Source organism: Motacilla alba, chromosome Z (assembly GCF_015832195.1).
Source record: "Motacilla alba alba isolate MOTALB_02 chromosome Z, Motacilla_alba_V1.0_pri, whole genome shotgun sequence".
Classification (NCBI taxonomy): Eukaryota; Metazoa; Chordata; class Aves; order Passeriformes; family Motacillidae; genus Motacilla; species Motacilla alba.
The window spans coordinates 61,826,743-62,115,100 of NC_052046.1; the positions used below are offsets into that span (position 1 = coordinate 61,826,743).

Consider the following 288,358-nt stretch of genomic DNA (forward strand, 5'->3'; position numbering starts at 1 on the left):
AGTACCTCTCCTACCCAAACCAGAAATATACATAATTCTTCTCAAAGCAGGAATACACACTTAAAACAAACCCCAAAGTGTGTGGTGTAACAATTCTGAGCCTCTTGTATGCCTCTGGCCTCTTCCCTGAAACTGAAGTGTACAACGACCAATCTATTCCACCTCTTTATCACAGCTATGCCTTATCACCTGCCAACTCCTACCATTTGCTTTTCACCTCCTCCCACCACAGCAAGACAAAACAACCAGTCATTGCAGCTTTCCTGCAGTGGGTCTGAAAACTAGGGCTGTATGGACATCATGAAAAATTCCTTGCTATATGCAGCTGCTGGACTGTTGAGTTCAGCCAGCATTATCAGTGAGGAGCTGGCATAATGGCAGCAATGTCTATGGGTACAGGGCATGCTTCTCAAGGGCTACTTGACTGGAAGAATTCAATTGCACTTAGAAGGAATCAGTATTATTTTTTTCTCCCCTCAGGAATAACTCCAGAGTGGTCTTTAAGCAAAATGGCATTTACCTAGTTTCCACTTCTGAAGGGCTGAACCAGTTATAAGTGGGACAGCAGATTTTAACAAGAACAAAACTTCTCAGAAAGAAACACTCTAGGATCAATGTTATGCAAAGGGGACAAAACATTTCAGGGAAAGTTGGGAGACCTGAGAACTAAGGTTATTTCCTATAGGCTTTCCTGAGCCTCATGGTGAATTCACAGGATTTTGCATCCCCAGTGCTGCTGCTGTTCACAACACCAAACTTACCCCATGAAATAACACAGAAAACTTTAACTGGAGCTGGCATAGTCTGGCAAAGGCATAAGCAATCAGAACAATCATACTGGAGATCAAAAAAAGGTTAGCTAAGAAGATCACTAAAGTATAAAATAAACTGCTGACTTTCACTCCAGCATAATTTCTTTGTCTCCTGCCTGAGCTCTTCCAACTTAAAGTACAGGTGTGTGGGTCTAGACCATTGCTACATCCCCACCATTGGCCACAAAAAGAAATACAGGGAACAGTATGAACGGGGAAACAGATTTACTTCCCTTGTCCCCTCTCCTAACCTTACACTGGTTTTGGTTCAGTAATACCCTCCCTTCTGAGATTCATTTTGAGCCCACTTTCTGGTATGTACCATGCTCCCAGGGCAGGAGTCCCACCACCATTAGTTCCATGACATTAATTCCCAACCAGCTTCCCCAACCACATACCTGCCTAGAAGGACTGTGCCAGTTCATCCTCTTTCTTTCACCAGGAACCACTGAAATTCAGCACAGTATCCTGCAGGATCACCAGCTGTGCAGCAACAGTGTTTCTTTGGGATGGACTTAATTTTTCACTTCTAGTTCGGGTTAAAACAGCTTCTGCTTTCATGTGACCATCATCTCACCAAGCCTCCCCGCAGTGCACTTTTGTCTTCTGCAGTGCTTGCCAGTACATGCACCTTTCCATGTACATACCAGCACATCCTGTGATGATGCCAGATTTCCTTGCAAGATACCAATGGGATGATTACAGCAAAGAGCATGTCCCTGTGAGACGCCTCCAGAAACACTATTGTGTTAAAATTCCCCACTGAGACCTACAAACGAATAGGATATTTTCCTTAAAACCATATACAGTAACACATACAATACCAATTTTCTGTCAGTTCATGTTCTTAATCAAGATGCCAGGGGATACAAAAATCAAACGCCTTGTAGGATTTGTGAGTGCATCAGTATGGCACTTCACCAAACAATTTTGTAACTATGTAAGATTACCAACTTGACAGAATTTTTATCCATAAACTTCTGTTAATTCATGCTCTGTGAACATCATTTGACAGCTGCATTTCTCCCCTTCTTGCATATTTCATTTTGCTCTGGATTGTTCCACTATTTTCAAAGAAGTGATGTCAGGCTGATGGATTTGCAGCCACATACCCTAACACACCCACTTTTCTTGAAACACTGGCATGACATTTTTCTTTCAAGATTTAGAAACTTCCTCAGTGTTAAAAGACTTACTGGAAGTCACAGAGTGGGTCAGGTTGAAAGGGATGGTAGGGGAACATCTGGCCCACCCACCCTGCTCAAGCAGGGTCATCCTACATGACATTGTACAGCACTGTGTCCAGGCAGCTCTGGAGTATTTCTAGGAAGGGAGACTTCCCATATCCTCAGCCAAGTTGTTGGTTTTTTTTCTTTTTTCTTCCTAATATTGCATATGAGTTGTTCAGTCCTGCTGATTTCAGTTCCTGTTGGAATGGAATGTCACCATCTCCATATACAGCTATAATACTACATATCTTCTTGTAAAGCAAGGACCAGAAAAAAATTACTGAGCATTTATTCCCATCTTCCATTGTAGAGTTATTATTCCATAATGGGTGAAATTACTGCTACCTCTGTATGTGTGTTTCTAACACAATTAAAAAACCCTTTAAATTTCAAGATTCTTGGTTAATTTTAATCTTCACACGAATCTGTATTTTTAAAAGAAAATGGGATTTGTGTAAAGGAAAAAAAAACCAACAAGGAGAGAGCAATTTCATCCAAAAGACTGCAGCCTGGCATAGTAAATTTCTCAGTCCCACACAGAGCCCCAGTCCAGATCCAGCTAACAGAAGCTGAAATATGCCTGATTTCAGTGGAACTGGAGAAAGAACATTTTGTTCACATTTAGTGTACACTTAATAAAAATGATCTGCTGCAAACATTTAGCATGCAACTTAACAATCCTCCTAATACAGCAGTAGAAATAAAACCTACAGAAAATAATATTTTATTTCCACAATTTATTTAAGCTCCAGGCCTTCAATAAGATATCTATGGCAGCAAATTCAACTTTCAATGTCTCTGTCACTGACTATAGCGGAGTAGTTGATCTTTTCACGTGAGCTGGGGGGTAATGCTTGTTCCTTCTTTTCTTGCACTTTTGGTCATTATAACACAGCTACAGTGACCATATTCAAATCTTAAGTGTAAAAATATATGAATTGGCTTTGGTAAAGAAAATACATTCAAAATCTTTGAATATGGCTTCGACTACGTGAAGGTGGAAGGCACTATTTTAATGCTCCAGCATATGTTTGTCCATACTGAACTGAAACAACAGCATTATTTACAGCATTATTATATCTGGAGTTGTTAGCATGTGTGACAGCTAACAGGATCAGGACCAATAAAATCAGTGCTTCAGAAAATTAAGAGCATGAGAAACAAGAATCCCTTTCAATCCTCAGTATAAAAGCTGGGAGTATGACTACTGTGTGTGCATATCTAGGTATACATGTTATAATTCACCTTGAGATATCCGATTTGAGAAAGAAATTTACAAATAGTTAACTCTTTGTGTTCATGCCACCAAGTCCAACATGCTACTAAAGTGAGTAATGGAGACAAAAGTAAAAACACAATTTTTAGAAAGCAGAGAAAGAAATAAAAAAATTGTAGGAAATTAGGAAAGAAAAACAGATTTCGGGACAATGATGGAAAACAGCCCAGACACCTGCAGGGGCAAAGAAGCAAATTCAGAGGAGGAGAAAGAAACTTGGTGTGGATTAAATCTAAAGGGATTTAAGTCATTAATGAGAGATCAAAGAAAACATTAGAAGGGAGGGAAAGCTTCACAAGTGTCTGAGATAGGAGACCTTGGAGGAAATATGATTAGGTTAAAATCACTATGCCTCACACTAAAAATAATAAAGGGAGTAGGATGATGGTTGGAATTAGTTGAAGCCCATGCTTGGTTATAAGCTATTATCATGACAGAAACCCCAAAGTTTCTACAACAGACCAACTGGAAATAACAGGAGGGCTTTTTAACTCTACCTAATATGTGATGCAAAAACTAAAAGCAGGAGTAGTGAAAAAACACTGCAGACATCCAGCAGACCTGACCGAGAGAACAAGAATCACACAGATTTGCGTAACTTTTGTGCATGATTGCCAGTGTTGCATGGGTGCAACAACATTTGCACTCATAAAACTGACTTCAATGCAAACGCAAACTGACCCCTAATGAGTGGTGCATGACTGACAGAAATGCACAGTGACTGGAACTACAGCGGCTTAGCATCTGCTGAGGTTCAGTTGTATCCATTACTATAGACATCCAAATAACCAAATTGTGGCTTACCCCGTACGCAGTAAAACAGTATGAATAAAGACTGGAGACAGGAAATAAAAAACAAAAAATCAGACATCCAATCACACTGCAAAGGAAGTCAAACTCAGTATTTAACAAACTCTCTGCAAGGTCTTCAAGAAAACACAGGACAGATGTGCATGAACAGTGTTATTTAAGTAAAGGAGCTGTTTACAATCCTGATTAAGACTAGCAGGTACTCAAACTCACAAGAAAGTTTAGTAAAGTTCAATGAAACTTGAGGAATGAGAAGAAGCATATGAAAAGGCATTCCTACAAAAGAAGCCTTCAAAACTGCATTTTAGTTCTCATGTAATTAAGTGACAAATCTACTGTAAATGGAAAATGGTTGAACTGGCTGAAATAGGAAGTTATTTGATAAATTAAGCAAATGAAAGCAGTCTTCAAGGTACAAGAAAGCATATGAAACAAAAGAAGAAGCAAGAAATCACATCAATGCTCAGTTAGGGAAGCGTGCAATACTCCTTCACTCCTCACTTATATCTTTTCTTTAAAACAAAGAGCCCCACACATTCGGATAAGTTATAATAACTGTTTCAAGGACACAGAAAGGAACAAGAGGTTAGCTGCAGATAGTGAATAATGTGCCCATGGATAGTAAATTCTTAGAAATTCCTGGTACATTTTCTGCTTCTGCTCCATTTGTTATCTCAGTGTTCATAGTAACAAATGGAAAGCACAATCTGGCACAGATAACTCTCTAAATCTGAATGCACATATGCAAATGCCAGTGTTACAGAGGAAGAGTTTCCAAGGCAAAAAGAACAATCGGATGTGCTGACCAGCCCTGGTATCTTAGGTGGGAAGAAAATCTGGTGCTAGGACACTATACACGGCAAAGTCTGTCCAGCACACAGCAAACACCACTCAGCAGCTATCTTGCTCTAACCATAGATATCTATCTGGAAACCTCACGTGGTGCGAAAAAACTTGGGGCAGCAAGATGCTGAAAACACAGAAAGCCCTACGGTGAAGTATTTTTTAAAATGGAAAAAAACCTCTAAAAAAAAAAAGTTCTACTGAATATCCTTTTGGGGGAAAAAATCTCTTCCGAAATGTGAAAGAAGGATAGAAGTAACTGCTGAGCCTCCTGTGCTTTGCCTCCATCTCAGAGCTGAGCAGCCTTTCTCTCTCAAAGTAAGGGAGCAGGGGTAGGTCATGACTGGTCTCTGGCACCCTAGCTTCCCTGGCACGCTGAAGAAACCTCTCCCCAGCCCCCGCCTCTGGTGAACACAGCCCTAGACAACGTTTAGAATACCACTTGCACAGAAAAAGAAAAGCAATCTTCTCTGAGGATTTTCCAAATATGTTTATAATTCTATTTGTTTTTACACTTCCAGTGAAGCATCACACAGAAATGAAAGCATGACAGGAAAAATAAAAACTTCTTAATTCAGACACTTTGAGAACTGCTGTTAGTTCTTCCTTGTTTCACCAATACAACCGAAATACCAGGCTTTTGACAAGAGTCAGTGCCTCACTGAATGGATATGTACAGCACTTCAAACATTAGCTCAGTTAAAACAGAGGCACCTACACACATGCGCACATGCAAAGCTGCAGTAACGAATACTGCTTGAAAAGAGGAACAGGAGAAAGAGGAGCAAGCTTTGCAGGAGAACTGGAGAATTGACTGGAAACATCTAATCAGGGATGCAGAACCCTGTAACATTATGATTTATTTAACGGAGTCAAGGAATGGCTAGAGGCAATGAATCATATAAGAGATGACAAAGCTGTAGGAGATTTCCGTCATCTGCTTTAACCTGCACATTGATCAGAGTTTACCCCCATATGAATCACTAGAGATTGTAATCTAACACACTCTTAAACACCTCTCCTGATTACGCTTCACTTACCCCCTTGTCCTTATGCAGGTCACTCCATTGCTAATTGCACTACTCGTTAGGAAAAAAAGTGTCTAGTGTCTAATTTAATTTTGCCTTTTTTAGTTTCAAGCCGTTGCTCCTTGTTATGCTGTCTCAAGCACTGTAAATAATCCCTCCCCCTCCTCCATATTATTACCTCTCAAATATTTATAGACTGTTTATATCCACCCTTAGTCTCCTTTTCTACAAGCAATACATCATTTTTGTCACCCTTCCCTCTATCCTTTCAGATTTATCTATGTCCTTTTATAATGAGATGCTCAGAACTCCTCTACCATTTTCCCCAAGTACAGTGAACACAAAGCAGCAGAGAAGCTGAAATGCCCACCCCTTCTTGTTTCACAACCAACTCCTTCTTACATAACTCTGAGCGAAACACGTTATTTTGATAGGAATTGAAAATTACAAAGCTATGGCCACCACACTGTGGAGTGCCTTGTTAACTGCATACTTTTATAAGTCCAGGATTAAAAAACCCTATTCAGGATAAATTTTATCCTAAATCAAGAGAAGATGGTTCAAAGCTCCTGTAATATTTACTTAGTCCAGCTTGAAAAAGATTTAGTAACTAAGAAAACTACTATACATGCAGACCACTTCCAGCAACTACTTCCCAAGACAATATCTAACTTGTGCTGTAGAAATCATGTCAATCCAAGAGGGGTAAGAAGTTCACAAACTCTTACAAGAGACACATGCAAATGTAATTCTTTTTCTCTCATCTTAACTCCAATGAACTGGAGAAAACCAGATGATGATGATGATGGATTAGTTATTCACAGGTGAAGGACACAAAAATTTCTCTCTTTGCTTGCTGTGACAATCCAGTAAAGACAAGTCATGTTTAACTGTACTCCTCACTTTTTAAGACAGATTTTTTGACTCGGGGAGAAGCCAGGGGAAAGCACCAGGAAGCAATGGAAGGGGGTTGGCAGAACCAGGAGGCAGCCAGCTACTAAAACTGGTAAAGAAGCAGCCATGGGTGCAGCAGGAGAAAATCATCCTTAGAAAGTAGTGAGGAGACCAAGAGAAAAGTGAAGAGCAGGAGGATGGACTGATAACCACTGCAGACCCACCAAGATCTCTGAGGGCATACAGCCTTTATGTCAGTCCTGGCACAGGCAGGCAAAGCAGCTAATGCTGCCTTCTTACTGCTAGCCTTGTTGAGGCTGCTGGCACCTGAACTATCAATCCCCTCCACTACCTGTCAATCCCCACAATGCTAACTCTTTGTTTAAAAAAAATATCTACCATCAAGTATTACTAGGTCAAAAGAGTTGAGATTTCTTTCACAGGCTTGCAAATACTTATCAGTATTGAGGCTGACTGAACTTCAAATTTAAGTATGTTGACTTAATGTCAATGCAAGCAAGTAAAAATTTCAGAGATTCACAGAACAGTCTAGTTTGGAAAGGCTCTTTGGAGACCAGCTGGCTCAAACTTTACTCAATAGAGAGCCAGCTTTCCAGCTGGATGATGTTGCTTGCACACCATCCAGCCAAGTTCTGAGCATCTCCAAAGGAGACTCAGAAGCTCTCTGGATAACCTGTTTTAACCCCCAAGCACTCTCACAGTGTAATTGGCCACAGCAGCTTCCACATGATCAGTTGACTAAAATGAGGCTTCTTTGATGAAACTGAAACTTTGACGGCACATGACACTATACTATAAATACAGTTAAAGAGCTTTCTTTCAAAGAGAAAATTTCTCACTTTTTTTTTAACGAGGCTATGATATTTTTCCATTGTAACAACTAGGTTTTTTTAAAAAATCATCACCTATGCAGCACAACAGCTGCAAGATCTGGCATCAATTTTTGAAATCACAATACAGTGATCAAGAAAGTAAAGGAAGAGGCATGGTAGGGTTTTTGCAGACAGCTAGGGCACTGCAAGTTCAAAGGGATCTCACTGCCATCACACATTAGGCATTCTATTACTGCTGACCCCACTATGGTCTGTATTTATGAGTAGATAAAACCCCTTCTATTTGTCAAAGAGTTTCAAAGTGAAGACAGCAGCTACTTAGAGAAAAAAAGAATACTATTTTGTTTCTGTCAAACATAATAAATGTAACAAAGGGAAATAACAAATACAAGCTTACTATTCACAATTGTTGAAAATGATGTTTGTCAACCAGTGATACCAGGAAGGCACCTGAACACTGCTGTCATCGCAAATACAACAGGGAAACAACCACAACAGAGCACAGGACCAGGAGCTGGCATTTTGCATCACACAGTAGCCCCATCTATACTGGATGCTTCTAAACTGGGCCAACAAGAGTGCAGAGCAGCAGAAAGAAGGGGTGCTTTCCAGCACCTTCCAGTCATCTGGTGATGTGTCCTGCAGCCACTCCACTGGCCGAATGCCAAACATGACCCTTAGTCTGTGACAAGGATCAAATATAATGAAGCAAAGGTGAAATGCATTCTCCTTCATTCAGTATGAGCAGCTTTCTTTTTTTCAGTAAATTATAAGTTTAGTGACCTCATCTGCCTCTCCTCTCTGACCCCATGACTGCTAAATATCAAAATGGCAGAGGCTCTAAATTGACACCAACCAGTGAAGAACACAGATATTATAAAAATGAGAATGTTTGAAAAGCACATTCTACATGCTTCACCATAATCTTTCCTATATTTTGCATATCTGTTAATGTAACAAGATATACCTATCCTACAGAAGGGAGGATAATTACATCAAATGCCCTGGAATAACAACTTTTGCTGCTCTGTACAATTAAATGGCCTTTTCTTTCAGCAATCTACAACTTTTTAAGGGGAAATGCACAGGAATGACAAAGTCAGTCTGTAAGTCACTCTACTAATGTCCTGAGACCATGGTCTGTTCCCTTCCAACTACCTCGCAAATTCCCAGTTTGCTTTTGAGTGGGAACATACACTTCATCCAAAGTAAACATGCCTGACATGGTTAATGTTCAAACACCTATGCTATGACCATGACAATTCATTTTTTCCCTTTTCAAAAACAGTGTGTCACAATGGGATCTGAAAAACTGCCTCTGGTATCCAGGTGTCATACTATTTCTGATCTGCTAATAAAATGGATACAGCAAGCAATGACTCTCTCTCTGGCACTATGTCTGATTTGTGTGACTCCTTCACACATCACATCACTCCTCTGCTGGAAAACAATGCTCCATGTGATGGGAGTCCGAAAGAAGAACTGCCCTCATGAGCCAAAAACCTTAGAGGAGGAATAGAATTACTGCTGTCAAAATCACCTCTTGCCCAATGTAATGTGAATCATACAGGACACACTGTATTCCCAGAAGCCACTGCTTCCCCTGGGGCTTGCAAGGAGCTGCTGACTCCCCTTGGCATGAAGGGTTTCACTTCCCCTGCTTCCTTTAAAAATTACTGTAAGTTCTTGAAAAATCAGCACCTCAGCCTACCAACCTGAGACAATGACACTTGTTCCCATGGGGTCTCTCATTTTGCTTGCCATTTAGGGTAGTAATAAAAATCATAAAACAGCAATACAAGAATCCATCAAGTACCTGGTCCTGAAACAAACCAACATCTAAAGCCAGAACTTACGCCACATGGCAATTTTTCATCTGAAAAATAGATCATTATATGCTAAAAAGAAAAGCATGGGGATGTTTAGGCTATGTTCCTCACCAAAGCACTCAGACACCTGACAAAGCTACTCTATAGATCTGGATAAATGCACAGCACCTTCTCCACCTTCAGAGCAAGCACACAGTCACTGGTATAAAGTCAAATCCATGAGTACTTACACTGCTTTCAGCAGATGAACCTACCAAAACTATTAGGGACGCAACTTCATTTATACAGTGTAGTCACCTCTGAGCTAAGCACAATGTCTGTTGCTACTTAGGTGACCAAAAGCAAAACTATGGACCTGATTTCCTATTCATTCGCAGATGATTTCACTTCTGGTGAACAAGGCTGATGCATTCTTGATTCTTGGATCACATCTTTCTGGAGATGAAGCCGCGTATTTCAAATGTTGTCACTCACAAACAGTTATTTATTTGGACACAAATAATAACAGTTAGTTATTTAGTAAAATGCTTGAGAAACAATGTATATTGCTCAAATTCTGCTGTAAGAAAGATGACTGCTCAGACCAAAAACAGTCAAACAATTCAAAATACTCTATAATTAGGCATTTTTATGTTTTCAAGTACTTTTTCAAGCATGTGAATTGCCTTAAGCCTGTTTGGTCAATGCTTTACATTAAAAGACCATAATTTAATTGAATTAACTAGTAATTACTAAAATGGGATTAATAAACGAAATACTGTAATTTTTAAAACATTAAGATCAAAGCTTATGCCAGTTTTGCCAACAGTAAAATGCTTTCATTCACTGGCTTTTCTGTACAAGCAAGGATCTTCTTGATCTCCTGAGTTACACACAATCTCTATATATTACTGAATATACTACTTTAATCTTTAGCCAGCTTTTTCCATGTCTATAGACAAAGAGTGCAGTAATGCAAATATGAAAGGAGTAACTGCATCAATTCAAAGGTGACACTAACATAATGAAAACAAAAAAGCTAATAAAAAGCTATTTATTGTTTTATTAAGCAGTTCTTTTAAAAGCTTCCCAACAAAATTCCTCTACAATGGTCTGAAACTGCCTGTCTGCACTAGATCCAACAAATCCATCTGACATACTTTTAATGGCCTGCAAAACAGAATAGCGTCACTTGACAGACACACGCATGCATTGTCCTTTTATTAATTAATGCAAGGCATTGCCCACTTTAGAATCACCTTTCTATTTGGCAAGTATATCCACCTGTATTACTGGCATGTGCATAGATTATTAAAAATGAATGAAACTTCAATTTCCTTTTATCTGTATTTGTTTGCTTTTTTTCTGTCTATACACAAGAAATCAATTATACCAGCTCCTTTCTTCTTTCTTCTATATGTTCAATCACTGTATCTGTCAGACATAGTTAGAAAATGGAAAAAGCAATTTGCATATGAAAAAAAAATTTTGCCTAGAGTCTTCACTTGCTTAGCATATTCAGATCCCATCTTTGCCTAGCCATGCTTTCACTGAATCACTGAATATACAGACAAAGACTGTTTCTTGTTGGTTTTTTTTTGGGGTTGTTTCACAAGTGTCAAATGCAATACAGTAATTGTAGTAAAAGAGAAGGACTACATCGCTCTTTCATAGTTCATCACACCATGCCACACAGAACCAATGTGCCACCACACTGAGTTTTCTAAGGCGGGCAGATCTTTGCTGCTGGAGTCAATACTGGCTTCTCTACAGTTCTGGAAACTCTTGAATTTTGAAGAAGCTACACAGGCAGCCAAAACCCACTTACTATGACTGCAGCAGGAGCATATGTTTTGGGGAAAAGGACAAAAGCTTCTGATAATTCTCTACTTGAAATCACACACCCTATTGAATGTTATTACAGCACCAGTCTGTGTAAAAGAAATTTTGATTTTCAAGTAAAAATAATAAAATAAAATACTGAAGACTGGTACTGGATCCTTCCCTTCTGCTAACTGTACCAAAAGTACAATGTTGTTGGGGAGAGGACTCTCCATAACCCTGTCACTGCAAAGAGGGAAGATGTGTCAACAGCGGGAGTCAGCAGTCTTGGCCATGGCCCTCAGCCTTGAGCACTGCTCCCCCAGCACTTTACCTGGTGGTGTACCAGCTGCTGTCATGGCTGTACTTGTGGAGTGCATTGGGCTGCTGCTTTCCAGTGAGAGGCAAGAGTTGCCACCGCTGTTCTTCTTAACAAACGTCTCAGGGACGCTGGGCAGGGGCACTGGGTGGCTGATTCCCAGTTCCTCTTCCTGAGCTTGCTGTCTTCTTAGGGCAACCTAGGAACGAAAGATAAGACAAAGGGTATGCTCTGTGATTTGGAGCACAATTTATACTGGCAGCAATGAACTACTCAGATTCAAAGCTGGTTTTTCACTATTCGTACTATAGAGTAATGCTGATCGTAGAATCACTAAGGCTGGAAAAGACCTCCAAGACCCATTTGAGTCCAGTTTTCAGCCAAACACCATGTCAACTAAACTACATCACTAAATGCCAGGTGCAGTTGTTTCTTCAACACCTCCAGGGATGGTTCCTGGTTTCAGTACTTTACAATTCTTTCTATTTTTCCTGAAGTCAACCCAAACCTCTCCTGGCCCACCTTGAGCCCATTTCCTCTCATCCTGTCCCTACTGGCTACCTGGAAGAAGAGGCCAACCCACAACCTCCTTTCAGGCAGTTGCAGAAGGTGCCTCCTTAGTCCCCTTTTCTCCAGGCTACACAAAGCCAGCTCTCTCAGTGACGCCTCACCTGGCTTACTCTCTAGGCCCTTCACACAATCCAGCCAATGGGAAGAGAAGTATGTCAGCAAAAACTAACTCCATTTTATGTACAAGCACAAATGAACAAACCTATGAAATGCTGGTGACATACACATCTTCCTCCACTGAGGCGAGGTTAACATGTGTTGCAGCTGACTAAACTCCCCCAACACAGCTGCTCTTGGGACAAGCACACTGTGGGAAGCGTAGTCACTACCCTCCTCTCTGTTGATACACAGCTGCTGGGGTTAAGAAGTCAGTCTGCTTGCAGGGTTCTGCTGTGCCTCTTATCAATATAAAGCAGCTTTTCATGAGGGCTTGTACCTGTAATCTGCTGCTCTATCCAGGCCTGCTAGGTTCCCTGCTGGCTCTTTGCTGGAAGTGTGGTCCTTCAAGGAAATTTCAGCATACAGTACAGTGTACAGAGAGAACCATTATGGAAGAAGCACAGCATGATAGGGTACCATCCTGCAAGCATCTCAGACAGCGTCACACACATTGAAGAGTGCTGGGTAAGTCTGGAGAAGCTGGAGCTTCCCATTTCTTTCCAAATACTCACAATGTTCCTAAGCCTAACTGGCACTGGCCAAGCCTATAGGCACTACACAGTCTGGACATGGGTGCAAACAAGCCATATTCATTGCTTGAAGACAGTCCTTTCTTCCTCATCCACACTAGCAGATCAATTTAACACCCATGCCATATGTGTCTGGTGAGTATATATGACACTGCTACAGCTACAAACCCTGCTACTTGTGAGGTGACTGATTTGCATCTTTACTTGAACCTCGGAAATTTGTTCCAGTTTACAGACTGGGATCACGGGCATTTCTTGCTGGAAATTCTCCTGGGTATCTGGGACAGGACTTCCCTACATTTTCATGTTCAACAGCCACACTTTTTCCTAATACAGATTTATCATTCTATTAGTTAGTATTAGCCCTTGCAATAAGAAACATCCCGTACAGAAGATGCAGACTTGCAAACACCACTGTAATTTCAACTTCACAAGCCAGTAACCTTGACCTGTAAAATTCCACCAGCATCAAGGGGCTTACTGCAGAAATATATCAAAAGGGGGAAAGACAGACTTTCAATGTGTAACTCCTACACAGATAAGGTTTAGCTAGGGAGGCTTTCAAAGCTACTTTCAAACGCTAGGCAGGGAAGAGAATACCCCCAGGAGGACCATCACCGGGGCTTGCTAGCAGGAGGCACCCACTGCCTGACAGAAGCAGCTGAGCTGCAAGATTCTGTGCCAACGGGGACACTTTTCACTTCACTTTGTGCTCCCTTCCCCGAGGCAGACAGCAAAGCGATTCACGTTTATTTTTCCAAGGTTCACACCACGCAGACAAAGGGCACGTAACTTGGGCATAACAACAATTTCCATACTACCAACACGGAGGAATTGTTTAAGTGAACGAAAACTTACTCCCATTGTGTTCTGAGGACGTTTTATACACCTGCACTGCATAACAAACTTTTTTCTAAAAAGCAGGGATTTAATCTAGAGCTACTCAGGTTTTTAAAATCTGTCAGCCAGACACACATTCTATCCGGGATCACGAAGCTCTGAGCAGACAGCAATTGCAAACTGATGGGTGGGTCTGGTATCACCATGATGTACCTTTTCACTCGCACCAGGAGCCTCAAAGCCCTGTCAATTATTTGCTGGCAGGTGATCGTTTGCACTAACGAGGACGTAAAATGCCCCTCGCTGAGCGCCAGTACTCCAGCAACCGCTCCAGCACACGCCCAGGACCCCCCTTAGTAAAGTTTGCAAGATAAAGATCACAAGGGTTTGCAGAGCCCTGTATTTACACCGCCAGAGTTGTGACTCCAGCGAGACGACCCAACGAAAACGTTATTCCGACCCTGAACTGGATACCGTTTGTTTTCTGAGCACTCAGAATACTGACCCCTCGTTGAGATTTAAGATGACCCACCTACACAGCTATGTGAGGAACTGCTACACACAAAATTTCAAACAACGCCGTTAAAAAAATTCCCCCAAAAAGTTAGAAATGAGCTCAACTGAAGCTACCAGCATCAGGAAACGCAGTTTACACCGAGTCTGAAACCACCACCGCAAAATATTCTCGATAAGCCATTTGTTGGCTAGATTATTCGTTTTCTAGTTAAAAGCAAGCGGGAAAACGGCCACTGACGGTAACTTAGGTCCTGCTCCATGCAGGTTCTACAGCCCCTCGGGAGCTGTCCACAGGGCCGGACGGCATCCGGCCCGGGGGAGCGGCGCTCGGCCGTGCCCGGCAGGTGCAGCTGACCGCTCACCGCTGCCGCTCGCCCCGGCTGCAGTCCTCCGCGCCTTTGGGGCATCTCCCATTTTTTATGGAAAAAATTAAATAACTTGAGAGAAATGCAGCGACAAGTCCCACTAACACAGGAAGACAGGGGCGTATCTCCTGGCTCCCGTCCGGGGCGAGGCTACCCGTGGCTACTGTCTCGCAGCGCACCGCATGCCGGCGCGGCCGCTCGGCCCCGGGCGCGGAGCACACCCCGCTCGGACACAGCTCACCTGCGCTGCCATGACGCGCTGCCGCTCGGCGATTAGGCTGCACTTGTTGCACTGGCAGTCCCGCCACATGCAGAAGCGCTTGTGCCCCTTCAGCGGCGAGGAGTAGCCGTGGTTGCGGCAGCGGGCACACTTGGGCAGTCGCGGCCGCTTCTTCCCCGCCGCAGCGGCGCCCCTGTCCGCCGGGGCGGTCGCCATGGGGGCCGCCGCCTTCCCGAAGCTGTTCGCCTTGTCCCCCGCGCCCGCGACGTCCGGGGGCTTGCTGAAGGCCGGGGTGTCACTGGGCATCGCGGCAGGCGAGGGGCAGCTAGGAGAGCAGTCTGCGCGCTTCTGCCCCGTCCCGTCCCGCCACCCCGCGCGTTTTGGCGGGCAGCACCAGGCGGGCGTCGCCCCTCCTGCCGCGCCTCCCCCACTCCTGCTCCGGGGGGTCCGTGGCCGCGAAATCCTTGCTATCCCGAGGGAGCGGCCACCCTTCCCTTCGCGCTCCTCCCTCCCCCACCAGGCCGGCCTGCGGCGGGAAAGGCGGGCCCCGTCCAGGCCGGTCCTCGTCGGATGCACGTCGCGGGCCCGGGGCGGCCTGACGGCCGGAGGTGCTACGGGGCTCGGCTCAGTCGCGCTGCCCGCAGGTCCCGCACGACAGGATGCCTAGGCCCCCGGTCGGGGGCTGCTCCGCGGCCGTCCTGCGGCCTCCGCCCACCCTCCGTGGTCCGCAGCGGCCAGCGCAGGCCGTGTCCATGCTGGTGATGCTGGACGAGGTCTGCGACAGCACGGCGGAATAGATCCGGAGAGGCCTTATTTAAGCCCAGGGATCCCCTGGGTTGGGTAGGTCAGGTTTGGGCAGGCGATCAACATGGCCTGGCCCAGGGAGAGGAGTGACGCCAGAATAAAACAGCCCAGTTGCCGCAGCTCAGCTGCTCTGTCGTGGGGCTGCTGGCGTCTTGCTGGACTCCATCCTCCCTTAACGCGTTACCTCGCACTCGTTTCACGCAATGTGTATAAAGACACCTTGATCAGTATCTCTGTGGGCAGGTGATAACCAGCAGGTACAAGGGCAAGTGAGAGCACAGTCATAATTCGGTAGCCTCTGGAGCTGGTGTGGGTGACAGAGTGGCTGAACTCTGCAGGGGAAGACAAGCAAAGATGCTTTTTTTCTTCTTTACATAGGCCGCCCTTCCAACTTGGCACAATGTGATTTATAAACGCATGCAGCTCTACAGATATTATTTACAGTATTAATATTTCCTCTGTTACACCTTTAAATCTTTCTGGGCTCAGCTTTAGATGATGCTATCTTCATGCTGAAATGAAACTATTAAATTACATCTCAATCTAAGATGAATGACAACTGTCAAATGAGTGACTCAACAGAGATGAAGCAGAAAGCATCTGAGATTATGTGAGGCTGATTTATAAAGATTGCATAAAGATTTCTATAACCTCAGCTTCATGACTCAGCATATCATATGGCAGTAAGTTACAGTAGGTAGAAATTTATTTCTGCTAGAAGAAGCCAAGAAAGGCATCTCTCTCTTTGTGATCAGCTAACTCCAAGCTAATTCTGCTCAGACTGAGCCTCCATGCTGGAAACAGTGAGTGCCTATCTTAACCTGAAGAAAGCCCCAGATCCTTGCTGCCTGATGGCTTTGCATTAGCTTTTAATAAATTACATTTAAAGAACTTGTTTCTTCATGGTACACCATTGGAGACATTATGGCACTTTTCATTCTCCAGAGAGATACTTTCAAACACTCCAGTTAAGCTCCAATCGCAGCCAGTCAGATGGTCCTCAAGTGAAGGCTGAGCAGAAGCTGTGTGGGCTTGGTATGACCATAATTCAGCTCACAGAAACTGAAATTTTTCCCTTGCATCACTTTTCTGGGATTGCCATTTCTGATGTCAGTATCTGCACATTTTCCCACAAGACAGGACAAGATGAACTTAATCTTTAGAGGAACAAAATTCGGATTTGCCTTTACGTGAAGTGGTGCATATCACTAATATTTAAGGAGGTGAACAATGTAAGCATACTTAGCTTTGGATATCAAAATATAAAATGAATGAAACCAGTTGAGATCTTCTTGAGTCATATGGGCATTGATCAGTTTCTAAAATTTTGTCTAGGAGCAAGCCTTGAATATCCAGTTTGTGAAGTTCATTGCATGGTGGAGCACGCACAGAGAAATATTTTCAGGTGCTCCCCTACAAATTATCTTAGGCTAATTGAAAATGCAGATTAAAAAGTAGATGAAAGGAGGTTAAATCAAAAGACCAAGAAAGGCAAAATAAAATAAACCCAACAGAGGTAGGAGAAGGAAATCAGAAATGACAGCAGAGCTGGAAAACAAGAAAAGATAAGAGAAGGACAGTGCATAAAGCAGGCAAAAACAGACAAAGGAAAAATAGTAACAGTCATCATGTGCTTATATATCTGACTTTTCAGTAGAAACTAAGTGGGACGGCCAACCTCAGAGATGAAGTACAGGATGCAAAAAAATGCAACAGTTCCAAGAAAAACCTTAATTCATCACTCTTTCACATAATTAGTATTTCCTACTACTGCCTTTCAGGCTAACTGCACAGATCATCTGTGTCATCCATAGCGTTACTGAACCTACCATATGGAACTAAATATTAATGTTGTTAGTACCTATCTGGTATTTTGTGTTCTGGATGAATATCACCAAAATATCTAGATGCCTGATGAATACACTTGTATTCATGATCAATAATTTAAAAATGAATTGCTTTAGTTTTGCTAGGTCAAGTCACACTTGGAGTATGGTTTAGAGTGCAATGTTTTTCTCCAATTTTTTTAATGGATGTATGGTGAGGTTAACAACACACTGCTGGATTTGTCCTCTGTGGAGTAATGAAGCAATAGGAGATAGTCATAAGCTGCCATTAGTCCTAAGACAAATCATAATAACTTCATTGCAAGTCTTCAGGAAATTTTGTCATTAATTTAATTAATGTCTGGGCGTCTCTGGTTCAAGTCTGTCTAGTGACAATATTAGTGACTTAAGATTACTGCAGTTTGCCCTCACCTTTGCAAATAACAGTAATTAATATTTCTGATTACAAAAATAACAATCAAAAGACATTTTTTCTTTTTTTTCTTTTGTCTTAACAGATATATGATAGTTGTCCTTTAAAGGACCTTTTTCTTTAAAGTCCCTAATGCCATCTGTTAGTGATGATCCATCCTTTGCATGCCTTTGGCTGATCCCTTGAACCTGGCAAAATACTTTGTTTGCTAACAAGATTATCATTTTGATGGACAGAGGTGAGCAAGACCTGATCCTACACCACCACATTTGGCATGACTCAGCAAGCCAGTGGAGAGATGACAAATTAAAAACAGTTTAATTCTAACACTGTTGCTTGGAAAGTGAAGACCTTCAGTTTCCCAGAAGTCAGTGCAGTTGAGTGCATTTCATTTTAGACATCTGTTAGACCTGATTCTGTTTAATTTTTGTTTTGTGGTTTGTTTGGGTTTTTTGTTTTGTTTTTGTTTGTTTGTTGGTTTTTGGGGTTTTTTTTCTGTCAGTGGGTCAAATCAGAGAGTTTTTGAGATATTTTTCACTCTGACAGATCATTTTATTGACTGAATCCCCAGGGCTGGTTGTGGATTCCTCAAAGAGCCTCAGCTGCAGGAGTGATGAGGGATAGAAGATAAAGCGTGCACACTGCCAGTCTGCATTGTCTGAAAACACCGACATGTCCATAAACACACTCTGGACATTCTGAACAAAATATCAAAGACAGCCAGAGGGAGTCAAGCAAAGGAGGGAAACCATGCCAGCACATTCCCTGACACTGATAGGAGCTGGGAAGCTTCTCAGTGTTGAACTTTAGTGCTTGCCTGCAGCTTTGGGTGTCTTGGCTGCCTTAGAGCCATCAGTTTAGCAGAATAAACAAGTGTAGAGCTATCCTCCTCTCTGCTCTTCCAGCTATGTCAGTCTGCACATGTGCTTACTCACATTTGTCGTCAGCTGGATTTCAGCTGGTTAACTTGTGTCAGTAGTCTCCCATGCAAGCGTATTTGCTGTAGTGACAGACATCATCACCACTAAAACACTTGAAAAGATACTTCAAGAAAAATCCAGTAGGTGGCATAAATAAGCTGTGCTTTTTTTTTTTTTTCCCTTTCATTTGTAGATGTGTGCCGTTGTCTTTCATTCATTCTTTATTTTAATCCTCCTTTAACTTAGAGAGAAGCTGAAGTTTTGTCACTTGGCTCTTAAAACACAATCCCCCAGACAAAGTTTTGTATTCAAAGCAGAGGATTTTCTTGATGCTTTCTGGCAACGTATAGGTTTTTGGGTTGTTTTTTTCCCCCCACATCTATATTTATGTTTCTAACCATTTCTGTTTTCAGATTATACTACCTGCAGGTCTTGAACTGCCAGCACCACAACAAAAGGAAAAGTTTTCTTATTGAACATATATCTGAACCCAAACCTTGCCTTGAAATGCTCAGTATTTACAAGATTTCAAAGTTAGTCTTACAGCTGCTCTCTCAGACACTTCTCTGATGATATATAGAGTATTGGCACCAGGAACATTACTCCAGATCAGTGAAATCTGATGGCTGTTGCTAAAAGTAATTTCAGTCTTGTTGAATCATTCATTCAGACTTAAGATTTTAAGTACTTCAGTCTTCCTTCATCCAAAATATTTCTATGGCATGGGCATTAGGGATCTGGAGTTTCAGTGTGCTGCTTGGATCTCTTTTCCTCAAACTCCTTTTTCCTTTGGGGTTGTTTGGATTTTTTGTTGGTTTGTTTGTTTTTGTTATTGTTGTGGAGTTTGTTTTGGTTTTTTGTTTGGGGTTTTGGTTTTTTTGGTTGTTTGGGGTTTTTTTTGTTGGGTTTTTTTGGCTTTTTTTTTTTTCCCTCTGGTACCCAGGGCTCTACTCACTGAGTGAACAACTAAAGCAATTTATAGTGCTGCCACCATTTGGCTATTTGCTGCCTTTCCTCAGTGAGAATAAGGAGAGTACTTGGGGTGGTGGTCCACAGCTTGCCAACAGTGAAAAAGCTGCTGTGTCAGTCTCTGCTTACAAAGACCACTGGTTGTTAGCAAGGTGGGACAAATTGTTTACACTCTTCAGCATCCTCAGTTCCCATTCTTTCCTCTTGGTACAAATCCATACCCACTGGGAAGATAAGGTGTAGAAAGGGACCTTCTACAAAGAGTCTTCTGCAAGAAGGAATGTTGGCAGGAGGCAGGGAACAGCATCACGTGTATCCCAAAGTGGAGAACAGGCCTGCCATAGCAGGTGACATGCCTTAGTGGCCTCTGAAGCTGCGTGTTCATTCACACTCTGCTTATTGGTATTCTCCCAATAAGCATAGGGAAAGAGAAACTTCTCATCAATAACTTTAGATGAGCCACAATTGAGAAGAGCCACCAGCAATGGGTGCCTAAGCAGAAATGTTTGTTTGCAAGATACACACTAATCAGAATCTAGAGTTTAATGGTCCAGATGTCAGGGCTATGGTAAAAATTACTTATGTAAAAATAAAGAAAACCCTGCCTATTACAACAAATAGCTCTTCCCCTTCATGGCTGGGAATCCAGCCTATGAGATTGGGCCACACTGCTCAATAAAAACAGGATTTGCTGGAAACAAAATTCATGTTCTTTTATTATACCAAATATAATACAAAACTAAAGCAGTTTTCAACTTCAGTGAAGCAAATACAATGGAGATATTTTAAAAATGTATATGTTTATCATGTTTCCACTCTGACTAATTTTACTAATAATATGCGTAAAGAAGGGGGGAAAATTGCCATTTTTTACACTAACACCTACATTCTTCCTTTCCTCATTTTTTCATGCAAATTGGAATAATTTCATTGCAGACGTAAAGGCTGAAGAAAAAACACTGTCAGCTCCTTGGAAATTTCAATCATTGTTAATAATTGACTTGGATAGCTATTTGAAAGCATTATTAGGTCCAAGGAATAAAATAGAAGTTAAAAAGTGACTGTGGAGAAAACCACTGAACTGCTTCTTCTCAGTATTCATTGTTCATTTTAGGCACACTTGAAAATTAATTGGATCCAGTGACTTAGAACATTGAAGACTGTTGCATGACTCATTAAGCTGACATTTCTAACATTCCTAATTCACACAGTAAGAATGATAGAGTCTCATAAGCCATCTATACATTTGAGCTCCTTCATCAGGGTAGGATTACTGAAGAGAATGCCCTTACTTCTGAATAACATCATCAATTCAGCTCTAAGACATCTGTAATGGAGCTGAGTTTGATAGACTGCCAGAATATGAAAAACTAAGCTCCAATGTCTTAAATATAGGCAACACAATTAATTGCTATTTTTTAATTTATGATCTTTAATGTTTTAATGGATACAGTTAAATTTCCACTTCACTGAGCAAACTAATTGGTATGTAAAGGAAGAGATAGATCATTGCAAATTATAAAGCACTTGCTTTATTATCTATGCCTTCTCTAAATGGTGCAAGTTTATATTATTTTGCATTCTTGATCTTCAGAAACTTACAACTGTTGAAACTCTGTAATTCTGAAGGATGGTTACAGCTGAGGTAAGGGAAGGGGTAGGTTTTGCTATGTCAATTTACTATCCATCCGGTTTTTTATTTGTTATTATTTGTTGCTCCTAATTGTGATGCTCAGTAGAAGCAAAGTTATTGTTACAGTATCTCCTTCTGATTTATTTTCATCTTTTTTCCTTAAGCCTAAATAATTATATTTTTCACATGATATGCTGCTCTCAGGGGAGCATTCTATAAGACTTCCCATTAAAATCAGTGAGTGTAGCACACGTGCTTGAGAGCAAAATATTGTGCTGCTCTTCCCCCATTTCTTGTTGTTTCCTGTAGGAAGCCTTTCAGATCCAGTGAGTGAGACAGGGGTGTCAGAATTCCCTCCAGAAACAGATGAGCTCTTCCAAATATTTTAATCAAAGTCAAATGTCTGTCTGCTGCTTAATCAGCCATGCTGTGAAATGATTTGATGTGAGCTGCTGACCTTTTGTGTCTCCTAGCATGGGAAAGAGGCTTTCTTTTTTGCTGTCAGCCAGCATCTCTTCCCCTAGAGCCTCTCCCATTCCAGCTTCCATGCCCCAGAGCCCCCAGAGCAATTGGGCAGTTCAGAGGTGGTCCCCAAATGCTAAGGCAGTGCATTGGGTCTTTCCCCCTTTAGAGGTTTGTGTGTCCATCCCACCTCCATGCTAGGAATCCAGTTCAGAGAGAGGACCTGGGAGATCTGGGTCTCAGGAAATGTATGCCTATCAAGTAAAGCTTTACTAAGTGCTATCAAGGTACAGATAATCAGAGCACTTAGTTGGCTTCCTTAGGCAACAGTTTTCTTCTATCACTTGTGTGTCAGCAGTGTTGGGGTTGATGATCTCTGTACATCATACATGCACATTTGATAACTAAAAGTAACTGAGTTCCTCTTCTACTATTGGTGAGAAGCTGGTAAGGAAGATGACACACTGTTACAAATTACTTGAACTGTCAAGCTGTTAATTTTTAATTAGGCTGGCTTTGTCCTGATACTGAGATACCTTGAAAGGTGAAGGAAACACTGCACAAAAACTAATTAGACACCTTAATTTTCTGTCATTCATATGCAAACACAGCCATTTGCAGATGCCAGAATAAAGGTGTTCTGAGCCCACCTCAGTCATCCCAGCCAAGTGCATGAAAATATTCACATTGTCTGAGTAAAATATTCTTAAATATCCTCAGAGTTTGAAATTGTAACAGATAGCATATGATGAGACATGAGCATATGATGAGAACAAAGAGTATCTTCTCTGCATGGTTGTTTAAGTCATTATTTTCTCTTACCTGTTTTCAAGAAACCAAGGCATGGAGATTGCCTTTTCACTGGAAGGCAGCTTCTTTGAATTCACAATAATGACATCTAAGAAGATTGTTCATTAGGCACCTAACGTAAGTAAGGGTACAACTCTACTATTGCCTGAGTCTCCATTATAAACATTAATAGGCCATAATACTTCTCTGCAGGACTCACTGTGTTCTACTGTCTGAATGATACATACCTTAAATACCTGCCTGGATACTTTGCTTTATGGCCTATAAGCCTGCTGATGTTTTTTCCTCTGGGTGAAGAACACATGCCAACTTTGAGTAGCTGTTTATTCTTATGTGCTGCAGTGAGACCCTCCTGTCTTTTTTCAAAGCAAATTTGAGGAATAAACTGAAAATTACACATACAGACACATACACTTTTTTTTTTCTTTTTTTTTTCAAAAAGAATATTCACTTGATTACAATAATGATATTGTTAAAGTAGGAGCTGTTATCAAAGGTGGCAATATTATTAACAAAGAGTATCTGGTACTTATCTTTTATTCCCATTCAAAAATATAACTAAAATAATTGTTATTATCAATATTAACTTCTAGGGGGCATCGATAAACTTACTAAGATGGTCAAAATAATTGATGTCCCAAATGAAGTCATGTGAGATTGCACCGTTAATCATACTTTAGAAGTGGACCAGTGATGGTGGTAAAGGGCAACAGCAGAACATTGAAATTCAGGAGTGGCCTCAAAATATTGGTTAATACAACCCTTTTCTTAGCAGGGGACAGAAGGAACGACTTCTGTACATGTAGTTATTTTTGGATGCTATTGAAGTAGTAGGAAACACAACCTCATTATGATGTGAGACTCATTAGTTTCCTTATTTCAGGTACTTTCGGGCAGTCTGTATTATAGTTCAGGATGACTTGTTTGGAATAGCTAGTTCCTCAGCTCAAGTATTTATGTGTTGGAGAAGCATACCCAGCTCAGCTTGTTTTCATGTTTCTCAGTAAGAGTGCATGCCAGCAGCAGACCATTGGAAGCCCTGTTCAGGTAGATGATAGCCTGTTTTTCAGGTTTGTTCATGCCTTTGAAGAACCTATTTTCTTGCAGGCTTGAATAATACACAAACCTTTCTGCAGCTGGAAAACAGTTTCAGCCATCATCTTTGCTACTGTAAGTTAGGGCAAGTGACCCTTTTGATTTACACTCTGGTGAGGGTGGGGGGTGTAGGGGATGACCTGTTTTTATGAATTATGTCTCCTGCACCAGATTCCATGGCAGGTGATTTTGTTAGCATCCTCAAGAGAATCATCCGGTCATTTGAAGAGAACTTTAATTTCTAGAGCAGAGATAGATCTCAGAGCCTGCGTAGCCATCCTATACCTCTTGGATAGACTAGTTCCATACAAGAGAAACCAGAGATTTCTCAGAAGGTAAAGTCAGGCTTCTTCCTGAACTTCTTCCATGTTGACTTGGGAGAAGAGCTGTAGAAGTCTTGTGGTTTAGCATGGGGTTTTATGGCAAGGTTTCTTTCTCTGTCTATAGAGCTTACATTTCTGTTATCAGTTGTTTTGCAATGCTCATCCCTCCTTTCAAAGGCAGTTCTGGGCTACAGGGCACAGCATTTTTCCATCTCCTGACACCAGATCTTAGGAGAATACTGCTTGGTCTCTTTGAACAAAATTTGGGTAGAAAGCAGTGTGTGCGAATCGCCGCTATCAGGGCGATCCCAAGATTGTGTTAGAAAGTCCTTTTTCCAACCCGGCTGTCCAAGAAGGAGTCAGAGGTCTTCGGCTGTTGTTCTCAAGGTTGTTTATTAATTGTTATCTAGAACATTTTCTGTCTGGCCTGCCGCGATCTGTTCAGCAGGTCGGCCAAAGGCACACTGCCCACCCAAGAGGCTGCTGTTGTCTTTTATACTATAAGATATGTATTTGATATTTACTATTATGTTCCAATACCTATCACCTATGTTAGAAAATGACTTTCTACTCTAGACCAATCTGGAAGTGCCAATATCACCCAAATCATGGAGGCTAGGAAGAAGAAGAAAGAAGGGCAGGGCACGCCCTGATTCCTTCATCTTGGAGCCTCAGACGCCCATGTACAAAATCTTAAAATTTTTCCCTTCATCCTGTGATCACAACTACTGTGTTATCTAAACCTTTGTGACATTTAATTCTTCATATAAAGTTGGTAACTGGTTCCATGGGTCAAACTCAGAGCCACAGGGGTCTTTGGCTGCACGCCAGGGTCTCCGACCCCCCTGGCCAGGGCTCAGATCATCCAGGGACGTCAGAGACACATCCTGGGTTCTGACAGCAGTGGGCTACTAATTTAGTGTTCAATTAGAAAATAGTTGAGACCAAGATTTGCATATGTCAAGTCATACTTGCAGCCGTGATACGTCAGCAGTTGAAAGGTGATTTTTAAAAGAGAAAGAATGAATGAAATAATACCAGAATACTAAAACAAACAAACAAAACCCCAACTCAACCAATGAGAAAACCCCAACCCAACTCTGAAAAGAAACACACAAACAAAACCCCAAACCCCAACAAACCTCTGTAACTAACTGCTCTGTCAGAGAACCTAGTTGTCTCCGTCTGCACGCCTGCAGCAATGTTGAATTAATCTTGTCTGCAGAGGTCTCCCCACTCCACAGAAAAGTCACGGGGGAGGCTGTGGCAGATGAGGGAGGAGGAACAGCCAGCATCTGATAGGTTGCAGCTGGGCTGTCCATCAGATCTACAGAGCACAGTGGGAAGGCACTGGATTTTGTTCTCCCAGCTTAAAGGAGGCATTCACAGTCATATCTATAGCACGTTTTTAGAAACTCACACGCATACCCATTTTCATATGAATATGTCTCTTCTTTGTTTTCAATTCTTGACCATATTCTGACTAAATATGAGTTGTGTGAAGGCCAGAAAAGGCAGTTACTATATGAGACAAAAATGGAAACAAACTCAATATTCATTTAAAAACTCACTCAAATTTACCAAGAACTAAAACATGTTTTTGCAGAACTAATCTAGAGAACTTTCTGTATTTCTTGCCTGTCTCTTCACAAATCATCCACATGGCTTATTATTTCAGCACTAATATAATGTGAGATCTTCTAAATTCCTTATTCACAGGATTTATCTCTTACCAAAACAAAACAACCATTTTAAACTTCTTCCTTTTTTTTTTTTTTTTTTCAGCTTCCAACTTTTTAGCAGCTGTTGTTTGTTCTGTTGAGGGTGGCAGACTTTGGACCTGTTTGCTGGAACACTGTGACTGTAAATGGTGTCAAGTTGCATTACATCTTCCAGTGTCAGGTGCCTCTGCTCCGTCTGAAATGGACAAAAAATTCACTGACCATTTTTTTATTCTCATCACACTGCCAGTTCTTGTTTAAGCATCTCTTTGGCAAATTCTCTTTCAGCATTACAGATTTCCAACTTTCTGTCATGCCCACAAATTCATAATCTTTTTCCTCAGTTGCTCCAATCTGGTCTTGCTAAAATGAGCCTAATTTTGTCGTACTGTGTTTCTAATCTCTCCCAATCTCTTTGTACAGCCGTTCTGCTCACAAATCTCCCAAATCAGCTTCCACTGCAGAAGGCATTAACATGCTTCTTGCTCCTCCTGCTAGGCTGGTGATGCAGATTAAGCCACCACAATAAAGGGCCTCTGAACAGATGTATCTGGTTGGACTGGAAAATTCTCATGATAAATTTGCAAGAATGAGTGTATGGTGGTGGAGTGAGGGCAGGCCATTTCCAGGACCAGCCCCTGCCTGCTCAGTACCAAGGTATTGTAACTGTCTGACTCCAAGTCTCACTCACGCTTGGGACTGGAGAAAAGTTGCCTTTCCAGCCCCAGAAAATGCCCAAGAGCAATGCAGGGGTGCTGCAGGATCGCTGCCAGACACAGCAGGTGGCTTTTCATGCCTCAGAGAAAGGTGTGATATCATAGCCAGGAAGTAGAGGAGTATCTTTCCTAGTCTGACTGTTCCACCATGACAAGTGAAATCTCATGCAAATGAAATCTCATGTCTTCCTCTTGGTGAAGATAATGTGGCTCAGTGATGAAGGACAGCATTACTGGGGGGGCATGAGCTACCCTTCCAGCTCTGCAGCTAGACAAAGCTCTAGAGAACACAGCAAGGGCTGTTTCTGCAGCAGTGCTAAAACCATTAAGTGAAAGGCTGAAAAAAAATTACCAGTACTCTTAGTAAAAAAATTACCAGTATCTCTTAGAAATACCTCTTTGCTATTCCCATTCAGATCAGCTTTTAGAGATTTCTAAGCACATACACAGCTTTGAAAAAAATGTTACCCCTCCTGTTACCTAAATAATATTACTGCAAATAAGTATAATGTTGTTTGGAGTACATGGACATTGAGGTTTGTCATTCATAGCTGAATGTATTTAATCATACTCTGCTTAGATATAATGAAGCCCTTATTTACAGGTCTCTGCATAGAAGTCTTTGAAGGGCAGTTTTGTATTGCAAGAAATATTTTAAAAGGCAGTTTATTTTTTCTGGTGTTGGCTAACCAAATATGCACAGACATGGTTCTCAAGAGGAATGGATACCACTCGCCCAGTGGCACAGGGTGAAGCAGCAAAGCATGGCAGATGAAGTGATAAAGAAAGGTGAATCAAGCTTGCCTGCAGTGCCCCCATTTGTTTTAAGGCCCTAGGTGAAGTGCTCACAGCAGGTGCCTAAAGACTCCTGTTTTCCCTAATGACCCTCATTCCTGAGATCTCTTCAGGGATGATGCATAGGGTGGGGGTTTTGGTGTGTGGAAACATGCTTTTTTTTTTTTTTCAACAGGAAGAATTTAAAATAGTTAAGGAAATAGAACACCTACAACAGAAGTTTTGAGAATTAATTAATCACCTATAGTAAGAAACCATCTGCTATATTGACAAAGGTTTGTTGTACTGGGTTTATATAGCCAGGTTTTGGTAGCAGGCTGCTAGCAGGGTGCTTCTGTGAGAAGATGCCAGACTCTTCCCCCGCATCCAACTGAGCCAGTGCCAGCTGGCTCTAAGATGGACCCACTGCTGGCCAAGGCCAAGCCTGTCAGTAACAGTGATAGCTGTTTCAGCATAATATGTATAAGAAAGGGTAAAAGCTGCTCAGCAGCAGCAGCTGGAAGAGATGAGCGAGAACATTTTAGAGAAACAGCTCTGCAAACGCCAGAGTTAGTGGAGAAGGAAGCTGAGATTCCCCTGCAGCCCCTGGTGCAGACCATGGTGAGGCAGCTGTGCCCCTGCAGCCCATGGATGTCCAGGATGGAGCCAAGATCCACGTCTCCTGTCCCATGGGGAGAGCAGGTGGATACATGGTGGAAGCTGTGGACCCTGTTGGAAGCCCACTATGGAGCAGTCTCTTGGCAGGACCTGTGTATCATGGAGAGAAGAGCCCATGCTGGAGCAGGTTTGTTGGCAGAAACCCACACTGGAGTGAAAAACTGCAGCCTGTTGGAAGGATTAATGGTGGAGAATTTGTGGAGGACTGTCTCCCATAGGACAGATCCCATGCTGGAGCAAGGTAAGCAGAAGGAGAAGCACCAGAAGCAACTTAATGGAATAACTACAACCCTCATTCCAGACCCCATACCACTGGTGGGGAGGAGGCAGAGAATTCAGTAGTAAACTTTGGCCTGGGAAGAAGGGAAGGGAGAGGAAAGGTGTTTAAAAGATTTGGGGGTTATTTTCTTGCTATTCTACTCTGATTTGATTGGCAGTAAATGAAACTAATCTCTCTGAGTCTATTTTGTCTGTGACATTAACTGTGAGTGATCTCTCCCTGTCCTTATCTCAACCCACCAGACTTTTCTCTCTCTCCCTGACCATCAGAGGAGGGGAGTGACTGAGTTGTTTTGGTGGACATCTGGTGTTCAGCCAGGGCCAACCCACCACAGATGTGTACAGCTGTAAGACAATACCACTTTGAGCATAACAAACTTAGGTTCCTTGTTTTTGTTGCCGAACAACCTGGCAGGAAAACAGATGTACTCTCTTACAAACAACTTGAGAAGTTGATAGAATCATCTTTGAAAAACAAAAAACCACCAACAAAATCTTCTTAGCGTTTCTTGATTAGTTTCTTAGAGAGAGGTTCCCAAATATTTGTGCAGGTAGCATGCAATTCTTCAGCTCCTTCAACAGCACTTTACTGTCCTGTGGTACTCAAGGTACTGATACACTGGATGATGTTACAGCAACTAAAACCAACCAGGTGGCTCAGCTTTAACGAGGCACTTCTGTTCAGTGTATGTGTCCACAAAGATACTACAGCCAAAGTGAAGTAAGGCAGGAATTTTTAAATTGACTTCCCCAGGCATTGCATTAAGCTGTGAGTAGTAATGGCTAATAGCTCCACAATTCCAAACTGAAATACAAAACAAACCTGAAACTGGGTAGCCCTTTCTTCTAACCCCACTGTAGCCATTTCTAAAAACATTTAATGTAAAATCCTCCTTACAGGTCTTCCAACACTGCTCCTTGGCCCCTTACTTCTGTCCCTTGTCCCACATCAGACCTTCGGAGACAGGCCCAAGTATCACCACATGAACTGAACAATGGAAAGTATCTCTTTTTAGTGAGGAAATGTTTGTAGTTAACACACCTGGGTGCCCACAGAAGAGCAGGAAGGGATGAAGTTTACAGGCCTGTATGCAGGCACTGAGTCCACTGAGGAGACTTGTCTGCAGCTGCAGTAAAAGCATGGATGCTGTTTTGGCCAGCTTTATTGGTGCCTTTCAAAGGCAGGAAGATGCCTGTAATATTTGGGTTGCTTCCATTCCAGGAAACAGCTAGTCCTGTGTGTCAGGGATTGATGCCAAGGCTTGTATTAATTCACACCATGGTTGAACTGGACTTCCAACAGACAGATGTCTCAGCCAAAAGTATGAGACACCAGGAGAAATGGACTAAAAAGCTATTTCTAGAATAATTTGAGTTCTTCCAGCCATATCAAGAAGATAAAACTTCTGAAAGTATGTCTTGCAAAAAATGTTTTCCTCAGTTGTTGATTTTAAATGAATATTTTGTTGAATAATTTCCATAATGTAAAACTCCATACTGGTAACTATTACCTTTCAAGTGACAGACTCAGTTAATGCATGACAATGTAACTGGAAAAAGACAGTGACATATTTTACAATCTTGAAAAACTGCCAATCTCTTATATATTCACTGACAGTCAGAGTTCAAAGGTGATGACAACATCATGCTTGGAGAGTCAATCACCATCTAACTTGAAAAACAAATCCAGTGAGTGTGTAGGGGGAGCTCAGGTCAGAACTGGTATGCATGGTAAACCCCTTAATCCCAGCACTGGTGATAAATGCCATCCAGCATTAGTGGGTGGAATTAAACTTGGCTTGCAGAGGGCATCAGTGGATACAAACACTTTTGGGAACCTCTTAACTATTTCCTGGGGAAGGGTCCAACCTCCACAGTATGAACTGCTTCAGGTGTCGCCTCTTGGAGCGTGCAGAACCATTTAAGAGAACAAAATTTGAAAGGAAGTAATTATTCTTATTTTGTACTTTTTTTAAAGTGCTTAATTCATTAAGTCTACCCTAATAGGATTTTAAGCCAGAAATTACATTCACCAACTTTAGTAAAATAGTCAAGTTAATTTGGTACTTTTCATCTATATTCACACGTCCAAAATTTTGGCAATCTTCCTGATATCAGGCATACCTTTTGGCAATCTTCCTGATATCCTGGCATACCACAATAGCCTATTTCACCATACAACAAAAACTGTGGTCACGTTTCTTTAACAAGGCATTTTAGCCCAGGAAAATTAGGTTTTTGGATCAAACTGAACATTGCACAGAAGTGCAGAGCCCACAGCTTCACCTAACATTTTCTGAAGCTCTGGACAGTCAGTTTCTTTTGCTTACCAGGAAAACGGCACCTAAATAAATCCAAGCACTCCAAGTCTGACACTTGTATGTTGTGGTCAGATTCCTCCACAGATTTCTGTCATTTAGAAAAGATTTTAATTTCTGATATACCAATTGTATTCAGGATTGGGGGAAGAAAACAAAAGAAAAAAACTAAGGAATGTTTATTCCACATTACTCTCCTTATGTTTTTGTTGCAGGTATATTTGAGTACATTTAGTGATTCTCCTTGTGTCATTAGTCACCTAAACTACTGGACTAATTGTTTTAAACCCTTGTATGATAGCTGCACATCCAGGATTCCCATCATGCCCAGGACTCCCATTGATTTGTGGACGGAGAGACAGAAATGTGTTCTGACATGGAAAATAACAGTCATGGCCCTTTCCTGTGGAAAGCCATTATTCATGGGCATTTCGCATTCTTTTTTTAGCTCCATTATGTACAAAGAGGGGGTTAGGCTACAGTATGTACAAATATCATGTGCAAATTAAGCTCAGTAGCACAGCAACAGAGATCATTGTTTGAAAACTATTTTTGGGGCAAAGATCTATTAGACATGTTACTAATTAACCTATTTCCTACAGCAATACAGAGACACTACTGAAGAGGACTTTATTGGGTGGCTCAGCATACTCTTTATCAAAGTCAGACTTTGGAGCATAATCTACATGCTTCAACACTGCCATCACAGTGTCACAGAATCCCAGCATATCTCAAGTTAGAACAGACACATGAAGTCCAACTCCCTGCTCTTCTAAAAATTACCTAAAACTACTGTCATGAGATAAAAGCCAGAGCTAAATGTATGATCACTAACTCCCTTTAAAAAGCACAAGTAGACTAGTTTTGGTCAACCCAGTGCTAAATAAAAATTCTTGGTAAATTAGAAACCTCTTTGTTCTCCGAATTCTGTCCTGGCAGCAAGCATATCTCTCTGCTAGACAAGAATTTAATCCATGAGATACAGGCAAGCATGTATTAAGTGAGTGAACTGGATTTTCTGTAAAATTAAATTAAGTTCTGGAGAAAGATTAAAGCATTCATCCATTTTCTTCACTTCTTCAGCTTGATTTGTTTATCTCTAGCCCCATGTGTATTTTAAACTCATGAAGATAAGAACACATTTTCTTGACTTTGCTTTCCAGACAGTTTTTCAGACTGAGGCAGGAGATGTCATTTCAACAGATCTGAAAAAGACTCAAAAGCAATTCCTGTGATGTCCAAGGCAGAAGATCCAACCAATTCTGTTTAATGATAAAATCATCCACATCCTAAGTGAATGAGGAATTCATTAGGAAGCTTGCACTGCTGTTGTGTGGTATGTGTGACACAACCTCAGGTTATTGGGTAGATCTCTGTGTGCAGCACCTTGCTGTGCAGGACACCCACTGACTCTTGACAGATGGCAAAGTGAGGGGCATTTTTCTGGTGGTGTGGGGTTTTTTTGTTGTTTTGTTTTGTGGGTTTGTTTGGTTTGTTTGTTTGTTTGCCATTTTTGGCAGCCACTGCTGCTCTTTGCTGTCAGTCTTGTGTCAGAGACATGACCTTATTTTCACAGAAATTTGGCTTGCTGGATGATGTGCCTCTATACCTAGCACGTAGGATCCAGGTGAGAGAGCATCCGCACATTAACAGATGCTAAGTGAAGAGTGAGAAGAAAAGTTGGCCAGAGAGGTGGAAGAGTAAAAACTGACTGACATATAAGGGTGGGGGGGCTTATTTGGGACAACTATGTTGTGTCTCCCACTGTCAGAGATACTTCAGCTGCCTGTTGCTCACAAGACACCCCAAGCACTGGGGTACTAGTCTGGCATAGGTTATCACACCATACCTGCAATGCTGGGCCAAACCACATCCAGCCCACAGAGACTTCTTGGCATGCCAAGTCACCAAGTCAATGCAGGCCAAGTGAGAATGGCTTCAGTGGGTCCCTATTTCAAAGGGACTATATAGGAAAAGCTGTTTGATAAGGACTTAGGGAGAGAAGGACAAAGGACGAAGAGTAACGGAACTGTTCAGATCCCTTGAAGGAATGCACTGAGGTGTATTTCTGTCTAATCAGGTAGGTCAGAACTGACAAGGATACACAGGCACTAGCTTAGGACTTGGTTCCATGCCATCTAAAAAGCATCCCCTTCACCAAGTTGCCAGGGTTGCTTGTAAGATAAAGCTTAAAGGCTTTTATTTCAGTTAACTACTTTTCAGTTCACATGAACTGCTGGAACACAATCCTTCAACATCTCCCCAAGATGCTTCACATGGCTGAGAGAGGTCACTTTTTAATCAAACAGCAAAAAGTGCAGGCTGTGCAAGACAAGCAAAGGCAGACCATCTTGGCCAAAGGAAAAACCTCATGTGGGGACTGTCCAGTCTTCCCTGCCTTGGTTTACCAATTTAGCTTGTTTTCCTGCTGCAGTTGTAATGTGCAGCCCTTCTGGATGACAGCAAATCACAAGAGAAACAGGAGAGGAGTAAAACAGCATAATGAAATTTTATTCTGAAAATATGGCAAGAGTCTAAGGCACTTCAAACATTTCAATACACATGACTAACATGAATGTGACAAGGTAATAGCATTCCATAAATACGCACCAAGATGTACACTCAATTACACTCAAGGGGAATATACAGCTGGTACCTCTAATTTTATTCTCCAATAAACATGTGTGGAGCTTATAGACTGAAACAGTTAATAAAAATATGGTAACAGGACATATAATTCTTCATGTAGGTTTTAATTATTACGGAATATAAAATGTTGAAAATACTGTGTGAGTTAATTTTATAGATACTAGTATCTTTTACATAAAAAGTTATACATTATCCCCAATTAGCAACAACTTATTTAGTGAACTTCAGACCTGACAAGAGGCTCTATCCCCAATACCTACCCACTCACCCACCAGCTCAAGATCCACGGAACTGACTACATAAGCGACTGCAACTTCTGAATTTCAAAGTAATTAAAAACATGAAAATCATGTTGGAATGAAATTTATGAGAAGTTTACTGTGATGAGGTTTAGGCACAGTAAATATATTTTAGAATGACTAAAAATAGGCCACTGGGACACCCCTGCATGGATAGCTTCAGAAGTCTTAATCTGCACATAACATAAGGAAGGACAATCTACAACAATGAAAAACAGGATTTATGCCAGAGTACAGAAAGATGAGTATGTGAGCAAAAGAACAGTTCTGGCTAAGGTTCTCAACTTAAGAGCACTACTTAACTATATGCTTGCTTCAAGTTTACAGTTTTTTACCTTTAGCACTAGATCTCTGCTTTCACTTTGCTGGTGAGTTCAGGCACAAGACAATTACATTCAGTATCTGTCTCAGTAAAACAGTAACATTTAGCAGCTTAAAGATGGCATAGAGATTTTTTACAGATATTTATACACTACTACTCAAATGTGGCTCTGTGCGTGGGACCAGGAGATGTCCTTCTGCTAAGCCTGGGAGTGCCCTAAAAGAGAATAATGAACAGTTAATCAAAGAGAAATTATTCCAGCTAGTGGATGGAAAACACAACACTCAGAATTACTCTGTTCGATTACTTACCTTTAATTGTATAGATTTTTATTTTTTTTTAATTTTAGGAAGAAAAGTGCCACCTATCATACAGCCTACTAACTGCAAGTGCATATTGTTTATTTAGACAGTGAGGTGTTTAGCAGCAGTTTATCAGGAGAGTAAGTCATGGCTAGAGGAGAGGTGGATGGCTGCCAAAACACCCAGAAGAGCTATGTTTCAATTTCCAGGTCAGTAATTACCATTAAAATAATACAACAGCACCTCTGTACACTAGCCAGAATCAGTGAACCTTTCTAGTGAGCTATCTGTACCCCATGGTAATTAGGAGGAGAAGCAGGAACTATCCCTCAGCCAGGCTTCAACCTTCTGCAGTCAATGTGTATTTTAAAAAGTACATTCCACTTAACAGCACAGAAATTGTCTTGTGAATAGAAGTTAAAATTGCATGTGCTGTACTGCTATACAGCTGTCAGGGAGTAAATTTCTTGTTTACATTTCACTATTATGTTCAACAGCAGGAAGTTAAATCATAACCTACAGGAGGTTGTGTACTAACCGGTGACTGGGTTTTGGAAAAGTTGACGTGGGCATAGAGGAGAACTGCTATGTCCTTATGTCCAGCTTCCAGGGCTATTGAAAGTGCTGTGCTGCCATCCTGAGAGAAGAAAGGAAGAAACAAGAGAATTAGTGCTTATCTGCTTTAACAGATCTCTTAAAAGCCCCATCAGCCCACAGAGAAGTGAAGTTATTAAGTGGAGGCCCTACTGCTCATACAGACAGGTTAATTTAGAATCTTGTTAAATTTCTTTTGTTTTAAGCCTTGCACTGCTGTTTTATGAGGCAGTCCAATTGTCAAAGCCTCATAATTTCTGTAAACGAGGAGTCTCAATTATTGCTGTGGAAGAATGAGCACACTATTATCACAGTAATGTTACATGTAGTGCTGTGCAAGACCAGAAGATTGGGCTGTCTCAGAGAAACTACAATGTCAGTAACAAGTAGAAGAGATGATAAGGGAGGGAAAAATGCTGGTCAGATATAATGATAATTGCTGTATTAAAATGATAATTGTTGTGGTATAGCTCCCAACAACACTAAGAGAAATTGCACTCATAATTCCAAATGGTCCTTGATGGAAGTCTAAATACAAACAAATGAACCTTCCTAGTCAAATACTGCCACCTTAGTTCCTCTGAAGATACCATTGCTTTCATTAACCACAGCTGTTGAGGGTAGAAACAAAAAGTGCTACAGCTCAAAGAGTATTCTACTAATCTGCTTTTACTTACTAATAAGAGTATTTTATTAATTTTCCTTTGGACCATGTTTGCTCCAGAAAGACATGGATGTCAGGCAACCTGTGATATGAACTTGGTGCTTGGTTCACTGCCTGGCTTTTGGCTCTTGCACACAGAAGTCTCTACAATAATGCTAGTATTTGAAATGTCTCACAGGGACGGAGCACACATTCCAGCCACTGCTGTAGCACAGGTATTGGAATGGTTGACACCAGTTTTGAAATGTCCAGCATGGGACACAATGGACAACATCCACATGGAAAGTCTTCTTATGAGACTAAAGGCAGCAATTATACATAAATCTAATTGTCCTGAACAGACAGGGAGCTAGAAGAGCTGTCTACTACAGTGCAATATAATGCATGCCAAATGCACAGTGAACACTCTCCAATCAACAGAAGTTCTTAAAGAAAGGTGCTGAATCACTGTGGCACACATTAGTAGGATGATGCTCAGCTTACTACTGATCACACCGACTGGAAAAGCATCATTGTGACATTCAGAATAGCATGGGGAATGCTAAAAATCTCAATCCCACAGCACAGACAAATCTGTGAATAAGCAGCAAACTGTGCTTGGGAAACTATCAGACTGGCCACAGGAACAGTTAGGTTATCATGTCCCCATAAAGACTGTAATTGTTGATTTTGTATCTGATAGTGCTAACAGCATCCAAGCAGCAATAATCTAGACTGCTCCTAAAAACGTTTGTTAGACTGAAGTCTTCTTACATTTTCCTCTCTGGCCAGAAGTTCCTCATAACAGCGCTACAAGGACTTGAACTGCCTCCCACAGCAGTTGGGTGAATGAAGAGAAATTATGTCCTTGCCTCTCTGCAACAGCTTCAAGAAATAACTGCCCACTGCCCTCCCAAATCCCAAACCCAGGCTCCATTTCAGTGTTCAGTGGGTAAAGCAACAGGAAGAAAGGAAAAGCATGCAAGAAATATTGTCAACAAGAACATAGCAAGAAAAGAGCTAAGTCAACGTCTTCAAGCTTGAGAAATCTATAGATCAAATAGTCTGCTCACAGTGTAGGCTGCAATAGTCCCTGCAGACAAGAAATATGCAGGTATCTCACTTGGCACTGAAGTCACAGTCTGTATCCATTTATTGTCAGGAGAGTGTAGCTTCATGACCAAGACTGAACCTATAGTCTCAAAAGTCATGGTGTAGGAGAAGTGTGAACATAGTTTCAAGAGAATTGTAGGGCTGAGGTTTGCCACGGGCACAGAAAAGCAACACAATGAGCCCTAAGTCACCAGATAAGGTCCTAACTGAAAACTAGAAAGCTACTTTGAAAGGGGGTAGGAATATGAGAGGGAAAGGTGTTGAGCTAACTATGAGCTAACAAATGTTTTTTTCTGTTCTGGCCACTAAACACCTACAGCTAACCACAGAAATTGCTACCGGGTGTGTCTGTTAGAAAAGTAAAAATACTAGCCAAATAATCATGGCACTTGCTACCAATTAAACAGAAGATTCATTGCGGTTGGTACTCTGGCACTCTGAGTCAGACATTCACCCAAGCAGATTTCAGAAGCATTGAAAGGCAACTCACATTGTCCTCCAGGGTGCTGTTACACCCAGGCTGAGCCAGCAGCAGCTTAACAATCTCCACATGTCCATGCTCACTAGCGCACATCAGAGCTGTAGAGCCCTCATCATCCTGGATATTGACATCAGCACCACAGGCCAGTAAAGCTTTAACCATGTCTATCCGGCCATGACTCACAGCTAGCATCAGTGCAGTCTGACCAGCCTGCATGGAGAGAAGAGAAAAACCCAAAGAACTACAGACACAATCAGTGACAAAGCACAAACACTTTTATTTTTTTGAGATACTGTGTTTCTCCTGGGGGGGGGGGGGGGAAGGAATTGTTATTTTAAATGGTACTCTCAAGGCTTTGATTGCCATTTTAAAAATACCTTTTATGTATCATATATCCCACATTGACATAAGTATTTATTGAATTAATGGAAGATATCCAATCCATTTTCAGACACCTGTAGTTTATTCAAAGGAGCTAAATGCTGCAGAATTTGTAAATGCCACCCAAAATTCAGTAATAGTTCCTTCACACAATGATCAACCTTCATTTTTAGAAGAGGTCCAGACCAGAGGCTCAACTGTTGTTCCACAGCTCCATTTTGTATACAGCAATCAAAAACATACATAAAAAACCCACAAATGATGAAAGCAAATGAGAGCAACATTTAAACTGGTAAGAGCAGGGGTGGGAGCATGGAAGGAACAATAAAAAAGGCACAGGAGTACAGCAGTAAGAACTGTGCCTTGTGAACTGTTTGACTGACCTGGCTGGCTTTAGCATTCACGTCCCCACAGCTGAACAGTTCCTCCACTATCCTCATGTCCTTCTCTGCTTCCACAGCTGCAAGTGCAGCAAGCATGATGGGGGTATAACCAGCCTTGTTCTGATGATTTACATTACAGACATCTGCAGAGGGATGACATAATTTCTTCAGAAAGCAAGAACCCAAAAGCAGTAATTGTGCTAATCAACTGAATAAACTGTCAGTAGAGCAGCCTATAAAAAGAAAAAGTAGCAACTGCTTTCATAATGGATGCAATTCAAGGGAGTGTGGAGAAGAAAAAAATTAACAGAGGAGCTCTTGAGCCAGACAAAGAAAAGAATTCTTTTGTACTATGTGTACAACAAAAGAAAGAGCACAAAGACATTTTATATGTTATCATTAAGGGCTTTATTTGTGCATTATTTTTTCCTTTTGTAAAAGCAAGTGGTCTGAAATCTCGCATGATATTCAGAAACACTGTCAGGATAGTCCTTAAGCTCTTCTCCCAAGGGCACGCATACTGCAGAATAAAAGTGGTCCAGCAACATGGTCAATGGAAAAGATATTTCTCTTCAGCACAAAGTCTGTATCTTCAGCAGAGTTTTCCTGCAAGTGGTGTTACTTTAAAAATCTGCAAGTGTACTTCAACATGTTTTGGAGCTGCCAAAAACCCACCCCTTTAAATTAAAGACTGCTGCCAGGTTCTACAGTGTATTTGACTACAAACAAAACTGCTCTGGGAACAAATACAGGCAAGTCCTCTCACCATTGCCAGCAACCAACAAGAGTTCTTCTTTTTGTTCAAACCTTGCCTCCAGTCTGTCTCTGTTCCTAAAATTCTGCAGAAATTCAGCAGTGCTTATTGGTTTACTGGGCAGCATGGTTTTCAGTGTGCTCATCATTTGGAAAGCAGGCACTCAGATTTACATAAACATTATCTGCAGACTAGAGGTTAAATTACACCACAGATATCTTAACAAGCAAAATTGGTTCAGGAAATTCTTCAGATTTATGGGCAAAGGATTTTCTTTTTTAGTCAAAAGAACATTTCAGAAGCAATTTGAGTGCAGATGTAAGATATTGCAAATTTTTTTCATGTTAAGTAGACATTGGTGATGATACCTTATAACCAGTAGACCAATACTTCTTTCAGCCATCACTTCTGTGAAGCCACTGAAGCCAGAGAACACAACACGCTGCTAAATGCATTACATCCTGAGTAATGAGTAACTTAGAAGTGGTGTACTCCTACTCTGACTAGACTACTTCAGCAGCGTGTGTTTTCTGAGGTCACATTTAGCTCCTTTTTCATATGGCTGAGGGAAATTGTTCTTCTATTTGTCCTCTTGGTGACTCTGCTTCATGCTATTGGAGGATTCTCTCATCTCATCTTGTCCACTCTTCTCACCAACACAGACACAGAGTTCTTGGTCTAAGAATCTACCTGTGATCTCACCACACTGCAAAGCTGATCACAGTGACCATTCAGACACAGTCCAGAGGAAGATTGTTGAAACCTGAAGGAATCTATATTTGCAAATATTTGCCTATTTGCAAATATTTTCCAAGTGCTGGCAGGAGCAATTCTCTCTTTCAGAGAGAACTACTACGTGGGACTAGTAATGATTATTACATTTTACAGGTAACACCCCTGGTGTTCATGGGCATACACCAGCTGCCATAACCTACAGGAGTCCTGATTTCCAGCAAGAGATGAGCATGTTCCTGCTCATCTGAGACACCTAGGGAAGCAGAGGGGCAGCTTTCTCCTACCACACTGTGCTGCAGAGCCAGCTTGCCCCGTTTCACCACGCTCCTGTCATTCCCTGCATTCCCCTGCTGTGACTCACTCTTCCCAAACACAGACTGCCTTCAAAAGGACCAGAGATTTCAAAGTGCTCCCTTTCCTCTTGAGGAAGTCTCTGTATGTGTGACACATGTGCTAGGTTATCAAAGCTGAGATTTGTATCATTCATATCCTTGTTTATCTGATGCTACCCTTCTGGATTTTTGAATATTGCTTGGCTTACACTCCAGACGTGTCATTGGCCTAGTTAAGCTTTCACAATCAACTGTGACAGGTTTTTTAACTAGTTTAGAGAAACAAACTTCACTCAGAGAGCAAAACTAGGATTAAACAGATTAAACTTCCAGCCTGGGACCAATTCCAATTTGTGATACCTTTTGCTGGATGCCATCTGGCACACTAAATGTGGGGAGCAGAGTCTCCCCTTTGGCACTACCCTTTCTGCATGTGTGTTGCAAGACGATCAAGAAAATGAAGCAACAAAAGCAACCACATGAAGCACTATCAGATTGCTTACAGACCAGGAAAATGGTCTTTGTGACAGAATACCATATTGCCCCAGTTTCTCAGGAAAGTAGCATAGATGAGTCAATGTGGTGGCTAGAAAAAGCTTCTGTGCTGTTCTAGACAAAGCTAGACTAGCCTGCATGTTTAGGATGGTATTTGTACCTCAATGCATCTTCCTCCATCAGAACCCTGCAGAGTGCTGAGCAGCAGCTGTGCTTCCTCCAGAGAAAACTGCTGGAAGCTGCTGCTGAACTTGGGACTACAGTGCAAGAGTCAAGAACCTAACTATCTATCTCAACTCTGTATATAATTTACTTAAGTGTTTTTTTAACTTCTTCAAGAACTTCCAAAGCTAGTACTAGAAACAAAGATTCTAGACTACCTAAATGACCCACCATATAACTGTTGACAACTAAAACACCTGCTAGAAGAAGACCAAACTTGGCCTCTAGTCCATCAAGAATTTCACCCATGAGAATTGCAAAACCAAGAATGATTAAAAAAAAAAAACCATAAAGCAAACTTACTTGCATCCAGAAGAAGCTTTACAATTTCAAAGTTAGAATGTGAGACACTGTAATGCAGAGCTGTGTTTCCATTTCCATCTGCCATGTTGATGATATGTCTGAGGACAGCAGGAGAAATCTCTTCAAAAGCAGTTATGTAGTCTCCAACCATTTCGGGGAGAGCTGACTTCTGACTTGAGACACGAAACCACTCATGCTGGATGGTATTTAAACAAAACCTCTGCCAAAACCAAGACAGAAAAATTTACATATGGACAATCTATTTAAAAGATTTTCCATCCCATAAGTCAGCAATGCAGGTAAAATCTTTTCTAGTCCAATGTGGGAAGAAAGTATTCAGCTCACAAATAAGATGTAGAGACTGAAGCATCCCCTCTGACTAAAGTCTGCTTTAAAACACCATTTACTTCCTCTCACTTCACCTGACTTTCACCTCTGACAGCACAGAATTTCACGATGAGAATACTCCTGAAATTAACAGTTATCAAATACTGGCGAATGAAAAAAAAAAAAAAGACTTGCCTAACGATTTCCATCAAATACTTAATTAACATTTATAAATCACTGATAAACTCAAGACTTTCTCAATGGACTTAAACCAACAGCATGCTAAGTCAGATAGGCCCAGTTCTGAGGCACAAATTACCAAATGCACAAAGTACATGAGAACTGGCTGCACAGCAGTTCTGAAGAGCTAACCATGACAGATGATTACAAACTGAACCCAACATCATATCATAATGTAAAAGGTAAATACTGTTTTGGGGTGAATGGACAGATTTACAGCTTGCATGGCATGTGATGAAGTTCCTTCTTTCTGCCTAGTACTGTGAAGATAACACCTGGAGACTACTCTGTCTGGTCTGATCAGTGAATGACACAAAATATTTGGTTGAAACAGTTTCAAAGATAAGCACCAAGAATGAACAGAAGTCAAGGAAATCTGACTTACTGGACAGACAGGAAGGACTGGAGATTCTCTGCTCAAAAGAACCGCTGGGGAAAGAAACTGTGTAACTTTTCTTGCAGAAAAGAGGAAAAAAAGGAAGAACCTGTTCTTCACCTGAAGGCTTTAGTAATAAGAGATTTTAGCTGCAGTGAGAAGATGCAGGCTACAGATTCAGGATTAACTTTCCCATGGGTATGGACTGCGAGTTGGGGAGTAGGAGCCTCTTAGGCCAGGTGACTTGTCTGTTGTGACAAAGTAGGTAGAGCAGATCTCACTGTGAGCCAAGAAGACTTCCACATTCACCACCTGCTCTGTCTTTGAGACACTTTCTGTAACCTGGAAGGAACACCCTATCTTTCTCATAAACCCTCACCTGCAAGGTGGCCAGTAAATTCAAGGGCAATTTTGCAGAGAAGATACTGAGAAAGTTTATCTAGCCTCTAGTGAAAACACACCAGTAGCTCTAGAGGTGGTCTGTGTCTAGTAAAGAGAAAATATTCTACACCGAGCAGTGCTACCTATGTATCTGCACTATATAAACACATTAACAGAATATTTTACATCAGTGCTACTATAATGCAATGTATGTATTCTGTGAACACAGAGAATTGAAGTGCAAAGGTGGCCGTAAACTGACATAATAGATTTTTAAAAATTTATTTCAGGCACTACTGAGTGCAAAATACCACTGAAAAACTATTTTTAGTCACAGTATCACACACATTATTAAATAAACAATACACTTTTAAAATTCAATTAATCCATCACATTCAAAAAGATGCAGTCCACAGCTTTTTTCTGGTGTAAACAGCAGCTACAAGAGCTGAGTATGCTGGAAGAGATTGGGACAACTCATACAGATCCTTAGCTATACTGACATTTAAGCTGTTTGGACAAGACTTCTTTATCAGCAGACAGAGAACAAGAGCTGATTAGTCTGCAGCTTCCATCTACAAAGCACTGCTTGTGCTGGAAAACACTTTAGGCACAAGAAAGAAAAATGTAAATTCAAATTACACTTTCAAGGCAGAGATCATAACCTGGTTTTGCCATTTTTGACACTTTCAACATCAAAAGGACCTAAAGCATTTGTTGTTTGAATGCCTAAACTACTCCTGAAGGACAAACACAGAATTAAAAACTATGTGCCACAACTGTATGAAACAACCTTTCAAAACATTCCCTGGACCACAGTTGTCAGCACTGGACACAGACAGTATTACGGTGTCATACAGACAACATTATTGTCTTTAAGAAGCTGCAGATGCTCTATAGTAGAAGAGAATGAGACTAAGTTGTTGGCTTTTATATCACTGCACAAGTGTAACAAATGCAAAATTCAATTTCATATCATTAAGCAGTGTTCCTTTGCTTCCAGATTGCCCTCATAGAGTAGCGCAGGCAATCCCTATCTGAAGCATTTCCAATAAGGCAAATACAATTTTATGTCCTGAGACTTGAGTATTTGTTAAGTATTAACAATAAATCCTCCTTACTCTCTGCAGCACTGATAAAAACTGCCAATGCAGTAAACAAGACAAACAGCATCCCTGTGCTTAGAAGAAGCCACATCACCTAGCGGTCAGAACAGATTCTGAGGTTTTTTCCTAGGATGCAACAGAGTCTTCACCCACTGCAGTCTCCTAATGTGAGGCCTGAGAGCTACTCACACCAGTGCTAAACCAAAAAAACCACAGGCATAACAAAGGAATGCACAGGTGTGTTGGAACTGTACTTTCATGTTACTGTTTTTATGTGTGTGCCTTGGGACAACAACACTGAAGCACACAAAGCACAAGTATATATTCTCTGGATAAAAGTGTCCTGGTAGAAAAAGCTTTGTGACTCTTGCAGGAAAGATGAAATCCTCTTCTGCCTAGCCACTGCGGTGCTGGTCCTGTAAAACCAGAAGTTACCTCTCCCTAAAGTTTTTCTATTGTATCTCAAGACAAAATTTTCACCCGTATTGCTTACCACATCTTTGTTGGTTAAGGCCTTGGGGTCATCAACGTTGTTTCTCAGCAGGTTACAGGCAGAAAGCATCTTTTCACTTAGCTCGTACCTGAGGAAGACAGCAAAATACATGGCACGTTTCAATTTTTATATTAGCATTTCAGTAGAGAAACATTTGCTTTTCTGAAAGTTCTCTGGGAATGAAAGTTTCCAGGCAAGCCATCTGCTCCTATCATGCAGAAGCCACTCTGGCAGCTCTTCTCACAGACACTCCCCCCACACTGAATGGAGATGAGTGTGGGAAGAGCAACAGGAATGGAGAGTGGGAAACACATCATTTTTGTGCTGTAAGACTTGGCAACCCTTTTAGTGGAAATTCTCACGTACTGCTGTATGACTGCAGAGCATACTTCATATGCTGTGTGCTTTGATTACTTGATTGGCAAAGAGAAATGCCAATGGTTGTGATGAAAACAGAATTAAGCAGTGGGAAACAGCTCAAGAGGCGCCTCCCTGCCAGCTCCCATTCACTGGAAGTAGCCTTTCTCATCCCACCCACTCTGGAAATTTACTCTCTTTCTCCAGCCCTCTTTAATTTTTACTCCCATGTCATCACAAATTTCAAAACTCATGCTAGACCAAAGAAAAGGTCAAGCAGGCCTGTAGCTGTGGCCAATCATCTTTGCCTAAAATCTGCACAGAGGATAATGGCAATTTTTTCAGATAATTCTCCCAAAAAGCAGAGAAGCTAATACACTCATGTGTGTAAGATGGGCATTTTAGCCCTCATGGATTATAAGCCAGCTGCTTGTGCTAAGAGAGCAATGAAATTCTCCACCATTGCATAGACCATGGCCACATGCCCTGCCTCTTACCCTGAGAGGGCATCGCCAGAGCACTCATCTTGCAAGGAACATGCTCCTTAAGTACGATGGCTATCTAAGCTGTTCTGCTGCTCTTCTTCCCAATCACCCCTCGCTACTGTAAATAAAAATTAGAGAGGTCTTTTGAGAGACTGCCCATCTTTTTATGCCACCTGTAGAACAACAGGCTATCCTACAGTACTGTATAAAGTAAGCTCAGGGCTCTTCAAAAAACACACAGCTCCGGGGCCTCGAAGCTCCTAATTATTAATTTCTGCATCTCTTTTATTTAACAGCTGACGATTACAGATAACTTGATGCTAAGCTACATCTCCAGTGACACATGACATTAATTTTGTTTTAGCTCTTTTATTGTTATTGTTATTCTACTTACCTAATTTTCCAAATTAGCACACTGGCAACCCCATTATCTGTAAGATATCCTTTGACTGTCTCAGTTCATACTTCCTTTTGCTGCTTGCTAACAAAGAATCAGTAAAAACTCACCACTTTATTCTTTCCATATGCCTAAAAAGCACAGCCTTGTCTGTCAAATTCTACCTTACATAGCAATTTGAAAAGTACCCTAAGACATGACATGTTGAATAAGTGTGTGATGGCAGCCTTGAAAGTGTATTACAGTATATAATCTCATATCATATGAAGACATGATCTCAATATCCTCAGTGCTGTACCCCATCATCTTACTGTGCCATGCCCGAGATGCTGTGGAAGGTGCAAACACAAGATGCACTCCCAGCAGCCAACTGACCTGGTGTGCATGGCTCAAGATTAATTTGTTTGCTTACATACCAGGATGTTAACAAGGCATTGCCTGCACCCAAGTGAGTGCCAGTTGTGATCTGGGAGAGCCTCTGCTAGGGCAGGCACCAGGGTCTTGCTGTTAATGAATCATTTAAAGTCAATGGTGTCAGCTGCTGGAAAGGATACCCTCTGACACTTTCTTCCTGCTGACACACAGTCATTTTGCCATGAAACTGCCTCTGGCTACCCACTTGAGAAGGAGAGAAGTGGGCAGCAGTCAGCCAGTGCTGGGGCTGATGCCTTCTCCACAAGCACACACAAGCCCACACAGCTTGCCCCATGACACGAGGCAGAGGTGACCTCCCATGTGGCACACTCTGGAGAGGGTGGGCAGCCTACCTCTCTCTGATTTCCACCTCCTCAGCCTCACACTCTGGGAGAGGACTGTCCTTCTCTGCCCCCACGGTGCAGACCTCTGCAGCATGGGGGGTGGGCTGCTTCTCTTCTGTGTGCTGGTCGCAGGAATACTCGTGGCTCTCGCACTCGTCCTCCGAATCTGAGGAGGAGCTCTCCTCGGAGCTGGAGTCATCGCTGGATGTGGTCTCATACCTATGGGGAGAACAGGCAGGGGCAGAGGTGCTTGCTCAGTGCCATTCAGCAGCAGTCAGTACCTGCCTGCACTGGCACAAGTGAAAAAACATCCTGCAAAAGCTCTGCCCTCCTGTTTTTTCCTCGGAGACCTCTTCTACTCACTGAACTCAGTGTTACTGGCAAATGACACTGTCAGTATTATGTACACAGAGTGTAATGAAAGAAGAACATTATCTTTTAAATATGTCTTGACATTTTATCAGACCTTGCCTTATCCCCAAAATGAAATTACTTTGTTCAGAGTAAATTGTACTGCCTCACTAGGCAGATATAAGCAGGGAAGCTAACAAACCTATGATAACTTTCCCTCACTATATGTAATGATATTTTTAGCTAATATGTAAGAAATTAGGTAAGTGAGATATTTAAGCTGCAGAAAACATTTGTACTAAAGAAAAACTAATCTGAGGGCTAGAAAAGCTATATAAAAACAATTGGATGAAACCATTTTAAAGGTCTTAGCAACATTCTGCGAGGGCAAGTAATATATTAAAATAAGACAATTTTCCATCCTGTCTTCTGTATTTGTAGTGGAAGGTCTTTGTATATATTTAACACAAAGTCAGAAAAATTAATTCTAGGGCAATGGCATCTCTTGCTGTATTGTTTAATAGTATAATGCTGTGCTTGTCAGCTACCAAAGATATATATAAAGTTTTCCTTACTACAGCATTGCCTGAGAAATGTCCTCATGGCTGTCTGAGATTGTTTCACTTTCCTGTGGTAAATCTAGCAGCAATCTAATGTACAGATATTTGAAACTGATGCCATATATGACTTGCAAGCACAAGAGGATTAAGAGGAGCTCAGCTGTTCAATTCTTCCTTCTGATCATTACACTCAGCAGTTGCACCTCAGCCTGAAGGACAGGCCAAACCTATCCATGTGTTCCTGGGTCTTTCTCTTCTTCCCAAAGTGAAAAGTGCTACAGTAACAGATGTTTTGGATACAAGTCTCTTACCCGCCATTAATGCCAACAAACTGCAGGTTCTTCTTGGTGTTGCTCAAATCCTTCTTCCCATCTCTTTTCTTCATGATAGATTTAAGTGTGTTCTCATTATTAGTACATACTGTTAGAAAGGGAGATAAAGCATACATATCAGTATAAATATGTAGCCACCTTTGAATGCATTAGCATTATAGTTGATTTTTTCAAAACAACTCTATATTTTTCAACAGCTCTCTCTGTAATTTACCATCTGAAGCTGGGTTTTCTAATATACATACAGTCATGGTTTGACATGCACATTGGAAATAGAGAAGAACAGCTTCAAAATCAGCTCTGGAAACTAGTTAAGCCTAACTTTTCCATCTTACAACATGCTGCTAATCTTCATGATACTTTATAAAACCACTACCTGCAGACACACGGTGTCACACTGTGAATTTCCCCTCAACTGCATCTTTTCCTGCTTTTTGCATTTTTGAGAATATTGAAAACCTTCTTTAATTGTATTTCATATTCAGACTCCACCAGTATGAAGAAAGGTGAATGTGAGCGCCAGTAATTACCATAGAGACCTGAGGCAAGCTGATCATCCGTCAGATTAATTGGAGTGAGAGCTTTATCCTGAGAAGAAAAAGATTTTCTTCCCCGAGCAGCTTCCACCAGGGGATTCTTCCTCTCCTCCTGAGTGGGCACAGAGTCCTGCTCCAATTTCAGTGTTCGCAAATTTGAAGTTAAGTGTGTGTTTGCAAGTTGGCCATGAGAGATGTACTCCAAAGTAGCACCTGCCAAAGAAGACAGTAGGCGTCACGGACGAGTCAAATGATAGTATTTCCATCACATCCAGAGGAAAAAAAAAACCCAGAACCAAACTAGAAAAAAAAAAAGCTTGTCCTTTAAAACTCTTTTCTGAGGACCTAATTGGAGAAAGACTGTGATCATTTTCAGAAAACACAAAAAAATGGCCGTGAGCTTTTCTTTTGATAAAGATACACAATACGAGGACAAGCTATAAAGATATTGGCTTTAAAATGCATGAAAGGAATGTCCTTCTTTTTCCTTCTCTTTCAGTATGAGCAGTGACCTCAGCTCCTGGCACCATGGTCAGGGTGGGCTCACTGAGCTGCTCCTTGATAACATGCCTGAGGAGCACAGCATGTTCACAGGCTCTGAAGGTTCTTTCTGCAAGAACAGTAACCTTTTCATTGTACTTGTTTTTCAAGAAAAGTAATTTTCCATGAAAGCAGAAATTTTTCAGGAAATTTTCCTTTTTTTCCAGTATTAAAACTAATTCTGGAAGCTATGTGTTTTGCCCAGTTACTGAGACAAATGCAATGGACTCCTACACACTACATTTCTTTCTTTTTTTTTTTTTTTTTTGGTCAGGATTGTACTGAGCTAGAAGTTGTATTTAAACCAAATTCCAAATCTTTGGGTTATACTTTTTTCCCCTCACTGATTTGCTGGCGTTCACTCACTTTTTCCCATTGTGTATTCAAAAGGCAGTGCTAATTATGCACAGACTTTTACAGATTCCCCTGGAATTACTCCAGCTGTGCTATTACAACTTCTCTACAAATCTGCACAAATTTGTTTGTGAAACACACTGAGAGGTTTTTAATACACATATGCCTCCCTAGTGATCTTGTTAGTATTCAAGGAAAAAAAGCTGATGTTTAACTTGCTTTAAACACAACTGCTTTTTTCCCCCCACTTTTCTTGCTTTTAATAACATGTGCTTCTGTATTATTTTTTGCCTTTGTATTTATTGAGAACTAAGGCACAGACTTCTCATTCAAATATTAGTGGCACTGCACAGGGTGCTAACACACTGTAGTAAGGTAAATTCCAAACATTAATTTTTAGACACACAGCTACATCTCTGTCTGGCAAGCTGTTCTTGTTAGACTGCCTTTCCCCATTGTTACTTCACCTCAGTGAATTTTCCCTACAACAGGACATAACAAAGCTGATTTTTCCAAACAGTGTCGCTTCCCAGCAGCTTCCTCCTTTTTGCTCCCACTCCCACCCAAGTCTCTGAGCTTCCAACCAAGTCTGACCCTGCATGCATTTCCCAAAGCACCCTTCTCCAGCAGTGAGGCCTATTGCCCAGGTCCACCACGGCTTATAGCTCCTCCAACATACAGGGGAAGCTGTCTGCAGGAAAAGGCACACAGCAGGGTATTGACAGTCATGTCACTACAAGCACAGCAAAAAAAGATTTTCTTAAGAGTGAAAAGTGTGTGTGTGTGTGTGTGTGTGTGTAAGAAGGTGGCAGCTTCCCAGGGCTCCCTGGGTAGAAGTAACCCTTCTAGAGACATGCCTGGACACCCATGAAAAGCAAGAGGGAAGTCTTGCCCCTGCTCCCCCTACACTCCCCCCTTTGCAGCACCGACTGACTTTGGTCAGGTCTCTTCCCAACAGCAAGCATCATCCCTTATCCAACAGCTGAGGAGAAGAGGCCTGCCAAGGTGATAGAACACCAAGCCAAAACCAGTGATTTTTTTTAACTCCCTAAGCTCAAAAACAAGGGAACTGTCTCTTTGCTTGCTTGGAGCTATGGCAGGTACAATTAAAGAGTACCAAGCACAGTAACCACTTCCAGCTGCAGCTGGTGGTGGCTGCCTAGGCTGGTTTTACCAGGTCACCCCTTCTGCTCCAGACTGGCCTCTGAGGACATGGGAAAGAGTGAGGGAAACCTGCTCTGAAGCATCCAGGGAGATGCAAAGTTCCAAAGATGCCCAGGTTTGCTTTCAGCAGAACTGTCTGCACAGTCTGCCAGACAACATGGTTCTCCTACAGAAGTGACAACCATGGTGTGTCTGGAAGCACAGGTAGGCTTGTGCATGCCAGAGCTGAGGGCAGGACACTGGCAGGGCAAAGCGGGGCTCCAGCCTGAGGTGAACCAACAGCAGCACCTGGTGGACCCCTGTCATGCCTCCAAAGCCTGAGCCTAAATTTCCTGAGGTGTCTCCCTCCTGCCCTGGGACAGGCAGGGGAGGGAGGTGCAGGGTAAGACAGATAGAAATAAAGACAGTAGTAGACTTCTCTCCCCTGACTCACAGCCTCTCCTGAACCTGCCACCAATGCAACATGATTTCAATAGGTTCCCTCTTCTGGTACATGCATCATTGGCTGAGAAGCACCACACTGAATTCAGGATCTAGGGCATGATGTCCATGCCTTCCAATGAAGAAGAAAAGGGTTCTGCTCAGCTGGCCCCTGGCACCTGACAAAAGAGGGTGACATCAAGACTTGAGGGCAAGGAGACAATTAATGTGCATTAGGTGAACCAGTCAGTGCTCTCATTCTCCCTGCAAAGCTCTTAGATGTCTACACTTACTGCATGCACATTACCCTACGACAAGGGAAAGAGAGCTTTGGGTCCAACTCAGTATTAAAGCTGTGAGATGTTAATTATCATTTAATATCTGCAGCCAGGCCTTTCCCTTTTCAAGACAGCAAACATAAAGACACTTGGATAGCACTGAGTCCAATCACTGAGAAAAACAGACAAAGGAAGGAGCTGTACCACCCAACATTATGGTCCATGATATAACAGATTAATTTACTGCTGTGCAAACAAAAAAGCCAAATGAACCAAATTCCTTCTTCTTCCAACAGAACTGCAGGGCCACCTTACAGCTGGAGGTAGTGCACACCTCTCTAGCGTGGAAATGAAACCCTGGCTGAAGATCACCACCAGTCTACACAGACCTTAAAACAGACTGTTCCTCTCACTTCACAGAGATCTCAAGTATGCTTGAGCAGAATCCTTCTCCAGGTTGTGGTGCACAGCACTGACAGCAAATCTGCCAACAGGTCAATATTTAGTCAGGCACTGCCTCCAGACAGAAACCCTCGGGACCCTCAGAGACCTTCCAGGTCTCAGAGAGTTGCCTAAGATTCCTTAGTTTTCTGTTCCAGGCAAATACTGCAAACTTGACGTATGTTTCTTAGTATTGATATAGAATAGCAAACTACAGAAGGGACCTGTCAAAAACTTCTAATGTATTTTACAACATAGTAGAGGATTTTGGAAAAGTTCGGGAGTAATTTAGAGGCAAAAGTATGACACACCAAACAAAAAAACTTGCTAACTTCATCTGTACATAAACACTTATGCAGAAAGCTGCTGTCATCAGTTTCATAGGGAAACAAGTGATCGGACCATCTTCAGGGGTTTAGCTCCAGTGGTCTGAAGGAATGAGAACACCTATTTTTAATTTTTTAGAAGGAACCTCCTCTCACAAATCACTTGTGCTTCTTTTGAAAATCTCACTGATTTAAACCAGGGTGACAGCAAAGCACTACAGAGAAGCAACAGATTACCCATGCCATTGCTGGCACCTATAATATAATGTTATTAGGATGCCATTTTCCTTCCTAATTGCAGACTTTCCCTCACATTTATGACAGCACAAGTAGTCATGCTGTTAGCTGGTTCAGGGAACTCAACAGATTCTTTTGAATTTGTGATGAACTCATGGGAACAGAAGTCTGGCCTTCACCCGCTTTTGAAAATTTCCATTTAGTTTGATGGAAGCAAACCTAAGTATTATCATAAAAACAATTTAGCCTGACAATACTTTTATCCCACTGGAAATCAAGAGAAGTGCAAACAAGGCCGGGGGATTAAATACCATCAGGATGAAAACCCAGCTCTCTGGCTGGAACATCATAGACTTCTAGCTTAAAAAGGTGTACAAGCTTTTCTTTTATGTGGTAGCTGCACAAAGATTTTATTTTTAACCTTTTGGTCAGTGCAAGCATTTATTTGCACAATATGTTTATAATGATCGGTGATCCAAGCTATACATTCCCCACTAAAGACAGTGCACAAATACTGTCTGGAGCATATATAGCAAGCAAATACTTCTCTTTCACACTGCATGATTTCTTTACAGTAACAATAAGCTCATTACAAAATCATTTTAACTGAAGTACTGTCCTCCAGTTTTTTTAAATCATCATGCCTAAGAAGTGTATTTTTAAAATATAAATTATTTTAATCCACTTTCAATTTGGTCTACTTATCAGAACTGTTAAAGAATAAAACCCATTCTACTAAGTACATAAAAAGGCAGTAATGAGCAAACATGTTATGTTTAAACATTTATAATGATTGATAGTAACCCATCCAACTGATGAATGCAGTACCTTCACCAGATCAGAATGAAGGTTAATTATAAAAGGTACTTTTGAGCCATTCCGATTAAAAGGCAGTGAATTTAAAGTTTCAAAACAAAAAATTGCCACATGAGCTTTTTATTCAATAAACTGACAGAAGGCGGATTCCCTCGGGGCCCGAGCATAGGCAGATGTTGAACTATCATTCAACTGCAGGGAAAACACTTCTTCTAATAGGATGAAGGCTCTAGTAAGAGAACTGCAAGAACAATCTCATTTTCACTCTCCCTTTAACCATGTTCTCTGTACTGAGGAGTTGTTCTCCATCCCCAAATTAGATTGTGAATCCAGCTTGTTGAAACTGGAAGTTAAAACCAATTCTTTTCATTAAACATGACTGACCACAAAAGATCACACATCTTTGAAGCAGCTAATCATCTTGTTTATGAAACGCTCTCTTTTCCAGGACAATTGTGTGTTAAGCTTGGTGAAAGCCATCCTTCATCTCCCTGAGGAATGGTGGATCAAAGCATCTCATGATGCTGGGCACAATAGGAAGGTCAGCTTGGAGTACTTCTTTCTTTCTCATCCATGTGGATTTGATTTTATCAGCTGATGCTTTATTGTTGCTGAAATATAACAACACTTTCTTGGAAAAATGGAAATCTCTTGCTATTAAATATTCATAGCTGTGCCTGTTACCATGGGAGTGGAACTCCAAACAGAGCTCAGTGCCTGAACATTACATCCCTGTGCCACACCACAGGGAGAGAACTGTGGCTCTGTCTAACAGACAGCTTAGCAGGCTGCAGATTGCCACTCTATAAGCAGCAACAAATTTGAAGGGAAAAATAATCTATACTGTAGCAAATTATGCTCTCTGCTAACTGAAGCAGAAGCCAGGAGATAGAGCAGCTTTTAGATTCAAACACTACAAGTAGTGCTACCATTAAGTCAAACCAGCAAATATTACAACGCTAATAATGACAACAGTAATAACTTGTGCTAACGTATGACCAGGGAAGGCACATCAAACCTCTTAGAGGAGGTTTATGGAAGCTGGTACCATTTTTGAATGGCATTCCCATTTGAGCTTCCTGTATTGTCACAACTAGCAAAAACCACCTGCTACAGTAAACATGCAGAGGAGGCACTGTATTCTCTGAGACACCAGCCAGACACATGTAAATGAACAATACTCATGTAGCACTTAGGTGGGACCATCTGCATGGCTGTTTTGCATCATGCACGACCTTCCAGGGAATGTGGAAAATGCTCCACATCTTCCCAGCAGACTGATGGATGTATCCTCTTTGTTACACAAGCAAGAACATCTGTAAAGAAACTTAACCTGGTGATTAAGGCGTGCATCTGCGGCAGCTTGAGCTGAGGACTTCCTTCACCTGCCTAGACATAGGCACAACCACTGTGATTTGTAGCAACTCACAGCTTTACAGGATCACCAGCATACCCGTGCCACATCAGCACAGGCTTCTGAGCCTCAAGCAAGCCCTAAGTCTTCAGCTGCAATAGCATGGTCTGTGCTGCCAGGAGAGAAGTTACTAACCTGTCAAATGACACATTCTTCAAGGGAAAGGCGTCTCCAACACAAGAGCTGCAAAGAAAAGCAGCTTTCTCCAACTGCTTGCATTACAACTGACAGCACAGAAGAAGACGACCATGTTCACACTGCCTCATTAGTCCTACACACCAATTTTGGGGAACCAGGGCCTTCTCACATCACCATCATTATCCCTCAGCCTGCTTCCCCAGCTCTGGTTAAAACTTAAAAGCTGAAAACCTTGGAAGATTTTCCACCAGATGGCACTTCAAGATTTCCAAACCCTCTAGACATTCTGACACCACATGCTTCCTATTTTCTTTCACTCCCTGAAGTTTTAACTCAAGAAGCTGCCTCCTTCCTCATGATGACTAAGTAGTGTAATGCTTCTACTAGGACACTCAGTCAGGATTGTTCTAAAATGTGACAATAAAACTGATATCTGAAGATCACTGAGGCAAAATAGCAATGCATTTTCAGGTCAAGTATGCTCAGGTAATTTTTCAGGGCAATGGCAGATCAGTTGTTCTTAAACATCATTCTTGAAAACTCCCTGCCAGTGAAAGACAGCCACCTAGACATGTGAAAAGACTTGTGAAAAGTCCATGTAATGAGAACCTGTACAAGTGACATTAGGCTTCTGGCTGGTATCTTGCAAAACACATCATATGAGCATTCAAATATAACATCCTGAAAATTCTTTAAAAATCCAGTGCAACAGACAGAGGAGATTAATCTACTCGCCTCCCTTTAGGCTTCATATATGCTGTCTAGTCTAAGAATATGGATCAGTTAGCATCTAGGTTTGTGACCCACATCCATATGGATAAGCTGGACACACAGGCTGCCAAGGCCAGCTAACATGACTGCAGAGTGGGAATGTGCTCATCTGGCCAGCGGGTTTGAATTCCCTAAGGTCACTAGGGCTTCTGAAAGACAGTACATATGTAAATGTAAATAGGAGTTGCCAAGTTACAGAAGGGAAGGTGATTATTTTGCAACAAGCAATTGCTAATAGACTTGGCTCAGAGATCACCTCAGGGGTCTAAGGTGTCTAGAGATGAAAACTGACAGCCTATGTCCTGCTCAGCAGGCTCCTGCTTTCCTGCCTGTGTCTCCATCACCTGCCACAAACTGTGTCTGGGAAGGGGAGATGGCAGAGGCCCCTGCAGCACAGCCTTTCTTCCCAGCAAAGACAGGGAGGTAAATCTGTAAAGCTGAGAACTCGACTGATGTGCTACCTCAGAAGCAGCACAGACCACTGATCTATTCATATGGCAAACTTGTACCCAAATCATACGGCCAAACCAACAGGGACAAAAGTGAAAGACAAGAGGAGCTCTTTCTTCTTGGGACCAAAGTCCCACAGCATTAATGGAAAACAACTCCAGGAGAGGAAAGAGAGTCCATGGGAGTCCAGGAGGGGAAAAGAGGGAGCCTGGGAGAGATAATGCATCCAGGAGAAGAAAGAGCGCCTCTGCGTTTTGGTTTTGTCTTTGTCGGTTTCACCAGGTCCAGAGGTAGCCTAACTGACTCCCACGAAGCCATAGACCGACAGCTGTCATATGCCCCAAAGCTAGCTAAGGTATTTTTGCCCTAAAAGAAACTGGTATCTAAGAGATACTTCCTAAGGATGCTCTTTGAATAAAGCATTAAATATGACGCTACTGATGCTGATTGGAAACTGACACTTCAGCCTGCTCTTCTAGAAAAAAACAAGGTGTGTACAGTCACACTTCTCTCAATAGCTTGAACTCAGTTGCTTATTTGAACTGAAGTTGAATAGAGACTCAGTGCTCTGAAGGCTTTTTGTGTTTATACAAGCTTTACAGAAATCAGTCTGAGATGGCAGGCCTGGAGAAAAGGGCACTGGCTGAGTTCACACACACACACACACACACCTGAAAAGCTACATCCAAGAGATCTAAATGTGAGGAAAAAGACTTATTAAGATCTCACAAGCTATCAGGAAATACTGATGCATGGAAAAAGAAAGACTCTATTTGATCCAATGATTACAGAATTATTCAAGTTAGTGCTTCATTCAGCAAAAAATCCCTCTACATGTAACACATGATCTGTAATACCATACGAAAGGACAGCAGGATCAGCATATAAATGTATTAAAGGCAGTATTTTCAGAATTAATAGAAAGAGACAGGGTAACATTTCAGGCTTAAGGCCTCTTTTCCATTCAAATTGTCCATGGGTCTAAACTATTATAGACCACAGCTTGATTTATGTATGCTGTCCAGGCATCCCTCACCCGGGACTAAAAATAAAGAAATTTTACACTCCTTATCCACAGCTAAAGATAATGGCATCACAAGTTAAAATAAAATTATTCCAAAATAATTTTCTCAGTAATGTGAAATCTGAATCCACATATTAACATTTTTAGTAAATATGATCTGTTGCTCCACCTGTGTCTAAATGCTTTCAAACCACTTGACTACACATTTGATACTGTGCAGTAAAAGCTGGGAAAGGAATTAAGAATTTACAGATAGTGATAACTCTGATTCACTGTTTTACAGACATTTCTGATGTCTGAAGGATACCCTTATTATTACTATTCTATCACTACTTGTAAGAAGACTGGAATATGAAGTGCATAAAGATAATAATATTGCTTATACAGTATCATATTGCATGTATGCATATGTTTTCCTTACTGCTACTTAAATGTTGCTTATTCTTCACTATGAGAACCTAAACCTTTTAGGTTTTTTAACTCAGCTTATTAAGTGGATGGTTCTATTTAGCACATCAACAGATGTACTAAAAACCAGATTTACCAAGCTGCATTTTAATGAAAATAGGTAAATTTTAAGACAGTAAGCAAGCTGCAAAAGCTTTATATAACTATTTGGATTAGCCAATAATATTATGCTGACACTAAACAGTACATACTCAGGGTTTTTTTCACTATTCAGCATCTACAGGACATGCATTTGCACCAGTCTTTGCCACCTCCTTAACCTCTTGTTCCAGTCACTGTATGGCAGAAGCAAGAAGAAGGTATCTAACAGTCACCACCAGGCTGGTTTCCAGGAAGCCACCATTTATAAACTTAATAGTAATGTGGTTGGATTCAATGATATTAAAAAAAAAAAAAAGTGGCTAAGTTTTAAACTAGATTATCAGACACATTAAAAAAATTAAAAGTACTCAACTCTACCCCAGGGAATAAAAAAATCCCTCAAAATAACTGTCTATATTTATTAAATTAATAAATAAAATGCAAGGAGTGTTTAAATTAAAATTCCTGCCTTTCCTGAGTGGCACCAAAACCTCCAGCAGTAGTATGCCTTTCAAACACAAGGTTGTAACTACGGATTACAACAGTTACTGGAACAGAGAAAGCCCAAGATGTAGTTTCTGTGAAGTGCTCTGGAGTTGCCTATTATAAAGCAATCAGCCCTGCTGGAATAGAAAAAGCACCCCACAGCTCTCTGTCCGAGAAGCACAAGGAACAAAGGCAATGTGCCTTTGGAAGAAACACTACAAAATCTAGGCAAATGTCTGTGGAAACAAGTCAGTTTGATACCAAAAGTGTAAGTGACTTTTGGCTCTGTCAAACCTGTCACTGTTGTTTTTTATAACATACATACCAAGTTTAAAATTCCAAACCCATGGGCATTAACCTCAAAACTCCTAAAGTTATAACATTAAATCAACACGCTGCAGAGTGGTTAAACCTTTCAAAATTTTCGACACCTCTATTTCATGGTCAGAGCCATGCTGCCATCATCAACAGGACCCTCTGAGAGATAAAACTCTGCTTTTTCAGCTACCAGCAATGGGTGGGATGGAATGCCCAGTGGGCATTCAACAACAATGCTATGCTCTGTGCTTCTTTGGGGAGGGCTTCACAGTGGCTTCCAGACTAATAGAGAGCCTAGCAGGCAACTGATCTGCAGCCCTGGGAAAGAGCCGAGAGACGCACCAGATGTGTGACCCAGTGCTGGGCTTACCTGATGGGGTGCTTCTCTCCATGCACTGCTTCTGAAGGTCCAGGCTACGCAGCTCCTCTGTACTGGCGTATTTCATTACAGAGTTGATGGAGGTGAGGGTGCTGATGAGTTGTGAATTGAGAGATCCAATCTGGGAGTGGGGCTCCCCAAAGGCTTCTGCTAATTCACTGTAATTTTCAGCAAGCAGCATCTGCTGTTCCTGCAGCAGCTTCTGCACACGTTCAATGTAGTGATCCAAGCCTGTCCTCAGCTCAGATGGAGACAGAGGGCTCTCCGACTGACCACTGATTGGGTCGCACACAGACTCTCCCCCAACACCTATGCTCCTGGTGCCAGTTGGGACAACCGGCAATGGAGGGGGTCCACAGGCAATGCTCCTCATTTTCAGACCAACCAGATAGTTCTCATAAACACTTATCTGTCCAATGCCACAGTCTTTGGTTTTTATTGCAGAAGACTTTTCAAAGCCAGGGTGGCTAGAGAGCACGGTGCCCACTCCAACCGAACGCATCTTAGCAGATGCGTGTACGTCCTTCACCCGGCCATCCCCTACTGCCACACTCCGCAATTCCACACCGTCCGTGCTGGTCTGCTTATCACAGCTGCTCAGAGTGGTGTTAGTCCCACAGTCTGCCAGGCAGGCCATCTCTGTGCTAGTGCACTGGCTCACCATCTCCAAAGCAGTGCTGGTTTGCTGGCTAGCTGTGGAAGGCACAGCCATCACCATTGCCTCTGCCCTGGGTACAGCCTCTGTGGCTGTTTCACGGGACACGTGTTCCTTGGGCACACAAACCACCACGTTCACCGAGCAGTCCCCGCAGCCCACAGACCTCACTGCTCCAACCGCCTGTGCCATCTGGCAAGGGCTCAGCACCTCTGATGGCTCCTCTGTGTTGACGCCTGTCTCACAGATGCTCGTCTCTGTGCCCACTGACTTGTCATGCAGCTCCATGGACCTCCCTGTACCCTGATCTTGCACCTCTGCCCTCTCCCTCACCAGCCATCGGCTCATCAGGAGCTCGGGGCCCGCAGCCATGCTCCGCACGGCAGGTCTGCAGGAGATGCCAATGCTGCTTGTCTGCAGATGGTTTCCCACTGACGAATCAGCAACATCCACGTGGTCTCCCACTATTTGGTCTCTCGTTTGTACGACAGCCTCCACCATCCTACTGACAACATGGGGCTGAGCCATCATGGCTTTATCCACCTTCTTTCTAGACCCAGCTGCCTGCAACTCCTGTTTTAATTTGGTCATTTCCCTGTCATGGGTGGTTTCCTTTAACTGAACCTCTAGTCTATAAATCTTCTCCTTAAGGGCTTCGATGGTCTGTTGCTGAAGCTCTATCTCCTTCTCAACCTCTGTAGACAATCCAAGCATAGCCTCTGTCACCCCAACTCCACACTCCCTCACTTCTTTCTCTGTTCCTACAGCTATTTCTTTGTGTTGCCTTGCAGATCTGTTGTATGTAACGACATCATTCATGTTCTCATCAGCACCCACAGCAACAGATCGGGCTTCTTTTGTCAGGCTTTCTTTGTTCACTCGAAGATTTGCTGGACTTTCGTAGTTGCTATCTTGGATTTTTTTCTCCAGGGCTTGCATCTCAGCAGTCAGCTGCCTGAACTCCTCTATCCTCTGAGAGCTCTGCTCCACACTCTCCATCTCTTCCTCACAATCTATATACAGTTCTCCACCTCTTCTCACCTGAGACATGTGTTCCCACTGCTCTGCATTTCCAGCACTGTAGGATCGCTTCCTGAAACCGTATGTGTCATTTTGAGTGGCTTTCCTGTGGTTTTTCAGTTCAGCCATCATGTGCCTCTTCTCCTCCTGCAACACTGAAATTTTGACCTGCAGCACAGGAATAGTCTTGACTTGCTCCTCGAGCTCCTTGAGACGCTTGAGGGCAATTGCCATTTGCTCCCTGATGTGCTGCAAATGCACCGGGCTCACGTTGGTGACCGGTGTGGATATTCCCGAGCTCATGGGGCTGTGACGAATGGAACTGCCCAATGAGGAGCTGAAACAGGCACCATAGTCGCCATTCCCCTGATACCCATTCTGCAGGTGCTGAGACACATGACTGTACCCACTGGATCCCACAAAAGAGGGGAGGGAGCTTGTGGAGCCCATGCCTCCAAAGCTGGAAAGTCGAGGCCTGCGGACATCTCCAGGTGTGACCTGCATCATCCTTTCCTGCTCCAGTCGCCTCCGTGTTTCCATGAGGGTTTTTGTTACAAGGAGGTTGTGCCGAGGAGGCTGGGGGGAGGGAGGAGGAAGCTGTTTATTCTCTGGGACAGTTAAGTAGGTAGGAGATACTTCAAAGGAAACCGAGGGTTTGGCAGGGACAGGCAAGGTTACTTGACACCTCGCTGCCAAAGACTGCTTGTTCTCATCACTGTTCGATGAAGAGAGAGACTCTGTGGAGGTCCAGCCACTGCACTGGCCACCAGAGTTCTTGGGACCCACCGAGGCTGGTACAGCTTTCCTCCTCTTTCTTATATTTAGTTTCTTAATGGTATTCCCCTTTTGTATATCATCCACGTACTTCAGAAAATCCAAGTCTAGCTGGTAGCCATAAGGTGTTTCCACGAAATAGGGGTCTTTCCGTTCTTTTTCATCTTCTCCATTTACATTAACTTCCTCTTTTTCTAGAAAAGAAGAAACAGAATCAGCATTCAGTAAACTATATACTCACACACAAGCGTAGGAAGATGGGTGTTCACTGCACGCTGGAGGCAGAAACTGCTGCTGCAGCTCAGCAAACAGACCAACTTTCCGCTGACTGACCCTTAACACTAAATCCTGATTAACTTTTTAAAAGTTAATCAGTGGGTTTTCAAATGCTGAGAAGTGCATACTCACATAAATGTGAACACATGCATACACAGAGATAGCATCTGTTAATGGAGGGGCACAGCCAGTATCTCAATCCTTCCAGTTCTTGCTCAAATCCTTCCAGTCTTTCTATGCCACACCAAGCTTTCCCACATGCTATGTTATCATGTAAAGACCACAGGATTACAATGTACCACACGAAATCATCTGCAGACCAACTTCTCCAGAGGGTGGATTCAAGCAGGCGGTGGGAACTCTGACCCTGCTCCTTATGCAACTGATGCCACTGGACTTTACACAGCCCTGCAGCGCTGTTTCATGGCTCTAGGAAGTGCTGCTGCAACAGCAGCACCACCAGTTTGCTCTCACCTCAGCTCGTATTACTTCCACCAGCACCTCTGCCTCTTTCATTTTAAACTCCGTGAAGCTCCCACCACCACAACAGGCAGAAAGATCCCCTTCCAGCAGGGTACCGAACCCCACTGCTCAGGGACAAGCGTCATACAAGAGGCGAGCCCACCTGCCCTCCAGCCGCAGGACTCACCTGTTCCTGTAGCAATCTAAATAAAAAGTTCAATGCATCGGCTGGGTTTTCTCAGGCTGCGTATTTATATACAGCACTGCCTTACAACCTGCTCCTCCTGGCCTCATACTTGGCAGAAGGAAAAATACAAATAAAAGGGAAGGGAAAAAAAAACCCAAAAACCGAAACGGAAAAACAACTATTGCAAGTTATGCGCTGGAGGAATAATAAAAGCCAGCTTTCCGGTTACCTGACTTAGCCACATGTCTCTGCCCCCACACTGCAAATTTTCCAGCCACGTATGGCTGTCCCAGCTTCATGTGTCACACGCCGGAGCCCTGCCTCCCTCCGGCTAGCTCCGGCTTCACCCCATAAGGAAGAGCCGTCCTCCGTCCCGCGCTCCGCCCGCCGCGCTGCCCCTCGGCCGCCTGCCGCCGCGCCGGGGCGCGCACTCCGCGCGGCTTGCGCTTCGGGAGCCGCGTCTTCCTAAAGGAATACAGCTTCAGGGAAGGAGGAGGCAGGGGGCAGAGAGGGGAAAAAAAGAAGCTCTAGACTTACTGCAACTACAGGAAGTGACTTAATGTTGTACTGAAAAGGTTTTCGCCTGGGGGGGGGGGGGGAGGGGCGGGGGAGGCGGGCGGGGAAAGCTCCTGTTTTTCCAGTCTCCTTGGCATACTTGCGAAAAGCTTTGCCTGCAAACAGTGTAACTGCTTTCATGGCGACCCATCATGCTTTTGGCTACCGCAGGACATCCCGAGCTATAGCTGGGAGGAGGACGCTGCTCAGAAGAGCCTACCATCCACGGTTCGGGAAGGGAATAGCATGGAAGCACAGACACAGGCACGTACATGTCAGAGCCACAGCACGGGGCCGACCAGGTCACCTTAGTACCTCGGTTCTGCAGTGTAGACAGACGGTTCGACAGACACAAACAACCCCCCCAGACCACATGTTTCTGCTGAAAGACCGGAGTGTCAGTGTGGCGTGGTATTTACTTACAGATACACCCAAAATAGCCATCTAAATACCACTGGAAGCAAAAATACATGCGTACAAAAACACTTCAGACACATGAGGACACACAGCTCAGTGCTGTCCAGTAGGACTGCCTCAATGTCAGGCAGGGGAACAATCGCCTGGACTCCCAGTGCCACGGAGACAATGAGAGCACATTCTCTAAATTACTCCTCTTCCTCCCTGAAATCAGTACTCTCTTCCCAGATTCTCAGGCTGGCTCCATTCCCTGCAGACAAACTCTCCTTTCCGCACCCCAACAGCTCCACACCCTAGGTTGGTCCTGCCTGCACCCTAGGTTTGTGCCCACTCTCTCCTTGACCATCATTCCCTGTACCCTTCTAGATTCTTTTTGCCTTCTCCTCATACTTTGTATTTTTCAACCATTTTCTCCCTGTATTTCTTACATCCATTTGTTTGCACCACCAATTATAGAACAAAATCTGGTTATACTCTCACCCCTCATCTCAGGTTTGGTTCTAGTCACTTTACCCAGCCCATGTAAATTCAAGCTCCATCGGTTTTACCTGTTGTCCCATTTTCCCCAGTTCCTTTCCTTTGCCTGTCTTGGTCTTTGTCCTACTACCCAGCAACATCTCTGATTTTCCCATCACTACACCAGTGAAGTCAAACAGTTTCTCTAAACTGTCCTTGGGCACAATGTGTAAGTGTTGGATGGGGGAAGGAAGAACAGACTCTTCCTCTGTGAAGGGCCTAAGATTTGGGAATTAATGCATCTTTGGAAAAATATTCATAAAACCTCTAAAAAGACATGCAAATCTCATGTCCAGTCATGGGAGTCAAACTGGGATCTCTTATCTATTTTTTTCTTCATAGAATTAAGATTGTTCAACAGAAAGCTATAAAAAAATAATAGTAAGAAAGAAACAACCACACTGACACTGAATCCCTCACTAAACTTCTCTACAACACGTGCAGACAGCTCAGTGTCTTCACAGTGGAATCTCTCTGGTCCTCAGCTTAAGCTGACAGCACTGCCAGGACACAGTTTGTGGTACAAGCACAAGATGTGCTTGGAGCTGCTTCTCCTTAAAAGAGCACAGTGAGCATTCCACCCATGCGTTCCCAGTATTGTCAGCTGATCCCTGGAGAGCTTCTTGTATGTTAAGACAAAAGGGGATCAGGCATGCAATCCACTACCACCAACAAGACAACACTGATGCAGCTTGCAGGAGCTGTGCCAAGCCTTTGTGCATTTTGTTGTCTCAGAGAAAAGTCAAAGTGGGTGTGCCGGCTAAACATGAAACAAAACAAAATGGATGGCTGTTTTGAAGCAATAAAAATGGTTTTGTTGGTTCCAAAGGGGGGAAAAAATCTAATAAAAATGAAGTTAATAAACACCTGGTAAGGGTGCAGCCTTTTCAGCCCTTAGGTCGTGGATGAACCATGGATACACTCACTTCCTAGCTGTGGTGGGTGAGTACCAAATACTACACCAGCAGGTACCCCAGATTAATCTCAGAGGAAGCAGTGTAAATGCTTCTTCATACCCAAAGACCTCAAGTGAGCCAAAGATTCCTATGCCTACTTACAAGTATTGCAGCAAACACCACACAGTGTGTTTGTTAACAAACACTCTTGTTAGGCTCTTTGTCTCATCCTTGGCCAGTTGATCATGGACACTGGTGAAGTTAGAATTATTCCCTAGCCTCTGTAGTATATCAGGCAATTATTAATCACAGGTGCAGATGCACAAACACATACACTTTTGTCTGTACAAATGCTGCAGACACTCTTCATAGAAAAGGAAGGTTGGAAAAGACTTTTAAGATCATCATATCCAAATGCAATGAGACACTAACACATCATGTTTTAAAGCCAGTACCAGTGAAGCAGAACACTCTGTGAAGCATAGAGACCTCATTGTGGTACTGTCATTATTAATGCATTTTTCCAGAAGTACACAAAGACTTCATTTCCCTCTCCCTGCTACAGGATAACCAAGTGCAGGACACAAGTAGCATTTAAAAAACATACTCCTCACTTTCTGTATCACTGGGACTGACTCTGTCCAAACATTCCAGTCTTGCCAACTTCTATTAAATTATATCCTGTCCAATGCACTGCACAAGAACATCAGTATATTAAAATATTGAGTCAGCTGTACCTGAGTCCACACTAATCATGGCAGCTTTCAGACCAGGAGAACTGGAAAAAGAATAGAATATTTAGTTTCTCTTCTACAAGACTTCTCAGGAAGACAAAAGAAAGGGAAATGTGGGCACACTTTGAGTTTTGGTTCTGCATGCTAGAAAACTTTTATTGTAGAGCTGCCTTGGAGGGTCCAAGAAGAGCAAAGAGAAGCAACTGAAGATGTATTTCCAACACTGAAAGTCTGAGGTGCCTTGAAAAATACAGATATCATATGTTGAGCCTGCTCTCCCCATCTGGTTATGATATCTGTTCTAATGCATTTTTATCATGGATTTGACTACTACTAAGGTAGTATTTTTTATTGAAATATTATTATGAATAACAGTCTCCATCCAGAGTTATGGCATAAGACAATTCATAAAGAATGTTGCAAAGGAAAAAATGCAGAAGCAATACTTGGCATAAATGGAGTCAATCAGTATGTTTATATGCTCAACTTCAATTTGAAAGCTTATCTGGGCCAGGAAAAGGCATTTAAAAAGAAAAGTTCTGACTTTTTGATTCCTTACTACAACAGAGAATAAATTGGTGGATTTTTCCCTCCTCCCCCCACCTCCAAAATACCACTTTCGTTCTTTTCTTTTTCATCTCTTTACTATATATAAACATCAGTCTCACCTTCTGAAAAGATCCAAAACTCATGAGGCCAAGCACTTTTTTTTTGTTTTTGTTTTTTTTTTAAAGAGCAAAACTGAATATTTGGCCATATTTCTTTCATTCTCCTTTTCAAGTGTTGGGATTTGAATATAAGTTAAACAAAACAACCACAATAAAACCTCTTGTAAAACAGACCTTAAGCTTTCATACTCATTTTATCAGTTTTCTCTTGGCTAGCAATATACAGGAGATGACATGAAACTACTTGCTCCCCAACAGTTCAATCTAGGTCTCCATTGTTTTTTAAAGTGCTGGTGGGGAAAAGTCCAAAAACTGAACAGTTGACCTAAAAGATTTTTTTTTTTTTATTCCAAGAACCTAGAGACAAAAACTTACAGAAACAGCAAATAATTTCTGTACCTTTCCAGACACAGCAGGAGCATCAAGTGTTTTATTTTCTCTCTGCAGTTAAAGCACAAAGTGGCAATGTGAAGCACACCACAGGTGTGGAGTACACACTGCCCCAGCAGGCCGCTCATCTTCTGCAAGGAGGAAAGGCACGAAGGCACAGCAGTCAAGCCAGCAAGCTGCTCATGATCACACCCTGGTGCTGGGTGCTGGCCTCAGCCACCCTTCCTGCAGCACAAGGCTGTGGTGCTGGGATGGCCCAGTTCTGCTTGTACAAGAACACTGCACAACTGCCCAACTGCCCAGAATGCTACACTGTACTGTGGATGTGGCTGATACCACCTTCATCTCTTTTTCGGCCACAGAAAGCCAACCAATAAATACTGCCTTGTAAGGAAGGTAGCCTGTTTTGCTCATACTCTGCTACAGTCATCCTCTAAGCAAATGTGATTTAACTCCTGATGTACCTGATACTGTTGGGTATGGGATACTACAGTCCAAACCAGAACTCCTCAACCAGAACAGACCCTGCTATCAAACCCATGCTTACAGGGATGGAGGAGTCTCCTGTTACAGAGGAACATTTACTGCACATTTTAACAAACAAATGAATCTCCAGTGTAAAATGTTTGCTGCAAATTTAATTTGGAAAAAAAAAAAAAAAAAGAGAGGCAGAAACTGGGAAAACACTTATATATGGTTTTTAGATTACTTTTCAAAATTCATGTGTCAATACCCCAGCTGGAGAGCTGACTTTTAAATCTGACATCTAAATACTCAGTGCTTAGGGTGGGGGTTGTAATCAGAAAATGAGGGATAGCAACTTCCCTGATAATAACAGAGAAGGGATGAAGCTACACCACTGTATAGTAAACAGGGTTTTAGTTCACAATGTAGATGCCTCAGCTCAAGTATTTGCAGTGGCTAATCTGCAGAGATGTGAATTAAGTCAATTCAGAGTACAGTCAATTCTTAAGGTACAGAGATGTATCTTAAGTCAATGAACATAAGCAGCATCAGTTGAAGAGAGATGGTTCAGATGGCTGCTGCATTTTGCTTGCTCTGGGAACAAACACCAGGGCACTGGGCTAAGATGGCCTATTTACCATGCAACACTGGTAAAAGAAGGAATTGAAAGAATTTATCTGCTCTTTTAATACCATGATGTTTCTAGAAATAGGATGATTACAGCAACAGGAGAATAAACAATCACAACCACAATGCAAATAACATTAAAAGCATCACTACATGCTCTCATAGAAAGTGTCTCTCCAGCTTTCTTGCAGCCCCCCCGTATGTGCTAAGAATGTTGCTGGAAGGTCTCCCTGGAGGCTTCACTTCTCCAGGCTGAACGACTCACACTCTCTCAGCCTGTCTTCACAGGAGAGATGCTCCAGCCGTCTGATCATCTTAATGACCCTCCTCTGAACTCACTCCAGGAGGTCCACATCCCTCTTATGCTGGGGGATCTAGACCTGGACACAGTATTCCAGGTGGGGTCTCACAAGAGTGGAGAAAAGGTGGAGAATGACCTCCCTTGACCTGTTGGTCACACTTCTGTGGATGCAGCCCAAGATGCAGCTGGCTTTCTGGGCTACAAATACACATTGCTGGGCTATTTAAAGCTTCTTGTCAAACAACATCCCCTAAGTCCTTCTCTCCCAACCTGCTCTCAGTCCATCCTCTGCTCAGCCTGTATTTGTGCTCAGGATTGCCCCGATCCAGAACTACACTTGGCCTTGCTGTACTTGAGGACACAGGCCCACCTCTCAAGCCTGTCAGTCCTTCTGGATGGCATCCCTGCTCCCTGGAGTGTTGACCACACCACATAGCTTGGTATCCCTGGCAAATGTGCTGAGGGTGCTACCACTGATCATGCCACCAATAAAGACATTATACAGTGCCAGTCCCAATACTGACCCTGGGGAGTGGCACTGATCTTCATTTGGACACTGAGTTGTTGAGTCCAACTCTTTGAGTGCAGACATCCAGTCTGTTCTTTATGCATCCATCAAATCTATGCGTCTCTGGTTTAGAGACAAGGATGTGTTGTGTAAGACAGGTAGATAATATTAAATCTTTGATCTTCCCTCATGCCACCATCCATTGTAACCTCACCGTGGAAGGCCCCCACATTTGTTGGGCATGGTGTGCCCTTAGTGAAGCCATGCTGGTTGTCAGCAAACGCCTCCTTATTTTTCATGTACATAATTTTCAGGAGGATCTCCTCCATGATCTCACCTGGCTGGCCAGCTCTCACTTTGGTACTGGTGATCAGATAGGTGCACCAGTCTGGATGTCCCACTGTCACCTCCTCAGGGGTCAATTCCTCAACCACAGAACTATTTCTTAACCTTGTAGAGGTTAAGAAGTGACTCTAGCTTTTATTCTTCTCTTTGGTACATGTTTGCCAGCTATGACAGAGCATTTTGGTGTCACATGGAAAATGCTCAGAATGCTTACCAGGCAGCTAATTGAAGGAGCATATATGTAGTGAGTAGCCCTCTTGGTGTTAGAACAGGGTCTTTCAAGGTCATATTACCCATTTTTACACTGTTAAGTGTTTTCTTTCACATGGTACAAAAAGACTTTTATTTGAGGGGTAGGTCATGTTTAACCAACCTGGTCACCTTTTATGACCAGGTAACCTGCCTAGTGGATGCAGGGAAGGCTGTAGATGTTGTTTATTTGGATTTCAGCAAGGCCTTTGACACTGTCTCCCACAGCATACTCCTAGATAAGCTGGCAGCCCGTGGTTTGGACAGGAGCACTCTGTGCTGGGTTAGGAACTGGCTACATGGCCGAGCCCAGAGAGTGGTGGTGAGTGGTGCTGCATCCAGCTGGTGGCCAGTCACCAGTGGTGTCCCTCAGGGGTCTGTGCTGGGGCCAGTTCTGTTTAATATTTTTATTGATGACATGAATGAGGGTTTAGAGTCTTTCATTCATAAATTTGCAGATGACACTAAGCTGGGAGCATGTGTCAATCTGTTAGAGGGACGGAGGGCTTTCCAAAGGGACCTGGAATGGTTGGATGGATGGGCAGAATCTAAAGGGATGAAGTTCAGTAAGTCCAAGTGCCGAGTCCTGCACTTTGGCCACAATAACCCCCTGCAACGTTACAGGCTGGGGACGGTGTGGCTGGACAGTGCTCAGATGGAAAGGGACCTGGGGGTGCTGGTTGACAGCAGGCTGAACATGAGCCAGCAGTGTGCCCAGGTGGCCAAGAAGGCCAATGGCATCCTGGCCAGTATCAGGAGTAGTGTGGCCAGCAGGAGCAGGGAGGTCATTCTTCCCCTGGACTGGGCACTGGTGAGGCCACACCTTGAGTGCTGTGTCCAGCTCTGGGCCCCTCAGTTTAGGAGGGACGTTGAGATGCTTGAGCGTGTCCAAAGGAGAGCAACGAGGCTGGTGAGGGGCTTGGAACACAAGTCGTATGAAGAACGACTGAGGGAGCTGGGGTTATTTAGCCTGGAGAAAAGGAGACTCAGAGGTGACCTTATCACTCTCTTCAGCTTCCTGAAGGGTGGCTGTGGTGAGCTGGGGGTCGGTCTCTTTCTCCGGGCAAGAACAGACAGAACAAGAGGACACAGTCTCAAGCTGCGCCAAGGGAGATACAGGCTAGAATTAAGGAGGAAGTTTTTCACAGAAAGAGTGGTCAAATACTGGAATCATCTGCCCAGGGAGGTGGTGGAGTCACCATCCCTGGGTGTGTTTAAAAAAAGACTGGATGTGGCACTTGGTGCCATGATCTAATTGAGGTGTTAGAACATGGGTTGGACTCGATGATCTTAAAGGTCTCTTCCAACCTAAAAATTCTCTGATTCTGTGATTCTGTGACTTACCTACAGAATTTATATCTGAACATCATATACCCACAGCTAAAAGCAAAAACCACCTTCCAAAACCACACCTCTTAACCCTCTCTAGACCTTTTAATGTCTAAAACTTTTACTTTTAGAATCTGTGAACTGAAAACTTGCAGCTCAAACAGACGTTAATTTTAACTAGAAAATGCATACTGTAAGAAAGATGTGCAAATTAATTAATCCTGAATAAAGAGATAATATTTTTTTTAAGAAAATAAGTTCCTGGGAAAGTAAAAAGCACAATCATCTTAAGAGTGACTGCAAAATGCCCCCATCAAAATTCACAAAATCTGCGTTATATTATTGACACCTCCCTTATTTGAGCCTGATAATGAATCTACTTTTTAACATACTTGGAATAACTCAATATCTGGCAGTTTTGTGTTGGGACATCTTGTGTGTGCACCACCTCAAGGCCATTAACCACAAAAACTAAGAGGCTAGGCTGTTTTGCCTCCATCCCAGTTTCTGACTCAGAGGTCCCAAGGGCAGTGAGTGGCAGGAAGCAGGGCATGGGTGGGAAGGGACACAGTCATTAGCTTAGTCTGCTAAGTGCCCCACCAGCAGCGAGGAAGAGCAGAGCAGAAGCCATGGTGGTGACTACTCCTGTTACCAACAGCACTGCCACCTCTGAACAGAAACAACTCAAAAAAGTGGCTACTTTGGCAAACTGCTGTCACAAGTCCACCAAGGGGTCCAAGGGGTGAGCTGTGGCTTTGAGCATGACAAGCAGGTCCACTGTCAAGCAAGTAAGAAACAGCCTTAGTTGCATTTCACGGATGGGATGTGCTTCCCACATCATCCTCCACCAATGCCCCATTAATGCCCATGTCAAGCAGTGTAACTGAGAAAGAAACACCTTGTCTTATACTGAAAGCAAATTATGAACACGAGGTTGACTCCCAGTGTTGGTGAAGCACCTTGCTGTCCCTGTGACACAGGAGAAACCCCACAGCTTCCCCACCTCCCTTGCCAACCCTTGAAAATGTGGCACACCTGCCCTACTCTTCCAACAGTACATCATCCCCTGCTGCCTGATTATCACAATAAAAGTGACAAAGGAAAAAAGTAGTTACAAAGTCCAGGACTTGAATCCACATAGTAGGATGGGCTTCACAATACTGAGGTAAAAGACTGGTAAAGCAAAAGAGAAGCAAACGCCCAAATTCTTCTCTTTCTTTCTTACTTATCCAAATCATCTCCCCAAAAAAAGTCATGGATGTAAGCAGGGTGTTTGCCTGAAAATGTCTTTTAACACAAAGGTGCATCAGAGTTACCTGCTGAAGCATAAGCAAAGAAGGCTATATTTGCTTTCTATCCAAGAACAACTGAATCACCAAACTGAAAACCAAAATATTTAGATTTATAATGTCATTACCCTTCTGTGTTTATAAATCTCTGAAGAGGTGAGAAGTGGAGAACAGATACATGGGGCTATTGTAACAGGAATAACCATTAGGAAAGAACCTGGAGTCCTGGGACATAAACCTGCTGTGGAGTATTAAAACTGATTTACAGTTTCAGTTTTGTCTTACAGCTGTGCACAGAGTGGAAAAAATGGAAGAATTGTCTTCTGCAAGAATGGTTCAACAAATATTTGTTTTTATGCATCCTGGAAGGACATTATTTTGTCACATGCTTGCCTCCATAAGAAATATGGTTTATGCTGCATAATCAGTATGATATTTCAAATACTGGAAATTGTTCCCTCCTCCCCTTCTTTATATTAATCTAGTACTGATTCTGAAGTGTATTGCTTTCCCAACTTCAAATGCCTAAGCGATTTGCATTTGCCAAAAAAATTTGAAAGCTTTTCCTCTGCATTTAAACTAGTTCAGAACAAACTGATTTTCTGAAAAAAGTTTAAAAAAATAACTAAAACCAAGGGCTTATAATTGAAAGTCTATGAAAAATACTGAATATTACCAACTTTGAGGGCAACAGCTACCTTTCTGCTTTTGAAGTGATGCTTTGCAGCAAATAGGTGCACAGTCCCCCTCTCTTCTTTAAAGCTTTCACAACACTGATCGTCCATGAGAAAACCTGAGCTTGTTGAAGGAAACAAACTACTGTGTATATATAAGGACAGAAAACACAGAGGCTACCAGAGGTGCCTGAAACCCCAGGTGCAAACTCCCTTCAGATGGCAGCACTTGTGAGACAACCCGAGTAACCCAGCACCATTAAAAACATGAAAAAACCCCTCTACCCATCTAAACTTAATATCCTCTCAGAACACCAAGGGTTGGTTTTAGCAGAGCCAGCCCCTCACCCCGGCCCATTCAAGGGTCTCACTCACCGATCCACGAGAAGCAAACCCCTGGATGTTACCCTGTTCAGTTTTTTCAGCAAATTAAGGCTGAAGCACACTTTCCTTTGCCTTAAAGGGACTGCATAGTCCTGACACATCAGCAGGCAGGGAGCCCAGTGGTTGCTACAGAGCATTTATTTATACTCATTTGGAATTTCCTGAGACAGTCCCAGCCCGGCAGCCAGCCCAGCCCAGCACCAGCGGTTTCCTTCACAGCACTTCACATGCTGTGCAATGCCTCTGGTTCCCCAAGGGTTAAAATACATGAAATCGGTAGCAGGACAAAAGGAACTGTACCAAGTGACACACTAAAATGATGTTGGATTTCTGGGCGCTTTTTTTTTCTTTTTTTTTTGTTTTGTTTTGGTTTGGTTTTTTGGGGTTTGTTTTTGGTGGATTTTTTTTGTTTTGTTTTGGTTTTGTTTTTTGTTTTGTTTGTGGGTCGGTTTTGTTTTTTTTTTTTTTTTAATCCTGAAGACGACAGATGTAATTCCCAATTTTCATTTCAGGTCACTTCTCTTCCACCCTGTGCTTTCCCTTCCTCCCCAAGCCTTTCACCCCCACCCACCTCTCATTTCTCACTCCCACATGTGGACTGAGAGCACAGAAAGGTTCATTGATATAATTTCGGCAGAACAATTACCCCTGTTGTAACCGCCACTGCTTGCAATTTTGTCTGTTACATTCAGTCTTGTTTTATTTATGCTTCTCATTTGCAGGTTATAATTTGAGGGATAAAAATAAAACTTTTAGTATATGTTTTCTTTTTTTTTTTTTCTGAAACACATCCAAAATATACAAGATATCCTTCATGTTAGTAAAAGCACTTTGAAAACAATGCACAGTTTTTCCATATTCAATGTTCTTGTTTCCAAGTAAAACCAAGTATTAACTCACTTAAGTAAGGGTAACTGGAATTCTAGATGCAAGAAGACCCACTTCTCAGCGTCATAAAAAGAGCCTCAAAGCCCTCAGCTCCATCTCTCTTCACGTCTACTTAGAACAGTTGCTCTTAAAAGGTGACAGACTCATTTAACAAGGGCAAAGGTTCTAAGACTTCACAGGACTAAAGGAAAATAATTTTATTTTCATGTTTTCCATGCAGATTCTCAAGAACAGTTAAAAATAAAAAGGGGGGGAACATGAATTCTCAAAACAGTTTCCAAGTTCATTGCAGACTGGAAGAGCTGTGCTTCACACAGAAGCAGGATCTTGTGCTGAATTGGCAGGAGCAAGGTCCAAGTCCTCTGCAATACCTTCAGCTAAAATTGCAGACTTCCAATAAAAGTATTTCCTGAATGTCTTGATAGTTTCAGTCACATTTAATATGAAGCAAAGTAATATACAATACTTCCAGGCATCAGCTTTTTGACTCTAAAATAGGTTCTGCCCTCTAGGTAATTTTACATTATTTCCTTGAATTACAAGTCACTGATGTATCCAGTATAAGCCATGAGCTCACAAAATAAGTCTGAAGAGCCCAACTTGTTTCATCTATGAACAACAAAGGTACTGAATTTTAAATGAACTGGGTTTGGTCTGTGCTCTAACAACCCCATGCATGAAGAAAAGCAGCTCCCCACAAAATATTATTTGGGAACGGTTCCTAACCATGGTATAAAGCTTCTGCTAGAAGACAGAAAAACTCTAGGGCTGCTGACACTCAACCCATGTTTTTAATTCAGGAAAAAAACCAAAAATTCAGCCCTTGAAACAGTGACTGGCCTGCAGCCACCAATTTGTGCTTGCTGCTTTTTAAGCCCTATCTTTCAACCAGCCAGGTGAGAATAAAGCAGGACTGTGTGTTAGTGGTAGGCATCTCTAGCTCCTTCAGCAGGGGAGATCATTAAAATAGCCATGCAGTTTTCTGTTGTGAAAACAAATGTGACACTTGGAATAGGGAAGCGGAGAGAATGGCCAGAACATTTTTCTCAAGAGTTAGGATTCTGCTTAGAGAGGAAAAAAAAAAAATCTTAACATTATATGGTTTCGTTTTTCTAAAAAAAGACAGCATGATATCCTGTTTAGAGAAGAACAGATTTTAGCAGCTGTCTACACATGCTCCATCTGTTTATCATTACTCTGCGGTTTTGAGGGCTCAACATTTGAACAGGCACTTCATCAAGTCATGCACCTTGAGTGGACTGTCCTCAAAACTATTAATTCAGCAGGCTGAAAAAGACCTCATGAATCCATATAATAACCCAAAGTGTGTACCAGCACATCAGCCCTTGTCCAGCAATTCAAATATGGAGGCACATGTCTGGGTTAGCACCAGTAAAACCTAAAGGCAAAGAGCATATATGTATTTATTTTCTTGGCCTTTGATTCCATTAAATTGTCAAATAAACTCATTCAGCTACTGTTTGCAGTAGAAACAAAACTGAGGTCAGAGCACAGCTCCCCAGTAGCTAAAAAACCTGTCTTGGTCTGAAGCAGAGGGAATGTGAGGTTTGGTGCATGGGCAGCCATCCAGCTGATAAATTCTTATCTAAAAAGCAGCTTATTTCACACCCCTTTTGAAAACAAAAGGCAGAGAGAGCACAATGGATCTTTGAAAGGCGATGGACGAAACACAGCTCTTTAAAACACATGCATCCAACAGACCATTTCCTCAGCAATGGTGTGGCTCTGCTTGGAAAGAATGAAATAATCTGCCTGATTACAGACATCCAGTTCAGGGGAGCACAGAGCTGGGCCATACCCAGTCAGGTTTCTGTTCCTATCCCCAAAAATAGCTGCTGCATTTTGATGCAGATTGGATATGGGGTTCTTCTACATTTTAATTTGTGAGAGTGGGCACATTCTATTCTGTTTTTTTTTTCTTTACAGCCTTCCAGAACTTGGCAGCTAGTTTCCACAGAATAATTTAAAACCTGCTAGCCATTGAGGTCAGACATGAAACTGATCTGCCCAGACATCTCCTCTCTAGCAGATGCCTCCGGAAGGGCATAAGAAGCAAGAAAACATACTTCTTCCCTTGGTGTACAGAAAGCTGCAACTCAGAGACTTCCCAAGCTGGGGTGGTCCAGGATGGGTTTTAAGTCACAGTGTCGAATATATGTTTTCAGGTGCAACTGATAAATGCCCCCCATATTATTGTTAAGTGTCCATCTAGTTTGGAATCACACAGAATGAATTTCAACTACTTGGTATTTTGCGTATCCTCAGGTATGTAACTCCAATGTGATTGCTTGGGAAAGCTTATGGTAAGAAGTTTTGTTGTGGAAGCGATTAGACAATTCAAGCCTTTATATCTGGTGAAATATATTTTTTCTTAGAATCATAGAATCACAGAAATTTTTTGGTTGGAAAAGACCTTTAAGATCATCAGCTATTAACTCAATACTTCCATGTTCACCACTAGAACATGTCTGTTCCCAAGCACTGCATGTACACATCTTTTAAACACCTTCAGGGATGGTATTTCTACCACTTCCCTGAGAAGCCTGTTCCAAGCTTGGCAACCATTTTGGTGAAGAAATTTTTCCTATCCAACCTTCCCTGGCACAACTTGAGGCCTTTGCTTTTCATCCTGTCATTTGTTCCCTGGGAGAAGAGGCTGACCCTCACCTGTCTACACACTCCTTTCTGGCAATTGTAGAGAGTGATAAGGTCTCCCTGAACCTCCTTTTCTTCAGGCCAAACAACCCCAGCTTCCTCATCTGCTCCTTAAATGACTTGTGTTCCAGACCCTTCCCCTGCTCCATTGTACTTCTCTGATCTCCCTCCAGCACCACCGTATCCTTCTTGGAGTGGCCCAGAACTGACCACAGGATTTGAGGTGTGGCCTCACCAGTGCTGACTATGGGGAGACAATCCCTGCCCTGCTCCTGCTGGCCACACTATTGCTGGCACAGGCCAGGATGCCATTGGCCTTCTTGGCCACCTGGGCACTGCTGGTTCACATTCAGTCACTTTCAGCAGCACCCCCAGGTCCTTTTCCTGTGGACAGTTTTTGCAGCCACTCTGCCCCAGCCTGTGGCACTGCCTGGGCTTGTTGTGACACAAGTGCAGGACCTGGACTTTGTCTTGTTGAACCTCACACCACTGGCCTTGGGCCATTGATCCAGCTTGTCTAGATCCCACTGTAGAGCCTTCCTGCCCTCCAACAAATCAACACTCCTGCTGGACTTGGTATTGTCTCTAAACTGCGTGAGAGAGCCCTCGATATGACCTCATCCATATCATCCATAAAGACCTTAAACAGAACTGGCCCCAGTACTGAGCCCTGGGGAACACCACTGGTGACTGGCCACCAGCTGGATACAAGTCCATCCACCAGCACCCTCCAACTTGAGGCCTGGCCATCCAGTGAGTTGTAGGTAAAGCCACTGAGCCATGAGCAGCCTATTTATCCAGGAGAATGCTGCAGGAAACAGTATCAAAAGCCTTAGTCCAGGTAGAAACATCCACAACCTTTCCCTCATCCACTAAGCAAGTCACCTTGTCAGAGAAGGAGATCAGGTCAGTTTACCGGGACATCATATAGTAGCAGGATTGACGATGGACAGTAAAGCTGGACTAGATGAGGAGATGCTACACACAGTTTCACAGAGAGATGTCTCTTCTGCTGCTGTGGTGGTGACTTGTTCTGTGGGCTGAAATGGTGTGGCTGAGCCACATTTATGTTTGCAGAGTTGTAGTCTTACAACTTTTCTCTGTAAAGGGACAGATAAGTAATTTTCTCAAAATTGTCAACATTGCATTTTCCAGAGCACTGAAAATGGGTTGTGAGGAAGCACAGGCAGAGGAAGGTTGGGTATCAGTCTACACTCTTCAGGGTACAGACTTGGAGAAGTCCCTTTGCATCCCTGGGGAGAGCTGGGCAGAAACCAAGCACTGGAAAAAGGCACTGAGTGTTAGGGAGCAAAAAGGGAAGGACAAGCGTCCTGGATGGCAGACACAGTGTCTGAGAGAGAGGAAGGGAATAGGACTGTAACTAATGATAACGAGGGAGAATGGTGAAAGTCTAAAGGGTGATGCAGTGGATGCACAGCCATGTAGGCACACTCAGGTCCTGACAATCTTGAAAGCTATATAACAGCCATCTGTCTCCACATACAAAAAACAGACAACAGGAGCAGAAGAGAAGATAATGATTCTAGACAGGAATACTTTTTTTTAACTTTATAACTTCAGATGTGGAAAAAATTATCTAAAATGAAAGAATCACAGTTCTGCTGGAGGGAGGGGAGAAGAGGGAAGGGGAAGAAAGGACTTAGCCATGGACTTACTCAAGTAAAAAAACCCTGGTGATATTTGTAAGTCCTTGAAACCTGACTGCCCTGATCTTGCCTTTATGCTTGTATCATATGCAAATATTAGTCCACTTTTTTCAACCATGGCCATGCGCTTCACTTTATTTTCTTGCACTGTACTTTGTTTTTTGAAAGCTGCACATTTTAGATTTACAAAGCAGTGTACGTGAAGTCTTAAAAATTGACCTATTTGCTAGTATTAGACCTGAAATTCCAGTACCAGCAGCAGAGTTGCACAAGTGTTTCCTTTCTAGTACTTGATCTGCAAACCATATGACAGTGCTCCGGGCAGAGAGGTTGGTTTTGTGAAGCAAGGGTAGGGAAGGGGCTAGGAGTACACCAACATGCCCCTCAGCAGTAAGAGACTGCTCCAGACAGGGGATGTCTGGTTTACATAGGGAGTACAGTCTGCCAGTCTGCTCCCAATTATCAGGTAAGTTGATCCTCATCCTAATCTTAACAAACCTTCAAACCCAGATATTAAAAAGTCTGTGTCCCCTGTCTTCCCCCCCGACACCAACCCCCCCCCCCCCCCCTCCAGCATTTGAACAAATACAGAAGGGCAAAAATATCACAGGCAGACCCTTATATGTTGAAGGAAATAAACATACTGTTATAAAAAGACACAGGAATATATTAATTTTAAAAAGAGGAAACAGTTCATAAAACATTAATTACAGTGCAAGATAACTAGGGAGGAGACATTGGGCAAAATAAAGGGATGGACTGTGAGAAGGGGTAAGGGTCACATTATCTACTTCAACAGGTAAGAAGGTTTTGCAAAAGGTAGGGAAGGACAGACAGAAAACATGAAAGAGTATTGACTAGATTGCACACTCACCTACCTCTCTCAGCTTTGGAGCATTTAATTTTGTCATAGTCTGTGTGAGGAATCAGAAAAAGAAAATTCTCAAGAGACTGAGAATATGCTCTAAAAAGTTTTGGAGAGATAGGGAACAGGACAGCTCTTTTTGGACCTGGCTGATCTGCTAATTCCCCCCAGACACCCCAATCCACATCCCACAGCAGAGGTCAACCACTGCTTTCTGCCAATGTGGTAAGTGTAATTTCTGGATGAGATCAGAGGAGGGAATGGCAGAAATAAAAAGAGGAGGATGGACACAAGCATGCTGCTGTCCCAAAGCTCAGAGCTGGTTACACTGGGACATCCTGGCAGGAATAGTATTCTGCTACAAGGAGAGTCGTGTTACCAGAGGAAGGAAATGGAGATACAGCAGCAATGCCAACGTGGGAAGTCCAAGTGCTCCCTCAGCCCCTAAAAGTGCTGTGAAAACATGATACAGGAAGGGCTACCCTTCTGTCATCTCTAATACCAAGCCTTACAAATGGCTCAAAAGAGGGGGAGGAGAGAGGTGGACACTACAAGAAGCTTCTCAAGGACTTCTGCTCCAGTAGTAGTAACCCTTTTGTAAGGAATATGTCTAAATGCAGGCACTCGTGTTTACACACAGAAGGACAAGCAACTGTCATCAGGCTATTTTCATCCTAGTAATTTTCCTGAGAGACCGTATACTTTTAAAGGGAACAAAATATCTTCTCTCCCCACAGGGAGGAGATTCATATGCGTTATTCATTAACTGCTTTCTGCGGAAGAATCTGGGAAGTGAGGAATACTGTAGAATAATTTGGGGGAAAATTTACTGAGTTGTGTGTCTTGTAAGTGGAGAAAGACAGACAATGAAGAGAGAATAATTTTTCAAGTCTGGAAAAAGTTTATTCTTGGTGTTTTTCCTGTGACATGTGCCTGTCCTATTTCTGGTGCTTGCTCCTTACTCTCACCCCAGCTGCCACCAGACAGTGCAAAGCAGTGACATGAGAACCTGAGGGTTTTATCACTGTTACTCTCCAGTTCAGTAAGGCTGCATGGTACCACAAACAGCAATACATGCCTGATGAGGCCCTAGAAAACTTTAAAATACAAGATGAATGCCCTTAGCTGCCTCCCAGGGTGTAAAGGGCATGTATTTCCACAGGGAGCAGCAGCAGGCCACATGAGAACATCAGGTGCTGCCCACACAAGTGCATCACAATATCCCAGAGAAGGAAAGCCTGCATTGCTCCATGAGCAAGCTTTCATCAGAGAGAATGAACACAGTCCTCTGCCTAGGTGAGATGTAAGAATCTGGGCAGCTGCAGAAGGTAATCCAGAACAAGACACAGATGCAGTAATCTCTGACAAAAAGACAGATCAATTAAACCTGTTCTTTTTCTCAAGGCCACTTTGTCCTCCTGCAGAGCATCAGCATCTGCATATCATTGTTTTGTATCTTGGGCCATCTCTTTCCCACCACATGCAATCTCCATTTCTAAGGACTGGGCTATGTCTGGACTCCTATGTCCCCAAACTTCCAATGACGCTGTATTTAACGTATCCTTTCTAATTTCTTCCTGATCCCTACCTTTCCACCAGAATCCAAAATCAGACCTGTAGCACATTCTTTGGGCAACAAGTCCTGAGTAAAAGAAGATGTGTGGTTCCTGGTGCTCTGCAGTCTCAAAAAGGCCTTTAAATTGGGCAAATGCAAGTCAGTGAATTTTTAAGCTTTCTGCTGCAGAGGCAAATGCACCCGTGGATTACAGTCATCAACTAGCAGTTGCAGAAGCAATTATTAATTCAAGTAAAAAGATGCCATTCACTGTGAGATCACGTGCTTCAGCTCCAGCCATCTGTCCTTAAGGCAAATCTGGCATCAGTGAATATACTACAGCATACTGATGAAAATTTTGATATGACTTGTGATAGAGGTTATGTGAAATCACTGGAGGCTCACTCACCCTTCTCCCCACAGATTTCAGGGTCCCACCCTAGCTTGTTTTTAAATACTGGGCACCACCAGAGTGACTCACAGGATCACTTGTGGGTGAGGCAGGAGCTGGATCCCAGTGACAGCTATCTGCCCATCCCAAAAGCTCAAGACTGCAGGCCAATGGAGCAGGCTCTCCTGAAGGCAAGAGCCTTTCACCAGCTACTGAAACACGCACTTGGGCATACACCCATCTCCATTAATTCTGAAAATTATTGAAAACAGGCTTGGAGCAGGGAGCATGGTAGGGGAGGAAGAGGTTTAAATAGTCTGTCATTACCCAGTCCTGACTCAAAGAAATTGTCTTTGCCTGACTGATTAGGTAAAAGACAAACTCTTCTGAATCCTGGTCACTTGCATCTGCTAAAGGAAGTAAACTCAGAGGCTGCTGAGCACAGAGCTTGGTGTGCCAGTAGCACTGCAGCCATGCCACAGTGACAGCCACTGCGCAGGAAGCAGTGAGAGTGGCTGGCAGCTGGGCTCCCAGGGCAGGCACCTGCACTACTCAGGAGGACAGGCTCCAACAGATGGACTACTACCTGGCAATCAAACACTTTCAACTGCTAACTCATTTAGGTCTGCAAGTTCCCAGATAAATGGTCTGTAATGAAGACTGGTGGATATTCTGCTTAAGTTAGTAACAGTGGTAATATTCTGGTGCACACCTTCTGCTTAGACTATATTTACATCATGAGGCTAGAAATAATGCAAAATTCTGTGCATGTTACCTAAAATGAATGAGGAAAATGGAATCAAAGGAGAGACTGTAAGTCAAATAATACAGTAACTGAAAGAAAAGTGTGTCTACAAATCTTTGGTAAGAGTTGTTACAAATCAATGCAGAAGATGTGTGTGATAAAAACTTTGGCTCTAAGTAAATGTTCTATTTACTGGCCTCAATTAAAAGGGTTAATAAGTTAACTGGGGTTTTCACAATACTTTTCAACAGTTGCTTAAGCATTTATATACCAGCAGATGGAAAACACATTTATTAAACATTTGGTCTTTGAGTCATGCTGACGTTAGTATCTCAAACAACATTAATTCAGGCAGCAGCTTTTTGTAGTGGCCTCATTCTCTGACTAACTGGTGTTTAGTTATAAGTTTAAGTAGGAGTTAAGAAAACTGCTCAGATACAAAGAAAATCTGACCAGAAGCCCACAGGGTGCTCCAGTGTAACTGTGCACATATAAAATAACTAGAGGATGCCAGGCTGCTGCAGAGGAAACAGGGTCCAGATATGATTTGTATCTCTCATCAAAGCACCTGTGGTCCCACAGCCCTGGCTTGCTGCAAGGAATGGAGGTGGATGCCCACATCAGCTGTGAGTGAAAAGAGTAGGAGCAAAGACTGGGAGCTAAGACACTTGACAACTGCAGACTGGCTATCACAGCAGCAGTTCCTTGCTTTACAGGTGCAAGGAGACTAACAGTGAAAATGATGTTCAGGTGCTACAATGCCACTGCTTCAAGAATTGTGCAGGAATCTAAAGCACGGAGCAGAGGTAAACATGCAGGTAAACAGTTCAAATGAATGTGTGCAAGATTCTGTGTTTCTGTATGTAGAGAAGCATGTTAAAAACAGAGTGGGAAGGCATGGAAACATAAATCCATAGACTAGACTGAGGAGAAGGAAGAGACAAAAGGGAGGAAACAAAAAAGAGCAAGGAAATACATACAGAAAATAATATGCATTTGCTTTACAGCAAAAGTAAAGAAAGGATTTGTGCAACAGCCTTGCTATACTGACCCCTGCAGCCCATCCTAGTCAAGAAAACTGGAAATGCTTTTTTATGTCTGTTAAGAAATGACTAACAATTCTCCAGTCTCTGGATATAGAGAATGAGGTGCTTAGGGAAGTAAAAAACCCATGTTTTTTATTATGGTTAGTGACAAAACCAGTTTTTATTCCTTTATCTTTTCTAAATCTAAATCCTATGGTTGTTTTGCTGCTTCCTTGTTTTCCACATCAGAATAAATAGAATTTGACGGGAAGTTTATTCCATGCAATGCCTTTCAGAACATATGTTTTGAAAAGAAAGTTTTCACAAAGAGGTTGTTAGTGAAAGGAATGAAAATCCATTCAGAACTATTTCCAAACTGCCCTGTAAGTTTTCTGCTCATGCACTGCGCTTTTTGTAGCTGTCTGGAAGACATTTCTACAGATATCACTACAGAAATGTTAGCAGAGCCTCATTAAATAGATGAATTATGCATCAGTCCTAGCAAGCACAGAAGCTAACAATTACTGGAAGTTTCACCCAGCAGTTAATGGAGACACTAATACTATTTAGAGAAACAATCACCTCATTTATTTTTTTCTTGTACTATGCAAAGAGAAATTAATTTGTATCGTGTACCAAACAAACTGCAGACTCCCAATAGGGTATTTCCCAGTTCCTGAGGCAGCTTCTTGGATGACTGCACAGCTTGCTCTGGACTTGCACTACACTCCTTAACCCTGGTGAGTTTACTGGACTGAGCAGTGAGCTTACATGCCACCAGGAAAGACTCTAAACAGTTACCCAGAACCTATGACTAAACACTATCCAGCATATAGCAAAATTGTTCTGCAAGCACCAATTTATTCAGGTCTTTTCTGAGCAGACAGCACAGCTTTGACAGCCTAGTCCAAAATCAGTAAGAAGTCACACAAACTTCCAAATTGAATAAAACAGAACAAATAAGCTTTCAGCCTGAAGAAAAACAGTTCACTACAAGACCTCTGTGCAATGAAACTGTGAACAGAGGATAAAATTTTGAAGTCAGCAGCAAACAAAACTATTGACAAACAGTACTGAAGCATAAATCACAGTCTCTGTTATTTATTCACCACATTTAAGGTTAATGTCTTTATGAGATAGGCAAGAGACGGAGAAACTTATGATAGGTGCTTTCATGATAAAGTCATCACTTGCTTTGTAGTTTATCTCCTATACACACTCACTAAAATATTTACAGCAAATCTACTTCCCATAAATATCCCTTAAAATAAAATCTCTGTACAAATGCAACATAGCTAGATCCTTTCCTGGAAACAAGTTCCAAATTCAAGCATTCCTCTACAGATTTCATCTGCAGCAGCAGTAGCCCAAATAGGCTTGTACACTGAAAAAAAATTAACGAACTAGCACACAGGCATAATTATTTGATAGTGCAAGTACTCACATTCTCGAGTTAACCAAAGCAAACCACTGCTTGCTTCTTAGTCACTTCATACTTGAATGAAGCTGAACATGTGGTCAGACTTGCCAAAATATTCAAGTAACATAAATGCGGCTTAGTAGTCCCTAACAAGTCTTTCTAGTTCTTTTTCCTGCTGCTGATTGATTCAGAGGGTGCAGAAAACACCACCCCTGAAGTTTGTCTTTCCACTCGCAGAGCTCCATGCAATTAAGAAACTTGCTTCAATACCTCCAACGCCCAGATCAGCTCCTGCTCATCCAAAGGCATTCTCTCCCAGGCAGCACAGCAGCACAACAAATCACAGGTATTTGCCACCCAATATTTTGTCTATTATGAACTGCTGAGGATTTGGAGACACAGGCGTACATAGCTGCATGTTAGAACACCGGCCTCAAGGGTTTGCAAAGCCAACAAGTCCTGACAGTATCTGCAAAATGTTGTCCAATTTAGTTCTGAATTAAATACTTGTAATTTATTACAGTGTCTTTCTACGAATAAGGGAACAAACAGCTTTATCCTGCAAGAAGCCTTGTTTGCATAACAATCCTGAAACTAAAACTTCATCTTGCAATAACAGTACAAGCATTTAGCTTCTTTTAGACTTACACATCAGCCCACCAACTTTTTCAATAGACAATTCTACTGCAGGGAGAAGAAAGATTAGTAAAGCAATCAGTAACACTCCATGCACAATTTTTCTTTCCTTGTAAGCAGAGGAAATTTTTCCGCATGACTTATGTTAAAGGCATATTACAAATAAAAGTCAAGTTACATGGGGGGGTTAGGCAGCAAACAGCTACAGTTAAGTCACACACCAGAGGTTTTGCAGTCCACCTTCTCAAAAGGATTACTGAAGGTTACAAAAGGATATGGTTTCTATCTTAAAGAATATACTTCTAATTATATAAAAAGGGGGTGGGGGAAGGGAATAGAAACATCTTATTTCAGCCGTCTCAAGATTTAACAACATTGGTAAACTTAACCTTAAATCATCAACAGATAATAGTAATTCCAAAGACTTAATTCAATTTTCACTAGCCTTTAAAAAACACTTCTTGTTTTGCATAAACTGCACATAGTGGCACTCCATATTTCTAATATCCTGCACACAAAATTAATCCCATGTTCTAATTAGAATAATTTTACAGTGAGCACAGTGAGCAACTCACAAGCTCCTGCCATGCACTTGACATTTTCTGTGTAATCCTACTGTAACAGCCTCAGCTTTAGTGGGCTAAAACCATGTTTGTGCAGTGATCAGAAGAGGAAAATATTGACATAACCGCAGGAGGAACACTGCTGCTGTGCTGTTATCAGTTGTTCTGCAATTTCTGCCCCCTCCTGACCTGCCAGCCCTCCTCAGCAACCTTTGAACATGCCAAGCAATCCATATCACAGAGTATCACACAACCAAAACAGACAGTTCAGGAAGTTCTTTAAAATAACAAAAAAGTGGACGCCTCTTCAGGATATTGCTTGAGAAATGTTTTCATACTTTGTGGAGAAGCAAGCAACAAAAATTAGACTGATCAGTAAGGGTGACCAGGAAGGGCTGGGGATTTGATGCATTAAGAGCTGGTCAATCTCACAAATTATTACAGACTCAGAGTAACAGCCACATGATTCTGCAGCAAAACCCTAGGCCTCCCAGAGTCTAGAGTAAGCCCCGTAGGTCCTTGAGAGCAGAGGACACTGCGTGCTGAGTGACTGAGTGCCAGCCCTTAAGTCTTCCCAAACTACTTTGCACACTATAAATATTTAAAAGATTATTGAGGTGGGGGATGGGGGTGGGGAGAACAGATGGGCTCTGATCTACCAGGAAACTGTTTTCCAGTATTTAAACTGCCATTACTTCCTTTTCCTGCTCGCACAATGTAAGAATTCTTTTAATTAATAATCCAAAGGGGGAAAGCGTTCCCGATCAGTTACCTGTAGCACTGCCGTTAGTATTTGCTGGGTAGGCCATGTTTGCTCAGTGACACATCCACAGCTAGGCTGTTTGGTGTCATGCAAATGCCATGCATCAAGTCCAACCAGACATGCAACCTGGAACAAACAAGTAAAAAGCAGTTAAAAATACAAAGTTTTAAGAAGTTAGGTACATTAAGCAGTAGGCATTTCTGACTGTTTAAAGTCTCGGCTTCAATGCAAACTTCAGCCCAGCAATAGCATGCTCCTCTTAAATCAACATCCTAGCTATCACAAACCCCAAGCGTGTCCAAGTGACTAAAGCTGAACTGTGGCTCTCTGACAACCTTCGGATCTGTCGTCAGTGAGGATGTAACTATCTGAATCTGAAATTGGCCTTGCTTTTTCTGGCCTGCCCTCAACTTTTTTGCAGCTGGTCTCTAAACTCCCCTGTACCACTGCAGATTCCTCATTTGCAGGCATGTGTATAAAATTTTAGATTACCCAACATCTTATGAAGGCAGGGTTAAAGGATTTTTTTTAGGCGAAGAGCACCTACAGAAGCACTGTACCAGCAACCAATTTCTGAGCTCAGATGTCCCCCCGGGGGAGGTTAGGAACCCTCAGATGCAGCCAGAGCAGGCATCTCTGCCTGACAAACCTAGACACCAAGAGCTACTGTATGGAAGCCAGCAGGGTGGGGGGACCAGAGGTGGCAGAGACACTGTCAGGAATGGTGCTCATCTGACTACAAGGCCTCTTCACTGCAAGTTCCAGCAGCAACGGGTTCTCTGGATGTTATGTTTTCTTCCAACCCACACATGGGAGACTGAACCAATAAGCAGCATTTGCCTGAAGCTCAGGCTCCAGGTATAGAAAAAGGGCACTGTCCTCTTGGGTGGGTGGCTGCTGAGATGAAGCCAAATGAGAGGCAGAGGCCAAACCAGCAGCAGTTCTGTGGTTTGCTGGCTGGCTCAGCAAAGCCAGAATTCTTGGCTCTGCAGTGGGGCTCTTGTTCCTTCTTCCCTGCCTACCTTCAGTGCAGGGGGCAGCCTGATCACAACTCTCATCTTCAGGGCAGAAGAGGTGACTCATCTGGGGCTGCAGAGATGCCTCTTCCTGAGTCTGCTTTGAGTTTTCTACAGTCCAAACAGCATTTTATTTTGTTGACTCAGATAGGTGGAGCTTAGGCATATGAAGAACATGCTGCTTTGCTTACCCCCATCTGACTTGGGCTGACAACTCCTCAAGAAACTAGTCACATTTTTCCAATTATATTAGATTTAGCTCTGATAGTATGTGCAAGAAAGTATTTAAAAGCTAAGCAGATTAGCAAAGTAAAAGAAAATCAAGAAATTAATGAGCGCAGGCACCATGTGAATTTGAGTCAGAGATACATTGACTGATAGAGAAGCTGGCTGTCTTTAAAATCTGACAGAGTTCCATCATACAAGCTAATACAGCTTTGCTTTTTCTTTCAAGAACACAAATACCTTCATTTTTAGTACAATCCTGATGTCAATTTTCCAAGAATGCAGAAAGAGCAATTCCTCCTCCCCTAGCTCTGCCTGATACACTGACATTTATCATCTCTTGTTCAGTGGAGGGCAGAGCATGAAGCTGCTAGAAAGATTGTAGAAATGAAAGGCTATGAACAGCAGCAATATAAGGCAGGAATCCAACACAGTCCATGATGCATAGAGGCCCATCACACGATTCCAGGCCTAATGACAATTATAAAATTTCTGAAACAATGAAGCATGGCAAAAAAAAAAAAAAAAAAAAAAAAAAAAAAAAAAAAAAGAAAAACATGTTGCTGGCACAGTTTGCAGCTGAGACAGAAGTTTTACATCTGTGAGCTTTTAGGAAAATATTAACTACTTCCTTTCAAACAAAGAGATTTTAAAGCATCACTCCCATCTCTGCTTGCTATAAGGATATTAAGTTACACTTTAAGCTGAAGACAGGCAATTTTTACTGAGTCCCAGTGAATGCTTACTGAAAAATTATTGTCAGCCTCCATGTGAAGTTCAGGATGTGTCCTGAAGCTAAGGACAGCCACTGCCTCAGGGCAGGCTGTACTTAGCAGGGTATCAATCTCTATCATTGCAACCAAGGGTAAAGAAAACGGAATTTATTTGTCCACTTCTAATTTGTTCAGCATAGCTCTGTGCTGTCTCAGTAGCACTGTAACAGCAGGTACGCTTCTCTGCTTTTATTATATACACTGTACAAGGGGAGACCTGAGAGCATAGCATGTACCCAGGGATGGGTGTGGACAGATGGGTGGGAGGGGATCCTGGGTGGGGGAGACATCTCTTTTAGGCGCAGTGCAGTCCCAAATATGAGCGGGTCGGTGTTGTGATGCACTAGATTGTTATTTGGATACTGCACTGGGTGTTGTGTTATACAAATGTTTCCCCCCTTTCCTCAGATGGTGTATCCCTCGGATAAGGTGGTCTTGTCCCTTGAAGCCCCTCCCTTCGCCCCTCCCCACTGGTATCCCCTCGGCTGTGGCCTTCCGTCCTCGCCTCCCATTCCGTGGGTATAAATGTCCCTTGAGTTTGGAGTTCTCTCCCTCTTCTTCACCTGGAAACCCTACGATGCAGATGTCCCCTTCCAGCTAATAAACAGGACATCAGAACCACGTGGAGAAAGAGCGCTTCTCGTCCTTTACTTCGTCCATGTAGGATCCGTGCGGGCTTAAATCCCAAGCTAGCCGGGGGGATTTACAGCCCGAAACCCACGGGTTCCTTCAGGTCAACCACAAAAATGAGGCCCGACTGTGGCCTGCCTCATCATAAGTTTAAAAGTAAAATCTGTTACAGTCACCATTTGTAGGCAAAATGAGGAGAGCTTCCCAATAGCAAGAAACAAATGTAATTGAGGTGAGAATTGACACAAAGTTAATAAAAATAGTGCTGAAAATCTAAACAAGGCCTGAGATCTCCATTTTGTTGTGACTTGAAGAGATGAAATTGACCTGGTACAAACTGCCTTGTGAGTATGCTTCTGCCAATTTCAAAGCTATGAAGTTCAAGTACCTCAAGCAAACTCACTTGCTGCTTCTGAGCTTAAGTGAGGATTAATAAAATAATTCAGGAAGCAAAATCAGTCCAACAGATAGAAGAAAATGAAAAAAAAAAGAAAGGAAAACATAGGATCTAATAATTTGTTAGCGAAGTGAAATAATTCATTCCTGTATTTTTTGGTATGGTAGGGTGGTTTAGGGTTTTTTGTTTGTTTATATTGAATGTCACAGGAATTGAAAATCTGCCTATTAAACAGCTCTTCAACTACAGAAAAAAAACTGATCTAGCTCAGCAAACTCACAGAAGAAGGGAATTTTGCTAAAACGTGCTTTGAGCCATACATAGGAACTGAATTCCTGAAATTGCACCAACACATACATGGATCATTTTTAGAATGGTGCCACATGTGATTCCCCAGCTGCACACACCCCAGAAGCTGCATTTGGACACAAGTCTCTCATGTGGGCAAGGCGCAGCAAAATACCAGAGACCAGCTAGAACACAGAGAGGAGGAAAACTTAGTCTCCTCTACAGCAAAGCATATTCTCCGGCAGAGACATCTTACACAAGAAAATTAGTAGAGGAGCTTGTATATTCCATTCCCAAGTCTTCTACTCTTTGCCTATGTGTTTTTACATGCTCAACCCATGCTGGCCTGTGAATACTGTGATTTACAGATCCTAGGGCAAATGCAAAACAAGCAGAGACTAGCTGTATGAAGAGTTATTGCTCAATGAAGCAGTTGTTAAAAGTGTTTTGCATTAGATATTCAAACTCTCTTCTGCCCTGAGGTTCAATAGCAGAAACCTTAAACACACATGATCCTCAGTTTCTACAAACATTCATGACACCCCAGCTTTTACAGGTTTTTCCAGAATGGCAATTTTTTAGGCAGAACATAAAGCCTATGTCCTAATCCTGTCCTAGCCACAAGGGAAAAGAATCTTGCTCATCTTTTGTGTTGCGTCTTGCTAGGTCACTGACACCTATTCTGGTGTTTCAGCACCAGAAGTATCTGAGTATGTATAGATCAGTCCTGGCATCCACACAGCAGAACTACAGAAATGCAAAAGCCTCTAGAGGCACAGACCTTGCAGAAAATGCAGACTTGCACTTCAGTCTGATGTTTGCAGGAGACATTTAAGATAGAGAATGGTTGAGGTTTGGTCTAAGAGCAGCTGTAGAACAGCATGTCGGCAACACGGTAATTAGAAGAGAAATGTAACTCAGCTCTTAACTCAGAAAAGCAGACCTGAAAGTCCTCCTGTCCAGGGCTGAGACTGCATGGTTGCATGCCCAGCCATGTGATGGGCACACACTGGTTTGTGGGATTCAAGGAAAGAGATTCTGGCTTCCCAAGCAAGGAGGCTTTAGGCTGAATAGATGCATATGTAACTTTTTTCTCGTGGCACACACAGACTCTTAAGAGCAAACAGTCATATCAACCACTCCAAACAAGGTCCAGATCACCATATTTTGAACCACTCACAGGGTGAATGTGGTTCAGACAATACAATTCTGTTGTTTAAGACCTGGATTAAAAGTGGGAGCACTGTAGGTCAGAACTGTGAAGGATCTAAAGGTATGGGCTCCCAGTTGTTCAGATGGATGTAGTCAGGGAATGGTTTCAGGAGAAAAACCAGTTCTGCAATCCTATCCAGCAAGTGCAAAGTGGTGATTAAATAGGTCTAGGGTAGAATGGTTTGACAAAGCAAGTCGACCCATGAGATGCAATCCTCAAGAAGAACTGGTACTGCTCCATTCCTGCTCTACAGCAGCAGAACAAGACTTCTACCTGAGACTTCCCTCTCACATGTGGGTTGTCCTAGCAGTAGAACTTGCCCAGTTTCATTCTGCAAGACACTGATATAATTTGCAAACAAGAGACAAGATATATGCAAAACCCATCTGAAAACATAGATGGTAATTTCTCTAGCTGCAAGAAGAAATTGGCACTGGGAATCCCTCCTGCTCAGCTAGAGTGGCAAGCACTTTTCAAACTTGTGCATCTCTACAGCGAACAGGAATGTCTGCTACCTACGTGTACTAAGTATGCCAGGTGCAATTTAAATGAAGCAAGGTCTGAAGCCAACAACAGCAAAAGAGAAAGTATGTGGGGAGTTGCTCTGTGGTTGGTATCTATCCTGGGATAATGACTGCATCTCACTGATACTTTCTTTCCAATCTTACCCCTACCCTGGTTGTGTTTTTCTTATCTTTATGTTTATCAAAATGAGTGTCGAGTAAACTGAAAGGCAACATTTGTAAGGGAGAAATATATTTTTATATATATACATTACTTTAGAATTAAAAGCAAAAACCAAGTAAGAATGCAGGCTAAAAGGATTTTTTTTCAAGTGAGACATGGAGTGATCAACGTTGAGATACGGGATGAACTGTGAATGATTTTAAATTTCACCTAATTATTTAATCATTCACTCATTCATAAACTTTCTAGAGCCAATGTCTTTCTAATGTTGCATTCAAATCACAGGCAAAATTATGCAAGTTGCTGTTTAAGTCTCACTAACTGAACAAAATAAATCAGTAGCTAGGCCACCTTAAAATGCAGAACTAAAAATCCCTGGGACCAGTGTTTCCTGCAGCATCTCTCAGGCAGCAGTCAGTTGTGGTTCAGTCTCTCCATCACAAGACAGAAACTATTCTTACTGTATGCAGTATGACAGGTAATTCATTTTGGACAATATTTAAGGAGTCAATCAAAAGAAGTCACCTCTCACTATGTAGGGTTTGTTTTGTTTTGTTTTGTTTTGTTTTGTTTTGTTTTGTTTTCTTTTCTTTTCTTTTCTTTTCTTTTCTTTTCTTTTCTTTTCTTTTCTTTTCTTTTCTGCAGAATCTGCAGTATGATGAGAGCAAAAGAAGCCTTGTAAATCCTTTCAACAAGCAAGTTAATTAAAAAGATATAGCTACGGTCAGCATGAATTTACCTGCCTGCCTTCCTCACTCCCTCCACTTATGGCAGTGGTCTGTAAAAAGGTCTTTCTTTACAGCAGAGCTCCAGGCAAAAGCTGAGCTAAGCTCTGTTAAGAGAGTGATGGCTCAGAAATTCTGGGTCCTGAGTCAGCAAGCTGAAGAAAAGAGCAGTCACAGTGCTCCTACCCAGGGCAAATGCTTCCCTTCTGACAAAAACAACAACAAAATATCAGACCCGACTCTTAAGCTTTGTTGCTTTTGAGCCCCAAAGTCTGAGCTAATGCCATGCCAGGCTCCAGTTCTCAAGCTGTGTTGGAAAAAACGTAAGTCAGTTTTATGGGGATTCCCTCAATTGTCTTCTCCCCCAGCCCCTGCCTTAAGCAGACTTGCATTAAGCTTGTCTGCCCACCTTGCTATTGCTGCAGACAGAGAATAAACATACAACCTTCAGTAATGTAGGGGTCTGAGGGGTTTTCTTCTACATACTTGAAAATGGTCTTCTCATCTCCTGAGCTGATTTTCTACAAAGCTTCTGCTTCACTCTCCCAAGCGACCTACCCACTGGACAGGAATGGGGCTTTACTGGGCAGCTTTCAGTATAGAAAATGCCTCAGAAAATGGATATATGTGAAAACATTTCAAAGGTACTGGGTCCTTCTGGCTATTCGAAATATCCCACAAATTTTCTGAATTTCTGCAAGTATTGCTTTGTCACGTTTGCTAGCAGTAGCAGAAATGGTCTACCATCAGCTGCTGGGTTTTAGTTTCCCTTCCACATGGAGTTATCCCTCTTGTGTCTGGAAGATCCAGAAGAGAAATCAGCCATTCTACACAAGCCTCTCAGTGACTTGCTGGGAAAGGAAAAAGAAACAGCAAAAGTGTAGGAAATGGATTTGTACAGAAATTTCAAAACTTCATAGAAAATTGATATAGTTTTGTAAATCTGTATGTAAACACTGAGATAAGGTGCGTTAATTTAAGAAGGTTATAGAAGAGAGGTACCCCATCTCTATAAAAACTAAAAAAAACAACACAAAACCATTTTAAAATAGTACCCAGCAGAAACAAACATAACCAGCATTCTGTAGGGTCAGACAAATGATCCATCCAGACTGTCTTGTTTTCAAATATAGGAACAACAGATGTTATTTAAGGAGAGTTCTAGTGCCTTATGATGAATCCATGCTTCTGTATTCTCCCAGCATCAACAATTATTGGATTGGGAATATTTAAAGGTATGTCCTTACTATGTATTTTAATATTAACATAAATTGCCTGTGGATTTTACTAGCCTCTTTCTGACCCTGCTGATGCCACCTGCTTCTGCTGCCTTGTGGGGCAGGAAGTCCCAGGCTGTCAATACCCACCACAATTTTTTTTCTTATTTTATACTGATGTTTCACATATTTTACTGTCACCAAATTCTTGCATTGCAAGTCTTGGTCAAAATCAGTGCAGATACAGCTTTTTCAGATTCAAACCACACCCTTTGAGATTTTATGAACTATAATCTTCTCTCCCAGCACATAGGCAATACAGTCTCCAGCTCATTTTACTCTGCCCTTTTTTAACCCTTTCATGTATAGTCACCATGTGGAAGATCCTGGTCATGAACAGCATCTTACTAAAAAGTTGTTTGCAAGAACAATCTTACAAAATGGGGTAAGGTGCACTCAAGTTTGTTTTTTTTTTTTTTTAGTGTAACCAACACTCTAACATCATTGGCTCTAACATTTAGCCAATTTGTGGGAAGGTAAATCTCAGCTCTATTAATTCTTGTCAAGCAGTTAAGACAAAACAGAACTTACCTGCAAGCACAAGCAGCTTTCTCTAGCATAGGCCAGAGGTTGGACACAGCCCTCCAAAGCACCCCAAAAGACATCAGGTCAGCCTAGTGGACTTTTGGTATGATCCCTGTTGTCAGAGGTCCAGCAGACTCACTGCCAGCCAGAAGTGGCAGCTCTTAGGGCAGTGGCAGCCCTATGTTCTTACTATCAGGATCACCACTCATTGGTAAAAGGAAATCTTTGTATGGATTCTGTGAACCACAGATGGGATGCTTTTGTCACTTGTAATAAGGAGGACATCCCGTTCATAGAGAACTGGGCTACAGTCTGATGACTTGGTGGTCCTTATCTAATGGGCAAGAGCATGAGCTTCACTCATGATGTGAGCCTAAACACAGACAGGTACGTTTGGATGACACACATCACACAGTGCTGCAAGGCCCCCCACACCCTGCAAGCATTCTCAGACCACCCATCTCTTTTGGAAATCATTCCTGACAACATTGTTGTCATCATGTTACATTAAAGAAGAAAAAAAAAAAAACACCTTCAGAAGACTGCATGGCGCTGCAACTCAGAAACCCATTTCTGTTTATATTAGAGAGAAAAAAAAAATCAACTAGAAAAGGAAAGGCAATCCACAGTAGAAAAAAACAACTTTTTTTTTATACCTGAAATTCCTAATGGGTGATGTAGAGGACACTCCCTTTTATTTATGCCAGTGAATAATGAGTCACATAAAAGTACATGAATTCAAACCAGTATGGTATTTCTATGGGTTGTAATGCTTGCTATATCAGGGAGCCCAAAGGATGCAACTGGTCTATCTATATTTTTCTTTTGGAAAAGCAGGAGGGATAAAACTTCCATGGCTTGAAATAGTTCCATCTCCAGGAGGGAAATGAAATGTGTGCTGAGCAGCATTTTCATCTGCTCTGACAAAGACTGAAATCCAGCATGAATAACAAATGAAAAGACTTCCAAAAAGTTGGCAGAGGAAAGAATGCATCTTGGGGATGACATATGCATCCCAGCACCAGTACACCTGTGTATACCTCCCAGAGCTGACAACGCTGGAACTGTTCTGCCTAGGATGAGAAGCAGTTCTACCTTCCTCTCCACAGCATGTGTATGAACTGTCCATCACATCTGTTCACTCAATGGGACAGGACAAAACACAGCATCCTTTCAGTCAATATTTAAAGATTGAAAGTTGAACAACAGTTGGAAAAACACATATGCAGATCCCAATATTTTAAAATTAATTCACTAATTCAAAGAGAATTTACAGGTAGATAAACTTGAAGGCTGAGATGAACAAAGCAATCAAGGATGTTTACAAACATTTTATAAATTGGACTAGGATCTTGTTTAGACTTTGCATCTAAGACAAACTGCAAGGATTTTAAGGCATAAACTCTGATAAATAGACAAGTCTAACTCTTCCATAAAGTACCCAAGTATTTAGTCTTCAGTGACAGTGCATATATAATGGCACAAGCATGAAATATATTTAGAGGCAGACAGTCAAATATCAGTCTGTCTCTTCCTCTGATTTTAGGTCTGAGATGCTATACATAACCAGACCAACCATAAATCTGATATGACAAAAGGGCAACGATATGGGACAGTTGGCAAGTTCAAGGACAAATACTTTTGCCTAGCAACATTTGCTCATGTAACTGTGACCTCAGCTGAAGATGCATCTTTACCTGAGAAAGCTCCAGCAGATCAGCTTTGTCCCCATATAGCCCTAAATGCTGCTCTCCCCCCACAATAATGCCCAAATCCTGATAGCTCTTCCTTTTTTTAACTACTAATATGGGTACTATAGACTGTGGTATCAACCTTACATGAGCAGAGAAATTATAGACTTTTTCCACAATGAAAGTGGAAAATTGTAGGGGCAGGGAGACAATATTGCAAGGACCAGGCTCTTGCTTTTCATCTACCACAGTTTACAAGAGAGGACTTAAAGTGTCACTCTCCATTAGACTCTGTCTACAGCCCACACCACCAACATCTATCCCCAAGAGCTAGACTGTAGCTACAACCTCAGTACTAACATGGGCCCATTTCTCTTCAAGCTGCTTGAAGTGGCCCTTCAACTATACAAGGGGACCCCTACTTACCACAACTTTTCTATGGAGATCACAACCCCACAGCTTCAGCATGGCCTGGGAACACACTCCAGACATGCTCCAGGCTTCTGTCCCTTCCCACTCCATCAGACAGCATCCCTCAGAAACAGCCAGCATGTGTGCACAATTGCTTTCACCTCGTCACTAAGCCACAAGCCATCTCTTGTGAGGCTTTCAAGATTCATTCCAGGGGTGAGGAGGTTTCTTTGGTTCTGCCTCCAAAGCCACCAAATGTCCTGACCACAGCCTATGGACTTCAAGCCTGCACACTCTGGCAGGCAAGGGGAGGCAAGGGGAGGCAAGATATCTCAGCAGCAAAAACCTGCCAGTCACCCCACCACATGCATATGGGCTCCATTAGTGAGGATGCAGAGTCACCAACCCATGCTATCACTGTGATTTGGAGCTGGCATGAACCAGCTGGAGACCATCTGGCAGCAGCTGCAGCAGAGCAAGATGGAGACAGTCCAGCTGAGCATCTCCATACTCTTCCTGCTCAACAGCTCATAGAGAAAGACTCATCAGCTTGTCAAGCAAGTGTCACTCAGTCCCTGCATTGCATGCAGCCAAAAACATTTTGCTACATGTGGACACCTGCAGGGAACTTACCCACCCAAAGGAGGGGACCACAAGTTGGGGCAATGCACTTGTCCCTCACAGGGGATGTTCCTCTCTGCAGCCCAGTCAAATGAACATTAAAACAACCTGTTCCTAATGCTCTGGGACTTTGTAATTTAATACAAATGATTGAAATAAGCATAGAGTTCACATAACCTGTCTTCCTTCTTCTCAGTCAGAGAGTGATGTAACACTTGCATTAATTATTCACAGCATCTTCTCATGCTCATGCTCTCCATCGTTTTCAAACAGATGTACAGTGGCAAGAGAGTCCAGTGCAGACAGAAGTGTGGTGATCAACTTACTGCACAAGAACTTTTCACCTTAGGAAGCCAGGACTCAGTGAATTATGCCTCTCCCCTGAAAATTCTAATAGATAGCCATGCATCTGGCAACTGGTATGAGGCACACCACTGCTGTGCCACAGGGTGCCAGGGAACAGAGGTGCTGACAAGCTGCTGGGATGTGTGTGGTACGACTGCCATGTGCAGCATTGAGGCTGGCAGTGCTGGCTCTCATTTCTGCCTGTCACATCCAAATAAACTCAGCCTTCATTCACATTGTCTGTCAGCCAAAACTGTATCTCAGCACTGACATGAGCTGAAACAAAAACAAACAAGGGGCCATCTATATCTTACACCACGTGTCAAGTTAGAATCAAATCTGTAATTCCCCAAATGGTGTATGAATCTGAAACACTCACCCTCTTATAACCCAAAGACAGTGAACAGTGGAGTCCACTATAATCTGCAAAAACTGTATCTTTCTATGGGGATCCATAAATATGTTACCTTTAGTCTTTTTAGTTGATCTTTTATTAGATAGCAGAACGTTAATAAAGAAATAGCAAAATAAGGTATGTTTTTATCAGTCACCATATGAGCAAACAGACAAATAGATGACAGTGCATCTTACACAACAAACCAAATTCTGATAAAAAAGCAATGCAAGAACTTAAGCTTCTAAGAGCAACACAGCAGGACTGTCATTGAAACAATGCGTCTTCAATGTGATTCATGTGTTTCTCCACAGAAAGCAAGTCCTAAGCAGGAAACTGTGGTGTAAATAAAACTAAAACTAATTCTTTTGTTCTTAGTAACAAAAGAATGGCTTTCAAATTCACTTGTATTATTATCTTGAGAGCAGAATAAGCTGCTGCACAATTATCAATGCCCTCCTGAAACCATACCGCAAAAGTCCTAGCAGAGGGGCAGGACTTTCTTTGTTCAGGTTATTCCCACCCACATGATGCTTCCCCAGAAAGGTAGGCCATACTTTGAGCTCTCCTCAGCCCCAGTACCCACAAATTTCTGATAAACACACAGCCACATGGAACAAATCAATACAGAGCTTAAAAGCACATCCATCCATCTTCTTGCAAGAACTACAGAACAGAAAATACACAATTTATTTATACCTGTCCCCCTTCTCCCTCATTCCATGCATAATCCAGCAGCTGAATTTGAACAAGGGCAATCCCAGTCAGACAAAAAGGATTTTTTTTTAAGATTTAGGTTCTGTTTTTTTAGTTTGAGCAGAACTTAAGGGTCCCTTCTGTAGCCACTCTAATTTCCTTACAAAGTCTCAAAATAATCCTTTTCAGCAATACAGCTTATCTTTTACTGATTTAAATATTGAGAAAAGTTCTTATAGAGAGGACTCTTAAAACAGATGTTCTTTCCCTAGTTTTTTTCTTAAGATATGCTGAATTTCCTTTTTCCCACCTTATTTATTTGGAGGAGCTGCTTATTTTTGTTTTGTCACCAAGGATCTATGTACCTCATTTGGGGCTAATCTTATCTGCTCCCATTCCTAGGAGCAATAGGTCCACTACCTAAGCAATAGGAATTGTTGCACTTCTGGATATTTTTATTGCAAAGGACGACAAGAGACAACCAAAATCATTGCAAAGCAGCACCACACGACAGGATTAAAGACCTTTGCAAGTCCTCCTCTTCCTTTTAATTTCTTAAGTTGCTAAAGCTATTTAAGCACCATATGAGGAAATAATAGCATTTACTTTTTACTCTTCTCTGCTGTACTGAATAACCTCTTCTTCCCCTCTCCTCAAAACAATAGCAAAAGCATGCAGAGAGGTTACAACTGAACGACTATGGACATATGTTTTGCTAATTATTAATCCATGTTTTGCCCTTTGTTTCTAGTAATGTACATCCAGAATCAAAATGTTGCCAAGAAAATGAACAGAATGAAGGCTGTGTGCTGATGTTAGCCTGCAGTGAAGTTTCAAAAGCTGAAAACATGTAAGCAGGCAAAATTTTCCGTAGGTAAACAGTTAATTTTCCATTCCCTGCATCTAAATGCCATCACATATCTTGTATATACATGCTTACACAAAGGGCATTTTCCTTTGCTATTAAGCAATAGGGTAAATAATAGATTTAATATATTAGATTGCACAGTATTTAGAAATACTCTGTATTTCCCTATTCATAAAAGCATTTCCTCTTTCAGGGAGGAAAGCTGCCATCAAGGTGGGAAGCTCTCTGCAATCATTTAAGCTGGTGAAACACCTTGTTGAGAAGGTGATCTGATTTTACACAAGTACAGGCACAAAAACTGCTTCAGTTTACCTCCACCAGAACAGAACTAGCAGTACAAAATACTTGCTTGTAAACCAGACAACAATATTTCCAACCCAGTATATCAGCTTCACCAGAAGAACCTGGGGAGAGCTTGTGAAAAGAGAAGAAACAGGGAAAGGATGCTAAGCTTGCAGAAGACAAATATTAAGATGTGAAATAAACACTATGTGAATTATTATTTTAAAAATATTATTTAAGAAGCAGACTATATTTATGTATGCAATTGAGTATTACAATTCAAATGCTTTATTTTTGCTATGTATTAGTTATTTTATAGCACATTCATAATTGGGGGAAGAAATACAAACCCAAATGAAAATGATTTTGAGTTATCTGAGGACACTGGCATGCTTCTTACCTGCTGCCATCACACTGAAATATAATTGCTATGAAAATAGGACCTCTCAAAGAAAGAAAATACTAGCTAGGTCACACATCAAAATGAAGTTCTTAAAGGGTGAAAACCAACATTAGTTTCCTTATAAATGTAGCTAAATTAATCATATGATAGGTCAGGCACATAAGCCTTTGAGGGCACATAGACAAGCACTATTTTCATCAGCAGCTGTCAAATAAGGCATGTTCTTTAAGGGCCAGTTTTAAGAAAGCTAAATGGCATTTAAACAACAAAACTCCTATGGAAACTTACTCAATTTACATTGTCTCCACTCCCACCAAAATTAGGAAAGCAAATGTTAAACATGGACATGTCTAAAATTTGGTCAAGCCTTACTGGGCAACATGCACCTCACAAACTGATGTGCCAGGTCACACCAACTTCTAGACTGTGAACCATGCTTGCAGCTCAGAGTCAATAAAGAAGTGGTTGATAATTTTATCCTTAACTGAAATCTTGTAGCTGCAGCATAAGACTTAAAAGCTTTGCATGTATCTCTCTGTTTACTTAACTAGAACCAACTCTCAGCAGATTTTAAGAGAATTGTGGTGTTTGTTTTTTGGTGCATAAATCACACATCAACAGTTGCTCTAGAATAATAGCTAGGTAGCCATGATTGCTGCCATAATTTGTGGTGGATGGCTTTTTTTGGTTGTTGTTGTTGTTGTAAATAAATACATGGAAACTTAACATACTGTGAAGTAACATAACAAAATCAAGATTATTTTATTATATTGTAACTCAGATACCAGAACACATTCTTGAAAGATAGAAATAGGAATGGTTAATGTAGTGGTGGACACTGCAACAAGGTAATGTAGACTGCAGATTTTCAGCAGTATTCATCTTTCATTTTCCTTAGGAGCTCATTACAGGACTTGCAGAAGCAGAAAAGGACTTTCAAAGCTTCCTTGGAGAACTGCTGATAATCAGATTACAGCATGGACTACCAGAGCTGGATGATATGTGAACATTCCTCTCTGTGATCTAGTCTGTTCCCAGTTGCAGGGAAAGGAGTAGCATAAAAAACCAGTTGAAACAAATTTCTTAGCATCGCTGTTTAACAGCAAGATTTCTTGGTCCATAACTAATGAGATTTTTGTTTCAAGTAGGAGCTGGCCTCTCACACAAGAGCTATAGAGATGAATCAAGGTTTCCAAGGTGCCTCCCACCATCATCAGCTCAGTGACACCCACAAATGCACTGCTCTTCATGGTGTTTACCTCTCCTGAGAGCTTGAGGCAGCTGGCCTTGTTGCAGGGCAGGCACATAAACCCTGACTCCATCCGCAAGGTGACCTACAGCTGCTCTGGTGGTACTCCCTTTATGGCTGTGCATTTTTGAGTGGGCAGTTTTTAGCTCATACAGAAATAAACACAGCTCTGTGTGTGAACAGCGCTCCATCTCCTCCCCTCCTGAAAGATTTTACAGGCAGCTGCTATGCTCAAAAAAGCTGCAGAAACAAACAAAAGTGCCAATTAGCAAGGCAATGTGGAAGGCAAAACCTGAGCAGGTATAATATTTGGCATCAGCAGCTCTTTGCTCAGAAACAAAAAAGTGCTAAGGGTTAAAAAAAAAAGAAGAAAAAAAGGACAGCTTTAAATAATTCCACTTTTGTTTTATTGACTTGGCAGCAGTGAACAGTGGCAGAAGGAATGTAACTGTGGAGAGAACATTTTGTTCACTCTCGGCAGCACACAGGTTTTTAAGGCAAGGTGGGACAGAACAGCAGAAATCATTCCCAACAGTCTTTAGACCTGTGAAGACACCAGCCAGTCCCTCCCATAAGATTAGTGTGTATTTATGTTGCTGCAGTAACAAAATAGCATTCAAAGCAACAGTGATGATAACACACTTTAAAAAACCTTTAGGAATCACTGCTACTCTATGCATATGAATATTATCTGTAAATATAAATGTCATCTTATTAAAAAGTGTTGATAAATACTGCAAGATAGAGTTGACTCATGAGGGAGACAGCTGCTGTCTAAAGAAGTAATTAATTTCTACCTGTGAACATCTTTAAAGGCATTAGTTCCAGAAAAATAACTATTGCAGACTGAGCTTTTTAGTTAGAAATTCGGCATTACTCCATTTGCCTGTTCCTGAAGGGAGGACAGAATAAAATCAGAGACAACAAGCAGCTCGAAGATACTTGGACAGTCCTTCAGAAACATTATTACTTTCATTCATTCATCATGCAGAGCAAAGTACTGCAGGAAAGCATGTTCAACGAGCCACTGTGCTCATACGCATTATCACTCATGATGAGCATGACAGATTCTTGAGCTCTTTTCTCTCTGCAGCACTGACAAGCACTGGTCTTGCCAACTCCAACTGCTGATACTGAATAGAGCTCATCTTAACAAAATCCAGTTGGGATACTGAATGCCATCCTCTCTCCAAAAATGGGTCACACTCTCCACAATGCAACTGCAATCCTGCGTGGTATCACCAAGTGGCAGCTGCACAGCCTTCATTCTGTGTATAAAAGAACTTGGAAAAACCTGACCCCAAAGAAAAATAGCACCTCAGAGTCAGATTTCAGAATACCAAAACAGATTATTTCAGAACAAAAGATGGTTTCCACAAGAACAGAAGTTATTCCAATGTACCCTAATGGTGATCACATTTTCAAGAAAAATTAGCTTTTTTGTTTTTAAACAGAAGTTTAAATTAGTAAATTAAAGTCTTAAAATTTAAATTAAAGTATTAAAAAAGTTCCAGAAAATGACTTCATTAAAAAGCTAACCATGTCTCCCTCTTCAGCATCCAAACAGTGAATAATGACAGTAAAAATTCACTTCTAACATTCAAACCACAACACTTAAAACCTATTTGTGGGACACTATAATGCAATTACTTTTTTTTTATTTTCAGCTTTGGTATTGAGGCATGTGGTTTCTGCTCCCAATCACCTGGAATGTACACAGTTAATTCCCAAATTTGCCAAAATCATCAGTGGGCATAGCAGTGCATACCTCTACAGAGCACCCAGTAAAGGGAGCAGTGGGGGGAAATAAACATCATGCTTCTTACAATCCCTCAGGGCCAGCTGTGTTTTGTACCAGCTCATAGTTACAGCATGGGCGGAAATTTGCATTAGAGAGAAGTAGGAGGAATAAGTAACAGGAATAAAAGATAAACAAATCTCACGGTGAATGTATTTTAATTATTTCCTGCCAACTCTCTCACACCAACCTCTAATCCCAGATGAGATTATTATTAATTTTATTTATTTATTGTCTATTCTTTATGTCCTCATCAGTCCTGCTCTTGATCTTGCCAGATCTGTTGATTAAATGACTGTTACTTATGTATATTACAAAATCAAAATGCATCACAATGACCTGTGGCATCCTAGCACTAGTTTTAGCAAACTTTTGTCAGAAAATTTCTGAGTCTCTATGTAGGTGTAAACAGGGGGGAAAACTGCTGCTCTTGGCAGAACTGTAGCTCCTGCCCCCATAGTGTATGTGCTGACGCAATTCAAAGGAAAACAGGATCGGGAAATATGGTGCAAGCCAAGAGGTATGCTGTTTTTACCAGGAACATCTTCTATGTGAATATGGAGACTAGTCAGCTAACAGCAAGATTTAATGGAATAGCGAGGACCCCATTTGATTTTCAAAAGGCAGGAATCCACTAAAGCAGCTAGGCTAGTAACATGCTAGGTGAGCCTGCTACACTTTAACACTCCTAAAGGATTCTGAATTTCGACCCAAATACGAAGATCTGTAAGTCTCCCAAGATGTAGGGAAGAAGTTTCACAGGTGATGGTGGCTGCTCCCACACAGCTTGTGGTCTGCACCGCTAGTGGTTTCCAGTGCCTGCCTTTGCTCCTGCAAGATGGTTAAGATCTCACCACAGGGCCATTCAGAGAGTGAAAACAGCAGCAAAATCACCCACAAGGAGACACTGCCAATTTAGTAATTGAGCAATTTATTTCCCAGACCAGCCTGCAGCGCTTGGACCTGCTAAAAGCAGCATGCATATGCCCCAAACCAAAGCCTGGGCTGCCCCATCCTGCCCTCCAGCCCAGCCATTTCCTTTAGCTTTATTTCAGGGGATATGGAGAGCTGATAAACTGAAAACTAACTGCAGGCACAAGGTATTATTATTCCCCCCTATTTTGCAGAACGTCAGAGGGATATTAACAATAGGCAGGCACAGGATGCACAAACACCCAACTTTCCCAGGCATCAGCGGTAAAAATGTGAAAGCAGTGACTCATGCCAACTGATAAGCAGCTGTTTCAGTAAATTCACAGCAGAGTTGAACCCAGGTTCAGAGCAGTTGCTGTGAGCTCCCACAAGAGCACCGTGGCTGACCTTGTACATATGGGTCTGCTTCTTAGGGTGTAACCCACTCTGAAAATGGTTTAATTTCCAAAAAATTGACTGAATGACTGAACTTCATTAAGTGAAACCAGAATTTTCCGACAAAATTTCTCCCAGACAGAGATGTAAACTCTATATTTTGCTACTCTCTTCCTAAGCCTGAACATCTCTGGCCAAAGCATTCAAAGTAACAACCCACCCTTTCAGCTGCAAATACCTCTAGCATTTTGCAAGGCGTGACCATTTTCCATAAAGGACTCCAAGACTCAATACATAAAACAAGAAGGTATACCTATTTTTTTGCTCTACCTGGAAAACACAAGTTTTTCAGCACAACTTAAACTATGGAGCGCAGAACTGGCTAAGGCCAGTGTACAACTTGGCAGTAATATCAATCTTATTTACTGGCAAATGTTGAAAAATCAACAGATAAAAGGACTACAAATCTCATTTCTCGGCATTATGTTTACTTCTTCAGGAAACCATATGTTCCTCTCAGTTCAAACTAATTCAAACAGTATGTAATCAAGACAATTTTCTAAAAAACTGTGCTGGGCAGACTTTTCTTTGCAATAACCCAATCTTTCCCTACAGAGGCTTCACTTCTGTAGGAGACGTCCTATCAGTGTGACGCAGCTGCACAAATCAAGGTTTCTTTTGCTCCTAGTGAAGGCGCAGACGTTTAACAATTGCTCCTGTCAACAAATTCCTCTTCTCTTACTCACAGACATATACTTGACTTCAAGCATATACAGCCCAGTGGTTACAGTATAATATAAACCAGTTATTACTCAATTTTCTGTAACTTCTATATTATAGCATGTCTGCATTTCCATTTCTCTTTGGTAGACCACAGTCTTTTCATTGGCACTGCTAGCTCACTTTTAAGGTAATTTGTAACTCCCAGCTGGAACACGGGTGGAGTTTTCTATTTATTTGTTTGTTTAGTACCACAGTGTGAAATAAAAAGCAATAATTCTTAATAAGCACGCTTGGGGAACTGGTTGTCCAGAAATATTCCCCTATACTGCATACAGTGCCAATAATGTCCTGGTAGAGGAGATCATGAAAGAGAAACAAAACAGAAAGTATGTATATATTTATTTATTTATTTTTGCTTAAAAAAAAGAGAGGAGAGAAAGTAATACACACTAGTTTTGTTGTCCTTTTTAAATACAAGACAGACAGAGAAAACAGATGGTTTCCATGAGGTGAAAATTGAAGCATCTTTTCTCCATATTTATTTTTTTTAAACTTGGACATGTTGCACAGTTCATGTACCAGCTGCATTCTCTTATCCAGAATATCTTTCCTAACTTTTGCTCTGAAACTTGTCACTGCTTATTCATTTCAAAAGGATAGCTGGACACTTAAATACATGTACACTAATCTGACCACATAATATCTTGTGGCACTAACCTCTTTATCTGTCTCAAAACAAGATAAGGCTAAAGATTGGTTTACTCTGTATTTAAGCAAAATCCTAGACATTTAAAATAAATAATGCAGTATCTTCTCATGATGCCAGCTGAATGAACTGTGCCTTTGTTTAAACCACAACGTTTATTAGTTTAGCAGTTAAGCAAAAAGTGATATTATTTAAATGGCTGGAAGTCCAATTTTATTAGAAGAATGAAGGATGGCAACTTTCAACATGTCTGTGAATTGTGGCAGAGCCACGTTTAAGAGAGGAGCTAAGGCAGGGGTGAGAAACCAAGCAGGTACCAGCAGAACCACGGACTAATACCAAGTCTCTGCCCAGAAGCTTGCAGAACCATCAGAAAGGTTAGCTGAGGCTGCAGTCACGAGCTCTGCTTAGATGAGACGTGCTTCTCCAGCAAGAGCCTAATCTTTGTCCATGCCTTCAGTTATCTTGTACTTAGAAGAGAGCCCTTTTTCAAGCACAAAGATTCCCTGGAGCAGCAAGGTAAGAGTTTCATGTTCAAGCAGTTATTGTTTTGCACAGTCCTCTACCTGCTACTCAGGTAAAGCAGAACAATTGCAGAAGAAATTCCTTTATAACATCTGGGCTCGTTCTTTGCCTGCCACATCTCCCCACAGATACATTTTAAATCACTGTCTAGGAGGACACAGCTGTGAGAGAGCACCAGCATTCTGCTAATTTTCATTCAAGGCACTGAAATGCAGACCAATCCTCAGCAGCACCCCTTACAATCATTTAGAGAGGGCAAGTAAATGTCGCTCAATTTGCTCTCTCTGCTTGAAAGAAATGTAATCTGCATCTGGGTATCCAATTGCCTAGACCACAGAGCAATTTCTGCCTAAGCAACTTTGTATTAAGAAGCTTAATATACAATAGGCAAAGAGCAAGGGACAATAGAGAATAATTACTCATTCCAATAGCACACATTTGTGGACAAACGCTGAGTTGTATTCATATTAAGGAATAATGCAGTGTGTTAACTAGCAGACATGTGAACAAGACAAAGAAAGAATATGTATCCTGCAAATACAAAAATTAAGTTTGTTAAGTTCAGCATTCTGACCATTTTATTTCTAGGTAACTGACATTTGGGGCTAAACCGTTTTTTTATTAAATATATTTAAAATATTTAAACATATTTAACATATTTAAATGAATAAATTGTATTTTATATTTAATACATTAAGAACATCAATTAAATAATTTTATTCTTCCCAATCATGCTTGCTCTCTTCTCAGTATTTTTACAAAAACAAGGTGTATTTTTATTTGAAAGGTTTTGTTATATAGACACATATAACATTGCGTGTGTGCAAGCCAATATTCATTCCTACTGTTGGTTGTCAGGGTTTTTTTTAATTATTATTTTCTATCTTTTATACTTTTATCTCATACAGATTGCATAAGCCATGGAAAGATGCTGTCACTTTAGTGTGGTATTGGATACCTATTTACAATTAAAAGTTTCATAGTTCTCTCCCCATACAACACAATTAGCTTTACCTTAAAGACTTTCTGATAATTGGTCTCAAACCACCAATCTTTATTTCTTATTTGCATTATGTATGAGAGCTAAAGGATATGCCACAAAACACTTGGTCAAAATACACTTTTACACATCTAAGACAAATTTTTGCTGAGGTGCCTGCATGGTACTTTTTCTAATTATACCTAAAGGCTAAGCTGAGTAGAACCAGAGAGCAATATTTTTGCCCAACTCAAAATAAATGCAAGTGGATTTGCCACTGATTATCTACACTTTCTTTCCAGGTGATACCCTTTCTTCTCTTCTGGTCTTGCTAAAGGGGAAATGTGAGACCCCAACCCCCACCATCGCAAAGCATAAATGGCATAATGGCATAAATGGCTCAGAATAGGGACCGTTATTTTTTCCAGCATCCAACAGGTTCATGACCATCTAGTCAAAGAAGAATTTCAGATACCATGTCTCAGTTCAGGTCTGCTCTTCAACTTCTTTCAGTGAAAAGCAGCACTGCTGAATTTCAATAAAAGATTGCTGGTATTCACTAGGATTTTACTCCCACATTGGCACTCAGGTATGGGACACACATTCTGATTTAACTAAGTTTATCTACTGTGTTTAGTGTTTCACATGTATTGAAGGATGCTGTATTTTTCTTAATTATGGCTTGATTTTGATAATTTGATAAAGTTTCTTCAAGATATGTGCAACTTGGTGCACCTATTCATCCACTGCTAACCCTTGACCAACAATGTGTAATTACACCCAATCATTTTAGCATACTTCTCAATATTTAGTAATTGTCACCCTTCATTCAGCAGAATCCCCCTCCAGGCTTGTGTCCGAGGGACAGCAGCAACATATCTTTAGAAGTGTGTACATGAGCTCAGCCTAGTAGGACTTCAGCTCTTCTGCGATGTAAGAGGAGAAATGAAAAGGAGAATAATGCAATAATTTGCAACTCTGAAAACGGGCACCTCCTACACAAGCTTTTCAGACCTGGAATACACATTTTTTCCCCAGCACAAATGTGTGATGGACAAGCAATGAAAAGTGATTTTGCCATCACTAGAAAGTGATTTTTTTAATATTGAATACTTTCTATCATCAATCATACAATTTTTCTAAATAAAACAAGTTTCCCATTGAACCATCCACACTGCCATCTAGTGCAAGAAGCTGGGTTCTTCGGGTTTTTTTTTTTTTAAGGTGAAACTGCTAGTTTTAAGGGAGCATATTTTCAGCATGTTTCTGCTGTACAAAGCAGCAAAAAGAAAAAAAATATTGCAAAACACTTCTGTATTTTCAATGGCCAACAAAAATTATCTTCTACTTTCATAACTGCAGACCATGATAGCCAAAGGTGTGAGATCAGCATTGCAAAAAAAGACTTGTTCAGAGACTGAAATGAAAGTTTATTATTAAATCAGGTATTTGGAACAGAAGAGGTTTTTCTGTTCCCTTTTTAATAAGTACATCAATTATACAGACACACCAGGGTGTGTCTGGGAACCTAACAAAATTCATCTAGCAACTGTCAGCCCACGGGTAAAACACACAGCCTCACCCTGAGAGGATGGCAGATGTTACAACAAAATTATTATTTGCGTGTTACACTAATCATTACACTACATCTGAAGCCAGAGCTCTGCTGGCTGTCACAGCTGTCAAAAGCAAACTGCACAGGACAAGGGTTACACACCTCTCTGCTTCCTGCAAAGGCTTGTGAGCCACTGTTGCCAAGGGTACAGAGGGACAGGGATGAGCAGGGTAAGGCAGCAAGTGGCACCTTGGGTCAACTTCTGCCCTTCTACCTGCTGGGGGGCAAGGCAGGGACACCCTGCCAGAGCTGGTCATCATGGGATGCTGAGGGGTCCACGGCTACCTAGCCACCTTTCTGGTCAGCAAGATGAGTAAGGAAATCATATTGCCAACTAGGCATAGAGTTTGGCTGTTTCAGGCATCACTGTCTAGCATCCAAAAAAGATACATACTGTTAAGTATGGGTTGATTCCTAACCAAGGAGTTTTCGTGTCTCTAACATTTAGGTCCCCCTTTAATATTAAGTGTGAGAGTCTTCTTCTGCCAGGAGGGGAAGAGATAGACCTTCTCCCAAGTACTGAGGTCAAAACTTAGAGAATGCTCCAAGTTATCCACTGCAGGAGCCTGCTGGCTTCCTCCATATACTCAGAAAGCTGGTGAGGGAAATGATGAAACCTGCCTCCTGGATGATATGCCCAAGTTACATGACATTTATAATCCATGACGCTTGCATTTCACTTGGGTGAAGTGATGCCTTTGCAGGACCCTGAATGCATCTAGCTGTTAGTATTCTGAGTTTTTCTATATGAAAAGCAGGAATGTTTGTGCACAAATTAATGCCCTCCTCTGTAGGGCATCAGAAAAAAAATACCTGTAATAGTGAAAAAAGTTTTCAGATCAACAGCCTGCTCACTTGTGATTTTACTATGCGCTGAATTAGTCACAAAAAATTTATGCCAGAAGATCTGGTGTCTAAATAAGCCTCCCTACGCATGGCTTTTAAGCAGAACAATAACAATGTTACATTGCTTAGTAACCCTGTGAGAACAGAGCGCTTTTCTTACTGTGAAAGAGTGGCTCTCCTTAGAGTGAGCCTCCTGCATGAGATTCCTTCCCACCCTGGGACTGGAGACATTGAGAGCAGTGGCCCGGTGATGCTCACTCTCTAAACAACATCCCAGAAAACAATGGAAAGTTCTTTCAATTTTGTTACAAAGAATTAAGTTCCACCAGTTTACAAAAATCACACAGGTGTGGAGTCTAAAGCTTCTTAAAGGAACAAGTTCCTTGCTAACTTACTGTGACAGTCTGAAGGAGACCCTGTACTTTTATCAGATATTAGAGGGTTTATCTGTTGTCTCTAAAAAATCATTGGAGAGGATCCCACGGAGCACGTAAGCATTTGTATACCATGGAAAGCAGTTGCTTTCACTTGCACAGCTGAACAGCTCAGAGAGGTAACATCAGTAGCCAGTGTGCCTCAGTCTGGTACTTTACTTTCAAGTGGAATTACAAGGCTTTTTTTCTTGGTAATAGGACAGAGTCTGCTCCCAGGGACGTGGATTGCACTGCAGGGAAGACTAAGCTAGTCCATGGCACAGACAGCTGCTTGGTAAATCCTGTCGCCTTTGTGACCAAAAGACTACAACTTGCTGCGTGTGGACAAGGCACCAGTCACTTCTATTTACCTTTCTGCTATCCTTCAGCAACAGAAAAGCTTTGTCCAAAACTGCATAGATCCATTACCTACAGTTGAGCCTTCATCAAAAAATAATTTAAAAAAAAACAACCCTCACCTTTGTGAACTTAGCAAAAAGTATCTTAATGACACTATGGTAACTAAGATGACAGCAGTAGCTGTCCTGAAGGCTGTCACCACTAGTTGTGCCAGCTGCAGAGGCTATGGTGGTTACCTGTTACAGTCTCTCTCACAGTCACAGTGGTCAGCTGGTACAATGAATTTAGGAGATTTTACCTGCATCTCTGTTCCTGGGTCCAGCCTAAGCACAGCCCATCAGTGGCCACCAGGTCACAACCTGGAGGGATAGTACTCAGGTCACCTAGCACCAAGCACACTCCTCAGTGACACTTTATCCTGCAAACAAATCCTACTGAAAAACTGATCAGTCATAAAACTGGTGGGAAGGGAAACAGTCTTTTGGTTTGGGAGGGAGGAGGATTTGGCAACTCCTTGGCCAGCTCACCAGATTGGCAACTCAGGTCTCACCATCTGCAGGCAGAGCTGATGAGTGGTGATGCTGCTGATGATATGGCAATTAAGAAATCAAACCTGAGCTGCAAGGGAGGAGAAGAATTTCACTGTCAGAGAGTTTCTTTCTCTCTCACACTAAAACAATGACTAACAAATGCCATGAAAAAAAAGAGCAAGTCTTTGTTAAATATGTAAAATCCCAAATCTCCGCTACTGTATGCACAAGCAGAACAGGATCTCCTTGATTCCTGCCCCTCTCTTCCTTATTCAGTGCTAGAAATACTTAAAATACTTCAAAATGGAAGACAAAAGACATATAACCAGAAGCTACACAATCATATTTTTACAGTTTAGCAAGAAGCCTTCAACAGCAGCAATGAAAACCAAGGGTTTTTCCTACTACTGAGCCATTAAAACAAGATTGTGTAGGAAGGAGAAATAACATATGTTACCAGAATACTCCCCTACACCACATTTTAAGTATTCTCTAATTTGCGTTTCAGTAATTTTTTAAAATTATAATCTGAGATACAAAGATACTGCTGGCCACTGTGGGGAGAAAATTTGTGTGGACAAAGCCCAATTAGAGTTGAAGCTGGCCAGTACTGTGGGGGATAATTAAAAGGGTTTTTAAATACATTAATAACAAAAGATAGGGAAGAAGCAACATTGGCCTGTTACAGTATGAATGTGATTACAGAGATATGAACTTCTGCAGGATCTGCTGCTCCAGCTGAACCACTGTAAATCTATGGGGCCTAATGGGATTCTGAGAGTATTTAAAGAGCTGCCTGATGTCAACTACAAGGCCTCTCTCAATGATTTTTGAATGGTTTTGGGAATCTGGAAAGGTCCCAATTAACTGGAAGCTGCTAAAATTGTCCCAGTTTCCAAGAAGGGCAAGAAGGATGAGCCTGGAAACTACAGGCCTGTCACAGTCTCATTTCAGTGACTGACAAAAATTTGGAGATTACTCTGTGAGGTACTGAAAAACACCTGAAGGACAATGAAGTCACTGGTCACAGCTAAAACATGTTCATAAGGGAAAAATCCTTCTTGTCAATCTTGATTTTATTTTATGACAGGGTAATTCACATAGCTGATCAAGGGAAGATGAGTGATATTTGGAATTCAATAAAGTTTTTGATACTGTCTCTTACAGGATCCTTCTGGATATGTCACGCAGTGGGTGAACAGCTGGCTTAGTGGCCAGCCACAAAGGGTTAAAGTGGATGGGGTGGCATCAGGCTGGTGACCTGTGACTAGTACGGTTCCACAGGGCTCCTCCTTAGGGCAGTGCTCTTCAACCTCTTCATAAATGACTTGGCCACAGAACTCAAAGGGATACTAAGCAAGTTTGCTGACAATTGGGAAGAGCTGTTGAGGGCAGAGAGGCCCAGCAGAGAGACAATAGGCAAACCACAGGACTGGGCAATCACCAGTGACATTAAGTTTATTATAAAGACAAGTGCCACACCTAGTGCCTGGGACAGGGCTAGGATGTACTGACAGACCAGGACACAAAAGGCTGGGAAAGCAGCCCCTTGGAAACACACCACTGGGTCCTGGTCTGTGGCAAGTTGAACATGGCCAGCAGTGCCCTGGCAGCCAGGAAGGCCACCCGTGTCCTGGGGGCATCAGGCACAGCATGGCCAGCTGGGCAAGGCAGGGGATTGTCCTGCTCTGCTCTGCACTGGGGCGGCCTCACCTCGAGTGCTGGGGGCAGGTTTGGGTGCCACAATAATAGAGAGATAAAGCTACTGGAGAGTGTCCAAAGGAGGGCCATGAGGATGGTGAAGGGTCTTGAGGGGACCCTTTATGAGGAGGGGCTGAGTCACCTGTCTGTTCACCCTGAAGAAGAGAAGACTGAGGGGAGATCTCATTCACAACTACAGAATGAGTCTACAACTTATTCTACAGTCTACAACTTTGTCATGAGGGCAAGAGGACGGACAGGCATGGATCTCTTCTCTGTGGTGGCCAGTGACAGGACCTAAGGGAATGGCCTGAAGCTGTGTCAGGGGAGGTTTAGGTTGGATATTAGGAAAAGATGGATTATCACACAGATGGTGGTTGGGCACTGGAACAGGCTCCCCAGGGAAGTAGTCACAGCACCAAGCTTTAGAGAGTCCAAGAGGCCTTTGGACAACACCCTCAGGCCACTACTTACATGGTGTGATTATTGGGGTGTCCTGTGCATGGCCAGGAGTTGGACTTGATGATCCTTGTGGGTGCCTCCCAACTCAAGATATTCTATGAACTTTTACTGATGTGAGAGAAAATAAAAAACTTCCATAATTAAAAATACATTAAATATGTGGTTTAAAAACTATGAACAGATTTACAGGACAAAAATGTTTCTCAAGTTTGTAAAAACTAGGGGATGTCAAACAGGATAAAAAAAAAACCAAAAATGAGGTGTATTCACAAAACCCAAGTAGTTAATGAAACTCCTTGCCACAGGATGTTATTGGCAGTGCTATAAGTCATCCATACTTAAAAACCCCAGATGAAAGAAAAATACAATGTATTTGTCCACCAAAGGCTATTGAAACAAACAAATACTTTCTTGTGGCTTAAAACACTGCTGAACTACAAATTGCTGGTGATTAGTGGTATATTCTAACAATGTACTATGTGCCAGCCCTGTTCTTATGTTATGTTCCCTGGGCACTTTTCTCTGGTCACTGTCAGGGAACAGACTGAACCCTATGGACCTTGACCTGATCTAGGAGAGACAGACCTATACAAACGAAGCAGAATAAAGTGACAGAGGGAAAGCACCACTTCAGATCATTTCTTCCACTAGTGGCAGCTTTAACAGAAGTGGTTTGAAGTGACTGTGTAATTTTGAAGTATTCAACCTCATCCTTTTATGGACAAATCCATGCTAAAGTCTACAACTCTAGAAAGAGTCCAAGGATAATGTAGCATACCTGCACTTCCCTGAAAGCTTTCCAGACAGCTGGCTTCCTGGTTTCCTTTTTTTTTTTTTTTTTTTGAATCAATACTTAGCATTTTTAGACAATTTGGAACAACATTTCAAAGAAGGCACAACCTCTGCATCCTGTCTCCAGACACATGCCAAAACTTATCCGTAATTGCTAACTAAATTTCAAAGGCATGGAAATACTTTACTAGCTCTCCATCAGGTTGTGCAAGCGTCCAGAGAAAGACCTTGTTTGTGGGGGTGTTGTTCATCTACCAGTAGGGCATTTTGCTCAGGAATGCCTAAACTACACATTTGAGAGAAACCTGGCAAATCTACAGGTTATCACAGACTAGGAAATAAAGGATCTTTTCACTCCCACAGCAAGCTGTGATGAAAATTTGTTTTTCTGAGATGGAGAGGAAAATCTGTGCACCTTTCTAATTATAATGATTTATTTATATACACACTCTGTTATGAAAAACAGTGTTTGCAAAGAAGGCCATCCTGTTGAACAGAGACTGAGAACATCCTTCAGGGCATACTCATGCAGATTTACACTGATATTACCTGATAGCTGAGTCCTAAAACAGCCTGGCTCTTGAGAAAAACAGAGGTGCCTGCTGCCAAACTGCTGAGGCTGCTCACCCTCCTCACAATTGTTACACAGACTCCTGGGAACTCCTGAAAGTTTCTTTGTTCATTCTTGGCTTTTCTTCACTCTAAGTTTTGTATCTTGATGATTATTTCATGCAGCACCTTCTACTCTGCTGAGCTACCTACTGTATGGCACCAGGATTTTCAGCAAGGGAAGGGCAGAGCCCTTAAGGAAAGCCAAGCCTCTGGAGCAGTTTTCTGCCCAGAATATACTAACACTTAAAAAGCAAAGTCTTTAATGTATTTTTCTTTAAACTGTTCACACAGCTTTACCATGAACATGCATGACTCCCGAACTGTGTCACCTGCCATCTGCAGGCAGAGGGGCTGCAGACTTGTACACACCGAGTGCACAGTTCTCGCTCAGGCATCAGTTGTGTCCTCGTCACAAACACCGTTGATGAATCTCGGAGTTTCAGTTAACTGCACTTACTGTACAGACCTATGAATTCCATCTCTGCTCACCTTTCTGCCCAGCTGATCCCTTGTAGTTTCTGTACCAGGAGACAAGGAGACTAGCAGGAGACTGATTAATGAGTCATCCAAACACTTAGACTAATACTCTTGCATATGATATTGAAGCCAATGCAAAATGATTTGTACAGTATTAACACTTTTTTTTTTTTTAAGCAATCCATTGCAGACTAGATTAAGAACAATCCTATTTTCACATTTGTCAAAACCGTCAGTCTTGCAAGGCATCTGACGTCTAATAGATCAACTCATGTACAGTATTTTTCTAGGGGATCTGAAGACTCATTTAGCACATCTTGGAAAGACCAACCAAGGACACGACATCCCGTAGAACAGACACAGCTGTGAGTTGTGGAAAAATTAAAGAGACAGAAGGAAGCATGTGGGCAGCATCAAGTAGAGACAATGCTGCTAAGTGTAACAGCATAAGCAATGCCCCACTACAGCCAAAGGAGGCCAGCAGGCCTATGGAGAGAGCAGGAACTGCTGCATTCAGAGAGACACTGCAAGTATTACGCAGTGATAAAAACTCTTGTCAGGCCTCCAGACCTGTTGTGTGGGCAAGCGCAGAAGGGGACTGTAGGATGACACAAGATTCCAAGTGCCCACCTGTGAACGGCTGCCACACTCACTGGGGACATGCCTTTGCTCAAAGTGCAGAAGGCACCAGGAATTAGGAGAGGCACTGAAGTGCCATGATGGTGCCAGCTCTGCTGATGCACAGGTGTGCCAGGGAGGGCTTTGTCTAACTCCTGGGATGGGATCCAGGCTGCTCAGTGCTCCTGGACTGAGGGCAAATACTACAGCATACCTCTGATTTCCTTCCAGTTCAAGGCTATAAGTCTCAGTAGCCCATAAATAATGCAAAGATCCACCCACTCCCCTCTTCCCTCAAGCAAAAAATATTTTGGCAGTATTGATATGGATCACTTAGAATCCCCTGGGAACTGTCTCACTATACATCACTGCCTTTAATGCTTTCATTGTGAAGTGAACTGTGCTTCAAAAACCTTAAAGCCAAGTTTCAAAACTTGTGATTATTTTGGAAGCAAGTTGTGCTTTTATGCATAAATACCAGGAAAAAATGGAAAAACTGACAGAATTCATCAAGAAGCCAATATACATAAATGGAGACAGTGCTTAAATGCAACTTTTAACCTTCTCATTACTCAAAACTTGGACATGCAAATACATATGCAAAAACCTAATAAAACAAACAAACAAAAAAACCCAAACCAAACAGCAAACCAACAGGGAGATTTTTCTCATATCTGTTGTTGCTGTCATCTAAAATCTACAACGGCCAAAATAATTCTCTTTATTAAGGACAGAGCCTGTAGAAAGCACAGAGGAAACCAGGAGTTTCAATCACCCAAGCACATTAGAGCTGCCAAACTGCCTTTACTGTTTAGACAGTTTAGACTAATTTTCCCATGATCCATGTGTGCCCAAAGTCTTTGGTTTCCTTCTGAGGTTACATGCATCTGGTGACAGTCTTGTAATGGAGATTTATGAAGATGCTTTCAAGCATGAAGTACTGCACTGTTGGGATTAACATAAAATTCTCTTAACAAAAGAACATTCCACCAGCGGAACAGTTGTTGATTACTAACCTGCAATGACTGAAGTTGTACAGGAAACTCTACTATACTTCCATATATCCTACATAGAGCATCGAATAAAGACAGAGTACCCAAGCAGTCTTACAGAAATTAAACCATTTTCACAGTGCTCCTTAGTGTGTGTACTGTCACAGAAGACACATGGGGAATCGTACATACCAGATCTGATAGAAACTGTGTGTGTTGGCTGAAATAAAAACACCAGTAAAATTTATCTGCATACTATCTCTTGGTAGGGCAACAAACTCCACAATAAATAACATTATTCCTTGTAGCTTGTCTGTACTTTGCCACTGATATGTGATTCTTAGTATCTCAGGTTTTTAAAATCTTATCTCCTCCCCTACAGAAACCCAAGCCAGCAGCCCTACTTTCCTTCAGAAAGCTATTTGATACATGTGGACCAGAAGGAGAAAAGGGCCCCATTTCCTCTGCAATCTCTCCTTCAAAAAGTAAGGCCTGTGCACTGGCATGTCAGTTGCCAGGAAAACCAGCACCTCTTCTGCCTAGACAGGGCAGAGAGCAGAGCAGGCAGCAAGCAATGAACCCCTTGCAGACAGACAGCAGCAGTCTGTAACTCCAGAGTGCTGCACACACCTCGGCTCACCTCGCTGGCTGTGGAAAGAAGTCTTTCCAGCCCTGCCACTCTGCCTGAATCTGGTGGCCCCCTGGGTGCCTTTCTACAAGTTAATCAGGCAGATGAATAATCAGATCTGCCACGTCCTCTGCTTTGTACTCTTTAAGATGACAGCAAGGAACCAACAGGAAATTTGTGCTCTATCTCCCTCCACTGTTCCCACAAAAAGTTTGTTTGTCCTGCTTGCCATTCAGGGTCAAGGCAAGTCCATGATTCCAAGGCTTCTCCCTGGGCTTGCACAGACATCCAAACTGTGGAGGGGTCTGAAAGATGAAGAAATAAAGTCTGTGGCTGGGCTGTATTGCTGCAGCCTCACGAAGCAGAGGACTGTCAAATACAGCCATTATCTTACATGCTTTCTCTCACACATCTTCAAAGCAGCACCTGTGGCATTACCCGCAATGCTGTGACAGGCAGTTTCAGCAGTGTCCCCTTTGCATGGAGGACAGCATCTAAAGATCAGTCTAGCCATCAGGCATAAACCATGTAACTGTCCCTGTGGTAATTCCAACGTTTTTGAATTGCAGTTCTTATCTCCCAGGATTAATTGCCCAAAGAAGGAAACAGGACGGATCAGTCCACCCAGTGGTTATTCCAGCATGTCTACACATTCAAAGGTGTGAGTATCACCTGCTTCCTCATTTTTATATCAGATTTTAGTTTAAAGAACAAAAATTTGTTTTGCAGCAGAATTTTGTAGAAGAATTTTGCAGCAGCCTTTCTCCACTTGGGAAGGACTCATAAAAAGCTTTTGTTACCTTTTCAGTTTCTAATGAAAAGGACATTTTTCGTAATGAAGCAGCATAATAATTTTGCAGTGCCTTGTAACAGACAACAATGTTGTCTGTCTGTAACAATTCCATCTTATCTCACTTGTGGAGCCTGAAACAGAGAATATTTAACAACAGAAGTAAGCAGAGATAGGACAGTATTTGCAGAGCTATTCAGGATACCAAAACCTACCAGCTTTTGAGAAGGTCTGAATTTGTGACCTCTTGATTTGTTCTAATTGCCTGACAGGACATAAATACAGTTAATGCCTTTCAAAATTAGCCTGCACGTAGTTGAAAATGTATTTTCCATAACCGAGAGCCACCTAATGGACATTGCCTGCCACATCTACCCCAAGCGCAATTCCAGGCCTTGAAATCATCTTTATAGAGCACACACGGGATAGCACTCCGCTCCTAGAGAGCTGTTACTGGGTTCATGACTTTGGGAACTGTGACACCTCAAAATCTTCTGAATTCCACAACAATGTACCATTTTGAAAAACAGAGTCACGCAGATTAAGTGATAAAAGCACACCAATAGGTTCCTGCAAAGAAGTTGATTTTCTTCCTAAGCATGCACGTTTTTATATGCAGTGTGTTATATTCAAGAAAAAAATTTCTTGCTCCCAAACAGAAGAGGGAAAGCAATCAGAATATGGAAATATTCATGGCTATCAGTACCTCATATAGAGATGCCTGAAAAGCCTGTGCAGGTATTCTAACTTTTACTGAACATACAGGAGGAAAGAAGATCACAGGTATCCAAGATTATCCATAGTCTGATGAATAACAGCTTTTATTGGTTACAGTAAATGAATGAGAGACTGTACAATGATCTTTGACATGCCTGAAGGTCATTTCTCTAAGAGATTATTTTTATCGACCGGAGCATTAACAGCTACTGTCTCCTGAAATGAAACTGAGTGATTTTGCATTTCACTCTTCATTGCTTAAAAATCAAATGGACTTTTGCAATTGCACACTGAAACCCAGCACTCCTGAATTCCTCTGTGTGAAGGAAAAAAAACCTAACTGTGGACATCAAAACAGAAAACAATTAAGGTAAATTAGCAGTGTCATGATGTTCTGTGCTATTCATTACCCAGGTTCTACCTCCAAGTCTTACTCAATTGATTCATTTCACTAATACGGTAGAAATCTTTCTTTTGTCAGGTTAGTTTTCTGAGCAGCATGCTGAATTAGCATTGCTTACTTTCCAAACTGTGCATTTATCTTGCTCTCCCTGTCTTTCCACGGCAGAACTGTCCTACCTTGACTCAAATTAGGAAATCTCTTCTGCTAAAGAATCTGCTGGAGGATAGTCTTCAGTATGCAGAATTCACACACATACTTTATTTTTCCATTTTCACTAAAGAAAAGAATTGTCTGAATATTCCTGTTTTCCTGTGACATCTGTCCAGCCCAATCTGTGCCTTCCAAAACCACAGTACAATACAAACATGTACTTCCTGCACTCAATAAGAGTGATACCTACTCAGTCCAAAAATATGACTCTAAAACATACACTAAATATTTGCGGGAAAAGCAAGACCACTCTGGTTTTAAAGTCAGTGCTAAAGAAGGGTGCACATTTTATAACCTCAGTAAGTATGAGGCTGTCAGTAGGGTAGGATATACAACTGCTAGATCTCATTGATAAACTGAAGAACACAAACAGCCTTGCAAGAGCTGTGATCACTGACCATCTGCTGAGGTACTGCCTCCTGAGGTCACTCACACCCCTACTCAATGAAAAGCTCACAACCAAGGTTGTTCTCCAAGATCAGTGCTGCCCTCTCTCTGCAGCACACAGGGCTGAGGAAGCTCAAAAAACCTCAACATGCCAATGTGGAGGGACAACTCCACACATTAACGATTTTGGGGAAAATCTACTACATGCTAAATGCCAGAAGATTGCCTGAAGTCTGCATCTCTTCCTTTCCTGCACATGTTTTGTGCTACAGTGTACTAAGAGGGAGAGAATATTAATACAGCTCTTTAAGTGACATTTCCCTTAAATCAGTTCCCTTGACTTACTTAATCCACTTCATGCCACTGCTTCTCAATGGGAACACTGGCAAAATAATGTGCTGCAGCCATGCTAATGAGAAAATACATTTATTGAATCAGAATGCTGTTCTAAAACATGCAGTGAAGAAAAAATGAGGAAGACAGACTCTAGAATGTACAGAGCAAACAGAAGAAAAATATTACAGAACACTAAAATATTCTTTTACTTTCCCTTTTCTTTTCTCTCATGATGAAGGACCCACCTGCAGCAAAACAACAAATAAAATCTTCTGAAAAGTTCTTATGTTCTTATTGAAGCTTGATTTGCTTTTTCAGTTATTCATTCCTCTAGTGCCACCATAATATTTATTGAGGTTTACAAACAAAAACAAAACAGCTGTAGGCTCTACAGAATCAGAATTTCTAGGTTGGAAGAGACCTTTAAGATCATCGAGTCCAACCCATGTTCTAACACCTCAATTAGATCATGGCACCAAGTGCCACATCCAGTCTTTTTTTAAACACACCCAGGGATGGTGACTCCACCACCTCCCTGGGCAGATGATTCCAGTATTTGACCACTCTTTCTGTGAAAAACTTCCTCCTTAATTCTAGCCTGTATCTCCCTTGGCGCAGCTTGAGACTGTGTCCTCTTGTTCTGTCTGTTCTTGCCCGGAGAAAGAGACCGACCCCCAGCTCACCACAGCCACCCTTCAGGAAGCTGAAGAGAGTGATAAGGTCACCTCTGAGTCTCCTTTTCTCCAGGCTAAATAACCTCAGCTCCCTCAGTCGTTCTTCATACGGCTTGTGTTCCAAGCCCCTCACCAGCCTCATTGCTCTCCTTTGGACATGCTCAAGCATCTCAACGTCCCTCCTAAACTGAGGGGCCCAGAGCTGGACACAGCACTCAAGGTGTGGCCTCACCAGTGCCCAGTACAGGGGAAGAATGACCTCCCTGCTTCCTGCTGGCCACACTATTCCTGATACTGGCCAGGATGCCATTGGCCTTCTTGGCCACCTGGGCACACTGCTGGCTCATGTTCAGCCTGCTGTCAACCAGCACCCCCAGGTCCCTTTCCACCTGAGCACTGTCCAGCCACACCGTCCCCAGCCTATAACGTTGCAGGGGTTATTGTGGCCAAAGTGGCACAATCAGTAAGTATAATAAGTAAGTCCAACTCGGCACTTGGACTTACTGAACTTCATCCCATTAGATTCTGCCCATCCATCCAACCGTTCCAGGTCCCTTTGCAAAGCCCTCCGTCCCTCTAACAGATTGACACACGCTCCCAGCTTAGTGTCATCTGCAAATTTACTAATGAAAGACTCTAAACCCTCATCCATGTCATCAATAAAAATATTAAACAGAACTGGCCCCAGCACAGAGCCCTGAGGGACACCACTGGTGACTGGCCACCAGCTGGATGCAGCACCACTCACCACCACTCTCTGGGCTTGGCCATGTAGCCAGTTCCTAACCCAGCACAGAGTGCTCCTGTCCAAACCACGGGCTGCCAGCTTATCTAGGAGTATGCTGTGGGAGACAGTGTCAAAGGCCTTGCTGAAATCCAAATAAACAACATCTACAGCCTTCCCTGCATCCACTAGGCGGGTTACCTGGTCATAAAAGGTGACCAGGTTGGTTAAACATGACCTACTCCTCCTAAACCCATGCTGACTGGGTCTGATACCCTGGCCATCCTGTAAATTCTGTGTGATAGCACTTAATATAAACTCTTCCATTATTTTGCCTGGTACTGAGGTCAGGCTGACTGGTCTATAATTACCAGGATTCTCCTTTGCACCAGTTTTGTGAATGGGTGTCACATTGGCCAGCTTCCAGTCATCCAGAACCTCACAGTGAGCCAGGACTGTTGGTAAATGGAGAGCGGCTTTGCAAGCTCATCTTCCAGCTCTCTCATTACCCTGGGGTGGATCCCGTCTGGTAACATAGATTTATGAACACCCAAGCATTTCAGTAGTTCTTTGAGTGCCTCCTCTCGGATAATGGGGGGACCATTCTGCTCCCTGACACCATCAACCAGCCCAGGCAGGCAGGTGTCTTGAAGGCAAGTCATCTTCCCACTAAAAACTGAGGCAAAGTAGGCATTAAGCACTTCTGCCTTCTCCTCATCTGTAGATACTAAGTTCCCTCCTTCGTCCAATAAAGAACAAAGGCTGGTCTTACCCTTCCTTCTAGCATTAATGTATTTGTAAAAATATTTTTTATTATCCTTTACAAAAGTCGCCATTCTAAGTTCAAACTGAGCTTTGGCCTCCCTAATTTTTTTCCTGCATGCTCTAGCAGCCCTCTTGAATACTTCCTTAGAGACCTGACCCTCCTTCCAAAGCTGACACATCCTCTTTTTATTCCCAAGTTCCTCCAAAACCTCCTTGCCCAGCCAGGCTGGACATTTACCCCGTTGACTTATCTTTCGGCACACAGGGACAGTCTGTTCCTGTGCCCTCAAGATCTCTGTTTTGAGGCATGCCAACCTTTCCTGAACTCCTTTGTTTTTAAGGGCTGCTTCCCAAGGGACACTCTGTATAAGTCTCCTAAGCAGGCCAAAGTCTGCCCTCCGGAAGTCCAATGCAAGAGTCTTACTGGTGCTCCTCCTGACTTCACCAAATATTGAGAACTCTATTATTTCATGATCACTTTGCCCCAAGCGACCTCCAACCTCCACATCTCCCACCAGCCCATCACTATTTGCAAACAGCAGATCCAATATAGTCCCTTCCCTGGTGGGTTCACCCACCAGCTGCGACAAAAAGTTGTCCTCCATACACTCTAAGAATTTCCTCGACTGCTTCTTTTCTGCTGTATTAAGTTCCCAGCAGATGTCTGGTAGGTTGAAGTCACCCACAAGAACAAGGGCTGATGATCCTGAAACATTACCTAGCTGCTTATAGAATAAGTCATCTACCTCTTCTTCCTGGTTGGGTGGGAGATAACAGACTCCCAGTAGGGTGTCAGCCTTGTTGGCCTTCCTCTTAATTCTTACCCATAGACATTCAACTCCATCTTCCTTAGTTTCAATTTCTACGGCATCAAAAGTCTGCTTAATATAAAAGGCGACCCCTCCACCTCTTCTTCCTTTCCTGTCTCTTCTGAAGAGCTTGTAGCCATCCAGTCCAGTACTCCAGCTATGTGAGTCATCCCACCATGTTTCCGTGATGGCAACTGTATCGTAGCTCTGCAGTTGCACCATGGCCTCTAGTTCCTCTTGTTTGTTGCCCAAGCTGCGTGCATTGGTATACACACACCTCAGCTGGGCTACTGACTTCACCCCTAGTTTAGCCTTGCAACCCTTGGGCCTGCTTCCAGATAGCTCAGCTGCATCCCCTTCCCCCTTCAAACCTAGTTCAAAGGCCTCTCAATGAGGTCTGCCAGTTCATGAGCTAAAAACCTTTTGCCCTTAACAGAGAGATGTACCCCATCTGGTACCAGCAGAGCAGATGCTGTAAAAGTTTCCCCATGATCAAAGAATCCAAAATTTTGCCGATGACACCAACCCTTAAGCCACTTGTTGATGATGCAGATTCTCCTGTTTCTTTCATCATTTCCCTCTGCCACCAAAGGGACTGAGCAGAACGCTACCTGTGCTCCTGCCCTATCAACTCCCTGACCCAGTACACTAAAGTACTTTCTAATTGCCTTGACACTCCTCTTTTCAGTCTCATCACTGCCAGCCTGGAGTATCAGCAGTGGGTAATAATCAGAGGGCTGAATCAGCCCAGGAAGTCTCTCAGTGATATTTTGTACCCAGGCCCCAGGGAGGCAACAGACCTCTCTGTGGGATGGGTCTGGTCGACATATGGGGCCCTCGGTTCCCTTCAGAAGGGAATCACCCATTACGATTACCATTCTTTGCTTCTTGACGTTAGAGGTAGTGATCCATCTTACAGATGAGTCATAATTGGGGGGCTCACTGGGCAGACAATTTTCTTCTAAATCATCTAGTTGGGTCTCTAGATCCAGGACCTCATACCTATTCTGAAGTGGTACCTGACTGGATGATGGAGATGGGGAGGAGTTTTCGTTATTACCTCCCCGAATGGGGACCCATTTCTACTCCTCTTCATCTACCAGGTGCCCTTCTATTGCCTGAGAGCGGGAGGCATATAAGTCCTCAGTCTCTCGGTCAGAAGCCTCCCTTAAAGACGGAAGGGCTGAACTCCACCAGTCTATTTCCCTTTCACTTTCCCTGATACTCCTTAACCTTTCAACTTCCTCCCTAAGCTCAGCCACCAGTGAAAGGAGGTCGTTCACCTGTTCACACCACAGGCAGGTCTCCTCCACAACACTCCCTGAAGCCACCGATAAGCTCAAACACTCTGGGCACGAATGGGTCTGTACAGACACGTCCTTTTTGGAGGGCTTGACTTGGTCACTTACACTTATACCAGCCACAGTTTTTGACCGTGTAGAAACCATTACTAACAGACACCTCAAACACGACCAGGCAGCGGAAAAACCTCAAACAAAACGGAGGACTCCTTACTAGCAAGAAAGCTGGCGACCCTGCCTGTTAGCCCTGCCTGCGCAAACTGCCGTGCAAACTGCCTTGTACACACCCTGAAGACTCACCACACCCCTGTTTGCCCGCTCCTGTTTGCTGCGCTCCCCAGAGACCTCTTATAATCAGCCTCTCAGCAGCAACACAGATACTCCACCCCTTGCTCCTCACTGATTCACAATGGCAATCCACTCACCTGCTCAACGATCTTATAATCAGCCTCTCACACACAGGTAGATTATCTGAAATCAACACACACAGTTCCCAACTATAAACTTATCTTAACCACATCATTACTAAACAGAAACTCTAACAACTTACATTTGGGATTTACAAACTAGTGACAAACTGAATAGTTTTCATAATTTTAAACACTTTTTTCTTTTTTTTCTATTCTTCCCTGAGGAGAGACAGTTGTTGATTGAGGAGGAGTCTTAAGTCACTGCTAAAAATTCATACAAAGCATGAACAGCATTGCCTCTGTTCTGATATAGTTAACTTGTTCTTAAAAAACCAAAAAACTTACAATGTACTCCATCTACCTCAGTAGAATATCAATCTATTTCTCCAGGTTTGTCTGAAAATCATTCCACCCCGTAAAAGGTAGGAAAAAACCCCATTAAATGAATCTTTATCAGAAATTGGAGGAAGGCTAAAAGTCACTTCTGTGAGATACAAAGCTGTGTTTTGTGTCAGGTACATACAGGCAGCGTGTGTGCTTGTGATTGTGATATGTGTGGAAACTGATCATGGGACAATTAAAGGATGATTTCTAAAAAAAAATAACTGAGGGAGTAAAACATGGAAGAAGGCCTTTGAACTTATCCTTTGTTTGCAATTAACCTTTATAGGATCTGAATTAAAGCTTTAAGGATGTTGCTGCTGGACAGGAACTTTCTGCACGTAGCTAAGCATTAAACAGCTTTGCAATAATAACCTTTTGAAGTATAATTTTAGAATATTGCTCGTAGGAAGGAGCTTTGAAAATATAAGTTTAGAACATATGTAAAGGAAATATGCTTATCTCAACACCTTAGCAAAACAGTAAAAAGCAGCTTGAGAAAGGAAGATGAACATCAACCTGATGCTATCATCGACTGATAGCTTCAACCAAGGGAAGCTGGACATCACTGCTATGAGATTTATAGTCTTTGCAATTAAAAGGCAGGCCCACATCTGGAGTCTGGACCACACCAGCTGGGAGACCTCTTTCTTCTTTCGGAAGTCGGACCCCACCATCTGGGGATACTCCTTTCTGGGGTACATCCTGAGAAAAACGAACTCACAATAGTGTATAGAATTGTGATGTAAAAATTGGGAATAGAAACTGCTGAGAAAAGCTTATGTGTACCCCTATAAATATCTGTACACCCCAACCACTGGTGTGCAGCTGGAGGGAAAACTTCCCCCACTGTACCCAGCGCTGTTTTGCTCATACTTTACCATATTAATTAATAAATTGATTGCTGCTTGAATATTGGCCTAGTCAAGCTTCTTATTTATAACACTTCTGAGACACAGAATGATACTGTACCTCTGGGAACTACTTCTGACTTCGGTTTTTTACCATTTAAAAAAAAAAGGTGAATGGGAGATAAACATACGATAGGAAAGATGTGTGCTAACATCTTTACAAACAATTTGATGGGTGAAGGTCTTCAGAAGCAATGGGTAGTAATATCTTTAAATTGGGTCTTAATGATTCTACCAACCTCAAGTTGCAAGTTTGTTACAGAACCTAGACAGTACAGCTCCTGAACTTCAGGGTAACAGACAAATGGGTCCACACAAAGTCTACTCCAGGACCCAGATAGCCTGAACTTTTGAACTTTGGGGTAAAATGACAGGCTCAAGCAGGCATATGGGGTGGGTGGTTTGGGAAGGCTGTACCTTCCTAGTACCTCAGCCAGTGGGGAAATGGAAGAGGGAAATCTGCATCCGGGAGTTTAGGATAAAAGAAGGCTGCGCCCTCTGAAACCCCAAGAGAGAAATCCCCACGGGCTTGTGCCCCAGAGGACTCTTCCCCCTTTATTTGAAGAAAGTTGAAGGACTCCTCTGCCTCCTTTTTGGGCACTGGCTTTTAATAGCATGATTTTCTGCACACATGAAATAGGTCATAATCTGTTGATATGGATTAAAATGATATGAAGAATATTAACTTTCAGATCCTCCATCTCTTTCTTCTTAGCCTCCTTACAGACTAGTTTTGACATATTTTGTGTGTTCAGTCTTCTATATCAAGAAATGTAAATATCCTCAGGTTTCCCAGAAGACTGGTTTTCCACTATGATTCATACTCCATTACAAGCTTTACACTGCATTAAAAGACTTCACAAGTGAAACTATATTTGGGCTTGTGGTCCTCTCTTAAGTCCTATTATCTCCTACACATCCTTCCAATCCCCTTCTTCCAGACACTCAAATTGTTCCATTACGTGCTTCTGCATTATTAATTTCTTCTGTAGAAGGGCACATGCATTTGGAGAGCAAGGCTCAGGGTAGCGTTCTCTGGCTAACAACTGCTGCAGTCAGCTCATATCTGACTTAAATGTGATCTGCCCATTGCTCTTGAAGAGCCTTTTCAGAAGTGCCCAACCCAAGAACAGAAGATTTTGTAGTACTGTGTTAGGCAAGTCTTAATTACCTACAGTTGAAATAATTGCTTTCAAAATCTGGGATTAGAGCTTTTGTTGCTCAATGCATTAGGAATCCTGAAATTAAAAAAAAAAAAACAAAAAACCCCCCAAAAAAAACAAACAATGGCTCATCTCTAAAGCATGTGCAGAAATCTTTACATAATTTACATCAAAAAACACTTGTTCAAAAAACACTGGAAAAGCAGGTTAGCATGAGCTAAAATATGACTCCTCTGAGGAGCAAACCTGACACAGAAGAGGTGGCCATACCTACAGGGTGAATCATTTTCTCTCTCAACTCCTTCAGACCAGAATGGTTCACTGCCAGTGTATATCCCTAAATTCTTCTGTGTTTATAAGGCATCTTTGCCTTCAAAATTCCTCGATCTTCTGATCTGTTTTTTTTTTTTCCTAGGTGTCTTGGTTTGAAAAAAGACAGGTGTCTGCTTAGGAAGGCAGGAACCTCCTTTAAAATGGAAAATGCAACACCCCCCCTCCCCCCTCTGAATTATTATAATTTTGAAATTAAGGGGCTCTCAGGCAAAGATATGGGAATAGGAATAACAGTTCTTTACTAGGGAAATTAAAACACAAATGCAATAGTACCAAAATAAACCCTACCTACAGAGCCAGATTACGACCTGACACCCTGTTGGTGTTGGCAGCAGTCTGATTAAATAGTGGCTGCAGTCCTCCTGCAGTGACAGGTCTGGTTCTGTTGAAGATGTGATCCTGTAGAATGGTGTAGTTTTCCTCTGAAGGTCCGGTGGTGGTATACATAGGCCTGGGCTTCCTCTGGGAATCCAGGGGAAAAGAAGGCTGCACCTCTGGGAATCCAGTGGGAAAAAGCTGCCTGTGGTGTTCGAAGTCTCAGATTATATCCAGGTAGGAATGCTTGGCTCCTCCCCCTGGGCAGAGCATCTCACAATGGGGTGATGTAATTTTATCAGTCATGCAGGGACACTCAATGGCCCATCAACAGAAGACATCTCCCCGAGGGAGGACCAGTTGGGAAGAGATAAAGAAAAACTGCCCCACCTGGTTTTAACAGGCAGCCCAATTAACAGAAGATAACTGCCCAACCTCTAACAGATGGCAATAGAATACACACCCCCACATCTTTTAACCCAAGACACTAGGTGTCTACAAGAAAACCTACTTCCAATACAGTTTGAACAATTACTCATTGACCACTGATAAATCATAAATTGTTTCAGATACCTAGCAAAGGACATAATGCCCTAGTAGCAACCCTTGTTTTTACCATAAAGAAAAATTATTTTGTGTTGTACAAAAGGAGATTTCCATTTTTAATACATTACTGATTCTTGCTTCTATGCATTTTCAATTAAAAGAGAAGCCCAGCTAACCATCCCCAACAAAGGCACACTGTTGTGCATTTAAACCTCTGATTACCTGCTTAGTCTGCTCTCAGTCACGACTAAAAGGAATGTTACATGTAAAATGCACAGCCAACAGTCAAATAAATACAGATACACAAAATAATGAGATGCATACTTCTGCTGTAAAGTTACATTAACCAAGCCAAACTCCTCCCTGAATTGAAATGCCACCAATTACTGACTTTGAAAGGCAGTCACCCAGATTCTCCATCTCTCTTTAAAACATCATGAATCTTTCTGAAATGCCATTTATTATTATTATTTTTTAAGCAGAGGGAGCTAGAATTTGAAGCAAAATGGAGGGAGCCATTAACCTGAAGTGATATTACAGAGAGACACGTTTAGGGTAGTAGCATTTCTCACAAATGAGGGGTAACCTGGCAAAAAATACTTTCCTTTTTCCTACAGTTTCTAATTTGGCCAGAACAAGCCGTAATCCATCCTTCACTGAGGAAAGACTTAAAATAAGATCTCTTGCTACTCTGTTGAATTTGGCACAGGAACGCTTTTACCCTTTGGGAATCATGGACACATTCCAGCAATGGAATGGAAAACATATTTTTTACCAACCCTTTTTAAGTTATTCTGAAGTTTAAAAACTGGTTGAGAAAAAAAATCAACAATGCAACATTACATGCTTACTTATCAGGGAATTATCTTTAAAACTTCTAATGAATATTTGAACATTGTAACTATTGGTCTTTTAAAAAACTCAAGGACAAACTTTCCTTTTATACCCCAGGGACTGTCAAATATATTCAACTAAAATAACCCCTAAGTGCCTGTGCCCAAATTTGTCTTGCATATTGATGACATTGTTAGCATCTGAAACTTCATTTTGATCTTCAGGAAGCAACAATGTGTATCTTTACTTTGCACTCTTCTTTATCATGGAAGATAATTTATAGTTGCAGTTGCACCTCTACTGAGGCTGCTGTGGAAGAAAGACAACAAAAGATGCCAAAATCTTCAAGTCCAAGGCAAAAAACCCCAGAAAAAGCTGGAATAAAACCTAAAATTACTTATAATTTCACTCCAAAGTAAACCACGGGATCCTTAAAGTGGTATGTACCTCAAAACTGTTAGGAGGGAAATTCCTTGGGTATGATACATTAAGCCCAGTCATTCACGTACCTTTAAAATTGAGTTCTTCAGCCTATTCTATATCTTGAAAGCTCACATGCTAGCATTGCCTTTGCTATTGGCAGCTTACAGAAATCTTACAGGAATGCAATTTGTCTGGCACAAAATAAACAAAATAATAGAAACAAAACTGCACTTGTATAGCTCAGTTTTCCAGGTGCACAAGAAGGAGGAAGGGTGAGGAACCTTGAAGAACAGCCAAGGATCATGCTAGATCCAAACTTTATTTATTCAATTTTCTATTTCATAGCACACTCCTGCACAAAAAACCCAGATCATGTTTCAGATACCTAAAGCTTGCAATGAGGCAACACAACTGCTCATTCAATTATTTTGTAATTAGCCAGCGGTGCAATCATTTTCCCTAACAACATAACTCAGTTTTTCCCTACCTAGCAATTCTTCTGCCATATCTAACAATGTTTTGCTTTTACTGCATCCAGCTTAGATGTGTTTGCTTTGATGTATACTGGGAAAATCTGTGCTGCCATCCCCTAGCACCTCACTAAGAGCAGCACAAAAGGGAGGAGGAAAAGGGGAACAGGAGGAAAACACAAGAGCAACCTACAGCTCTGTGTTCTGTACATACAGTAGAGGAGTAACATGCCTTGACCACCACATTGCATGGAAACAGCATGAATATTACCAGCCAAAATGGCTATTGGGAGAAGAAGGGTTAAAAAGTGCTCTGCATTTTGCAAAGAGTGTCTCATCAAGTTTACTGTGGAATGATCATTAATGGAGTCTTCTAGAAGGACAAAACATTATTAGTTATGGGGGTTACAGACATTAGGCAAGGACATAGCTGTACTTAAAGCAAATTTTTGCAGAGAATTAATTACTTTTACAGCTGAAAGTTAACAGCAAATTCAGTAAGAATCAGTTTCTGCCAGTGCAGAGCCTCTCAGAGCAGATAACTGCATTGTTGACACAGTAATTTGACAGAATTGGGCTAATTCAGTGTACTCCCCATCTCCTTCAAATTAGTGGAGGACAATGTAGTGTAACAACAAAAAGGAGAAAATAGATTTTGTCCACAATGATGACTGTTCTGTGATTCACAGAACAAGTGTGTACTGCAGCCTGGCTGGTTGAGGTAAGGGCAGCACAACATACCTGTGTTAGAACCAACACAGGTTTTGTACTACTAATCAAACGTGGGAGAGGTGTCTGAAGTTTATCCCACCCAAACAAGCTCAATACATTTTTTTTGTACCAAGAGAGAGGAAAGCAGTTTTCTTTCCCCTATAGTAGGGCATACTGCAACTTGTCAGAGACAAAGCATTTGGCATTACTCCTGGGTGGGGATAGATGCAGCAATACATGTTTTACTCTCCTACCTTATGCTTTTAAAAAGAAAATACTTTATGGTGACGGATTCCACCCCACCCCTGTTAATTCCTATACTGGAAAGAGAAAAAAAAACCACAACACATCCTCGTTCGATGCATTTGGAAAGGAATGGGAAATACCACATTAAAAGTAACAGAAGGTTTTTAGATAACTTCTCTTCACAAGTCACTGGCCTCACTCTTCCCCTACCACCTTTTCATTTGTACTGACTGCTAAGAAAAGTTTCTGGTTTCCCTTAGAAAAACTAACTTTTTTATATTTTATCTACTTGGTTTTAAATCAATTACTTTCAGGTCCTTTTGCATCACACCATTTCTGCAACATCTGTAGCTGTCCCCGTATTTTGAGCATGGCCTGCAGAGATCAGTCATGTGAAGCTGATTTTTTACAGCCTCATCCATCCCACCTTCCTCCACAATGGCCCTCCCAAGGGTCAAGGATTTTGGATGCTAGCAAGCAACACTCAGGTCACTTGCACAGTACATTTCTTACCTAGGTAACTTTCCAAAAGTCACTCAACCTGGCTGGACCAAGGCATATTTTGTTAGTATGAAGAAAATAAATGTCAAATTGCATGAAAGCTCTTTTGTGTTTGTCAGACTACTGATTGAGTTCCAGTAGAGCTCCATTATATGAAGAGGTCTGAACAACACCATCCATGCACTGCCTGAAGAAAGTGTGCAGATATGGAGGAGAATCCAACCCCATTGTACTCTGGAGTATTTCCTTATCTTAGAGTTTTTCATTTACAGTGGCTTCTAACAATGCCAGTGAAAGATGCTCTTTTAAACAAACAACAGGAACAAAGGATTTTCAAAACTGTATATCACTACCGAAGTATACTTGTTTCCAGAAGAAATGACATACTCCCAAACTGTCTAAACAGAATGGTAGTAACATGGCTGAAGCCTGCCCTTCTCTAAAAAAATACAGCTGCACAGTTGCTCCAAAACCAAAATCACAGGCAAGTCAATGTCCACTGTTTGTATTTTCTGTAGGATCAAACCAAAGGTATCCTCTTCAACCATTACAGAATTTTTAGATGACTGTGTAACATCTGAATTGTGTAAGAATTTAAACTATAGCAAAATTTGCCACTTTGGTTTATCAAATGAATTACCACAGATCTACCAGATGACCTATGGAAAAAAATATCCCATGCCTCTTCCATGACAGCTTTCTATGCAAGCCACATAATTAATGATGTTGAATATCAAAATAACCTTCTTCAAAAGTTGAAGCTTTCATTTAAATATTCACAGCCTCCCGACTGCTTTAAGATAAATTATTTTATATTAACAGTAAAGGAGTCAGATTTACAAAGTCAGTAAGAATTTATAAGTTTTGCATTTTAATCACTCATAGCCTCTATATTTGATTTACTCCACAATTTCCATCAGAATATGAAAAAGTTTTGAAGAATGAGTCATCCTCTACGTAAATCTCTAGCGAGCCTCTGTCACTCATGTTAGTCCTTTTACCAATGTTTTTTCCTGCTTTCTGATTACAATGACCCAACAGTTTAATTCCTCCATTACTTAATGACTTCTAACCTTAAAACACTGCAAATACGTGGAAAGTTAAACTAATAGAGATCAATTCCCCATGGAATAAAAGAAAACATTATAAACATCAGTATAACTTGTGAATTCTCTCCATGACACTTTTACAAAGATAAAAATAAAAAGTAAAAATCTGTAGGGGTCTGGAATGCTTCTACCAAATGATATCTATCTACAAACATAAAAGAGGGAAATAAAATTCCATAATTCTAATACAATAGTTCATTGGCGCAAATTGTACATTCCCTTGGCTGTATTGCAATAAAAACCTCTGGGAAGCTACTCTTCCAAAAATTATAGCTTAAAAAGAAGTTTCAATGCTGGACATCTGTTGGGAAGACTAAGCGCCTCATAGTTTTGCTGGAAAGTTTTTTTTTTGGGTTTTTTTTTTTTTTACTTACATATTTATTAATTTCCAGTTTTCAGCAGTTCATTGTACCTTCATTCAATTACAGGGAAAGAACTGTTTAGTTTACAGCACAGTTTTATATGCAAATTATATTCAGTAGAGTCTCTACTCATCATAAGTGTCAACAGGAGAAAAGGCATGACAGATTTAAGGCTTGAGATTTTTTAATAAACTTTGAAGGAACACTGAAATTACAAAGCACACTGAGCTCACTGTAAAGCATCTTCTCTAACCATGTGCCAAACAAACTATACTAAAGCATTTTTTTCTTCTAAATGTACTGTGAGACTTTATGATCCATTTTCTATTTCTAAATATTTGAGATAATTAGCAGAGTCCTGTCTTCAGCATGGAGTCAAAGTTACTGTTTGCTTAGCTCCCCCTGAAATTAAGTTTGTTTCTACTCTGTGAAAATATTTCCATTACATTTAGTAACACTGGAGACAAAGCAAGTTTTCAACCCCAAACAAATCAAAATTCAGAAAACTCAGTTCAAAATGAAGAGATATTTTACTGCCAATAGAAGGGGGAAAAGTCTTAACAAATCAGCCAGTTGTTGCACTAACAACATCAAATAAAGAAATTGTAGAGCTTATTCTACCCTTTATCAATAATGCATGGCTGTGCACAGACAATTTATAGCTGTTTTCCATCACTGGGTATTGTGCAGTACTAAATTAAGTTGACAAAATTCAAGGACAGTCCACCCACACAGCTACTGTGAGCCAGCCAGGCCACTTTGAATAAACATTTTAAAGGCATAAAGTGAGTTTTATTAGCATGCTGAGAGACAGTTCCTAGTGGACAAAGCATCTCCTTTGAAAAAGAAGTACCTTTAGCAGAAAGAAAGATTAGTTATGCTTGTGCCTCCTTACATGTAGAGAAACAGCAAAAGGGCAAATAAAAATATATATAGGTAACAGCTCAAAACTCTGAACTCATTAAGATTAAAACATGAAACGAGAGAATTTACTTTCTATACCAGCAACTGATTGTCATTCTCAGAAAATCCTGACAGTTGCAGAATTGGTGTCAGGTTCTGACAGCAAAAGAACTAAAACCCAAAGATGTTTCAGTGGGATTTTTTTTATGTTTAGGTTGTTCCAAAGATTAATAGACTTATTTTTTTTAATCCTTCAAAGGTCTCATGAATCAGAAAAGCACACAAGCCTTTCATCGATATAAAGAACTAGTTACTGCACTGAAATAGCTCAGCAGCATTTATTGTGCCAGTAAAATTGAGGAGTGGGGTGGGTCCCTTCCACAGACCAAATTCACAAAAATATGGTATGGCACAAGTTGGCTGCTCTTGCTCAGTAGCACCACTTCCAACCACTATGGTCCCAGCACCTGAATGCCTGAAATGCAAGAAAGCATCAAGGAACTTGGAGCACATGTGCTGGCCACCAGCAGCGTAGTATGCAGACACACAATCTGCACATCCAACAGTTTCACCTGGGCTCTGCTCTGGCAGTGACCAATATGCAGGTGGGGCCTCCACCTGTGCCTCCTCAGCTTGGTTCCAGACACGGAGTCAGGTGCAACCAGCCCCAAGATGGATGGCAGCACCACCAGGAGGTGGGTTTGGGTTACTCTGCAGACTTCTACTGCTGTTTCTTTTACAGTCAGGCTGCACAGCCGGCTTCCCTCTAGAAACTGGCAAGCACAAGGTGACATTGTGACAACCTTTTCATACCCAGAGCACCACTCCAGGTGGACTCTCCAGGTCTCTCTGGCAAGTGGCATGACAAGATGACACAGAAAAAATCCTTCTGTACAATGTGGGAAGGTGGAAGCTGTAACACAGCACGGCTGGGCAGCTGGATGGCCTTGTGGCATATTTAAGCACAACCACAAATAAGGGGAGGAAGGATGAAAGAATCAGAGCTTAAGCTACAACTGGTTTAAGTTAAGCTACAACTGGTTTAAGTGGAAATACCTGGTCAAATAAAAAAAGTGACTGCATTTAATTGTGCCGGTGTTGAGAGAAGTGGTATCTGGATTTGAGCAAAGGTTTACTGCACTTACAATACACATATTTTCTCAAAAACCAGATCTCCCTTGCACATGAAAGTATATCAGGGACCTAATCAGTGTGCAAAACTCCAATTTAACTGGTCCAAGAAGCACAGAAAACTCAGGCCATATAAAAAGAATAAGAGAAGATAAACAGAAGCTAACCAGAAGTGTAAAAAAGCTACAGTTTAAGGTGATTGTTGAGCATTTGTATTTCAACCAGTCCATATTTTGCATCTATCCGAAGTGCAAGACTTTCTTCATAAGCTTGGTTGCTGTTTTGAATTTTTTCCCCTCTTAAATAGACTGAGTTTCTGCTGTGAAAAGTGAAAATGCTGTTTTAAGTCTGATGATATTGCAGTAAATCATTTCTTTTTACTAAAATCAAAGCTAAATTAAGGCTACAGGACAGCTTTGAGAAACCCCAGGCAATCCCAATGAAGCAACCATGGCTTTATAAATGGAAATTAATTTTAATAAGTCTGTTGCTCATCTCACATTACCAAAGTTTGTGATCCAATTAGAAGTGCAGTGCTTTAAGCATCTGCACAGGGATCACATTCAGTGAAGTTCAGAAATAGACAACATGCTCTTGGGCCCTCTCCATGGAGTGTATCACACCAGTGAGATGCTGGCTTTGTAACACACAGGCAAAAAAGCACTGAGGTGTTCACATTAGTATTTCAAGGTATCAGTATCTGCACAAATGCAAAATGCCTTGAGCACAATGAAATGCTGTGTTACATGCCATCATACCACACTCAGTTTTCAAATACTCTGCTTTGCAGAGAGAAACTAAGCGCACTTCTCCCAGGACTTGCTAAATTACTAACTCCGCCTTGTGTACCTGGTGCTCCTGTGCTTTCCAAGGCAGTCAGCAATCATCCTTATTGTCAGCTCCCTGAGAACCCATACAAGTCTGCTCTGGATTTTCCAGCCTTTCTACAATCTGCAATCTCTTCCTCTCTCTCTGCATGTGTTTCCCTACAGCACCCTCCCCTCAGTTGCCATCCTGTACCTCACAGGGTCACCCACTGCACACCACTGGACACGCAGGCTGTGACTACACTACATTACTGGCACTTGCTGCAGTGCACTGGCAGGGCTGGGGGTCTGCAAAGGCAACCTGAGAGCCCTTCTGGGCATATATGCATGCATTTCCTTCATATAGAAACCCATGCTTGGCTGAGGGTGTCCACTTCCGCAGCCAGGACATGGCTGCAGCACACAACCACACAGGAACTGCAACCAGCCTAGTCACAGCAACAGTAAGTTTCCTTATTTTGCCTGTTCTAAGCATTTCTCCTGCTGTATCAAAACACTTTTTTGCCACCAGAAAAGATAAAATCCATGTACTAATGCTTTTCCTGGTAAAAGAATAATCTCCAGAAGAGCAAGAGCCCACGTACACCCAAGTGAAGAACAGCATCCTCCAAGGAGGAACAGACACTGCCCTATGAGCAAGAGCCCAGGGCCAGTCCAAAATGTGCTGGTATAAGGCCTGCAGAGGAAGTGCACACAGGCTTCCAAATCATGGCAGCTTGTCTACTGCAGAACCCTCTGTCCCCTTTTTGAAGTGCTTTTACACAACAGAGCCAGAAAGAGTCAGTGGAGTCCAGGTGCTGCGTGTTTCCAGCTACACACACAACTACACATCTAAATGGCAAGTTCACAGAGTAATGAAAAACGGCAGGAGATGTGCTTTTCCACACTTACTCAGTTTAAAAATTTGAGTAAAAACCAGCTAGTGTCCTCCTGTCTTTGGAATCACTAGATTCAGGAGCCCTTTACCTGCCCTATAAACTGGCAGTAATTCAAGTCCACATGTGTAAGCACCAGTTTTACTCCACAGTCAAAAGCGAAACAAGCTCGCCACACTCAAAAGCCAAACAAGCCGTCTCTACTGCTTGTTTACGCTCTGATTAAAGCTCCAAAAGCATCAGAAAAAAAAGCAATTAGCCATCCCAGGTAATCCCAACTGTCAAGAGACTAAATCCTTCCTCTTCAAAAGAGAAGTTCAGTTTTATGCGTGTCTTACCTCTCATCCAACTCTGCAGCACATTGCAGTGCATGCAATAAGGTGGGCAGGCAGTGACACTCTAAGTGTAAATAAAAACAGGATTCAACTGCCATTTCTAACAGCAGCTGTCAAACCTGAGGCAATTCAGGAATCAGTAGCAAAGAGCCTTTACACAGCCTTTACTTATCTGGGTTTCCTTTCTTAGAGATTTCATCTGGGCCACCCCTTTGGTGTTGCTGTTAACCTGAACTTTACACAGAAAGAGAAAAAAAAAAATCCATATAGCCCTGTCCTGCTGGGGTACTTACTCCCAGTCTCTGGTCACCATAACAACTCTGCAGGATTAAGAGGCCATGCTGCTCACTGGGCAGAGCATAACCCTGGTACTGACTGACTCTCTGTCAATCTGGTCTGTGGCTGGTCTGCTGTGCTGCTGAGAAAATGCAGCAGCACAACAGTGCAGCTGACGATGCAGCCATGAATCCAAAATATACACAGGAAACATGGGTAATTAATGAAAGAACACAGCAGCAGCCCTAGTCAAAGCAGAATGGTCACTTTTCTAGCTACAGTCATGTTTATAGCCTTATTTTTCCTGGTGGTGAATTGATCTCAGCATGGCATTCTACAGGGGCCGAAGACCTCTACTACTAAATAATTCTAGATAGAAGAATAAGATAAGAATAGATAGATAAGAATAGATAGAAGAATTAGGCATGTTAATGGAAAGATATACAAACACTTAAGAGTGCTTGTATAGCACTTGCATAGAATTAATGATTTACGAAAAGAAAATAAATTGTTTCCTCATGAATGTTTCTTGAAATCGCATGGATTTTGTCTTACTGAAATCAGTGAATTTGCTTATAACCAACAAATACTGATAGCTGGGTCCAATATAAGACCTTAGGTTCATGTAGTTTTGTGCTGACTTTGACTAGGGTGGAGTTAATTTTCCTCACAATAGCTGATAAAAAGTTATGCTTTAGATTTGTGCTGGTAACAGGATTGATAACATATGGACACTTTAGTTATTGCTGAGTTCATGCATAGTGACAAGGCCTTTTTTGCTCCTCATACCACACAACCAGCAAGGAGGCTGGGGGTGCACAAGGAACTGGGAGGGAACACAGCCAGGATAGATGACCCCAGCTGACCAAAGTGATATTCCAAGACCATATGGCATCATGCTCAGCATATGAAGAGGGAAGAAGGAAGAGGGAACATTTGTAGCGATGGTGTTTATCTTCCCAAATCACCTTTATGTGTGAAGGGGCCAGGCTTTCCTGGGATGGCTGAACACCTGCCTGCTCCTGGGAAGTGGTGAATTAATTCCTTCTTTTGCTTTGCTTCCCTGCATGGATTTTGTTTTCCATATTAAACTGTCTTTGTCTCAATGCACAAGTTTTTTTTACTTTTACTCTTCTGATTCTCTCCCCCATCAGAGTGAGCAAGTGAGTGAACAAGTGGCTGTATTGGACTAAACCACAACAGGTTGATCAGAGACCAAGAGGTGGGACTAGGACAGCTTGTGGAATCTGTCTTCTTCCCTCTGCTCTGGCAAAAGAAATAACACCTTACCTTAAAAGACCGTAACAGAAGTGCCGGTCTCTACTTTCCTTTAGGCCTTTTTAAACATCAGAAATAATGCAGCAGATTCAGCTAATTCAATGTGTCAGCATTTGACCGCACATTCAGGAACCTGAGAGTCATCCTACATGAAGAGAAATTAAAAGCACCAGTTAGTCCATATGTTGTGCAATATATCTTGTGCTTAAAACTGCTGATGCCTGGTAGAGCCATGCTGCTGAACAATGAAGAAATTACCACAAAAAATGAAAGATTAAGTTATTTTTTGTTTCCAAGGTGAAATGCTCAAGCCCATTTTGCCTACAGCACCATGGTGAGAAAGCATGCATCTTGCAATAGTTGTGTCACCCTGCCCTGCCTTCCCAATTTAAATCTTTGTTCAAACAACAGTCCGTGTGAATGCACAGAAACAAAGCTCCAGGCATGTCAGGATTCACCAGCCACACCAGTTACAGAAACACAGCAGTAAATGTTTGTAACCTGGATTTGTTTAAACTGGGAAATGCATCAGAAGCCCATGCGAGCTAAGTATTAGCATGTCATAAGCAAGGCTCTTGCTGTATGTGGAAGACACATGGAGGTACTATATAAACTACAGGGAAAGGAGAAGCATTTGCAGATGGACTTGCTTCATTCTCCTGGATAGGCTTTTCGCAGGATTCCCACCTTGCAAGCACTCAGCCCACACTGAGTGAAGTGGCAGCAGAGTTAATGCCTGCACCACTACAGCACACAAGGCAGCTCTCTTCCTCCACAACAATTCAGCAGAGATAATCCACCACTAAGGTTGAGATACTTGTTTTTCAGCTCCAACCCATTTGGTGTGTTTAATCCTCCAAATGAGCAAGCCTCCCAAAACCAGAGGCGCACACACACAGACACACACACAGACACACACACAGACACACACACAGACACACACACAGACACACACACAGACACACACACAGACACACACACAGACACACACACAGACACACACACAGACACACGACAGGGCTCCTTGCACGGAGATATCCTGCCTCAGGGCCACTCACAAGCACAGTCCAAGGCAGCTGCCCCCTGAGGTGGTGCTGATGTGTAACAGTTGCACAATGAAACCACTTTGACATCTGACAGCTATGGAGTGATGGGCCAGCAGAAAAACTTATCTATAGCATGGTTACTCAAGAGAGCTTTAAAGATTATTTTCAGGAAAAGACACTTCTTATCTTCCAAGTTATGTGCTTCCCTAAAGCATTGGTACAAATATAAAAAGTGACCTCTGTCCTAGTTTGTAGAACTCTAGAGATGGGGTCTTAATGGAGTGCAAGCAAATCGTATCAGATAAAAATTACACAGTTTTCATTATAAATTAATAAAAAATCTACCATTGAAAACATGTCACAGGCCAATGTGCCTATACAGATAAATATATTGTTCTAATCCTATGCTGTTTATCCTTAAAAGTCTTGTAAGGGTTAATTATCTTCATAAACTTAAATAAAAAGTAGCACTTGAAGGGAAACTACAAGGGTCCATGTCTTTGGGAGGAGCAGAGGGGGAAAATAAGTTGGACACCTAAATTTGTTAAAAAAACCAGAAATCCAAAAGTCCCAAGCAATTTCTTCCCCCCTCCTCTTTCTAACGCTTTCTCAATACCTTTACTTTTAATTTTAGCTATTTGTGTAAAATATGAATATAGTAGAAACAGGTGATCCCCAGCTGGGGAGTAATGTGCATTGACTCCAATAATTTCAGAAGGCTGAACAAATGCTTTATTAAGCTGTACTATATTACACTAATACTATACAAAATTACATACTAAAAAGATACTATACTAAAGAATACTGTACTAATAAAGATACTAGAAAAAAGCCTGTGACTGTCTGGAGACAGTCAGGACACAGCTTTGACCCAATTGGCCAAGGAAACAAAACAACCTTCACCAGTGTCCAATAACCAAATCACTTTTGGTAAACAGTCTCCGTAACACATTCCACATGTGCCAAACAACAGGAAGAGCAAATAGAGATAAGAATTATTTTCTCTTCCTCTCTGAGCTTCTCACTGCCTTCCCTGCTTCCAGGAAAAATCCTGGAAGAGAGAGTTATGTCTCTCTCTGTTCAGAGAATGTGAATACCACATACGAATGTTTGTATGTGGTATCCAAATCATATCCTTGGAGCTCCATATTCACAGATTATAGGAAGTACCACAATCATTGCTCTTCTCTATAACCTCCTCCACTACACTTCTCTATAAAGCAGTACAGCACTTTCCAGATGTTCAGTCTGAAAAGTTATAGTTATACACAGTCATACACCCTGGGCAACTGTTCAAGGACACAAAAACCTGACTTTCAAACCCCTGCTGCCATGGAGTCAAGATCATTCAGGTGTTTCTAATGAGTTGGTTTTTTCCAACAGATGTCACACTCTGCTCATTGTCCCACAGCCAGCATAAACTCCTTACCAGATACTCTGTGCAATTTAGCTGAAGAGAGTTTATGCCCACACCTGTTCCAAATCAGCCTAAAAACACAGTAACTGTTCAACTCCAAAGGCTAGAACCAGGACACGGCTTGAGCCAAAAGATGAGCTAGTAACAATATTGGGGGAATTTTTCCTTTTTGTCAAAGAGGGCTGATTGAAAGCCAGAAATCCTTTAGGAGCTAAGAGCTATCACCTGACTGTTTTCCACACCAGATGGAAAGAATGCTTTTGTTTCACTTTTTACCCCAAACAAATCACAGCATGCATGTGTACACAATCATCTGACTCCTACACATCAAAGCATGACCAAAACGGAAAACAGTACACTGAAAAAAATGGGTACATTTTTCCCTTAAGGGAAGAACAAACCACACCTAACAGGTATTAATAAAAACACCAAACAGCAGAAAACATTCTGTTACAATGGGTATTTAAAATAATATATGTAACACTAAGCAAAATTTTAATCTGTACAAAATAAATGTATATATCGCACATAAAAATATAATTGCCATTTGTGAGGCAATTTAGAAGAACAATCTCATTTTATTTCCAGCCAGAAAATTTACTCAGTGATTAGCATAACTGAGTATTAAGAACAAGGAAAGAAAAGCAGAAATGAAAACAAACATGGTCAAATAGTTAAGTGGAGATATTGAATATACAATGGGAGTCCATTTACTGATAAAGTTGTAATTTTTACATAAAGTTTTAATCTTTATAACATTTTAGATTTAAGCTAAACTTGCTATGTAACAAATATTCTTTAAAGTCCCTAAGACATGCTGTCAATTTTTAACAAAAGGTCCACATGTCTCGCACCATACTTCACTAGCCTGACAAGTCACCAGATGGGTAACACATGTATTCCATCTTCTCTCCTTTTCCACTCTAGCACTGTTGAACACCTCCACCCACACACTCCTCCAACACACAGACTTTCCTCCAGCAGACAGCAGCCCAATTCGCTTATCTAAAGAGGACTTTATGCTGGCCTGAAAAAACACCAGCCCCCTCAACTGCAAGGACATGCCTAGATTGCTTATTGAGATATGCCTTAGATGTTGTGTCCAACGAGCACTGTTAAGTCAGCTAGAGATGTCCTGTGTAGCACCAGAGGGGTAGTTACATTCTCAGTGAGAATGAGACATTTTTTTAAAAATAAATTTGAATGTAACATTTTCAGAGGTAAAGGCACTATTTCCTGGTGAACATGTTCTACATTTTGGGACAGGAAAGCCTTTAAGTAGGCAAAAGCACTATTCAGCCTTGGTACATTTCACTGAGAAAAGTTCTCATAATTACTAAAGGAAATAACTAAGGCTGTGTCTGGGTGGCACATAGCACCATGCTAATTACCGCTTCAGAGACACTAATTAATCCGGGCAGGGCACCACAGTAACATGACTGCTCTGCTTTGGGAATCTCACAATGTTGATGTATTGCCATTTTGGATACCTGCCTCCCACCCCAAGCAGCCTTTCACATGAAAGAGTCTTACACCAAAGATTAACCCTCCATAGAGGGGTGTTTCAGAAATTGTGTGTTTAATTGAAATCTACCACCTTCAGCACACAATACTGAGCTGTACACTGCACCAATTCTTGAAAAACAGTAAAATAATCGACAAGCAATTTCTGAGATTCCTCGGCTAGCAGCCGAGGAGGAGGAATGTGAGAGGGTATACCTATAGAGAGTATCCTCGGCTCCAGAAGAGAAGGTTCAGGCCAGCATCTCGGGGGGTGGGGGGGGGGGGGGAGCTATGTGTAATGATGGTGATTGTCTGACAACCAGCTGCGGCAATTCACGCCATATTTTAACAGACACATTTAAAACAGACCAAGGAGAAACCCTCTAGCACTAGTGCAAATGTTCTCCATTTAGTAAGCTCCAAGTAGCAGATAATAGTGTGGTTGATAGCAGGCTAGAAGTTAAATTGTTGTCAAAGCGACTTTGTTTTCAACTTTCTGGAGATAAAACAAGTTCTGGGCTAAAGCCAGATCAGTTTATCTACTGTGCCTGATGCCACCTCTTGGTACCGAGACATGCTCTTCACCTACTTCAAAGCTCTTTTGAATTGTTAAAGCACATACAATAGAAATAATGTACCCAGAAGTAGCCTAAAGCACCTGTCCTAATAGGAACTGGTTTTTGAACAACCAGAGAGCAATAGGGAAGGGGACACAATACAACCTGCAGCAGAACACAACCTCCTCATTGTCCACAATAAAGAAAGAGAGGTATAGAAGGATCACTCCGTGTGGCACAAATAAACCACAGTCAGAGAAGTGTTTTACTTCCATACAGAACAGACAATTTCACATATGGAAGAGCCACTATCCAGTCCTCTTTCTTCTCCCCACAAATATATATTTTAAAATGAGTAATTTCCAAGAGAATCCTGTTCTTATGGTCTCTCTCAACAGACACAGACCTTCTGCAGAACAAAGTCCCATGAATTCAGGATTTACTTCAGTGAGATGGCTCACATTGCAGGTAAATGGTATACACCAGCTCACCTAGAAGCTGGCAGGCAAGGCTGGCTTCTCACATGCCTGTCAGCTCTGCACAGAGGTCACAGCGCAAGCAAAGACAGCTTCACCTTGGGTTTGTACCACCGTGTTCAGAAGTTGGTGACTGGTTTCTGCACGTAGGCTGTTCATTGTAGCAAAAGCACCGGGACAACTGTCTAACAGAGTGCATTGCCTTGAGACAGGGAGAAATCACATTGATTAAACAGTATCAAGAGTCCTTGAGATTTTCATGCTCTCAGCAGTGAGGACAAATACTCAAATAAGTCCACCAGATGCAGCACAGGTGAATAAAACACTATAAAAAGCATAACAATTCACTTATGAGTAACTAAATTACATTTGATAAATAGGTGTTAAAGTAGCAGTTTTCATCCTTGCAAATACTTCAGCTCATGAAAAAATAGAAAGGTGCCATAAAAGACACATTTGCTACCCAACCCATTTAAAAAATATTCACAAATGTTGTCAAAACATAAGGTGTACATCTGAGTTTAACACTGCCTAATAAAAGGCTCTCTCCTTCAAAATATTTTTTTTACCCACAAGCTGATTGTGAATTGTACACAGTAAAAGTGGCAATATAGGTGAACACTACAGTCTCCAAACAACAGCAACTAGTCAAGGTGGTGACAAAACCCAGTAAGCCATACAAACGTGCACTGAATCTTAATAGCTTTTTAGCTGCCATGTCAGGTGAAGTTAACTCAGCATTTAGTGGACACTCAGAGGTCAGATATATGTCCCACTCTTTCCTCCAGAGCCTTCCCTACAGAAACTGTGGAGCTCATGCTCAGATTTGTGAGAGGATACCTTTGCTTGGTAGGATAAACAAGACCATGACACAACCACCACTGCAATGGAGAGCTTCAGCTGGCAGACAGTCTTAACCAGAAATGGGCAACAAACAAGGCTGCTGCCAGAGATGAAGCCTCACTGACAGTGCTAAAATTCACCCAGGACTTTCTTTTCTCCCATCTGCAGGGAGACTGCTACTCTTGGACTTCACCTATAAAAGGATTCACACCCAGTGACTGAGGAGATAAAGCCATTTATCACTCAAGTTTTGCTTGTGAGGATTTTTTTTCTACACATGCCCATGTCTATGCAGACGTAATTCTCTGTTCTCTGACAGCAAAAGTAAGGTACCAAATCTTAGCCCAGATTTAAAAACATAGTGAATTTTCTACGGCTCCAAAGCAGGATGTGTTTAACAAGGCCAGTTTAGATGGGATACTTGATGTTAAGCAAGGAATGGAGAGAGAAGAGGGTGTCACAACAGAAGCGCTAGCGTGAAGTTACCTAAAAAAGTGATTCAAGAAAGAAGGAAAACTGGAAAGACCCTCAGCTACCTATCTTCTCCTTTTAACTTTCCCCTCATACACCAATTATATCCTGTACTGCATCTCTTATCCAGTTATATCCTTTGCTTGTTTACATCATAAATTACTGCTGATAAGCAACAACAGACATGATGAATCTGTGCTTGCTTCCTTAAGGCAAGCAGAGATTAGGAAAGGGCGTGAAGGTATTTCTTTTGTCTTACAATGAAAAGGAACTGCAAAGGCAGGGAATGAAACTCAAAGGGATTATTAAACACTATCTTGCTTGCCTTGTTCCCAGGTGAGACACATGATGCTCCTGAGGAGAGCCACTTGCTTACTCCTCTGGTCCCATCTCAGCTGGACAAGGAGAGGAGGGAGGGAAAGGAGCCTGGAAACTTTCGAAAGGCAGGAGATATTTCACCCTTCAGATCTTACCCTTTAAAATTCAGTGAAAGATATAGAATTGATAGACATTATCTCCAGGAGCAGCAGATCTGAAACACAAATAACTTTTCATGACTCCCAAAAATGTTTAGCTGCTAGATTTCAAGTGACAAAAGCAAATATCTGTAAAATCTCCTCTTTGTACTATCTTCCCATCCTCACAGAATATAGAAACATTCCCGAAATGTCAGTCATCACTACGCGTCTTCCTGGGTGTAACACAGCTATCGTTAACAATAGGCAGCTAGTCATGCTAGCTAGAAGCGTGCCAAGGACCTGCATCTTAGGGAATTCCTGTCCCTCACAAAACCATCTCCATATCCAGGCCTAAAGGCTGAAGCTCCCCTTAATTAGGGACAGGCAACATCCTGAGACTTCAAGTCAGAATGAAAATCAACAACAGAGCTCACATCTTCGTCTGGCACCAAGTCAAATCCTGGACCAGGTCACTTCTTTGCAGCTTGGGCTTTCTTTATGCATGTTACCTAGCTGCCTTTAGGGATTTTCAAGTGGATCTTATGATCATCTTCCTAGTGATATTCTAAAGTTTACATTCCTAAAGGATGGGAATTTTGGAAGGGCTGTGGTGGACTAGCGTTCAAAATCCAGCACTGTTTGGGAATGATCCTCAACACTCTCCACACACTCCTGGTAAGAGTTCTGCAGAAGTTACAACACTGAACCAAGATGAGAAAAAAAGTCTCCATCATATTTTTAGCATAAAGCCCTGAAAACACAAGGAATTTATGACTCCCAGGCTGCACAGTGCTATTGGGTGGCACACTCCTCACTGCAGCAGACTGCAATGAAAAGTGTCCTCAAAAGTCACGTATCACTCAAGGTCATTGTCATGGCAATACTGTTTCCCGTGTACAAAAAGAAAAAAAAAAAACAGATATGACAGCTATCTCATCAGATGTTCTCAATCAATTGCTTGAAGAACAGCTAAAAATAAGGTCATTCTGAATTTACCTCCTGTGAAGCAAACTAATCCAGAATATTTACTCTATGTTTCCATGCCTTCAAGAGCACTGTGTTCTAGACAAAAGAGTAAACCAGGCATTTTACATGAGATGGTAGACAAAAAAAAAAAGAAAAAAAAACCACTTCCAAATATTCAATAACCAGAAAAAAATTAAATAACCAATTACATGGCCTCCAAGGAAAAGGACAGATTATTCCCCCGGAGTTCTACCACCAGCTCTCAACAGAACAGCTTTCCCCAATTAAACTTCAAACCCAGTCATGGTAAGACATTTGTCAATGTCCCTAGGAAACAAAGCAGCTTGTCCTAGCACAAGGAAGACAAGGGGAGGAGAAGCAGGACACAGGTAGCTGTGGTCAGGATGCTCTTCTCTTCTGAAACTTACCATGGCTTGCATATTTAGCCATGGCATTGATCAGGAACTCTACTAAAGGCAGCATACACAAATGGCAATATTTTTGGAATCATAAAATGGTTTGGCTTGGAAGGGACATTAAAGATATGTAGTTCCAATCCCCCTGCCATGGACAGGGACACCTTTCAGTAGACCAACTTGCTCCGAGCTCCAATCAGCTCGAGCATTTCCAGGGACGGGGCATCCACAACTTTTCTGGGCAATCTGTTCCAGTGTCTTACCTCTCCCCACCCCACAGTAAAGAATTTTTTCCTAATATCTAATGTAAACCTACCTTCTTTCAGTTTTAATCCATTCCCCCCATCCTGTCACTACATGCTCTTGTAAAAAGTACCCCTCCATCCTTCTTGCAGGCTCCCTTCAGATACTGAAAGGCAGCAATTACATCACCCCAAAGCCTTCTCTTTTCCAGGCTGAACAATCCCAATTCTTTCAGCTTTTCCTCATAGCACAGGTGCTCCATCCCTCTAACCACTTTAGTGTCCCTCCTCTGGACTCACTCCAACAGGTCCATGTCCTTCCTTTGCTGGGACCCCAGAGCTGATGCAGCACTGCAGGTGGGGTCTCAGCAGAGCAGAGCAGAGGGGCAGAATCCCCTCCCTGGCCCTGCTGCCCACACTTCCCTGGATGCAGCCCAGGACACATTTGGCTCTCTGGGCTGTGAGTGCCCATGGCTGGGTCAGGTCCAGCTAATATTCCTGTCCTTTCTGCCAAAAAATAAGTAGTGAGTCTTTCCTTATAATATTAATACACTCTCTCTCTCCCCACATACAAAACACCACTGCCTCTCTCCAAAACTTTAAACACTTTCATGCTCCAGCTCACGGACATTAAGGTTGTAGTCTAACAACAATATTTCAAAGTAGATAATGGAAAACATGTGTACACAGAGTGTGATTGTCACTGTATGTTTCTCTTGAACTGCTAAAAAAAGTCACCTACATGCAAAAGTTCCATCTACCCACACAGTGCACGAAACATGAAGGTCACTAAGCAATGTGAACGTCAACCAATTCTGTCTGAAAAGTTGTAGGCTCCCATTTCCGAGGGCAGCCAGCAAAAGGCAGGGGAGGCAGAGCACAGAATGGAAATGCAGAATGGAAAGTCAGCACAAGCTTTGCAATGCTGCTTTATCACTTCAGTGTACTTGCAGGTACTCTGAGTCACCATGGATGAAAAATCACCAACAATTTAATTGTTGTCCCACCACTGCTTCTGCTGGGCAGAATTTGACTTCTGTGGGACTGTCTGTGTTGCTTCAGCAGTCTGCAAACAGTTTGTGCACCATAAAGAGACACCGACCAGGCACACATACACACACACACACTTTAAGTACTGCTGTTCAAAAACAAATCACCACTTCAAGCCACAAGTACTCTCCCATTTAGATATATTTTAAATAGTCCATTAGATCGTAAATCCAAAACCTACCCAGTGACACAAACCTGATCTGATTTCACTATTTCCTGAAAGAGAAAAAAAACACTGTATTAAGAACTTACAAGGCTGTTAGTCCACGGTTTCTCTCTGGCACACGGTACATTATTTAACTGCAATGCCTGAAACAGTAACTTGACCTCTCTGGGAAGGTGGGCGGTATTATTCAAGCTGAAACATTAGAAACATGCATAATTACTCTGGGTATTCGCCACACATTCTTTCATCCGTAAACCAATATGAATGGAAAAGTCACACTGACACTCCAGGTTTAGATCATATCCCAACCATCAATTATGAAAGTTTTTCATGAGGTCTCAGGAGAACAAAATTTCTTAGGGCCAGAGAAATTTTCTCTGGACTTAACTGTGCATATGTTACCATGATAAAACATCAGTACTGCCAAATCCAAACCAAGACTTCAGTGGGCTAAACCATGAATTTTGAGCTTTCTGCCCCATGACTGACAATACTGTAATTTTGTTTTCCTTCAACCCCACAAACCCATTGCATCCGTTCATGTGGCACTTCTAAGGATGCCTGCTGTAAGCACCAACCACATCCCATCATTCATCATCCACCCATCCCTGCAGGGTGATGCTTCACACACCTGTGTATTGCCTGCCTGCTCCTCAGCAAACCCAAGGGCCTTTGGCAGAACCAATCCACAGGGCTGGGTGGGATGAAAACCCACTGGAAGGTCAACAGGCAGATGAAGCACGAAGAAAAGACACCATGCTTGTTCCTGACTCCAGAGGCATCCACTTCTTGCATCATGGCTGCCTATGCTTATGGCAGTTCCCCCTTCACACCACACATACCAAGTGCCCTCTCTATATAGCCTTGTCTTCCCTTCAAGGATAAAGCAGCAATCACCTTTCAAGTTTTGGGTGGCAGAACCACTGCTAAGAAAAATGACCTACTACAAACCAATATTCACAGGTGGAGCTGTGAAATATACATTTTTCAGTACTTTTAAGGTTTTCAGTAGTTTTTAAGGCTAACAACACAAAATGCATTTTTTTCAAGACAGAGAAAATGCTGTTCACAAGACAGAAGAACTGCACACACATGTCAAATAGCAGTCTTCTCTAGCTAAGCTCTCATAGTCCTCAAAATCAAGATCTGGTTGCACTCCTGACCAAGTGAGATGCAGCAATACCTATAGCTATTCTGAACCCTATTGCCCCTGAACTTATTTTGATACCAATACCTACATGTTGCTGTTCTGGGAAACTGACCTGACTAACCCCTTGCCTACAATGGAACTTCCAGTGTCCTTAATTCAGCCTATTTAACTCCTGGTGCTTGGCACAAATACATGTGGAATACAAGGTATTCATTTCAGCTAATTCATTAGGGACAATGCATACGTCTGGAACACTGTTCCAGCAATGATACATGAATAATTCTGGAATCATTCTTCTGTTTTGTTTCTCAAGCAGTCCAGCTCCCTCGATCTTGTCCATCATCCCTGCTCCTGTTCATCATTATATAGTTCCAAAACTTTGGAAATCATAGCAATGCACACAGTGAAGCAACTCTTGACATTTTAAGTCAGATTTTGTAGTAACAATCATGTGTTTTCCCTTTATGCAAATAACCATGTATATCAGGGAATACAAGTTGCCACAGCAACCTCATAGAAAGTAAAATTTCAGGGCAGTATTTTCCTCATGTATTTGAAATCTCAAGATAATGAAAACTGATCAGTGTTGTTTTGACCATATAACCAGAACTTTCTGGAGATTATTTTGGTAAGTTTTAAATATGTTTTGTAAACAATGTTTTATGCAGAGTGTAACACCCACGTACTTTCTTACACACCAATGAAAAATGTGGAGAGCTTTATTTTGAAGATTCTCTCCCTCTTCCAAATAAACTAAAAAATAATTAAAAGACGACAGAGTGACCATCTTAAGCATTACCTAAAACATCTATTCAAAAGGTCTGAGGTGTGCAATGAAAATGCTTTAAGTCAAACAAAAGTGGCTTGTAGTAAAGAGAAGGAAAGAGAACAAAGATCTGAGTTTGCATCAAATGTTGGTTGCAATCATTTAACTGCCACTATTTAAGAGAAGGAATTTCTCCAGTCTGTTTCAGTATTTGCTATTCCAGTAAACACAAATAAAGGGAAAAGTCAACATTACAGTTTTCTAGTTTCAAAGTCATTTGATAACAACCTTCCCCAAGTCATTCTCCTGGGAAAGAGCTGCTAGAGAGCAGAGCTAATTAGGGCTTGTCAGTTAAGCTCTCTCTCCTGCTTTGTTCAGAAAACCTGGACCAATAGCTTATCCCTGGATAGACCTGGGGGCCTTTCACAAATATTTTGTATTCCACAGCAAGCTTAGGCACATTGCATAAACATCTGGAGTACGCACTAGAAACATTAACATCTTCCTGCTCTGCCCTGCAGCGAGTGCCTTCATGACACTTTCATCAGCAGTGACAGAAAAAATCCCAGTATTATTGTGGGCTTCCATCCAAAAAAATGTTGCCATGTATAGCCTGTGTGTATGCACATGAGGATTTGGGGTAAAAGGGAGGAGGGGTAATTCAGGTGCATAAACAAGTGTTCTAGTCTTCCTTCTCAATACCTAAGTTCTGAAAGAAAAAAGGAAAGAGCCTTTTATCATTATTAAAAGAGAGACTATTTCCAGAATGATTGGAGACTAAGCTGCTTTGGGGGGAAACAGCAGTGAAAATAGATATGTTCATATTTTCCCTGGAGGTGCAGTCCAGTTTGTTTTAACTTCTGTATGCTAAGAGCACTTCCAAAGACAAATCATCCTGAGGTACTCTGGAACCACCCCAGACCAAGAGCACAGAGAAAACCACAGACACTGCATGAAACGGGCACCTACAAAATGTTGGCTGCTTTGTTGACCATGCCAGGGCCAATGACCGATAAACCAATTGCTCACAATAGAGCAGATACTTTAATACCACATTTCACAGTGTAGCTGGATTGAAGCCAAGAATCTACTTGCTCTGGGAGCTAAGCTATACATAAGGAGGGAAGGGCACAGGGTTGTCTCTAGCATGCTTTCCCTAAAGTCCGAGAACAGCAACATCTATGCCTTCAGCTTTGCTGCAGTTCTGCAGGCATCTCTGCAGTCTATCAAGCCTAACCACTTGACAATTTTTTGTGAATTTATTCTTCAAATTTGTAGAGCTGTACCTTACCATACATTACAGCAACTGCATAATAGCTGCAGTTTAGCTACCTCAAAATAGTACCAGGGAAACAAAGTCTTACTCTTCGCTGCTACTCCACAGGAGAGCACTGAAGGCTTCTGGTAAGAAAGACAAAAGCAATAGAAAACAACCCATGTGATCAACTACCATTCACATTTTACTCCAAGGAGTAGTAATTAGTCATTAAAAAACACACAAAATGCACACGTGTGTTAAACATGAAAGAAGCTGTCCTGAGAGCTAGATGCTCCGAGATCACATTTCAAAGCAGTGCAGCATCATTCTGTTAATCTTTTGGGAAAACCAGCATGGATATTCTGCTGCAATGTAATTAAGGCAGGAATTCCAGCTCCTCCATTGTGACCTTCACAGAAACCCCAGGGGTCAAGAGCAGCAGCCTGTACCCTGCTACAGTGCTAATATAGCTGCACTATAAACAAAAAACCTCCTGCAGCAATAGTACCAACAAATTTCAGGGAGGTAAAAGGGGACACGTACATATACTCAAAGATACACTGACACAAAACAGCTTCTACCACAAGCGTAAGAGAAAAGTTGTTTTTCTAAAGGTAGTTACAGGAATTTAATTTTTACTGTGTAGGTGGAAAAAGGTTGACATACTTACTTTCATGTTTTATTCTCAACAAATATCCATGCTTATCAAAACAGTAATTAAAGACTTGCTTTCTTAGAGCAGTGCTCAGTGAACAAAATGAAGCCAAGGGAAAGGCAACTTCTTGCTATAACAATGAAGTTCTACACAGAGAGAGCGAGGGTTTGGAGAAGGTGTTGGGTTTTTTAGCCCTTGAGCCACAGTAACTCCCTGGTGAAACCTCATGGGCACAAGCAAAGCTGCAGCCTGCAGTGACAATGCTAATTCTCGTCCTTCATACTGCAGCAGTCATGCCCTTTGTCCCCAACACCTGCCAGCAGTGACCGACAAGAACTGCACTAGCCAAAGGACAGCACAGACAGGCAAAGCGTGTCAGGTGGGAATGGCAACACCCAGCTCTGCAAAGGCCCTGTCTGGTGGAAACTTTAACTGAACTCTACCCAGAATGCTTGGCATAAACTCTCTGGGGTGGGCCAACATGAAATCAAGAAAAGAGATAATCAGGTAGGCTTTTTTCTCATTCTTACCCTTTGCAATCTGAGAACAGTGAAAGAGGACACCACCTAGCAAGAAGGTTGCTAATTAATTCCTCCTCACTCAGGCATTGCAAAGCTTCTAGCTGCAGAGTGCTTACGACGAATAAGCATGTGACAGCATTTTAAGAATTGGCTTCATTTGTTTTGAAAAATGCCATTAAAAAGACACAATCATCTCAAGATTTTTTCTATCAGCAGTGAGAAAGAGTGAAAGTAAAGCACCATTGCTCTTGCCTGACTAATTTTCAGGGCACCACCTTACCTTGCACAGTGAGTTGGGCGGGAGGTCAGCATGCCAAAGGCATAGATGCTTTCAAATGTATAATGAGAGGAGATCTCATATCTCTTAGTTGAACAAGTTTCCCTGAAATAAACTATTTCTGAACAAGTTGCAACAGGGTAGAGATGCCTTGCTGTAAGGGCAGGGCCAGAAGGCAGTTGCAAGTGACATGCCAGTTTAAGACATGGGTAGCTAACACGCTTTAAAACCAAGGAAGCAGGACTCTGTTGTTTTAAGTGTCAGGTATCTTGGATCAAAGGCTAAAAACAGCTGCTTGGATGTAGCACTAAAAGAAGAGATCAGTCACAGAGCAGAAACAATGGAAAAACACTCCACAAAAAGAGTTCAGCACACTTTTCACACTATGGATCTCAGGCATTCTGCAAAGACTGCTCTGTTAGTACCATCACAACACAAATAACAGAAGTACTAACAGCAAAAGTCAAAACTCTGGGCTGTCAGTAGGCACATACATCCAGAAGTCAAGTATTCTCTGAAACATCTGCTCTCAGCTGCAGCATGCCTGAACAAAGACTCAATAATCCAACATCCATTTCTCATTTTCATTCAGTTTATGACTGAGATGTCCCTCATTTTAGCTAGGACAAAAACCATGGAGTTTCTTGAATTTTTTTTTCTTTTTATGAGGAAGGACAAGCTATAAACTTGTGCCACATCCAAAGCATCTCTAATCTCACTGCCCTTTTCCAGTTACATCAGTAGCTCCCAGCACTATTTCTCTTCATCTTTGCTTTACCCAGAGTGAAGTAGGAGTACCAAGACCACATCTTCACAACTGCATGAGTACAACTAAGCAACAGGCCAACTGGACAAACACAGGCGATGGAAACGATCTTTTTTTTGTGTGTTATCACCCTCTAGAGACACAGAGCTCAATGCACTGGAGATGTGCAGCCTAGCCAGCTGTGCTTTTTCACACAAATTTTTTATCCCTTTGTCCCCATCCTTTGCTTTATACCCACCCACACAGCAATTTCAGCCACCTATTTTTCCCGGGGGAAAAAAAAATAAATTATAGTTTCTGGTCTTACAGCACACAAATTTCATTGAAATCTGAGAAGCAAGAATACTCTACTTTGTTTGAACCTGAAGACACCTGCAGCTCAGTCTCAGGTGAGCAATTCAGAGCCAACAATAAGAAAATGAAAATGTCAAGGACCAGGTACTTCCTTGAAACAAAACAGACTTTGTGCTGGGCAAACAACAGGAATACTATTTGTTCTGCTTTCTTTCCTTTTAAGGGAGAGACCTTCATTATTAGATACATCATTCTAAGTTAATGAGTCCCTCTCTTCAAGCTCTTCTCTGACAAACTGACTGGCTTGAAGCCCTTCTTAGGACAAGAAATCAGGAAGAGGTTATTTAAAAGACCCTGAAGATGCAGCAGGCTGGATCAAGAATGCTCATGTCCAGAACACAGGCTGGGTAAGCAGCTGCCCTCTGGTTGATTACCAGGCTTTTCACACCAAGGCTACTCCATCTGAAGAACATTACAGAGAACAAAAGGCATAGGGACACATTTCCTACTACATTGTGTTACTTCTTCTCAAAAGCAATACAATGTTTTGTAAGAATGAGGGCGAGTCCCTCTGTACTTGGAATAAACACACTTGTGCACATTCCTTCCTTTCATGCTGCTGTACATCTCCACTTGGTATTGCAAACTGTTGCAAGGTGACTCAGCTTGCTACTGATTAACATCTCACTTTATGTCTTTTCTGTGTGCCTCGATCCAACTCTTCTCACATCCATCAGGCATCCTGACACCATGAATTTCTTTCCATTTCGCCCTCAGGTGTACCAGACAGACACAAACTCAATAGCCCAGAGTTCATCATGTACCACTAAATTTTCTTCTCCCTTCTCCAGAGCACAAGCCCCCCCTCATTCAAGCTACACAGTGCTGCAGCACAAGCCATTCATATCCCCAAAGGTACTGCAGGCAGCAGAACAGGGTTTGCCACATGGGATTTCCATGCCTTCCTTTCCTTCCCGAGGTGTCAGATACCTGAGAGATACTGGCAGCTGAGCCATCATGCAATGCATCATTCATTTGCTTCTGGAGAGCAGGGCCTGGCCTTCCTGCATTCGGGGTGGGGAATTACTTTGGGGCGACTGAGAAACATGGTACTTCAAATCAGAGAGCAGGAAAAGAAAGTGTAACTTGTGTTTTGGGTATGTTTCATCCAAATACAATTTTTATAGAAAATAATCCAATTGGTTCTCAAATATTGAAGAGAATGTGTCCATCCTTCATAATGGGACTGCTGTCTTGAATAGTCATCTAGAGCTGTGTGCTCTCATGGACAAAAGGAATCACCACCCCTCACCCCCAAGAAACTTTCTTGTAAAAGCTTCTGAAGAGTGGATTTACCCCACCACTACCTCACTGCCTTGCACCCTGACCTCCCCGCTCCCACCTTCTCCTCAGGCATCAACACAACTTTACTCAGCTTTATTTCCTCACAGAACACATTCCCTAGCTGAAGACCACCTCCATCTGTACCTGCAGCTCATGCTTCTCCCACCAGCAGTGGCACCTGCACAGACACCTATCCCAACAACAGCACCTGTGTTCTAGGCAACAAAGGAATCCCAGGCACAGGATCTCACCCCTTCTCTCACTCTACTCTCACAGCATGGCATTGCCAATAAAATATTTGCAAACACACAGACACACAAGCTGTGAACACTGTCAAGCCCTCCCAGGGGCCCTTACTTCACTGTATTTTTGCATGGCACAATGAGCACCCGTAAACCCTGCAATTCGCAGAAGCCCTTAGAGCAGTGCACAGGAGAAGTAATCTCCATAGTGTCACAAAGCCTCCAAAGGCCAACTGTGACATGTCTTTCAGAAACAAAGGCAGAAGAGGAGGCAAAGAGAGGAGTCACTGTCGTCACAGGAAGTTTGCCGCTTTCAGAACCGTATCAGGAGACAGGAACTAAGAGACCTTTTGCCACCTGCATGCAACTTACTGGCACACCTGATCTAATTTCCAAATGCAATCTCTAACACACAGGCTGGTCTGTAAAATTAGAAGTGTCAACCCCAGTTTTATTTGGGTTATAGCCAAAAAATCACTCCTGTGCAAGGATCACTCTGTCCCAATAAATATCAGACAATATTTACATATGCATCAAAGCTACAGTTTGAAAAAAAAAATAATTCACCCAAGAGTGCTTTGATCCTCTGACAAATAATTTCCTGATTAAAGCTGAAACAACAAAAAGGACTTTGGACACTAACCAGCTGTCACACTTGTGTTGGGAGCTGGCACTAAATCCCACAAAGCCTGGGAGGAAAGATTTAGGTGGTGGGAGGGGAGCAAACAGTCTATTTGCATTCACAGCATGTGAGAAGTTCCTTCTGGAAAGGCAATTCCTTCTCTTGCTAGGTATCTGAAGCAAGCTAACAGAACAAGAATCCATTAAAATGCATCAAAAGGAACACAAGCAACTGCAGGACACTGGCAGTACTGAAGTATTGCAAAAGTTGTTGGATGTACTACAGCTGGGGGTGTTGTGTGTTAGAGGAGTTTTTTTTTTGGCTTTTTTTGCTTTGCTCTCCAAAGGATGTTTAGAAACTGAAAAATTTCCGAATGCAATGACCCATTCGACTGAGCTGAGTTAGACAAAAACAAAAAATGAGCTTAACAAAGATCTGAGACAGCAGCTGGGAAAAGTGAAGGCAGAGCTGAGGTTTAGTAGTATCTCCTTTTTTTCCTACTAAACTGAAACAGCTACTCGTAACCATAAAAAAAAAGTCCTGATGCTAGCAGACTTCTTTCAACATTCTTCATCAGATAGTCTCTCAGTTATTAATATTTTCCCATGCTTCTACTGGCAAATAGAATATTTGGCAATTAAAAAGAAATGCAGCTTGGGGGGTTGCAGATTAGAAGCATATTTGGCTACATAGTTCTGGTATGATGAACTCTTAATTAAAAAAAAAAAAAAACAACAAAACACAAAACCCGAACATTATTAATCCAAAGTGTTGAAAGAAACAGTCCACAAAACGAAATTTCATCCAAACTTCAGCCTCATTTTAACTGATGTGTTTTATTATCAGGCTTTGAGAAATTGGTTCTACAATCTCATTAAATCAATAGGCCATCATACACAAAATAAAAGAGACTGACTAACCCTTGAGATGCTCTTGGTATGTTGGTGTTTATTAGCTTACTTTTACTAGTGATGTCATAAAACTGAACTGAAATCTCTCCGTGTGACAGACTTGTTACTTTTCTATTCTTTCTCATTAAAGCAAGTTTTCTCGGCAGGCAATTCTCAGACGTGCTGCTCGATCTGCCACCTGCCTACTTCCAACGAGATAAGTATCTTCAAACTTTGAAGCACAAAGGGACCAACTTGATAAAACTCATGCCTGGCACTTTGAACTGCCTAACACCACATCCAGAGCTGACATTACTGCAAGCCTTTCATAGGGCTCTGTTGTGATGCAAATAAACTACAATCCCCAGACACAAAAAAGTCATTAAACCGGAATTAGGAGTTATAAGTAACTGGCAAGCTGAAGGAAAAATCTGGGTTAAAAGAAACACCAAAGAAAGACCTACAAAGAAAGTAGGAAACGGCTGTTTACAATTACCCTTCAGCAAACACAAGGAAACAGGTATGAGGACCGCAATGCTCAGCAGCCAGCAGCTTCCACCTCAGGCTCAGCCGGCTCGGCTTCCCCAGCGTGAGCTGGGCACTCACATCACCCTTCTCCCCCCATAAGGGGACCGACTGTGCCATCCCGCCCGGCCCGTGGGCTGAGCGCACCGACAGCATTTTAACTTCGCAGCCTCCTGTCAGCTCGCCGGTCACATTGGCCGGCAGACGAGCTAATGCCAGCAACGAGCCAGCTCTGTGAGTGACCAGGAGCCAAGGCCAGCCAAGCTCCCGGCAGCTCCCCAGCTGCTGACCAAACAGGGAATTGAGCAAACTGGGCAACAGCAAACACTCACATGCTATTAGGTCAGGAGTTAAAATATCTCAATGACCTGCAACTTCCATCATGAACAAGGGCGGATAAATGCCAGAGCCTTAGGGAATACAAACTCATATATAAAAATACCCATCCAGGCTCTGATGCAATTTCTGTCACTTCCAGTAGAGAGCAAGACAAAAGTAAGGAGAGTTTTCCTTCATTCTGCAGAAAAAGGAAAAAAAATCATAATGTAAAATGAAGTTTTCAAGAAGAGATCAAGGAAATGGATAGATCTAATGGAAACTTCCTAGGGATCAGAGAGAAGCACAGCACATCCATATAGCAAGACAAATACTGCCCCGTTTTTCATGGTAAGAAGCCATGAAGCTAGGAACCTCTTTGCCTGTAACTCCATCTTCAACATCAGCACTAATCACCTCATCCATCAGCACCATCCAACCTGAGTCCTGACTGGGCCATGCAAGATGAATGGCAAATCAATCATACAGCACAACAGCCTTTCCACAGCAACAAAACATAATTCATACAGGAAGAGTCCCAACACAGACTGGGGCTATTCTTGACCCAGAACGTATTCAGTCCTGTAACAACCAGCTGTGAATTAGCATATTAACAGCGAAAGGAAATCAAGAGATCTGTTAAAAAAAAAATCATACATAAATCAGCCTAGAAGAGTGGTCACAGCTAAGAAAACATCAGATTCCTGCAGCAAGCAGGAAGAGCTTAAAAGAGCATGGGTCACAGCCCATAGCCAGAGGAGAAGGCAGAGAGGGGGCTAATCCACAGCCCCCACTACCCAGCTGCAATCAAGAGAACTCACTAAAGCGAGCATGGCCCATTTGTGCTGTGACCCCTAGCCACTATGTGGTTTATCCCAGGTTGTGTTCTGCTAAGAAGACAACAAAAATGCAAGTTCTCAGACACTCAGGGACAAGGCAAGGTCATGCCAACATTCCTTACCAGAAAAAGTTCTCTGCACACTGCCAAGTAGTATGTATACCTTTAATTAGCTATACAAACTTTCTTTGCAATACTGAGCCTTGAACTTGGTACTAAGAATAGTCCAGTATATCTTCTTTTTTCCTTCTTCATTTCCAAACTAGAACATTTTATAAGACTGCAACAGCGTAAAAAGTCAAGGCAGTCACCCACTGCTGCTGTGTTACAGTGAGAGGCAGCTGCATCTTTTTTTTTCCCCTCCTCCACTTCTAATGACAAGAAAAGGAATTACACTACTGGCTCATTACTCCTGCTCCTGCAACAGCCTCATGAGACAAAGTTCAAAACTAGCAGAAATTTGATGACAGGCTGAAAATGTGAAGCAAAGGACAGTTTCTCAAGAAAAACTTATACTTGTCAGATTAGACAGCAGAGTCTGAATTCTGTCAGAGACAGCTCTTTCACTTCTCCCTTTTATTTCTTCCATTTTCTTCATGGTGACGCCCCTCCTTTTCTGTATTGTCTTAGAGACTTTGAACAGAGCAAGCATTCAGGGGCAGGGCGAAAGAGGAGGAACAGGCATGACTTGATGGGCACTGAACAAAGTGCGTGCTAAATAGAAAAGTTAGGAAATAAAAGGAGTCCAGAGAGCTGAGACAGAGGAATAGCAAAAGCATGAGAACAGCTGAGATGCTTCACAGACATGTCTGGGCAAACATTCAAGGCCACGAGGTAGAACTATCAGAAGCCAGGAGTTACATTATGCTTCTTTGTACTCCAGTAAAACCTTCCCTGAACAGCTCCAGGAAAGGATTCACAGGCAATACCACAACTTCCACTCAGTGACTTACTCAAGAGATGGGAGAAACCAGCTGTGTTAGACATCCAGGACTCCCCTAATCCCTCTTAATCAATAAGCAGCTGGTAATCAACCTGAGTTAAGATGAGGCAATGGGCACAGATGGGCAATGAACTCACAAGCTTAGTCATGAGGGTGGCTGGCCAGCACGGACTAGTTAGTGCTGTGCATTGAACATGTTTAAACCTCCAGTACCAAAACCAGTATTTCTAGCAGAGATATATTCTGACTCTTTATATCTCACAATGCAGTCAGAAACTTTCTGATGACTCTCAGAATTATTCACCTAATTCTCCAAAACCAGCGGGAAGTTGATTTCAATTTTTCTGAGAAGACTGTGCTGAAATCCATATCGCCATGAGCTGCCTGGCTATCCTGCTCTGGGCACATGATGTTCTCTTTGTGGCAGGCTAAGCAGGTGAGCAGAAGTACCAGTTCAAAGGTATCTGACTTGAATTTACCTCCGTATTCAAGTCAAAACCACTTCAGCCATGGTCAGCCTCCTTCTAGCAAAAGCCAGGATAACATACTGCAGTTAAATCTGTACCTGAAAGCCACCATTGCTTTAATTAGATTCAGTCAAATCCAGGTCTTTGCAGTCTAGACATGGTTTAGCAAGTGCTTTTATGTGAGTAATTCATTGAGAAAGAGCACATTTTAAGTTCTATCTGGAGCTTACCTCAGTTTTGGCAGAAAAATAGCTGGATTTTGACAGGCCAAACACAGCTCAACCTAACTATTCAAGTATTGGTCCAAGGGAAGATTTTATTTGACAAAGGAAGGAAAATGTTCCTCCTTGGGCCTAATGCTTTTCCAAAGCTTAGCCAGCCACAAAAGATGTTTCCATTCAGAGCAAGAGCAATAAACAGGACAATTTTGCAACACAGCAGAGACATGAATCTTGGGGCAATACAGAATACAGACTCCATGCCTTACTCTGGCTCCTCCTGCAGTCTCTGTAACACTCTGGGTTTTAGACAAAGGTCCAGAGATTAATAGAAAAGAAAGAGAAAAAGCACATATGGAGTAACTACTGCTTCTGACCTGTGGTACATAAACACTGGTCACACATCTATTTACAGCAAATTTATACAGGAATGTCAGGGCAGCCTTGTGGCTTGACAACTTCTGCACTGAAATCAAAGTGATGAGATGCTCCAGCTCCAACAAAGCCAGTTTGACTAAGCTTTAATATAGATACAAATGGCTGTTGGCTGACAGAAAATTGTTAGTGCTCCTAGCTGTGCATAAATACATTATTGCTATTTTTTTATTTTCTGGAAGAATCTCTGGCTTAGCAGTAGTAAGACATGGAAAACAGCCCACTGTTTCTGAAGACAGGATGTGCAGGAAAGTGCCTAACATACCCAGCTGGTTCTTCCACAGGGCAACACCGGTATCACAGGCCAGACAGTCCTCCTCCTTGCAATGAGACTCTCTCAGCACTGATGAAGGACTAGCTGTAACTGGACATTGTAGTAAAAGAATATTAGGCAGTTCAATTAACAGTTATACTTGAATGCACCAGTATGTGTAAAGCAGCCCGTAAATCGTGTCATTTTCACTCAGAGTTGAAGACAATTGTTATTTTCTGAAACACAGTCAGGAGACAACGCTGGCTCACTTTTGTGATGCAAATTAGCAAGTTGCTTGGAGGAAAAGGTGGGGAGGAAAAGTATTTTAACTGAAATTACAATGAAACTTCCTCCCTACACAACAGTCACAGACACCAGCTCCAGTGCTGCCTCCCTCCAGGACCCCAACATTCTCCTTCAGCCCGTGCACAGCCAAACCTCTGGCTCCTTACTGCTGCATCTGCCATCTCACTCGCAGTCACCAAAGAGACCTTGTACCATCCAGAACAGCCACCAAGTGCATTAAACAGGGGGACATAAACCGCTGACCTTCCATGAAGATGTAGCTACAAGGAAACTTTTTTTACCAAGCAGGAACAGCCTCCAAAGCAAAACACCATCCCAAATGAAATTCGGCTCAGGAATGTGAGCTATGTGGACTGGGGGGTTCTGATGGATATAAAGGGAGGACAGGAGCAGGCAGGCTGCTTTCACAACAGCGGTTTCCAAGCCAGAGCAGAGGACCAGCTTAGCTGCCTCCCTCATCCCACTGCGCGCACGCAGAGCTCGGGAATGCGAGCAATGCGGACTGGGGGCCAGGGGGCTTTGCTGCCCGGGAGAGAGGGATGGGAGGGGCTACTAGGGAAACAACACAAGAAGACCGAGAGGCAGCTGGGGTTGCTGAGGATTTGTGGGGCTCCTTTTAAAGGGGGGGGGGGGTGGGGGTGGGGGGTGGTCCGTGGAGGGGTCAGAAGGCTCAACTGCAGGCTGCGAACCGACAAAGGTCCCTTCCTGTCCCAGTCGCCCTCTGCTTGTGGAAACAAAACTACAAATGTAGCTTTGCAATAAAACTGTCATTAATCTCTACCACCTAAAACAAACTGCAGGCTGTCCTGGTTTTTTGGCTAGTTGCAGGCATGAAAAATATACCAGCATTAAGACTAATAAATCCATGCACTTAACACTTCCTGAGCCAGAGATTTAATATTCAGCTGTACATGCACAAACCTTCTCTGCCCCAGGCTAACAAAAGATGGAATTGCTACAGGTAACAGCCCTGAAACCCTCTCAAGTCTGCTTCAGCTAAAACCAACAACCCTTTACAATGAGAACAATATTCTGTGAACTGCTTATTTATAAAATTCTTGAAGAATTCAATTTTATTTCGACCACATTTTCTTGATTCCCCACACCCCAGTCCAGCCACTAAGTGACTAAGAACTGCCTATCAGGCTGGAGCAGCAGCCTCCCAGGAGGTGCACTCCGGGAGTGAGCACCGGCTGCATCTCCTTAGCACGCCTACCGCATAACTCGTGACAGTCATGATGTGTGCGCAGATACAAAGAGGGGTTTGTTTTCCTTAAATTTCCTCAGTGAGAAGGCTCCCGAGTGCCACTCGTATTTTCGTTTATGTGATGCTGCAACATCGCTTAAAAACACAACAGTGGGCACAAGCAGAAGCAGTGATGGGATGAGAAACTGCGAGAAAAACATGAAAGAGACAAAGACTCAGTGCTAAACCACAGATGGGATCAGGACCAAAGCAACTTCCACTACACACATCAGAACTCTTGTCTGCTCAAAAAAACCCCATGCGTAAAGCAGCCCATAACACCACAAGAACAAAGTAAGAAGTCAACCTAGTTAAAGTTTATCAACCCAGTTAAATGATGATGACAAGATACATAAACTGCAGCTAATCATGCCAGCACGTCTTGGTTTCAGAGAGATTTCACCTTGGTCTTGTAGGTGATTATATCTCCTCTTCGAATGTTACTGACTTCTCATGGACAGAAAGCTGCCTGAGAAGGCAGCTGGTAAAATGCAAGTTGAAAAAATGGTCAGTGATGCCAGAGTAAGACTAGCATTCAGTAAGTAACTAGTAAGACTAGTTTGAGAAGAGAAAACCCTTCAAGAGCTTATCATCAGGAAAAAGAACAAGAAAGCAGCAACTTGAAAGTTTAAGAACAAGTTCAGCCCCACATATCAGGAAGGAATGGAACTTAAGCTAAAAAAAAATCTCTTCTTGTATTGCATTTTCTGAGTCTTAAGATTAGTCTGGGAAAAAGACTATTGTTTTAAAAGTGAAGTTATTAATTGAAAAATGTGAAGTGTGGTTTAAAAAAAATACCATAAAGCAGCTTAATTCTAATCACGTTCCTGTAAATCCAAACTGAACACCTGAAAATAGCCAAATGACTTTCAATGCCTCAAAAAATGGAAGAAAAAACACCAAAACCTATCTCCCCTACTCAGGAACTCTAGCATTTTACAGTTTGGTTTGGATTTTTCCTCTTTTTTGGTTTATTTGTGCAAAACTATTATGAAGAGAGTTTAGAACAACTTCAAAACTTACATTTCTATTGAGTTCATTGTGATGCAGCTTCAAAACTGAGTAGTGACAACTGCTTTTCATTCAGCAAGTCTGAATTTTCTGTTGCAAGCAATTTTGTATTGCTAGACTCTACAAGGCAAAATGCTACTGCCAGACAGACAGCTGAAAAATACAGAGCAGGAAGAGAAGGACTCTAAAAAAAAAAATATCAGAGGAGGCTATAGAAATTCTGCTTCAATATAGCTGTAAAGTCCCACCTTGGTTAAGTCCTATGATATTCCGTAACGTCCAGATCAAGTTTTGACAACTGTTCTCTGCTTTGTGAGGATTTCTCCAGCCATTCTGCACCGGTCTTTTACTTTTGCTCTCTTGGGCACTTACAACACACAGAACAAAAAAGCTAAGCCTGGCCTGCCAAATTACTTCTGCTTCCTGTCCCTGTTTGCCCCAGAAACCCAATTACAAAGTTAACTCATGCTAATGGAGCCTGAAGGGACGTGCACTCACACTCAACTACATGACAGGTCGCAATGAATGAACAGCCTGATTTTCACCCTGTATCTGAAATGTAAACAATGCACACTAAAGTTATCTATTGCAGAACGGCAGGTACATCTGGGTGTATCTGTGGCTAATCAGAGTGAAAAGTCAGATTCCAGCATATGAGTCATTACCCAATAAAGCACTCTCCTTAAAAACAAAACAAACAAACCCCCCACAGTGGGATTTATCCCTGATAGAAACAGTCAGCTAAACAAAACATCTCTTTTGCTGTGTCTATTGAGGTAGATACACCAAAAACTGAACTGCAGCGGAAAGTAGACTATGTCTTAATGTATCAATCTACTAACACTGCAAAGGAGCACTTATGAATTGAAACAACCTGTCTGCTAATAGGTGGGTTAATAATAAAGCACTGGTCAGAAACCACCAACAACCTTAAATTGTGTTTGCCAAGCTGCAAAACTGAGAAGACCTATCAACTCTTTCATTCTGATTTCTCTTCTGTTGGAAGTCTGGAAATTGGGAGAAAAATTCTGCAATATTGCTTCATTTAGTAACTATGAGTCAAGTGCCCCTGCTTTTGTCTCACGATCAGTATCTTGACTGTCCTTTGATACTTTTCATATTCTAATTTTAAAACACTCAGAAATGCCTACATAAATAGAAATGTTGCCTAGTCTGAATCTAATCATTACTTTCCACAATCACTACACTTCTTCGCAAACTCTGTCTGGAGAAATACTGAAGAGCCTCATAAAACACTCATGTATGTATCTTTCTTTCCCTATCGCAGCTAGACTAGTTTGGTATAACTATAAGATATACTCTGCATAAGCTGTGACAGAGATGAAAAGAGCATCATTCATAGAGATTTCACTATTGTCCGAGGTCCTTGGGGGCTTTTTGACACAGCTGTTCCAAAACAGCTCAAGAATGAGCACGTCCTTTTCTCATTTAACAACGCATGAAGTGAATGAAAACACTGTGATGGAAGCCCCACCATGCACAGCCATGTTTATGCACCTAAACAAACACATTCAACCTCTGACATAGGCTCACTTCAGGGAAGACTTCCAGCCGTTAACTGGGCAAACAGTTGTGGTTTAAAAAAAAAAAAAAAAGAAAAAAGATTAGACTAGCTCAGGGGAGATAATTAGTAATTAGTTTATTTTTAAACAGATAATTAGTTTAGTTTTAAACTAAACTCAGCTTGTTAGTCTTTGACACTAACAGGTTGCAGGCTGGTAGCATGATGAGTAGAAAATGGAAGGCAAGGAGCTCTCCCAGTCCCACCCACAAAGTAGGGCTTTGATGATCAGTGCTCCTGATCCTCATCTACCAAAAAGGTTCTAATGGACCAAATCCACATCACATGGATTTCCAACTCACAGGCTGGGGAGGCAATCACAGTACCATGATTTCATGCCTATTAATTTCTGACACATCCCTATACTACCGCTGAGGCTTCCCACCCTCCCATGCTATGTTGGCACAGCCCGTGGGACACTGTGCACACATCAAATAGCCGGGGGCGAGGGGAGGGAGGAAGGTATTCCGGCACATCTGTTTCCAGCCAGATCAGTGTTCCAATCTGTTTTGTCCCACAGCCACATTAATTTTAGCACCAACAGAAAGATGGTGGCAGCAAAATGCGAGAGAAGAGCTCGCTGCTTCCAGCCAGACACAGGTTTCCTGCCTACCTGCAGCCCCTGTAAAGCCCCTGTGGCACAGTCAGAGTCAACAGGAAAGAGGTAGGAGGTGTGGAGACTGGCACGGGTGCTGAATAAAACAGAAACATTTCTGGTGCCATTCAGTAATTTGTGATGCAAAATCATCCGAGTCAATCTGGGCAGCATCCTCCCCCTTAATAATGGCACAGCAGAATTGGGAAGAGATCAGAAATACTTAAAAATTGTGAAAGAGGCTTCAAAAAGGCAGTTCAATCTTTAACAGACCAAACTACATTATTTGGAAGAGACTGGTGGATTATGTAAAATAATAGATGGTGCATACAAACTAAATCAGTGTCTGTCCTTATGTCAAGAAGTGTTGATCAAGCCATACAATTAGGAGGCTGAAATGTATGCACACATGCTACAGAACTCATTGTCAGTGCACAGCAGCCATAAAGGCTAACAGCTTAGTGAGACCAAGAGAAGGACTGATCATTTGTGTGGGTAACAGCCCTGTCTGGAAGCTAAAGCTGGGCATACTACCTGAAATAGTAAAAAAGTAGGAAAAAAAGTCCAGGGACTTAGAATTTAAAAGTCAATGTTAACTAATTACAGACTAATACAAGACATACAGGACTGAATAGACCTCAGTCTTAGATGTATGGGTACCTCACATCGGATAAGAACCTCTGGTACAGAGTCTCTCAACCCAAAGCAGCCTTACTAAGTCTGGTGCCTTGTCCAATAACCAACATCTTGACTGTTTGCACCTTCTTGGAAACCTCAGCAGCAGTGTAACCCGCTCCTGCCAGGGCAGTACTGTTTCATGTAAATGCACTGGACTCTTTGGGCCCAGAAGATGGCAGACCAGTAAGAAAAAGCAAAGTCCTTGGGATGAGGAAAGGGTACCTTTAGATAACGAAGAATTCAAGAGTAAATCATGCTAGATTTCCACAACCAGCAGCATAGGGTATCTACAGGCAGGAACTTCAGAGCACTAGCACATGATGAAACAGGCCTAATATCACCCGGCCAGTGCAGACCACCAATCCATATCCTAAGTGTGGCATCACAAACATTTGTCCAAGAAACCCAGTGAGGTGCCCCCACTGCCCTCCTGGACACCAACCACCCCCAAACACCACAAAAAGCTGCTGTACCTCACAGCATACACAGCTGCAGAGAAGATGGAAAAACAGACATATTATGCATGTAGAAGACTTCTCTCAGTGACACTTCTTTGTCTTGAGCTTTGTGTATCACACAGCAACATCCCAGTGCTCCAGGATGGCACAGACATCTCTGTCTGTGTGAGGAATGGGACACAGGCACTATCCCTGAGACCCAAAGCAGGCTCAGTGCCCAGCATCCTCCCACCACTCCCTTCATCAGAACATTTTCTGGAGATGCTTTGTTTTAGGGAAAGGTAGTTACAACCTCCAACCCGTCAGGGCAGATATCTGGTGGCTCCTGTGTGCAATAGGGAGCCCATACATCAGAAAAGTATGTGAGCAGCAGTTTGGCTTTTGAAAAGACCAGACTCAGTTTGACAATGCTTATCCACAATTAAGTTCCAACTGATCTTGTCTGACTCCTCTGTCTTCAGTCTACTCACATCTCTAAAGAATTAAAGGGACATTGAAAACATGCATTCATGACTCATGTTTAATTGCCAGCTATCCTTCCTCAGTACAGCTCTAATTAGAAATCAGAAACACATTTTTGAGCTCAGAAAAACACAAAAAATTGGCACTAAGTGACAAGGGAAACCTGTGGGAGTGCTTTAAGTCCAACAGGATGTCACCTTCTAAGTTATGCTTTAGCCAGAACTAGTCATTGGGCTTAATACAGGGTTAAGAGCCCAGAGTCTGCAGCAGCCCAAAAGAGAGATCAGATGCTCTTGCTACCCCTCCTGAATGACAGATTTTTTTTCATTACTATCAAAGCTCAGAAAGCATTTCCCATGTTCACTACAGCACATTACAAGCTATTTCCTTTTTTCCTCATCATGGACAAGCACACCATTAATGGTGAAAAAGTGACTATCGCCACACACATCTTTCTGCTTTCTGCAGTTTGCCAGGGAACCTGTGGTGAAGTACAAATATAAACATGGCCTGAATCACTATTCAGACTTAACCACAAGTCTCAACACTACTGTCATGACTGCAGATACAGTTTCCCAAAGTAAAGTACATGGGCAGAACTCAGAATTAGAGAACATGTATACAAGTATAATCCACAATACAACACTGCAAGGAAAATACATAAACAGAAAAAACAAATCAATTATGCCAATTCTTCATTCCTGACATGTATTTATTTCTCTTCAGGTACCAGTCTTTTGATAGCTGGGAACAGCCATACAATTTGCAAGTTATTTCCCCTCAACATATAGCCTCTATAATGGGAGCAAGAGACAACTGTGGAGTGTCAAGAGTTGACAAGCCTAAGTAGTTTCCCTTGAGATGCTTAAATGCCTTTTTACAGCACTGCCAATTATTCAACCACGCAAGCAGATACTATTAAGATACTTAAAATGAATGATTTTCCACTACACTCAAACACATTATAAACCTCACCATAAATCTCAATCTCTGCTAAAGATGAACTTATTTAATAATGTTCATAAATATTTTTATTTAATAAAGCCTTGTGAAATATGGTTATATACGAAAGGTTTATAAACAAAGGTTTTTATAAACAAAAGGTTTATAAAAATACAATTTTATTTTTAGATATTTTTATATAGTTTAAACAAAAGACTTCTCAAAGTCTGTAAAAAGTTACAGTTGGCATTGCAAGTCATCTGTAAACTACATTTACTGCATCTTTAAGAAGTTAGGTGGAATCATAATTTTTTGGAAATAGCTTGTTGCTACTTCTTGTTGCGATTCCACATGAAGTCCTCCTCATCATTACAACATGAAAACCTAGTCTTCAGCTTAACATGTCATCTTGGCACAACCCACAAAAATTTTAGATAAAATTCATACTTGTACAGGTACATACACACAAGCTTTCAAGCCACTTTCCAAGTGCTATGTTTCTTCCCTTTCTAAAGTGCAGAGGAGAATTTGGATGGATAAACAGTACAAGCAGTGATGCCTGAAACACCTCCTTTGGCCCATTAGTCAATTCCATTAGCTAAATGACCAGGGAAAAAGCCCTTCATCTCCATGACCTACCACTTCAACAGGTGCTGACACCACAGGAAAATCTGCAACTCTCCTCAGTTAACAACTAATGTTTTAGCAACTAAAAGCATGATCAGATGCCCATTCTCGACAGCTCTTCACAGTAGCTCTGCATCATTTGCAAAACTGACTCTTCATTTGGACGTTTTCATTTCACTTCCACCATCTATTATTTAGACATGCAGCGCACTGCAGAAATTGAGACGACAAGCTGTACCAGAAGCTTACAAACCTTAGAAAACTGCTAGAGCAAGAAAAGGCAAACAGATACCGAGGGGGAGCTACTGGATCAACTCATCTCAAAGTGAAGCCATTTATGCTACAAGAAATACCTCCATAGCAGGTTCTCCCAAGGAGGTGGGATTTTTAAAGATACACTGAACTGACACCTAAAACCAGTTCACATTCAATTGTCAATCAAGGCTTTCTCCAGTGCAATTTTAAAGTAAAGCCCAATCTTAAAAGAAAGCAGATGTGCACAAATTTAAAAACTAAGACTCTAGAGACTCCCATATTGGCTGGAGTGCTACAGAAGTGGTCTCCAAAATACACTTTACCATATGAACGTCCTTCTAGCTAGATTGCTGGCAATACAGAGGGACAAACCACACTGTGATGACAGCCAAATGAAACAGAGTCAAATGTAACACCAAATTCCATTAAACACATGGTCAGCAAAGGTACAGATTTTGAGGCACACAAGAGCCAGTATCCACCTATCCTTAAGCCCTCTTAGGCTGCACTCTGCCACAACCTGGGGTTGTGCCACTGCCCCTGGCACAGGTGTGACCCACACCCAGCACTGTGTGGAATGCAACAAATTTCCCACCCCATCGCCCCACACCAGAGCTGCAGAGGTGCACCAGAGCTGCAACCTCTCCCACTCAAAACAATGGAGAAAGGAGAGAGGCTGTCCCATCATAGACAACATCTCATCTCCTGTTAAGGAGGCAGTTTTGGGGTGGAATCCTATTTCATCTAGTCACTAATATATGGCAGATGTTCCCAACCAGAAGAGAGACAAGACTTCAAAGATACTGCTTGCAGCACAGATTGGATGCAGCCCTACTCCTGTCAGGCAGTACCCCTTTGCCCTACTGGCACCCACTCCCTTTGGAAAACTGACTCTGGACTTGAAGACCCAAGCAGCACTTCTAAGGACTTGACACACCACCTGAACAAAAATGTCAGGGCTTTCTCTGCATATCATGAACACTTTCTAAATTAGTTTAGCTCTTCTAAAATTCACACATTAACCCGATCAGCCTCCTCTCACTTTTCTCTAGTTTTCCTTCCTTCTCAACAGACACCCACACAACCTTCAATAAGATCCAGTCACAGAAGGGGTGAAATAAAAGGGTAAGATACAGCCGATATGTTTAATCAGCAAATTGTCATGGAATCTTTTATGGCTTGCCAAGATAGAAGGTAGTCAACTATGCTACTGATATGCCAAACGGGCTTAGCTGCTACTTAAATGTTTGAGAGCTTTGATTTAACAAAAAGCACACTATACCTGACCTTAACATCGGTACAAGAAAAGTTAAACTCAGTTTGGCCTTACGTGTAACTCGGGGACAACACAGTCACAAGAAAGTCACTATCATTACTGAGGCTTGTCATTACGTCTGAAGCAACTTTTACACGTAAATTTGTATCAAGCTACTGGGTCCCACAACATTGTTTCAGAAAAATTAAGACTATTTTCAAGCACCTCAGGATGTCTTTAAGAGTTTGTGAGTTGGGTTTTTTCCTTTTTTTCGTGAAGAGCATTCGTGATATCCGTGAAGAGCAGCCAAAGTCAAGGCACCTTTATGTAGTGAGCATCAAAGCCCAAGACCTTCCCCTTTTCCCATTCCCCTACCCCAAAAAAATTCTCTACTCTTTTGAAGTGCCGGCTCACAAGTTAGTGACGGTCCATTTAAACAAAGCACCGGTGAACACTCTCACATGTGACCCATTCCACCCCCTCCTCTCCCCTGCCCAGGTACTTCCCACCGCACCTGGCAGCGCCTCCCTCGGGGCCGGGGGAGCCGCCAGCGGGGCGCAGGGCAGGGTCGCGCCTCCGCGGCCCCGAGAGCGGGCGGGATGCGGCGAGGCAGGCAATACGCGCGTCCGCGCCTCGTCTGGCAAAATCAAGCCGTTTTACTCAAAACGGGGAGGGAGATCAACAACTCTTCGCGGCACGCTCACAGACTGGTCCGCCAGGACCGCCGTCTTCCTACCAGCGCGGCAGTGCCGTGGCTGACCGTCCGCTCCCCGCTCCCGACAGACGCAGGAGCTCTCCCGGGGCCGGGGGGAGCTGCGCTGCTCCTCTCGACGAGAGCGGCGGCAGCAGCTCCGCTCGCCCCTCGCCCGAGCGCCCACGTCCAGCCCATCCCAATCGCATCCCCCGCCGCTCACCTCCGGGCTCCGCGTACCGGCGAGGAGGCTGGCGGGAGCTCCAGCGACCCCGCTAAACTCCAGCCCCCTGCCTCCTTCCTTCCTTCCTTCCTTCCTTCCTTCCTTCCCTCCCTCCCTGCCTCCCTCCGCCGCCGCGCTGCGAGTCCGCGGAGCGCCCCGGCCCCGCTTTGTACCCGGCGGCGGCCGCACTGCGGCTGCGCGCTGCCCGAAGCCGGCGCGGCGCCTCCGGCCGCGCTCCCGCCCGGCGCCCGGGCTGCCCGCCCGCCCCCCGCATCCCCGCACCGCCTGCCGCCCCGCCGGGCACCGCCGGGGCCGGGACACCGCCGGGGCCGGGACACCGCCGGGGCCGCGCCGGCCTTGCTGCGTGCGCGGCGTGGCGGGGGAGCCCCGGCGGCGCGCTGGAGTGCCAGCGCCGGCGGCGGCGGCAGCAGAGAGGAGTTTCCTTGCACCCCGCTTAAGAACCCGGCTCGCCGGGATGCGGGAGCTCCTCGTCAGGGAGAGTAGGTTACCGTCGGGGCTGCGCCTGGAAATTCAGCACCCTTGGGAAAATCTGCCGGGGGCTAACCCAAGTGGAGTATGTGTGCAGGTTGAAGGGACTGGTTCGAAGCTCAGAAAAGGAGTGTTGGCCCCAGCAGGTCCAATAAATGGGGTCAGATCCGATACCTGTCCCAGGCTGGTACACGGTCCAGTGCCGAGTGATTGGGATTCCCCAGTGGAGGCTCGTTCGTGAAACGCTTTTTTCATGTTGGAGCCTCGGCAGAATGTGCCCTCCGCCTGCATTGGGTTGGATGGGGTCCTCGGCAGGGCTTTCAAAGAGCAAAATGGGCATCTGCTCCCGCTGCATTGCTTTGTGAACCTCAGCTTAGAAACAAAGTTTTTAGACTTGTGCCTTGATTTTTACTGGTCAGAACAGGCCATCGCTAAAGACTTTTCAGCTGCGAAAGGATACACTAGTCCCGGGTTTTGTGTGCCTTGAATTTTTTCGCTTCAGGGTATGAATATTCGGAACGGATTGATGGGTGTTTTCTTTCACTCCTCCCACTCTTATCTCAAAAGCTATCTCCATCGCCCCAGGGCTCCAGTGTCACCGGGAGCAAATGATTCAGAAGCTTTGTGATGATGCCAGGAAGAGTTTCACAGGACAGTCCCTCCCAAATAAAAATCAGAATCCACAGGCCAGGAGTAAGCAATATGCAGGAGACTCAGCAAAGTCAGGAGTGTACAGAAAACATTGCCTGGTTTTCTTTTCCAGCTCTGGATATAGAACTCTGCAAGGTGATTACTGTGAGTTACTTCACAGAGCAAAAGGACACAGCTTGTGCTGTGCAAGTGCAACACTCCTTGCTTTTTCTACTTTTACATGTAGTGTCCTATGAAATACTGGCATCTTCTGATCCCTTCTCATTTCCTTCTTTTTGTGTAATTCCTCTGCTTTTCTTCTGCCTCTCCCTGGTTAATTCTCCCAAAGCTCTGCATATTCCCAGTTGGATTTTTTTTCAGACATGATACCTGAAGTTCATGAATGGAGACCACCAAAGTTTCTCTCAATGAATATTGATTCCAGAATAGATGAAGTAGGATATTAAGGAAATTTGAAAATCTCTGGGGGTTTTTTTGTTTGTTTGTTTGTTTGGGTTTTTGTTTTGTTTTATTTGGGGGTTTTGGGGGGTTTTTTTTGGTGGGGTATTTTTGGGTTTGGTGGTTTTGTTTGGTTTGGTTTGGTTTGGTTTGGTTTTTTTTCCCCTATGGACCACACTCAAGTAATGGTAGATAAAAATGTTAGGGCTTTCTTATTCTATTAAAAGCTAATAGGCTCAGTGACATTTCCATCTAAATAATTTCCGGTATTTCTTCTGAAATCTCTGAAGCCATTAAAAGCCATTTTAGAGATTAAATCACATCTAGTATTTTTCTAAGTAAAGCTGACACTGATGTAAACCACCTCTCAAACCACAGAGCTTTTATTTAAAAAAAAATTTTTTTTTGCACATTTTAGTTCAAACCCACATGTTTTTGGAAATATTGGCATTCCAAATTTGCAAACAGGCCCTGCAGCTCTTTAAGATGCTAACAGTTATTAATCCTGACTGCTAACTTCCCATCCAGAGGCTATTTTTTAATGGCTGAATTACCAACTTTAAAAAAAGGGGTTACTGATGAAAGAAGTAATCGAGATAACGGTGAGCACCACTTGCCATTTTTTTGTAATAACAACCAAAAAGAAAGTATATTCAGACTAGTATAGCAAACAACTCCTTACCATCAGCCTATTCATGCGATTAGTTGGGTCAGGACCATGTTGTACCAGAAATTGTACAAACAGAATGAAAGCACTCAGACTACGGCAGTGTACAGAGCAAGCAGATAGGACTCCTTCCACTTCTCCACTTAATCCTTCCTTTCAAGAGCTGCCAGCTCTTGACAGTTGAAACAAGTGAAATTGAATAAAGAAGTCAATTGTTGTATTACCTACGTAAGAATGACAGAAGACTTTCAGCGTGGTCATGCAGTGGATGGGGCTTTTTCCTTTGATGGTGCAATTAAAATCAGCACGTCTTGGTTCACCCTTCAGCTTCTTGGAGCTTGTCTGGCCCTGCAGAGGACTTGCAGAGTGCACTAACTGGGAGCCCCGGGGATCTGCCAAATGGGGCAGAGGGGTGTTCAGGCGAACTCGAAGTGAGGGGAGCCAGTAAGCACCTCCAATCTGCTCTGTTTTCCCTGCACATGCATATAGGGAAGGTTTGGAGAGGGGACAGAGACCCCACCCTGCTGAGCACCAAAGAGAGAAACTCGTCTCTGTCTAAATTAATCCAGCCGAAGCCTCCAGGAGAAAGGGGGGTGAAGATGTGAATGTGTTGCTACTCTCTCAGGTGTGAGCCATGAGAGCAGGTCCTTCCCAGCTAGGCACTGGCACTGGCTTTGTCACCGTCAGAGATGCTTGTGCAGCTCCCACCTGGGGCTGTAGGAGTGAGCGTTTGCCTTGCTCAGCCTAAGCACCAGCAAGAGACACTGGGCTGGGCAATAGGTGCTTTTGCAGGGCTTTTCTAGCTTCTTGGAGTTTTTTATTTGTGATCTGCTCCAACAGGTAGGAAGTCTGGACTATTAAACATCTAGAGAAAAACTCCCTACCATCCCAAAAAATCCTAAATCCACCTATTTCCTTTAAAAAGCCAGATGCCCCATGTCTGTGAGTAGGAAATTGTAAGGGGCATGTCTGGAAGTAAGTAAAAGTAATACTTTGAAGAGAGATAACACATTGTATTTTTCCATGAACTGGTCCAATAAATATTGTTGTATGCTTTGACAGATATTTTAGATTGCTCACAATACAGATAAACCCTCTGGACACATACGGCATGAGTGAAAAACAAGAAGGACTTCAGAGAAATCATCCTGCCCTTCTGCAGTGGGTTGAGCAGAGGCTCAGGCAGACTGAGCTCTCATGGATTTTTCAGGCCTCATCCTTCTGGATTTTAACACTTCCCATGCCTGAAAACCTGATTTTGTTGGACATCCCTCACAGCTTACTCAGGAGCCACTGGGTCAGTCACGTCAGCATCCTCTGTGCTAAAAGTGTGCCTGAGTACAGGTGACCTGCAGGCTAAATTTACAGGCAGGTTGCATCAACCCTGTTCCCCTCTGTGGCGCACTTTTGTAAAAGTGTGGAAAGGAGGGACATCAGACATTTCCTCTGCTGCTGCATTTGGCAACAATTTTTTGCTTTGCCGCCACTGTAGAGGAGCACGAAAGGCCATAGTTATCTTGGATGAGTTGCCTTAGGTCTTCCTCAAACTGCAGTGTACATCTGTGGCTCCACAGCAAGCAGCTCCCCAGCACCCTAACTCATAAATTGCATATTTTCTCTTCTCCCACCTTTCTCTAACCTCAGAAAATAGGATGCTAACAGTTCCACAAGGCTCACAGCTTCAGGGAACACAGCAAACCACCTGATTAAGCCACAGCAAACTTCACCTGATTTGTAGGGGTAATGGAAACAGCCCTGACGTATTAAAAAAAAAAAACAACAAACCAATCCTATGAAAATTTTAAAAGAAGAATAATTCTGATTTTGCCAAACAAAACAAAAAGTTGAAAAGTTCTTTCCATAGGAAATGGTAATGTTTTCCTGTGCCTTATTTTGTCCATTCTAGAAATACCACTTACCTGAAAAAAACCACATATTTAATTTTTATCCAAAAGGAAGATTTGGCATGTAGGAAGTAGTGTTCAAGCACCCACCTAAGGATGACTAGAACAGAATGACCCTCCCGCCCTCACCCCCCAAGTTCCCCCTGCCTTTGTCGTCTGTCAAACAGAGAGGGGCTAAGCAGGGCAGGGCTGTACTGCTGAGTATCCCCCATCAAAGGCACCTCTGCTTCTCAAGGACACTGGGAAGTGCTGATTATTGCCAAGCAGCTGCCAATGCCAAAGCTGGATAGCAGCCTAAGGAATTAAATAAAATACTCTTTAAAAAATACTGAACGTTTGCTGTTGTGAGTATTCTTCACACCACAGTGAGAGCAGGGGTAATGCATTTCACTGGCGTGAATTACCCCACACAGCAGGCATGGCAGCTGAGGGGCAGAGTAATCCTCTCCACTGCAAGCCTGTAAAAGCCCAGGTTTTTCTCTCTTGTGCATCTGCTGTCCTTACTTACTTTTAGGGATGCAGCAGTTTCAGTAGATGCACATTGAGTCTCTCTTTTCTCAGCACAGGACACCACTGGCAATTCACACTGCCTGGCTAGTTTCTGCAGAGCCCCATCTGCAAAGGAAGGATGTTACACAAACACAAAAGAAGGCAGGGTATTTTTTCCACCTTGGTTCATGGCTCACACCAATAGCAGCAGGGAAAAAATACCATATGTCTGCCTGAGAGTCCAGAGTGAGATGCAAGAATGCAGCAGGGCACCTGATTTTCCATCATCAGAGTTTTCAATGCTGGAGGGTAAATGTTGTTGTTTGTCACACATTATCTTGGATCTCATCATTAGGCCTATGGATGTTTGAGGCAGAACAGTGTTCTTGATTTGTGCATGAGTGCACAAGAATGCAACTCCAGAAATCATTTACTAGATGCAAGCAGCACTTGCCTTTGGAGAAGCAGTGTCAAAATATGCTCCCCAAGGTTTGAGCAATTCTAATAGGACAGAGGAAAAGGTTGCAACCAAACTTCTGTCCCTGAAATATTTTTAAAAATGCTTGATTCCCCAGAGCTTCCAGACCTTTATGTTTTAGCAGGACGAAGAGGCCACTGCAGTTCAATGTTGTTGTATCATCAGTATAATGAAGTTGTACAACCAAGCTCAATCTCTGCAAAAGGCCTTACTTGGACTTGATGCCTGTCATGAGTCACCTGAGGGATTAAGAGAACAATTTCCTTAATGCATATGTGCATACAGCAGCTGGGGTTTTGAGCTACATTGGAGAATCATGCTGAAACCTAAAATTATCACCAAAGGTCTCTTTGGACACCCGTGCTGGGAAAGATGAACATGTCTATGCGACAGCTCATGAGAGGCAGAGATGGCCTGAATGAGGTTGGATATTCACAGGATGCTTGTTTTACATGCCAGGGCAGGCAGAAAATATTTTACAGCACCCCAGAAGCAAACTTGAGACCCACAGTAATAGAAAAAACAGTATCTATAGGAAGAGCTCAGGACAGAAAAAACATTGTCAATTTCTTGCTGGGAAAAGAAATTTGTAAAATCAACTCCCAAAGTTAGACACATTGGATGCAATTCTAAATTTATGCATGTTCATGCCAAGGAATAGCAGAATGAGGACGCTAATGACCCCAGCATTTTTTTCTGTCTTGCATAGGTCATTGGAGGAGTTTCTCCTTCGTTGTGGAGATAGGTAGGATATAGGTAGGCCCTATTCTCTTCTGCATAGACAAATTTGTTTACTTTGTACAAATGATTATTTGATTTCATCAAATTCATTAGACAACTGTCCTCTTAGAATGGTGTTTCTCAACCTTCATTCTAGTTTCAAGTTAATGAGAATATTTTAACTTAGAGGCGTAGTATCTTTTTAAAAAGAAATATGACTAGGATATTAAGGGCCTTAACTGTAAAATGCAAGAAAAAACTTGATGTACTTGGGCATTTTGTTGAGAAGGGTGGTAGGGTGGTGGACCCATATTCTGTTCCTCTCACCTGTTGACTGATTTAACAAATAAGGACCCATCTGATGGTCATTTAATGATGACTCTCAACACTTAAGGTCTCATCTTGACTAGACATCAAGCTGAAGAAGACAAAGGGCCTTTTGCTCCTGTTTGGAAGACATCAGTGTGAAGCTGCTTTGCAGAGGCTGGGGACAGTTTATTTGTTCTTCAAATGCATGCCATGCTGATTAATCTGTGCTTTATAACAATGGTTGTGGGTGTAGATCCTCTCTCCTAACTCACAAAGATTTTTCATCCTGAAGCATCCAATATTGGCTTTTGCACCAGCAGGGGTACAACATGCCCGGTGTAAAAATACTGTATTTGTGTTTCAGTGAACTCATGACTAGCAGTGTAAGCCTTCAGCCCTCAGATGTGCCAACACAAGCTGATACAGACAGTAAGTACAGATTCATCCATTGAACTAAACCATTGCTTTATTTTGGTTGCCAGATGCTTCACCTGGGGCCTGACAGTTGTTGTATGGACACAGGTATCCTCTCACTGTCTCAGACCACACTGGAACACATGAAGAGTCCCAGTTTTTTGTGTCCCAACTCTGCTGCGTGGTCCCTCTAGTGTGCTCCTGCAGCTGTGCCTGTGGAGCTGTCAGCCACTCCATGACTTTTGTGGGCACTTCCTTCTGTGCTGAAGTGTCCAGCTCAAACCACAGATACTACTCACAGTAGTCAGGCAAAGGGTGGTGAGTTACAGCAGTGGCAGGGAGAGCAGGGATGGTAACTCTCTGAAAGAGAACTGCTGAAATGAAGAAGGCTTAAACAAGGTCCAGTTTTGCAACCACAAGTACTTTATGTTAAATGCTTTTCCTTACCTGGCCGTGGGAATAATCAGCACTGTAGGAAGGCTCAGGTAGCCTTTCTAGGAAGATTTTCTTCACCGTGGAAACACTGAGTGCTCTCACAGCAGCTGGTGCTGCAGGGCCAGTGCCCTGGTGATGGTGCCTGCCTTGTGAGCAGGATCCCAGAGCTGCGAAGCCACTGGGGGGTACATGTGGGTGTATCCTCCACCAATTAGCAATACAGAAAATTACCAGTGAACCAAAACTAGTGGAAATAATGGGGCATGCTGCAATGCCCTCTGTTTCCTTAAACTATTAACTGTGACTGTATTTCCAAGCTATGTAATTTCCACCCACAGCACCCCTTTCGTGCATAGGATGTGTAACCAGCGGTCGCTCCTGACACCCATTACTGCAGTAGATGTGCCGGGCTGTGTCACTCCTCCTAAACAGCCTGAATCCCCTCCCGAAAGCAGCTATCCCAAGTTTGTTCTGCCTCCTTCAAAAGAGGGATGTGAAAGCAGTGTGCCTTTTGTTCATTGTTTTTGCAGTTTCCCAGGTGTTACACCACTTTATCTTGGTGTAAACTAGCAAAATCGAGGAAGTCAGCATTTAAAAAAGATTAAAACAAAATGAAACAAAACAAACCCCATGAAATGAACAAACAAACAAACACAGCCCACCAAATCCACAGAAGCCCCACCAAAAAAACAACATTTTTATTAGGAAAAAATAATTTTTTTTTGTTTAAATATTTTGTGATTGCTTTTTTTGCCTGACAGCTGCCATTAGTACGCAACAGTTGTCACTTTGGTGCTGAGTGCCGCACATGGTTTAGAAAGTGAGATGCATTCAGGAATTTACCCTGCCCTTTTAAAGTACTGCTCCCTTTGTTCCCAGCAGTGTTGGTGTTTTGATCTTCTCCTTTCTGATTGGTTTTTAATGGATGGATTTCTTTCACTCAGCTGCAGCCTTTGTTCTAGGCTGCAGTGGGCCTTGGGGTCAACTGGGTTTCCCTACAACCTGAGCTGAGCAATCCTTTTAACTCATCCTGTATGCTCTTTATTCTGCCACAGATTACATGAGTTTTGCTCTTGCTAATTTAATCAATTATTGAAGCTCTTATATGAACCAACTTATTTGAAATATTTTAGACACTATTGATTTAATATTATTTTCCCAATGTTAAAAGGTGGCAGTAGGAAGTACAGTGAAGATGCCATTCTTCCAGGCTGCTAACAAATCTCCAGCCTCTGAGGCAAGTGCTATCAACTTAATTTTTGTAAAGTCGTTCTTGCTCACAGCCCCTTCCCCTTCTCCCTTCCTCTTCCCTTTCTTCCTCTGGGAAAAATGTCTCCTCAAGTGTTTAGATTTGAGCCCAGGATTTTATGCCTTTAAGTCAAAAAGGAACACGGTCCTTTGGAGCATTTCCAACCTATTTTTTTGATACCTGAGAAGGGACTGTTCATCTCTTGAAAAACCGACTGCAAATAAAGGAAGAGATAGGGTTTTGTGCATACTTCCTTTCTTCGCTATGTATTAAGTCCAGAAACACTTGCTTGCTTAAGGTTTTAAGATGGATTTCTGGCACTTTCAAATTCTAGACGTACCAGTAGTGCTAAGCTTTCTTTTGTTTGTTTGTTTATTTCCACTGAGCTCTTCTTGGGGAAAAGAAATTTGAACAGATGTTCACATTTGAAAGTTTGAAGTGTGTGATAGGAAATCTTCCCTTCCAGTTGTTTTACACATGTTTATTATATGCACAAGACTTAGTCCTCTTGCCATCCATCTGAAGCACCTTGTCCCTTTGGTTATTTCATTTAGTTTTGTAATTTGCGTCCCAGCAGTAGCTGCGTCTTTAGAAATATTCCATGAATAGAGGCTGATAGTGAAAAACCTTATTTCTGTAACAAGACATAGTTCTTAAAGGAGATAGCAAAAAGGGTGTGTAATGATTTAGGTATCTTCTAAAATAATGAAGAGAAACTTTAAAAAAAAGGTAAAATTCAACTTTGCATTTTTTTTTTCTAAAGAGAAAATTTTGTTTTGCAGGGTGCAAAGCATCAAATTGCTTAGAACAGATGGGCAGAACAAAATGTTTCAACTTTCAAGGCTTTCTAAATTATTCTTATAAAAGTTATTATTGAGCATCTTCAGGGGTTCAGTTTGATTGGTTTGGTCAGCTAAACACTTGTTTGATGTTTTCAGGATCTTTTACTGACATAACATTATTTGCTTCAAGGCTAGTTTTTTTAAATTCTTGAACAGTTGCAAAACAGTCTGGTTTTGAATGAAAATGAATAATTTAAACTAATCCCTCTGTAAGAACTTAGTGACAGAACAGAGTCACTATGCAAAGTGCTCAATGTATGCCAGAATTTACTGTAGCTTTCCAAAACACAAATTGAATTCTACTGTGAGAGTGCATTGTCTTTATTTGTGTAATCAAAAGGGACTTTTTCTAGTGGCAGCACCCTATGAGCACTCCTTGTATGTGTTCCTCTCTATCAGAAGACATCAGCAGTGCAGTGCAGCAAACCCCAGTAAAACACCATTATTGTGCGCTTCATTTTCATAACAAGCATTACTTTGGGAGATTGAAACACCCAAAAGAGTCCTAGCTGCCTCTGTGTCAGGCTTTCTGCTAAGCTTTAATTGCCTTTTCTGGAATACTTGAGACAATGATACTTCCAACAGACAAAAAGAGAAACAACAAAAAATAGTTTGAATGTTTGCTTTTGCTTTCCCAAGCCTTCACAATTGGTGGGAAACATAACGAGAAAGCATTCAGCTTCCCAGGAGAGGGCAAATAACCTACACCTGCCAATTTTAAGTGACAACACTGCTTTTCTCTGTACCCAGGACAAATGTGGCTACTCCTACTCATGGTCATGCCTCTTCAGTCCATCACCTCCTGATGTTGTGGTTTCTTTCATGTAGCATGAAAGGTGTGTTCCCTGTATAGATACTGTTTTGCAAACCAGGAAATCCAGAGTTAGAGCTGCCCATGTAGGGTTCGTTGTGCTGACCAAAAGCAGCTACCTTTACTGTTCAAATGTTTTCAAAATGCACTGCCATTTATACTTCTGGGCATTATTGCTGGCCCTCTCATACTGGCACAGACTCCTTACATCTGCCAGATGTGCCAGTGTGTGCTGACACCTGGTCTGGATTGGGTGTGCTCTCCTGTGGCAGTGGGGCTGTGCACAGACCTGAGGGTGCTGGTCACCCCCTTGCCACCCTTCTGCTGCTGCAGGATGGGGCATGGCTGATGTGTCAACAGAGAGACACTGGTGCTGAGCTAGAGGATTCTTGTGCCAAATTCAGCACCATGCTCCTTAAAGCTGGTGCTTGCTAGCGGTAATTGCAAGGGGTGAGTGAGCTCTGGTGAACTCCCAGCTAAATGTCCAGGATGGTTTGTAGTGCTTATCTGCTGGTACCCCATTGACAGCCTCAGCAGTTTAGCCCTGGATCTACCTAGTTTGGACACACACACAGTCTCCCTAGTTTTGAATCATCCAGATGCTTAATTCAGGAATCAGGAATGTTTCTACTCTACACCTACAGACCAGGAGAAGAAAGGAGGGCACTACTGTCACTGAGATTCCCACTGTCATTTTTTACATACACTGAAGGAAAAACAGAAGTTGGGAAGCAACTTGTTGCTTGTAATCCCTGCAATAGCCACATTTTATCCTAAAGACAGACCAACTCATCCTCTGCCCAAATCAATGTATATTTTTGCTAAATGATGCTTCTACAAGAAAATGTTCTTCCTACTGAAATTTTCTTTTCAGCTGTGTTCTATTGAGGTAAAAGATACCTCAATAGATAAGAGATAAGATGCAACACAAAGGCACTTCTAATTATGCTGTGTAACAGTCGCTTTATTGCAAAATGAATATCATAAGATAGAAAATTTGTTTCACATATTTCAGCTCTTGAAAGAAATGTTCAAGCCATGTTCCATTTGCAGAAGGGACAACATGAAATGCAAACTGAGGGCAAGACTGGCCATCTGATTGCGAGGTGCTCAACTGGTAAAATGGGAGTGAAGAGTCCATCAGTATTCATATTATCCTGAGTATTATTTCAGTTCAAGGAACCACTTCATTACTTCTATCCAGGATATTGTACACCTGTTAGGGGTTTTATTTACCTAAAATTTCTGTTAGTTAGGCAGTAAAGGATAAATATCTTGTAAACAGTGATGTTGAATTGTGGGTTTGATAGATGACAATATTCTGACCTTTCTCCTCAACTGGAACTTAAAAACAATAGAGAAGGGGCTAGGTTCTGATAGGCAGAGTTCTCATAGCTTCAAAACTTCTGTAATTTTTCAGTCTAGAACTGTTTCAAAGCAACTTGAATATAAAGAAGCCACTCTGACATAGAGGCATCTTTTGCTTTGAGCTTTTTATACCATTTGCTTAAGTACTTTGGATATGCTTACTTCAAAGTCAGGGAGTTCTTATTCCTGATTATTTTGTGTAACAATACTGTGAATGAGGACAGAAATTATTTTCTTACACACCAAGTGCTGAGTATCTACAGGGTTTATTTCACCTATTTCCACATCTCATCTTGTTTGATCATCTGTGCAAATCTTCTACAAAGCACATTCAAAATATGATACAAATGTCAATTAAGTGTTTTACATATTATCAAATGGCAAGGCTGCAGGTGACCATAAAAAATAGAAATGTTTCCACTAAAAGCAACAGCCTCAATCTGCCTTACACTTTTGGATTAAAGAGGCCTTGCCTTTTGAAACGTATGGCATCAGCTCTGAGAAAGTTCACTGTAATTTTCTAAAATGAAGCATAAATGAAAAAAATTGACCATTTCTTTGAATTGCCCACCACATTAAATTCTGTGCTTGGGCAAATGGAATTGGTTACTTTAATCGGCATTAAAGTATAATTTCCAAAACAAAGAGGGGGTGCAGGAGTGGAAGTAATATTTGGGATGCTTTCATGGATCTTTGTTTCACATACATTATGTGGCAAGCATAGTCACAATAAAAATTGTAGCTCTTCCACTGCCTCACTAAAGAAGTTCCAAAAGTCCTAAATGAGTTCCAATCTTCTCTCTTTGCATCCTCATCTGCAAAATTGTAATAACATTTCCATAATTCAGAGAAGTGGTGTAAAGATCACTTAGTAAGATATTTGCTTAGGACTAAAAAAATACCAAGCACTAGGTATTATAAATGATATGCTAATTTCTCTTAAGCTGCAGTAAAGCCTGAGTCAAATGATTTGCAGGAAATCCCCATTGTGAGCTTCTGTAGTTAATTTTGGATAAGGTTATCTACATAAGAGCTTTATGTAATAAAGAACCACTCATAGCTTAGCATCTTCTTTTTAAACTATTACTTGTTAGCTCTGCTAAATATGTCACAGATTACTAACTGTATGTCAAGTCACTGTACTGCATGTCCCTATACTTAGGAAAAAATTTAGAAGATCTATAAGAACTATCTATTACTACTTCTTGATTTTCATGCTTTGGTTGAGAAAACTTGTGCAGAACTCCCTGCAGTTAAGGGCCATGACAAAGAATCTGTTCAGAAACTGACTGAGGAAATTATCCTTCCCTAGAGTGCCAGCTCAGCAAACACTGAGCAGGTAACCATGTCCCTCCTCATTAAGACAAAATTTAGGCATGTGATTAACTTGCGGAATGTGCTTCATTGCCAAAAGCACACGGATAAATGCTGTCTTGGAAAAGGACTATAAACACATATAATTTGTTGTTATTCCTCAGACATGTTATTTGGATTCACCTCAATCAAACCACACAAAGTTCTATGTCTGTTACCTAGTCATGACTGGCTTCATGACATGGCGACTGACCACTCTAAGGTCCACTCCTCTGCATTAGGCCATTATTGTGCAATATATACAAAAGTATCTAAAAAGCATCCCCTTCCTTTCCAAGCCCTTGTGATACGTGCTTGATTAGGATTTATCCCCTAGTTTTTATTCAGTGATCAAGTGTAAATGCTTTTTTGCATGCTGTCCAGAAAGCGCACATGCTGTCTTGTGAGAGATTTCAGATTTCATAGATGTGGAACAAATACTCCATCACTTCTGTCTTGCAGCATGACGCTCTTCCTTGGCCAAAGCAGCCAGTTCTTAGGTACTTTGGGAAGAAGTCTGGGCATCGTATTTCCTAAAACTGTGGTTACGAAAAGATTCCCTGCAACAAAACAGATTCATAAATAGAGTTGGCAAATGAAAAACAATCAGAGAAATACCCGTCTTGTGAAAAGGAGCTCAGCTGAAACATATTGTGTGTTGTCAGAGTTGTCATTTCTTCTTCTCCCACCCCAAACTGGACAGTGGCTTTGTGAAGAAGCATATAGTCATAATCAAAGGACATTAGACTCTTTTTGTCAGTCATGTGACTAAAAAGGATTATGTTTTCTGTAGTGAAAGGATGACTTCATGCTGCCTAACACCACATGGTGCCATACTTGTTCTATCACCCTTCTGGCTTCAAAGGTTGAAAAATCACAAGATATTTCCAGTAAGTTTGTTAGGGTGAGAGGGAAGTCTTATCTAGCAATGCTTTGAAATTAGATAAATCCTCTACCCCTGCAATGCAGAGCTTGACAAATGCAACTAATACTACAATGATTTCCAGTGGAAGTCAGCAGATTTCTTTAATCAGTAATAGAATTGGCAGTGTATATTCCAGCATGGCTTTAGCTGCCAGTAAAACTCCATTTCTTCCTTGCAAAAAATGGCATATTTTTGTATAGCCACAACAGATAACCGGCCCTAACTATACCTTATGTGGACTTTCACTACAGGCTTATATAGCTCTGGGATCTTCCTCTCAATCATGGGTCGAAGGTTCTCCTTCAGTTTTATGTAGTTTCTTTTGAGCTCCTGATGATACTCCCGCTGATCAGCAGTAATAAGGTGCTTGTTTTTCTCCACTGCTTCACCACACCTAGACAAAAGGAAAGAAAAAAAATACATTATACATATAATCTACTTCTGTTAAACTCCCTCATTTTGTGTTAGGTAATTTAAATGGACAAGACTCCAGTTCCTTTAGTCTAGGAATTTCTCTGGCCAAGACTAAAGTGATAATGAACTAATAAGAAAGTTCTGTTTTGTCCAAGTCCATAAATTGAGATTATATTTTTAAGAAATTAGGAAAGCATGAGTGAACTAATAAAAAGCAAATTTAATGACTGCAGAATACAGAGCTAACTGCTTACTTACTCTATAAACAGATAAATTTGCAATAGCCATACTTAGAAGGTGTATCTTCTGCATAAGACTTGTTTTTATTTAACTCAAACTTATCATTCAGCAAGGAGGATAGTCTGGACTAAGGAGATGAGAATATTCATATGTGAATATTCTTATTGAGATTTACAAACGTATCTAAAGCAAAGTACATGTGTCTGCCACTACAACTGTGTCTGCTTGACAGATGCAGTTTTCTTATGAACAGCTTTCTAAGTAAGAATGTAATTTTATTAAAAATCAAATCATGGCAATAGTCTGAAATGTTTGATTTCTATAAGATGTCAAAAGATAAAACAAATGGAAAATCTTAGTTCAAACATTATTAATTTAGAGTGTTAACATTTCTTCCCTTTAAGAGTGCAATGCCTACCTAAGCATTCATGTGAAGCAGAAATAACAAGTGTGGTCCAAGTGGTCAAGGTGTGAGATGCCAGGATTCATGATGCTAACTTTCACAGGTAATTATTCAGTCATATTATCGCTGTAGCATTGCAGCTATTGAATGTATTAATGCAATTGAGCATTTCAATTTTCTTTCACTGACCTCATTATAAACTCTTTGAAGCACAACCTCAGCTTGTTGTGATGTCGATAAAGTTTGGGGTCTGCTGGAATTTCAGCCAGGAACACTTGCGCTACCTCTAGTGGTCCCTTATGGAAATAACACAGGAAAATGTCAAACCCACCTGCTCAGACTGAAAACAGAACACACATTTGTTTAAAGCTGTTTGTTATTTCATGAGTGCAATTATGAAAGAAAATAAAACTATGCACAGTTACCATAATAGGATGGATTTCAGCTTCCTTTCCCCCATAATATTTCCTTTGGCAAGCAGAATTTTTGCCAATCATGTCTTATCATCTCCTGTTATTATTCCTCCTCCAGTTCCACAACAAAGGGAACAAATTCTGCTCAGCAGAGAGGAGCTGAGACAGCTCTAGTGACAAACTTGGCTATATTAGAGAAGCACAGCTCCTCTGTGTGTATTACAAGACCTTCAGGCAATAAGCCCAGAGCTGAAAAAGATCACTCTTTGCAAAGCTTACAACAATACATTATTTCATAATAGATGCATTGGTTGGAAATGGAGAGTATTTAGGCTTTCAGAAAAAAAACCTCCAAACTCTGTGAAATTGTGCATAACACCAAGTTTTTGCTCAGCTATGGCTTCAGCATTCCATTTTAATTTTTTTTAATTGCCTGGGCTTTTTTTAGTGTGTATATTTATGTTATACTTATTGTATCTCAGCTTTACTTTGGGGCACTCAGGTCTTGACTTCATATGTTGACTTAATTTCCATAAGACCGAGTTTGTGGTTGTCCCACAGGAAAATTGTTATTATTATTCCCATTCCCCAAGGATAAATCTGTAATGATCAAAATGGCTGAGGTGGCTGGCATGTCGGAAATGAAAAATACTTGGATTCATTCACAAGACTTCTGTGAGTTTCTGCACCTACAGCCAGAACAGCACTTGCCATGAACATGTTCACCAAAAGCATAGTTAATGAACACTATACAGTGACTAAATATCAAGGGATGAAGCTTAAATACATACAGTGACTAAATGTGTCTGACTAGATGTACTTCTTCCAGTGCAAGGAGTGCAAAAAAGAATGCACAGTGAGAAAAGTGCACTTCATCTGGCTTATTTGGATCCCTTACCTGATTTACAGTGGCTCCAACTGAGCCCTGCAAAACCATCTGGAGCATTTTGGCATCTGGCGGTTCTTGGTTGGTGGCTGCAGTTAGTTCCTGTGTTTTTTTACGCATATCTTCAATAGCAACTTCAATTGGTGTTAAAATAAACTAAGGGAAAGGCAAGAAAAGATGGTTCATTACCTGAATCATGCATGCAGCTGACCTATCCTAAATACAACAATATCATTATCATTCTCCTGTATCAAAAGCAGTGGTTGTGAAACCCAGGAACACTGTTCAATCTAACTTGGTAGACGGTCATCTTGGTAGACAGTGCAGCTGATCCAAAACTCTTAGACGTCTTATAATTTGAAGAAATAGGGTGTGAATCAGACCTTCTGTTTGCATAAATTCATTCTTATTCCAAGTTACTTCAGGCCTGAAATGGTGTTGTACTTTCTACAGTACAAAACTTCCCTGTCTCTAAACCAGCTCTAAGTCCAATCTAGTTCTCTGACTGTACTCCCATCCTACTTCTGCTTTATTAGCTAGAAGTATAGCTACAAACAGAGCTCCACTTATCCTCCTGCACAGCATTAGAGCTAGGAGGTCAAAAGAAAAATGTACATTGGCTATCATCTCTTCTCCATAGTATATCTCTATCTTCCCTTGTCTGTCCCTTCTGTGATAGTCATGTTTACAAGAGCAATGTCTGAGAAATTCAGCATTCTTTTTTTTTCTGCCAAGCATAAATTTAGAAATCTTCCCACCCAGAGACTCCCTCAGTCCTTGAGAAATTAGATCTGTCTTCAAAACCCAATTACCTCTTCTCTTTGGATGACATTGATTCTAGTTTTGATGTAGGGGAAAGCATGCATTGTGGTTAGGATGGTGTTCCTCTTGTACTGCTCACTAAGTTCTCCTCTGGGACGCCCATCCATAGTGAAAGGCGTAGTGTACATGAACCGACAGATGTTGAAGTTCTTTTCAAAGTAGGTAACTCTGTCCTTCATCTCATACTCATCAAAATAGGGCTCCACAAAAGTAATTTGTATGTATGCCTTAGAGAAGAGGGAAGAACCATTACAGTACTTTACAACCCAAGGAATGTAAAAGCAATGTTGCATTCTGTAGTACACATTTCCTAAGGATGGTCTGGAAAAGCAAAGAGCTTCAGGGGTCATTTTCTTATTCAGAGCTAACAAAACTTGCATCTAGGAAGGCACAGCTTAACCCTGGGGATCAGAACCAGGGCAGGCACCAGAGATCAGAACTTTTAATTTCCATACTCTGTGACAGGCTACCATGCTAAACCTGTCACTGAGGCTTTAATATCCCCTGGTATCCCTGTGCCCCTGGGCACAGAGATAGAAAGTTGGGTGGTTGCTTTTAATGCCTTAATGTTTGAGCATAAAAGTTGCAAAGGGGACCTTCTCTTCCCATTTCTCTTGTGTGACAAAGCACTCAACCCTCTCAAGTAGTATACTTTCCCTACCTTATTGGGATCCAGCTTTCTTTTGTCTACAGGAGCAGAGTCCTTAATCACTTCTACAGCATCCTCCCCAAAACACTGGCCATAAAATCCCTAGAAAGGAGACAGAAATTATTCCAAAATTTTAGTTCTTAATGCAATTCTAGGAGAAAGGAGAGACAAAGATGATTTCTGGGCTTTGTACAGTCAGTATACTGCTCCACAAACCAGAGCTGGCCAAGGTAAGGCATCTTCTGACAAAGATCCCTGTGAGTTGCTCAGACAATCACAGGTTTTGAGGTTAAACAATCAGAAGGGAACATAGCAATTCTATAAAAAAAGCTGAAAACATCTGGTAAATATCTAAACATCAGCAAATATCTGGTATGCTCAAAACCACTCAATGTTTTACAGGCCTGCTTGTAAGAGACATAGCCTCAAAAGAATGGATCACTTATGTAATTATGCTTTAAAAAGGGATACTGTGGAAAGGATATGCACTAAGGAAATAATCTATGGTACAAATCAGTTTGTTACTCATTTTTTATATAGCAATGATAATATTAGGACTGTGTGGGTTAATTGAAAAGTATAATATACCATTTGAGATCCTGTTAACATAATGTTTTTCTTTACCTCTAATCTGTGAGAAATCTCAGGGAGTTTTGTAATTGCAGGCTCCTTATAAACAAATTCTTGTTCATCCAAGTCCCCAAATTTCGATCCATAGAAACCAACACGAAAGTAAGTTCCAAACATTCGTTTCTGACCCTAATTGATAAAAAGAAGAGGAAATTTACAGCTGCTTTATGTGGACATTGTAGTATTTGGAAGCCTTTTTTTTCTCCCAGCTGATTTATAAGAGCATCCACTTGTCCTACATTTTCACCATTTCAAAGCCACTTCTATATATCATCAGTGCTGACGCATTAGAAGCACAGGAGAGGAAGCATATAACTAAGGGAACGTTTGACTGCAATCTAATTTAAAATTTAAGCTGATCAAGAAGGAGGTTGCACAGAACAAAATACTTTATTAATTTTTAATTCCTTTGAATACATATAATAAAATTATAATTTTGCAAATTTGCAATGACAATTTATACTAATTTGAAACTGAGTAGGCTCAGCAATAAGGTTCTTCTGAAGAAAGAGAAGGGACAGTATGAATGCTGAGAATTTAGATGGCTTTTCATATTTATGAAATATGTTTTATAAATATAAACACTCTTCTGTTTTATAACTGAAAACACTAGTGAATTGACAATAAAGTTATTTTTGTTAAACAGATGTGGCCAGGTGGACACAGACATGTTCAGCTAAAACCATTTTATATTAATTTCTGCTTTTTTTGTATGAAGAGCCTTTTTACACTGTAGGCGATGCAGGTGTATTCCAAGCAGATGGAAGCTTTTATTTGAAAAAAACGAAATGGAATTATTTCAAATTCTTTGTGGGAGGGGTGGAGGTTGATCATGACAGGATGCCAGGAATGCACCAGAGCCACTGTATTATCCCTCCCTGCAACTGGACAGGAAAGAGATCATGAATGGTTCATGAGTTGACATAAGGATAGGGAGCGATCACAAATTAGTTACCATCATGGGCAAAACACAGTTGACTTGGGAAAACTAATTGAATTTATTACCAATCAAACTCAGAACAGGATAACAAGAAGTAAAACAAATTTTAAAAACACCTTTCCCCCTTTCTCCTAGGCTCTACATCTTCTCTCCCAGAGGCGCAGGGAGATGGGAAACTGGGGGGTATGGTCAGTTCATCACATGTTGTTTCTCCCTGAGGAGTCCTTCTCCTGCTCCAGCCTGTGGTCCCTCCCTGCTCAAATGTGAGCTTCACATGAGGTCACTGCCTTCTTTCAGGCATCTACCTGCTCTGGTTTGGAGCACTACATGGGCTGCAGGTGGATCTCTGCTGCCCTGTGGATCTCCGTGGGCTGCAGGGCCACAGCTCTCTCACCATGGTCTGCACCATGGGCTACACGGGAATCTCTCTCTGGCATCTGTAGCACCTCCTGCCCCTCCTTCAGTGATCTTTGTGTCTGCAGATCTGTTGCTCTCACATATTTTCCACTTGTCTCTCCTCTGAGCAAAATTACATCTGGCCAGTAACTTTTTTCCCTTTCAAGATATATTATCCCAGAGGTGCTGCTACTGTCACTGATGGGCTCAGCCTTGGCCAGCCTTGGCTAGCAGCTGGCATTGGCTCAGTTGGACGTGGGTAAAATTTCTAGCAGCTTCTCATTGCCATCATGCTTTAAGCCCTCCCCCTCCACTATCAAAGCCTGGTCACACAAACCCAGTACACACATGAACAGTTTTATTTACAGAACTCTCAAACAAATAGTGCAACCCAGCAATGCGTCTTGCTAGCAGTGCCTTGCCTCAAAAGTACCTTATTAATAATGCTGTCAAAGGCCTTCTGTAGCTTGCTGTGTGTCAAGGTAAGCTTCCTGAAGTCTCGATGTGCTTCCAGTATGGGGATGACAATTTTGTACACTTCATTTACAGTTTCATACAAACCTCCCTTTGAATTAAAAAAAAAAAAAAAAAAGGAAAAAAAAAAAGAGGAAGAAACTAAGTGAGTCTTCATGCACTCTGAAAAGAAGCTGTATCTCCATCAATGGCTTGGCTAAAAAGGGGATTTATGGGATACATCTGGTAATCTGCTATGTTCCTTGTTTTGGTGTTCTGAAAATAGTAATAGTAAATGGGCCATTCTGAACAGCAAACAATGAGCTGGATGTAATTTGGATCTCTGATCTGTTCAGCTCTTGAGCCAAACTCCTCTGTAAAGCCCTGGTTTCTGCCTCAGGGCTACAAGAACTAGAAATACAGATTAGCTGCAGGAAATGGATTTGTTTGTCATGTATGGTTCAGGGCAACCAGAGCTGTGTCTGGACAAAGGGACCCAAGTGATATCTTTAGAGATGCTAAGTCACAAGTCCTTACATAGTAGGTGTAGATTATGAGGCTCCTCATATGTATGCTTTGTAAAAGTATAGGAATAACTCTGACATGCCTCCTAAAAGATATACTTTATGCAAGATCTTTTTCTTAAATGTACTATCCCATGATAATACCAACTGAAAGTCTTGGTTCCTGCCTGAGACAACCACTTTCTGTTGATGTTGTCTGTGGTCTGCACAGTAAAGGTGGGTATGTGGCCGAGCTAGGCTGAAAAAGCCTAGGTTAATCAATCTGACCGAGGCAGTACTTGGACAGCCAAAAATGTGTCCTCTTGTTATTTGGACTGTGGCAGGTCTGTGATGCCTGGTTTAGGAGTACTATATTGTTTCCTCATGTGCAGGAAAGGAAGCTGTGGATCTGGCTTAGGTAGCCTACTATCCATTCCCTCCTGGTGATTCTGGTCCTCACTCACCGTGCTGAAGAGCTCTGCTGCTTGTTCCAGCAGCCCTACCAGTCCACTTTCTGAGAAATACCTCCCAGAACATATGCCATCTTCATCTGGAGACAAAACATCATCTGAAACAGCAGATTCCTCCAGCACATTGGATGAAATGTTCTAAAATACATCAGAGCACACAAATAAAAACCCTAAATCAACAGTACCTCACAAAGATTGAGGGAAAAAATTGTTTCAATATATTTACATGATGGGAAGAGGAATGAGTTTTTTCAGGTGCAACCAGGGGACACATAGTTACATCCTTTTTTAGAAGTGAAAGTAACATCATGAATCTCCATGGATGGCAGATTAGGAGTTTCGCTGTAAGAATCACAAATTTTCTTTCTAGCCTCAGGTTTAAAATGCAGACTCCTGTAGGTGACAAACTAGCTCTTCTCTGGTGGCTGGATTTGCATGGAGCTTGCAGGGAGCTCAATCTCCAATATTACTAGAGTCATAGGCAGTGTTCCCTTGCTAGTGCTGGCACTTAGGAGTGGGAAATTCCAAACAGCACTCCAGACCTTCGGCCATCTGCTTGAATAAATTGAACTTTCACATTTTTATCCACCTTTTCCAAGCAGAGGAGAAGTAGGACACAGACAATATCACTATAAAAACCACAATAATTGATTGCTTCTTCTTGGTTCATCTTCTGCCATACTACACTTCAAATCTGCAGGATCTACTCAGTTTCTTCTTAATGTTATGGATCTCACTGTGCATTTAAATAAAACAAGACAAAATCACTCTCTTGAGATTCTAGAGCATGAAATAACATGTCTGCAGTTATTCAGGACTTCTTTGAATATATAACACTGGGTGGCATCAACATTAAAAATTTTATAATATATAGAAATACATACAAAATAATGGCAAAATACATGTGCATATAGTATGGGACTGGCATATGTAACTTTCAGCAGCAGCAGAAAGGCTAAGCTTTGATTTTCTATTAATTAAAAGGAGTTAAATTAATGTCACAGTGTCTCACTTCAGCAGAAACTGGCAATGACAATCTGTCTGAGTGCAGGATGGATGCCAGCTGGCTAGCTAGCTGAGTCCTTAAAGGCATCTTTATAAAATAGCAGAGACATTGAGGGCTGTTACTATTGATCAGATTTCAGATAAAGAATTGGCACCACAGACCACTAGCAGCATTGGGCTTTCCCCCCTGGATTTTATGGATGTGTTTATTTCTCCATGGGTGAAATTTACTCCAGCCATGCTGCCATCACACTGCCTAGTCTGCACATCATGTCAGCTGGAAGGGTGAGCACAGCCTCAGAACAGCATTCACAGGAGTTCAGAATACATCTGAATTTTGGCCAGAGGAAGAACCACAGCACATTTAGCACACCTATACCACTATTTACCAACCAGTCTCATTGAAGAGAGTGACTTCAACTAGACTTAGGTTCACTGGCACATACCTGCAAAAACTCAAAATCCATGCAGATTAATTTCAGGTTTTCCTTTTCTGTAACAGTAGCCATTAAGGCCTGTTTTCATGTGACTCTGGTGACTTTTAAAAAAATTTAATATATTTTATTTTCCTTTTGTAGCAAAGAGAAGAGTCTAGAGAAGTGATTTACATACAAAAGTAACGAGAAAGTCACAGACACCAATTATCCCTTCTCCACCTTAAGCCTCTAATAACTAATGTCAGGAATGCATTTCCATGTTTACAGTCCATGTACTCTAGGAGGAGAGAGCCTGCATGACATACTCCTGGGGCTTGCATGATCTTCTGCGAAGTGGTCATGCCTCACCCAACTTAAGCCTTGATCTACCTTTCATATTGAAAAATTTTACATAACCCTTGTACAATAAAGGCAATACATAAATCACAATGTATTTTATCAGCAATTATACTGAATGTCACAAGCCTAGTTTTCATTGAGGAAAATAAGTACTTCTGTGAACTCAAAAATCCCTCTGATCCCCAGCCCTTATCACCAGGTTAAAAAAGGCCAGGGTAGCCTGTAACCTAGATGCCCAAACACCCCAGGCAAATTAGGCTGCTGCTGAGCTGTGTACCTCAGCAGGTAGACACACATACTAGGTACTTGTCTGTGTTAATACAAAGTGGGTTTAAAGTCAGTCCCTATGCACTTCATACTCTCACTAATTCTGCTTTATCGCTTGTGAAGGAGATTTAGAGTAAACATGAATTAAGCTCAAATGGAATTCCACTGAAAGTGACCTCACTTTGATTTTGAGAGATAGTTTTGATTGCATAGAGGGAAGTATTCTGTCTGGTACAATATAAGGAAAAGTATTACTCTACTGACAGTCAGTTTTCTGGATGCTAACAGACTCACTGCAGAAGATCAAAATCAGAACTGATTTGATCCTTTGCTGACTCATTTTACTCATCTGTATAAAGGAGATAATACTTCTACTCATGAAGAATAATATTTTAATTCACATTATAATCACCCTCAATTCCATATCTAAATGCATATCACCACTATTAGCTGATCTCATATCTGAGCCAAATGAAGAAATGATCACAGAAAGAGTCAGTGAGTGAGGCCTGTAACCACACTTAAAGCTGAGCCAGTCTGCATAGTGTTTCCCTCTTTTAAAAAAGTCATCTGAATGAGATCTCCACAGCTGCTAAAAAATATAAACCTGTTTGTAAAGAATGGGAAACCTTTTCTTGAAAGCCTATATAAAATTGCAAAGGGTTATTATAGTTAATTATTGTTATTGGGTAAACTGAAATTCAAAATTGTGCTGTCAGATAAAGAGTTATGTAATTGGGTTCTCATTAGGGCATTTTATTACCTCTCTCCTATGGGGCAACTGTGCCTTTGGAAAACATGTATTTACACAAGCATTTTGATGAGAGAAATTGATTTGCTGCTTCTAAACTCCTAGGTTTTTGCTTGCCAACTGCCTTGCACAATAGACTTCAATTCTCTAACATAAATGAAAACATATCCATTTATAGCAACCTGCATAATCTAGGAGCAATGGAGGGAGGAATTGCAATTAGGGTCAAGTGTGTAGCTTACAAGCACTCAAGGCAGCCTGGGAGCAGGATGAAATTGGGGAGGAAATGCAAATTTCACTTATATCCAAATGATGATAGTATTTAACAAGTAGAAAGAAAAGAAGGGTAAATAGAAGCGTGCATGGAAGTTAGAAGTTTGAAGATATACAAAACTGATAAGGGATGCAAAATGGCCAAAGAATAAATCTATGGCCAGAAGTTTAGCCATTAAAAAGGGCTATCATACAGCTACCTTGATTCTAAAGAAAATAAAGAACACTTGTCCATCACCTAATTGCTGAGGTGGTACTGAAAATACTAATGCCCAACAGACTAAATTCAGTGCAAAATGCCAAGTGGCTCAATCATGTTCACATTTAGTATTTTGAAGGGGAAAACCCCAGGTGGTGTGGTTTTATCAAGGGATGATGAATGCACCAAGTATTACTATTAGCTAGGTAATTCAAACTCACTTGGACAATAAAATGTGCTCTGCAACAGATCAAAAAAGCTAAGCAAAGGAGTATTCAAGAAGTGAATCCTGAAGTGCCATTTGTTTTAGAAAACCGAGGAAGTTCCAGAAGACGAAATATGCTTTGGGGATCATCTACTTCTTTAAGTTGTACCAGATGAGCAGATGATGATAGGTTTATCAGATTGCACCAGGACAAAATGGTTTATCAGATTGCACCAGGACAAAATGGTGGAAATACTGATACAAAATTACTAAAGAAAACCTTAAAAGTATTGTAGTTAGACTGAATCAACACCAGACTACACAAGCCTGATACTTTCTAAAGAAGGGAATTACAATCCAATAAAGGCAATAATGTCCAAACAGTGGATGTCTATGTAACATATAAGGTGATCCTACAAAATATTTCCACTAATTAGTTGGAATTATTTATAATTTACTTTAATTATTGCAACAAACAATTCCCTGGTTTCAGGGAATAATGATATAAGAGAAATTATCAACACATGGGAATAAATTAAGGGTTTGGCCACTTTTATTTTTAATAATGTGGAGAAAAGAAGCACTAAAATAATTGAATTTGCATATGAAGTCAGTTCAGGTAAGGGTATCTAAAACTGCATAATCTGATAAACTAAGTGGATATATATCTGCATTTTAAAAAGTTTAACTTTAACCACAAAGACTTATGCTTTCATCTATGTGATGTAGAAAAGTATGGTGAAAAACTAAACCCAAGAAAACTGTCTGGAAAAGATCAATTTATTATTGAGTAAGGAGCTCAACAATGCCAAAAGAAACAGTGAACTCTTCAGAGAGATAATGTGAGAACTACAGCTCATGCTGAAAGAACTTATGGGACATTTTTACTTGACTTGGATATACTGGATTGACTGCAGTGATTGTGTTATTCACCAGTCAAAAGGGTTTGGTTAGTAACTTGAGGGCAGTCAAAGGATTGGAGAACACGCCTGACAGAGCTGAGCAGCTCCAATTATCTAGATTATGAGAAAGAAGTTTGAAAAATGCATCTGTCACAGTTGATAAGTAATAGCCCTAGAAAAAAGCATGTGATAGTAGAGGGGTTCTACTTAGCAAATGAGAGATTGCAGTATCAAACTGTTGGAAATAGAAGCTGGAGACTGCCATTGTAACATCCGCCCCATACATGCACCTCTGCTTTGCTTAGCACAAGAACAAACACACACACCAGAGCTGCCTTGTGCTGTCAAAGCCTTTTACCTGAAAACTGACACTGCCCACGGGGAGGTAGTTCCGATCCTCAAGCATGCTCAGGTACTCTGACACCAGTGCTGCAGCATGGACCAGGCACATGGCTGCTTCTGTGTAGCACTTCCTCTTGGTGTGCTTCTCTGCCATGTTCTGCAGCCAAGTCAGCCTCAAGTCTGGTGATGTCTGGTACCCTTTTGCAATTCTGAAAACACAGGCCAGAAAGGAGGTGTGAATGATCACTTCTAAACTAACAAAAATAGCCTTATGATTCTTCCTTTGGGTTGAATGGAAGAAGACATCTCTGTCTTTATTCTGTATGATTCGTTAAACAGAAGGCAAAAAAAAAAAAAAAAAAAAAAGAAAGGAAAAAAGGTTAGGCAGTGCTGGGCAGGAGATAGAGGGCTATGAGGAAATTAAAACTGCTGCATCCAAGACTCTTCAATATTCCTGACTCTTATCCTTGCCCAAATCTATGTTCACCTCCCAGAGGCTGCACTGCAATGTGCCCACTACTGCAGCCTGGGCACCCTGTTTAAGACCAGCTCTGCTAAAAAGGAAATGTGCACAAACAGAACAGATAGAGAGTTTGTCACAGCTATGTCCCTAAAATGCATAGTTCAGCTCACATCACTGCAGAATCTTCTCAGTAGCAATTCTAAATGGATTCACCTGTACATGAGGTCCATCAGCATCTCTGGATCTTCCTGAAATTCCTTCATTTTCACTGTATCTGACAGGATGCCGTTCAGATTACACAGTAGCTCCTCTACCTGAAGCAATGCAAAGATCAATGTGCTCAATCTCAGGTGTTTATTTTTTCCTTCTGGAAAAACAACAGCATCTGCACCAGTTGATGTTACTCTCCTTAAGCCTCTTTTACCCAAGGAAATGTCAGGATGTTTTCTTCAGCTCTATGTAATGCAGCAAAGGCTGCTCATATAGCAAATCTTACACACACATATTTTAATTAATCACAGTGGGCTGAAATCCTTTGATCTATTTATTTCTGAATGAAAAAAGTCAAATGTGCTAATGGAGTTCAGTTTTAGTTGATCTTACATCTGAAACCAGATGTTTTTGTAAGTCTTCAGCACAACCTGAGTTACTCTAAGAATTTTAACAAAGTGTTTGACAGTTGTCTGATATGTTTTTCGTTATTGCCGCTGACATTTTACAAGTTGGCAAAGAGAGAGAAGTTTCCCAGGTGGTACTTGTCTGAAAACATAATGAATCAAATTCCATTTTGGCAAACTCTTAGAGGGCATAGCTCCTGCTGGGGTCTGGGAGAAAGCTGTACTCCAAACCAAGAGATGATTCTCCTGTAATGCCATTTCAGGGGAAATTCTTTAGAGTTTATTTTATGGAATAATATCCACTTCTTCCCCCCTTATTGTTGTGCTAGACATAAACTCATGCAATAATCTCTTCATCCTTATTTTCATTGCTTGGAAGACCAAGACCTAGAACTTGCTTCTAGCATGCTCCTATGTGAAAGCTCCTGATAAAAGCCACAGACGCCATAAAAGATTTAACCTGAATGGGAAATGGCGTTGCCTGCATGTCTGTATCTTCCTCTGCATAGGCCAGGATGGTTCGCAAGGATCGCCGAAGGAATTCCTCATTAAACTCAGGTGATTTTCCAACCAAAGAAGCTAGCGACATGGTCACCTGCATCTTCACTCTTGAAAAATTCTTCCAGAAGAAAGAAAGAAAAGCATGAAAGAATGATGGCTGCACTGGAGTTCCCACATCTACCTCCTCTATGAAGCAAACTCACTTTCTTCTGTCCAGATTGAGTGCAATAGACTCACTGCTCACATAACTGGCCTCTGGTGCATCAAACCTAATCATGTTTTACCCAAAGATCCCTAATTCTGACATGTCTGTACTTTGGTGCTAGAATGTTCCTTGAAATATGCATGCTTTCTTGAGACAGGAGAAAGCCAGAAGCACTGCTTCCCTCTTTGCACAGGCCAGTGGGTGTATGGATCAGACCACACACAGGAACAGATGAGGAAGAATGACTGGAAAAACATTCTGGAAACAAATCTGGGAGGCAAAAGGCCTCTGGGAGCTTCAATTGGTGATGCATTACACCCTGATGATCATGGTGTGCCTGCAGTACATTTTCCTTGTGCAGATCTTACACGTTTTACATATCCAGGGCTTTTAAAGTAATAACTAGTGAAGGAAATTCTGTGCAAGATCAGATGCTATCCAAAATACTAAGACATATGCTTTTGTGCTAGAATATCACTAATCTGCAGGCATAATATATGTATTTTGCTCCACATGTGTGGTAAAAATCAGAGCCTAGTCCTAAGAGCAAGAGCTGTTGAAGAATTCCTATTAGTACAAGAGTACAGGAGTATTCAAAGGTTGCAATTGCATTAGAATAGAACTAGACCGAGTTGTTCTGACACAGGAATGAAAGAAAAAAGACAACGTAAAGGGTATTGCCTATGCATTATACAGTCTTTGCTGTCAGAGGCCTAACGCTGCTCTGATTGAAGATGCATTTACAGATATTGCAGGACAATATTGAGTCATGTTTCCTGAATCAAAGCAGTTAACAATAATTAAAGCTACTTTCCCCCTGCACTTCTAGCACTTTTCTTGGCTCAAATGTGTGAAACAGCAGACCAGGTGACTGCAGATGCATTCCACTTGCTGTTGCAAATTCAGTCTTTGTTTCAATTGGTCACAAAAAAAGATGGCAGAAAATACATTGCTGCTCTCAAAATCTTACACTGGTAGAGCTGAAGCTGTATCTCATGAGGAGATAAAGAGTGGCACAGGCTTGAGTCCGTGTAATATCTATGCTGCTGCTGCAGTGATGGAGAACTCTTTGACACAGGTCAGCACACTGTTCAACCTCCTCTTCAAACAGCAAGTCTCCAAACTAAGGGAAAGAGAAGAAAACATTTATTACTGTTATTTATAGCCATTAAGACATAATTATCTTAGTGCACAAAAGTCAGAGGGTTCACAAAAAGTCCAAAGTTTTCAAAAACTACATTTTATTCTTATTTTTATTCAGATTTCTGATTCCTGTGATGCTGTAGGTTCCATATTTAAGATTTTCTATGAGAAAGAAGGATTTGAAAAGAAGGGTTTGTGTTTTGGAAAAAAGAGAAAGAGACAGAATAAACTCAGAGTATGATTGCTCCAGGAGTTTTTGAAAACATCAAATATTGCAAAGAAGAAGCATGGAGATTTGCTACTTTCGGAATACATAATGATTGATGAAGCAGGCAAATACTTCCTTAAGTATATGGAGCAATTTTTAGCTCTTTGCACCAACGCCCTACCCTTCCCCAGGCCTCCAATATGTTCTTCCCCCTGTGGTGTGTGACAAAACTTCCACTGCCAAGCTTTCATACCAGACCCTCCTATACAGTGTCTTCACAATGCACACAGCAGGCAATAAACTCAGGGGGCAGGATGTCTGTCTAAAGAAACTCTCAGCAGAGACAGCACAGATGCAGCAGTACCGTATCTGCATACACAGGACTGATAAAGGCCTCTGAGTGAACACAAGATACTGCTTCGAATTTGCAGACCGATTTCCTAGTTCTCAGCCCTTCTTCAGTCCATTATCTCACTGTTTTGCGTCTAATTTATATTACAAGCCTGCTGGCAGAGGGTTTTATCACTTTTACTTGTAAAATAACATCTATATGCCTACAGCGTAATAGAAATAATTGGACTGATTGCTTCATGAAATACAGAACAGAGTCAGCTTAACTACAAGATCTATTTCAATAAGAATAACAATTGCTTCACAAAATTCATTACTGTAATTGGAAGTTAGCTTTTAAAGATAAAGTAAAATGAAAACATAATTATTAGTTTCATAACTATTCAGGTATCTACCCTGTTATTAGGCTTTGTCACCCAATCTGCATTTGAGAACAGACAGGCATTAACTGGACAGGAGTATCCTGTTTCTTATTTGTATTTTAGAATAGATTAGGGAAAATAAACATTTAATGCATTCTTCCTAAGTGGAGCTGCTTTTCTTTGTAGAAGAATGAATCTTAAAAATGTTTTAGAGTCCTTATGAAGCACCCAACCTCTTACGACCTCTATTATTAAAAAAAAAGACTTTGGGTCAATTTCTGTCCTCATACATGTTTTGCAGTTTGTGAGGTTTTATTTCTTTGTTAGTTTTTTTTTTTTTTTTTTCTTTATTGTTGATGTTTTTTCTGATCTGGAATTTTTTTATCGGTGATACAGAAGTGGAAGAGAGATGAGAATTTGGCTTAGTTTTCAGGCAGAACAAAGATGAAAACCGTCAATGTCTTAGAATCTGCTTAGAATTTTGAAACCCATCCTAGAAATAGAAACCTAAAATGATGCCCTCAATGTCTCATGAGTTTTGATTTCTGTGCTGCCCATCTGACTGGAAACTAGCCTTGCCGGAGTAACAACTCAAATTTGATTTTATGGAATTCTTGTGCAGTTCTTGGCATTAAGATTCCTAATTAAAATCAGAATGTATTTGAAATAAAGTGAGTGGAATTGCTTACCTTTTTATTGGTAAATCTTATACGTTTAAGAGTAGACTGTAAACCTACAAGATTATCCAGATTTAACTATTCCATCTTGTGTGGTCAGTGAAATAACCTTATAACAGATGCAGAAATCCTGTAACAACCCTATAGATAGTAATTTGTACTTACATATGCAACATATATTTAATAAGTGTTAGAGAAAAGTGGTAAGTGAATGGACACAGCTCTGCTCCTACAAATACTGTTCTATTAATTTGACTGGAAGCATGAAAACAAAAGTATATCAAGAGCATACCTTGGCAATGAGTGCTCTGAGTGTGGCAAAGCAGTGAGTCAGGTAAGTTGTGCTCTGATCATAGCCAAGAGAATTTACCAGGACCTTCAAAACTCCTCCCAAGAGATTATCTCTGCATTCTGCTGCAAAGCTCGCCTACATAGGAAGGAGAAAAACAATAACTGTATGAGGTAATTCAGCAATGAACTGGCACACAGCAACTGAAGTTCTGCTCTCCAGCCCAGGAGACATCCAGGAGTTCAGAATTTGCAGTTTCTTCATTTTTAACATCTGCTTTGGAGAAATTTCAAAGCACTTCTGCAGTGAAGACAAGAAGAAAGAGGGGGAAATGTCCCAAACATTTTCCAAGTTCCGAAGACTCTCCTACACATTTTTAAGCTCTGTGAGCTCCTGCAGTGATTTTTGAAGCTCCATTTCTATTCTTTCCAATCCTTCATGTATACTTTGGGTTAGGAACTGATCCTGTGGTGGGCAAACACTATCCTTTCCCTTGCATCCTTGATATCCTGAGCATCTAGGCTAAACAGACATACTGGTATGTTCTGATCAAACCCACAACCAAAACAGTGGGGAGACTAGGTGCTATGAGTGTTGTCATGTAAAAATAATGCCCAGTACAACAACAGTCTAGCAGATAAATGCTTTTCTACTAACAGGTTTTCAAGCATGAAGTTTTCTCCTCCCTACCTATGAATTTTTTTCTATTCAACACTATACAAGTTTACAGAAGACCTCAAAGTATTTTGCACTGTCTAAGAAACAAAAGGAAAAATTAATCCTGCTTCCACTGGCTTCTGAGGGAGCAGGGATTGGTACTAAGCCACCTCCACTATTTTTCACCTGAATGATGTTCTCTTGCATATCAAGAATGATCAGGTTAGCTTCAGTTGCCAGGTTTCCGCTGATCAGAGCTTCTTGGTCTAGCTCAGCTTTCGTCCTGCAAAAGGAATTCTAATTAAAGCAAGCAGAGCGTATCCCAAGAGTTAGATGACCTGCTGTTTAAAGAAAGCCAGAATATGAATGCATACCATTCTGAAAGATTCCATAAGACCAGACAATGACAATTGTGTTCAGAAAAGTTTCTTAAAATCTATGGAGTGAAATTAGGAAAGCTGCTATCATAAAAGAGCAGTCACAAAGGGGACTTCTGAAAACTAGGCCTCTAGACAGTTTGGATAGATGCTTTTCTTCCTTAATAGTCATCTGCATAATGGCTACTTAATGTCATGTTCAGTTCTTCAGTAAACTATGCTGTAATTTCTGAATGCATTGCCTGTAGCAGGACACAAAATTCTGAAATGGAGTAATAGATAGTTGATCTGACAATTCCATTAAAAAAAAGGTAAAAAAAAAAGTAAACTAGACCGAAGTGGAAATTGCTTCAGTGCCATAGAAGCATTGTTTAATGTAGCAATTTGAAATGTTCATTCCTGAGACTGTTGACAACAAAAGACAGCAGGTCCATACAGCAGTGCCCCAGGACATTTAAGAGAGAGCTGAAATACTGATGAAAGACAGGAGATACTGGTAAGGCAACACAGATACCATCTTAGCTGAGACTGAAGAACAAGGTCTGGAACACAGTACCTCTGCAGCTGAATAAGCATAGATAGGAGCAGCTACTAACAAAACTGTGTATTCACACATCCAGAAATGCAAAGAGGCATTTTTCTTTTTCCAAAGCTGCTCAAAAAAAGTGCTGTTGCCTGACTAGGGGCTGCTCTCTAGAGCTTGAGATTAAAGATCCTGTGACTTTGGCCAAAGTTCCTAGGGCGTATCTGTGGCTGGAGCAACACCCTTACAATCATGCTTCTGAGGGACTTCAAAATGTGTAGCTGCTCTGCTGCAATAATTTACCCAAAAATAAAACAAGAGAAGACAAGAGCCATCCTTTAGTGCACAAACAGATAATTCTGAGGAGGGCTAAGAAAGGAAATCAAGGAAGTAATATGGTTAATAACTACAATGACTCAAAGTAATAAAAAGAAGGGACTGCAAAAACTTTAGTGCTATAATAAGGGCAGAAATCCCATTAAGAGTAAGAACTGAACAAATTTAGTGAACTTTACAGGTGTTTGGACTATTTCCAGTAACCACTGGGCTTTGATCCACATGCTGAAGGGATCCTCTCTGGCATATCTTATGACTGCTGCTAAAATCCCAAAGCACTGTCTTCCCTGACTCCTGCTAACAGAGCCTCTCAATTTTAATATAGCATGTCAAACCCAGCTTAGCTGATTTAATGTGGCAAAACACACCACAGTACTTTATGTACTGAGGAGCCAAGAGCAACACCAAAATAAATGTAGCAAGCCTCTGTATAGGACTCTTCCACTAACTAATGTTTGCCACACTGTTAATAAGAAGGAAAAAAAAAAAACCTGTAGATAGCAATTTAAAATTCTTCTTCTCTCCATTCTTATGACCTCTTTGTTGTATCATAGTAACAGTTGAATATTTATGCTACAGAGACATTTTATTTTTCTTTCTCTTTGACAAAAGAGGGAAAGGAATGAAACTACTGATTTTTTAATAAAACATCCTAGGAGCAAGAACAAAACATAAAAACCTCAAGCAGCTTTGTTCTAATAAAAGCAATATGCATTAATGAAATTACTTACTTATCTTGTCTCTCATTTGCCTGCCGCCACTGTGTCTGCTCCTTTCTCCAGCGCAAATTTTCATTTACCCCTGCTGATCTGTCATTCCCTGAGAGTGCAACATACGTCAGAGAGATTAAAAACAAAAGGGGACACCTGAAGTCTTACAGCTCGCCAAAAGAAGGAGATATATTTCTGTAGCAGTCTGTCAGAACTAAAACCATTCAATTTACAGGTTCGGGGGTCTAGTAAAAAACTCATAACTTTTTTTACTTAGGATTTTTAGAGCATTAACTTGCTTAATGTCTACAAAAACCTGCAAAAACCAACCCACAGATTTTCCATTTATTAAATGAAGCAACATTTTTTGCTATGAACAATACATTTTTCATGATAGTTTTGATACTATTTCTTGGCTTCTGATTAGACACTAACATAACTTTTTAGAACATCTTGAAACTTCTTTCTTCGCTTCATATTCTTGACATGAGAGGAACTCAGTCCTATCTACACCTCGGACAGTTGAAACCTAATGATATTTTCATCCATGCAAAATCAAGAATGGTCTGCAAAGGAATGGACTGTGGGTGAAAAGGGGATGAAATGGATCAGAGGGTGAATGGTGAAAATAGATAGTGTGCGCAAACCCAACAAACCCATTTATGTGTACAGACACTTGAGTTCCTCTCAAAAGGCAGGGAGGCAATGGTATGAAGTACCAGCTGGTATTCTGCAGCGCTTCATCATTTCTCCTCTGGCTCCTTCTCCTCTCAGTAAAGCCTCTTCTAATCGAGCTTTGACGTCGCGTGACTTCTGGAGTGCTTGGGTGCTAACTTTATCTGAGCTTTGCTTGCCCTGGAAGTAAAGTTAAAGCAATCATCACCAATGCCTCCATTTTTGATCATAACATACATCCCCAGAATGAGAGACCCATAGAGGGGGCAGAAAGTAGTGAATTTGACTGATTACTACATGAAGTCTAATAAATGTTGCAAATGAGGAAAGAGGTACAATATGTACTGCTAATAGAAAGAAAGATGTAGTTCTGTGCTACAGAGAAAGAAATTAAAGTTCGGAGAGAAAGTTATTTGGTCCATTTCAGACAGACCCTCTCAGAGAGGAGTGCTGACATCAAGTCCCTGCTCATAACTAAAGAGTCATTCTTAGTGTCCTGTCTAGTACCTACAGGAGCTGTCAGTATAATTCCTACCAAAAATAGCCTTCAAATACCCAGGTAAAAGAAAATTATTAAACTACTTAGGACACCTTCATAAGACTACCTCAAAAGTTTCGGCACCATTTTGTTTGAAGGCTATTGTCAGTTATTTTATCTGAATTAATTTGTCTAGGTTAGATAAGTGCTAATTTAACCATTTCAAACAGATTTCCCCTGGACAGCTGGAATTTAAAGAAAAAAATTGATCCAAACCAGGACAACAAAACTATGCCTTGTTTCACTTACCTTATACTCAAAGCATGAAACACAAATGAAGAGGAGGTCTAAAATCCTGTTCAGCTGCATGGATGGAAGGTCTGCAATCCATTTCTGTATTAGGCTCTGATCAGCATTTTTCATAATCCAGAGGAAACAGATCAAAAGGTTGCGAGTAGTATCAGGACCTAATGTGGCACTCTGTCTGTAGGGCTAGGAACATATAAAGTAAATGTCAATTGAAAGAAGAAAAAAGAGAGGAAGGTCATTTGGGTGAAATAATCTTATTTAAATTGCATAGGAATAGAATCTCAGGACTGGACTTCCGTAAATTTGACCTCTTCCAGGTGATAGTTATTGTAATTTTGACTGTATGTGTAATTAGTGAAAGGACCAGTTGAATGCAAGTAAAAGACTGAGAGAAGCTCCATTTTGCTACATGCTTGTATAATAATTTCCTTATAAAAATGTAGGAAAAAGATTCTGTAACCACTTCCATGGATTCAGGTAAGACTGTAACTGTGGGGCTGCCACCGTGGCATTTGCTGATCTAGAAATGAGTCTAGATTTGATTTGGAAATGGAAATAGGCATGTGGGAGAAAAAAGTGAACAATGTATGGTAAAATAGCAATTAACTAACTAGAAGAGAATAGGAGAAGATGACAGAAGGACTATGAGGGATACGTTGGGGTTGAACAAAAGAAAAATGCAGTTTCTCATGACTGTAGCTGTTAGTGGCAAGAAAGGATAAAAGGAGGAAAAAAAAGAAGATGAAAACAGATAGAAGGAAGGAGATTGCCAGAGCAGTGAACATACCAGTGACACCAGAGGTATTCCAGAGTTTCTGAGGTTGAATTGACTCCCTGCAATGGCAAGGGCCACGTTTTGGTTGATTGCACCTGAAGACTCTTGTTCTTCTTCTGGGTTTCCTGTGCGTCCCTTTCCACTGCGGATATCTGAAACTAAATTTGAAATATTCCATTGGAACTTCAGGGGCAATCCAGTTGCTTCTGTGCATGTGTCACAGTTTTCCACTGGTCTGTAACTGAGCAAAACAATTGGCACTTCCATCCCTGAGACTGTTTGTCTGGCTGATGCACCAAGCAGTGAAAGAGGCACAGCATTATGAAGAGGAATTGCAGCCATCTGCAAAGACTGCCAAATTATTCAAACACATAAAATACATAAAAGGTGGTAGCAAACATGAGATTATCTCTGAAGTTCAAAGCCAAGCCAGTATTTTGTAAGACTTGGAACCATCCAGTTCTAGTTAATTTCAGTCAAGAGGATATGCACAGAAACTAGACATGGATTTGGTAATATTCAACAAAGTATGTAAGTCTAAGAGCTGACATATTCAGTATTGCCTGCTGACTTAAAGACAAGTTTTACTTCAGGCACCTAACTGCTTATATTCTCTGCTGGTTCCTGACATCACTTTTAGCGAATAAAGTTATTTATACTAAAGTTTTGTAAAAATCTTGTCTGATTCTGAGCATCCGTTTTGTATTTTGCAAGTTATGTTTTTCAGAGAAGCTGAGTGATCAGCTGGACTCCACGTGTTCAGAATGTGATCACATTCTCTTGTGACAGATTCTCAAAGAAAGACACTCTAAAACCTAGGCATATTGGTATACCTGGGCTTCCTCATAATAACTTTTTTCATCTATGGCAGAAGGATAATAGATGAAAAGAATGGTGTGAGATCTAATTAGCCTATTTATTTATTTATTTATTTATATTTATATTTATATATTATATGTATGAATGTATAGTAAATGCTTTCACCTTACCCAATTGAAAGTTATAAATAGCACTTTCATACTAGCAAGTTTTCTGATAAGTCATTTAAATGTGAAATATTTTCAGAACCAGTGACAAAAACATACTCTCCAAAGTATATACCTTTAATTAATTAATTTTAGTATCATGTTAATAGCAGCAAAAACGCAACAGAAAATGAGAATACAATCTAATTTCTATAACTGTGGTGTAACATGATGTCAGTATCACTATCAGTATTTTCACTACTGTTATGTGTCTGTAGAGCTACATATTTCTTGCAGACCTTGCAGGCTTTATTTGCAAGGTCAGAAAACTTCCACTAAGAGATATGCAGGAGCACTTACAGATGTATCTCTGGTCTATCACTTTCTCATGAAGTGAGGACACGGAAGTTTTTCCTGTCTGTAAAAATCCAGTTTACCACTAAGTAAAGAAATATTCTATCTTACTAGACGAATATCTTATGTTTGATAAATTATTTAGACAAGTCTCTCTTCGGAGTTGAAAAATTCAAAGACAAAAAGGTCTTACTTGTAAAATCATGGAGCTGCGGTAGTGAATCCAAAATGATACCAACCAAAGGGAGGTAAAGAGCTGCAATTTTAATCTTCACCTCCTTTTTGGAGCAACGTGGATCTAGGTCATGGGAAGTCAGCAGGTTAAGGATAGCACTGACAGCTTTTCTTTGCACCTTGCTAATCCTGTTAACACAGAAACCATCCATGAGTTCCATTCATGGATCATGCACAAATCACTTGTAAATCAAAGATTAAATAAATAGAAAGGAGGTGAAAGAAACAAATAATAAACACCAGTATGCACTTGATAATCTCTTTCATTCTGAGCAGAGATTCCTGTTCCCTGCAAATGATAGGTATCATAAATCTCCAATGCACTTTACCACAATCAAAGAACATACATGTCTTTCAAATTTCTCATAAAAATTCACCATGGTAAAGAGAGATGCTTAAGGAAAACCATCAAACTCTGGCCAAAATTTAGCTAAACGCTTAAGTTCAGACAAAGACAGAGGCATTTTAGAGGGAAGAGCAACTGAAATTTTATGTTCTTGATTTCTGTATTCAGCCAACACTACCACCACAAATAGCATATTTTTATTAATTGAGGGGAACATACTGCAGATAAAACCACGACTGGGTCATTGCTATATTACAGAGTGACTCACTGAAAAGCATGGGGGAAGCAGGACCGTCCTGGAGTCAAACTATGGGCTTGCCAAGAGTAACAGTGTAACCCGTTCTAACATCGGCAAATTGGGATACACACCCCTCGCTGTCTGCATCCAGTGCTGCTGCCAATTCAGTGAAAAGTAAGCCAGTCAGGAAGTGCTGCTGACGGTATTCAGCTGAGAGGTCAAACATACCAGTGATTTTCTGGTCCTGGAAACTAGAGCAGGAGCTGGAGTTCTGCAGAAATATATTAGAAGTGTTAAAGAATGATCACTGAAACCAGTGTTTATTAAAGAGATCACAGTCACAGTCAATGTGAAAACCAGGAAATCTCTACCAGAGGAAAACCATGGACTCTGAAAGTAGGTTGGGCATTTTGGAGGAAGACATCTGTGTGTGAAATTAAAAGCTTGCTAGGATGCAATCTCATCCTTTCTGCTCTGTGCGAGCAACTCATTTTACACTGTTTGAAATGTAAAATTCCTACCCTGTATTCATTAGTTTGGACAGGACACAAAGTCAGAATTTTCTCCATTCTTGTTCTTATTGTTGCAGAGCAGCCAATAGCTATCACAGAGCAAGACAGTGCATCTACTTTAAGAGGGACTTAGGTGTCAGAAGTTCTCTGGGCATTTTTCAGTGTCCATGATGTCTAGTATGGAAGTAAGGTCAGGAAAGACACGTGAACCTTGTTTCCTTTTGCCCTGGTACTCCTTGGCTGAGCTTGCTGGCAGCTGGCATAATTTAGACCAGCCTTCAAACTGCTCTAACTTATGACTGTGACTGATATACAGCCAGCCCAGGAATGGAAAGTTGCTGCTATATATGTGCTGTGAACTTCTTAGCTTCTGCAATCATAGGTGTGTGCCACAGGTCACCTGGAATGTTCTTGTCCCTTGCTCAGGTGAGCATAAGTCTTAGACTGTACTCCACTGCAGCTACTGGGTTTTATGAGTCCAAATTTTGCTTTTAATCTATATTCTTCAGTATTCCTTCCAATATTTCTGTCAGTGACCTGGGAATAGCCTCAGAGCCCAAACACGTGAAGTATCAGTATACCACACTGTGGTAGCTATCTTCTAGTATATTGGGTCACATGAACCCCATGTCTCTTAGCAGCCCCACATTTTGGATCCATATAGGCCACTCCCATTCAACCTCAAACAAACAGGCATTGGCTGTATTATGTTTGTGTGAAATAATGTCAAAGGGTAGAGCACTCAGTTAAGTGAGTTTGGCTTCTCTCAAAAAATTTCAAAAGATTTATTCACAAGACCATATTTCTACTGCAAGTCTAACTCAAGTGGGCAGCACTCCTGCAGACAGATCAAAATTACTGCAAGGGTGGTCAGCTACTGCATTAAATCATGCAAGGGCCACAAAAGCCTTATTGATTTGCACAGGTTGCACATTGTAGGTTACTCCTAAAGGAGAAAAGAGCTGATGATGTTGCTTGAAGGAAAGATCAGTTAAACTGATGTTAGCCAAGCTCTGACTTGCTGGAACTAGTTACAAGAACTACGTTGATATTTTTTAACCCCATAAGCGGAAGAGCCATATTTCTAGCTCTTTGGCATCCAGGAATAGTATTAACCAAATGCACTGTGATGCTTTTACTTTTAGGACCAGGAAAAACTTCAAGAAAATATTATTTACTATTACGAACCTGTGACAACAGGTTATTAAGGTATGAGATATAGCACACCTTAGCATCCAACCAATTCTTTGGCAATGACACTCAAAAAAGAAACCATGAATTTGAACTGCTCCATTATTCAGAATTTTGTACCTCCCATCATTTTAAATTTCAATTCCATCCCCTTGTCTCCAAGCATTGTGGCAGTTATAGAGGGTTGCACTGAAATACTTCAACCCAGTCCTGACCTCTGCAAGACCATTGAGGTGGAAAACAGACATGTGAGCAGCCTTTGATAGGGGGTTTGCTCCATTGTAGAAAACCATCTCCATAGAATGTAGAGGAGAAGAGCACAAGATTGGCAAAATAGTGTGTCCCGTGCCAATCAACAAATTTTTTTTTTTGATGTGTTTGTGAACTCTGTGGTCAGGAAGATCATGAGAGGTCCTGACATTAAGGAAGTCTAGAGCTGTGCCAGTATCAGACCAAGTCCGGAAAAATTCCTGGAGAAATGAGATGTGATGCAGATTGCTTGGTCTACTCAGGACACCTGAGTGTTTCCACACAGAAAATCATAAATTTCAAAAAAAGAGAAGAACACTGTTCAAAAAACCACAGAGAATCATGGACAAAGATATAGCATGATCTGTACTACTGTGGGGGAGAAACCCAAAAGAAAGAACACCAGAAAAAGAAAGCATGGTAATCCTATTTTTAGCAACATGAAGGCTCAACAAAAATTCACTATTCCAGGATATTGAAAATTGCCATGTGTTAGTCACTAACTTAGATAGTGGTATGATCTATTTCCACCTGGGAAATAACAATTTCCATTAGAAGGCAAACACATGGAAAGCGTGCACTGCTGAATGCCATAATTCTCCAAAACAGATACTGAAATACATATTTGTGGTTGTGTGTGGACGGGATAAGGGTGTGCCTCTAAACTGGCCTTAAGAGCTGTGTTCCTTTCAGGCCTTGTGTGTCTACCCCAACAGCCATTTTCTGTGAACGTGCATGTGCTTGTTTCCAGGGGAGCACATATATCCGTGTCACATTCAATGTTAACTCCTGTAGATGCAGTTTTGCAGTAGCACTCCTGTAGCCTTTCTTCCTTTGCCCCTTTTTCTCAAGTGGGAAATTTTTCTCCCTGATCCAACAGTGGCTGATTCTAACTTAAGTATTTGAGTACAGAGCAATGTAAGTATTTTTCTACATGTACTTCATGTGACGTTCATGCAATACCTATCTAATGGACAAACACCTGGGAGGACAAGGAGGGAGAGGGAGATGCTGGAGCAGATGCAGATGTCATGAAGAAGAGGTTCAGATTGAGGTAATGCTCATGGCTGCAGAGAATTCTCAGGAACTCAAGTCTCATGGAAATCAGGGTGGAGAGTGAATTCAGCTTGTTTGAAAGCTAGGAAAAACAAACAAAAAAGTGTCAAGTGATGGGCTAGTATTATTTAAATTACCATATAGTGAAATATCCTGCTCCCCACAAACGACATAGACACATGCTCATTGTACCTAGTTTCCATACATTAGGTGCTCTTTGTTTGACAATGATGGTGTCTCTCTCCCGGCTCCCCAGATGACTTATCAACTTCCCAAGAGATAACAAATTGTTTCTTTCTTCTTTTCTCCCAAAACAAAAATATATAACATTTTTGTCTTTTGCATAAGGCAAAAATGAAAAACAAACTGAACTTTTCTGAGTCTGTGGCAAACTTATAAAATGTCCTGCTAAGTAACACAGGACATCAGTGTTCTCATCATTTCCCTTCTTATCAACAATGTCATCAGTGAAGGAATTTGTGGAGATACCTGATGGACCTGGCAAATACAGGTCACAAAACAGAAGGAAAATGCTCCCCATCAAACACAACAAATAATTCCACAACAACATCCTGCATCACCATTTATTTTTAATTTTCAGAGACTAGTGAAGCAAGAAGAGAGAGGTATTATTTCGAGTGACTCCCTGAAAGCTAAATACTGTCCTCACAGCATTCAGCAGGAGGAATCAGAAAGTTGATCTGTATTATCTGCAGATCTTACTGCTAAGGGCAGTGAAAAAGTAAGGGAAGAAAAATGGTTCCACGGATGTTTTGCAGCAATGCAAAGTATGACATTTCCAAAAGAGTCTTCACCTCCACTCAATTTTTTTCCTGCAGATCACAAATCAAAACAGGTTTTAAAATCATTGCATATGCAATAGGAAATAGGAAATTTACCTGGACCTCTAACACAATTCAGAGGGTCTTGATGGATAAACTAATCAAACAGAACAAAACACATAAGCCAAATGCAATCCCAATCATGCATGGTGCCTACCTGATTACAGTAATGTTTGATGAGATTAAACACAAATCCTCGATCCATTAAAGAAAGAAGATCATACAAGAAAAATGCCAGGCTAATATTAATTTTTTCTGCTTGTTCACTTTCCTTAAAAAAAGAAAACACTCCAGTTATGATGTATAAAACTTACATAATGGTGGAACACTTTTTAGAATAATGAAAATACTGCAGGGGTCAGCTCCCAGAACTATCTTGGGGAAAATACCGGACAAAATCGTTTCAGTTCTCCAGTTCACATGACCTTGTTAAAATTGCACAGAATCACTTCTGTAAATTATTTCAACTGTTTCACAGAGAAATGTCACTTTGTGACATTTTGTACCATTTTGGGCTGACAACAATGAATTTGAGACCTGTTCTGAATTGCCTATTGGTCGCAGTATTGCACATGACTTTTTTTTCCTATTGCACATAATGGAATGCATAGGAACTCAAAACATATAAAATATTACGAAAAAAACTGCACTGGCTTTGCTGATGAAATGCCAAGTATTTTGTTTAGAAATTTAAAAAAAATATTGTTAAGATAAATCTGTGGAGTTCACTGTCCAGCAGCTAAGCTCTTGTATGCTTGGAATTGGCCTGATTACCAGAGATACACAGCCTCAAGTAAGAATCACAAAGAACTTCATGTACCCTCTAAAATGAGGCTACAGATTCTTCAAACACACCAATTTAAATCATAAACTCTCAGTAGCCTATGTAGTTCACCAAGAGGAATTAGTGAAGATGTCTGAGGGATCTGCACATATTTAATGCTCAAAACTGTCAAAGGAGATGACTGAGAAAAATATTGCCTGTACTGGCACCTCTGGCTAGTGAAAAGAGGTGTGCAGCACCTCAGGGTGGCTGCAATTCACTTTTTCATTTTTCAAGCTTTTTGTCACTGTTCAGGAATATATATTCCCTACAATCTGGAATTTGCACAGGAAAACTTTTCTATGGTGAAGAAAAACCTGATTCCACTACCTTATAGGGCAGGCAAGCATATGCCAGACATATCCAGGGATATGGATCCAGGAATAATCCAGTAAAAATCCAGGGCAATCTGACATGCTCAATCATGTAATGAAACATCAATTATCACTTCTTGGATTTAAAAATTAGACACATATTGCCTACTCCTCTGTACACCTAACCAATGGCCCTAATTCCAAAAACACAACAGTGGAATTTTCAAACACAATCAGGTGTATACGCTCATTCTATCAAAATGAGAATTAAATTAACAGCCCACAAAAAGAGTGTATTTCTTGTGAAGAAGCCACAAATACTAATTTCTTTGCAAAGCCTACAAGTCTGTTAAAGCATTTTTATTGTAACAAATTTTTATTTCACAATGTATTCAAAAAAAAAAAACCAAACAAGTCACTGATGGCTTAGGTAAACATTTCTGTGGAAATTATTTCTCTGCATGTGGCTATCATAGAAGCACACCAGTGGATTGAGCTTCAAGAACGACCTTTTGGTGAACAGTGACAATCCCTTCTGTCATTCTCTGCCCCAATTTGTCTGGTCTTGCCCTTTCCTGGTTTCTGATCCTCACAGCACTTTGAAGAAATGGATTATGAAATTGAGCTTGTTGAAAAGTGACCTGGCAGGCCAGCTCTTCCAGCTGCTCTGCCCTGCCCTGCCGCAGAGCACTCTACTGGGCTAGGTGCATTTGGCAGCTCTGGGGCATGAAAACAAAGTTGGTTACAACAACTGAACGAACAACAGTCAGTGCCTATCTGTGGCCTTAGCTTTTTCTACTGGCCACTGCAAAGAGGTATCAATGATACAGGCCGACAGTAGCAATGTTAAAATATAAATTACAGTTTGTGATCCTTTCAACTTTATAATCTGTTGTATCAGTGCAATTTGTTAAAAGTAGAAAGAATTTTATGGGACTTAAGGCTTATTTCTGGTCATCAATTTTCAAGTGTCCAGTGTCTCTTTAAAGAGATTGAGGGTTAGATCACTTTTGGCTGGCTTTTGCAACATTCACAAGGAGCACTGCCTTTCTATGGCACATTCCACTGCTACAGAGAATTCAAATGAGGAATTAAACACAATTCAGTAGGATAGAGGGTAACTGCAAAGCGGGATAAAAGGAAGAAGTTCTGCTGGGCCTGCAGTCTGATGTGCTGGCTAAGATGGCATAAAGAATTAGTACAACTGAAAATGGATGTCCAGCCTTTCCTGTAAATAGGAAAGGGAATTCTCTTCTTGCACACTGCAGCCACACTGAGAAGCAGGCTGAGGAACTGAGCAGAAGAAAAACAGTCTGCCAAGAGAGCACAAGGCTGCCCTTTACAGTGCCTCAACTCTCGCCTAAGGTCCATGTGAGAATATTGGCCTAATTCTAGCAACACTGCTGATTGTGAAATGAGATTAAGTGTATCTCAGTGTAACACAAGATGAGTAGCAATGATCCATAGTGCTTATTTCATCCACTTACCTTGGGTGGTTTGACTACAAGTGCAGCAATCTCTGAAGTAATCACACTAACTATAGTGGTAATATCATCTTTGAAACGATCAGAAAATCGGCTTCTTCGTGGGTTATCTTGCTTCTCTGTGTTGTGAACATATTGAGCCATACTCTTTATCTGCAAAGCAGAAAAAAGAATACTAAAAAAATTTCCAGACTGGAGGTAAAATACTGCTTTAAGTTTGTGTGTAAGAGTAAAATTTCCTACTTCCTTTTCCCTGAATTTAATCACTCATTTTCTCAGAGCTGCTGTGATAAATCCTACATGGCAATGACAACAGAGGGTCTAAGGCTCAAATACAGAGAGACATTGATTCCTGTTCATATTCATGCAGTTGGCTACTCTCAGTACCTGAAATCAGAATCACCTTCTCCCAACCCCTTGCATCTGGAGTTCTGAAATGCTGCTGCTTGCCACTTTTGCCCTTTATGATGACAGACAAGGAGTGACACTTGTGGAATTCTTATTTCTTGACCTAATGTTGCATTATTTACATGCTGACAGTGGAAATCAGTATGTTTTTTCCACTGACATGCATCACCACAGGGCTCCTCAGAACTGTGAGTTTGTGGAACTTTGTCACTGCTCCCATGTTGTTAACAAAATGTAAAAGACAGGAACAGATATTCACCAAAAAGGAAGGGCTTGGCTGATGAGTGTTTCTCAGTCTTTTGCAAGCTGCGGACTACTGCTCATGTAGTTCATGCAGAACTTCACCATCACTACCATAATGAGGAAGGAGGAGGAATACAAAGAACTCTTCATTTTGTACTCTTTGTACTTTCATTATTTGAGACCTCTCCTTTACACAGAGCAGAATAACTGAAGAGGTCACCATCCAGCTGAATCTGTGCCTGGAGCATCTACTACATGCCACCATTAACCAATTGTAAAATAGCACTGTTGAGTCTTACCAGGAGCTCAAAGAAGAACCAGGCATACTTGAAGACTGATTCTCTCACCATGCCCGTGCTGACCACCATCTGCAATGCCAGTTCCTCATGGAAATGCTACATAATAAACACAGACTGTTAGAAAATGGCTTTTCAATCAACTCATCTTTCATTTTCCCCATCTTCCCTGCAGGAAACCTTTCTATACTGGAAGGTGAGCAGCCAGCTGCAGATGTATGGGCATCCTTGCAAGATCAGAAGGCTGATTTCACCAAAATAAATGCTGTTGGCAAACAGACTTTGGACCCGTTTTTCTCTGGATCCAGAACTGTAGATAACTGAAGAAGGAAATGCCTTTGGACCATCCTCAAGTCATTGTCTTGGGAGCAGTCATGTTTCCCACTACCTGCTAAGCATTTTTGTTTGGCACATCCATGTTTTTCTGAGAGAAGGTAGAAGTAAGATTAACTCTGTGCTGCAAGAGAAGGACAGAGCAATAATCACAGCAGACCTTGTACAGACATTTGTAGTTGGAGACAATACTTTTTACAGTGAGACCTGAACACAAGACACACAATCCCAATTATCTAAACTTTTAGGAAATTCAAATCTGGACTACAAAGAGCTTGGTTCTAAAACCTACAAAAAGTGACAAAGAAAATAATTCTTTAGGGAAGAAAGAGGAGGCAAATATTTCTGAATGGAGTTTACTGTAACATGTAAAGACATGTATCCAAAGGTAAACAGCAGTGAAAAAATGACCGAGGCTCCAAGACCTCGAGAAAGAGAGCAAAGGGAGGATTTAGACAGGCTGCTACTTGTCTAAATCTGTCCTGGATAAAGAATCTAAAGACTTGTGAGCAGAAGCAAAAAAGTTTGAGTAATGTTTACCCACAGATTCAATATCTCACCACGAATTCCTTGTTTGATAAAACTGGTTGATATTTTGTTCTGTTGCTTTCCTCTCCACATTTAGAAGGGCTGATTGCCTGCACTACCTCAGGATGCTCCAGGTTCTGCAAGTTCTCTCATGCATAGCCATAGCTTACCTTTTTATTGGATGGTCTTGTGCTTGCACCAAGGCCTGACATGTCATTTGTTCCTTCAATGTAGTAAGACATCCGACTGGAGCTGTAATCCACAGGCTGGGGGACACAGGTGGAAGAAATGCATAATAGTAAATCCATAACTAACTTCATCTAATTAACAGAGAAGAAATCACCCACAGTTGGGGGTTTGCTTGGGTTTTTTTTTTTTAAGGTATGCATAGACATTCACCTAAAGAGTTTTTCTCTTTCCTTCTTCCCACCCCCCTTCCACTCAAGGCCGCAAACCACCTAGCAGCAGCAGCAGCAGCAGCAGCGTGCAAATGCACCGCCATCGCGCGCCCAATGGCAGCACTGCAGCTCTACTTGGAGGATTCGATTCACCCTTTAAAGGTGTGAGTTTATCCCCGGCTCTACATCGAAAATAATTAGCCCCTTGAAGTTCTTCCTTCCATTAAAAGTAATGAAAATTTAAGATGCAGTGAAACGGCAGTAACCAATTGTAAATTTCTACATTTATGATTGTGATGGAGCTGTAATATCAAATATTTTAATTTTGTATTAATTTGGAAAAATCCCTTGAGCTCTAGTTTGCTTTTTTTCCTGACCCTAGGACACAGTATATTAGAGTAAAATTCATAAAATTCAAATCTACATTATTAAAAATTGCTATGTATGGATATATATGCCCATATGAACAAATAAAATAAATTGCCAAAGCCTGCGTATCTTACCAGTTCTGATTTAATTAGCTGAAGACCAATACCTATTCATTTTAGATGGAGATGCACATGCTCAATGTCGTGGTTTGAGAGGAAATGAGTTTTTGGGAGGTGGTGAGAAGTCTTTTCAATAGAGAAAAGACTTAAAAATATTTCTGAAAATAACCTACATGAGAAGCAATATTTTACAAATACAATACTGAAAAAAAGTGAGGGGGAATACAGTTCATCAGATGTGTTGCTGTAGAGCTCTGCCAGGGCTGCAACTAGCAACAGGCTTCTTGCATAGGGGAAAAAATCCTGCTTTTGCCAGAGGCATAGCTTCCCAGCTCCAGCTGAGTGGCAAATTATAGATTTTGGTTTCCCCGGACAGCTGCACACAACCATCCTCATAAAGCTCTGAGACAGCCTGGGATGCTGTAGATCAGTGAGCACCCAGTGCCAATCAGGGAAACAAAATCCTTCTCTTAGATGTTGTCAACCGTTCTGTCCTGCAAGCCATCGGTGGTATATGTAGCAGTGGATGAGAATGCAGAGAAAGGTTGTATTTCACTCTGTGGTTGAATAAAATATTTGGAAAGACCCAGGTGCAAATTATGCACATGGCATCTGCACTGTAGCTGATATAAAGCTATGGGACTGCTGTCATATAATTGACTACTTTCTCTCTCTCTCTCTCTTTTTTTTTTTTTTTTTTTTTTTTTTTTTTTTTTTTTTATTTTAATATGGAACTATATAACACCAAACAAAATGAGGAAGAAAGATCTGTGGCTGCACTGACTCTGTGACTTGGACCAGACTAGGTCACCAGCTGTGAACAGAACTTAAATATCTGGAATAACAGGAGAGTGAGGCAAGCCAAAAAAAGCAAATGCCTCTGTGAAGTGTCTAAGCACAAACAAGAGACAGAGTTCTCAAACAAGAGACAGAGTTCTTGCCTATTGCTATCCACTGGTAAGAGACATCAGAATTTAGCAATGGGATTTAACATGTATTTATGCCAAATCAGATAAACAGAAAATGCTTCTGGTGATACATACAGTTCATTTACAAGGAGCAAATCCAACCCTCAAAGACAAAATCAAGATTATTGGGTTTTGCACCATAGCATTCTTCAGATATTTGACTTTCTTCTCTTACCTTGGATGACATGATGTTTTTGACCTCCTCATCATTAGCAGCTTGTGTAACAGTGATGTCAGGATTGCTGCAGCTTATCACTCGGCTCTGCAGGAGTTTACTTCCAACAGACACTGCGGAAGTGCGTCCAAAGGTGTAATAACGAGATTCTGTCGAAACAGCACTGCTGCCTCCCCCTGCCACAGTGAGATGTTTGAATTAAGACTAAAGGACATATTTTTGAGACAAACATCAGGTTCAAGCTGGTTTTGCTCAGTGGTGTTACAACATCAACATTTTGAAAAGAATAAAGCTCCTGAAAAACCCACTACCAGCTGCTTCATTAGCACTCTATACAGGCATTGAAAGAGAAGTTACAGATATTATCCCAGTCAACAGCTAACAGGGTGATTGCACGAGCAGTACCAAAAGATTAACAGGGTAACAGCACTATTACAATAGTTCTTTCTTCCCATCAGCTCTTTTTAATTTGCTGTAGATTAATACAATATTCACAGGCCTAAACACAAAATACCACCTTCAGTACTTGATTTAATACCGTCTTTGAAGTATCCAAGGAAGCAGGGAGCACTGCCATCAGGAGTTTCACTAAATGATATCTAGTTGTCAGTTTCACCACAGACCTTATTTCTCCAGGACAAAAAATGCCCAAGTGTATGTGAGCTCACAGGTTTTCGCATATCCCTGTATCAGTCTAAATGTGCCTCAAGGGGGGTTTGAATTAATATTCAAAAGAGAAAAAGGCCTACATACCTTTAGCTCCCACAGCACAGCTGCTTGTTGTAAATCATTGAACATACACCAATTAATTAAATGAACCCTATAGGCTTTAGGATAATGATTTCTACAGAATATCAGAATGGTTGAGGTTGGAAGCGCCCGCTGAAGGCCATCTAGTCCAACCCTTCTGCTCAAGCAGAGTCACCTTGAGTCAGCTGCCTGGGACTACAATCAGGTGGCTTTCTACTATCTCCAAGGTGAGAGGCTTGAGCAACCTCTCGGGCCAACCTGTACCAGTGCTCAGTCACCTTCAGAGGAAGTGTTTCCTCGTGTTCTCTCTGTTTCAGTGTGTGCCCATTGCCTCTGATCTTGTCACTGGGTGCCACTGGAAATAGCCAGGCTCTGTCTTTGCACTCTCCCTTCAGCTCTTTGTATGCACTGAAGATCTTCCCTGAGGTTTCTTTTCTCCAGGCTGAAGAGCCCAGCTCTCTCAGCCTTTCTTTGTTTCTTTGCTTTTCCAAGCCCTTTGCCATTTTTGTTGCCCCCTGGCCCATCTCTGTCCAAGTCGTTTATGTCTGTCTTGTACCAGGGAGTTCAGAAACGGACACAGCACTCCAGGTATGGCCTCACCAGAGTTGAGAAGAGGAGAAAGATCACCTGTTTAAACCTGCTGGTCTTACAGTATTTTATCCTCCAATGACATCCTTAAAGCAAAGTAGATATTGGGTGAGCTCAGCCCTATACCACTTTGCAGTAGGTTACTTTGCATGGAAAGTAATTTTTTAATGTACAGGTCAGTAAAAAAATTGGCATCTTAAGGCCATTTCAACTTATGGAAGAAATTCTTCTAGAAAATGTTTCAGTTTAGGCAATCTCTCTTGCATTCATCTTCATGAAGCTGCAACATTGCTTGTAGCTGTGGAAACCTCTCCCCTTAACCCTTCATCTTAAATTAATAACTGAGGGATGGAGATTATCAGGGGCAAATTCATATTGCTCTTTGCAGTGCTGATATTCCTGACCTACCTCTGAGAACAGTTTAGTGCTTAAATGGTAAGGAGTCTGGGTCTGAGAAATTGAGTTTGCTATCTTAAAGGTCAGTGCCTGAAGTCCCTCTCTCAAAAGCACTGTGCTGAACAGCATGTATCAAGGAAAAAATATTTCTACAACCCTTGCACCAACAATACCTGGTTTGACCACTTCTCTTTGTGGGTCTGGCAGACGAAATACATAATACACATAAGATGCCAGGAGGCAGTTCCTTCCATGCTGATCCTTGCTCAGCTCTTTGCTGTTGTGGAGACTATTCACTATTGCAACCACAGACTCAAAGGCAAACTGTGAGAAGTTGGCTGGGAAACAAAGGCAAGAATTAGAGTAAGCACTGAAGGGTACAGCATAATTAAGTGAGGGCATTCTTTGTATCAACAACTAATCTTGCAAGTTTCAATTCAGTCCTTAACAAATTCAGAGTTTTAGACAGCAATTGCTGTGCCTAGACCCAAAGTCTACATAGGCCAATAAACAGAATCACTGACCTTCAACTGAATCACAGGTATTCTGTCACTTTGTGCTACATAAAACTGTTAATTACATTTCTAGCAGCCTTCACACATTTCCTATAAACTATCTTCTTGCAGAATACTAAGACTCATTACTCTGCAGCTGACAGACAAATACAAGCTACCAGGCTTTAACACAAATATTGTAGTGGATGACAGATGTTGATTATCTGAATGAGACAGGAAATTACCTACATACACCACTGTGTGCAACTATGCCATTCTTCCAGACTTAACATATGTTATGGGCAACTGGCATCTTAGTAAAACAAAAATCAGTGTTCACAATTATATTCTCTGGTTTTGTGCTCACTCAACTCTGTCTAAAGATCTTTGAACAGAGGATATGAAGGAGACAGCAGTGTCAGTTGAAGGATAATGATTTTGCTGGAGTTTTACTTGAAAAACAACTCAATTCTAAACAAAGTGGAACCACAACCCACTTTCTGATCTATATTTTCAGATAAGTAAATTACTACAGTTTGATGTATCTTCCAGAGACTAGGAATCTTAAATGCAGGGGGAAAGGAGAAAAGGGGAAAAGGGAAAGCAGCAATTCTGTTAAGCCTGATTAAATTATTGTGAAACTCTGTCTTGAGCAGTACAACTGTTTCTGAAGTGTGCCACCCTAAATACTAAATCCAAGCCCAAATATTTCAGCAATCATCACTCATTCCCCCTCCCCCCGGCCATATCTAGGTTGCTTGCAAAGCCTCTTGAAGGCCATGAACCAGTAAATACCTGTCTGGCCAGCTATGACCATAGGCTGCACAGCCAGCTGGAAAAGTTTATCCAGTACCAAATGCAAAAATAAGACAAGAGGTTCAAGGCGTGAAGAATTCAAACAGATAATGCTGAGTTTCAATTCATGCTCCAATGAAGCCTCTGTAATCTTCTGATCCATCACTCGAAAGGGGAAAGTCACTTGGCTTTCCAGAGAATGGCACAAGGTGAAAAACTTCTCCAGATGGTTGTCCTGCAAATACAGTGCATTCACAGTTAACAAAGTTGGATATATTTCAGGCTAGCTTTAGCTAAGAAAAGCCTGATCATACCACCTCATGGGATGAAAGGAAAGATTTTTGCCCTTCTGGTTTTCAGTAGTGGCTGCTCTGAGTGATCAACTTGTAAAGCAGCTGACACAGTGCTTTTTTTGCTCCTATTCATCTGGTTCAAATTCAGACTGTGGTGAGATCAGCTTAAAGGCAGGAAAGTTATTGCCCTGACTAAACTGATAACTTCATTTAATGAAAAGACTTTTCCTTCTATTTGATAAAACTCTGTCATATGATAGTCCCTCTGCCACTCACACCTGAGTTCCAGCTACCTACAAGTTATGTGCCGTATGATTACGCCCTACTTGTATTTAAAAAACATGCTGCAAAGGGCATGTTCAAACACAGGGACCTGCTTCAAACACAGAGCCTTCAGCTGTTAGGACATATTTACCAGGATTAGCTAGAATGGAATAAGGGATAAGAGCCACTGAGAAGCAGCAGAAATAAAGCAAAGCTGATCTGCCTCAAGCCAGCATCTCAGTAAGATGGGCAAAATCCAATTTCTTGTGGCATTTAAATGACGGGAATCACTGAGGTCTCACCCAGCACAGCTTGTGTCCCCAAACCACATAGCATTGAAAGTGAAGATGCAGACTGCAGAAACTGGCACTGTGCCCTGCCAGCCCCTTTCAATCACAGCCTGAGCAGATCCCTGCTGAGCTGAGAGGACACCACGCTCTCTATTGTTCCAGGTGACTTCCTGCCAGGAGTGCTCAATTTTTTCACTTCCACCAATAGATTTAATTTCACCAAAGAATTTCATTCACAGAGGATATCAGGTTATTTCCATAGCTCCTAATGTTTTTTTTAAACTGTGTGGGCTTAAACACCTCAATTTCATAAACCTGCTAAATGGACCTGGACATCTGAATTTTCTTTGAAGTGAAACTAGAACTGTGTGTTGCTTCTGATGCATTACCTGGGTGTGAACAGATGACACAGCTTGAACTTCAACAATGAAAACGCCCTTGTGTCCTTCAACCCACTTTATAGGGGGTATCTGAGATGGAATTTTCTGTGATGGAAAAAAAGAAAGGGAATCATCTTCCTTTTAATGCTCAAACAGAAAGTCTGTTTACATGAGGGTCTATTGGGTATTCCCACTATTCACTTCATTTTAGACATCCAAATTCAGTGCCACTCAGAGGATGACAGCTAATAGACAATAGACAGCTTATAGACAATAATATTCTCATAGACATTTGGACAGAAGCTGATGCACTGAACAGGGAAATTTAGACAATTTCAGCTGGATGTCTAGCACAGACCACATAAATATACATCTTCTGATGGGATATTGTTATGAATAAAATTTCCTGGTCAAAGCATTGCCAAAGGCATTCTGTGGTGATGTGGTGCAAATTTCCTACATGCCATGTTTACTGAGAGCAGTTTTCTGCTTCAGTCATACCACCTGATTCCATTTCTACTGCCCTTCCCACAAAGAAAAAAAAACAACCAAATTATCCTGTGGAAGAAATCGAATTATTGCCTTGACACTCTCGAAACAAATGTATCCCTGATTAGACAATTCACAAGAATTTTCTTGCACAGCTAACTTCTAAAAAAACAATATAATAATCTAAAATATTAACACCAGTGACAATGACAACAACATCACTTTTCTTGACATTCCCCTTCTAAAGAACAAAAAGGAGGCACTGCCTACCAGCAGACAGCAATGTTAGTTTGTAAAACACTTAGGCTGTTCTCCTACATTAGGAAAATATTATCTTTTAATAATTTTATTTGTTACCTCAGGAGAGTGAATTGAATAGTGTAAAGGCAGTTTATCCAATGCAACAGGCAGACTATAATGTCCAGTTTGAAGACGATCATTTAATAGAATTGGCAGCCACTGAAACAAATGAAGAGAAAACACAGCAATATTCCTGATGCCATATGATTAGACCTATTTATTTAATTTGTTAGATACAGTCAACAAAACAACAAATGAGATATTGACTCAAGCTTCTCTGCTCTAACCCATTCAACAGTAATTTCTTTGTGTTTTAAATTCAAAGATAGCTGATGGCTACAGTAGAAAAATGTACAAGACTGCTTTACAAACCATCTCTTTTGAAGAAAACAAACACAGAGCTTCTCATGTGTGACACACATTTTTCTAATAAATCCTATCAGGAGGATTTAGTAGAATCCCCATTTTGATCTAAAAATTCATGTATCTTGAATACACCAATCTTGGTATTGAAGCAAATCAATAACTAAAGTTTTGCTGGAATTAAATTGAATGTCTTCCTTGTGGTCACCATGCCAGACTGACTTTTCATATCCTTGCATTGATATTTGGACACATTTAATTTTTTATTCAAGTCTGAAAGAGGCTGGGCATTTGAATATCCCAGGGCAGAAATATTTTGTATTTAGGTGAACAGAAACTTGAAAATTAGGTCCCCACCTATGTCAGATCTTGGTTCTGAACTAATTTATTTCTTAACCATCCCACTGACATTGGTGGGACTAAAACTTTCCATAAAAGAAAGCCCATTTGAAAGGATTCTCAGTACTGTGGTTTGAAAACTCCAAAAAGCCAACAAAGAAACAAACAAGCAAACAACCAAAAATACACAAACACAACAGCCTCCCAAACTTCATAGCAAGAACACATGGAAAGTACTTGTCTAGCTCCACATCTCAATTGCTGACCAAAGGTGTAGGATGTTTTCAAATCTGAAAACGTCATCTTCAATTCTTACCTTTAATAGTAAAATCTCTCCAGTAAAAAATACTATTTGATAAAGAAAAAGGTCAGAGAGACTATGCTACAACATGTATTTCTTAATCTAAGACATTCTAGTCTCAACATGAAAATAAAGAAGGCAAGAGAATTACATTTTAGCTTTTAGAGTATTTCTGTTTTTTAAATTTTTCTGTGCATAAAAGACAATTTAGAACAGAAATTAAGTGCCATGTAAAACCTAAATGAAAATATTACATTAGCTGTTACCTCATGTATGAACATGGTAACAGTAATAGTTGTAATTATGTATGGTTTAGGGTTTTTTTTGGCAATAAATAGGATCTAACAGAATGAGACTACGTGCTATAAGGCATTGTTGCTGCAAATATTTAGGTGCATATTTCAGTTGATGCAAGTGAATTCATTAAGTTCAAAGACAGTTAGAACAGTAAAATTATAGGATGAGGATGTAACACATCTCAGGTGGCATATAGTTTCTATGAATTCACACTAAGATCTTCTACTGGTTTTGATGTATTGCCATAACCAGAAAAGGAATAAATGACAAAATTCTTGACAAGCAGAGAGTCTGCATGGGATACACATAGACGTGCGCATACATGCAGCACACGCACCCACTCTAATGTATCACATGGAACTTACTGAATAACCTAGGAGGGTTTCAACAGATGCTCCTTGCTTTGGTTGGCAGCTGATGTGATAGAATGTGAACAGTAGATGGTGTTTCTCTGTGAGTTTTGCTGGCAGCTTAATTTTCACTTCTTCGTAAAAGTCAGGGGATCTGTTAAAAAAATGCCAAGCACGTTCCCATTGTAAGTGTAAGACTGAGCAAGAGGCAAATTTGCCAGTTGGCTTTTAGATGCTATGGTTATAAAACCAGATGAATTCTGAAAACAGAGCTGAATTAAACAAAGTATACATATATATACACACACATTTTTATGAACTTGAAATGTTTTTATGCATTATGAATCTGGAAGTTATATTTATGAACAGTCTACAGCTTTGAAACAGAAGAAAACAGACAGTATCAGCTGGACAGATTCAGCTTCTGCTTATCTCTAGATTTCACTCTCTGGATTTTTGCATAAGTATTCTGCAAATCCTAAATCCCAAGTTCTCATTTATGAGAATGAGAATGTCTGTTCAGCTCTTTTGGATCTATGAATTCGTTGAAGTGAATGATCTTAGAAGTTGTGTTGCTTCCTGTTCCTGCTCCTTAATCATCATTGTAGGAATAGTCTCAACTACTAAAAAGCTTCAAACAAGAAAAACGAAGGTCACTTCTACAACAGCCACTTATGCAAATGAGTGTAGCAATCCAAATTAGATATGATAAATTGCACAAAACTTAAATGTTTAAAATGGCATTTCTTGATGAACTATGTAGGGTAACAATTACATAGAGAGATCATGATTAATACTTCTTAAGTGGTATGAACAGATAGTAACAACACTTACTTATTATGATATGTGATAGCTGTGTATATTTCTTGGACAAATTCTGGACCAGAAGATTTCCCAAAAATTACCTACATTAAGAAGAACAGAAAATCAGGTCTACAGTATTTATTTGTCATCATCTTGCGTAAATTTTAAGACAGTATCTAAAGATTTAACATGATTCCTCAATTTTATCTTAGTTTGTTGGCATAAATGTCTTATTACCAAGCACCCTCCCCACACTCCATTCAGGGTAAAACATCAGGAAAATGGAGCAGACTTATTTCTAAGTCACTGACTACCTCTCATCACATTCTTCAGTCATTAACTAAAAGCTTAGGAATCATAGGAAAAAAAGTTATGGTAAGTCACTTACATGTTGTCACACTGCCTTTATCTAATTGCTAAAATGTGAAATAAAAAGTATTTTCAGGAGTTTTGTTTTCCAGTTGTAACCTACTCATTCAAGGTGAGATACATCTCACCTTACCTTAGAGGTCCAAAGTCCCTTTAAAATCAATGGAGAAAAATAGGCATTTCTGGTGCTAGATGTGCTTTCCTAAGACACATGTCTATGGTAAAGCCTTGAAATCAAATAATTTAAAGGGAGCCCTGGGAGATGAGTTTAGACAAGAATCTCTGCACTGTGAAAGTCGTTATATATGGATTGAGAGGAAGATCACTTACAGTGGAGAGAGAAGACAGATGAACTGCGTCTGTCCTAACCATTTGTCAGAACCTAGTCATAATACAGGTAGAGTTTAAGGAAACCAACAATGCAGTATTGTGTAAAAGAAGGTGTTACATTCACATGGCACAGCTCTAGCTCTGGAAGAAATGTAGCTTGAGAAACACTGATGATGCTCTGACTTCAGGTCCACAGGTTATGTGGAGCAAGGCTGTGAAGCATATACTAAACAATGTCAGCACACTGATAAAGGATGGTTGGGTGATAGTCCTTGGTCCAACAGATTGTTGGACTAAACTTACCTCAACATAATATTTCCACTCATTATTTTCCTTCTCCAACACATAAAATTACAGAATATTTTTGTCTCAATGTCATTCTCAAGTAGCCAACAACAATGTCTTGAAAATATTAAAAAAATGTTGGCTGAAGCAGGCATCTGGGTTAGAACACTTCAAACAGAACCTCTGAAGCTTGGCAATGTTGAATAGAGGATCTTATGGTGAGAGATGTTGAATAACCTGAACACAGTTCTGACTGTCTGCTCTGCTAGTAGTGAACATGTATGCCCTAATACACAGTGTGTTTCAAACATGGAAAGCTCTACCTACACTGCATGATTGTGCATCCATTCATGCTCAGGCAATGAAGATCCCAACTTTTACCTTCCAGCGTAATACCTCAGCACCTTGTGTAAACATAGAGCATACAGAGGAGTTACCCTGCAAAATAGACTACATCATTCTTAAAAGGTCTCTGAAGCTCTGTAAATTTTACCCTTAGAAATTCCAGCATGATACTGATGTGATATTCTGTCATTCTTCTGAAAATAGGGTAGGAAGATTTATATAAGAGAGAGCAACATGCCTCTGGTTCCACTAGAATCACAAAAAAAAGTCTTTTTTGTTGTGGATAAGGAGTATAGCCCTGCTTTAGGATGAGAATGAAAGCTTCTCAAGCTCTCTCATTTAGGCTTCCTAAGGCCCCACTAGAAACTGTGGTGATGGGAAGTAAACAATGACTACTCTCTTCAGAGGTTTCTCAGGAATGCATGTAAACAAAAACAAAAGCCTGCTAAGAAATCTCAGCATTTATTACCGGCATTGCACAGGATGGGTCTTCGCCACACATAAACTGGATCTTGATGGTAATGTTCCTTGCAGAAGCCAGTCGGTTAGCAAAATTCAGCCTCTGAGGGTAAACATAGAGGAGATTTCTGGAAAAAAGATGAGGAAGAATTGGTAAATGGCAAGCATTCCTGTTTGAAAATTAAGTGCACAAATTAGCATCTTGCTCATTCCTCTCCCTGTCCTTCAATTCCACCTACACAGTGAAAGATTTGTCAGAACTCAATTTCAGAAGTCCACAAATGAAAGATAATTTCTTGGTGTGACACATACAACATTCTATGTTTAAAGTTTCACCTACACTAAGCTATGTTCTGTTACAAACAATTATCTTTGCTTGATGTAATGAAAAGCATTCTCTCTTGAGAAAGCAGTTCCTTTCTCAGATGTGAATAATCAGATATTGGAAGGGGGAAAGAATCACTCAGAGGTGATAAAAACAAGGAAATCAACAACTGAAGTTCATACATTCATAGCTTATAGCAAAAAAGAAGGAATCTATTTCTAGGTTATACAAACCAAAAAGCAGTATCAATGAACCTGAGAAAGTGCAAATAAAAATTTTTGAAACAATAATTCTATAAGCTACCTCTTATTAGTAATGAATATAAATTCTGCTTTGAAATATAGCATATTTTGCTGTTTAATAACTTCTGTACATGAACGTATCACTAAACATAAAAAGCACCTTTAATTTCTGAGGGGATTTGACAGCATAGGTAGTCTTCTGATGATTAATTCCAATAGAAGAGTAAAAAAATTAATAGATTTTTCTCTGGTGAAATTTATGGTGAATCTGAGATTTCAGGTAGGCATGGATTATACACAGATTCTGGAATCATGATTATGTCTATTTACAGTCTTGTTTTCCCAGTTTGATATAAGTTTCTCACTGCTTGTCTTCTGAGTGTAAGGAATAAGACTAGTGTTGGAGGAAGCTGGCTTTCAGTGAGAAACAATGAGGACTACTCATGAACTTTCATGATTTCTTTTCGTCTGTGGCAGTCAGAAGCTGCACACAGAATTGCACTCTCCTTATCACAGACATCTCCTCAGTACCACCATCAGCTGAAAAAGTCAAGCAGCCTCGGAGAATATTGTCATTAAGTCAGACAGTCCATTTCCATTTACTGTATCCCAAGATCAGGAAAACTGTGGTTTACTCTTCTGATTTCCATGTGCTGCAACATGACAGTACCATTCAATGACACAGTCCAAGCTACTCTTTTCAACCAACATACACTAAATGGCACAAGACATGCCTTAGTAAAAGAAATTGCTTTTAACTTGCCTTTCCCTTCATTCAGAATGGTGCTTCTGCTTGTCACACTAGTGCACTCTCTTCCTTACTACCTTATGTACAAGTTTTGCTTTGCCAAATTCTCTCCCAGATCGTGTTAAGGAAAGCTAAGTGAAAGAGCGAAATATATCAGTAACCTCTACTGAATTATACTTGGGGGACTGACATATTAAATGAAGGATATTGTCAATACTACATCTGCCAGAAACGAAGAAATACATATAGGGAAGGCTGAATAATACAGTCATTGCTTCATTAATCTGCAGCCTAGGACAAGATGTCACAAATCTATATAATGTACCTGAGCACTGGATTTTACTTTTAGAAGTGACTTGAGATGAAAGATAGGAAAAAACACGGAGAGCTCTCTGCTGACTACACAACCAAGAAAGCATTATTCCAGCAAGTACTGGACTGAAAAGCTAAAGCTTGTGCCATTTATGCTGAAGCAGTTTTAGGGATCTTGCTTACATGTGTATTAAACCCATCAGCACTGAGGAAGAACAGAGGCAAATGCTGACTCTGGATATCCTGCAGAGATGAAATTGATGGCTGACATCTAAAGCAGGAATATGCGATGATGATCAAAAAATGTTCCCTTACACAGGTATGAATTGTAAACCCACTGCTGACCGCTGTCTTAGTGCTACTGCCTGCATTCCATCCCTACACTCCAAAAGCCTGAAGGGAAGCAAAGACAAGGAGCATTTTCACATGGTAGTTAGCAGGAGCATTGGGGCAGCAAATACTGCTGTCTTTTAAATAATAGGACAGGTAGGATGCAGATAAGGATGCGGTGGGCTCCAGAAGGCGGTGCATCTTCCGCAGGGTTCTGCTTTGAGCAGAACTGTTATAGCAAGATGTCATAGCAAATACTTCTGGCCAAATCTTCAGTGTGATCAAATTTCTCCCCTCACTCTCCCTTCAGAAAGTGCAGGACTCTACCTCCAGATACAGTCATATGTGCTTAAAAAACAAAAGAGCTATTCAAGGGACAGCAGGAGTCTACAAAAGCCATGGCAGAACACCCATGTCACTGAGAATACAGTCCCAATAGCCAGCAGAGTCCCGGGTGAGGCACAGATGCCAACGGCTTCTGTGGGTCAGAGAATGACCCCGAAGAGTGATAAGAGACTATTTCAGAATCAGTTACCTGCTGGGAAAGCTAAGAGTCCCCCTAACCTGGCACAGGACACCACCTGCCAATGCTCATACCAATTTGCTCATCTTCCTACATTTTCATGGGGCTTAGCAGTGATTTAATCACTTCCCATGGGCAAAGCAAAACAGATATATCCTCTGCCAAAATAAAATCTATTCAGAGTTTCAAGTCTGTGACCATTCTTATTTAGTGTTTGTAAATATTGCTGGTGCATATGTGCACATAAAAGAATCCTTCTCTTTGCTAGATTACACCTTGTGTGACGTGTCAACAAGAACGTCTCAAACTTCTTATGAATATTAGGCATCTTCACTGATGGCTGTGATGAGATTTCCATAAAGAGCAAAACCCAACATATGCAAGTAGTCCCTACCAATACAAATCAGGAATGTTCTGTAGGTGAGGAGTGATGGGTGAGTTAACATTGACATTTAAAACTTATGGTACTAGATACAAAAGCTGATGCACCCATTAGTTACAATTTTCAATATTTGTTGATTCTTTCACAATTTTGGCAGGGAAAAAATGGTTAAAAATTAAAAAGTCCCCCAAAAATGCTTAACCAAACATGGAAACCCATTCTAGTTAGTCATTGACTAGGAAAATAGAACAGTGACAGAACTTCAACAAGAGGATGTGTATGAGTCATAAATTAAGTATTTTAGGATGGGTAAATTGGAAATTAGTTTGAATAATTTTTCTCATGTTGCTAAAATTTTGAATCATCTGAAGAGCTGGTGGACAGATGTAAAACTAGACCAAAGGGCCCTTAGAAGACTCACGTGTAGTAGACATGCTCTCTCTGGATTCCACAGGCAGAGAGGCAGAGAGTAAATAGCGTAGTGAGAGCAGCAACAGGAGTGAGATGCCGTTATTCATCAATAACCTTTCCTCACCCCAAACTAGTCAGGGATGGGGTAGAATGATTACCACCAAAGCATAGGCCTCCAGCTCACACTACAGACTACAGCAAGTCTGAGAACATTGCTAAGTGGTTTGCAATTAAATGAAATGAAACCACAAAGAAAAGGGTTTTTTTTTTTCCATTTTCTTCAAAAATCCCCTAAGCGTGAGGTACTACTCCTATCACAGACAGGACTTCCTGTGCCTGGTTAAGCTGAGTTACTGCTGAAGTGATGTGACAAATCCCTCTTCCTCAGCACCAACATTTCATAGTGGCAGTAAACAGCATCATTTTCATTTATATTTAATGAGAAAATAAAATGACAAACAAACTTTAAATTATATGATTTTTCCTATTAAAAATAGAGGGGTATGAAGGAAATAAATCTTGGAATGTTTTGACAATTTCAGGGAAATATTTTTATTAAATAAATGTAAGTACACAACAAAAAGAAGTGCTCAATTTCACAGTGCACAAAGAAAGTGGGCTGGCTGATCTCTCTGGCATAAATCAGAAATAGCATCATTTAAAATAATGGCATTACACCGCTAAAAAAAAAGCTTGCAAGACCCGAGTTCAAAGACTATAACAGAAGGCTCCACCTTTCCTTCCACAAAGGAATAATCTATTTAAAAAAACCACTAACAACAAAAAAACAACCAAAACCCCAAACAAACAAACAAAAAAACCCCCAAAAAACCAAACCAAAACAAAAAAAATCAACAATTCATTCTTCTGAAATACCTTTGACAACCTCTCCCCCAGTGTCTTTAAAAAATTGGTTTGCAGACTAGTGAAAAAAAATAGTTTGCAGACTTATATCCAAAAACTAGAAAACTTTAAATCACCTTTAAGGCCCTAGCAAGCCAAGACTCATATCTATGACTAAATGCTATCAAATTGCTTAAGTAAGACAGAAGATTAGAAGAAAGGAAATAAAATAACATTAAACACTTTGGCTCTATTACAAATTCAGAGTTACTCCTCATGGGTTAATTTAATCTGAGACTCAAAATTATATCCACTGTGTGGAAAACTAAGCAACGAGAATTACATGACAGTTAAATTAAGCAAGGTGTCATAGGAGGGATCTGGACAGACTGGGTCATGGGCTGAGGCCAGTGGTGTGAGGTTCAACAAGGCCCAGTGCTGGGTCCTGCCCTTGGGTCCCAACAAGCCCAGGCAGTGCCACAGGCTGGGGCAGAGTGGCTGCAAAGCTGCCCATGGGAAAAGGACCTGGGGGTGCTGGTGACAGCAGCTGAACATGAGCCAGGGTGTGCCCAGGTGGCCAAGAAGGCCAATGGCATCCTGGCCTGTGCCAGCAATAGTGTGGACCAGCAATAGCAGGAGCAGGGCAGGGACTGTCCCTCTGTACTCAGCACAGGTGAAGCTGCACCTTGAATCCTCTGTGCATTTCTGAGCCACTCACTCCAAGAAGGATATGGAAGTGCTGGAGTGTGTCCAGAGAAAGGCAACAGAGCTGGGGAAGGGTCTGGAGCATAAGCCCTATGATGAGCAGCTGAGGGAGCTTGGAGGGTCTAACCTGGAGAAAAGGAGGCTCAGGGGGCTTTAAATTGGATATTAAGATTTATTTCTTCACCAAAAGGGCTGTCAAGCATTGGCAGGCTATCCAGGGAAGTTGTGAAGTCACAGGTAGATGTGCTGCTTAGGGGACATGGTTTAGTGGTGGACTTGGCAGTGCCAGGTTACAGGTGGACTTGATGTTCATTGGCCTACATCACCTATGTATGTCAGCCGTGTCATTACCATTGCTTCACTAATTAATGTAAAGATTAATGAAGGCAACTATTCTTTATAGATATTGTCTTTATTATTACAAGTCAGACTGAACAAATCCAACTTTCAATTCTATAAAAAGTACTTTCCCTATAGAAATGTCTGCATTAAAGTTCTACCACCATCCAATTCTATCTTTGATACACAGAGAAGACAGAAGTACCATAACTTTCTGCATTTTAGTGTAATGGTGCTGTGAGCTGCCCTGGGGGATTGAATAGCACTGAGTTGTGGCAGAGCCCAGGAGTAACTCCTCCAAAACTTCTAACAAGGCTATAGCCAAACTGGCTTACTTATTTCCTGCTGAAACCACACTGCAAGTTGTTATTGTAAGATAAGTTTTGCCACTTCCTCTTTTTGCTTTCCTTTAAAGCTGAGACACAAATCCAGATGTCACCAACAGCCTAACAGATCTCTAGTTTACTGTGAAGGTGTGGATTATCTCCCTAGAATAAATTAGTTTGCCAAGGTGCAGTTCTGAGTTGTAGAGAACCACAAGTTTGTCATTCTCTCCTCCTGGGTTGGGTCAGGTGAGCAGGTGGGAGAGCTGCTCTTTGAGGCAGCCCTCAGAGAGGGCTCTTTGCTAATTTCCACTGCAAGAAATGAGTAAGATTTACATCACTTTAATTTGTGCCTCAATTCTGTGATTCCTTATTGGTAGTCACATTTCTGCCACTAATACAATACAGTATCTAGCTACTGTTTTAGGGATCAGAAATCCCCCTTAAAATAGCATAATCTACTATTATTGTTAGAAGCTCCCTTGCCTTAACTAACACAATGGTCTGATTAAAGTAATTATTTCAAGTTATTTCTGTATCTATAATACTGCAATGCTCCTCATCAGAAGTACTGTTAGCTATCACACCACTCACTAGCAATGAAATACTGCACAAACATCTTGAAACATATTCTTCTGCTGTTAATTTCCTATAGGACACTCAGATGTTCCAGATTATTAAGAAATAAATTATTGGAATTGCTCACTTGCATGCTACTGAGTACTGTGATCACCTTGAAACAATCATAACAGAACAGATTTAAAGAAATTAAATTACATAGCATAGAGTGCTCATTCATAGTTAAAAAGTTCATGCAGCAACACATTACTTCCTCAGATACTCAGATGACTCAAATTAACAATAGAAACAACTGAGCATAAAAATTTACCAGAAGTGATAAACTATAATAAAATCTACTGGAAAAAAAAGCCCAAAACCAAACAAACACATAGGAGAATAGATAGATAGATAGATAGATAGATAGATAGATAGATAGATAGATAGATAGATACCAAATCAATGACAATTGTTAAAGGACTTTTTAAAAAAAGTTATAGAAAATTTATCAAAAGACAACACAATTAGATTAGTAAACACATTATGGAATATCATGCAGGTATTTTATCTTGTAATGGCTAGGAAGATTAAATCATCAGCCCAACACATTGTCTTTAGCCTATTTTTAAAAACATTTTTAGTTTCTACTTCTGAAAAAAAATCTGAATCACATTTTTTAAAGAAATATTAAAAATATATGTTATTTCTTACCTATAAATGGTGTGGGGAACATACACTTCTCTAACTGGGAATTCCAAAATCTCTTTGTGAGGGCGATTACGGTTTTCTGAAAATGGCTTCAGTGGGAGTAGTTCTGGTGTCAGACAATAACCAATGTTTTCTGGAGCTGGGGAAATCTCCACTGTAAGTTTTCCTTTAAAATCAAATCACAAAATCTTAACAAAAATATAAAGAATTATCAGTCTATAATAAAAGAAAAATTAAAACAATAATTAAGTTTACATAGCAACAGTGCAGAAAAAACAACTGCTTCTTAGGCTGCATGAGAAGGAAATCATAGGTACAGAAAGATACAGAAGAAGTAGCCTATACACATCCCTTCACAATCAAGGCAACACACAGCTCCTTAAGTCTACCCTGTACTGTTTCAAAGAAAATAGAAAGAAAAAAGCATTGTTATATGCTAGCTGATGTTCTAGTGTCTTTCACACACAAGTAATATAACATTTTGCTGGGAGACAAACAAAAGGTGTGCTGTCTAATACAGTTCTCTCTTACTCCTCGTCCCCCTCAGATTCCACTCAGATTAATCTCTGACAAAGTAGGCACCACCCACCGGGAGAGCTAGGCTTTCTGTGGTTAGCAGTTACACAGTTAATACTGATAACATTTACCCCACTATAAACAGACTTTCAATTTAAATTCTCTGCTGTAGTAAGTTAAAACCGTTTGTGGAGCTCAGACTTGTCATTTCTGGCAATCAGCTAAAAAAGAAAAACAGCTTTGCTCTGAGTTAATATTTTTAAGGTTCCTCCACAATGCAGAAGAGGTTGAAGTAGAATTTACTTGAAAAGAAAACTTAAGCAGGTCAGCTGTTTGACAGTAGCGAAACACTGCTTGTACTTCTCTACTTTGTTAACTAACGCTGACTCTAATATCAAGCTGAGATGAAATGTGTACACATTTTAATCTCTCTCTATAAAATATGAACCACTTCAAAGCATTGCAAGTAAGTAGCAAGGATCCTAGAAATTTGCTTTAAAGAACTGTCTTCAAAAGTTTGAATAATAACAAAATATATCCAGAAGGTACTGTAAATTAGGGAGAAAAACAAATAATTAAAAAGTATCAAGCTAAATCTAAATCTCCATACTCATTCATGCAGAAAAAAAATAAAATTCAAAAGCATCTGTGTTCAGATAGACACCAGAAATCCAGGAAGTTCCACAATGGCACATGTTATAGGCTTTAAACCCAAGTCAAATAGGTTTTGGGTTTGGAATTTACAGAAAAGTTTAGGGAAGAAAAATACATCTAACACCTTCCATCCAAAATTAATTATGTACCTGGTAAAGTCTTAATTCTTCTTTGCAAGGAAGATGATCTTTTGAAATCAGCTAGAAATTTAAACAGATCTTCATCACTGAGCCTGTCTCCTTCCTACCAAGAGAAAGACAAAATTCAGTACCTTTGTAATAATACTTCATAACATGGACAAAAGGCTCAGCAGCGAACCATGTCCTTAAGGCATCCAAAGCAAGAGGGTTACTATTTATTCGACTGCAGTTGTCCTCTGTCCCCACACAAATATAACTGGTAGCTTTTCCCAACACAATTCATGTTACGTTGATAAAAAAATGTCTTATGAAATCAGACCTAAAGAGAATCCAGTACCTGTTTATAGAAGGTGGTAATGGTCGGAGACATTGTTTTGAAGTTTGATGCTGGATGGTTATCCTCTGAGTTGAAACCTCTCTCAGAAAGCCTTCTTCCCTGCAGCAGTGTGGCCTTCTTGTCACTACTGGAACCTTTCCCTTCAACGAGAAATTAAATGTATCATCATGTTTTTTGATTTTTGCTGCAGTACAAAGATTCTGAGAATACACTAGATAACCACAGAAAAATCTCACCAACATCAGAGGATAGAGCACCTAAAACATTCTGCTTCTTTTATTTCAGACTACGTGAAATAGTGGAATACTACGACACACCTATTGAAGTGACATTATTTCTGCTGCAGAGCAAAAGTTTATTTCAATTATTAGTTCATGGGTTATAAAGCACATTGAGCAATGGTCCTGCCTACCAAACTGATATGTTTGGTATCTTGATTGCTCAGTATTGCTAGCTAACTCCATGGGCAAAGGAAATTTTACTTCACAAAGCCAGTGTTCAATGAAAATTGGGCCTAAACCATGAAAGAATATTTAGCAGACATAAAAAAATGCAGAGACAACATTTGAGCACAATTAATTTTTAAGTGTTTGTAGGACTGAAAAGGAAAGCTGAAAAGACATGAGTTGGAATCTGTGATTCAATTTTGATGCCAGAGTGAATAACATTGTTTCCTATACCCAGTCCTACTGAAAAGTCATTTTGCCTTACTCAGAAAAGTTGGACAAGTACCATTTAAGCCTTCAGCTTCTTGTATTTCTCGTTCAAGTGTTGAAAAGTTGAAGAAACTAGTTAGGCTTATGGGAATCCAGGCAAATGGCATTCTGTATTTCCCCAACCTCTGACAAAAGGATTCAGCTTGTGCTTTCAGTTTTTCAATCTTTTCTTTTGTCTGAAACAAAGAAAATATCGGCTGTTTCACAAGCAATCATTTATTGCAATGCTACCATAGACAAAAATGTAAGTTACATATTCACAGTTCAGTAAATAATTTGCATTGGTATCTCATATTTTCTTGCTATATCACAGACAGAACTGCAGCTGTTTTGATTTGTACATTCGCTTCAATTTCTTTTCAGTGAGTCCATTTGTATAATAGAAATGTAGAAAGCCAATCTTTTTGTACTAATATTCAAATCCAGAATGACCGATCACCATGAAACATTAGCAGGTTCTACTTCTTTCATCAGATACAGAAAAAAAAATTCTATTGAAAGCAATATTCAAAAGGTGAGACGCGTGGAAGCCTAGCAAACACTAGTCAGTTCCAGGGAGGTAAATGACCGTGAATTCCTTGAACAGAACTCGCATTATCTATGAACAACAGTACTAAATGGGACAGCTGCACACTACAACAGGCTGCCTGCCTATCCAAATCAACAGCATGTCTCTGAGGTACAAGTATTTCTGCTAATTCTACATTTCAGTCATTTCTTTTGCCCACCTCTATCTGCTTCATGACTCAAGACTGTGTCAGTATTGATTTCCAAAGGGGTCAATAAAAATAATGCACCTTGCCTTCTCCTGATTTCTTTTGGTCAGCCACAGACATCAAACAGCTTGCACCATGGATGATCTAACCAAGTTTTCCTCCTGTGTTTTTGGTATTTCATCCTATTTCAAAGGATCTGCTCTTTCTCTGTTGTTTTTGGTTGGTTGGTTGTTTGGTTTTAGCATGCATTTTTTGGTCTAAATACTCTTTCCAGTTATTTACTTACCTTGCCCGCATCACTTTCTTTAAGAACCATGTAGGGTTCTGCACAGTCTCCGATTTCTCCTTGCTGAAGCACTTTTTCTATCTACAAAAATCAATACAATAAGATGATTAAAAAAAAAAAAGTCAACCAAACATGTTGTTTCTCTAGCAATTTGAAAGAGCTTGCCTAGATATATAACTGTATATAATTTCTTAAAACTGTCTTTATGGAGTAACTGATACTAAACCTTCTAGTTTTCCATCTGTTAGAAAGCAGAAAATATATATGCGATAACATGGTCAATCACTTACTACCGCATTGAAATCAGGATAATTAACACATTCCAATGAAGTGGTTCAGGCTAACTCAGTCTCAGAATTCAGCAAACAAAATGATGCAAAGTGCACTAAGCCAATACCAAAAAACCTCCACAGAATGTAAACAAAATTTTTGAAAGTGCCTTATTTCACTGTATTTTTAATTTCCCTTAGGCAGAGATAGGAAATTCTACGTACTTAGTAGAACTGGTACACAGGATAGTAATACAACTTCATAGCTTGAGAATGAGATATACCACTGGACACCTACTCACATACTACTATCAAAAACTCATAATTCATCTCATCTGGACAAAAGCCATGTTTGTTGTCACTTCTGAGAACTCAGACAAAAGGAACAGCTAGGAACAGTCAGAATGGTGTCAAAGTAGCACTGTAACATACCTTTATTACCAGGTATATATCCGGTGAGGGATAAGTGACAGAAAATACTGCTGATCTTGCCTGAGTAGACAAGTCAATGGAGGGTGTATGAGAACGCAAGAATCCTCTTAATGAATCAGAATTGAGGTCACAATGAAAATTTTCCGAGATCTTGAAAAGAAAAAAGGGATTGAAATATGTTGTAAAGCAAAAATACTTAAAATTTTATTTTAAAACAAGTCAAAAGTTGTAACTAAAACTATAAAATAAACAATTGCAAGCATGTGACTGACTGAATAACAAGAATCCTTGATCAGACTGCATGTGTGAAAAAGTAGCAAGTTTTTTGTAAGTTTTCCTAAGTTATTACTCTGAAGATAAAAACCCAGGCCAAGTAAACAACAATATTGTATATACACTTACCTTTTTTCTTTCCTTTATGTCATAGAGAGCAATGCATGCAAACAAAGGTTCTATCTCTATATCAAACCTGTTACGGAAAGACACACAAGACACTGATTGATACTGCAGTCGTATGGCTGTGCATAATAAAAAAAAAATGGAAGAATTATATTTTGACTGGCACTTTCATTAAAATGCAGAGAAATATTTAGCTCCGGACCTCAGCTCTCTCAAAGTTTTGAGGACTTTTTTTTTATTAGTGCATTATATTCGATGATTTTGAGAGGAAAAGAAGGGTAGTAGACTGCATGCATGCAATGTATTTTCTAAATTTGACAGGAAGATGGTCTCAGACATCAGTTAAATTATCATATATTGCTCTTCTTTTTTTCTGTTTATGAAGTTGTGCTGGCTTTAGCTGGGGGAGAATTAATTTTCTTCAGAGTGGGGCTAGGGTTTTGGATTTGTGCTGAACACAGGGTTAACATATAAAGATGTTTCTTCTGTTGCTGAGCATGGCTTGCCCAAAACTAAGGCCTTTTCTGCTTTTGGTATTCCTCCAGCTGGTGAGGAGACCAGGTCGTGTGGGAGACTGGGAGGAGACACAGATAGGACATGTGACCCCAAATAACCAAAGGGATATTGTAGATCATGTGGCACCATGCCCAGAATACAAATAGGGGATAAAGGGAGCAAGGGGGAGAAATTTGGACTGATAGTGTTTGTCTTCTCAAGTCACATAACATGTGGACTTGCTCTCCTGCAGATGGATGAATACCTGCCTGCCATTTGGAACTTGTGAGTTAATTCCTTGTTTTCCTTTGCTTGTCTGTGTGCCACTTGCTTTCCCTATTTAAATGTCTGTGTCTCAACCCAGGAGTTCTACAGATTTACTGTTCTGATTCTCTCCCCAGTCCTGTTGGTGGAGGAGTGAGCGAGTGGCTGTGTGGGGCTTGGGTGCTGGTTGGGGTTAAACCACCACAAAAGTCCAGCAGTGCACAGGACACCAATCACCTTTTTTATTTTTTTTAAGTATATAATTGGTGTTCACTCCCAACTCCCTTCATCCTGGAATGCTAAAGACTTCTGTAAAGATGGATAGAAAAAATTCTCTGCTACACTAAGAAAGAACACTTGAGCAGTCAATGCTGTTGTAGGGGACAGCTGCGGTGGTGCAACAAGGTGTGCAGCTGCACACTGTTGTGGACTCAGAAATGGTGAGCAATGCTTGTGAAGGATTACTTACTTCAGAGTGAGCAGCTTCACCAAAATCCTGTTGCCCAGATGTTCCTTCGGGCGATCTGGCACTGGTCGTATCTCCACTACATCTTCCTATCATTAAACAGTCATACTCAATTAAAATGACTGTAAATTTACACACTTGCATAAAACATTTACATGACAGTAGCTGAGCCACTGCTACAGACAAGCATCTTCCCCCCCTCAGTGGGCAGTTAATGTCTCCAGAGATAAAAGAAAATAGATTTAATATTTCTGAATATTTACATTCCTGACCCCTAAATGGCTTTTACACCAAATATTTAGAGTTGTGGACCCCAAGTACAAGCTGCTATGAAAGGTGACACCCTGACATAGCCATATCACCAGCATGTGGCTTGGCCCACACTGAGAGCAGTGTAGTGTTTATCTGCTGTGATGCGGCTTTAACCTGGGGCGCCCTGGGACAGCCAGCTGGGAAAGAGGAGCAGGATAGCCAGCCTCCGGCTCACCTCATCCACGGAGGGGTAGAGGGCGAGGAGCTCAGGGTGCCTGTTGGTGCGGCGTGCTTCCTCGTTCAGCCTCTCAAACTCCTCTGCGCTGACATGCCGCAGCAGGTGCTCCAGCCGCGGGTCCGGCTGCAGGCTGCGCAGCTCCGGGTCTGAGCAGGCCAGGCTCGTCCTCGAGGCCTCCTCTGGGACAGCAGGCCCATGTTGGGGTCCCACCTTTTGGAAAACAAGAAAATGGCAAGGTGTGGCTTGGGCACCAGGGTGTCACAGAAGGGTTCTTGGTGAGCTGGCAGAGGGGATCTTAATGCCCCCTCTGCCATGAAGCCTAATGGCCAGCATGGTGCTCTGCTTGATGCCATCACAGATCACAGAATCACAGAATATGCTGAGTTGGAAGGGACCCACTAGGATCACAGAGTCCAACTCGTGGCCCTGCACAGGACACCCCAAGAATCACACCATGTGCCTGAGAGCATTGTCCAAACCCTTCTTGAACTCTGTCAGGCTCGGTGCTGTGAACACTTCCCTGGGGAGCCTCTACCAGTGCTCAGCTACCCTCGGGGTGAAGAGCCTTTTCCCAACACCAAGCCTAAACCCTCCCCTGACACAACTTCAGGCCATTCCCTCGCGTCCTGTCACTGGTCACCACAGAGAAGACATCAGTGCTTGTCCATCCTCTTCCCCTCGCAAGGAAAATGTGAACTGAAATGAGGTCTCCCCTCACTGTGCTCTTCTTCAGGCTGAACAGACCAAGCGACCTCAGACACTTCTCATATGGCTTCACTACAGGGCCCTTCACCATCTTTGTGTCCGTCCTTTGGATGCTCTCCAATAGCTTTATATCTCTCTTATACTGCAGTGACCAAAACTGCACACAACACTCAGGGGGAGGTCACACCAGATGCTTCTTTTGAGGGAAGCTGCTGTATTTGATCACTTTTCCCAAAGTGAAGAAAATGTACCTGAAAAGTTGCATCACCAGAATCCAAGGTTTCTGATTCAAATGTTTGTTTTTGAAGCGTTTTGTGAAAATCTTTTCGGGATCCCTTGTTTTTCAGGCTACAAGTATCTGAATTCCCTTGGTTTCTTTTACGGAGAAGCCCAAGAAGGTCAGGACAACATGAGGAGGTGTTAAGGGAAAATAAAGCAGAAAAGACAAATCAAAAATTATTTAAAAACTGAAAAGATTGTTCTGCAAAAAGCAGTGTAGCACAGCTTTTATGTAAAAATGTGACATTTCACAACTTTAACATGTTTTAACGCACCATTGCAACTCTATAATGTATATTAAGAACAGTTTAAAAGGAAAAAAAGATAATTCAGATAATTTTTCTACAGAGTGTAAGTCTGAGACAGCAGGAAAACCTGACCTAAGTACAAAATCTGCTCTGATCTCCTCATCAGACATGGTAATTATTTCAGTGACCTTAAGAACATGGATCAGGATCACTTATCTCTTGCCTGGCCTCTTCAATTATATACATCAAATCTCTTACTGCTTTTATCCTGGACCTAGCTAGTATCCCAAGTTAATCACATGCAACAATCTACCACTTCCAGAAAAATGCCTGGTTTTGAAGAGGGCTACTTCTCCCTCCAGGCTGGCAGCTTAGAAAAATTCTTCTGAAATTTCAGGTTACTTTTTTGAGGCAGATGGAAAAAACCCAGCAGGTACCCTTAAAAAAAAGTGTTAGATGCATCCAGAGCTCTGTTTCTTTCACTTTAGTATGCAATTTGCTAAATCCTGTGATGGTCTTTTTGGAATCAGTCTCCTTATTTACAACATCCCGCTTCATTCATTTTCCTTTCTGTGATACTCCCAAAGAAATGACTGAGCATCTGAGTACTTTCATAAAGAAGACACAATAAGCAATTATTGATCATGGAGACACCTTTTTATTACATTTTGGGAGTAACTGAATTATATGCTCTGATGTGTTTTAATTTTAATTGTTTGCATTTTAATCGTTTGCCAGTCCACTGCAATGAAAACTGGTCATAAAAAGACAATCCCAGCTCTCCTTGGATGTGACCTTGTTTTGGAACCACTGTAATTATCCAGAATGGAAGGCAGAAAATCTGCATGACTTTAAGACATTTAAGAATCAAAAAAAAAAGGTTGTATAGATTTTTTTTTTCACTACCTCTGGTGGCAAACAAATGATTAATGGAGAAATTTACATACCTGAGTTCACATTTTCCCTGTGGTGGGAAAACTACACTAAAGATGCCTTTCCCCGTAACTACTCCTGGAAAATTTATTTATATTGTTTATTTATTTTGAAAAGCATTATAGCAATTAAAACTCACCAAGTGGCAAACCATGGTTTTAATACTCATGTCAATTTAATGGGCACACACTGAATTAAAAAAATGAGATGAGGAAAAAACCCATAGGACAACTGAAAGGAGAAACAGGCACAGGAACAAGTTACCCATTCAGCCTCCTGCAAGGCCACATGGACTCCAGCTGTGCCCAGCTTTTCTGCCACATACGTCTCTACCCTGGGGCCTGAGGATGACCTCTGCTCATGCCACCCGCTGCAGACTCCTCAGCCTCTCATTCTGAACCTTCACATTCATGAGTGGATCAAAGTCACTCACACACTTCTCTCACCCTCACTCTCACCAGACAATATACTCAGCAACCTGTTCTGTGACATCTGACAAGTAGGCAGCTACAGTTTTTCCACCCTTCCTCAAAACAATGGAAAGCCTTCTACAATTACTTTTTTCTCATTTTTCTCTTGATAGCTTTTCTTCCGCTCACACTTGTTTTGAAAAAAAAAAAAAAAAGCTGTCCAAGCATAACATGAGATTCCCATTCCCAATATCAGTATATCACTGGATTATGTGACACTGCAGCATATTTGGTAGTGTTTTGTTCTTTGGAATTTTTAATAACTTGCTTGCATTGTTAGCCACAGCTGCCAAAGCTCAGCCCTCTGGCAGAGTCCACCATCATGTTTACCACAGAGTAAACTGCTCAATAAAGATTTTGAATGCAAATTTACCTCACCTGAATTAATGAAACAGTAAAACACTCAGCAAAACTTTCCACATGTGTGTTTCTATGGTTCCATTCACACTTCTACCAGCACACATAAATGCAAAAATAGCTATGTTCTATTTTTCACTTCACCTACTTTACTCCCTTCTCCTGTGCACAGAGCTGCACACTGGCTCTTTACAGCATACAGAACAGCACTGTGTGAGAGCTAGTGCCTCTGCTCTGAGTGGTGAGGGAGGAGAGCCAACAAAACCCACTAGCCTACTTTTAGTGACTCACTGCAGAGCAGTTCTGAGAATTCAATCAATTTCATCAGCACCCCTGGAGGAAGTCTCTTAATAACCCCCAGGAACTGCTCCACTGAGGAGCACAAGCTGCACAGTTAAAGAGTGCAAATTCCTCTGCAATCACCCTTGTAAGCCCATAAGGCACTGGCTGCTGATGTACATCAGAAAAACACAGAGTAACAAGGGCGAGTGAAGAGGCACAGCAAAATGGCAGCAAATGTGTCAGCACTCAACCACCTGCTGCTCCTTCTGCTTTTCAAGAGCTGGGCATGAGTGCAGGGGGGGATGAAGAGGAAGTGCTACAGAAAAAACAGAGCTCCAAAGACCTCTTTCTGAAGAACAGGATGAGGTGATGGGGAAGGAGGCAAGACATTCCAAGACTCTCCTAAGAGTCTGGGAACAGATATGCCTGCAACAGAGAGCACTGACTTAGAGTTCCCTTCACATTTTACATATGAAATGGAATATGACAGAATAAAATAAAATAAAATAAAATAAAATAAAATAAAATAAAATAAAATAAAATAAAATAAAATAAAATAAAATAAAATAAAATAAAATAAAATAAAATAAAAGGAACTAAACTAAAGGAAATGAAGCACCTGTAATGACTGCAGGCCCAACTCTGTGATGAATTACACTGAGCTCGAGTGCAGAAATCATTTACTGATATAAAATAGTAAATTTGGGTATAACTTCAATAATCCCATGAACACACTCAATCACTGCTGGGAAAGCCCATAATACTTGAATTTTTAGACACATTTGGAAATCAAATAATATTGAATTTTCAGAGCATGAATAGGAGAAAAGCATGCAAATATAATCTTTGTCCCTGTTATCTTTCCTTTTAGTGGGATCAAACAGTACTAGTTTTCCTGATTAAGATAAATCATCGCTACAGAGGGTTGATGTGAATTTCTTCCTATCAACTTCTCATCCATTCTTAGAGTGCCTGATAATTAAGAAGCAGATGCTACAGTATTTGGCAATGCACACCATCTCAAATAAAACAATATGGTTATTTATACTACTGAAAAGTCAGTTCTTATCTTCAATCTCTGACTGAAATCAACATAATTTAGGATTACTTATAACAGCAAACATCTCCTCTCTGATAAGTAAGATGAAATGGATTTTTATTTTATTTAGTTTTATGTTGCTTACTTTCGGTTCACAATCAGCCACTCACGGATGTAAGTCTGAACACAGTCTTTGACGTGTGAGTCCAGTTCAACCCTGTGGAAAAAGCAAGATATTTCAGCTCCTAAGTCATACTTTCAGGACGAACAAATTTATCTAAACATGCTAGTCAGATAAAGGCCTCTCTGTTAGTCCTCTCCCGTGTATTTATTTTACTGCTAAACTATTGTTTGAGGTTTAAAAAAAGTCCTCTGTACTGCATTAATTCCCTTATGCAGGTTTTTGGTACTCTGTTGATAAATGTACAAACATACATTTAACAGAGGTAACCACTTGCCACACTATTTATTTATAAGAGTGACATTGCTATAAAAGACATAAAATTAAATAAATTATACAACATAACCAACCTTATGATTTTCAAAACTTGATAACAAGTCTCAAGATAGAGAAATATTTTTAGAGGCCTCAGCTCCTGGACTCTTGCAAATACCTAGTTTTTCTGTATGTGTAATTTTCTCTTCTCGCAGAAACAAAGAAAATCTTAAAAAGGGATTCTCTTTAGAACGTAAAGTTTAGAACTTGAAGCTTAAAAAGCTTTAAATCAGATAGCATAATAAAACTTTAAGTTCTAAGAATATGTTATAATTTCATTTTCTCTTTTTCAAATAAGTCTCCTTTAATGAAGGGGGTTGTCAGTGCTCCTTGATAGCCTGGATACTATTTGGAACTACAGGTCTTTCAGCCAAAGACAATTTCCCATGAACTTCACATCATGACGCTGTGGCATAATTCTCCTATGCCTATTCTAACATTTTTAATGACCTGTTCCAAAATAATTTGTAGCATTCTCCAATCCAAGTGAGTAAAAGAGTATGTAGGATACTCATTCAATACAGGAATAGGTGAAAGGTATGATAATTTTTAGCACTTTCCACACAGAACTCCTAAGAGATTTGCAACTGGCTATCGAGGCTGGCTAACAGCTTGTTTGGGTTTGTGTGTGCACGGTGGGACAGAGTCTGAATTGATGATGATGAGCTGATGTCGGGCTGTCGAGCGCCCCTGCCTCTGGTGGTTCCTGCCTCTGGGTCAGGTGGGAGGTGTGTTTGCTGGCAGGCAGCACATTAACCCAGTTTGGTCGGTGGTATCTGTTTCCTGCTCTCTGCACAAGAGACATCAAAGACTGCACTGCCTGCAGGCCCATCCTTGGTGAATGCCCCTGCTGTGCTCTCATCCTCCCTAATCACGATTTTCTATAAAAATACTAAAATCAATGAGATCAATATGAATGGCTAAGAGGTAAGCTGCTGTGTAAAAAAAATGTGCTGAAAGCACATTTGTTGGTATTGACTATTTAAGCTTTGTCACAGACTCCTTATAGAGCACTTAATAACTTTGTGGTGCAAATCAGGCTTAAAACTGATTGTACAGCATGAGCCTGCATGGTCTTCTACTGGAAAACCAAATAGGTAACTGCTGTTTTAAACATCAGGCATGGTGGGAAGTAACCTTGGAAATAGGTAAGAAATGGCCTTATTTTAGATGTAATTTCAAAAGTTGAATAATTATTTCAATATTTTTATCCATTGTTGAAATAAAAGGTTACTTCAAGTAAAAAAATCCCATTCATTGTCTCCCACATCCATTCTCTTTCTCAAATCCACAGAAAAAACCAAGAATACTTTGTAAATATTGTGACTTTTCTATGAGTAACTTCAAGTGAAAATCACGTGTTGTGCAAATATTAGAAGCTGTGTGATTCGTAGAGTTCTCAGGTAACCTAGCATGGCATCTCATCTGTACATCTGTCTTTGTTGTCCTGAACTTCTTCAGAGAAGCACTGGGCCAAGAAGAAACTTGCAGACTGAAACCTTGCTTAGAGAGAGGATTCTCAACTAGTCTACAGCTGGCAAAAATCACACAAACTGTGTTTCCTGCTTAGCCTTGTTGTATTCAGTGTGTCAGGCAGAAAACACTGAACAAATACTGCTGTTATATAGGGCTCTAGTTTGAACAGCTGACTGGTAAAAAGTAGAGCAGCATGCAGCAACTTTTTCAGGAACAGAGGGGGATGCAGGTCTACCCTGTGAGCCAAGACAACATAAACGAAGCCTGTTTGTCCCTCAGCGTGGCAGTTCAGCATAGCACTGAATATAGCCTGTGCTGTTCATTTCCTGGATACACTGTAAGGAGCCAGCCCCCATCCCAAACACACTGTATAGTTAGCCATCTCTGCTGATGTAGCAGTCTGGGGCTAAATAGTGCAGACTTCACATTATCTCACCGGTACTGCTTGCAAAACTCAACAGGTCTTTGGAGTTCTACTTAAAGGTACCATTTACAGTGAAACAGTCCCTGAAGAGTACTTTGTATACGATGCACATCAGAAAACTCCCCAATGAATTTTCTCATTCCGAAAAATTCGTTTGTTCATAGCATGCCTGTTTTTCAAATCAGCTTAAATATTTGCAGGACCATTGAGCACCAGTGTCACCACAAGCTACCTATGCAAGCTGTTTAAAACAGGGTAATTATTTCATCAACATCAGCATAAAACCACATGTGACTTCTACACTAGAAATTAACACTCAGTCCCTTTCCCAAACCTTGTGAAATATGGACCATTCCTCCCATTTAAGCAAGACAGGTACTGAGAAAGAGATTCTTAGTGATCTGATCAATGCCATGTAACACACAGCTGGCAAAAAAACCAAAAAACTCAATATTGTGTTTGTTACATGATCAGAATAAACTTTTATCTCTGGCATCACAGCGGCAAAAAGTATTTTTCATACCATCCTCCTGCCCTTCTTTACTCTTCTTCCTGTCAATGCCTACCTCGCTTGTGCCTCTACCAGGGAAGTTGTGTAAACACTTGCATAATTTGAAGTGTGCAAACAAGCCTAACAGAGCCAGCGGCAAAGTCAAACATGTGAAGTTCAGGAACTGTGTAATGGCTGGATGGGTGGCAGAGTGATGTTGGATCAACATCCTCAAAACTATTTTTAACTATTCAAAATTAACTTTAATTCTTTTTGCAGCATTTTGGAGGGAGAGAAACTTTCCTTACCCATCTTCTGGCATAGAGGGTTGCAAAGTCCTGCACTCTTTGGGTGTAAAGACAACATCCAGATCATCTTCAGGAAAGTCTCCAAGTTCTTGTGCTAGATCTAAGTCCAGGTTGTTCAGCTGCGTCATCAGGAAGCCTTCAAAATCTACTGGGTCTACTGCATCGTAAAAGGAAGGCTAATGAGAAATAAAGAAGCATTTATTTTTAGCAACAGAAGGTTCTTCTTCATAGTGTAATTTAGGCTTATTTATTTAACTATTGTAATTGTCCCATTCTTTATTACACATCAGAAACAAACATCTAACCTTCTAACCTAGAAACAAGGATATAAGGGAGATGACCAAAACGGCAGTGACACGCAATGCCAATGGGCAGGAGACAGCAGACAAAACACACTACGAATAACAAGACCAAGTCTTGGAAGTTACTCCAAGTTACAGAGCTAAGGACCGCAGTAAGCACTGTAGCTGCTGCCATCATGAAGATGCACTCATTTGAGGTACTGTGCCTGAAAAACACTAATACAAATGCTCTGTGCTTTCAACTGCAAACAAAATTGAGGACAATATATACTCAAAATCAGAAAAAATATTATTTTCAATCTCTGAATTAACATTCAGAGATTGGGTGTCGTATTATTTGTGTTCTTAATTTATTGTATTTTTCAAGGGTTTGTACAGTACTTTTGCAAAAGATTACATGGAACTACTAAAGTTATTACTGCAAGCCTTAGATATTCCCCATTTCTACAGCACACTGCATTGTACCTTGATAGACAGCGGTTGTATCTCATTACATTTAATTAATTAAACAGAAGGTCCACTCAGAACAAAGTTAAACAAGTGCAAGCTGTATGACTCATGCATGCCATTAAACTGTCTGTTTTTTACCTGTTTAGTTCAAAAACAGAGGCAGAAACTCGTATTTGATTTGATACCTAGAGATGTTCTACATACAAATAAATGTGACTTCACGTATTAAAAGTATATGTATAGACAAAACTGAAAATTATTTTACTTGCTATGTAACAAATAAAAATACCCTGTATATCTTTAGGAAATACAATATTTGTCCAATTGAGTACAGAGACTAGAATCTCTTATCATTGATTTTCTTGACAAGTAAAAAGTAGATCTAAAAACTATAGCTTTAGAAAAATCTATAGTTTGTTTTCTTTGTGTTCCAGAACACAAGATGACAATTCATCACTGTAAAAGTGAAGAAAATTAGTTGCAGCACTAGAATAGTAGCACTGGAATAATTTATTTACTGGAGGAAGATTCTAGCAAAAACCATCTAACAAATCCTCCTTTCTGTAAAGGGCAAGGATTGCATTGCACTGATTAGCCCAGATACCTTTCACAAGACTGTTTTCTGAAGCTGCCAGCAAAAAATATGTCTGTGGTGCTGTTGATGCGCTGTGGGAAAAAGAAGGCTTCCAATGCCCCTGGTATCAACACGCCTTTGTATTCCATGTTATTCTGCCTGTTGTCTCATCCAATATGTTCTTAAGCTATCCTCCTTATACTCCAATGTAAAAATCTGTGTGTCAAAATCAGCAAGTCTTCCCTCCTTAATACTGAGACCTGCTCCTGCAAGGCTTTCATGGAAGTCGACAGGAATTTCACCAGAGCATGAAGTGACACCAGTGACACCATCCAGAACATTAGGAATTTTAGCTCAATGGGACAATGAGAAATGTCTCAATTTATGAAACACGCATAGAGACTCAACAATGGCAAAGCTCCAGTAACTTTGAACTAAAATGGCTCTGAACTTAATATGCCACATCAGCCACAGTAGAAAAGAAAATGTGTTAAAAACAATTAATAGTAAATGCAAGCTTTGCAACCATTTTAGTGTTCTGGACATATAGTTGAAAAAGTTTTTCAGATTAAAAAACCCCAGAAATATCTTGCAGCAAGCATATTTGGAAGAAATGTACTGGAAACATACAGAAGAAGCAAACCAATTTAAACTTCTGAAAAAAAAACAAACCCAGATGTGGTAAATACTCCTGCAAATATTTTAGTAGAGACCTTTGAACCCAACCAAGTACCACCCCTTACTTCAGGTTCCCCTTTTAAAGGGAAACTATATTGGTTTCTGCATAAACACAGTCTCAGAGCTCACTCCTCTCCCTGTACATTTAAGGCATCCACTGCATTACCAAAATTTCTCTGGGAAAAGTCTTTCCCTGTCTTTGCTCTTTTTAACCAAAAAGAAGACTTAACATTACCAGCAAGTCCATCAAATTATGAGGCAGTCAGCCAAAGAAAAATACTCTGCTGGCTTTTAGTTTAAGAACTATCTCTGGTTTGCACCCAGTGTAGTGCTGAACATGCTGGATCAATAGTTATGAGTAAATGGTAAACCTTATTTACTGTTGTTTTTTTATTAATGATTGGCATAATATGATTGAAGGTCATTTACTGTACTCTCAGTGGGTAAAACATAGCATATTAATGTATAGATATATAAATAGGTCTATATAGAGATTTTTAGATCTAAATATATAAAAGCATTTAATAAATAAATAATATGTAATAATTATAAATATATATAACATATATTTCTATCTAATAAAAAAAGCAATTCACAGAAGATTAAAACATAGCTTAAAGTATACAACTTTTCAACTACTTCTTTTCAGTTGCTGAAGATACAATGTTTTGCATGCAAAATAGTTTTGCTTAATACAATCTAATTTTTGATTAACCATTGCACTTCCTTTCAGAAGTCCATACTTTTCCATTCCGTCAGGTTAAATCCATTGCATTTCATTGTATCCTCTTTTTCTAGTTCAAGTGTTAATAATAACATTTAATTACTAGAAATATGCGCTTTTGACTATTGTAAATTAGACACAAATGTAAAAAAAGGTAGTGTAAAAAGTAAATGCAAGTGGAGCGAAATTATCTCCCTGACAACTGGTGCAGCTTTTCAAAGGAAACACAGAAAATGGCTTAAATTAAAACCAGCACTTCTTTTCATGTATCATAAAAACGTGCAAAACATTTTCCAAAAGAAAATGCCAGAAACCATTAATGCAAACATACCTTCTTAAGGATGATGAATTAGAGGCATGCAGATTGTGACAGCACACACAAAATGGCAGCCACGGCGTAATACTTGGTAAATTAAATGCTACCAAGTTTTTTGGTAGCACAAGCAGTTGTCTGCGTGCAGAAGAAGGGGCCTGGCCTCGTCAGGCTGAGTAACCACAAGGAACAAGTTAAAGATCACAGTGCCTCAGATTAAGGAAGTGAGTAGTGGCGGGAGGCCCTGACACAGGAAACAACCACTTGCATCTAGATTTTCACAATCACTGGTGCACAAAGACTCTTCCTGCTTCTACTTATCAGACCTCACAAAAAGAATCAGAAATTAAAAGGATAGGAACCAAAATCATGATCAGTTTCTTTTATGGCATAGTATGTTTGCAGAATACTCATCCTCCTGAAAGGCAATAAAAAGATCTGGCATTTTTTCCCTTTGTCATAAGGGCACTGTCATATGATCTGACTTCTTTAGAGGGTGATTACACGTGGAAGGCTGAAGATGATTTGGAGACATGTAACAGTTGACTTGATTATGTCTATGTCAATTGGGACATGCTTCAGCATTTCTCACTTAACATGCACATTGTACAGCACTGAAAAACAGTCATCACCTTGCCCCTGCTGCTGGCTCTGGAAACTGTATTAAATTGAGCTTTTTGAGCCTATACCTTTCTGGGGTTTTTTCTCTATTTATTCATTGATCTGTGCTGGTTTTGGCATGGATACAGTTGATTTTTCTTCATAGTAAATATTATGGGGCTATGTTTTGGATTGGTGCTGGAAATAGTGTTGATAATAAAATTTGTTTTCATTAATGCTGAGCAATGCTTACAAGGAGCCAAGGCCTTTTCTGCTCCTCATACCGCCCCACCAGCAAAGAGACAGGATGCAAAGAAGCTGAGAGAGGACACAGCCAGGACAGGTGACCCCAGCTGACCACAGGATATTTCAGACCATATGGAATCATGCTCAGTATATGAAACTGGGGGAAGAAGGACTGCCACTCAAAGCATTTACTTGAAGAAGTTGTTGAATGTTTCCATCAGGGAAAGAATGTGATATACTCCAACACTTACTAATTAGCTTTGATTCATAGTAATATGTAGAGAGACTGTCTGTCTATTCGAGGCTCCAAGGAACATTCTCATATTTCTCAAAGGCATAATTTCCTCAGCTCACCAGAGAGTATTTTTAACAGTTTCAGGTAGAAGCCAGTGAAACCCAGGACAACTTAGAAGATCATTTAATTTACCCTAAAACAATTAAGCAATGTACATGCCAAAAATGTGTAAAGAGAATAAACCCAGAACTTACCAGATGAAATGTAGAAAAGCCAGGAGTACTTAAGCTTCGTTGACTGAACTGTGCAAATCCTGGTTGAACAGTAAATTGCTTTCTTATTTCTGCAGAGGAGTGCCTTTAATTAAGCAGAGAAAAATCCTTATAATTACAATTATCCCTTTACAAATTCCAAATGCCAGCATTTAGCCCATTTAGTCTCCAGTCTTGGTGTTTAGAAATATATTTTTATAATGGTCTAGATACTCTTGGTTTGTAGTTGATGCAAATCTTATAAAACATTTGCAGTCCTATATAACTAAGATTCTGTCACTCTTCCAACAGATTTTTATCATTATTTTGCAGCCCTCACAACTAGAAAATGCTATGCGAGAAAGAAAAACCTTGGCCTGAAGTGAAGTGTGACTGCAACCTTCATAGAAATACTTGCAAATTCACTTCTGCAAAGCAAAAATGCATCAATGAAGCAGAGAAAGAACAATGAACATCACATAAGCAAATATTTTAATTGATCAAGGGATAAAACTGAGACCACTCACTAAACAGTGTAAGCCCAGACTTACGCTACTAATGCAATTTGTTGTAAAAAGCCCAAGGCAAACCAAAGAAGGAATTAAAAAATCTGCATACTGTATCAGCTAAACATTTAAGGAAAAAACTTAGTAAGTGCTAAGTAACTGATTGCTATGGAAGTCGAGAGACCCCAGAAATTACTTCTTCAGAAATTCCAGGGTGATAATGCACACACTCTGAAAATATAGCAGAGTAGTATGGTGATTTTTCATGGAAAATAATTAATATTTAGTATGATTTAGAATAATCAGTTTAAGAATAATCAGCCATGAAATAGTAACAAAACACCAACACTATATTTCACCATAAGGATTCAGGACAAGACTTTTAAAACAAGATGCAGTTAAGCAGATTCCAAGTAAAAATAATAGCTTGTAACCCACCAGGGCAGTCAAATGGGAAAAAGGAAAACACAGAGGTAAGAAGACATTCCCTTCCACATGAGACTCTTTCAACTTCAGCAAGCATTAATAGGCATCTTAGAATTAACAAATGCCACAGGACAGTTTTGCCTGCACTTTTTCTCCTTTGTGGCCTCTGGATTCCTATGACTACTGTACCTATTCTGTTACACTTACAACAGCTTTTTTGAGCATGATGAAACCCTGAATTTCACTTACTGGGTTTCTGTTCATATGAAGTCACAGGCACCTGACAGAAGGTATTCAAAGTATTGGAGGTATTAAGCCTGATTTAGAAAATAAAAGTTGCGTAAATGAGAGTAGTTGTTTTTAGGTCAAAAGGCCATGACACATGTGAGTGTAACGCTGCTCCAGTCTGAAGTCAGCAACAATCACAGACAGAACAAAGCCAGAATTGTACAGAAAGTGAAGAGATCCATTTAGAAGAGGATTTCCTACTCATCAGTGATATTCCAAACCTCAAAACCAATACCTTTTAAAGGTTATTCAAGCAAGAAGCCATGTAGGGAAAGTGATGAAGTCTCTGCATTCCCTACATTATCTTTGACCTGTTTTAGAAAGAAAAACTATCACTGATGGGGTATCAGGGACAGACAAAGGTGATACTGAGACTCCATCATCAGAAGGCATGAAAAAGCACTTTTTTATTAGAAATCTACTGTTCTTATAGAAACAATGGTGAACCTAAGACCTGATTGGCCTTTAGGAATCTTCTCTCACACTGTTGGTGAACTATGAATAGCACACTCTGAAGAAACATATCTATAAACAACAGTTACAGAAAGAGAGATAATAATTGTTTTAATTCTTTCTTGGTGCTTTCTCACAGCTTCTCACAGCTTCCCAGGAAAATCCTGGAACAGCTATGCCTCTCTCTGTTCAGAGGATCTGTGATTAACACAAAAGCTTCTTGTATATCAGGGTTATTGTTACTAAATTTCCCACAACAAATAATCTCTGATAAGGAATGCATGTACAAAACTTAAATTACTCAAATTTTTTATTTTACTTCAAACAGAATCAGTTTCTACCCTATGCAAAAGTATCTGGTACTGATGGAAATAGTAGAGGTAGCAGCAGAGGTAGACTGTTGCAGTCTAGCAAAAGTTGCTGCAGTAAACAATGATATAACACATCTTTAAATTACATCCAATATGGGGTTACCATATGGTTCAAAGAGGAAATTATATGAATTTTCAGTACAAGAGGAAGCACGCATATGTATGAAGGGCCAAATTTGCTGTCTGGTAGAAGCCTGGGCAAATGTAGCTAACTGAGAGCAAATACAGCTCTCAAGAACACTGTCATCAATTAGTTCCAGTATCTCACCAATTGAACAAACTTGCAAACTAAATCAGTCCAATGGATGACAAACCTTGAAATCTGTAATGGCGACTTTTAGATAAGAATAGTTCATTTGACTGACTTCACAGTTTTGCAATGACTAAAGGAAGAAAGTACAGTAAGAATAAGAGAAGACAGCAAAATTTGAAGCAACTCAGAAATTATTGCCTAGATTTGCTAGGATTAGACAAAGGAAAGTCCCAATTGCTAAAAGAACCAAAAGCACAAGTTAATCACACCAACATGGAGGAAAGGTGGGTGTAACAGTCAGGGATCTGCATGGAAACTTTTGAAAACTTGAGAACTAAGGTGGAAACAGAGGTTCTACTAGATGGCTCTTTGATAATACCAGAATGGCTGTTGTCTGTGACATGCCTGTTTCCTGATCAAAGAGCTGCCTTGGGCACTATTGGTGTACCCTCAGGAAAATGGTAGTTCACAGTCATTTAGTGCAGGTCATGTCTTAGCTTTCATGGAGGCTGCAGTCCCTCTATGCCTGGCTATACTTTTGCCTTCCTTGTCTGTACAGCAGAGTCTTTCTTCGAAGGCACGGGTCGGAGGAGGGACTTTTCCATCTTTTGGGGTCACCACAATCCGGGGGTGAAACCCCACAGATTTGGTGAAGACTTTTCCACAAAGGTCACTGCTGAATTCAGTTTGTCAACATGCATGTGGAAAGATAGTGTAAACCTCTACAAAGATGGCAGATGACAACATACTAAGGATTTTCTGGGTTTTAGGTCCTTGGCTGAACCACAGTGTCAGAGCAAAATAACATAAATTGGAACTAATTTTTCCACTCTGTGATGTCTTGGGCCCTGAATGATGATGACATACAGTCATACAATCTGGTGCAATTCTTGAAAAAGCTGGAACTCAGCAGACTTCCTGATCTACCCAGACAGGACTGGAGGGTAGCCAAATAAAAAAACCAACCAAAACAAAACCCAAACCCTAAACTGGTGCTTCTCAATCTCAATTTCAGGAGTGTCTGTCCCACAGGTAGCTATAAACCTCCAGTAATTGCTAGCAAACAGCTGAGACATAATCTGTATTTCACAAATACTCTCCAATGCAAAGCATTCAGTTTGCATAATATATTAACAGTGTAACCAAAGTAACAGACTACACCTGGAGGTTCTTAAAATTAAATTAATCTTGGAGATCAAATTCTGGAATGTTTCTCAGGACAGAGCTCATTGAAGGATTGTAAACTTGGAGATTTGGATTATTAGTTGGGCCCAGATGAGGGCCTAGGAAAGGAGGAAAAGGGAGATAAACCAGCCATTTATTTTCTTCTTCTAACACATGTGAAATCTATGGCCGAACATTGCTGGTTCTATAATTAAAATTATATTAATTGTATGCTTATAATGCATAAAGCAGGTTTTGCAGTTTCACTGTAAATTCTGCTCAATGACACATCTTTGAAATATTTAATTTAAAAGCAGGCACAATGGGTATTTTTTAGTATGTACATAATATGAAAATTTAAACAGAGAAAAACAATTTAAAGATAAAAGTGAAAGAGAACAGGTTTAAAGATCACCTATTAACTGAAAATCAGAAACTTCCCAAGAAAAAAACCTAATTTTAAAAGTATGCTTCACATGCCTCCTGGATGAAGTTCTCCAAAGTTACTTAGTATTAGAGGGGAGGCAGAAAGGGTAATCCTTAACCTTACAATCCCTTCCAGCAGACTGAAGTTGCCTTCTGCGAGAGCTGTATACACAATTAGACAGCAAGGAAATATGAAAATAAATAAATAAATAGAAAGTACAAGAATTATCCCCTAAGACAGACTCATTCACACTTAAATGTACACGAATGGCAGAATCATTAAAAAAAATTTTAAAAAAAAAGAAAAAAATAAAAAAAAAAAAAAAACTTTTACGTAACAGGTAAAATATTCAGTCTTGGGTACCCTGAAGAGTAATCCCTTTCATCTGACATTGACAAAGAAAATTTACAGCTAGTTTTTGTTCTTTTCTGAACCGAAGATGAAACTTCTCTAGTTGCAACTGAAAACAAGCAACTAAAAAGCTCTAGAAGAGAAAAATGTAACAGTTACCTACCGCTCTCTTTCACTCCCACACGCAAAGACACACAAAGTTTTGGGCAATGATCCAGATCTTTAACTAGCAAATATGGGAATCTCACTTAGATCTCCTGTTCTTACTGCCAGTGGCACTGCCTGTTTTTCTTCTAAGTTTCTAATTAGTCCTTAAGGCACCAGAGCTCCACTTTGTTAGTCACTGTTTACAGCAGTGGTCGATCTGAACTGCTGCTCCTTCCTTGTTGGCTCAGGTAGGCTGTACGCCCTCTGGCACACACCCACTTGGGGTCTACCACATTAAGACTCTATATCAGCTAAAGCAATAATGATCCTATTCAAGATGGTTGAAATTTAACAACAATCTTCCTACAAGGGATGGTGTAGAAAGAAAGAAAAAAATCTAGGAGAGGAGACTGTAAACTTCATTATGCTGTCAGCTTGTTACAAAGTAAAATGGGCAAGAGCTCAATTTTTTTATTTCTTTCCCAGATCATGTATGATATTTATTCAGTTAAAATTTTTCTCTGCCTTTCTGTTTTGCTGCTTTTCCCTTGGGAAGAGACATGAGCACTGATAAAAATAACTTTCTAATCCTGGCCATGCAAAATCATGATTTGCTCCTGATGAACAATATTTCTATGCAGTTTTAATCACTGCATGAATAATAGGAATAGCTATGAAATAACATTTGAGTAGACAATGTGTATACATTGTTGACTGGCTGGCTCTTGCAATGAAAGTGGTTTCAGGTGTGAGATTTTACGTGATAGTTTAGTGGTACCTCCTGGAAAACAGAAAGTATAAATCAATGTCATCTGCCATCCTATTATAGACTTAGACTGGTTGTGAGAGTTCATACATGCAATAGATAATTTGTAATTAATATCTCATTCGATGCTAATTAATGATGCTAACAGAAGATAAATGCGTGTGTAAACACCAGAATTCTTTTGTTGTCCCCATCGCCTTAATATCCACCAGTACACAGCAATATGGACACAAAGCTTTCATTCTGAATGGATTAACCTCAGTTTATCTAAGGACAATTTTATGTGTTTGGCTCAGAAGCCTCTCTGCTTGAAAAGCACTAAAGCCCCTACAGCCTCCAGAAGACACACAGGTCTATATTACCTTGCAAAACTGTAGTTAGGGCATAGCTTTATTCCTTTTTCTTTTTCTTTTTCTTTTTTTTTTTTTTTTTGCTAAACTTTTTAGAAGTCTTCCAAAAGCTTACATTCTTTACAATAAGAATGATAATGGCAATTTCAAGGCCAGTAATGATTGTAATGATTGTATGAGCCACCCTCTCCTTATACCAATTCATAACAAAGTGATTATGAAATAAGTGCAAAGACTTATATTCCAGCTAATATGTATTATTTGAGTATCTAAAAGACTTCACTAAGAAAATGCTACTGTAACACTGATAATATTGTAAATCCTGTACCAAGTTTAATAGTCCTTGTGCTTTGTTTTCACTTTTTTACTAAAAACAATTATTAATACTTAGTGAAAAATGTCAGATAGTAACAACAATAATAAATAATATTAAAATAAAGACTGTGTACATCTTATTCAAGGGAAGATTTTCTTTTTGCCCCTATAGGGTGATTTTTATTTTCTTTATCAAGGTCAAAGTTTATATTTTTATCAACCAGCAAAAAATGTCACTGTCAACTTCAAATAAATTCATAATAGATTCATAAAAGGGTCTTTCATACTGAGTACAGGAAAGGCCAGAGGAGGAAATAAGGCAAACTGGAAAATAATTTGTGGTAATATTTTGGCCCCTCATTTCCTAAGAACACAGATTTGTGGAACTTCAGTGTGACTTTTCTGATACAGAAAAAACATGAGGGTTTTTTCCCAGTCACTTTTTAGAGCAACATTTTTTTCTTTACTGCTAAGTTGAGCTAAAAAAAAAGTAGGATCGTTTACTAAAATGCCTAAAAAAAAAAAATTGGCCCACTTTCAAGCACATGAAGAGGTGCTGCTATTTCTAGAACAGGGAATTTTGATTCGACTTCAGCAGGAGGCAAAGCACTATCTAAGATATGTTTGAAAGCTGGATCTTTCGCTCACACTCTTAAAAATAAGAGTGTTCACAGAATTTGGCATATATTAAAAGCTATTGTTAAAATTAATATATTTTTGTATCTGCTGGTTGTCTTTACATGTACAAATTTAATTATTACACACTTATAAACATATGTGGATTGTGCAAGACATTTTATATCATAAATTACAACTGAAATATCTGGAAAATTTCAAGCTGGAGAAATATTACATTTTACTCAATGTTCTAAACATGAAATCTTGATACTATTATCTTTGTAAGGCTCAGATCATGTAACAACTGAAATAATACATGCTTTTATCTAACTCAGTTTGCTTGACTTCAGGGAAAAGTAATATTATTGAGTCCAGGTTGCTGAGTCCTTTATAAAAGATCTCCATTATTACCAAGGCTCAGGAAACTGTGAATCATCATGTGCAAATATAATTCTACAAAACTCATGAGGAAAGGTATTAGGGACTTATTGTGTGAACTTGGTCCAAGAGCTGGTTAGGCCTGGGCCTATTTTTCTGTAACTGCATTTACGATGGCAAACTCTTAGTGTAATTGTGTTATCAGATAAGCACATACACAGACCACCCTTTTTTCCCACTGCTACAGACAATGGTAAAGTCTGGTATGGGTTCCTCAAATCAAATTTAAAAGATAGTCAAGTCAGAAAGGAAAAAAGGACAACCATATAGAGTTGTGCTCATTAACTGTAATTTTTAATGACCATAAACCCTGAAAATGGTAGAAGGTATAAAATACAAAACAAAATATTTCTTTCTTGCTGGTTTTCACTTCATGTTTGAAAATGACAACTGTTTGGAACAATGAATAAGAAATATTCACACACAGGACTTGGTGGACATAAAAATGTTTCTTATTTGCATCTACATTTTCCTTTGGTAAGCTTAGGATTTCCTTGACTATATATATATACAAAAAAAAGGACCTCATCATAAATTCTGGGCTAGGCTTCACCATGCATGTATATGTCTGAAGTCTTGAGGGACATAAGATCTTAAAAAATTATGTTAAAATGCTTTCCTGAGCTTTTCTGCTCAGAGCTTGAAGGCTCTTTCAAGCTCAGCAGTCATCTCCCAGAGAAAAAGCAAAAATCCCATTACTCTAATCATGTAACAGGGATTATTGCACCTGAGTTCAGTGATTGCATGGATATGTAAGTGCTGTATAATACTACGCTTAAACAACCATAACAGAAAATAGACGGCTATATTTTAAACCCTATTTGAGTATCAAGTCTGCAGTTAGAGAACTTCCTAGCTGTCAATAACATCTGTCTCAACTGTAACAACAGTATTCTGCTTGCATGACAGACTGTTCTCTAAAGACACGGTTTCTACAGCTGCCTACCAGCTGATAAAGTGTACACTTGTCTCACTTGTATTATGGAGCCTATCTTTCCTGCACTTGTAATTTTTCACAGAGATATGGCTGGGCGCGCCTGTGTTTGTCATCAACCTCCTACTTAAGTGGCTACTATCACCTTCATTGTGTGGCGGGCAGATGACTCCAGAAAGGGTAATCAATAAAAACCAAAAGTAAGTCACTATGAATAACCAAAGGCACCAGTACCGTCTAAAAAGTAGTTATGAGGACATTTCCTTGCTATTTCTTCTCTACTTCCTAAAAGTTACATATATTTTAGGCATGAAATGTTGCAATTTTTGCAGAGTATGCCAGAGGAAAGGGCTTTTAGTCTTTGTGACGGACACTACACTACCAAATGTAGTAAAGACATCATCCTGAATAATCTTACCTTTGAAAAATGAGGAGGACATGGAAAGAGCAACTGGTGTTATCCACCTAAATTTCTGTATGGTGTCCCACAATTTTCTTACTCTAAATTGGAGAGACGTGTATTTAATGGATGAAGTCTTACCTGGAGAAGGAACTAGCTTGATAGCTTTCTTGCTTGAGCTCCAGTGAATGGGCAATGTCCAGAGAACAGAAATAAGTAGTAAGAGCTGTTCCTCAAGAGTAAGTGGGGGGAGCAATTCTATTTAATAACTTCATTAATGATATACATGGTGGGACTGAGTGCACCATCAAGCTGAGCACTTCACTTGATCCACTTGATGGAAGGGATCTGTCCAGAGGGAAGGGACCCTGACAGATTTGAGAAGTGGTCTCATAAGAACCTGATGAAGTTCAAAAAGGCCAAGTGCAAGACATTGAACACGTTCAAGGCAACCACCAAGACCTGTACAGATAGAGAGATGAGTGAATTGAGAACAGTTGTCCAGAGAAGGAATTGAGGGCACTGATGAATGAAAAGCTGGACATGACCCAGCAATGTGTGCTTAAGGCCTGGAAAGCCAAACGTGTCCTGGGCTGCATCCAAAGCAGCGTGGCCAGCAGGGTGAGGAAGAGGAATTTGCCCCTCTGCTCTGCTCTGGTGAGACACTACCTGCAGTGCTGCATCAGCTCTGGGGCCCTGTGGGGTTTCACCCCTGGATTGGGATGACCCCAAAAGATGGAAAAGTCCCTCCTCCAACTCGTGCCTTCGAAGAAAGACTCAGTAGTCTTCTGTTGTCTGTTCTCAAGGTTGTTTATTGTTGGTTATCTAAAAGATTCTTCTCCTGAACTGCTGTGGCCCGTTCAGCAGCTCAGATAAAGGCACTCTGCCCTCCTAGGGGGCTGGTGCCATCTTTTATATCATATATTACGTACTATATGTTTATGCTTTTTTTTCCAATACCTACTATCTATATTGAATGGTGACTTTCTACTCTAAACCAATCTGTGAGTGCCAACATCACTAAAGACATGGAGGTTAGGAAGGAGAAAGAAAGAGGACAGGGCACACTCAAGTCCCTCCATCTTAGATCCCCTGACCCCCATGTACAAAACTTGGACCCCTGCGTACAAGGCTTAAAAGCCCCCTGTACAGCACTCAAAAATCCTACCCTTCACTTCGTGACTATCTCTACTATGCTATCTAAACTTGTGTGTCTGTGGCTTGTAATTCTTCATACAGAGTTAGTAACTTGCTCCATGGGCTAAGATCAAAACCCCACGTGTGTCTTTGGCTGCATGCCAGGGTCTCAGAGCCCCCCTGCCAGCGGCTCTGGCCATCCAGGGCACCCAGAGGGATGTTCTGGGTTCTGACAGGGCCCCAGCACAGGAAGGAAACAGACCCCTTGGACTGAGTTCCGAGGAGACCTGAAACAGGAGATCTCTCCTGTGAAGATGGAAGCCTGGAGAAGTTGGATTTGTTCAGCCTGGAGAAGAAAAGGCATTGGGAAGACTCAATATCTCCCTTCCAGTACCTAAAGGGGACCTGCAGGAACTATGGGGAGGGACTTTTAAAAAGAGTCTGTAGTGACAGGACAAGGGAGAAAGTGAATCCTCTCACTTTAAAGTGACGGAGGAAAGGTTAGGCTAGATATTAAGAAGAAATTTTTAACTGTGAAGGTGGTGACACATTGGAACAGTTTGTCTGGAGAAGGTGGGGATGCCCCATTGCTGGAAATGTTCTAGGCCAGGTTTGCTGGGGCTCTGAAGAGCCTGATTTGGTGAAAGATGTCTCTGCCAGTAACAGGGGGTTTGGAACTACATGATCATTGTAGGTCCCTTCCAATGCAAACTTTTTTAGGGATCAAAGGTGCAAACCTGATTTGTGTACCCCGTGCGCGTGAACTCCATGTAACTGCCCCAAGTATTTAAAAGAATAATCTCATTTATTTTTGAGGAAGTCTTAGAAAAATGCTCATTTACTATAAATTGTTATCTTACATTGCTGTACCTAACATATGAAACACATTAATCTTAATTTTTTCTCTTAAATCTATTACATGTAATATTCTGTGTACCAAATACAAAATGACTACCATTTCACACATGTATGCATGTATACACTAGATTTCTGTATTTACTACATAAACCTATTGTACGTACAAAAGACTAAGATCCTCTCTGGCACTTCTTTTATATATTTAGAGTTTGAAAAGAAAAAATAATGAAAATAAATAGCTTAGTGTATACAATAGAGTCTGGTCAATGTTTTAAATAATTAACATCTTATTATATCTATATAACAAGGGTTTTATTGAAATTCAATCCAAAGATGACAGCCTCAGCCCCATGAAGGGGTTACAGTGAACAGCAATCTACTATCAGAGTAGATATAGGAAATCAAGACAATTTTTGCACTGTACTTGACTCTTCCACAACAGCCTTTGTCATTTAGAGTAAACTCTTGTGAATCTTCAGACCTGACACTCTGTGCAATATATGATTTAAGCTGACCGTTTTATTTCAGGTAAAAAAAATTTAAAAATTCATCATTGATGTAAAATGGAATTCCTGGTACAATTGGAGAATTTCATATGAGTATGACTTTTAATGTAAACTTTTAAAAATTGAAATCTTTAGCTGTTTCCTTTAATATTGGTATCAAATGTTTCTTTTTATATTGGTAGTGTGAGTTTGTTATTCTTTAATATAAATCTATGCACGTAAACTCATCCTTAAGTACACATCTTAAAACTAGAACAGGAAAAGCTAAGTTTGTTGCATAACTGAGCAATTTCAGGGACAAGGAAATGAAATTACAGAAATCAATGTTGAAAATTTCTTACGTAATACTTGTGAAATTCAGACAACAGCTGTCTGTAGAGGCAGTTGAGGAGTATGCTTATTGAAAGGGTTTTTAATTGCAAGAGACACACGACTGAAAGTTAAGTGATATGTTAGGGACCTGTATTACTGTTCTTGATAACGTTCTGTTTTGTAATTTGTGTGTTGAAATGTTTTGAATGTAGAGCATTGGTGACCAGTGCACCAGCTAGGTGCTTGAAGCACAATTTTCTTCACTTGAAGTCAAAAAAATTACTACTGCAAGACCTATGTGAAAGATAAGACAGTAAATTATAGTAGCTAAACAAAAATAATAAAAAACAGAATATCTCTTCAGTTAATGTTGTGATTATCCTAACACACTGTCATGACAAACTGATTAAAATTCAGTTTTTCTGGTCTCTCAAACCTACACTGCCCAGCTGGTACATATTAGAGACCACATCTCTAGCAATGGTGAGTTGTTTTCTCCTTAGTGGTTTACAAAATTATTTTTTAACTTCATTAATTCCTGGGTATAAATACTGTGGAAAGTAGACACACATTGCACAATCCAGATGTCTTCTGATTACTATAAACTCAGCAAGGATGATCTGGCTTTTTGTGTCCCATGCTGATTTCTAGCCGCCTGACTTGAGGGACACTAAAACTTTGTTCCTTCACTTCTACATAGGAAATGAACATAATTATTCATAAAACCTATCCTATTAAAGCAGAAGGAACTACTTACATACATGCATTAAAAACATATGTGCAAGTCTTTGCAGGATTAAAAAAGGCAGGAAGCAACAGGTTGGGGCAACAGACACCAGATGGGTGGAAGGAAGAATAAAGTGATAGGAAAACATGGTTACGTGGGCAGGTTGCATACAAGAGTTTGAAGGCATTTGAAGACCTGTTTTTAAAGTTTGCCCTAGCTTTAAACAAATGTGTTGCTTGTCATGTAATAGCTGTTCCTGAAACATCTGCAACTCCAGTGCTCATGAACTTGCACTAAATTTAAATCATAATGAGACCACTAAGACATTTCGTATCATGTTATTGCTGATTTTTTACAGAACAGAGTTCATATGTTGGTCAGATATCTGTCACGGCTCACCAAACACATCAGGGTACACCTTATGTTAGTAGCAGTGAGCTGGCTGAAGTTTAGGCAGAACAGAGCCTAAAATTCTGCTGGTCCTCATAAAAAACAGCATATAGCTTACATAAATCACTGGCAAGAGACAGAGTGAACAAAAAAGGGCAGAGTTTTGCATGTAAATTTGTAGTGAATGCAGAGTAATTATAGAGGCAATATACTAACTCCTGAAAATGTTGCCTCGTTAGTAATGTTCAACTTTCAATACAAGTTGCATTTTGAAGTCATGAACTCTGAAAAGAAACAAACAAAATTTTACAGCTGTAAATTAGCCTTTTGTGTACAGTCAAGAAACCTAATGCACTAACCTATTATTTCTCTGATTTTAAAAATTACTTTAAAAACATCCAAACTACCACATTAAAAATGCTTCTTGCAAAGATTCATCACTCTTCTGTCAGCAGTACAAACTGCATTGGAGGCATGTAAAAATGTCTTGCTGTTTTTGAAGAAAGGAAAACAAAATATCCTTGTAAAAAAATCTACTATACTGATAAAAGAGAATAAAGTGTAAATGTAAAAGAGAATATCCATGCTCACAAAATAAAAGGGCACACTCTTAAATTGAAATCATATTCCAAATATTTTTATAATATATTTCAACTTTTAACTTGCTATGAAATACTACTTCACCATTGATTCGAAAGAAAAAGAAAATTTTAAAAATTTTAACAGTAATTTAATTTCACAACAGTTCTTACTAGCAAAACTTTTGTGAACCTTGTTATGACTCTACTACTTTGTAAGGCTTTAGTCATAGAGATGAACAGTGACCATCACTAAAGCTAGGGAAAGCTGCCAAAAAGCTGACCTTAAAATAGGAAGAAAGAAAATAACTCCAACTCTGTAAACATCAGCTAGTTATGATTTCTTTTCAAGCAAGTCTCCAAATGATCAGGAATTGTGGCCTGATCCTCTCATGAGCTGCTCATCTGATGGCTTCTAAATATGGTGCCTCATTCTTGTGAATATTCCACCATAAATTTAAAATAAATTCCCAAAGGATACAGAAAGGTATGCTGATGCATATTCTGCCATGAGAAACGGCACATCACAGAGGAGCTAATTTTATCCTCCCTGACTGCAAACCCCATGTCTTCCAACAAGTTGCTGAGGAGGCGGAGTTTCTCTGCATACTTTTCTCTCTGGCACAGAGACTTATCCTCAGTTTATATTACCATTATGCTATTTGTTCTTTTATGTGTCAGCAAACTCAGGTACCTGCTACTTACATCAACACCCTGGAAAGAGTTTTTGTCTCAGATGACAAGACTCTTGAAAAGTTTTTTTCCTTTAACCTAACAATATGAAAATAATTGTCTTGGTTTCTTACTGCCACAACAGAGCACAGACAAACTAAGAGTCAGCACTTCCCTGGGAAAAGACACCAAAGTCTATCAGACAGCAAGTTTAGTCTCAAGAATAGGGTGTTCCAACAGCCGAACTCTAATTTATTTGGTTTAGGGAGGGAATGTGGGAGGTAGATGTATTTTCAGTCATCAGGAGACTTTTCCTTCTCATAGACGAAAGAATTTAAAAAAACTCCCAGGGATGTATGTCATCGCAGTATTGATGCCCTACATAAATTCCTCATTTGTCAGTAGTGCTAATTTAGAGGGACCAGGTAATTTTGCCACTTCTTGGGAAGGGGAACCCCCATTGGCAGCGAGCAGCCCCTCCAAAGGACTCGGGACTTCTTCGGACAGAACAGATGGGGAACGAACTCCCGGGGTGAGACTGGACGTCACCTTCCTGACAGAGGACACAGACCCACAGCCGGCTTTGTCTGAGTACCTTTCATCAGAGCAAATCTTATAGCAGAAGCGCAGCCCGGGTCCACAGCTCCCGCAGGAGCAGCGGGAGGCGCGGAGCGGTGCCCGTCCAAGGCCGGCTAGCCCGGCTATCTGGAGCTGTCAGACGGCTCTCCGCCCCGGGGGTCTCCAGAGGAGGAGCCGTCCCGCCCTGCTCTCGCCGCCCGCCCCCTTGTCTTGGCCAGTTTGAGACGGGCGAGGGGTAGTTGCCGGGTACGAGGAAAGCCGCTTACCTGTTGATTTTCAGGGCGAACGCCCTCCTGTCTGCGGCAGGTAACGTCGCCATACGGGCGAGCAGCCGTGAACGTCGGCTGCCGACGAGGACCGAGACTGGCTGTACGCACGAAGGGCGGATTTATTTCATTTATTTGTTTTTTCTTAATTGCGTGCTCCGGGCTAAAAACCCGACGATCCACTGACAGTTCTGGGTGGCAACTTCCGCATTTTACCTTCCTCACTGAAATTGGCCGGAGTGGGAGGGATCTGCCCTAGTGCACCGCAGACAGCTCACCCTGCCCCGTGTTCCCCACCGCCAGCAGCGTCCAGCCCGGCGTCCCGGGCGTCCTGCGCCTTCCCGCCGGCTTCCACCAGCTGTCCGCCTCGGCCAGGGCGCCCATAGGCACTGGGGGGGAGCAGGAATTCCCCTCCCTGTTTTACAGAGGCTAACCTGGAGCCCCCCGGGAGCATTTTGGAGGGAAGCAGCGGGGAAGGCAAACGCTTGGGCACTGACAGGAGCGGAAGGCATCGCGTACATCTATCTGCACACGCATAGTTGCGGGAATCCAGGCGCATCCCTCGCGACCCGTTTTCTTTTGGAAACTGCAGTGCGAGTGTCAAACACCTCCGTCTCCGCCCCACCACACCCCACACACATATGCACACCCGCCGGGGGTCAAGCGCTGCTCTGCGGGGGCGGGCGAGGAGGCAGCGGGCACCGCTGGCCACCGCCGTGGCCGCGCTGGCCCCGGGCACCGAGCATCCAGCTCCTCCTGCCAGACGGAGCAGGCGGGGCCGCCGGGCCGGGCCAGGTAGGATCGGGCGGAGCAGGCTGGAGTAAGGCTGCTCGGAGCGGGGCAGAACCGCGCCCACTGCCCCACAGGGATCAGAGATAGCCAGGGACCCTCCCGGCCACACTAGCGCACGGATGGAGCTGTTTGGGCAAGTAGGGACAGCAAGCTGTAAATACATGTCAACTCTTTACGTGGGACAATACTTTGTCGGTACACCTGTGCACTCAGGATCTGTGTTTCTCTTACATCTAAACAGTGTGTGTAAGAAAAACTCATAGGTACCAACACACAACCCGCTCAACTTGGCACAAAACTTGCTGTTCTATTCGCCAGTACTTACTGCTCAGCTTTCTAAAAAGACCACTTTTATTAAGTATTTTGTGGTTATATTACAAAATTATGTTTCCTGACTGGTATTTTTCTTTCTGCCTTGATGTAGTTTTCACTGCTTCTGCAGATAAGGAGAACTCACCCTTCATTTGAAAGGGGAAACAAAAGCCAAACATGGTTTCTACAGATGAATTTTGAGGTAGTAGAGGCAGTTCAGTTTTAGATTGTCTTGTTTTTTTAAATCTATGCTTTGATGGCAACAACATTAGGATTCACTCATTGAAGGCAGTCATAGCTTATCTTGCCATTCCCAGTAACCTGGAGGGAATCTGGAGGAAAACAGTGTGATATAAGGCATGGAACAGATTGTCAAACAGTGAGGGCCTAAAATTGTTCTACTAACAATTATCTTTTTCTCTGTAGGATTCACCATTCTTTAGAGTACTGTTAAATATGTATGATTTCAAATATGAATCTTAATCTCCACGTTAACCTCTGGCTAAGGGCCCCTAGGGAAATGGAGAAATGCCAAAGGAGTTTAAAAAAAGGAAAACGGGCGTAAATAAAAATTCAAAAATTGAAACAAATATGGGTATGTTTTTGGAAAAAAAAAAAAACAAACACAAAAACCACAAGGATCTACAGCAGAACAAGACCTGAAATAGTTCAGAGAAACTTATGAGTGAAAGTATTAAAATCTACTCTTAATAGGATGTTGTTACCTGACAAATATTTGCCTTGGGAAGAATAAATTGGACATTTTATTGCTTGGAACTTACCCACCACACCCATCCTGTCTTTACCTCACCAAGATAAAGCTAAAGCCACTTACCTACATGTAACTTGAACTTAAATATCACTTAGTTACAAATTACTGATATGTAGCTGTAGCTCAACTTGTATTGGTGACAAGAAAAACTTTTGAATGCCATAGATAGTGGGTCTGGCACAACACTACCTCATTGAAGCTACAAAAAAGAGTCCAGGCTTCACTTTAATAGCTCATGTGGCATGAAGTAGGGACCTTCCTTGATTGTTAAATCCTGCTATGGAAATAGAGCTAGCACAAATGCAGCACAAATGAACAATGTACCAATGAGCACAAATCCAGTTATTAATGATACAACCATTTATTTTGCAGCTTCATATATTCTTGGTAAGCATGGACAAAAGGATTGCTCTAAAATATTTTGCCATATGCAGGAAAAAAAATCCTGAGGAGATGCACAAAATTAAAGTTTCCAAAACTTTACAGTTTTGGCTAGTATGTATATATATTGAAAGAGGGGGTGCTGACATGGTTTAACCCCAGCTGGCAACCATGTCTCACACTCTGATCCAGTGGGATAGGGAAGAGGGAATCGGAAGAATAAAAGTGAGAAAACTCGTGGGTCTAGACAAAGCCAGTTTAATAGAGAAAACAAAGGCTGCACACACAAACAAAGCAAAATAAGGAATTCAGTCACTGTTTCCCACAGGCAGGTGGCTGTTCAGCCATCTCCAGGAAAGCAGGGCTCCAGCATGGCTAAATGTGACTTTGGAAGGCGAATGTTGTCAGTCTGAAAGGCCCCCCTTCTTTCTTCTTCCCTCCAGCTTTCTGTGCTGAGTATGATGCTGTGTGGTCTGGGATATTCCTGTGGTCAGTTTGGGCCAGCTGTCCTGGCTGTGTCCCCTCACAACTTCATGTGCCTTCCCAGCCTCCTCACTGGTGGTATGGGATGAGAGGCAGAAAAGGCCTTGATGCTATGCAAGTGCAGCTCAGCAATAACAAGAGCATCCCTATGTTATCAACACTTCTTCCAGCACAAATCCAAAACACAGCCCCACACCAACTGTCATGAAGAAAATTTATTCTACCAAAACCTAGCCAAACCAGTCAAAACCAGCATATATATTCAGCAGATACAGAACAAACACTTAGATAATTTAAAGTTCTCATCTTTTTCGATGAACTGAATTATTGGAACCCTACTTTGGCACAGGAGCAGGAAAACTAATCAAATACTCATTTAATCTCTTATGTCAGAAGTTACATTGCCTTTTTTGAAGGGGAAAAAAAGAAGAAAATGTATGGACTTTTATTAAGAAAGGTTTTAACTCATGGTTTTAACTCATTGGAGCATCACTCGCTGAGAAGCTGGTGAAGTGATTTTTTTAAGCCATCTTATCCAATTCAATATGGTCAGTATGAGTGAGTGCTCCAGTTTTTTGCTAAACCAACACTACTGTTTGAATTCCTGCAACAAACCAACCTACCAATACAAGGTAATGTAATCTAAACACTCCTTTATAACACGAAGTAGAACAAGATCTTTCCAGTCAGAGGATTAAAAAAATTTCATCAAAACAGGTTCCAGTGAAGGCATAAAAAATGAAAATTAAAGAAAACAGTGCAATTCAGAACAGATTGTTGTTTTCCAAACCTAGCTTGCATGGGTGTCAGCAGCTGCTATTACGTGTTGTTTTAGATACAGTGGAAACTGTGCTTGGATTCCCCATTCCTTATTCCCATCCTCCTGTCACACACACATACATCCCAAATGGATGCAGACATGCGTCCCTAATGCAGTCCTAATCATTGCTTCACCACCTCAGCTGTAGAATCAGTCATGACCTATGCTTTCCTGTAATTTTTCTTGAGTTTTAAATGCTCTCACCATAACTTGGTCTTCCTCCTGCACCTGACTGGGAGGTGTTGGGTCCATGGCTGGTTGGACGCTGTAACTGGGGAGGCTAAGGAGATGCAGGCCCAGCCACAAAGAACAGCTGAGTGGTGGTAATGTCAGCACAAGTTCTGTATAGGTGCCTGGGAAGAATGGATACTGCTGCAAATTGTTTTGAAGGAGTTTGCAGGCTGGGATTAAAGAAACACTGGAAGAAACAATTATTGGCATGTTGGCATGTCTACATGTCATCTACCAAGGAATTTTTTTTTTTTTTCTGGTAAGGCACACATTTCCAAACATATTTTTTCTTCTTCACTGGCAGTGGTATCCCTGTGAAGAATGCTACTGCATGATTGAGTACCAAGGCACCATGAACATTGCTAAACACAACTTTGTATCCCGCCATAAGCATGGCCTGTAGCCCAACAAAGCCCTGCTTAAGTGTCACCTGCTTATTTGTAGAGGATATACCTTTGCTGATTGACCAGCAATTGAGTTAGAACCATGGAAGTTTTCTCAATATCTTTTATAATGTTAAGTTTGCATCCTTGGCAAAAAAACACCAGTGGTATGGTTAATCCATTAATGAATAAATGTGATTTAATGATCCCATAAGAATATCTGGAGGTTCACACCAAGAGGAAAACTGTGATGATCTTAGTTTGCAACCTGCCAGGAACACACAATGCCTGTTAATATTTGCTCATATCCCACCTTCCTACTGCATCAGAAGAGTGTAATGTAGCCAGTGCAGCTAGACACTCCTTCCTTAAAGGAAGCTGACATGCCATCAAGTTCAGTGGTTTTTTCTGTCACAGATCTAAACTGTATCCAATAAAATCTAAGTAATTTAGTCAAAAGTGCTTTAAACAAAAAATGTTATGTGAAATTTAGTAGACTAAACCTCAGAAAAATTAGTGTAATTTTCCATTATTTCTATTAATGTTTAAAATAGATTGACAATGAAATACTGAACTCCCTTAAAAATTAATTTAAAGTTACTTCTAGGTTTAAGTTTCCATTTTGTTTTGGTGAGGCAGAAGAAAGGGAACTTAGATCACTTTGCAGCCTTTTTTTTTAAAAAAAAACCACTTGAGTCTAAAAGAAGAAAATCGGTCTATGTAAAAGTATATCCTCTTTTTCCACTTGTCTGTGCAAATTCTTCTGGAGGAATACAAATTCTACTGGCCAAATTCACATCTGAGTTTCTCAAACAGAAATGTTTGCTCACCTTCATAGTGAACAAAACTCTAGCAGAAACAACACTCACAAAATTTTCCCTTACTGACATAATTTTCTTACATACAATGAGACAACTTGCTGGATGAGGTCTGAGATTTAAATTCTAATTGTAAACCATACCTTTTTTCTGATGTTCCCAGTTTCACTAAGTTTCAGATTATAACAGCATATTGAGAACATAAGCCATAAAAAGTAGAAGTGTTAAAAAGCAGGTGCACTGGCTGAAGTAAGATCTTCTTTCTCTTAAATGACGTGAATAATCTGCATTCTTCAAAGAAAAATAAAGTCTTTTTTTGTCAGGAGAAACTGTCAATGCAAGTACAGATAAGAAAATAAAAATAACTTAATATAGAAATAGTTTAACAGGTAACAGACAAGAAAAAAGTAAATGTACCCGGGGGAATATGCAAATCATACTGACTGAAGTTATGCATCTGCCTACAAGCTTATATTTTGAGTCTGAACTTAATATCCATTTCCTTACTGTTTTTCAGGTTAACTGGTATCATTGTATGAATTTGCAATTCCTTTCTCTGAGCTGCTGAACTATATTGTACTATACTAACTAGCAGAACCATGCAGGAACCTCACAGGGCTATTGTGCTTTAAGACTCATATTCAACATAATACTGAAATACCAATGATTTTTTTCTCCTGCTGTTTTGCTCAGATCATGCTCCCCTTGCTACTGTATCAGGAATAAGCAAGTTGCAATGCTCTTCCTTATTTTCCTGTTATAGCCTTCTTCCATAATTCTCTGCTACAACCTTGAACACTTTACTCCATCATTAAAATCAGTCTTTTGTCCATCATTAAAATGGCTTGGCTTGCACTGAGATCTTCAGTATTAGGAAAGGGAGTAAGTTATTTCAAGTGCAGCCAACTAAAGTAATAATTAAACACAACTTCCTGGTACCCAGCAACATTTTACTGCTTTCTGATGTTGTATGTTTTGTCTACAAATATCTTAGAATAAAACACTTCAACTGTGCTACCCAGATTTAAGTTTGCAACACTCATTTGGCTGCCACCACACTAAAATACATAGATTTTACATCTCTCTTTACAAAGTAGACTTTATTACATGGTTCAGCAGAAAAGAAAGAACAGTTAACACTTATAGCAAAATTCTAGTATTTGAATATAAACTTTAAAGAAACCAGAAGAAAACCCAGAAACCATAGTATTTGTTTTAGGTAATTTTGTTCAAAAGAAAAAAAATAATAAGCAGTGTCATGTGAGCTGATGAAAAGCAGAACCACTTAAGGAACCATGACACTGGTTTAATCACCTTTCTTTCCCAATATCAAATATCTAGCTGACATGTAACTAAAATTTCAGTATTACAAATAGTCTCATTTGGAAAGACAACTTACACTCACTTTTTAGTATGTGCTGTAATGCAAAGCTGCTCATTCCCAATGCCTTTCTGACCTTCTCCTCTTTTACACAATCTTGAAATTTTTTAAAATCAATGCTTTAATAACAAAATTTTATAAAGCTGTGCAGTCCCAGGACAGCAAAAACATCTACCACTAGGCAGGGTTCTAGCAGATACAGCTTTAAAAGGCTGATCAGATTTTTCCTTTAAAATAGGATGCATCATACAAGGTAACCTGAGTCACCGAAACAAGAATGCAAAAAGATGCATTTTATAATGCATTGGTTCTAAAATTCTAGAGATCAACAGCATGTATATGTTGTTGAAATTTATTGTTGTAATAAATATAGTTGTATCTCCAAGGACAAGCTGAATCAGTGGATTAAATTAATTATTTTATCATTTCTTAAACCAGGCTTTCACATGCTTGTTAAAATTAGAATGACTAAAGGATATGCCAACTATTTAGAGTGAAATATCATCAAATATTATCAGTATTAAATATTTTAACCTACACAAGTATAGGAAGAGTCACGAATAAATACCAAGTACATTTATTACCAGTACCATACACACCATACGAGATGTGCAAACAAGATGAAGCCCAGCATATTTTACTGTAACAGTATGTCAACTAGTGCTACTGAACCTTATTTTGAGAGCAGAGAACCCCACCTGGGTTTTTGGGCATATGCACGTATCAGCATGCATCAGGTCAATCCCTTCTCTGTGCCTCCCGATGCTGTTACATTTACACCTTCTGAGATGGAGAAATGTGTTACCCATTTGCTAAACCTCTGGCCCACAAAAAGCTGGGGAGCACCTACCACTGTTAAAATTCACTGTAGTTGTGTCTTACACATGGTATGTGCCCCCTCCTCACAGTCCCTAATGGAGAGCAGAGAAAGCCAACATTCATCTTGCTGATTATTTGATTATAGACAGATGACAGCACATGCACTCTGCACTGTGTTATTCACACTGGGGCTCCTTCAGGGCTCCTGTGTGTCTGAACCAGGCTTGGGGCTGACCTGCTGGGGAGCAGCTTGGCAGAGAAGGACCTGTGGGACCTGCAGGACAGCAAGTTGTCCATAAGCCAGCAGCTTGTCCTTGTGACCAAGAATGCCAATGGTATCCTGGGGTGCATTAGGAAGAGCATTGCCAGCAGGTCATAGAAGGTGATCCTGCCCCTGCACTCAGCCCTGCTGAGGCCACACCTGGAGTGCTGCGTCCAGTTCTGGGCTCCTCAGGACAAGAGACATGGAGCTCCTGGAGCGGGTCCAACAGAGAGCAAGAGAGGTGTGACTAAGGGACAGCGTTTCCCTTACAAAGAAAGGCTGAGGGAGCGGGCCCGTTCAGACTCAAGAAGAAACACCCTCTGGACAAGAGAGGACCTTATTGGTGTCTACCAGTGTCTGAAAGAGGTTGTCGAGAGGGTGGAGCCAGACTCTTCTCAGCAGCGCCACTCCATAGGACAAGAGGCAACAGGCAGAAACGGATCAAGTTCCACCTGAACGTAAGGAAGAACTTTTACTGTGCAGGTGACTGAGCACTGGAACAGACTGCCCCGAGAGGGTGCGGAGTCTCCCACAGCGGAGATGTTCAAGAACCGTCTGACATACTGCCGTGCCAGGTGCTCTGCGGTGTCCCCGCTGGAGCAAGGAGGCCGCCGCAGTCAGGCACGGCGGCGCCGGACCCCGAGCCGAGAGCCGCGCACCACAGCTCCCCTCACTAAGCGCGCCCCGCCCCGCCCCCCGAGCTGCGCCTGCGCACAACCCCGCGCGAGGGAGGCGCCCGTGGGGCCGAGGCGCGGCGGTGCGTGACGTCACCCCGGTGACGCCACCCGAGCGACGTCAGGAGTGTGGGGGCCGGGGTCGCTCGGGGTGGCGGTGGCTGGGCCGGGCCCGCCCGCGCTCATGGAGGACGAGGACTGCCCTGACCTGGTCCCGATAGGCGCCGGCGCCGCGGAGCAGACCGAAGCCGGCCCCGGCAGGAAGATCCCCGTGACGATCATCACGGGCTATTTGGGTGAGGAGCGGGAGCGGCGCTCGGCAGGGACTGCGTGCGCGCAGGGAAGGCCCGGGCGGGCGGGCGGGCCGCCGCGGGGCCGGGGCTGCCGGGCGGGAGCCTCCACGCCGCGGGCAGGGTGAGCCGCGCGGGCCCTCCGGCCGCTCCAGTGGATTTGCAGGGCCACTCTGAGCAGCGGTGTAAGCACCCGTTGCTGCTTTCATCACCCTGCTTTCAGGGGCCGCTTCGTTCAGGTCACGATTGACAAATGGCTGTTGGTCACTTAGCGTCAGAATAGTGCCACATATTTGGCTCAGTTAAATGCAGACTGCGTTGCAGTCTGAAAAACGTAAGGTTCGGCGTTTTTCCCGTTTTTCTCGTACCCCGCGAACAGCAGAGTTACTGTGTGCTGCACCCAGTTATGGACTGTAAAGATCTGGTTAAATTTAGGATCGCCGTCACTGTTCTGAAAGTTTTAACTTTGTACTGCATCACACTGTTGCAGAGAAAAGCCTCTTAAGCACAAGTAAGGAAGGTTCCTTAGTTGTAGTGGTCACCTGCTTTGGACTAGATGATCTCCAGAGATCCCTTCCAGCCTTGACAATTCTGTGATCTTGTGCATGGGATGAAACTGCTCCCAAAGTGGTGCTGTGAGCACGTTTTTTAAAAACGTTTCTTAACAATGCCCCGTTTAAAGGCAGTTAGTAGCACATCCGTGGTTACTGATGGCAGAACTGGTCAGAAAAGGCAGTGAGAGGGAGAAGATTAAGTGTGCCTTTTGTTAAAAGAAGCATAAAAGTTAGCTTTGTACCTGCCCAGCTAGTAGGGAACTTGCAAGTTTATCAAGTACTGACACTTAATGAATGGAAAAACTGAGAGTCATTCAAGACTGAGATTTAATGTCCTGATAGTTCTATGGGTTGAAATATATCTAGAAATTAATTTCTACATCATTAGAATAGAATGTAGGACGTTAGAATGAAAACTTTTATTTAGAAGAGAAATGCTTGAAGTGTCCGTGTGCATGCATAACAGTATTTACTTTTTATTTGAAATTTTATGTGGGTTTTTTTTTACATTGTAATAGAAACATGGTCTGTGTTTTAGGAGCTGGAAAGACAACTCTTCTAAATTACATCCTGACAGAACAGCATAATAAAAGAATAGCAGTTATTCTGAATGAATTTGGAGAAGGTATGTAAACATACAGAAATCTTTCTTTTTGCCACAAAATGACAAGTACATAAAACTGCTGGAAACCAAGACGGTTGTAAATTTAAATCCATTACTGATATTATTAACAAGCCTCATAGTCTTCAGAAGGGCAGAAAGTATTTTTGCTGGTTTTCATAAAATAGTGATACTCATTAATCTATTTTGCACATAAATGTAGGCCCTCAGAGTAAAGTAAATAAATACATCACCCTGTTGGAAGTGCTGTACCTCCATTTGTCTCACTCAGTTTCAAGCAAATGAAAATTAAAGTAATATGTTGGTAGATAATATTTTCTTTTATTTCCTTTCCCCTCAGCCATTTGCAAATCACAAATTATCCTGGACCAAGAAAATGGGGAGATGTGTGTTTGATGGCTGTGGTTCTTTCAACTCTTTGCTTTCAGGATTTTTAATTGCTCTAGCTGTAATTTCATATCTGTACTATAGTCAGAAGCTTACCTTGTTTACAGTTTATACTGTGTTGGTGGGGGGCTTTTTGTTTGTTTGTTTTCATCAATAAAGATGCATGTAGCTCTTCTGCTCACAGAGCCTAAAATAAAATGTCCAGGCAGAGCCTTTATTTGATGGGGAGGCACAAGCTGGCATCCCTTTCTTTTAGCAAAGTTTGTGGCACTTACGATGTACCATCATCCACTGGGGTTTGATCTTTGTGGAATGACCTTTGTCTTGGCTTTTAAATGTCTCGTAAAATAAAAAATACAAATTTCTTAAGAACGTGTCAGAAACGTGGTCTCAGGAGAAAAGAATGTAATCCACATATCTCTCTCTTACAGGCGTTGTTATGCAAGATTGTAGATTAAAAATATAGCACTACTTGTGTTTTCAGGAAGTGCCTTGGAGAAGTCTCTGGCAATCAGTCAAGGGGGAGAGCTCTACGAAGAATGGCTGGAGCTCAGAAATGGCTGCTTGTGCTGCTCAGTAAAGTGAGTAAGGACTATTGCACAAGTTCTTCCAGTGGATATTGTGGGGAATTGAGGAAGGGGGAAGACATCCAGGATTTGTTTCCTGAAACTGATGGTAGAATTGAGACTTCTTTTGTTGGATGAAACAATTGGAATTTGGGAGGTAGAAATTGATTTCCTATTGCTGCCTTACTGGATTTGGCATTGGCGTCTTTCAGAAAAGTAATCTAAATACCAACTTATACACCATGGGGATATTGTAGAGTAGGGATCTATCCCTCTTTTGTTAGTATAATATGCTTCCATGTAGAGAGCTGACGATTCAGGCTGGAACTAGGACTTGGGTTTCCCAATTTCCTCACAAAACACTTTGTCTTCTTTTTTTGTACATTGGTTACTACTTCAGTATTGTATTCATCAAAAAGGATGAATGGAAAACCTTTTGTGACCTAATGAAACACAGTATCCAAATCTGTAAGCTGACGGTCATGGTGAAGGGCAAGAGAGTATTTGTTCCTTTGACATGTTTTTTTACCCTGTTTGTTGCAATGCTGAATTGTTTGTGCTAAGTTTGTAAATAAGGGTCGTGGCCTGTTTGTCCTGAAAATTTGGAAGAACTGGTCTTATGCCTTAAATAGTAATAGGTAATAAGTGGAAAACAGAGGCTCTGACTGGATTCTTTTGTGCTGGGGTGTAAGGAATGCTGTCTTGAGAGAAGCATAAAAGTTTTATATATGTTGTTTTTTATTGGTTTTATATGCTGCTGTGTTTTCTATACATTGGTTTCTTATATAATGCTATACATTTCTGCTTTAGGCTGACTTTATCAGCTCTAATTTAAGTAAATGGCTCATTAATCTTGGTGTAGGTGAGGTAGAAAGGCAGGGCAGCATGCTTCACTTCTACCTCACCCCTTATTTCTGTAATATTAGCTGCCAAACCAAATAGTTACATATCTACACAGCCCTACTGTCCTTTACAGGTTGTTCAGTGTTTCAAAACAAATCTCTGGTGGGATTAGGCAAATGCTATTTTTAGACTAAAATGAAGCAGAAAACTAGAATTTGCCTAATAATACGCTAGCAGATAACTAAATTCTTGTTGCAGACTGTAAGTCTGCAAATGTCCTGGCTCAGAACTTTTGCTTTGATGGTAGTGACACTGTGCTCTGCATCAGAAGATACATTTAAATACATGCTTTAGCTTGTTTTCTCTGTTCTCAGGTGTAATTGTTTCTTCTTACAGGGACAATGGTGTGAAAGCAATTGAGAACCTGATGCAAAGGAGAGGAAAATTTGACTATATATTGTTAGAAACAACTGGTTTGGCAGATCCAGGTAGTTCACATTACAATTTTCATAACCATGATAATTACTCTGTTTTTATGAAGTGCTTATTTGCTCACCAGTTAGTTCACTTTTGTCATATAAAGCGGTGAGTTGTCAGACGCCTGTGCTTTGGTGGTCGTACAGACTCCAATGAATTGATTCAAGGTGCGGTTGGGTTCTGTTTGCTGAATTTGCTCTAAATTGAATATAAAGCTCAGTAGAAATCCAGCTAAAATATATTTCCATTTAGAGAAGACACTGGGCTTAGCAAAGAGAAGCATACTCTGAAACTAGTAGTTTTCAGTACACTTTTGATGTTCTACATTCCTCCTTTTAAAGTCTAAATAGTTGGCATCTGTTATGTTGTTGCACTGGTTGTGATAGGCCTTATATTTTGTGAAGTCGTAAAATATACTGTGAAACAGATTAGTACATTCTTCTTAAAGAGCAAGAGCAGATTTTACAAAATCCTCTGCTCTTTAGTAGTATTTATTATAAAAAAGGTGTTTAAACTTGATCGCATGTTAGGAATAGCTATCCAAAACAGTTTTCTCTAAACGATCCACATTAAAAATATGTTGTAGATGGAGAGGAAAGGAAATTCTTATCAGAAATTCAATTGTTTCCCCTTTAGGAGACTGGTGCTTTCCAGCTCAAAGCTAAATAGTTGTCATTATAAAGAAATTTTCTTCAAAAGACAGGACATTGATTTGGCCTCTGTTACACACAAATTCTATTTGAGTCAAATTGGAAAACTATTAAGCTTTTTGGAAAAAAAATCAATGGATACCAGAAAACGATTTCATGTTGTGGTCCCTGCTATATCTTGCCTGAGTAAGCACTAGAACAACTGACAGGTATTTGGGTCTGATACAGAGTGGTATTTGAAGGACTGTGTCATATCACTTCAGGTGGACAGTTTTAGGTGTTGGAATGACTTTATCACTGATCTTATTGTTAGCACCGCAAATACAGCTTTTCTATGAAATACCTCAGTCGTGGTAGTTTACCGGAAAAATCTCAATTTTGCAACTATATATATACTACACTTCTTAGGAGCTGTGGCCTCCATGTTTTGGGTTGATTCTGAGCTGGGAAGTGACATCTATCTTGATGGTAAGAAGTGCAAGCTTATTTTCCTGTGTATTGGCATTTCATATCTGGATTTAGAGTAATGGATTATTGGTGTTTTAAGGCAAGGTTTCAGAAAATGTTTGAAATGTATGAACTTGGTTTTCACACTGCCAGATTTGATCACAGAGGTATCCCTGCTTATTCTGATGCTTGTGTATTTATTGGTAAGGTACTCAGTCTTGCTAAATCAAGCAAAAGTTGTTTAATGCTTTTCTAAGGGGTCAGATATGGACAGCTCTTGACAGTGATGTAAGGGGAAAATCTCATTAGCTAGATGTTATAAAACCTCATTTAGGAGTAATATTTCAGCATGCTTTTTTTCCCTTCCTTCCTTCCTTCCTTCCTTCCTTCCTTCCTTCCTTCCTTCCTTCCTTCCTTCCTTCCTTCCTTCCTTCCTTCCTTCCTTCCCTTCCTTCCTTCCTTCCTTCCTTCCTTCCTTCCTTCCTTCCTTCCTTCCTTCCTTCCTTCCTTCCTTCCTTCCTTCCTTCCTTCCTTCCTTCCGCCACTTCCTTCCGCCACTTCCTTCCGCCACTTCCTTCCGCCACTTCCTTCCGCCACTTCCTTCCGCCACTTCCTTCCGCCACTTCCTTCCGCCACTTCCTTCCGCCACTTCCTTCCGCCACTTCCTTCCTTCCGCCACTTCCTTCCTTCCGCCACTTCCTTCCTTCCGCCACTTCCTTCCTTCCGCCACTTCCTTCCTTCCTTCCGCCACTTCCTTCCTTCCGCCACTTCCTTCCTTCCGCCACTTCCTTCCTTCCTTCCTTCCTTCCTTCCTTCCTTCCTTCCTTCCTTCCTTCCTTCCTTCCTTCCTTCCTTCCTTCCTTCCTTCCTTCCTTCCTTCCGACACTTCCTTCCTTCCGACACTTCCTTCCTTCCGACACTTCCTTCCTTCCTTCCGACACTTCCTTCCTTCCTTCCTTCCTTCCTTCCTTCCGACACTTCCTTCCTTCCTTCCGACACTTCCTTCCTTCCGACACTTCCTTCCTTCCGACACTTCCTTCCTTCCTTCCGACACTTCCTTCCTTCCTTCCGACACTTCCTTCCGACACTTCCTTCCGACACTTCCTTCCGACACTTCCTTCCGACACTTCCTTCCTTCCTTCCTTCCTTCCTTCCTTCCTTCCTTCCTTCCTTCCTTCCTTCCTTCCGCCACTTCCTTCCTTCCTTCCTTCCGCCACTTCCTTCCTTCCTTCCTTCCGCCACTTCCTTCCTTCCTTCCGCCACTTCCTTCCTTCCTTCCTTCCGCCACTTCCTTCCTTCCGCCACTTCCTTCCGCCACTTCCTTCCTTCCGCCACTTCCTTCCTTCCGCCACTTCCTTCCGCCACTTCCTTCCTTCCGCCACTTCCTTCCGCCACTTCCTTCCGCCACTTCCTTCCTTCCTTCCGCCACTTCCTTCCTTCCGCCACTTCCTTCCGCCACTTCCTTCCTTCCGCCACTTCCTTCCTTCCGCCACTTCCTTCCTTCCGCCACTTCCTTCCTTCCTTCCTTCCTTCCTTCCGCCACTTCCTTCCTTCCGCCACTTCCTTCCGCCACTTCCTTCCTTCCGCCACTTCCTTCCTTCCTTCCTTCCTTCCGCCACTTCCTTCCTTCCGCCACTTCCTTCCTTCCTTCCGCCACTTCCTTCCTTCCGCCACTTCCTTCCTTCCGCCACTTCCTTCCGCCACTTCCTTCCTTCCGCCACTTCCTTCCGCCACTTCCTTCCTTCCGCCACTTCCTTCCTTCCTTCCTTCCTTCCTTCCGCCACTTCCTTCCTTCCGCCACTTCCTTCCGCCACTTCCTTCCTTCCTTCCTTCCGCCACTTCCTTCCTTCCGCCACTTCCTTCCGCCACTTCCTTCCTTCCGCCACTTCCTTCCGCCACTTCCTTCCGCCACTTCCTTCCGCCACTTCCTTCCTTCCTTCCTTCCTTCCTTCCTTCCTTCCTTCCTTCCTTCCTTCCTTCCTTCCTTCCTTCCTTCCTTCCTTCCTTCCTTCCTTCCGCCACTTCCTTCCGCCACTTCCTTCCGCCACTTCCTTCCGCCACTTCCTTCCGCCACTTCCTTCCGCCACTTCCGCCACTTCCTTCCTTCCGCCACTTCCTTCCTTCCTTCCGCCACTTCCTTCCTTCCTTCCTTCCGCCACTTCCTTCCTTCCGCCACTTCCTTCCTTCCGCCACTTCCTTCCGCCACTTCCTTCCTTCCTTCCTTCCTTCCTTCCTTCCGCCACTTCCTTCCTTCCTTCCTTCCGCCACTTCCTTCCTTCCTTCCTTCCTTCCGCCACTTCCTTCCGCCACTTCCTTCCTTCCTTCCTTCCGCCACTTCCTTCCTTCCTTCCTTCCGCCACTTCCTTCCTTCCTTCCTTCCTTCCGCCACTTCCTTCCGCCACTTCTTTCCTTCCTTCCTTCCGCCACTTCCTTCCTTCCGCTACTTCCTTCCGCCACTTCCTTCCTTCCCCGCCTTCTCCTGAAATGTAGTGTTTCCTAAAGGGTTTCCTATTTTTCTGAATTCATAAATTGTCAACACCTAGATGTTTCTGCCTTTTGTTTTCTGCTTTCTTTGCCTATTGTACTCGTTGGCTCTAATATTTGATGTGTTCTAATAAAAACCTGAGATTATTGAAAGATAAGTCATCACTATATGTAGTTATAGAGCAATTTTTTTAATGTAGGAAAAAAATTTACTTTTTGGCTTAAAAAATGCCCTACTAACATTTTGGTCAGTCTGCGAAATACTCATCTAACCAAGGAGGGAAACATTGAGTTCAATAAGAAGGAGCTTCCTAAGTATCTGCCAGAGACTTGCAAATTCCTGGTCATTTACCAGCAGAATGGCTGCATACATCAGTCAGTTCCTTAATTTGTTTCAATATTCTATAAAAGCATACCTCAGCCAGTTTCCTCTTGTGGAAGATGAGGCATCTACTTAGTGAGAATTTATCTCACCTGGTTCTGTAGACATTTTAGTACCACAGGTAAGACAATCAATAAAAATACTTAGGCAACAAGTTTAATGTTCATGTACTTTCAATGCTTCCAGTTTATTGTAACTAGTTGTAAATGTGCTGATATTGTTACCATTGTACGGGAGGTTTGCAAGTTGTTAAACTATCAGCTGCTTTCAGCACATTTCTATTCCATTTTAATGTTTTCTTTTAGGTATTGTGTCTGTTGTTGATGCAAAGCATGGATTGCAGGTAAGTCACTAGATTTGTTACATGGTTTAAAACTGCAGCATTAGAACAGCTATTGTAGTAATGTTCATGTGGATTAATTAATTTTAACAATAGCTGCAATTCTTAGATTGAATGAGGACGTATTTCATTATTACTGTCTTTTGAATGGGCACAAGGAAGTACTGATATTTGCAGGAATTCAGATTCTTACAGACACAGCAACAGGTGTGACAAGAGTTGCCAGGTTGCTAAATGCTTGGTTTCTTCTAGTTCTATCTCTTCACTCGGGAATGTTGCTTTGAATCTAAATAGGCATTTGAATTGCTGTAAAAACAGTGGAGAAATTGGTCACTGGTCTGTGTTCCTTGAAAGGAGAGGACTAAGAATAGGTGTCTTATACCAGTGTGGTAACAAGTGAGTTAGGGCTCAGACTGAGAAGGGTACTAATGTAATGGGAGCTGTGGAAGGGAGAAATGAGAGCACAGGTGTCCTGGTACTGCTTCACATTGAAATATATGGAAGCAGACAAAAAGCAGGTATTAGAGTGATCTGTATATAAAGTATGATGTAAGAACAGACATATAGAACAGTGAGCTTGGGTCAGCAAAAATTGTGATTAATTCAAGTAGTTCAATAGTTCAGCTTATTTTTTTTTCCTTTTTTTTCTCTTTTTTTTTCTCTTTTTTTGTAATTGGTGGGTGTAAATATAAATATAACTATTTGCAACTTAATAACTTAGGAGAAAGGTGACCGTATGAAAAAGTGCCTTCATTATTATGAGAAATGCCGCTCACTTTTAAAATTTCAAAGGTTTATTAAACCTTAACAAAATGAAACAAAAGGACTGAATAAGGAGAAAGACCATACAAGGGGGAAAGGGGGACTATGGGGAGAACAGAGCATGTCCAAACAACAAATCACAATAACTTAACTATACATTAATCAAACTTCTCTTAACATACATATCGTATTCATCTCTTAGTTGCAAGAGCCAACCATTGCATTAACCGTCTATGCCAAACCTCCCTTTTTCTTTTCTATAAGTCATTTGCCTCGAGAAATTAATTATAATTTTTAATTTTGATGATCTACTCTTACTTCTCTTGAGTCAAATTTAATTTTGGATGAGCCATAACAGCATCTGTTGATGTGAGTGAGGACACTGGGATCAGGGAAAAAGAACAACACCTCAGTTTTTACTTAAGCGAAATGATTGGTGGAGTTGGTGACATGAATTGGTTGGAGCAGACAAAAGGGAAGCACAGAGGTCTGGTATGGCTTTTTACCCCATCTGCCATGCCCAGGGGGTTGCTACCCATAGCAGGTGTATCTTGGGGGCGAGTATAGAGGCCAACTCGAGTTTGCCCTCTAGTCCCTGTTGTACTCTATTTGTTAATTGTACCTGTGTTGGATTCTGTAGGGAAGAGACACTTGAGGAATGACAGAGGTGTGGTATAGCTTCTGCCCTCACCTTACTGTGCTTACGGAGTTGCTGCCTGCTGCAGGGCTATATAATCTTTTTGGTGGCGAGCACAGGGGCCAGCCCGGTCTTGCCCTCTAGTTCTTGTCTTAGTCGTCAATGCCCAAGCGAACCACCCCAGCACCTCTCAGTGTTCCCCATGTACTTCCCCTCAACAGACACTTGCAATCCCCACCCATTAAAATAGGACAATTACATCAATAACTGATGCAATTCAAATTCCCCACCCGAAGTGTTACTTAAAACAGTCCTCAGGCTGGCTGCTGGAAGCGTGACTCTACTTTTTGGACATCCTGGTGCTTCTCTGGTTATCTCTTGGTCTCTGCTTAAGAGTCAATCTTGTCTTACTTGGTCTGGATGTTATAGTCTATTCTTTGGGTTCTTCTATCGAGCCTTTAATTTTGTTGACCTGAGTCCATTCCCACTCTGCATTTCGCACAGTTGATTCAGTGGTTAGCAGTACCCCAATGTGGTAATGCTTTAAAACCTTTCCCCTTTTGTGTCCCCTACTTGCATGGTATTTTGATTCTTCTGGCATCCCCTTTGAATTTTACAAACACAAGTTTTTTCAGCTCTTGTGTCTACCAAGCATTCAAATTCTTCCTCTTGGGGACTTATTTTAAGGTTATCAAGGGCTCCTGATGGTACTGTCTTCCCAGTAGGTAGAACCCCTTACACCTCTAGTCTTCTGCCTCCCCTCATCACTTGCTCTCATAAACTTTCAGGTCCCTTTCCCTTTGGCAGCAATTTCTCTCAATATGTCCATTTTTCTTAAATTAAAACAAATATGTTCTTCTCTAATGGCAGTTAACATTACTCTGGCCTTTTCCTTTGCTTTCTCTTCATCCCTCCTGATGTACACTTTCTGTGCCTCTCTTAAGAGGTCCTCCAATCCCCTTTCTTGCCAACTGTCCAACTTCTCTAATTTTCTCCATATGTCTGGCTATGCATGGATGATGAAATATATCTTTAGCAAGGTCTGTCTGGCTGCTGTCTCAGAGTTGATACCTGAATACTACCTCATATTTTCCCTCAATCTTTCTAGCCACTTTGTTGGGGTTTCTTCCCTCTCTTGTTCATCAAATGCCTTACAAGCATTCTGGCTTTGTGGGGCCACCTCTTTAATACCTCTTACAATTACAGTTCCATGATCCTTCCTCCATGTTTTGCCTTCCCCCTGAGGTTGTAGTGGTCCCAAATAGGGTGTACAGTGGGCATCTTCAGATCCCCAGGATCTTGCAGGTGCTCCCTTTCCAGTATCTGCAGCCCAGCTGTCTGGATCATCTGTCTTTCCTCTGGTGTAAATAACATGGTCATTATTGATTGCATTTCATCCCACGTATAAATGCTGGCCTTAAAAATTGATCTAATTGTTCTGCTAATCCACTCGGGTCTTCTAGTAATCTTTTTAACTCTTGAACACACTCACATTAGAGGAATTGAGTGGTACAGTTAGAAATCTAATTCCCCCGTATGCCCCACCCTGTGGTACTTCCCTCAGAGGATATAATCTTAATGCCTGGTTCTTGTTCCTTGAACTGTCTTCCTCTTCCTGTGCCATTCTGTTTCTAGTATTTGAACTAGGCCCATGAAAGGACAAGAGAGGTGTGGTTGGTGCCAGTGGAAGTGTAGGGGGGCAAATAGTCTAATGGGTCCCATTCTTTACTCTTTGTTACTTTAAACACGCCCACCCTTGAAGGCGAGATTTCTTCTTCCCAGCAAGCAGGGTAGTCACTCTCTTCCTGATTAAAAGGTTTCTTAGCCTTTACATAGAAGTTTCAAGCCCGACATATCCACCCTTTGTCTGACCCATACCTCAGCCAAAGTATATGATCAGGCCTAATGTCCTCCATAGTCCACTCTGTCATACAGTACTCTGTCATCTTAGCCTCGTCTTCATCTCTGGTGTTGGGGTCATATTTCGACTGGGCTAGTTTTTTTCCAGGGGTCTATTTGAGGGTATACCTGTTGATATCTCTTCAATCTCTTTGGTTCTCTCCAAAGCCTCACACACACTCCAAGCATACTCCCAGACTCCGTCTCACATGCACACAATATGCACTTTCGTCTGCAGTTTTTTTCAGGGGACTTTTTCTTCACCCTCTTCTTTTTTGTTATTTAGTCTTTTGTTGTCTCCAGGGTGTCAACCTGCATTCACCAATGGTCCCGGGAGAGGTCAAACTCAGCAACTCTGCCGAACTCAGCAGAGGCATGCTTCTTGTCTGAAATCCCCATGGGTTACAGGGATGAGGTTTTAGATCCCAGACCGAGCCCCATTTGTGAGAAATGATACCCATTTAAAAAATTTTAAAGGTTTATTAAGACTTAACAAAATACAACAGAAGGACTGAAGAAGGAGAAAGAGCGGCACTGGGAGTGTGGAACTAAACTGCCCTGTGCTCACCCACAAAATGGCTGCCCCACCTTTTATACTCTTGGTGTTGCATCAGCCAGCCCTGGTCCCTTCCACAGTCTGTCAGTCAACTCCTTCACTGTCCATTGGTGGAGACTACTTCCTTGCAACTTGATTTGAGGTCAGGAGTTGATGTGCCTCGCCTCCTGGTAGCAAGCCAGCCCTCCTCCCAAATGCCCCATGCAAGGGGCACCTCCTTCCACATGTCCCAACTACCAAGGCTGTCTCTTGGCAATCATACACAGGGGAAAGGGGGACTATGGGGAGAGCAGAGGACATCCAAACAACAAATCACAATAAGGTAACTATTACATTAATATAACTTCCCTTGCATACACATAATATTAATCCTTTAATTGCCGGAGCCAGCCCCTACATTACCCATCTATAATAATCATGTAGAAATTCCATGCTGTGGAAGTGTTTTTAATATTTCTGCATTTGCAATGGCTGCAGATGGCTCAGAAAACTGAAGAATAATGGTTTAAAAATAAGAGAGTAATTCTTCCTGTGTAGGATTTTTTTTTGTTTGGATTACTTGGGTTTCTCCTTTCATTTGTGCTTATCTAATAGCTGATTTACCAAAAGGGTAAATTTGGTAAAAAAACAAAAAAGGGTATTAGTTTAGATTAACCTAAAGGGTAAATCAGGTTAGCAGTCCTGTCCTCTCATTGGTTTGTGTTGGACTGGAACAGAACAAATCTAACCTCATAGCAGTTTGGCAAGTTCACTGTGTTCTGCAAAAACTTTTGTGAAGAGGTTGGTAGAAGAGTGAGGGAAAGGGAATGATTTGCCCTTCCAAGCAGTCACCATCTTCTAAATCAGCTCAACTATCACAAGAAAAATCATATCATGTCTTAGGTCAGCCCCTTTTCAGCTGGGTTCCCTCATACTAATTCAGAGGTGTTTTATTGCTTGCAAAAATGTTGTTCTGTTTATTTTTTTCTTCATGCAGTGCTGAATTATTGTCTTAGATGAAATATAATTGTGTTGCACCTAGCAGCACTAAATTATTACTGAAAATTAGTTTTTTAAATGCTAGACTTTCAAGTAATATAACAGAAACAACACAAAAATATTTTGAAACATTCAAATATTCTATCTACTATTACCTTTGGCACCTCAATGAAAACATACATCATGTAATCAGTAAACCTGTAAAACACTGACATCTACTCAGAACAGTAGGAACTTCAGACTTTCTCGGTTGTGTACTGTGTAAACTTTGGTATAGGAGGACTTGCTAACTTGTTTAGTTCCTCTTGATTGCGAAGCCTGACCTCAACATCTGCTTATTATTCAAAGAACTTTGAAAGCCATACAGGTGATGACATTGAGATAATGGGCAGCAATTTAAGTATGTTGTGCTTCAAAGAACCAATTCATCGCAAGAAAAGCTGACAAACATCCCCTGTGACCAACCATACCACCATCCCCATGCTAATTGATACCATGGGTTGTCAATCTAACAGGTTTGTCACACAGCAATCTGAAATACTAATTTCTTTAGTTGAGGGCAAACAGTTGGACAGCTTGAAGTTGCAACTTCCAGGACCTGACATCTGGACTACTGACATTTGCTCTTTTCAGGGCAACAAACCTAAACATTAATTGAATACAATCAATACACAGAGGATTACAAAGAAAAGGTTAGAGAAGAGGTTCCTGAGAATCATCTTGCTGTTATTCTCTGCTTCAATTGTGCACAATCAGGAAGTAGTTTTGTTTCTTTTTACATGATAGACTCACAGTATGCAATAACCTATTTTTGCTTTTCTACAAGTAAAACACCGTTAGATACCTGATAATTCCAATAAAGAAAAAAAAGTTTTCTAGGTTTTTAAAAAGCTATATATCTCCCATGACAGTTGATGCCACTTTTAACTTGGTATATCTGTAACTTGAAATGGGGATTTTAAAGTAATATTCCTGATACATTTAGAGCTGATGAAGGAGTGCACAGGACTCTTAACTTCCCTAGAGATGTAAGCATAAGTGGCAAGTTCTTACTAATATTACAGCATCAGTTTGAAGTTTTTCTTCCTCCAGATGTCTGTGACATTTCTCTCCTAGAGATTGCTACCTCTATGGCAGAATGGACATAAAATAACTTGTAGCTATACCTTTGCTGCTTCAGGGTAGTCTGTTGCTGTGCCTAAGTTAAGTAAGCCTTTGTCTTGCTAAATGTTATGCTGCTGCTTGAGATGCAGGTATTTTCTTCCCATTCACTAATTCTTCTTTGAAAACAGTAGCTTGGGCAGACAAGTGGAGATAATACTGAAACTCCTGTAGCTTCTGATTTTGGACAGACTTGCCAAAGAGCAGTGGTTTATTCATACAAACCTGGAAAAAGTTACTAGTTTTTACTGTCAAAGTACAGTTTGTTTTGTACGGTCTTCCAGAGAAAGAGTGTGAAGTTACATATAAGAAATGCATATTGCAAGCCTAGCCTGTGTTTTGTTAGCTAGTTGAGTTCACGCTTGTTTGTAAAATAACTGAGCCTTCATTTTCTTCCAGATATATTTTTTCATTGTTACTGTATGTCATGGTAACTTTTTTACTTTATAGTAAAGCTGAAAAGTAATTAAATATTATAAAGTTTTCCAACTCTTTAGCATTCTAATAATAAAATCAATTAGAAGAGTTTGCTTTAAGCTAATTATAAATCTCTTTAATGGTGAATATATAAAGGTGCTTTCTCACTATTATTTAACAGAAAGATTCTAGATGCTATCTTCCTCAATACCTTGTCGAAAAACAGATGTCAACTGAATTGGATTTGGCTTTCTTTAATTGCAAATCAATTTAAATTTAATTTGAATATGATTAATCCAATTCTTTTAATTTTTGTTCAGCACTTGACAGAAGAGAAACCAGAAGGCCTTATTAATGAAGCATCTCGGTATGGATGTAGAAATTCATTTCATATATCAAGTTGGGAATTGCACTGTATAAAAGTTCATTGGAAATGGGTTCTATAATAGGGCTTTTTTCTCCTGTTTTGCTTAAAGTGAGGTAGATTGGTGTAATGAGGTAAAATGTGGAAAAG

General features: G+C 41.1%; 4 protein-coding genes across 18 annotated transcripts in view; 1 reads left to right on the forward strand and 3 right to left on the reverse strand.

Annotated features, from left to right (window-relative positions):
• The window catches only part of DMRT1 (doublesex and mab-3 related transcription factor 1), a 57,944-nt gene extending 42,744 nt beyond the window's left edge, over positions 1 to 15,200 (reverse strand). The window contains exons 1-2 of the mRNA XM_038124705.1: positions 14,916 to 15,200; positions 11,710 to 11,893 (exon numbers count right to left, since the gene is read on the reverse strand). Coding sequence (XP_037980633.1) covers positions 11,710 to 11,893; positions 14,916 to 15,200 — 469 coding nt within the window. The remainder of the gene's footprint in view (positions 1 to 11,709; positions 11,894 to 14,915) is intronic.
• A 17,945-nt stretch (positions 15,201 to 33,145) lies between these two features.
• Positions 33,146 to 169,451, reverse strand: KANK1 (KN motif and ankyrin repeat domains 1). 8 transcript variants are annotated; one of them, XM_038123284.1, is made up of 14 exons: positions 169,361 to 169,447; positions 159,042 to 159,140; positions 136,652 to 136,784; positions 84,392 to 84,508; positions 57,459 to 60,110; positions 47,357 to 47,575; positions 46,806 to 46,914; positions 45,593 to 45,802; positions 43,587 to 43,674; positions 40,664 to 40,883; positions 37,823 to 37,965; positions 37,068 to 37,268; positions 34,766 to 34,864; positions 33,146 to 34,141 (listed from the first exon to the last, which is right to left on the reverse strand). In XM_038123284.1, the coding sequence occupies exons 4-14, from the start codon at positions 84,426 to 84,428 to the stop codon at positions 34,079 to 34,081; spliced, it is 4,041 nt and encodes a 1,346-aa protein (XP_037979212.1). In that variant the 5' UTR covers positions 84,429 to 84,508; positions 136,652 to 136,784; positions 159,042 to 159,140; positions 169,361 to 169,447; the 3' UTR covers positions 33,146 to 34,078. The 8 variants fall into 8 exon arrangements, with proteins under 8 accessions (XP_037979212.1, XP_037979213.1, XP_037979215.1 ...); XM_038123285.1 differs by lacking the exon at positions 159,042 to 159,140 and having other exon boundaries at positions 169,361 to 169,451; XM_038123287.1 differs by lacking the exons at positions 159,042 to 159,140; positions 169,361 to 169,447 and adding an exon at positions 161,841 to 164,353.
• Positions 169,452 to 181,315: 11,864 nt separating this feature from the next.
• Positions 181,316 to 265,482, reverse strand: DOCK8 (dedicator of cytokinesis 8). 5 transcript variants are annotated; one of them, XM_038124072.1, is made up of 49 exons: positions 255,435 to 255,813; positions 251,036 to 251,138; positions 249,719 to 249,872; positions 246,660 to 246,816; positions 243,611 to 243,682; positions 240,109 to 240,232; positions 239,150 to 239,362; positions 238,666 to 238,751; positions 237,441 to 237,507; positions 237,039 to 237,188; positions 236,338 to 236,418; positions 235,352 to 235,511; positions 234,620 to 234,759; positions 234,292 to 234,385; positions 232,976 to 233,138; positions 226,234 to 226,351; positions 224,466 to 224,536; positions 223,647 to 223,785; positions 222,039 to 222,140; positions 221,202 to 221,297; positions 219,966 to 220,200; positions 218,850 to 219,014; positions 216,943 to 217,118; positions 215,084 to 215,179; positions 214,056 to 214,151; positions 213,109 to 213,258; positions 210,642 to 210,755; positions 209,569 to 209,724; positions 206,766 to 206,905; positions 206,010 to 206,179; positions 204,510 to 204,655; positions 203,723 to 203,905; positions 202,980 to 203,115; positions 202,282 to 202,369; positions 200,501 to 200,597; positions 199,661 to 199,795; positions 197,598 to 197,750; positions 196,382 to 196,540; positions 195,518 to 195,618; positions 194,858 to 195,050; positions 190,116 to 190,259; positions 189,129 to 189,260; positions 187,354 to 187,488; positions 186,742 to 186,831; positions 186,071 to 186,307; positions 185,271 to 185,414; positions 184,149 to 184,255; positions 183,132 to 183,296; positions 181,316 to 182,537 (listed from the first exon to the last, which is right to left on the reverse strand). In XM_038124072.1, the coding sequence occupies exons 4-49, from the start codon at positions 246,785 to 246,787 to the stop codon at positions 182,474 to 182,476; spliced, it is 6,111 nt and encodes a 2,036-aa protein (XP_037980000.1). In that variant the 5' UTR covers positions 246,788 to 246,816; positions 249,719 to 249,872; positions 251,036 to 251,138; positions 255,435 to 255,813; the 3' UTR covers positions 181,316 to 182,473. The 5 variants fall into 5 exon arrangements, with proteins under 5 accessions (XP_037980000.1, XP_037979999.1, XP_037979998.1 ...); XM_038124071.1 differs by having other exon boundaries at positions 246,660 to 246,835; positions 255,435 to 255,812; XM_038124070.1 differs by lacking the exons at positions 249,719 to 249,872; positions 255,435 to 255,813 and adding an exon at positions 265,265 to 265,482 and having other exon boundaries at positions 246,660 to 246,835.
• A 7,952-nt stretch (positions 265,483 to 273,434) lies between these two features.
• The window catches only part of LOC119695752 (COBW domain-containing protein 1-like), a 27,367-nt gene continuing 12,443 nt past the window's right edge, over positions 273,435 to 288,358 (forward strand). For 2 of the 4 annotated variants that reach the window (XR_005255372.1, XM_038124826.1), the window contains exons 1-7: positions 273,435 to 273,688; positions 274,775 to 274,861; positions 275,730 to 275,826; positions 277,051 to 277,142; positions 278,190 to 278,249; positions 281,400 to 281,437; positions 288,165 to 288,211. Coding sequence is in view for 3 of the 4 variants with exons in the window: in XM_038124826.1 (XP_037980754.1) it covers positions 273,577 to 273,688; positions 274,775 to 274,861; positions 275,730 to 275,826; positions 277,051 to 277,142; positions 278,190 to 278,249; positions 281,400 to 281,437; positions 288,165 to 288,211 (533 nt within the window). In the remaining variant the exon portion in view is untranslated. Of the gene's footprint in view, positions 273,689 to 274,774; positions 274,862 to 275,676; positions 275,827 to 277,050; positions 277,143 to 278,189; positions 278,250 to 281,399; positions 281,438 to 288,164; positions 288,212 to 288,358 lie in introns of those variants that run through there. The other 2 variants (XM_038124827.1, XM_038124828.1) reach the window with 2 other exon arrangements.

Bases quoted from the DNA above. Each gene is read 5' to 3' on its own strand.
- KANK1 (XM_038123282.1), bottom strand. From the start codon at position 61,140: ATGAAGCTGGGACAGCCATACGTGGCTGGAAAATTTGCAGTGTGGGGG. The intron at 45,803-46,805 runs GTAAGAGACTTG...TTCTCCCCATAG, and splicing joins TTTGTTGGCATTAATGGCGG to GTATGAGACCACATCCAGCG. The intron at 40,884-43,586 runs GTAAGCAATACG...TGGTTTTGGCAG, and splicing joins CCTTAACCAACAAAGATGTG to AGGTTTTGTTTAAATACCAT.
- DOCK8 (XM_038124070.1), bottom strand. From the start codon at position 265,317: ATGGCGACGTTACCTGCCGCAGACAGGAGGGCGTTCGCCCTGAAAATC. The intron at 236,419-237,038 runs GTATGTTACAGT...TGATTTTTGTAG, and splicing joins ATATATACCTGGTAATAAAG to ATAGAAAAAGTGCTTCAGCA. The intron at 233,139-234,291 runs GTACATAATTAA...TTGATTTTAAAG, and splicing joins AAGAATTAAGACTTTACCAG to GAAAACTTACAGTGGAGATT.